Raw genomic sequence first — 284,536 nt, forward strand, 5'->3', positions numbered from 1 at the left:
GTACGCAGTACACGGTTATTGATTGTTTTGACATGGTGGGTTCATTCGTAGACCCAGGAAATCAGAGTTTCGTATCTTTGACTCGAGGCGGATAATGTCATGAGAGTTTGAGTCATGGCATATGTTGAGTATGTGGATCTGAAGTAGCTATCACATACATCGTTGTGATATCAGAGTAAAGTGAGACGTTTCAGGAGATACTGTGTTATAGCCCCTATAACGAAGACGACGTATGAATGAGACAAATGAATTCAAAGACTTAATGACTGGTGCGATCAGCTTAGAGAGGCTACAATACTCCCTGAGTTTGACATGCGATCCAAATACTGGAATGCTAATAGGTTTGAGTATATAGTTTCCTATCAGGGCAGAGAACTATCAAGGAGTCTTGATAGAGAGCGTTGACCCTATATTGAGGGATGTTCAGTGTTTAAATGTTAAGGACTAGATTTTAGTTATGCAACTAATCTAAGTTGAAGCCTAACAAGGTTGAGATATTACGTTCAGGTAAGAGATGTGTAGACCATAGGTTGGAGGTGGTTAACGAAAATTTTCGTGACTAGCATCTCTAACGCTATTGCTAACAGAGTGGTAGGGCGTATGATACGTCCATAAAGTGGTAATACAATTATTGAATTGAGATTCACATTTTGTCGATGTGACATTCCAAACTTGTTTTGGTTCGGCTATAGACAATTGATGTTACACATTGTTCTTGGCTGAGCAAGAAATATAAGGTGATGGAGAAATCTCAATGTGGCGATATGAATTAATTATTTGCTAGATGAGCATTTAAATGAGAACGCTGGTCTTTCAGGATTTATTTATTTTGGTGTTGGGGATTGGAACTTCACAATGCCACTGGTCCAAATGAGACGCAATGGCGGTGAAGTAACTCTATTGAAGGTAAGGTATGAGATGACCTTAGCTTAGTGGTGTTTTAACGAATTGGTCGTGACAAGTACCTTCTAACTGGTAAGAAAATGGTTGAGGACTAAATCTTCTTTTCAAGTGCAAGTGGTGTTAGTGTTGGAGACTTAGAGTTTTTTTTTCCCTCTATGCATCAGATTCTTTATTGTTGGATAAGGCGAAGTTGACTGAAGTGTTCAACAAGGGATAAATTTTACGATAAAGAGTAATCAATTATATTACTGCTTGCAGAGAAGTTATTTTGGCCGAATGCGTTGGCCATGAGGGTTCTTAATGAAAGTAAAGAAACAACTGTTTAGAGTGGTGGTATAGCGATCATTTTGGGTTAGTTTTGAGGAGATGGTGGACCTAATATTGGGTTATGTTGAAGTAATTACTAAACTTATTAGTACTACAACGGTGGAGGAACCAATATCTTAGATGATGCACTGGGGCATTTGTGTGGGACCGTATGTCATGCATTTGAGGCATGTATGAACCAGGGGTAAAGTATATCTCGGTTGTGGTCGTGTTGGATTTTGCGCTGTAAAGTTCACCTAATTTTTCATGTTCCACCGTTGGGAGATAAATACATTCTTTGTTTGAACCCCAAATTGTGGCATACCACTCATGGAAGCAGGAAGCTGTAATTAATTTTCGACGGTAAGTTTTGGTGAGTGTGATGGGATGCGTGATGCGTCACTCTTGTGGTGGCGGTAGAGGTTCTCTACTGCCTTGTGCGTATATTAGTCGATTCTCTGGTGAATTCTTTTAGAGTAATTCTTAATCCAATGTGGTGTACTGTGGTGGTTGTGAACTCAATGAGTTAAGATTTCTTTATCGTGTTGCCGATACAAATATGGTACTTGAGTGGGTATCATGCACGACAACTTTTTATGGTTATAATAAGATGATCATGAAAGGAGATTATTTTGTTGATTGGAAGGAATGGTAGGTTCGTTATTCTAGCGATGCATTGTGGTGAAGTCATGAAGGTATTGTCGTGATAAAGCACGTTTATTTGAAAACCACTATGTGTGATGAAAGTAGTAGGCATGTGTTAATCATTGATTTGACTCATGTTAGATGTTGAGAGTTTTGACCATGCTTAGTGGTAGGAGCTAACTCATGACGTGAGGATAGTCTGTCAAATCGCAAGAGAGTGGTGAACTAGACAAAAGAGGGCGTCGACGCCTCCATGCTGAAAACATCATTATGTTTCGGGAGGATGATTATATTTTGAGTAGCTCACATTCGACTATGATTGTTATGACATGTGACAGATTGTCTGATGGAGGAAGTTTGAGGTAACAAAAGATAGGTTGAGAGCTTGTATGCTGGATTTTAAGGTAGCTGTGAAATCATTTGAGATTGATTGAGTTCGCCTACAACGACAGTTACCCTTCCAGCATCGGCATGGTACCCTATGAGGCACTTAAGGTAGACCATGTCGATCACCTATCTGTTGGGCCAAAGTTGGGTGTAGTGAGATTTGACAAGAAAGAAAAGTTGGCCGAGGTATGTTGGGCCTTTGAGATTCTCGAGAAGGTGGGAAAACTAGCCTTGCCTACTAGCATGTCGGACGTTCACAACGTCTTCTACATTTCCATGTTGAGGAAGTATGATCTTGATGTGTCGCATATGTGATCGATCATAACACCATTGAAGTGAAGGAAAATACCACTTTTGTTTTGAGCCGGTTTGTATTTTGAATAGATCCACAAAGAAGCTTTGGAGGAAGGAAGTGGAGCTAGTCAAGGTATTGTAGAGCCATCATGATGAAGGTGATGCATCATGGAAGCTAGGGTCGGATATGAAGACGGGATACCCACAGTTGTTTATTGAGTGAACTTGAATTTCGGGACGAAATTCCTTTTAAGGGGGGTAGAATGTAATAACCCGAATTTTTAGAAACTAAATGTCGAGTATTTTTTTAAGTGTTAAAGTTGTGAAATTAATTCAAGACGACAATTGGAGGTTTGCGACATTTCAAAACAAAAACGGAAACGTTCTCGGATCGTTTAATTAGAAAACGTAACGTTACCGCAACGTATAGATCGACTTTTATTCCGTCGCTCGGTTGCAAAAACTTCCTTCACGAAAGTCGTAGAGCTCATCGATACGAATTCGTGGACACGTCATGCGTTCGAATCGGACGTCGGATGCAAAAGTTATTAACGTCGGAAGTTCGTTTCCGATTTTGGAAATAGTATAAAAGGAAGGAAAGGAGATTAAAAATCAGATTTTTCTAAAAATCAGCTCAGGTTACTGTTCACCTGAGCTCGGGTACTGTTCACCCGACCAAAAAAAAACTTCTCCGGCCGATTTCTCCACCATCCGACGTCGCCTCGTGTCGTGCCAACTATCAAACTGACGGGCTCGACGAGCTCCATCTTTTGGGCTATGCCTTGCACTCCGGCGACAACCACACACGGTGTAGCAACCGCCGGAAGTTACTGCTGTGGCGGCGGCGCCTCCTCCGGCCACCATGGCTCGAGATTCTTGGGGGGTTTTGCTTGTTTCAGTCCCAGCAACATTCCCACAAAAGGAATCGAGCCAAATCGAAGTGTAAGTACCCGAATCAAAATTTCAATTTCTAGGGTTTGTGAATAGTGCCGAATATATGTTCTTCGGTGTTTGGACTGTTTAGGCTCGGATTTAGAACTTTGTGTCAACTAGGAAGTTGTTGTTTAGGTTGTGGTGATGAAATTTGGTGATGATTGGTGGCGGTCGGGAACAGTAACGCCGCATGAATAGTGACTGTGAATAGTACCGGTGAATAGTACCATTGCATGAATAGTGGTCTGTAACAGTAACTGTGAATAGTAAACTGTAACAGTAATTTGAACAGTGACATGGTAAACAGTAACTGTGTGTTTTGGTAAAACAGTAACTGTGAACAGTGTTTTGGTAAAACAGTAACTGTGAACAGTGGTTTAGTAAAAACAGTGATTAGTAAACATGAACAGTGTTCCGTGAACAATGTTTTATGAACAACATTTAGCTGTGCTGAACTCGTCACCTGATATTTTAAGTATCATTTTCTAAGCATTTATCGTGCTATTAGGTGACTGACGAAACGAGTGAGGAAATTACTTTCAGGGTCATGGAAGTTGCACGCAGGAAAGAATGTGAGTAAAATCTCACTTATTTACGAATATACCCTTGCGGTGATTCCAAGATTTTTGCAAGAGTTTTTAATATTGAATTACGACACGTATACAATATAGTGGATTACGTATATATCGTATAAATGGTAATAAGTACATATATATATAGTTTGCTATATTATATACTGTTATGAATTCGTTGGAATTGGTCATTTCGAATGACGAGAATTAAATGTTGAGCATGTGATGTGATTTTTGTACAATATGAGGTGTGATTATTGTACGTGGTTTTAACATGAGTTTGTTAAAATGTTTTGTCTTCGGACGAGTTTTGTCTTCGGACGAGTTTTTGTCTTCGGACGTGTTTATGAAATATGACATGTATACGATATAATGGATTATATATATATATTGTATAAATGGTAAATATGTACATATATATATAGTTTGCTATATAATATACTGTTATGATTTTATCGTGATTTATGTCATTTCGATGACGAGATTTAAATATCGAGCATGTGATTTTGATTTGTACAATATGATGTGAGATTATTGTACGTGATTTTAACATTGAGTTTGTTAAAATGTTGATTTGTCTTCGGACATGATTTTTGGTACAATATGATGTGAGATTATTGTACGTGATTTTAACATTTAGATTGTTAAAATGTTGATTTGTCTTCGGACATGATTTTTGGTACAATATGATGTGAGATTATTGTACGTGATTTTTAACATTGAGATTGTTAAAATGTTGATTTGTCTTCGGACGTGATTGGTACAATATGATGTGAGATTATTGTACGTGTTTGGCAAGTCGGAACCTAGCCTTTGGCCGGGTGAAAGTTACGATACAGTTAGTGCTCTAGTCTGTCTGCCTTAGTACTACATGTGAGGTAACGGGTGGTTATCTGCTCATGGGTACTCAGATTGTTTTGGATGTTGGGTAGCGGGTGGCTATCCAATATCGACGGTGTATTACGAGAGGGGTAATAGATGTGTACCAGCGTTCTTGGTACCCGTATTATAAATGCATTTGGGTAACCAGAAGGGTTACTTAATTTCTCATGAGCGCTTCTTTTCATATTTCTTTGGGACAACCAGATGGGCCGTCCATTGACTCATGAGTGCATTTATATTTGTTTGATTTGTGGATTTTCGTATATATATTAATATGCGAGTTATATTTTCATTTTACTCATACGAGCTGTAAAGCTTACCGGGTTTGTGTTTACAATCCCGGTGCACCAATTCGATGGTGTAGTGGATAACTCCGCAGGTGTGGATTAGCGGGAATTGACGGACCGCTCAGAGGACTTGAAGTTATTTATCTCCAGCTTGTGTGAGGATTTTGTGTGACTATCTTGTGAGTTTGTTGTGAGAATTACGCAATTCCATTTGTTATAATATTGCATTATAATTTGGGTTGTAATAATTGGTTCTTCTGAGTTGTATTGAGAACTCAGTAATGATCCGCTGGTCATTTTAAATGATTTCGTTTTCAGTGAAATTGTTTAGTGTTTAACGACTTTGGAATTTTGAGTTTTTAGGCTCAGAATTTTGGGGTCGTTACAGTTCATTTACTCTACTACATTTAATTATTATTAGACTCGATACTCATTTGTGATGCATGTGTTAATTTATCACATAGATTATTGTGTAAAAACGAAAAGAACAGATTTTTTTTGTAATTATATTTTTATTTTATTTTTATAACACAATTCTTTTATGTAATTGTATTTAATAAATATTTTTTTCAGAAAAACATTTTTTGGGTGATTTTTTTAAGTGATGGCTTTATATTGTAGTATAGATATAAGGCCCGATGTTGAATAAGAAAAACAAATATGCTACATCATATTCAAATTTCTGGTGTGTAACCTCAAGTCATATTAAATTAATGAGCTAGTTTACTTAAAAAAATTCAATTAAAGCTTAAACAAAAATACATACATATATTCATATGAACACATTCCTTTAGTCAATGTTTTACCATCGGAATTACTCCAAAATGTTTGTTTTATTGTTTGGCTTATGCAATAATATACTAAATCATAGCGCTAAATCATATTCAATTTTAGGGTGTGTATGGAGAGTACCTTGATGAAACGTACCACATATCATTGGTATCAACATAAATTTTCAAATCAAAATCTCCTAAAATAGGAAAGAAAACAGCCAAAAATAAATATTTACGTGTAACATATATCCCTCCAACGCCAGCCGATAAATATTTAAATAGTAACCAGTGATCGCAATCCAAGTGTCTAAATAAATCCCAGCCGTCAGCGGCTCATCAGACGGCGCCACTCTCTCTCCGTATAAAACCCCAAAGCCACTTCTCTAATTCTCTTTAGTGACGCACTGACACACTCCATGGACTTAAAAATTGAAGCAGCGAAAGAAAAACGAAAGAGGAAAGAATGATGCAGCTCTCAATCCCAAGAGGTAACCCCAAAAACCCATAAGCATTTCCATCTTAAGGTCTCTGTGTGATTACGCTTGTGTGATATAGGTAGGGTTTTGTTCATGTAATTTGCAGTGGGAAACCTCAAGGCTTTTAGAACGGCGTCTTCGAGTCCTCCGGTTATATTCGATTAATCCTTACTCTTTTGGATTTGGTTTGACTTGAATGATACCGTGTTGGACTTTGTTATTATTCTCTATGTTGTTCATATGGATGGATTACAAATCAGGAGGTGATGTTTGTGCCACTTTTTTCATTGAATTTCGTGTTGATTTGTTTTAAAATGTCAGAGAGTTCCCAATCTGATTGGAGGTGCTTTTGTTAATTCGCATTTGACTGCGTCAATCGACGTTATAAATCCAGTAAGTTTGTAATATGCTTCACTTTGTATGCTCTTTTCGTTTTGTTTTCTTGTTTTCGTTGCAGAATTTATGATTTTTATTTTTGAAATTGGTTGATAGGCAACGCAAGTTCCCTTGACCACGAATGAGGAGTTCAAAGCCGCGGTGTATTCTGCAAAGAAGGCGTTTCAAACATGGCGCAACACACCTGTCACGACCCGTCAAAGGATCATGCTTAAGCTGCAAGAGCTTATTAGGAGAGACATTGTAATTGTGATGGATGTGATTTTTTTAACTTCCTTGAAAATAATTTTAATTGAGTTATGTTAATCACCGTGTTTTCTTTTCAGGATAAGTTAGCCTTAAATATCACAACAGAACAGGGGAAGACATTGAAGGATGCACATGGTGATGTGTTTCGTGGGCTAGGTTAGTGTTTGTGGTTTGATGTTAATAATATACATTTATTCTCCATGGGTGAGTTTTAGTGGATTTTGATGAAGCTCTGTTAATTTAACTTTTTTGCATTCAGAGGTCGTACAGCATGCTTGTAATACAGCAACTCTGCAAATGGGGGAGTATGTTTCAAACGTATCAAATGGAATTGACGCGTATAGTATTAGAGAGCCACTTGGTATATGTGCTGGGATATGTCCATTCAACTTTCCAGCAATGATTCCATTATGGGTAAGCCTCCCCCACTGTTTCCCCCATGTATATATTTTCCCCAATCTTGTAAAGGTAGTTCTGGCGGGAAAAGAAAGAAAGAAAAGAAAACCTCATCCATTTCTAATTGTGTCTCATGATCTCACTGCAGATGTTCCCAATTGCAGTTGCATGCGGGAATACGTTTATCCTAAAGCCATCAGAAAAAGATCCAGGTGATTGTGACTTAATTAGAATATGGTATTTTTAATCCTTGGGCATTACCTCCCTCATTTTTGTGATTGAATAATCACAAGGAAGAGAAAACGTGAATGCTCCCTGATGTAGCTGATATGGATAATTATAGGTTTTTAACACAGTAGGTGCTTTTCTGTTTCAACTTGTTGATGTTATTTGTGAAAGAAGAATTTTTTTTTAAAGAAGAATGATGATAGTATCACCAATTATTTTTTGTACTCTGATTTAAATCTGAGTCATATAAAAGGTAAACATCTACTTTAGAATCTATCCATTGCATCTATTATTTGAATTCTCCTGTCTTTTATATTCGTATTTGTTTTGAATTTTCCTCACCAGTGAGGGGCTGAACTTTCTTGTATGCAGGTGCTTCTGTACTGCTAGCAGAGTTGGCAATGGAGGCAGGTTTGCCTGATGGTGTCTTAAATATTGTTCATGGAACCAATGTATGAACACAGTCAAACTACTTTTACTTGCTTGAATTGTACTTGTCATTATTTGAAGATGTTGGGAATGTCTTACACATACATAAGTTTTTTGTTTTTTAGCTTTATCTTTTGTCCTATGCTACTGTAACTAGTGAGAATAGAAGGGATGCACTAAAATAAGTTAAAATACTTGACTTGGTTGGAGTCGCTCTTTTTATTTTTGTGAAACTCATTAGTATTAGCCCAAAATGGGATGCTTCAGCTTTGCATTCCTGTCTAAAATCAAAAGCTTTTCTTCTTAAAATTAACAATTCATTTTATCCTTAAACATGTGAACCTAGTTTGAGTGAGAATCTAGGTACTGAAGAGTGAGGGAATGAATAATTTCATTGGGTTTGGAATATGTAATCTAGTGAAGAAAATATATTCTCATGGACACAAGCTGGATTTGTATAAGCACAAATCGTGTGGAGCAATTTCCCTTTCAATATATGATTGTTCCAGAGGCATTATATAATTGAATAAATATGGGTAAATTGATGTAAAAAGTTTGCAGCCTTTGAGATTTTGGTTTTCCTAAATACCTAGTGCTTTGTGGCAGGATATTGTTAATGCAATTTGTGTTGATGATGATATCAGAGCTGTATCATTTGTGGGTTCTAATACAGTAAGTTTCTGATTCTGCGTTGTATCCTTGCTCCAATTTGTGTGTTATATTTCTATATCATTGATTCATACAGTAAGTTTCTGATCGTGTATTGCATCCTTGCTCCAGTTTGTGTGTTATATTTCTATATCATTGATTCATACAGTAAGTTTCCGATTGTGCATTGCATCCTTGCTCCAGTTTGTGTGTTGTATTTCTATATTATTGATTCATTAGCCATTAGTTGATGACTATTTTCATTTTGATTATTCAATTTGGACTAGTAGTTTTCATCCTAGTTGGTTTTCGGTTTAGTCTGCAATTTTAATAGCCGGCATATTAAGTTGATGAGGATTAGCCTACAATTTTGAAGTTTGTCAGTAAAAGTTGTTTTCATTCATACAAGCAACACATTCAAATATACCTAATTTTTTGAGTAAGAGCTAGTTTTATTTTCAAGTGACACATAATATAGTTGCCTTGATAAACTACTTTCTTCAGTCGAACATGGGCGCTAAAAATCATGCAATTGTCATGCCTGATGCCAGTCCTGATGCTACTTTGAATGCTCTAGTTGCTGCTGGTTTTGGTGCCACAGGACAGAGGTGCATGGCACTCAGCACAGTTGTTTTCGTCGGAGATTCAAAGTCATGGTATGGTGCTTTTGTTTTTTGTTTACTTATATTTTTACTCTTTCCAATTTATTTAATTTTGTTTCTTGATCCAAAGTCATGGCAGATATATATATATATATATATATTTATGCGGGTTAGAAAGCAGACGTCCGCAGTGTGGCACAGACTGGAACTTCATATGCATTATAAATTAATGACACTAGAAGATTGTTAACCATTTTCTGTTGCTGCCAAAAAATGAAATGTGGTTCTTGTAAAGACTAGAAACAAATGTGGATACATTATTTCCACTTTTCAATGACCTACATGAAATTGGTTGCCATATTGTCTTTAATATTTATTTTGCCAAAAGAAACATTGTACTGTAATATATACTCTATTTCAAATAAAACCACTCGATTTATTGTTTTTAATACCACAGTTCATGTGTGAAAGATACCTTTTATATCTCTGGGAAAACCAAAAATTAAACCACAAAAATACTGGCATTATTAGAATCAAACTGTTTGCTATATTCATCAGAGAAAGGTAATTCTCTTCCTACTTACTGTATTTATTTGTATTAGACGGTATAAGTATCCTTTATATGTATTCCCCTTAAATCATTGGTGTCCCTATATATTATTATTTCCATGCATTTCTTAAAAGAAATGAAGAACTCAGACTAGATTTAAACCATTACTCTTTTCCATGGAAAATAAACTTGTGGAGTGTGGCAAATCGCTGAAAGTAAGGGCTGGCACAGTACCTGATGCTGACCTTGGGCCTGTGATTAGCAAGCAAGTACGTACATGGAAGTTCCTTTGTTTTCCTTTTCCTTTTCCTTTTTTTTTTCCTGGAGACCAATGTTTTGACAACATTATGATTTTTATTTTCCAAGATACACAATAGTAATATCAAAAGTAGGTCATTGTATAATTTATCAATCTATTTACATTACCCTTGCACAAATATCACGTCAATATCAGCTTCTTAACAACATCAGGGTCACATGGTCGTTTTGGAGACTTTAATTTATGACATGTTATAAAACTCACTCACAGGCCAAGCAACGGATTTGCAACTTAATACAATCTGGTGTTGAGAGTGGTGCCAGGCTATTGCTTGATGGGAGAAATATAGTGGTACTTTTCTGTAGAATTGTCTTAATCACTATATGTTTGTTCTATAATGTCAATATATTCAACTGACTCAGTTTTCAGAGAAATGGTTTGCTTATACTTCTTTATTCTTGACAAGCAGGTCCCCGGTTACGAGCATGGAAATTTTATTGGCCCTACGATCTTATCAAATGTTACAACTGACATGGACTGCTACAAGGTCTTCTTCTTTTCCATCCCTCCCTTTTTTTTTCTTCTTTTCCTGAAGTTTTCCATTTTGTATTTCTGCTTGGTGGATCTATCATAGTTTCTAGAGAAAACTTCGTAGATCACGAATCAATATCCATCAATATTCCTGTTTTTGAAGCCATTTATTTGGTAATAGGAGGTTAACCAAAACTTTTGGTAATATGAGTGGATACTATGATTGATGTAATATCTGGCTAAAATATATTGAGATAAGGAAGATACAATATATAAATTACTTATTCTGGTCGGGGCACTCTTCCAATTTTCCCTTCTACTTTTATTGGCCAAAAATAAAAGTATCATTATGTGGATTGAAATTGGACTGACATCGGCACCCCAGACCACATGAGATAATTTTCCAACACAAACATGTGCCCGGGGGGGGGGGGGGGGGGTACTTTCCTCAGTGGCTAGCAAAGATTTCAACCTCTACATTGACCTCACCTATGTTTGTACCTGTTGATCAATTGTCTGGAGTTCATGATGATGAAAACAACTTAAAATTCTGTTGGGAACTTATTATCTTCTATCTTCTGTACAGGAAGAAATCTTTGGTCCAGTTCTTCTCTGCATGGAGGTACTTTAGACAAGTCCGTTACTGATACTCAGCAGGTCCCCTATTTTCTCGTCCTGGCATGCATATTGCTAATCTATAATTTTTCGTCTTTATGCCAGGCCAACAGTCTAGAAGAGGCCATAAACATTGTAAACAGAAACTGGTACTCATTGTTGCTTCCCTCATTTAGATCAATTTCCTGAAGTATTTTGGGCTTCATAATTATTGTATTTTCATTTTCGGAACAGATATGGCAACGGTGCTTCTATATTTACTACATCTGGGGTAGCTGCACGGAAATTTCAAACAGAAATTGAGGCTGGGCAGGTAATCACATTTTCTGACATCTTATGTAGCTGAATTTGCAAGAAAAATAATTGGACTGACAGAAAGTTCAACCAAGAAATTGTATCGCAGATGTTTCTTCTCTCTACTGGGAAAATGTTTACTTTGTTTTTGTTTTTTTGGGATAAAATGTGATTGTCAACTTGATTCGAAAAAGTTCGCAAGATAAGTTATACAATATATATTAATTTCTAAATTATTTTGAGTATATGAAACAGGTCGGTATCAACGTGCCTACTCCAGTTCCCTTGCCCTTTTTCTCCTTTACCGGCAACAAGGCATCTTTTGCAGGAGATTTGAACTCCTATGGTATTACCCATCTTTTACCAGTTAGTTGGTTCTATGTTTGGTGATTTTATGATCGTAATAATTAGAAGCAAATTATAAATATTTAGTTTGAGGTTTTTAAATAGTTTGTTATAAATTACAGGCAAGGCAGGTGTTAACTTTTTCACCCAGATCAAAACGGTGACTCAGCAATGGAAGGAATTACCAGGCAGCAGTGTAGTTAATCTTGCCATGCCAACTTCTCAAAAGGCATAGTTGCCTTGCAATATATTGTACCATTCTGGAACACATGGCAATAAATCAATACCAAGGTCTCTTCTTCCCTTATTGGTTTGCAATCTTTCACATAAGATACACCCTATTTATGCTGTACTGAAGCTCAGAGTCAGCTTTGGCCAGACGAGACAAAAATGACTTAAATTACAGAGTTACCAACAGAAACAAAGAAAAAGGAATTATTAGTCTCTAGTCTTTGTATCAGCTCAGTTCAGTGATGAAAAGCCTTAAAAGTGCTCCAATATAAGAACATGACATTAAATGCTGCAGCAGTAAGAATTAGATTTACCCAGAACTTCCAAATGTCCCGTAACGAAATTACGCCCTAAAACCCAGATTTAAAAAATCTAAATTCATCTCTACAAGATAATATTAAATGAGGCACCAACTAGCTAAAAGTGCTATAGTTAATACCATGCTACTGAACGGCAAAGGTGTCTTCCCAGACCCTTCTCTAATCTCGACTGCTCTACTTGCGTCTGAATGTTGGCGAGGACTTGAGGATCAATGGTTTAGGTCCCTAAATGACAAAACCAGAAGCTGAATTTGTAAAGATATTAGAACCGTCAAAGCGTCTTTGACGCCAAGGAAGTTCGATGATCCGTACCTTTTTTTGTTTTTTTGTTTTTCTGTTGAATGATGAATATCACTGGGCATATATTATCAATGCTTATGTTAATTTTTGCCATGAAAGGTGGCCTCTGTTGCAGGGTTAACTGAATGTAACTCATACGCCAATTACGTTGAGTTTATAGACTGGGCAAATGTTGAGCAAGCCTTTAAACGGGATGCAACTCATGTTGATCATATAACATGATTAAACTGCGCATCAAATGTCATCAGTTGCTTAGCAAAGAAAGTCAGAATTACAAACTAGTGAAACTACTGCTTTTTCAAGGAGTTCGCTCCACAACCTGCATTTCTGGTGATAAACTATGACAGCAATTCCTTCAACTTAGATGAGACACGAAAACCAGAGACCGTTAAACTCACCAATTGCGGTATCACATAGGGCCACTAGGCATATTTATCCTTGCCATCTTGATTAGGTTCTCCTGTCGTTGTTGCACATTTTCCTTTGTGCTTTTTTCCATTAAGATGAGAGCGCATGTCAATCTCACTAGGACAGCGTAAGCTACAAATTTCGCACCAGAAGCTGGGGCTCTTCACCCTTGGAACTTCATTTGGCTTCGGTTGTTGACTTTGTACCTTCCCAACGGGTATAGCAGTTTTCCCTTTCTGGCCATTGCTGGAAACACTCTCTGCTACCTCCTCTTTCTGTTTACAGCACTTATTTGTGGTTGGAGGTGGACCATTACTTTTCTGGCCTCGCACATTTTCATTTACAGTACCTTTTGTTTTTGATTCACTGCTGTGGATACTCTTTCCTGTCTCTTTGTTCGGTTGATGAGTTGAAGCTGGGGAAATCTTGGGCACTTTTGCCTGGTTTTTTGCTTTCAGTGCCTCGTATGCCACCTTGTGTTTTCTCCCTGACAGGTGGAAATTCAAAGTTTTTTCACTTGTAGTAGTTACCTGACAGAGAGCACAAGTCCACTCTTTCTGGACTTCTCTAGGAGACTCTGGATCTTCTATACCTGTTACAACATCATCTGGCTTTTCAATACGATTTTCAGGCCAAGTGATCTTCTGCACTGCCTCATTATTTATCTCCAGTGCCTCGTATGTAGCCTTGTGCTTATTATCACCTAGAGGCGAATTAGAAATTGCATCAGTTTGAGTTGATAGAGCACTGACAGTGGTCGACTCCTTCTGGACTTTCTTTGGAGGTGGAGTATCTTTTCTGTCTGCAACCTCGATGCCTTTTTCATTCATCTTCCTAGAAGAAAAGTTATCTTCATTCATAGTGAGATTAGGCTCTGCCAGACTAACCTACAAGTGCAATGAAACAAGGTTAAAACGGGTTCCTTTTCCTTCCGTTCATTAATAAACTCTTAAATGGACACATTTCTGTTGCTATAAAGAAGATAAACATAGATATCAACATTCCAAATAAAGATTGAAACCCGAATTCATCTGACAAGTCCGGACAAAAGAATGATAACAACACATTAGGCACAGCTGCAGAAGTATAAGAAGCAGTTCTGCCACCAAATATTCAGCAAAGTGACTGCAAGCATTTCTTTTTCTCATGTAAAGAAATTGCAACTGATGCCAAATCTTTATACCATGAACAGATTATAAGCATCAACATAGTTGTAAGAATGTACTACATAGAAAACTTTACTTGGCTAGCAGTTGCTTCCTTATTTTTCAGCATTACCTGCACAGCTTTGATATCTTTCTGTTCACCATTTGGCTTCATGAATTTGGACTACAAGACAAGACGAGACAAGGATTGGTCAGATGATCAACTAAGGAGTTAAGTCAGAAGCAGTAATATTAGAAAGGCGTTTTTTTTTTCAAGATTTATCAGTGATCACATTCAACAACAAAAACTCTTCCAATGCCGTTTGGGATTATTCGGCAATTCATCTAGGTCAACTGACTAATACTGTATATAAAGGACAATGAAAAATCTATGAATCACAACAGGGATCTTATGCATTCTACCAGCTTCATTATTCATGGTTAAAAGTGAACTAAGCTCCTCGTAGTCTGATAAAAATATTCGTAAGAATAAATGAGTCAGGAACTGGTAATCAACCTCTAACAATGAACATTTTAAAGGTCTTACTGAGCAAAAATGAATGTGTTTTCTCAGATTTTATCTTTCGGAACACATGTACATTGATACAAGAAGCCCTTTTTACCTTGCTAGCGATAAACTTCTCCAAACCTTCAGGTCCATTCTTGTTGACATAACTTTCCAACTCAGCGAGAAAGTTATCTTTCAGAAGGGACTCCTTCCGCTTATTGAACAAGTTTATAATAATATGGGGTTCCATGGAGAGGCATGGATAGATAAGGTGTTTATAGACATATAAGGCACCATCAAAATGCGGCATCACCAAAACAAAGACAATCAGTAGCCTAATGTATGGCCAAAGAAGGAACCTGACAGGTTTCGAGTTGGAAAATAGAACCAAAAAAAAGTTAGTGAAAGAAATATTACATATTACGCTCATATTGACAAATTGTAACAAGATTCAGAACGTTGTCGTAAAGGACCCCATTGATATCAAACAGAGTAGGCTCTTTTTCTTTGAAAATAAAAGGACTGAAAGCTTCTTCACAGGTTTACATTTGCACATGAACATAAATTGATTTGACATTAAGCTTGAACTGAAACATCATACTTATTGAAAAGCTTGAAGTGCATTATAGAACAACAAAGATGTGAACGATTAGAAAATTCATGTAATTCCCTTTACACATGAGGATCATATAAAATTATAAATCCAAACAATCCACATGGGTATCAATATTTCTCCTTAAACACGAAACCGAGTTTTATCTATAATAACAAACACATAAATATATCATATGCGTCTTGATGTATTTTTCAAATTGAATCCTGAAACTTTCTGTTCTGTAGGGACTCATTTACTCCTTTATTATACAACAAACACATTCATGCCCCAACTCTATATTCCATACCTCAGACTGTGATGTCCAGCAATCCCAGCATACCAGTAAAGGCTAGAAAACGTTTAAAGATTCCCTCTTTCATTTTTACAACTAATTCTCCCATTTCCTTCGTAGAGTATGCAGTTAAATGATACAGTTCTCTTGCCTAGATTATACAAGGTTCCACAATCTCTTTGCTTTCATCGAGTAGACAATCAAAAAACAGAAATAACCAATAGAAAAGGCAAAAGAAAATAGAAATGAACGAGAATTACCATTCTAGGAGCTTCATAAAAACATGTTCGAAGAGCAAGATCAATGAGAAGACGACCCAATACGTATTCAACTTGTGAGTGTCTGTAATGGAGTTTGTCTCGATTGCTCTTATGGAAGAATACCTGTCAGATAAATAATGATCATCATCAGTTAACTATTAGATTTGTTTAAGTCAGAGATGGAAACTTACAGAGGATAGAGCAGAGCGATGAGAGGCCTGCAAGTAAACCATAAATAAGATCCACAGTTTGTCATTATAATCTGAAGGAAATTTCTCAACTTTAACAAGGTGTTCATCATCGTACCATGCAAGAACATCAAAGCATTGGAGCGCAAAGCCAAGAAGACCCAGTATACCCATGTTGATGAGCAGAGCTTCACCGTCTTCCCATGCTCACTTTGAAATTGAGATGCAGCGTCGGATCAAATTCTCATCTGTCAATCTGTCTCGTTTTTGGAATTTGTAAGACTCGGAGACGACCATACTTTTTCTTGCTTGACCAAAAGGACGTGGACACTTAATTATTAAGTATTATCATTACTGCTACTATTTTTGTTTTCCTTTTCATTTTTATTTTGGAAAATGGCCCTATTTTTCAATCCAGTAAATGATAGTCGCATGCTAGAGTCATTCTGTATGTTTCAATTAAGATCGATGATCATTTTACTGAAAAGAGAATGGTACAAAGTGGAACCACATAGTGGTAGAACCGCTCTCGGATTTCTCTATCCACTGAATCCGAGGTAAACTTGTGCAACTAAAATTAGAGGATAATTGTATTGAAAAATTTGACATAACCTCTCTTAAAATGGACTACCGCAAGACCTATAGTTCAATTTCATATACTTCTCAATATCATGATCTCTAATAAATTCGTAATTACGAGCTCCTGTCATTTATCACTACTCTCCAATCTCCATCAATGATACCATATGTCAAAGTACCTCTCCTCCAACAACTATATACAATTCCAATAGAACATCCTGATATTAGAAAACTCCCCTATCATTACAAAGTAATCCACTTAAATAATATCTGAAAATGGCTAGATGATTATGTGGATTTGCCTTTGATGGACATGTTGAATAAATATAATTTTAATATATACCAAATTAAATATTATTTTCTGAAAATTAATTTTCAGTTTGAGTTGAACGGCTTTGTGTGTAACCCAACTCTTGAAGCCTAAGACCTGAGCCCAATTTCAGGGCCCAAATCATTTCCATATCTAATCCATATAATGAAGTTTCTCACACTTGATCACAACCTAAGTATAATAAGGAAAAGTGAATATCTAATCCCCATTCTCTCTCTTCGACATCTTCTCTGCCTCTTTTTCATTCTCTCAAATACTCAGAGACTCTCATCTCTCTCTTTCACTTCACTCAACCTTCTGCCCCTTCTCTATGCCTTCACTCTCTCCTAGTCTCCCTTGCAAGCAATCTTTATGTTATATTATTCATGTTCTAGTATTTTGAAATTCATGTTTGATACTAGATTTCCTGGGTTTCAATTTCAGATATTGGCTTCTTACATTCGACTTCATTTTCACAGTTCTCATAGATTTTGATTTCTAATTCCATGTTCACATAAGTTTTGGATTGGCTCAAAACAAATCCAATAAGACCAAGAATTTTGACTCAACCAAAATTTGGCCAATAGTTTCATGGATCAAGTGTCAGAGCATGTCCATAGAGGATACACACGTGTCAGAGAGTGTCCGAGGCGTGTCCGTAAAGTAGTTTGCTTGTTCGAACGTCTCGGAGTGTGTCTGTGTCCATGTCTATGTCAGACACGCGACCTCTTGAGTGTGTCCATGCATCATAGGGAATAATTGAGGAAACATAACACTCATTTGTAAACTAAATCACTATGAATAACTCGTGAACTAGAAAAGATTTTCAAACTTGTACCGAAAACTAAACTAGTCATGCAATTAAAATGACTAAGTCAAAATAGCACAGCGCATCGGACAACTAGTGGTGCACTCATGTTGAGCGAACTCTATTAGAAAAATAGGTGATATTGTATATATAAAAGATGATTAATACTTGTGACACCTTATAAGTAAAAATAGTTTTTTCCTTCAGGTTTCAAATTTAAAGCATACCCTTCAACTCTTATTTATTGACTGTTTGGTCCATTTTGTTAATTGACCATCAAAAATCTCAATAGACAAAGGAGTCATATAAGCTTGTTATCATCATCTCGTCCTCGTTTCTGTCAACTGCGACAAGAGATAGTAGCAATAGCCACAACATTCAGATCATCTTGATTGGTAGGAAACATGTCAGTGCTAGTTGTCTTGAAATTCTCCTCCTTGGAGTCATGATTCTTCACTTTGATATCCTCTTTTTCATCAATAAAAATTGGAGTACCATCAAAATCATTGATGATGAATTTCCTAGGGTTCAATGTAAATATGTCTATGAAAATAGAAGTTAACCTACCATACTTTTGCTATATTTTTCTCTTATTATCATATAATTTACTTAGTTTTGTATTATAGGTGTCATGGATACACAATGATGGAGAAAGAACGTAAATGAACAGAAGTAATGAATGCAAGTTGAATAAGAAGTTGTTTCCTTATGATGTTAGGAATCCTTGCTACATGAGGAGCTATGTTCGAGTAGCTGAGCATTAATGTCATATGAAGCGTCCTAATTGGACTAGGAATTTGTTCAAACCCAAGAATTATGATGGAGATTCAATTGGTCGCCTAGAAGTCAAATCCTACAAGAATCAGGAAATCTGTCAGTGCATGTCATCTAACTTAGACGGATTGCCACAGACATCTCACACTAAACTAGAAAAAGTGCCATTTATGGATAGAAAGCTATGTAAGTCTACTTTCCATAAGATTTTGAACCACATAAATCAACAATGTCTAGAGGAAATTATGTTGTAATCTTTGCCTGGAGGTCAGAATCCTGCGATTTCATAATCCTATTGGAAATGATTTTGTGATTGAGATACGCTTTGGAGATTATTTTTGGAGAGTATTTTGAGATCTATATGCATAAGGATAGAACCACTTTGCCGTACCACATATGGCTTCTCGGCACGGTAGCGGCTCTGCAAATGGAGGTAGTCCGGGATTACCAACCAGCCGAACATGATTGCTTTCCCACAGTTTTATTAGTATGTGTGTTATCTTGTAATATCTCGAAAATTTATAATTAATTTATAATTATTTTTCAGAGATTATTAAATTTGTGGTGGTCCGATGATATGGTGCGAGGGAGGAAATGAAAGTGTTTGAGTGATTATTTACTCAGAAACATTATTATGACGGGTCAATAATTGACATTTTATTCAATTAGAATCTCAGAAAATTTCCTTCATGAAAGTTGTAGAGCTCGTCGATACAAGTTCGTAGACATGCATAACGCGTAAATTGGAGATCGTATGAAGAAGTTATGGTCAACAAAAGTTTTGAATTCTGAAAATTTGAAGTATAAATAGAAACTATCCTTATAAGGTTTCATTAGTTGGCGAAACTTTTTTTTCTTCATGCACTCTCTCAGTTGTGTGCCTCCTTCAGAGTCAAAGATTTTAGACTGACCCGACCTGAACCTGGTTGACCCGACCCAACTTTTCCAGCGAGCTCCGACAGTTCCAGGCTATGGGGCCAACCTAGATCGTCTCATCTCTTCCGTGCACTCTTCCATGTGGTGGTGGCTTGCACCAGTTGTCACCGAGCTATGTGAATCGAAAGCCAAAAGATGACCTGACAACTTGGCTTCGACCAGGTTTTGATCTCGGCAATCTTTGACAGCACAACTAGTTCATATCGGCATGTATCCTCCTTGCAATGCTCTCTGTGGTATCAGGCTGGCTCGTTTTGAGTTGAAAGTTAGAGTTTGAAGAGCATTGGTCGACAACCACAACTCGACCTTCTGGGTGAAATCTAATGTTAGGTAGTCCAATGCCAGCCTTGCTACGATGTCTTCCTCCTTACTTAGCCTCTTGTGGTATTGACTCATTCCAATTCGATCTCATAGTTTAGATTTCAAAATTTCAAGTCACTGTTGCTAAGCAGTGCATCTTCAATGGTGAGTTGCTTTAAATTCTATTATTGCGATTGCATCTAAAATCATCCCTTGATGACTTCTATCACTTTTAGGTTAGAGCCTCAAATTTGCAGATTTAGCGTTAATCACCTAGTGGCGATTTTCGACTAGGTTTATTGTTACTTCAGGTATCTAATTGAATTCATTACCCTAATTTACTTGTTAGTTGAGTTGAGAGTGTTCGTGCAATGTTTTGGGAGGAGTGGAAAATCGAAGATTTTTGGGGCAGCTTAGGGCTGTGGGATAATCTGTAGTTTCTTTTTGGGTGAATTATGCATGTTAGGGTGTTGCGAGTTTCATTTCAATTGATACTTAAAGTACGGGAATCAGAATGTTGAAGAGGTGTAAAGTTGTTACAATTGTTGTCATCATTATTCTAGAGACCTTGGGAGGTCTTGGAGAAAGAGTTGTCTCAGATGACAAGTCTTTGGGTTAGATGGAGCTTTAGATTGAGCTAGAACTATTTTAAGTTCAATTGTTACTAGTTGGGGTTTTAATTATTTTGGAAGGTTAATCTGTGCGGATTCGAGGATGAGTTATATGTAGTTTCGACTTAGCAACTTTTGGAATAGTGTGAAGACTTTAATTAGTCTCTAATGAAGTTGTGCCTTGAGCTGTGCAACTTCGAGCTAGTTTAGGTGAGGGGAGTTTGGACCTTGACCATTGTTTTGTGTTCCTCAAATGATATTGAGTTGTGATCTTGCTATGATTAGGTACGTATATTATGCTTGCTATAGTGTAATTGGGGTGATTAGTGTGTGTTGAAGACGCAGCGGGAGCAAGAGGAGAGTAAACCTTATTTGATACAAATTTAATTTGAGTTGTTAACATAGTCCATATATCATTAATCTTTTAAAAATAGTTCTAAAAATATGTTTTGGTTTTAAATAACATGAACTTGATCATTAACAGTTCATGGGTAAGTAAATGGTATTTTTATAAATGATTTTAAAGGGATTCGGTGATTATGGACTATGGTTAATGTTGAGAATGAGATTGGTTGTGCTTGTGATTATTGATATAGTATAGTATAGTTTATTTGTATATGTATATTTAATGGTAATAACAATATACGTATACATGTTGCTATATTATATTATATATGGTTATTATTGTGTATTTTGGATTAATTGAATGTGGTTATTTGATAATGTGGCGGAAGGGATTGGAAGAGAAGAAAATGTACTTTCCGGTAAATTGGATTATTTGATGTTGATTGTGGTTTATTGTGTGGAAAATGAGACCGAAAGGGAAGAAAATGTATCTTATGGTAAATTTGATTATTGATGTGGTGTTAGGCCGGATGAGAAGAAAATGTACTTTCCGGTAGAAGTGTTGCTTCATTGTGGGTTTTTTTTGTTTTACCTAAGTGGCGTTAGGCAAGTGTCGGAACCATACTTTGGCCGGGTGTGGGGTGAGTAGCTAGAGCTCTAGTCTTTATTGTCAATCTATTTATGGGGGCGATGATAAGGTCGATGTACCCTCAGGAATAGAATTTGTGAGTTGAATACATATTTTTCCATTTTGTTGTTGTTCTAGTGTTTTATGAGGGACTAGAACCAATGGTTGTTTGTTGCATTTGGGTCTTGATTTTTTAGTTGAGTTGTAAAATTCTTCTCCTGTGTTTTTTTAGGGTTAATTCCTCATATGGTACTTAAAGTATGACTACTTGGACAATTTGGTACTTGATGTATGAAAATGGATAATTTGGTACATGAAGTTCTCATTTGTAAGCCATTTTAGTATATCTATCAATTTTGATCATATTTTTAGGGTTATTTTCGTCATTCTAGCCCTAAACTCATTAAATTCACATTTTTCTTCATTTCTTCCTATAATTGCCTCTCTTTGGAGATAATTAAATTGATATATCTACTCCATTTAGCATCTACTTCGCATATATTGAAAATATATTTTTTTTCTTAATATACTTATTGTATCATAATTATTTTCTGCAAAGGAAATAAATTGCCTTTATGTAATTGTAAATTTTTATTGAAATATATATTTTAAATTACTTATAATTAAAATTAATTTAGATTGATAGCTACATTATGAAAACTTATATACGTAAATCCAAGGTACAAAATCTCCCCGACATTTCCAATATCTCAATTGAAAAAAAAAACGATATATCTTAGGGGTAAATATCTTATTTTTTCCCGTATCTGCGATATTTCTCCGATAACATAAAATATCTCCGATAACATTTGAACCTTGATTAAATCATCACATATACTAAGTGGATGAGTTATCAAATTTTTAGTGATAATTTGGAGGTATTATGAAAAAATGAAGTAAAGTAGAGATAAGATGACAAAAATAACCCTGAAAATATGGTCAAAATTGACATAAGTACAAAAATGGCATAAATTTGAGAACTTTAGGTACCAAATTGTCCGTTTTCATACATCAGGTACCAAATTGTCCAAGTAGCCAAACATCAGGTACCATAGGAGGAATTTACCCTTTTTTTATGCATGTGATCTTCTGAACTAAACTATATGCCGGGATTACACTTATCTTATTTGCTTTCACTTGTGAATTCTTGAACTTTGCTTTTATGCATGAATCACAAATTTTTAACATGCATTTTGTGTGACTACGTTTTGTGGAGTTATGTGAGGTTGCTGATATTGAAGAATTATAAGAATGAGTTTCTTGAGTCAGGTTTACTCATACGAGCTTTATAAGCTTATCGGGTTTGTTGTTTACAACTCAGTGCACCAATCCATGGTGTAGGATTTTATGTGGATATGAGGGTTTTTAGGTTCGCAACAGAAGATTAGAGAAATTGAGTTAGAGGTAGAAGTTTTGTAATTCTTGTCTTGTTTGTAGTAAGCCTCTTAAGAGCGCTTAAATTTATTTATTGCTCAATTTTGTACCACTATGTAAGTGTATGAGTTGCTTTTGATTCGAGTTGTCATGTCTTCGAATTTGAAAAATAAGAGCCGCATTAGCCTCGAAGCCTCTCACAGTCTCTATTCTCAATTTCATATAACTCATCCCCAATTTCTAACTTCACATATCTTGAGCCTTTGTAAACTCACAACCCAGCCAATACACACCAAAATTATGATGTAAGCAAGATGTAAACTCACAACCCAGCCAATACACACCAAAATTATGATGTAAGCAAGATGCGAGCCTCATTTACTTAAATATCAACTGAGATCAGTTGAATTCTCAGAGTTTTGTAATCCTCAATTGATTTTGGTAACGGATTCATGATTCATTGAATTTGATAATCTAATATATGCTATCAATTGACCGTGATTATCTAATATATATTTTAATGTGTTTTGGTAGGAAAGTCTTTTGATTTGAGATTGCAGAGGCGATTAAGGTCTTGCATTAGGTGAGTTATTTGTATGAGATCTGTTGGGTGTTGATTTGTTGAACTGTGAATATATGTTGCTTGCTGAAAATATGAATTATGTGTGGTGATATATGGTAAGAGTATGAAATAGAACTTGAATTTCCATGATTGCAATTAACTTTGATTATGTTTAGCTTTTTGAAAGTATCTATCAAAGTATGAATAGAACATACTTAATCATGATTTCTAATTCATCTATGTAACGAACAAAACGTATGAAATATAATATTAATTAAACTGGGTGTGTGCAACTTATGTAATACCCCAAATTTTTGTCGCTTTAATCGACGATGTTAAACGAAACGAAACCGAAGTTTAAAAATTAAAAACGTTACATTTCCGCAATACGGGAGTCGACTTTTCTAATTCATCTATGTGGAACACGTCAATACGAATTCGTGGACACGTCACGCGTTCTAATCGGACGTCGTATGTGAAATTTATTAGCAACGGAAGTTGGTTTCCGATTTTGAAAAAGGTATAAAAAAAGAATTTTAGGAAACTAGGGTTTCCTAAAATAGAAACCCTAATTTTCACACTCTCTTCCCCACAGCCACACCCCTCAACCCCGAGTCTCTCTCCCTATCATAAATCTCTCTCGGCGATCTCGCCACACCGGCCGCCGTGGCTCTCACCGCCGCTTCCAAGATCTTTGCGAGCTCGATTACATCAACCCCCGAGCGAGACGCACCCTCCCTCGCCACCGTGAAGCTCGAGCAATAACCCGAGGATTTTGCGACTTCCACCATTGTCCAAGCTCTTCTCCGGGGAGACCAGAGCACGAGGGCTAGCTTGTCATCACCGATCCTTGCCGCTAGTGCCACCTCCAAGCAGATTGGAGCTTGATTAGCGGCGCCACCTCACCCCTGCACGACTTTCCGGCAGTCCTAAGGCTCAATATAGGTACGTAAATGCTTTAAATCGATTGATATGCGTGATTGTGTGAAGTTTGTGGCGATTTGTGGAGAATTGGAGGAGGAGGAGGGAGAGATCGTACTGCCGTATGTGGCGTGTGAGGGAGTGTGAGGGGGGGGGGGGGGCAGGAGACGGCCTTAGGCCGTGGAAGGGTGGAGGAGATGAAAAGGGAGAGTTTTGGGCGGCAGTGGGCAAGCTACGCGTGGGCCCAACGCGCGGCTGCTGACAAAATTTATGTACGGTAATTGTAAAAAAATTAATTATGTATAGTAAATGTAAAAAAGTCATTTCTATACAGTAATTGTAAAAGTAATTTTCTGAAATAGTAAATCGGTGATTAGTATTTACTGAAACAATAATTATAATGAAACAGTACATTGGTGTACAGTAATATGTAAACAATACGTACATAAACAGTAATATATGAATAGTAAATACGTAAAAAACCGTATATTGCTGAACAGTAAACAGTAGTATTGATTCGGCATTTGAGGTTTTACGTAACGTTTCTAACCAGTTTTTATACAACTAGGTGATCGACAAAACAAGTGAAGGATTTTCTTTCGGTATTGTGGAAATTACGCTCAGGAAAATAAGGTGAGTAAATCTCACTATGACGAGTCTAGCATTGATGGTGATTCATAATTATGTTTTATTTTAAAAGATCGAACTATGATATGTATATGATATAGTGGGTTGTGTATGTGTATAAATGGTAAAATCGATACATATATATGGGTTGCTATATTATATACTGTCATATTCCTAGTTCCAAATGAGTTTATTATAGCACTGATATTTATTTTATTTGAGCATGAGTCGATTAGTTTTTGTACAATAACATGTGCGGATTGTATTGTACGTGGCTTTTAACTTGAATTATGTTAAAACGTTTTTCTGTCTTCGGGCGTGTTGGCATATCAGAACTTAGCCTTGGCCGGGTGACAGTTACGATTCAATTAGAGCTCTAGTCTGTCTGCCGGTGTACTGCATGAGGGGTAACATATGTGTTACCTGCTTATGAGTACCCATATTTTTGTGATATTGGGTAACATATGGGTTGCCCAATGTCTGACGGCGTAACTGCATGAGGGGTAATAGATAAGTATCTGAGTCTTATGAGTACCCGTATTATAAATGTATTTGGGTAAACAGATGGGTTCCCCGATTTCTCATTAGCACTTATATTTTCATATATTATTTGACAACCAGATGGGCCAGCCTGTGACTTATGAGTGCATTCATAATCAAACGTTTTCATTATTTTTCTCTTGTAATTCTATGCGTGTTTGTAGACACATGAAATTTAATGAAGTAAATTATCTTCGTTAAATAATTAAATCGACCAAGAGCCCGACAAAATTGCACACGTGGCCAAAAGTCAACAAAGTTAGTGCGGATCTGAATAAAACTCGTGTCAGCACATAAACGGATGATCGTAATCTAAACTACGTGATTCCGAAAATTGAATGTCATTCACAATTCGAAATGGTAATCGGATATTTGATAAAATTAATAAATTCCTTAACGGTTATAATTAAGTCAATTATGTTTTGATTAATTTAGTTATGAGAATAACTAATTTTAAATTAATAGAAAAATGATATTGATTTAATTATACAATTAAAGAAATTTATTATTTTAGTGTCATTAAAATATTCTACAAAATGGAAGCCTTGACACTATAAATACCTCTTTCAACATAAAGAGAGGGGGGGATTTTAGACTTGAGAAGAAGAGAGAAAATCACTTGAGCAAGATCACTCTCGAAAAATCCCGAAGTCTCTCTCAAGTCCACGAAGATCATCAAATCCACGAAGAATCATCAAGCCACCAAATCGCTCGTTCTTCATCAAATCCAAATCCAAACTCAAGTCCACGAAGAATCGTCAAGCCACCAAATCGCTCGTTCTTCATCAAATCCAAATCCAAACTCAAGTCCACGAAGAATCATCAAGCGGCCAAATCGCTCGTTCTTCATCAAATCCAAATCCAAATTCAAGTCCACGAAGAATCATCAAGCGGCCAAATCGCGCGTTCTTCATCAAATCCAAATCCAAACTCAAGTCCACAAAGAATCATCAAGCGGCCAAACTGCTCGTTCTTCATCAAATCCAAATCCAAATCAAACTCAAATTCTCAAGATCAAGTGCACGTCACCTCAAATTCTCAAGATCAAGTGCACGTCACCCTTGAGCCAAGTCATATACAGAGATAGAATCAGAGGAGTTCACAAAGATTGTAACCCTGCGCTTGATATAAATAAATTATATTTTTATTTGTACACGTGTCTGCACTCTTGTTTGTTTTTAGATTATCGTTCTACAAATTGGCACGCCCAGTGGGACATTTTTGGCCTCTCATCTCCTTCTCCGAAGAAATCTTTCGTTTGTGCGATGACTTCCAAGAACAACCAAGGCGTTCAATTGAAAAAATCCAAGTCCACAACTGGGAGGTTAAGCGGAGAGACCGAGCCGGTCAAGAAATCCAAACAAGCATTCTCCAAATCAAAGAGTGAACCGATTACCCTTCTCACCCGGAGTGTGGCTAGAGCTCAACCCACGATGTGTATGGCACTTGCTAGTAAGCCTCGTCAACCAGTCATCACCTTGGAGAGCTTGGGAGCAATAAAGCATGTCTCTCAAAGTGGGAAGAAGCAAGTGTCAAATGAGAAGGAGCCAAAGGAGCAATCTCCTCTATCCGTTCATGGTGATGGCCCTATTCTAGAAGACGTTTTCTCTGATGACGAATCAAGCACGACATCATACCATGGAAGTCCCAAAGAAGATGGAGATAACTTTTATTCTATGACACATGAATCCTCTTCTGACAATGCGCAGGTCTTGGTGACGGGGGCATCCACAGTCGAGGAGCAACTCTCCAATCTGTTGGAGATGGTTGAAAAGCTCACCCGAACGGTTGAAGAAAAGGATATGCAAATCGCTGAGCTCTATAGCAAGTTGGAATATCACAATGATGAGAACTCCACCAAAGGGTCACATGGCAGGAGTAAAGTAAATGAAAAGGGAGAAACGTCCAAGAACGATGGCGACTCCCTTGGTTCCTTATCACCCCAGAAATTGTAGGACATCATCACCAACTCAATTCGGGCTCAATATGGAGGTCCTTCTCGTGACTCCCTCACTTACTCCAAACCTTACACGAAGAGGATCGACAGCTTAAGGATGCCGCTGGGGTATCAGCAACCAAATTTCCAACAATTTGAAGATAAAGGAAACCCAAAGCAACACGTCGCCCACTTTGTGGAGACTTGCAGCAACGCCGGGACAGAAGGCGATCACTTTGTTAGGCAGTTTGTTCGCTCGTTGAAGGGAAATGCCTTCGAGTGGTATACAGACTTAGAGCAGGAGTATGTTGACAGTTGGGACCAAATGGAGCGCGAGTTCCTTAATCGATTCTATAGTACAAGACGGACGGTGAGCATGATGGAGCTAACTAACACGAAGCAACGGAAGGATGAACCCGCGATCGACTACATCAATAGATGGCACTCACTTAGCCTTGATTGCAAGGACTATCAGAGGTGTCAACCGTTGAAATGTGCATCCAAGGCATGCACTTTGATTTGCTATACATCTTACAAGGAATCAAGCCTCGTTCGTTCGAAGAGTTGGCTACTCGAGCCCACGACATGGAGCTAAGCTTGGCAAGTCATAAGAAAAAGAATGAGTCCCTGGTTGACCAACGAAAAAACAAAGTTTTCGGAAGCAGATTTGACAAGGTTGTGAAGAAGCCTTCCAAAGAATCAACGGTCATCAATACTGCACCGGTTAAGATCTCTACGCGGTATAAATAAGAGTTCAATAAGGTGGAACCTCCTCGAACCTACGATAGGAGTAAACGCACGTTGAAGGAGATGGAGCGAAATACGTACCCGTTCCCAGACTCTGATGTGGCGGGCATGTTAGAGGATCTGCTCGAAAACAAGATAATAGAGCTTCCGGAGTGCAAACGTCCAGAAGAAATGCATCGAGTCAACGATCTGAAGTATTGAAAATATCATCGCTTCATTAGTCACCCTTTAGGGAAGTGCTTTGTTCTCAAGGATTTGATAATGAACCTCGCCAAGCAAGGGAACATTGAGCTGGACGTTGACGATGTTGCTGAAGTCAATTGCACTACCGTAACATTCGGGTCGTTCGAACCAATTCCACTCCCTGTTCACCCGATGAAAGCATCGTTCTGTTTCACAAAGGAGGTGCGCGAACATAAGAAGACCAAAGAAGTTAAAGAATGTCCTGCTTCCACACCTATCCTCCAAGTTGCCTCTAATGTCGATGATGAAGGATGGATTATGGTCACTCGGAGAAGAACTCGCAAAGGTATGATGCCAAACTCACCGGTTGCCCGACCAAGTTATAAGAAATCACCTCCACGACGGGAGGAGAACAGACGAGGACGTTTTGAGATGAAAGTCGTTCCATATTTGTGGAAGCCTCTTCGCCGAAAATTGTCAATAGAGCACTTGCCTGCAAAACAACCGAAGGTCACTTCAATGGCCACAAGTTGTGAAGTCAGCTCCAAAGAAGATGAAAAGCCTGAAGCAAGAGAAATAAGTGCAAGTCAAGTGTTAAAAAGGAATAAGGTGTTGAAACAATTGGAGAGTCTACCTTTCCAACTTAGCCTCTCTGACTTGATGCAACTGCCAAAATCAACAAGATGCTTACTTGTGGAGTTACTTATCGACGTAGAAAAACACTCCACAAGCATGAAGGAATGTGGGGCGTGTGATGCATATTGTGATACCATTCACTTCACAGATGATGACCTCCAATTGGGCTCTAAGCCACATAATCGACCTCTTTTTGTGACAGGGTACATACGAGAGCGGAAGTTGAATCACATGCTCATAGACGGAGGGTGAGTAGTAAATATCATACCCAAGTCGACCATGTCTCAACTCGGCATCAATGTTGATGAGTTATCAAGGAGTCGTCTCATGATCCAAGGTTTTCAACCAAGGAGGACAAAGAGCGATAGGAATGATGCCAAATCAAAGGACATTGAGCTTCATGGTAAAGTGTCGCAAAATGTCAAGCTTACCGAATTTGTTTGTTTACAACCTGGTGCACCAATCCATGGCGTATGATTTTATTTACTGGTGAGGGTATTTAGGTTCACATCATGAGAGATTAGAGAAGTTGTGTACAATAATGTATGGGTGATATTTGAAGTTTATTCGAATTATCACGTTTTCAAATTAGAATTTTATTGTTCATAATTCAGGACGTGACAAGACATGACTAAAACCCACTACACTACTACTCACCGAAAGGGGAATATTATTATGGAAAAATAAAAGACTAAAACATAAAAGCTGAAAACTAACCTAGGCCCAGCCCACCCTTAACCATGAATGCAGACAGCCCAAGTCACAGCCCGTCAGAGCAACCCCTGTGCACCGCGCCAACAAGCTCCACTCTGTCGTCAGCAATCCCACCCCTCTGACAAACCGCGGCCAGAAGCCTCGCGTAGCACTGTCTTCGGTCAACCGCGTTAGCCCGAAACAGAGCCCATCTAGAGACCCATCTAACCGATCTCGGAGAACCACCCAAAAACTCAGGGTAGATCATCACCACGGTCGCCCCATCTCAACGCACCACCTCCTTGCCGCCAACCCGATAAAAACTGCAGCACCCGTCCAATGAGAAAGAAGCCCAGCCAGATGAAGCCGCACGACAATCGTGCACATGCTACTCCTTGAGACAACTCCCTGGAGAAACCAAAAACATCCACGCCTCATCTAACAGCTGTGCAGGATGGCCACTACTCAACCGCGCTCCATTCCCGTCCGACGACAGCGTTGATCGACACACCGTCGGACGAAATAATCAACCCAATGTTCAAAACCCTAGCAGTAGGCTCCGAGAAACCCGGTTGGCTCCTCTTGGACAACTATAATGTATAATATGTGCTGAATATATAAAAAAATATTTTATTACTTAAAAAAGTAAAAAGATTCTAGCCTTCTCGGACGTGTTAAAGCACATGTAAAATGACGTGTTTATTGTTTTATTACTCATAAACTAACTTATTTTACTGTTGTTTAAACGTGTGCATCACATCTGATATTCATTTTTTTAGGAAGGGTTTCATTATTTTGATTTTACTTTCTTATCCATTATTTAAATATAATCAAATTAATAAATAAGAGTATATGTGAAATATGTATTTGACCATCACGTATAATAAATTGTCTTAATATATAAAAAAGTAAAAAAATATATCGGTAATTTAAAAAAAGAATAGCGGAGAATATATCAAAAATATCGGAATATTTTAAACCTTGTCACAGCCGCACAGCGTCTGCTAGCCACGCTGCCCTCTTCTGTTCCTACACAATCCACAAACAAACCAGAGCCCTCATCCAAACTTGATAAGACTAGAACGCCAAATCCCTCTCTCTCTCTCTCTCTCTCTCTCTCATGGCTTCCCTCTCTGCTCCGACTCCAACTCCAACTCCAACTCCTCACAAGCTCACCTTCCCCAACCCCAAATCCTACCCCTCCTCCGCCAAATCCCCATTCTACCCTTCCAGGTTCTCCGATTCCTATCTCTGCCGGTGCCGGAACCCCTCCTCTGACTCAGTCCAGTGGAGATGGGACTCTGCCCTCCAGGACCTTGTCAGAACCGCCATGAAGCGACTCGATTCCTTCGTCAGTCCGAATGCTGCCAAAGACGCGGCCGAGGAGGAGGAGGAGGAGGAGGAGCCCGACTGGGATTGGGATCGCTGGCGTCAGCATTTCCTACAGGTCGAAGAACAGGAGCGCCTCGTCTCACTCCTCAAGGTTCCCCCAATCCCTTCTTTCCTTCCTTTTTTTTTTCCATGGCTAGAATTTGGATTATATATTTGTGTGTGTTGTCGAAACTCGAAACAGACACAGTTGGGCCGCGCTGTGAATATGGAGGATTTCGAGGATGCTGCAAGGCTCAAGGTTGCCATTGCTGCTGCTTCCACAAACGACGTCGTCGGCAGAGTCATTTCTCAACTCAATGTCTGATATATCTTTCTCTTAATAATCGTATCTCTCCTGCTTGCGTCTCTGTCTGCTGCTAACATCTCCCATCATCTCCATCTCTCTCCATGCAGAGAGCTATACGCGAAGAGCGTTACCAAGAAGCAGCATTTTTCCGGGATAATGCCGGAGCTGGATTAGTGAGAAGCTTTTACGATGATCTAATATTTCATGACATAATTTATACCATTTAGCTTTGTTAAGTTAACAGTGATTGATTGCTTCTTTTCGGGGTCTTAGGTTGGTTGGTGGTCTGGCATCTCAAAGGATAAGAAAGATCCTCACGGCCTAATTATACGAGTAACTGCAGAGCATGGACGATATGTGGCCAGGAGTTATAGTCCCCGGTATGTATTTTCTATTCTCTACTTTAACAATTTGCGGCCCTAGCTTTTCATCGGTGAATAATCTTCAGAATCAAGATTTCAGTACTTGTCTTATACTTGTCGGGCTGATGTCCCACAATTATAACTTATAAAGAAAACAGATGGTAGGAGAACAGCTGATGCTAATTTACTGTACATACAAGACTTTCACCAACTAAGAGATTATTATTTCTGCCTAGTAACTGATTTAAGAGATTAATTGAACTAGTTTGACACACCACGTTTGTGCTGCTTTGTACTGTTTATGTGGGATTCTACCTCTTCAGTCATTTGCAACTTCAGTCTGTTTGAGCTGCTTTTTATTTACGGCACCAACAACAAAGAAGGAAAATACAGGCACTGAATTAGATATGGTAGTGGCAGATATTGTGTGGTGGGTAACCACTACAGAATACTTAAATGCTAATCCTTCAACCTGGATCCATATACGTGTCTTTCTTTCTTTGTGGCTGACAAAATGATACAATAGATATTGACAATTATGAACGATAATAAGGGTTCAAATTTCACTTCAAAATTATGAACTTTTATACAGGAAGAAGTACATGAGAACCTAATCATATGGATATCAGTTTATAACTATCAACCAAAGCTTTCACATGGGACATATGGGGATGTTTTATAATTTGGTTAACTAATCTGTACAGCTTTGATCTTACATATGTGTTTATCCTGTTATATTTGACTTTTGATTTGCTAAAAATCCTCTGTAGTGGACGTTCGGATTCGCATTTCAGTTAATTTCTTTGTTATTGACCTTCTGTTGGATTCTTGTCTTTTCTGCCAATGATGTATTTTTTTATGCTTTTACATCTTCTCTCAGGCAGCTTGCTACAGCTGCAGCTGGCGTTCCGCTGTTTGAGATATTTTTAACTGTGACTAAAAATGGTGAATACAAACAGCAGGTATCCTCCATTGTTAGGAATTGTAGTTTTATCTACTGTAATGATCACAAATTTTCTAGTGCTTGGGATCAATTTTGAATCTTAAGTGGTGTTTTGTGGAAGTTTTCTTATTAACAAAAATTAAAAGGCTACAATAAACCGAGGGAAAAAAAAACACTGCATGCGTGTCCTGAGCATGATCACAGCTTCTTGGAAGCATGGTTCCAAAACAATGTAGGGAAACATGCTAGGTGAAGTGAGTCGCAGAGGATCACAGACTTTTCAGAGATTATTTATGTCTTATGGACTGTTTAATGTTAAGAGCACCCTTAAATTATGAAGCATCATTTCAAATTGTTAAATTAGAGTTTTCTTTGGGGGAAGGTTTTTGGAGAGTTCCTCAGCTGAAAGATTTTCTTTGAATACGAAGAAGTTTGATATTCTTTCTGGACTACCTTTTTTCTTTTCTCCTGATGTTGGTTAAACTGACTTTTTTACCAGCATTAGCCAGTTAGCAAGTAAATGAGGTATTGATGGTGTACTGGACCTGTAGAGTAGCTAGCCAGATCAACTTCTTAGTCCAAGTGGGTTGAAGATTAAAAACACATGATTCTTTGATATAAATAACATTGAACGCAGTTCCATAAGTGAAATTTCTGGAAGTTCATCATATTAGTAATTAGTACAGAAGTTTGATATAATGGTGTCAACACTGGAAATACTCTTGTTCTGTTTTTAATTATGTTTACTACTGCAAGACTCCTATATATGTCTGGCCTTTTAGTCAAATAATTCTTGTACATGTTATTGATCCCCTTTTAAGGACGTCCCTTCCCATACTAAACAAATATGGCAAGTATTGTAGTTAAATTTTTTAATGCCACAATATCAGGCTGTGTACTTAAAGCGGGGAGGAGTATTTCCAGATTCTCCACAAGTTAACTCCACAGCAATGGACACCTTATATCCTTTAGATTCAACACTTGAAAAGAGTGATCTATCTCTTGAAGGTAGTGACGATACTGAAGATGGTGATGAAATGGATGATGATTTGGATCTTTCTGAGGGACTCTCTGGATTTCAGAGCATCTTAAGAGATATGATTCCTAATGTGAAGGTCAAGGTTTTGAAAGTGATCTCACCGGGAAAGGTAGATCGGGATTTAATATCTAAAGTGATTGAGCAGATCATTGAGGAAGATGATGAAGCTAAGGATAATGAAATTGAGAATTTAGAAACTGAAGACGAGGACGGAGACGAGGAAGAAGACGAGGACGAAGACGAGGAGAAGGTTGAAGGTGATCAAGAGACAGATGTGATTGAACTGGATGCTGATCCTGCAATTATTCAAAATGCAGGGAGACAAGAAATTTCAGTTGAAGTTGTTTTCGGTGGTTTTGGGCAGAAAGTGTCTAACATCCCACCTAGTAAAAATTTGCTCCGAGTCCCTGCTAAAATAGAGAAGAAGGGGCGTTTATCATTTTCCTTTACTGTTGAGAAAGATATTAATCAACAGGATTCTTGTGACAAGGAACAAAGTCCAGGAGATAAAAAAGCTAAACTTGGAGGTCAACGTAGCATCAACAATGTTATGTTTGATCTATCTAAGCTTATTGGAAAAGAGAAGATACCATTGAAGGTTGGCTTAAATATCATTGTTGATGGAGAATGATCTGTGTCTTGGCAAATATCCTTTACAGCTTGATATTTAATCTTAAATTTTACTCCTTAGGTACTCAAAGATGTTGGTGAGTTGATAAATCTCGCTCTCAGTCAGGTTCAAAATCATCAACCATTGTCAGGATCCACTACTTTCAATCGCATTGAAATGCCTGTTTCTCAAGATCCATTAAATGGTGAGCTAGTAGGAAGTCTTGCTTTCATTTTGTATCACATATTTGATGTCATAGATACAAGGAGAATATGTGCTCAAAGCTGTTTTCCAATTTTGCACCACACTCTTCCCAAAATCATATTCTCCTATTTCCCAGCACAAAGTGATGACTCGAACAAAGTCAATCCATACCATGAATAATAGAAACATTCTGTGGGCTTTTACCATCAAGGTCATTCGACAGTATAATGTTCCATTTAGATCAAATATTAAAATTTTTTGTTTTGTTTTTTTTTTTTGCAATATGACAGTTTAAATGATGTTGGAAAGTGTTCCTGATACTGTCTCTGTTTTTTTTTTTTTTTTTGTAATGAAAGAAGGTACGGAAAGCAGTAACTGTTTGTAAGTTTCTTTACAGTAAAGAAGTTCCATTCCTGACTTTATTGACCCTTGCATTGAATGTATATATCAGGGCTATACATTGGCGCACATGGGCTATACACTTCAGAAGTTATACACCTGAGATGTAAGTTTGGCCAATGGAAAGAAGGGAATGAGACTAAGGAGACCTCAGACCTCAAGTTTTATGAATATGTGGAAGCCTTGAAACTTACTGGGGATCCTTATGTGCCAGCTGGCCAGGTAATTATTAGGATGTTACAAGTGTCTAGCTTCATAAAATATTGTGGAAATAATACATCACTAGCCTCGTGCCCGTGTGATGCACGTGTTGTGATCGCAGAGGTTTGCAGAATTGTATTCTTGATTCTTGAAAACCCATTTTTTTATGTAATTATATTTCCTATGAAGGATAGTTTTGGTAAAACACATTAGTAAAATATTTGTATTTTACATAATTGTCCTTATGTCTGTGTGTGAGAATAAAGTTAGAGAAGGGTAAAATTGGTAGTTCACAATTTGGTGAAGCTTTTAGAACATGGCTTTATAGTAGTAGAGATGTAATTATCCTCTGTGTGTGTGTTTTTTTTTTCTTTTTTCTGATCATGTAATCTAAATTCAAACTAGATCTTCAAAGTACCTACCTGAGCTTTGCTATGAATGACTAGTTACTAAGTTTCTATCAAAACCTGGAGATCTCATCAATTTTGTTTTATCAGGTGGCATTCCGTGCAAAGATTGGGAAAAGATATCAGCTTCCTCATAAAGGGATCATACCAGAAGAGTTTGGAGTGGTAATTTTTTAGCTGGAGTTACTTTTTCTGTTAACTTGTCATACTATTGTATTTTCCCTTTCCTTTTTCATTGAAGAGTGTATTTGTTCTTTTGGAAACTCAGGTTGCTCGATACAAAGGACAGGGGAGGCTTGCTGAGCCAGGGTTTCGTAATCCTCGATGGGTTGATGGTGAACTTGTTATTCTTGATGGAAAGGTCTTACATGTTTCTTTAGCATCTTTGTCTGAATCAGTTGTTTATTTTCTCCTTTGAATGGATAGTTACTGAGGTACACCTTTATTGAACTGTTGCAGTACATTAAAGGAGGACCTGTTGTTGGGTTTGTTTATTGGGCGCCAGAGTCTCATTTCTTGGTGTTTTTTAATCGATTGAGGCTTCAAGGCTAAGTTCATTGTACAGCTTAAGGTTTCTGATATGTTTTTCTTCACAATTTTGTAGGGTAAGTACCTTCGCATTTTGAGAAAGTCTGCAATAATTTCCAGATTTTGTATCTATTATTTTTTTTTGTGGAGTAATCTTTCAAGTGTTGTCCTCCGTACTAGTACACAGGTTTAGGAATATGACCATATATTCTTAAAGTTGTTTGGTAATCACACGAGCAATCCTTTGTTAGAAATGATTATTTTAGCTCTGAGTTACTGAAATTTGGATAATTGATGGAGTCAACATTAGGTGACTGCTACAGATGCTTATGGTGGGATTTCTTTAAATATGATAAATTTCTAGTAAAGATGCCATTTGTGGTTTCTATGCAGTATAAAAATAGAGAAAAAAGGCTTCGAGTCTCAAAAAGTGAAGGGAGGGTAGAGATCTGTGCTTCTTTTGTGGATATCTGTTCTTGCCCAGTCCATAAAATACTATTTAGGATGTTAGTAGGAAATATGAGTAGTTTGATGACTTGCTCCCCTTTGGTCTGGTTTTTAAACCCCCATGTGATACATATGTAGTTTCTAGCGATCCCATCTCCTAATGATTGTAGGGCTCAATCAGAGATTAAGTTTAAGCATCAGTACGTTTTCCTTTGTAATTTAGTGGTTTTCCAGCTGTAGTCATGACTTCTGATGGAGGTTTCTTTTGTCCTGAGGTGCAGTTTAGATATGGATTACATCTCCAAAGGACTACATATCCAATGCTTATTCTACTGACCGCACATGCAAGCATGCCGACTCAAAAACGGTTACTGAAAGCTTTGAACTGCAATAGAGTAGCTGATGTCTTTCTTTGATCCTGTTTCTGGAAAATCATTTTCTGTCAATATGTGTCTAACATCCATTGCACTATCAGTGTTTTCTCTTAATTAAGATACACGCAAGTAATGCTTCTCTGCAGTCTTTCTTCTAGCCTTGCTGTAGTAGTTGATATTTAGAGATGCTATTAGGACTTGATAAACAGTTAATCATATACGTGATGGTCTCATTCCTGTATATATTAGGGTGGCGTATATAATGTAAATTATTAGAAACCAAAGCGTTTTTGGTTTATTACTTTTGACGTTATTCCGCTACATTCTTTCTAATAGGATGTCTGCCTTTCTGTTCCTATATATGATTGCAAATTTAATTGTATGTCCATTATTTCAGTCTTTTATGCACCAAATAATCTAATACTAAATTCGCATAAAACAGAATCTGGAACAGAAGTGGTGATATTGTAATAATGATCCAAGTCGATTTGATCTTAAATTGTTCCGGTCTAAATTGAGGTTCTTTTGTTAGAATCCAATTGGTATGATTTCATTAGGGAACTGCGCTCTTGTTTATCTGCAAGGAAAGTGTAGTCTCTACGAATGTCATTTTGATTAAGACTTGTTTGCGAGTGCGGCTAAGCTGCGAGGAATTATCGAAAATAAGCTGCAATTTTCCTGTTTAAAAATTCATCGAATACATTTTGCAACTGTCACATCTCTATTTTTGAGTTTTCTGGTTCTATCTATATGCCTTTTGGCTTCACCAATGTCTTGTCATGTTTCATCTAATCATCTACAATGAACCAACTAACTAAGTACTTGATGAGAGTTGAAGGGAATCTGTGCTGGTATTTTTCAATGACAATGATTTAGTAATGTGCTGCAGGAGGACATTTGAGGATTCATGAAGCAGAAAAACCATTTGAAGAGCTACAAACAACCTGACATCGATTCCAGATTTATCTCTACCAGACTTGTCTGAAGCATTCGCCAATGTGAGTGACTTCAATGCCACTCGAGCTCGCGCTGCACTAGAGAAATAACAAAGAACCAAAGAACTATAGATCCGAGATTCAGGTCAAATGAATTGTTAACAGACTACATCGTGCCTGGTAATTAGTACCAATTGAAGACAACAAAGAGGATATGCGACTTAGAATCAAGCACTATGCACGCTCTTAAAATTTTGTAAGTGATCTATTAGGCTTTGTTCAATCACGTCTTTTATCATCTTGTCATACAAACTGATACAATTAAGGAATAGGTTTTTAGGGTTATGCTTATTAGTTATTATGCATGTCTTGTCTGGTTTTTTAACTTCGTCATAACCCTCACTGTTTTGCTGAAATCATGATGGAACGAGGAAAGACTAAACAATCTCCTTTTAATTATCGACATTGTGCAAACTTTTACATGATACAGAATTACAATACTTCCAAAGTCGACCGGATTACTCCTAAACTTGATCTTCTTCAGTTCTTCCTAGTATAGCTTAATAGCTAGAGTTAATATATAGGGATAAATTAATTTCCATGACTACTGGTTGGTATTGTTGAAGATGAACATCTCTGTATAAGTGCTTGTTTCACTGCACTGTGGTTAGATAAAGCACCAATGCGGAAGCGGTAACACATTAATTCAACAGAACTCCTCCAGAATTACTTATTTTCATGCATAGAAGGACATGAGCTTCTTGGTTAAATTCTCACATTCCAACCTGTAGAACGTATCTACCTGTAAAACAAGTGGAAATGAAGAATGTAAGCGATCAAGCTAGCACTTGGTCATCACTTGATGCTACTTACAGTACAAATCAAAAGAATTAGAGTAAGAAAATAAGCTAGAAATTACCTGCAGATGTAAATTATAGAAGATCCTTCCTCCAGAGGACTCAAAGGAAGAAGCATTCAGTATTTCAAGACCATCCTCCTCCAAACTTTGCAAAATCCGTGATATGAAATTGTTGGTTGACTTAACCGTGGATATTTGAATGGCAATTTCACCATCACTAAGACGATTTGCTGAAACAGCAGATAGTGAGCTCCGACTCCTCCGAGCTGCGCTTTGTAGTTGCTTTTCCTCTTGTAATATTACATTTCCTTGCTTGGAAATTTTCGAAAGAAGCTCGTCTCTTTTTTGATTTAGTTCCTCCACTTGCTGCTGGAGCTCTGGAATGTATTTCAACACCCGTGAAACAGTGGCTGGAATACTTAATCTTTTCTGTATTAGAGGAAATGTTTAGTGTGTGTAAGTAGGATTAAATACGTACTACTATTATGTAGTATGGATGCTTAGAAACCAAGTTTCCAGAAAAATATATAGTATCAACAGTTTATGTCATGGTACCAAACCATCCCTTTAGACTTTCTTTTGATCCATGTTATAGAAACACAAATTAATTTTTGGGGTATAGGAAAGAAATGTACTCGTACCACATGATCAGCGGGTACTAGAGAACGCAGTGATGAGTACAAGTTGTTGATCTTCTTGCGGCGGTCACGCTCGCTAGCGTTGTGGTTAAGCTTCTTCGCCATTGAAGATGTGTTGGAGTCGTCACTGATTGCAGTGGATGGCGTGGAGTGATCAAGCTGTGGCTGCAGAGTTGTAGGGAAATGAAGAAGCGATGATTCTGCTGAGAAGTAGTTATTGTTGTTGTTGCCTTGACTTAAGGAATGATCTTCCAAGGGCCATCCAATTGTTGGAAACAGAGGAGGAGATAAAGCCAACATGGTATGAGACATGAGATTCCTTACTTTGCTGAGTTCCTCAACTGAATTTGTTGGGATTTTTCGTAGATCATGACATTCATATACAAACAGCCATCATTTTCATAATCTACCTCAGCATCATTAGATTATTCAGAAGCGTTAGGAGTCCATTCACTTAAACTACTTATAAGAATAAGAATTTGTTCATTACAATAACATGGTTAGTAAAATGAGTTGCAAAGCGTGTGTGCGCCTGTGTCCATCTGTTGTTTCCATTAGATTCTCTCAAGTCCATAGAGAGAAATGTTCCTCGAGCTTAAACAATTGTGTCTATGTGGAATTGTGGATTGTAAATAAAATTTGGGTGCCAAAGAGAGGAAGTGCAAATAGCTTGTGCTGTGCATAAAATACACGAGGCTGGGAGAGACTAGGTCACTAATTCCACGTGCCCTAAGCTTCTGTTTCTCATCAACTAATTAACAATATTATGTGCCTGTGTGTGAATGTTTATATCTGCTTGAACTGGATATAAATAAGCAGAAATGACGTTTTCCTCCACATTTCTGCCTGTACTGGATTAACAAATTAGTTTAGTTATATGAAGGCTATGAACAATAATAGCATGATGCCGCGTCTACTTTATTCACCCTCCCTACTCATTTCACCCCACATTTTTATTTTACTATTATATTTACACCCACTTTGTTTTCCAAACGTATCCTTCTATGCGAAATCTAATTGAAAAAGAAAGTTTGTAAAGAAAATATTTCAATTAGTTTACGAGAAAAACTTGCGTACAAACTAGTATGTACGCGTGCGTCCAAACTCTCGTTTATTTGGACAATTTGGGAATATAAATACATGATTTTAACCGTTCAAAAGTTTAGTTTATTACTAAAGATCATTTATGTAAAAGATCAACATAAACAAAAATCGTCTTCATAGTCATCAAACAAATTAACGGTTATGGTGAAAGTTAGTAGTCTCATGATCAAGCATGGTAGGTGGTTTTTCTCTCTAGTACTTCAATTGCGCTTACTATATGTCTAACGTATACAATGGTTTTTAGAGCAAATGAAAATTCATTTTATAAGGTAAATCTGATCTACCCAAGGAAAACAACAGTTTTGAATTACATTATGTCCGGCGATTTCTTAATTTGAATACAATATCTCAACACAGTCGAGACCAGCATCTAAACGAAAACAGACTACTATCCCGCAAAATTGCATGGTGGCTCACCGATTGAGCCGCCAAAAGTACAGAGATCAACTCACCCTCGACCTCTTCTGCCTCTTCCCCTCCCCCCTCTGCCACCTCTCCTCCCTCCTCTGCCTCGGCTTCCAAATCCGTTTCTATTTTGTTTAAGTCCCAAAGACTGAACTCCCCTTCTCTTTCCACGCTCTGCTTCTTCATTATCATCCTCTCCATATTTTCCGGAGCCTCTAGCTCTGAAAGAAATCTCACGGGTCCCTCCAGGGCCCAGCTTAACACCTCTTGGGAGGGCAGACACCCGCCGATCATCTCTAAGAGCTTTTACCCTTTCTCCTAATGGCAGAAGCTCCTCGTGTCTAAGTGATACACCACTCCTGAACGCCTCTGCATGCCGCTCATCCTTGGCTTCAATCAATCTAAAGAATTACCAACTATTAGTACTAGAAATTTGAAGTCTTGGCTTTTTACAGACATTTCTTTTTTGGGGAAAAGAAACAGTTTTTTGTTTTTGTTTTTCAATTAAAAACGTTCAGATCTCTTGCAGAGACGAGCACATTCACTGTTGACAATTCTATTTTCAGAAACTATACCAACTTGTTTCATCTTTCAAAGATACAGCCAGAATGACTCACCTTGGAGCTCGTCTTTTCCCTTTTGTTCTGCTGTTTCCATGTTCAGGCTCATCCTCTGATGTTGTATCAGAATCACTATGATTCTCGTTTTGATCTTCCATGGCATTTCTGAAGTGTTCTTTCTCCAGAGATACTCGCTTGTTAGAAGAAACTGGGTGTAAAGCTTTGTATTCTTGCGAATACTCATCAATTTCAAAGTTCTGCACACAATTTCAAAAGGATACATTACTAGAACTGTTTACAAATATATTGAATGTGCAAGAATTGAATATATGGTTCTTTTCTTTCCCCCACCCCAAGGGTTTGAATATGACTATAAGTGGAGTTTTTACAGAAATGAAACACAAACACACTCCACAGAAAACAACAAAACAGGAAACAACCGGACAAACTACTTAACAGTAACACTCATGAGAGTAAAAAAAAACTCAAATGGATAGATGAAAAACACGCAGTTAAATAATAAGATAAAACACAACACTGAAAAGTTCTCAATACAACTAAAATACAAAATTCAAAAGAGAAGTCAATTCAATCTCCAACATAAATCTCATCTCTACAGCCATATACATGAAATGGTGAAGCAAGCATTATAAATGGCCTTCCTTCTCTGACGCGCTGAAGTCAGACGCTCATATGCATGTTCCTGTTAATCAAATGACCCAGAAGGCCACCTCTAAACTGAGAGAGCAACCTTTCCATTCCATTCGACAGTCTTTTTTTTCCATCACTCACACCCTCCCACAAAACTCGCATACAAGCTTCTCAACACCTCTAGCAGATAAAAAAGACATTGACAATAATTGGCAGACTTTACCAAACAGGTGCGCACTGAGGTAAGTTTCCCACCCCTAGACAAAAAAATGCCCTATCAACCATGTACCAAAAGGTTCCACAATCCACAGTTTAAGGCACTAGGATGACCTATGACCTCTATTTGAATTTTCCAAGTATAGTAGCACACCATAGGAGCAAACCACGCCCTACCCAAACCTGCCTTAGAAATTTTAATCTCTTGATTGGGAATTAAATCCAGAAATTGAGCTCATTCACGAAAATCTATCTTGGGATTTAAATTCAAGGATTGAACTCATTCATGTTTAATGACATTTGAACATTAACACTATTTTTTGATTGAATCTGAGTAATAAACAGTAACACTAGAATCCGAGCAAAACAGAATTACATTCTTCAGTATAATTCTGTTTGAACCCAATTTTGTTTGTAAAACTAATTCATTTATATCCTTAATCCATTTGTTTATTACTACTGTCTTGGTCTCACTAATTTTTTGGTTGTCAAAATTCATGAAAAAATGAGCCACAAGAGAGGAGGGGAGGTGTGGAAAGAGCAGGAACAATTATATTCAAAACCAACAACGAAAAAATCCATTCATAAACGTATAAAAACTATAGGACTAAAGCTGTTCAGAATATCATACCTTATCTTCAAAAATTCGTTTAAATCGGTCATCATCGAAAATATTAATATCAAGTGCCTTCCTTTTCTTTGATGGCTTGTTTGTCTCATTTTCATCAATATTTTTAGTATCATTGTCTGCTTTTTCATCCTCCAAAATCATCACTGCCAACTTTTCATTGACCTTGGGCAATTTTATCCTTTTCTGCAGTAAACAATAAGCACAGTATATAAGGACTCATAGTATTGTTGACCTCCAGATATAAAATTCTACATTTGTCTCTCACAAAGATAGTTTCCTATAAGATAATTAGAGCACCTCGAAACAGATATTGAATGTTCTTTATGGATGACCAACTTATTAGTAATTAGTTTGGATGCTAGATTACAAAAATGAATCATAAGGTATGTAAATAATACTTAGAAGAAAGTGGCTAACCGTAATTCGCTGTACAGAAAATTCTTTTTCTAGCCTCTCTTTTTTCTGCTGTTCAATGTGTTCATTTCTATCAGCAGGCTCTACCATAGCTTTTACCTGCCAGAAAGTATCCAATAATGATTTGAAGTATAAGACCACCAAACTGATACCATATTAAAGCAGGTGATTTATCATTTTCGACTAGAAATCAGCAACATTTTGCCAACTCACGGTAATGAATCCATAAATCCTTACTGCCTGAAATGTTTACTAAGGATAATATCTAGAGTAGGAACAGAAACAGATTCATTACTATCCTCATCTGTTTTAAGTAAAGTCTGAAACAAGTCCAACTAGTCTAATAACAACCATTTCTTTCCATAAATGAAATGCAACACAGCATACATATGAATGGTATAATTTATTATGGTTCCAACAGTCGTGAAATCCTTGATCAGAATAATCATATATAAACGAAGGCAACCAGACCTTTTTATACAAATCATGATGAACAAAAAACCCATGCATGTAAGCTCTGAGTAGATTTGTTCCAATCATATTAGTCAACCTGAACCTCTCAATCTCTTCTTTGGTCAAAAATTTATAATTATCATAGATAGTTGTTTGTGTGTCCTCCTCTAGCTCTTCCTGTAAAATGAACAAACAAACTGTTATCAGCCGGAGATCTAAGATGACTGAAACCAGATTGATACTGGAAAACAATATAAACCAAAACCTACAGTAAGATTTTGCAGGTAAGAACACCAATTTGGAGCTGGTCCAAGTTCGGGTATGAAAAACGAAGGTATCTGACTGCAGTCCAGAGCCAACAGCATCAATCCACTGCTAGGGAATGTACATAAATCATTTATTGCTCCAGCTGTGGGCTCAATGCTTGTCATTCCTTCTCCCTGCCAACAATGGAACATTCACTTGCTAATGCATACAGAAACCATAACTTCTCATTATATCCAAAATTATATAATCTTACTGTGTCAGGGTCCCATATTCTAACAACGTGATTGTCAGTGGTAATTAATTTTGGCCGTTCAGAATGAAGAGTTTGATGCCACTTAATGTCCAATATCGGGCTGCCATACCTATAAAACCATGACAGGGTATTCAATGATCAGTACAATTTAGGCGTGGGAGGGGGGGGGGGGGGCAGAGCCCCTTACAACGTTATACCAGAAAGAACTGCATAAGAAGATATACTCACATGTGATCCTTAATGTGTATTGGATGTGATGAACGCAAGTCATAAACGAGAACCTGCAGGTTCGATGATACAACTGAAGTTACATTATTCAAGGAATATAATCTGAAAGCAATTCTTTCTTGTTCAGAAGAAGCTCGCAACTAAAGAAGATATAAGGGAATGCCCCAACATCATTCCATTATCAATTAATGTACAATGAAGATGCAATTCATTCTTGTTAAATTGTAATACAAATCTACCACCGAAGATGTCATCATTTACCTCATCTACTCGTCAATTTTTACTTTATTCAGACTATACCCGCTAGTTTACATGAAATGATGACGCTAGTGCATTGACGCATTCTGAATTCAAATGGGGAAAAATGATGGGAAGCACTGGCTGCAACAATTGATGAAGCATGTTGGTAGCATTTTCCATATAAGAAAATATGGTCCTAGTAGCTTTCTGAGTTTAGGCCAAAATATAAAAATTTGGCTTATATTAACCTGTTTCACTTATTTATATACAACATAAACAATCCAACGGATCCATATCGTCCTGTTCCTCATACATACGAAAAACTTCCCCAACCCATGCCAAGGACACGGGATTTAGTGCAAAGAGTCTTACAGATTCTTTCTTGAATGTTTCTGTTTTTAACAATCTTTCTGTTATATAAATGACTGAAAGACCAATTTTATGCTATTAGCAGGTGAATCGGGATAACCTAACAAGTTTTCAAATCATTGAATAAGCAAATCTCAAACTACAGTATGTGGTGCCTTGTGGAAAAACTACAGTAGATGTTGCAACGTTGAGAATGATCAACATGGTACTAATATAAACATTTATACTTTAAAAATAAACAAATCACATTGTACGTTTACCAGATTAAAGAAAGTATACTATACCTTCCCTGCACTGCTTCCAACAGCCATTGAGAAACCAGTTTTTTCATCAAATTCCACTGCTGTGACCTCCTGCAAATCCAAAATATAGTCAAATAGTCAATCAAGTCTGGATCGAAAACAACGAGAACAAGGAGGTGTAGAAAACAGAATAAAGAAAGAGGTCTTCCTTCACAAAGGAAAAACACAAACTAGCTGGGAAACTACAGACACAAGAAGATCCTTACCTGGTCGATGTCACCAGCAGGTCCAACAGCATTAATCCTACCAACTGGAGATTTCATCCTCAAGTCAAAACACTCCACAGCACCATCCTCACCACCACAAGCAACTAGACCATGAAGCTTGCTGAAATCATAAAACCAAAAGCCCATTTCTCTTAGATAATCAGTCCCTTGTTCAATTCAAGGATGACAATAGCAAACGAAAGCACGTATCTGATATTCGAAGTGGAGAGAAAAGAAAACAAGTTCAAGAAGTCACCTTCGAGAAACCACATTTAGTGCCGGCGACTGTGTGTTGAGGGAAGATAAAAACCGCCCCTAGAAACCAATTCGTGTTAGTATTAATTGATAACAATGTGATGTAAAGCATAAAATATCTGTATATATAAATTTAAAAAAAAACAACAACCTGTTCCAAATTAATTCGGTAAAGTTCAGGAGAAGAGGCAGCACACAACAAATCACAGGACCAACAATCATACGCCATGTCTCTACCCATTCTGTATTCACAAAGAGACGACTTGAAGCAATAATCACATGTAGCTACCCCGAAAAATGAATCCTTTATTCATTCGCCGATCGGAATATAGAACAAAGTAAGTACCTGGGAATCCGCAGACTGTAATGCTTTCCGTATTTGGCATGAAGGTAAACAGAACGATTGGCACACAAAAACGCAAGCTTGGAGTAATCATCAGACAACACCTAAACAAAAACAGCAACATGAGAAACTCAACTCAACTCAAACATAAGACGATATAAGAGACAGAGAGACATGAACAGGGAGGTGGACCTGAAAGTCGATAATCTCGGAATCGAGGTGCCTTTCGAACTTGAGAGAGAGCTCCCGGAGCTCATAAACCTTGACCTGCGGCGGGTATATGCCGGAGGCGATGACGTACTCGCCGTCAGGAGTCGCTTTGATTTTGGTGGTGGCGGTTTCGAAGCGGAGGTCCTGGATCAACTCCACTCTCCGCTGATACTCTTGGTTTTTGCGGAGAGCTCGACGCTTGTTGGGGTCGACCCACGTCGCCAGAGAGGGTTGCTCCGAAGCAACGCTGTACAGCTTGACGCCGTTGATGGAGGTCGACTTGAGCTTGCCGCCATCCCGTGCCATTCTTCTTCTTCTTCTTCCACCCCCTCTCCTCTTTAGGGTTTAACACCACACTCTTGCGCTTTTAATCACTTCTACCTGGCTCGCGTGGCTTAATTATATTGCGCCACGTTTCTCTCTTTTATTTATTAAAAAACAATTTACAATGTAGGGTTTTAGAGCATCTTGTCGATTGACAAGGCGGTCTTAACCGGCTCCACCTCGACTCATTCATCATAAGAAGGACAACACTGAAAATCCCTATTATAAGAATGTCGGAAAATGTTTAAAATAAATCCTGTAAATATAATCGTTAGTATAAAATAAGTAGGGATCGTTCAGTTCAGAAAACTGATAGTACCCAAAACTTGTAATGTTAACAAATAAAATGGGAATTTAGAGAATATTTTTCTAACTAATACGTAAAATAAAACCTAAACTAATATGTACATAATCGACTTCCCTTAGCAAACTTTCACACAAAACAATCATAGCCACATAACAATCATATATTTGCACTCAAAGACACATTCAACACAATTAATCACAAACTTTTAGTTCTAATTTTAACTAGTGCCTCAGCGGACTTATCTAATTAAACAAAATTTCTTAAGTTGTTTAAGATTAACTCAGCGCGACTCCTAAACTTTATGCTAACCGGTTTACAAAAACATAGTGTAAAAGTTAAACAAGAAATCATATAAGCACAAAAGTCTTTATCGGAGAAATCATAAAATGACTCAGAAAATGCATGATATATGGATGAAAAGCTATGGGAGTCTATTTTGAAATGTCATTGAATCAGCTCAATATCTATTTTCTAGATAAAGTTATGGTCAGAACAAGGCACAAATGTCAGATCTGCCGAATTGAGAAAATCTTGGAAACCTCAACCAATTTGGTTTCAACTTTGTGGCCAGCCTCCCTTAGGTTTCTTCCTCTATATATAGCACCTCATTTCCACAGAAAAACATCATCAACCTTGCATACAAGTATAGCGAAAGCTTTGCCCAAACACTTTCATTCACCAAGAACCATAGAATCCGAATTCACCACCTTTCACCATATTTTATGTCCAAAGCTTGGGAGTCTAGGATATCATACTCTTGAAGATTGCGTGCTACCTTTGTAAGGAACCTTGGGAGGAGAATTATAAAGTATAACTCTATGATCTTCATGTTTAGTTTTCGGATTTTTATATTCTTGTTCTTGGATGATTTATGTTTAGGTTTTGTTAAAGTTATTTTTATTCTTGTCTATGAGATATTTGCAACTTTTGAATGACATGATGAATTAAGTTTTCGATTTTAATTCAATGATTTTAGGTTTTATGCCATGAGTTTATGTTTATTTATGTTCTTGATTAATTTTCGGTGTGTTCTTATATTGCATGTGTGATTAAGACAAGTAGTTGATGTCGCATATGTTAATCATTCAAAGTTAAAAACGATTTTGATACAAGTAGTTGATTAATTGTTTGTCCCTTTCTTCTTCCACCGATTATGATCTTAAGTTCGACATTGGATATGTGCTTAAACATGTTGATTTCTCTATGTGATACGTAATTGCATGATAAATTGGTATGTTAGATGTTGATGATTGCTCGATTACTCGACATCAATATTTAACCCTGAACACATCATAGTAGTATAAAGCAAGAGGGTATCGTTCACAAACCGGGGATCCAGCCAGGGCTTAGGATCACAATACTTACACGAATTCATAAAGGTTTAAAAGTTTGATATAGATTTTGGATTGAGTCATAAAAACAGTAAATAAAACCTAAACTAATATATACATGTGATCAACCAACCAACACATAAACAATCACCAAAACAACTCACATAAAGGTAATCGAAACAAGTTCATGACTTCCTATTAGCATCATGCCGAGACATATATTGAGCAACCAAGGATGGATCATGCATTTAGGGTTCTAAGCAGTAACCTAAACACATAGACACTTAACACATTCGATCAATACCAAGCAGCCATAATCGAATTCTAACATGTTCATCTTAATCATGTAATCCCAAAGCCATGCACATTGAATTCATCAAGTATGTCACTTACTTAACCAACAACCATGCAATTCGAAAATCACATATAAAAGAATAAACATGTTCTTAGCATAAGTCTTTAATCCAACAACCTAAATATCATGCTACAAGCATAGTCATAACACTTAGAAATCGAAATTGATCATACATGAAACTCGGCAGAAACCAAAACAGAAACTTCATAAAACCAAAATATAAATTCGAATCCTTTATATAAATTGAATCAAGTAGCTATTTCATAGACAAAATTGACACAAGATTACAATACACAAATCGCAAGCTCATCCAAGAACAAGAATAAAACCAAAATCGAATTGAAATAAAGAGTGAATCATGGTTACACTTTATAAATCAAGCAATCCACAAGTGTATAGCCGTGACTTCTATGGACAAGGTAGAGATATAACTATATTAAGCAAGGATATAACATGTTGGTAATGAAAGAAAAGGCTTAACGTAGGCTCAAAGGGGTTAAAACTAAGGTGTCCCAAGCATGGCTCAAATAGGGATGTACGGCTTTTTGGCTTAAGTGGTGGAAATCCTAAAAAGATCCAACAATCCTTTTCAAAATCAGAGTATATTATGACATAAAGCTTCGAAAGTTTCACAAAGTAAGTTCTAGCATTCTCTAGTTCATTGCAATTCTATGGCATATGAATTGATCAAAATAGATGTAATGAGGTTATAAAGCCAAGAAACGATAGAATAAACTCTCCAAAGAAAGGCACAAGTACATGGCTCGAATCTCACATAGGGTTACATGAATTCAAACAAGTAAGGAACATGCTCATTCTGTACCTAAGTTTCAAAATCCTCATCTACTACATGTTCGTACAAAATCTACACATCGATTAACCATCAAATAACAATGAAGTTCATTCCAATATCATGATCATCTATCAACCATAAACTCAAAGATCAACTCATCCTAGACAGTCAAATGCATACCTAGGACTCAAAACAAAAACAAAACAACAAAACAACTTAAAATTCAAAAAACAGAACCAAAATGACACTAAAATTCGAAAATCAAAACAAAAACTTGAAACAAATAGGCATCAAACAATAGAATACAACAAATGATGTATACCCCACCCCACACTTAAAACATACATTGCCCTCAATGTACAATATGATAAGCAACGAAAATTAGAAAGAGTTAAGGGGTAAGAAAATGCAAACACTCGTTGATGGCTCCTTCATTGGCTTAAGTTTAGAGTCTACAGCCTAGACTATCTTCAAAGCATCACTTGCTTGCCGTAGGATCAAGGAGAGACGTCTCCTCCACATTATGTTCCACAAAATTGTCGTAATACGGCTTCAAGCGATGTCCATTGACCGTGAATTCCTTTCCATGCACCATGCTTTTGATCTGAATAGCACCAGAAGGAAAAATATTAGTAACAACAAACGGTTCAAGCCACCTAGAACGGAGCTTGCCTGGAAACAATCTAAGTCGAGAATTAAACAAAAGAACTTTCTGCCCAACGACAAAGTGTTTCTTCCTAATCATGCGGTCATGGAATGTCTTAGTCTTCTCCTTGTAAACCATTGCCGAATCATAGGCCTCATTTCGAATCTCTTCGAGTTTATGCAATTGCAACTTCCTATGTAATCCGGCCTCATCAATGTCCATGTTAAAATTCTTCACATCCCACCATGCACGATGTTCAAGCTCCACAGGAAGATGGCACGCTTTGCCATAGACTAATCGAAATGGTGACATGCCAAGAGGAGTCTTGTATGCCGTCCTATAGGCACAAAGAGCATCATCCAATCGTTGAGACCAATCCTTGCGTGATGGTCCAACAGACTTCTCCAAAATTTTCTTGATCTCACTATTAGATAGCTCCACTTGTCCACTGGTTTGAGGGTGATAAGGCGTAGCAACCTTATGCTTGATTCCATACTTCTTCAACAACGCCTCAATGGTCCGGTTGCAAAAGTGAGAGCCTTCATCACTAATGATAACTCTCGGCATACCAAACCTAGAGAAAATGTTAGAACGAAGGAAATCTGCAACAACTCGAGAATCATTAGTCCGGGTGGCCTTTGCTTCCACCCATTTCGAAACATAATCCACACAAACGAGTATGTACAAGAAACCATTCAAGATAGGAAAAGGTCCCATGAAATCAATACCCCAACAATCAAATATTTCAACATATATAATCGGTGTCATAGGCATTTGATCTCTAGATCCTAAGTTTCCCATGCGTTGGCATCTATCACAAGTCATGCAAAAATGATATGCATCTTTAAAAATCGTAGGCCAAAAGAAACCACATTCTAACACCTTAAGAGCAGTCCTACGTGAACCAAAATGTCCTCCACAAGATTCAGAATGGCAAAAAGTAAGTATAGAATGATGTTCATGTTCAGGGACACACCTCATAATGATTTGATCAACACAATGTTTCCACAAGTATGGTTCATCCCAAACATAATACTTAGCTAATGCCTTGAGTCTATTCTTTTGAGCATGCGATAAAGTATCCGGAAATTGCTTAGAAACAAGATAATTGACAATATCTGCATACCATGGTTCAGTTACCTCAACTCGAAAGAGTTGCTCATCCGGAAAGCTCTCTTGGATGGCCAAGGGCTCGGCATCTCTTACCAAACGACTCAAATGATCCGCCACAACATTGTCACTTCCCTTCTTGTCCTTGATCTCGAGATCAAACTCTTGGAGTAGAAGAATCCATCGAATCAATCTTGGTTTGGCATCCTTCTTTGTCATTAAATACTTCAAAGCTGCATGGTCAGTGTAAACAATAACTTTAGATTGAAGTAAGTAAGAACGAAACTTATCTAGAGCAAAGATCACGGCAAGAAGTTCTTTTTCAGTTGTGGTGTAGTTTTGTTGAGCATCATTGAGTGTTCGTGAGGCATAGTAGATGGCGTAGGGCTGCTTGTCCTTCCTCTGCCCTAGCACGGCTCCAACTGCATAGTCGGAGGCATCACACATCAACTCGAATGGCAAGGACCAATCCGGCGGTGCCATGATCGGTGCTGAAGTTAGGAGCTTCTTCAAGGTCTTGAATGCATGCTTGCAATCATCATCAAAGTGAAATGGGACGTCCTTTTGAAGCAATGAACTCATTGGTCTCGCAATCTTGGAAAAGTCCTTGATAAACCTACGATAGAAACCTGCATGTCCAAGAAACAATCGAACATCCCTCACACTTGTGGGGAGGGGTAAGTGACGTACAAGATCTATTTTAGACTTATCAACCTCAATTCCTCTAGATGAAACAATATGACCTAAGACAATGCCTTGCGTGACCATGAAATGATATTTTTCCCAATTCAAAACCAAGTTAGTTTCTTCACAACGTTTGAGCACAAGTTCAACATTTTCTAAACAAGTTTCGAAATCTTCACCATAGACAGAAAAATCATCCATGAAAACTTCAATTTTAGAACCAATATACTCAGAGAAAATGTGATACATACAACGTTGAAACGTACCTGGGGCGTTGCACAAACCAAAAGGCATGCGACGATAAGCAAACGTACCAAAAGGGCATGTGAACGTAGTCTTCTCTTGATCTTCTTCCGCAACACTTATTTGGTTGTATCCACTATATCCATCAAGGAAACAATAGAAAGAGTGACCAGCTAACCTCTCAAGCATTTGGTCAATGAATGGCAATGGCATGTGATCCTTCCTTGTTGTCGCATTGAGCTTCCTATAGTCAATACATACTCTATGACCGGTCACTGTCCTTTGAGGCACCAACTCATTATCTTTGTTCTTCACCACCGTGATGCCTGACTTCTTTGGCACAACTTGAATGGGAGAGATCCACCTACTATCCGAGATGGGGTAGATCACACCACAATCGTGCAACTTAGTGATTTCATCCTTTACAACTTGCATCATTGGTGGGTGGAGGCGTCTCTGACCTTCCTTAGTTGGTTTGGCACCATCTTCTAGCAATATTCGATGCACACACATGGTAGGGCTGATCCCCTTGATGTCGGCTAAGGTCCATCCTATTGCCGTCTTGTGTCTCTTCAACACTTCAATCAGTCTCTCTTCTTGCTCCTCATTTAGTGCAGATGAAATGATCACGGGCAATGTATCCTCTTCTCCTAAAAACGCATACATCAAGTGGTCCAGAAGAACCTTAAGATCAAGCTTTGGAGCTTGTACCACAGAAGGAAGATTCTTGTTAGTAGTTAAGAGAATTGGACTAGGAGAGACAAAGCTTACCTCACGTGCAACCTCAAGATAGGTCACGTTCTCATGAATGAAGGATGGCACGGCATTGTTAGCTTCTAACTCCGAAATGTTAGAACCATCACTTGTAAATCCGGCCTCTTGGGCCCGTGAGTGCCAACTTGTCATGTGCCAAGGTATCTAGATACTTATCTGCAAGGGAATCAAGAATGTCAACTGAAAAACAATCACTTAACTCCGAAAGAGGATACCTCATAGCTTCAAAAATGTTGAAGCTAATCACTTCACCATTGAACTCAAAGGTGAGTGATCCACTAAACACATCTATTTTTGTTCGTGCAGTCCTCATGAAGGGGCGGCCCAACAAGATAGGGACCTCTTTGTCATCTGCCTCAGTTGGTTCCATGTCTATGACATAGAAGTCGGCAGGAAAGATCAAGCTCGAAACCTGCACAAGAACATCTTCAACATAGCCCAAAGGGACTTTGTTGGAACAATCAGCCAATCGAATCACAACATTGTCACGTTTTAAATCACCTAGACCTAGGTCCTCATAGATATAATATGGCATTACATTAATAGATGCACCTAAGTCTAGCATTATCTTTTCAAATGTCATGTTTCCGATTGTACAAGGGATAGAAAAACTCCCTGGATCCTTAAGCTTTGGTGGTAGCTTCCTTTGGAGCACAGCAGAAAACCGTCTCACTCATTGTGACAACCTCCTTCTCTCGAGTCATCCTCTTGTTGGTGCATAATTCTTTTAAAAACTTAGCATACCTAGGATTCTGTTGTATGCATTCAATAAGAGGCATGTTCACTTCCACCTTCTTGAAAATGTCGAGCATGGCTTGATCAGAGTCATCCTTCTTTTGCTTTGCAAATCTACTAGGGAAGGGGACACGAGGAAGATCATTAGTTGAAACCAAACCACTAGAGTTAGGATCCTTACCTTTATCATGCACGGCATGATCTTCTTTTGATAGAGGCACGGCATCATTGGCCTTAGAGGAAGCAGGGTCCTTCTCTAAGTCTTTGACATTGCAATTCTCGGCCTCTAGTCCTTTAGAAGGCACGGCCTTCTTATGTTGCTGCAATGGAGCATCCAAGATCCTCCCACTTCTTGTCACCATGGCCTTCACGTTAGGATTAGGCTCAGTTTGGCTCGGCAACTTTCCTCCTTCATGGATCTTGCCCATGAAATCGATCACTTGTCCCATCTGCTTCTTAAGCTCGGTTATGTCCTTAGAATGAGCTTGTTGACATGTAACTAAAGCTTGAGTAGCAGAGTTTAGATTTTGTTGCCCTTGAGCAAGAGACTTCAAAAGTTCATCATAATTAGGTGAAGATGCATTATTCGAACCATGAACATTAGAGTTAAAGGGAGCAGAACCTTGAGGTACCTAAGGCCTCACAAACAAACCTGAAGGACGAGGTCCTTGACCTTGAGCATTTGATGGTTGAGCATTGTTGCTCCAACGGAAATTTGGATGATCTCTAAGTCCAGGGTTGTATGTGTTTGAGTATGGATCGTACCTAGGCCTTTGTTGCCCCATAAAGTTCAACTCTTCTTCAGTCATTGCACCATTTGGACAATTGTCAGTCGTGTGATCTTTGAAAGAACAAATACCACATGCTTGATTGTTGATGCTCGAACCATTGAATGCCTTGACTAGAACGTCAAGCTTCCTTTCTAAAGTAGCCATCTGATTCCTTGCATCAACATCATATACCCCACGGCTCTTGCTTCCTCTTTTCTCTTTGGAACTAAATTGGCGATTGTTGTCAGCCAAGTCATCAATCAAGGTGTAAGCTTCTTGACTGGTTTTGTTCATGAACGTGCAGCCACATGCCGAGTCCACCATGCTCTTATTGGTGGTGTCGAGTCCTTCATAGAAGAATTGCACCAAGTCATCCAACGAAATACCATGGTGAGGGAACTTCCTTTGTAGTTCCTGAAATTCTTCCCAAGCCTCGTAGAGTGAATCACCATCCTTTTGAGTGAAGTTCTAAATCTCCCTCCTAAGTCTTTTCGTGAGTTGAGCAGAGAAGAATTGCTTCAAGAACCTCCTAGTCATTTCGTCCCATGTAGTGATGATTCCTGCAGGCAAAGAGTACAACCAACGTTTAGCATCATCCTTAAGGGTAAATGGGAACAAAAGCAACCTCAAGCCTTCTTGAGAAAGATGATGAATCGATTGGAGCTTGCAAATGTCCAAGAACTCCCTAAGGTGAACATTAGGGTCTTCCATTGAAGAACCAGAGTACTTAGGCAGCTGCCCAAGCAATTGAACAGGAATGGAGAAGTTAGCTTCATCAGGTGGAGTGAAAGCAATGCATGAAGGTGATTCAGGGGTGGTGGGAATGAATGCATTCTTTAGTGCCATTGGAGCACCAACAAGAATTATGTCACGGTCCGCAATTGTGTCTAAGTCTGAATTGAAGATGAAGGGAAAGGAAAGGTCCTCCTCTTCTTCTGATCTAGGTGAAGAGTTTAAGATTGAATTGCTTGGAGATGTTTCGAGATTTAAAGGTCCACTTATGAAAGAGTTGTTTAAATCTCTAAGTGCTTGAATTCGATCCTTGAGCTCTTGTGTTCTCTTAGATATTTCGGACATGCATAGTACCTGTTGTACGAAAGTTAAAAAGTTAGCATTGAAGAATACACAATGAACACATATAATTCGTGCCTTCTCTTAATCACACACACGCACACTTATGGGGAAGGGCACGGCAACTATGTCAAGTTTACAAAGAGTTAGTTCTTTACGTTTACAAAAGTTCATACAATTCACAAGTTCTTTTTGCCATTTCAATGATTGAACGATCGATTGATTCTAAGTTGTAAACCAAGGTGGACGTGCGGCCTAAGTATGGATGCCTAGACACAAGATCAAGTCTTTGTTTCAGAAGGCCTTGTAGCTCAATCAGAGATAGTGAACATGGTAGGACTCATTTGTTGAACTACGGAGAGCGAACTCCCTATCGACTCCATCACCGAGATGTATGTCAGTAAGTAGTTCTTTGAGATCCAATTTTGGTCCCATGCACCAGAGTAATAAGAGAGCGTGCCCCTTATTCAGCTAGACTTAACCTTGTGTGTTAGACAAATCTCCAAGTGTTAATAAAAGCCGCCCTCGACCTCATGCAAACTCGAGAGCTAGCATGAAGGGTTAAGGCTAATATTAACAAAAGGGACTTTACCTATTCCGTTCGATTTACAACCTACAAAAATCATTCACTCAAGCACCAAAACAACAACCTAAGATACATTACTATATGTACAACGAAACAAGATAAGTATATACAAATGTACAATATACACAATGAATTCGCATTAAAAGTTAGGGATCCATCTCTTATGGATCCCCGGCAACGGCGCCATTTGATGATTGCTCGATTACTCGACATCAATATTTAACCCTGAACACATCATAGTAGTATAAAGCAAGAGGGTATCGTTCACAAACCGGGGATCCAGCCAGGGCTTAGGATCACAATACTTACACGAATTCATAAAGGTTTAAAAGTTTGATATAGATTTTGGATTGAGTCATAAAAACAGTAAATAAAACCTAAACTAATATATACATGTGATCAACCAACCAACACATAAACAATCACCAAAACAACTCACATAAAGGTAATCGAAACAAGTTCATGACTTCCTATTAGCATCATGCCGAGACATATATTGAGCAACCAAGGATGGATCATGCATTTAGGGTTCTAAGCAGTAACCTAAACACATAGACACTTAACACATTCGATCAATACCAAGCAGCCATAATCGAATTCTAACATGTTCATCTTAATCATGTAATCCCAAAGCCATGCACATTGAATTCATCAAGTATGTCACTTACTTAACCAACAACCATGCAATTCGAAAATCACATATAAAAGAATAAACATGTTCTTAGCATAAGTCTTTAATCCAACAACCTAAATATCATGCTACAAGCATAGTCATAACACTTAGAAATCGAAATTGATCATACATGAAACTCGGCAGAAACCAAAACAGAAACTTCATAAAACCAAAATATAAATTCGAATCCTTTATATAAATTGAATCAAGTAGCTATTTCATAGACAAAATTGACACAAGATTACAATACACAAATCGCAAGCTCATCCAAGAACAAGAATAAAACCAAAATCGAATTGAAATAAAGAGTGAATCATGGTTACACTTTATAAATCAAGCAATCCACAAGTGTATAGCCGTGACTTCTATGGATGAAACCTTCTTCAGAAGCGTGTTTGAAGGCTATTGATAGGTGGGGAATGATGGAATCGGTTTTAGGATTTCTTGGAATGGTGAAGGATGAATTCGGCAGAGCTATGGCTGTGTTTGTGTGTAGGGCTGATGATGTGCTGAATGGAGAGGCCGAGCCTCTATATATAGAGGTTTAGGAAGCCTTCTTGCCGTGCCATAAGGAGATAGAATCCAATTGGGAAACTGAAATCCTCTTTGTTATGGATTTGATTTATGTACTCCATATCCAACTTGATGTAGGAAACCAAATCCAATAGGGAGATCACTTAAGGGCTGCACGGCAACAATCTTGGTCCAACTAGGAGTAGCTAGGCCGGCCTCCTCTTCTCCTTCTTCAACTCAAATATGATTTCCTTGTTCAACTAGGACTGCAACTCGGCAACTCTTCCTTCTTTCCAAATATGATTTGTCTTTCTTGAAAAAAAATCGTCGATTAAGGAATAGGAAAGAATGAAAATAGGAAAGTAGAATCATAGTTGAGTAAGGAATCCTAGCTCAATAAGGATTTCTAACACTTAGCACAATTTCATCATCAAATCATCTAAATTTGAAATAGCTCTACTTAGAACATTCATAAATCAAATATGAACCTAAAACAACTAAATAAGAAGTAACAAAGCATAAGAATATGGCATATCTATATTAAGAACGTCACACTTTGTGCTCCTATCAGATGTCGTTGCAAGACAAGTAGTTGAGCTCGATAGTATCCATGTATTAGGAAACAAGTAGGGACTTGATGTATAGTCGAACTTAAGATGAACTTTGATACCTACGGCATGAACATGATTGAGAATAGATTTCAATGGCTTTGTTCTTATGTAATTTATTTGGTGATTGCTTATGTGTTGGTTGGTTGATCACATCTATATATTAGTTTATGTTTTATTTTCTGTTTTGATACCGATCCTATATCCCAAAATCCTCACTCTTATGAATTCATTGTCAAATGTTTGTGATTCTTTACCCTGGTTGGATCCGCGGTTTGTGAACGATACTCTCTTGCTTTATACTACTATCGATGCTTACAAGGTTAATATTGATCTTAAGTAATCGAACCGATCACTCAGTGCATATTGCGATCTATATTGATATGACTAGTGAAAATAGTACTCAAATAACAATCATAGCCAAGATTGTATTTAAGCACCAAATTTGTTTGCACGAATCTGAAAATTAACTTAAAACATATAAAAAGCTATGAAGAACACATAATTGAAATACAAACAATGAAATTGTTACAAACATTGGCTGCAAATTGTCTTTCCATTTTCAAATAAGATCTAAAAATTTATTAAAACATACAATACCAAATTCTAAACATCAACACAAATTCACACCATTCATAGACAAAATATGGTGAATCTACAACATCAAACAAAGCCATAGTGAAGGGTTGCTAGTGAAGGGTTGCGAGAATCACACTTCGGAGTGGCTTTGGAGGGCTCGGCTGCAAATGGTGATACGCCCTGAATCTTTTACAATTCCTTACGATTTTACTTTTGGAGAGTCGTACTAAGTGTAACGACTCTAAAATTTGACTTTTCGTTGTGTAAGTTTATCAATACAACTTCATTCACGAAAGTTGTAGAGCTTGTTGATACGAGTTCGTAGACACGTAGCGCGCCCAAATCAGAGTTCATATGAAAAAGTTACGAATTAAAAGAGATTTTGGACATTTTTAGAATCTAGTATAAATAAGGGAATTAAAGGGGAGAAAATGAGAAAATCTCCCGACACTGTTCATCCCGACCCCATTTTCGTCTCCAGCACTGATCTCCGCCGTCCGGCCACCAATCAACGCGCCACTGGTTCCATTCGAACCGCCTCGTCATTTCCAATCGATCCATACCGGTTTCACGCCATGCCAACCGTCGTACACGGTGCAGCAACGACCACAAGATCAGGTAGAAGTGAACACCGCCATGCGGCCTCTTTCCGGCCACTCCGGAGCTTGGGATTGCTACTAATCGATCTGATACATCATTTTGGGCATGACTCGATCAGAGTTGGGTGACGAATCGGGCTAATCACGATTTTGAAATCGATGCACTGTTCCGATATTCCTCAATGTTTTCCGGCCACTTCCCGGCCGATTCGGTCTCTGGTGCAGGTATGCAAAATGTTTGGTTTTGTATGATCTACAAGTTTCATGTTGGGATCGTATGATTTTGGTGAGCTTGGAGTGTGGTGTCGCGTGGGGCAGTGAGTTGCTTCATCGAGTAGTGTTCTTCGATATGAACCCAACGACATATATTTTGACGAAATTGATTATTGTTGGAGCCGTAGAGAGAGAGTTGGTGGTTGATAATTACGAAATTGTGATTATGTATGAATGTGAATAGTTGTTGATATGTTACTCCTTGACTACGTCGTACGAACACTTCTCTTGACGAGGACCCCTTACACCGGGCGCTACTAGCTATGTGAATAGTTCTCAAATTTACAAAGTCCCTAACCCAACGCGACTCCATAACCCTTAAGATCCTTATCTACTTGCAAAACCCTACACCATGGATTTGTACACCGGGTTATAACAACGAACCAGTAAGCTATAAAGCCCCTATAAGTAAACTGAAAACTAAACAACCCCAAAAACCTTACAAGTTTGCACCTAGTTATGATAACTAAACAAATCAACTTTTTACAATGATAATTGTAACAGTTCCACAATAATGTAAACAGAGGAAACACTTCTAAAACACGCAAACAAGTATTCTACAGCAATAGTCAACTCTTAGGCAAGTAGGTGGTGTCCCTCACCTAACTTCCTAAAACACACACTCAGGCGTAATAATCAACATCATTACCCATTAAACACGTAGGCAACAAGACTAGAGCTCTATTCGTACACACTCACCTGGCGAAGGTGTGAGACATTTATGCCTAAAGATCCCCTTTCCCACTGAGGAGGGATCAAGATCCCTTTCGCCACTAAGGAGGGATCAATGGTCTCTTTCGCCACTTAGGAGAGACCATCTACAACTCACATCATAGATCTCCTTCGGCACATAGGAGAGATCTAACCCGACACTTAAACGTTGATTACAAACCAACGCATATACATAGTTACTTGACTTTCACAACCTCGTATATTTTCCAACTATATATATACCATTATTAACCAGATAAAGATCAATTTAATAACAACTCACTTCCAACAAGCAAATACAACTAGTTCTCGTAACAACTGTCATATTCTCGTCACCAATATAAATAAAACCGTGCCAATAAATCAATTTACCGGAATATACATTTTCTTTCCTACCGGTCCCTTCAGCCAACATAAATAAACAACCACATTCAATAAACCAATTTTCCGGAAGATACATTTTATTCCCTTCCGGTCCCATCCGCCAACAACAATGGTCTAAATATCGCTTATCGGTATCGTATCGGTCGAGGGGTAAAACGATATATCAGGGATATATTGATATATATCGATTTTATTGGATTTGCTTATTTTCAATAAAATTTATAAAATTATACTTCAATATGTACCAAATAAACAAAAAAATGGTACTAAGTAAACTAAAGAAAATAAATACTTGATTTTGTGACAATTAAAGTACACGAGCGACATCTAATAATAAATTAAAAATATATATAGACTTGAAATTCAACATATATATTTAAAATATATATAAATTAAAAATATATATGAAAAAATGAAAAAAAAAGTTTTTCAAAAAAAGAAAGAGGAAATAAATATTTAAAAATTTAAAAAAATTGACCGATATTTGACCGTTGACCATTATTTCTGCGTAGACCGATAAATTTTGACCGATATGCCCTTATCGTATCGGATTCGAAATATCAGCGATATATTGGCCGATATATCCGATATTTCGAATACTGGACAACAATAACAATATATAATATATTATAATAACGTGTATAAGTATATTGTATTACCATTAAATATACATATACAAATAGACCATAATATATCTATGACAACATGCATAAATTGTTTTATTCTCAACATTAACCATAGTCCATAATCACCAAAACCTTTTAAAAATCATTTTATTCAATATACCATTTTACTTACTCATGAACCGTAGACGATCAAGTTCACGTGATTTAAAACCAAAATATATTTTTAGAACTATTTGTATAAGTTAATGATACATGGACTACGTTAACTAACCACTCAAATTAAATTGTAACAAATGAGGTTTACTCACCTTAAAATCCCACTGTGTCTTTTACACAGACATTAATCACCAAGAACCACTCCATACCAAGGCATTGCGTACCTAAACATTTCAATGTCGGAACTCATTATCACATAATGTAGAAAGCCACAAGTAGGGTCATACTCCCATCACCTAAACTTAAACTAAGCCGCTTAAGGCGCGACGTCATTAGAGACTATTAAAAGTCTCAAAACTACCCCAAAGCTAATATGTTCTATCAACAATCCATACGGACAAACTACCAATTACACCGTAATTACAAAAATATCATAACATGCACAAACAACTACAACGTACTACGTATATGTCAATGCTCGTATCAATAAACATATAGTCATTGAGTACAACAAATACTCCAAATTAGGCCAAAGGAACCACTGTGAACCGCTACTAGCGGATGCAAACACACCACCACCCAAAAACTTCAAATTGACATTACCTACTCCATCAAAGACTTAGTTCACAATCTCAAAAGCATCATCATACCTGAAACAATCCCAACTTTGGCCGGAAATGTCCCAATCACTGCCACTTAGGGGAGGGTTGAAAACCTAGAATTTCAAATTCTCCAATCTGCCTCCACACTTCAAATTGGTTCTCAAGAGGCTCGGAGGGATTGATGTACATCTCTTAAGCTTCGAAAACCCCCAAGAGTTGTCATAGGAGCTATAGGATTTCCGACAGTGCAACCAAATGTACCACCCCCTCTTCAAGGCTTTAATTTGTAGTATTGAACAAGAGATGAGGTCAGAGGACCTTTCAAGTAGGACCGGAGGAAGGAGGCGATGGAGTCTAGGCTGTGGTCGTCACCAAAAATTGTCGCAATCGACAAAATTGGCTCCATGTCTCAATCGGGTCGTAACGGGTTGCAGGCGCTCCTTGTGGGCTTTGATTCTCATGGATTTTTGCGGAATGGCGCAAGCCACCACCACAGGGTAGAACGCACATAGGAGACAAAGAATTTCCGGCCGGTGTTGGCCTCTGGATCCGCCGGACGGCGGAAAACATAGGGTCGAGTCGACCGGGTCCGGGTCGGGTCAGTCGCATGATTTTGATTCTGAAGAAGGGCGTGCGGCACAAAAGGGAGAGTTAGAAATAGGTTTGCGTAATAATGAAACCCTAATTCGAAATTTCTCTATTCATACCCAAAATATTTGGAACCTCAAACTTTTATTTACCCAAACTGCATGTCTACGAATTCGTATCGACAAGCTCTACGACTTTCATGAAGGAAGTTTTCTAAGATTACCAATGAATAAAAAGTCAACTCTTAGACCTTTTTAAATTGAACGTTTTCGAAAAATTAATGGTCAGAACACTTTTGTCTTCACCCTCATACCATGAAATTTGGACCACGACCAACATAAAAATCTCTGTAAGTTCTTAAAATTTAATTACTAATTTTCAGGGTATTACAGGAAATTGGCCTGGTCTACACGTCCATGGTTCATCCATGCTCCATCGGATCTCCTAGTTGGACCAGGATTGTTCATTTTAAGCGGTTTAAGCTCCTTTTCATTCTTCTTTCATCGTTTGACCTATTAACAACAAAATGAGTTATAATAAATATTATTAAGGAATTAGCAACACTAAATATGGGGAGTAATGTACCAAAAACATGTATATTTATACTCCCATCAATGAGTGCCTCCTTGGTGTGTGTTGCCATATTGAGCAAAATTCAATGAGTCTTGACCTTGGCCACCTCTAAAGCCTTGCTTGTCACCTTGAAATGCATTAGATGAACCTCCTTGGTCCTTCCAAGAGAATTTTGGGTGATTCCTCCAACCGGGATTATAAGTATTAGAATAAGGATAAGGATCATTTCTTTGTGGCCATTGAAAAGTGTTTATTGCTCTAACTTGCTCCTCCACAAATTCCGGAAATTGAGAAGCCAAATGAAAATCATGGGTGGAGTGTTGAGGCGACTCACAAATCAAGCAAACATTAGATGTGGAAACACTTTTGACATGTGAAGATGTAGCACTACTGTAATACCTAAGATTTTTAATCTCGTTTAACCGACGCATTAGGACTAACTAATCGACATCTAGAATAAATGTCGAGTAACGTGGTTTAATACGTCGTTATTAAACTACACGGCGTCATGAGCGTTATTGGCGATTAAATTTATTTTTACTAACTTTACAAATACTTTCTTGTGTTTTAAAATATTTTACTCAATATGGTTTTTCTAACTAAAATCGTAGTGGTTGATCGCAAAAATCACAGCCGTTGGATTAGTTTTCATTAAGCGATCAGTGGCCCAGTCTTGGCTTTAAAAAAAAAAAACCCAAATCAGCTCTTCATCCCTTTAGCAAAAGCCAGAGCCCATTTTGTTGGCCCAAGTTATTTTCCTCTTTAACCCATCAGTCCACATTCTCTCTTATTTCCTTCTTCGACACATTCTCCTTCTTCTCCCTCTTCTCACCGAGACTACACCACTCCTCCACCGTGGAGCTCCCACCATCACCATTCTGGCAAGAATGGTACATGCAGTCTCATCGATGAAATCAGCTCTCCTTCCTCTTCCTAACCATGTCCATGGATCATTGTTTCAACCCAAGTTGCAAAATTGACAAAACAGTAGCAGACCAAGCTTCGGCGACCTCTTCTAGCTTTCTTTCGGTAAGCCCCACTTCATGTCTTCAAAACCCAGTTTGATTCTCACTTCAAATTCTCAAATTGAAAACTGACTTGAGTTTTAATTTTAGATCATCTTTCTGGGTTAAACATCTTCGTCGAGCCTTCTCTTTTTCAACCAGATTCCAAGTTATAGAAGCTTACAATCTTCATGTGCTAAGTTCCCGCTGTTTACTAAAATTGATGGAACCCAGACCCTAAGGCGAGTCCGGAATTGACCTTAGAGCATAGGAGGAACCTTAAGAGCTTGGAGATTCGAAATAGATGTTGTGCGGTTGTAGCTCGGAGTCTAAGCCGAGGAACCCATCAACATCGATTTTTCTGGATACTCACTTCTGTGTTGTTTGTTGGATCAATATAGATGATAGAAAGTTGTTGCAGAACTAGGATTTTTGCAGAATTCATGATCGAAGCCGATCGGTTGAACACAGGGGTTAAAACCCTAGTTTTTAATATTACTGTATTACCCTTTTACTGTTAAACTGACTATGTGAAACTACTCATTTGCCCTTGGCAGAAAGTTACCATTTCACTAGTTGACTTTTACTGTTTTATAGTTAATCTAAGTTACCTTTTTATTTTACTATTTTACTAAATGGCCTTTACAATTTTACTTTTTAACTAGAGATAACTTAGTGAAAATATAATTTTGACTTGGCGACGAATATTAAACGATAGTTTTGATTTCCGCCCGGTTCGGAAATCGAGAACTTTTTACTTAGAAAATGTGTCGGTGATCAAATAAATCGACGATATGTTTCTAAGTGTCTTTAATAACCTTTAAGCATGATTAGTATCATTCGACGACTTAGTTAGACAGTTTTCGGGTTATCCGAGTATTAGTCGATAAAAGGTCAAACAAGGTCAACATAGTCGACTCCCGGTCAAACCAGGAAAGCCAGAGTCAATAGAAAGTCAAAGTTTGACTTTCTTGGTCAAACTAGGAAAGAAGGTCGAGTCATTAATCTACGAGTTTCGGATTTGAGATTGACTCTTCTACATTTCGTTGGAATTTAGAAAATGTGTTACAAGAGCTGTTTTGTCACATCCCGGGACCGCTCCACTGTAATACGATATTGTCCGCTTTGGGCGTAGCCCTCACAGTTTCATTTCTGGGAGCTCACGAACAACTTCCCAGTGGGTCACCCATCTCGGGATTGCCCTGGGCCAAGCATTGTTAACTTTGGAGTTCCTATTCCCTCCGAAGCCATTAAGCCCCCAAAAGGCCTCGTGTTAGATGGAGGTGGGCATGTACATATATGGCACATCACCCCCTCTTCGATCCTTGGAGCAGCAGCAAGATTGGAGCGGGAGCACACGTTATGGACTTGGGAATTTCTGCACGTCATTCCAGGTAGGGGAGCTAACCCTCTCATGTTGCTTTGGCCATAAATATGAAATTCATAGTATAGGAATCATGAACGAATTATTATTTGAATTACTATTGATGCGGTAAATGCTTGTGAAAATCCGATGCTAGAAAAATTTTTAAAATTGGATTGTTAGAGTGTTATAGACCTGAGAGTAATGGGGTTCTGGGATACCAGTCCAGGACCCCTTGGTGTCGAAACCGTAAAACCTCTGGAGGGGCTATGCCCTGTTACTATTCCACCTTGCGCGCTACTCATTTATTTTAGGGTATTGTCTTAAATGCACTCTCACTCTCTTATTGTTTTTCGCAATAAGGGCGGTTGGACTCGACTTAAGAGGTGACTCGTTCGTCTCCTAGTCGTTAGGTTCGGTCATGCATTCCCATTATATTTATTACAATCCTATGAGGGTCTTACTTTTTTAGTATGATATTTGTAAAACGTGCATTGTTTTATTAAATAATTTATGGGGTGCCAAATAACGTACCCTCAACGTTTTCTAAAACCTATTTTCTATCCTTACCCGATTTTGGTTTTCAAACTCATGGGTGGGCTGGTCCTACTGGGCAAGCGAGGACGATGTTCACCCCTAATATAGTGTTCTTACAGGTTAGGGTCTTTATTCTGGAGCTAGAAGCATCTTTAGAGAGTCATCATTCACTTATGCCTTCATGCTTATATTCCTCGCATTTGTATCTTATGTTTTTGAGTAAAGTTTCTCCAAGGCTGCCCAGAATATTCAGTCACCTTTGTACTTATTATTTTTACTTGGGTTGTTATATTTTGTTAAATTTGGGCCGGTGACATTTCACCATCTTCCGCATTTCGTTTGTAAACTCTGTAACTTGTAGAATTCGCGGAAATGATTACAGTTGTTAGTTTCGTTTATCTTCCTAGTCGAAATATTTTATTCACAGGTTTTTCATTATCTTAGTGAGTGCAATACTTGTATTACACTTGCTAATCGTTAAATGATCTCAATATACTATTTGCATTCCTTTCCAGGATGTGACAACTACCCTTTTGTGCTTCAAAGAGCATCTCAAACTTCTTATCAATTGATACGAAACACTTCAAGGTTGTTAACTGCTGAATTGAAAACAACTAAGACACACACAACACGAGTGTTTATGTCGAAGAAATTGTTATTCTTTTATTATTATACTTAAAAGTTATTACAATTTTTGTTGTCTACGCCTTTGCTACAATAACACTAACTGTGCTCTGAGTTTAGCTCTAGGCCTAACCCTCTATTTATAGAGTCTAAACTCCATAAATCCTAGTTCAACTAGGAAACTACTCTTTGTCCTAGTTAGACTACCTATTCCTAAAAGCTAAAGGATACACCGGTATCATGGCTCCCCCTCTTTTAGGAACTTAAACTGGAGACTATGAAACTAAACCCTAAACCCTAAACTCCATAAATCCTAATTCAACTTGGAAACTACTCTTTGTCCTAGTTAGACTACCTATTCCTAAAAGCTAAATGATACACCTCTATCATGGCTCCCCGTCTTTAAGGAGCTTAAACTGGAGACTATAAAACTCGAGAGTTCCCTTTTCCTTGCTGAACCATTTAGTTTTTCTTGGAACTTGACTAACACGTCCAACCAGAAATTACGTTTGTTATCCTTTACGTGTTGTAGTCATCTTTCACTCCAAAAATGTAATCTTCAGCTTGTGGATCCTCTTTGTCAATGCCAACGTTACAAGGATCATGCTTATCATGTTTTTCCTTATACTTAGCATGTGACTTCTCATGTCTCATACTCCTCTTTGGCCTTAAACCTAGGAGATCTTGAAAAAAATCTGCAGATTGACTCGATTGCTCTTCACATGGCCGCATCGTCAACAAGACAAATTTCCCACAAAATTGACTAATCTTTTAGCTTGAGTCGCTGCCACCAAGTTAGCTTCATGCGGATAGGTTACCGCACGGATAACAAACTTATGCTCGTCCTTCGTGAACATATACTTCTGAGCTCTTTTATCATAGATAGCAACTCTATCCCACAAATAGGAATTACCCAGTATAACCCGACAAACATCCAATGGAACCACATCACATGTTACTTCATCAATGTAAGACTCATGAATAGAGAACTTGAACATGCATTGGTTGATGACATTCAATGTGGTATTCTTCTAATCCATCCCAACGGATATGGCTTCGGATGTATGACTGTCTTGAGACCCAGTTTCTGAACCAAGGCTTCCGAGATCAGATTCTTTTGATTTCCCGGATCCATATTGGCATCAACTAAACTAGTCTTCACTTGTAACTTAACAACAAAAAGTTTCTCTCTTAGGTTCTCATCGTTTGTCCTCATCTGTGTTCCTGCCATAAGGTTGAGCTTGGTATCTGGTTTTGTCATCCCATGTACTTATTTTGGACCTTGCGAGATCAAAGATGCTTTCCTTTTCTCCTCTTTATGTCTTAACCCTTTTGGTTTAGGATGAGGATAGTTTACCCAACATTTATCCGCAACATGACCAATTGATCCACAGTGATTGCAAACCAATCCATCTTTCCCCTCACACTCACTATTACCCTGCTCCTCTTTCTTAGCATATACCAACTTTTTCTCAACTTGCTTTCCATCTCCCTTGGTTTCACCCTTCATGAGATTCCCTTCAATGGCGATGGCTTCCACGCTGGCTTCAATAACTGATTGTACTGTGAATAATTTTAACTCCTTCTGGAGGTACTCTTGCAGCCCAACTATATACTTCATAAATTTCTAGTACTCTATTAATGAGATATCCAAAACCAGAGCTTGATTTCGGAATTCAGTCATGTATTCTTGCACATACTGGTTATTCTTCTGGCGCAAGTGATACCACTTGAGCCATCGTTCATCTAGGAATTCAATTGGATAGAATTCCATCCTAAGGAATTTCTTAAACTGCTTCCACGACACTACCTCAACATTATTCCTCCGGTAGGACTTCCACCAAGTTAATGCGTGAGATGATAGCTGTAGAGTCGTGCAGGTGATCTTTCCTCCGATGAAGCTCTGAAATATCCTTAGAATGAGCTTGTTGACCTGTAACAAGAGCTTGAGTAGCAGTGGTTAAGTTTTGTTGCACTTGAATAAGGGACTTCAAGAGTTCATAATCGTTAGGAGTAAAAGCATTATTAGCATTATTTGAACAATGAACAAGGGGAACAAAACCTTGAGGTACCTGAGGCCTCACAAACAAACCTGAAGGACGTGGTTGTCCTTGACCTTGAGCATTGTTGTTCCAACGAAAGTTGGGATGATCTCTCAGTTTAGGGTTGCAAGTGTTTGAATATGGATCGTACCTCAGCCTCTTGTCCCATGAAATTCAACTCATCTTCAGTCATTGCACCATTTGGACAATTCTCAGTTGTATGATCAGAGTAAGAGCAAATTTCACATATTGCGCCCTGTCGTTGGAACCACTTAATGCCTTGACCAAAACATCATGCTTCCTCTTCAATGTCACCATATGGTTCCTTCTATCCAACTCATAGACTTCACGGCCTTTTCCACCTCTCATATCCATAGTACTGAATTGGCAGTTGTTATCTGCCAAGTCATCAATCATTTCATATGCTTGTTGGGAGTTCATGAACGTGCAACCACATGCAGAATCCATCATGTTCTTGTTTGTGGGGGCACTTTCTTTGCAGTCCTTGAAACTCTTCCTATGCCTCATAGAATATATCACCATCCTTTTAAGTGAAGTTCTGAATCTCCCTCCGTAGCCTTTTCGTCAATTGAGCAGGGAAGAATTGTTTCAGGAACTTCCTGGTCATTTCATTCCAAGTGGTGATGATTTCTGCAAGCAAAGAGTACAACTAACATTTAGCAACATCCTTAAGAGAGAAATGAAATAAAAGTAACTTCAGGCCTTCAGGGTTAGATTATTAATAGATTGTAGTTTGCATATATCTAAAAACTCTCTAATGTGAACATTAGGATCCTCCATGGAAGAACCCGAGTACTTAGGCAGTTGCCCAAGCAATTGAACATGAATAGAGAAGGTAGCTTGATTCGGTGGAGTGAAAGCAATGTAGGATGGAGACTCTTGAATGGTTGGAATGCAAGCATCCTTGAGAGCCATTGGAGTACCAGTTAGAATTATGTCATCTATTGTGTCCCCCTCTGAATCAAAAGTGAAGGGAAATTGAAAGTCTTCCTCCTCTTATGATCTAGGTGGGGAGTTTAGGATTGAATTGCTTGGTGAAGTTTCGAAATCTAAGATCGGGTTTGAGCTAGAGGCTTGTGCGTCTTTCAATTATTGAATTTATCCTTAGGCTCTTGCGTTTTCTTAGATATCGTGGACATTCGTGGATCCTGAAACGTAAGTTAGAATGTTAGCATACAAGAATACAATTCAAAGACAAGAGTCATTCAACGATTTCTTTTCACTTCATAAGCTTTTGTTGATACCCCAAAAAAGCACAAATACACTGTAAACATGCTCAAGGCACAATAAGAATGTACACATGTATAAATTACATCTGGGAAACTAAAATATAACCAGCATGCCATGCACGTAGACCCAACCATAATTACGATCTTAGGGATTACAAGTTTGGGTTTGGAGTGGAAGGTAACAGAAGTACATGATGCCCTAATTTAGATTTTCGATTATTGACGGTTTTGGACTTGTGACCGAAATCGGAGCCCAATAATTTACATCTTGACATAGGCATGCAAAGACGAGAACTCATATCTATAAAACCATATATAGTCATCTACCTTGACCCTAGTTTCTAGCCCATCAAAGCAAGAACATTCGCCTTCACCGTGCATCTCTTGCGCCAAGTACAATCATTCTATATATTTCTTTATCAATTACAGAGGCCAAGATTGTCTACACATAGTATCCTAAAAATTTGCTTCATCATACTTCATGTATAATAATACAATGCACTGCACCTCTATGTCTTGAGGGTATTGTGGTGTTCTGCGTATTATCCTATAGCATTGGAGTTCTCTCTATTACCCGGCAAATTTATCCCATAAGCATGTAACTTAGCTTCTCCCCTTCTAGCCTATAAATTAAGGCTTCTTCCCAGCAGTAACACAACTTTCGGGCAGCAACCAAAACACACAACTTCCTAGCAGCAAAACACATAACTCCCCCAAGCAAAGCATTCCAACACAGGCGTAATTAAACTTAACCCAGCACCTTAGTTCCTTCTGTCTGTTGATAGGAGCACAAAGTGTGATGTTCTTAATGTGTTTATGCCCTATTCTTACTCTCTGTTACCTCTTATTTAGTATGTTTTAGTTTTTTTTGTATGAATAAGTATCTAGGTAGAGCTTATATCGATTATGAGTGAATTGATGATGAAATCGTGCTAAGTGTTAAGAATCCTTGTTGAGATATGATTCCTTGTTCGAATAGGATTCATCCTTTCCTATTTCTTTGTTTCTAACAAACTTATTCTTATTAGAAAAGACAAATCTATATTGGAGAAGGAAAGCAATCCTAGTTGCGCAAGGAAAGAGTAGAGACAGAAAATCAATTTCCTAGTAGGATAAGGAGAGGCCGTGCGGCATTGATGATTTCTTATTGGGAGTTGGATTTCAAAACTAAGTTGGAGATGGATTTTCAAGGTGTATGTGAAGATATTTTTGTGCATATAAATTAGAATTATCAAGGAGAATAAGATATGTAATTAGAAGCCTAATCCATGCAAGAATCAGCAGGCTGTCAGAATTTGTAATCCAACTTTGACGGGCTCCCCTAGATAGCTCATATCGAATTAAAAGATGTTCCTTAAATGGATGAAAAGCTATACGGGTTTTTTTTCTGTAAGAGTTGGAATCAAATCAATATCTTATTCCTACATGGAGATATGACCGAATCATTACTCGGAGGTCCAGTGGACTTGGCATAAATATCTCAGCCATTGATTTATTTTTGATCCAAGGGTTGTGAGGGAAAGTTGCGGCCTTGTTTCTCCTATATATAGGGGCATAAATCTATATTTGAATCACCATAAATTCTTGCACCAAAGAAAGTCAAAGAAGCCATGCAACAAATCGATAAGAGGTAAGAAAGTCAAAAAAGTCATGCAACAAATAAATGAGAAGAGGTAAGAAAATCAAAGAAGGTTGCATCAAATAAAGGAAGAAAAATTCAAACAAGGCTGCAACCAATAAGATTCTTGCTGCCTCCCTAATTCAAATGGGAAATTCGTGCAAAACAAATCAGCATTAAAGGAGGAAGAAGATATGCAATTAATGTCCAATCCTTATTAGAATCAGAACTCTGCCAGTGCATGTCATCCATCTTTGACAGACTCCCCTGGACACATCCTGATTATTCAGACAATGTTTGATATATGGATGAAAAGCTACGGAAATCTATTTTCCAGTGCAATTGGAATCACCTCAATAGCTATTTTCTAGCGAGAGTTATGGCGACAACAAGGCACAAAGGTCAGCTCTGCCGAATTGAGAAAATCTAGGAAACCTAAACCAATTTGGTTTCAACTTTGTGGACTTTGTGGCCAGCCTCCCTTGGGTTTTTCCTCTATATATAGCACCTCATTTCCATAGAAAAGAATTATAAACATTGCTCACAAGACTAGCCAAAACTCTGCCTTAAACACTACTCATCATCCTCAAAGCCATTCAAGCCGTAAACACCATCTTCCTTTTATTCCATTCAATCCAAAGTGCTACGACTAGGATTGTCATTCAAGTTGAAGCCGTGCTGCCTTATTTTGATACCGATGAGGAGATTTACAAAGTGTAACTCGTTACTACTTCATGTTTTCGGTTTGGATTCTTTATGTGATGTTGTGTTTCTATTTTTGGCTAGTTCCGAATTTATGTAATACTCTTATGTAGTTTACAATTTTGCAAGATGTTATAAAGTAGTTATGATTTTGTTTTTAGGATTTCTATGTAGATGCCGTGGGTTTATAATTTAATGATTTAATGGTTCTCTTTTTTTGTGCGTTAACTATATGTGATTCAAGGCGCTAAGTTAGTTTTGCATATAGCATTCTTAAGTGTTTTTGTTAATTTGTTAAAGTAAGTGACATGCTTGACTTGTTAGTAATCATTAGGAATTAACCATGATATGTTTGTTATCTAAGATGCGCTAAGTAATTAGATAAGAGATGAATCAATGAAGTGGTAAGATTGAGAATGACATGTTGTAATTTCTAAGCGCTAAGATAGGATTACCAAGCCATGTTTCGAGTTAGGGATGCACTAAGTAACCTAGTTCGGCATTAGGTTGTTCTTTGTTCCTCAATACTTGTTCGCTAAGGCTCAGTGTTTGCATAGGATGAGATTATGATTTCGAAGCTACTTGTGACGTTTTGTTTGGTGATGTTTGTGTGTTGGTTGGTTGATCACATATATATATTAGTTTAGGTTTTATTTTTCTGTTCTTGATCTGATCATATATCAAATCTTTATATCTCTTATAAATTCGTTGTTAAATGTTTGTGATTCTTTGCCCTGGATGGATCCTCGGTTTGTGAACGATACCGTGTTGCTTTATACTACTAACGATGCTTACAAGGTTAATATCGATGTCGAGTAATCGAACCAATCATCTATCCTCCTTGCACCAAATTAAACCATGCCAAACCTCTCCCTTCAAGAAGCATCTCATCTCTGCAACTCATTTACTTCTAGCTCCCATGCCACATGCCTCCTTGCAAGCCTTTTTACATATTAGGTTCATCAAAACATCATGCCAATACATATCTTGTCACAGTAACAACCCTACATCACCGCGGGAAAATTTAGGGAAAACACTATAAAGCTCTTCCGAAGCTTTGGACCCAGTTCTAGAACTCAGAAGGGGGTACAAGAGGTAATCAAGCAATTATAAAAGCCTATGTACAAAACACCCTCAATTCTAGAGTGTTTTAGTTTCATCTAATGTCCCTGCTCATGTTCCATTCCCCAATAGGTTCGCAAAGAAGAAGAAGGATGACTCTGATCAAACCATTCTCGAAATCTTTAAGAAGGTGGAAGTGAACATACCTCTTATTAAATGCATTTAGCGAATCCTGAAGTATGCTAAGTTTCTGAAGGAGCTATGCATAACAAGGAGGATCACAAAAGAGAAGGAAGTTGTGACAATGAGTGAGACAGTTTCTCCCGTGCTACAAAGTAAGCTACAACCAAAGCTTAAGGATCCAGGGAGTTTTTCTATCCCTTGTACAATCGAAAACACAAAGTTTGATAAGATTATGCTAGACTTAGGCGCATCCATTAATGTAATGTCTTACTATATCTATGCGGATTTACGTATAGGTGCTTTGAAAATCGATAATGTTGTTATCCGATTAGTTGATCGTTCCAACAAAGTCCCTTTGGGATATATTGAAGATGTTCTTGTGCAGGTTTCGAGCTTGATATTCCCTGCCGACTTCTATGTCATTAACATGGAGCCAATTTTTGGAGAGGACGGTGACATTCCCATCTTGTTGGGTCGTCCATTCATGAGGACTGAAAAAACAAAGATTGACATTTTTAGTGGATCACTCACCTTTGAATTCGACGGTGAAGTGATAAGCTTCAACATCTTTGAAGCTATGAGGTATCCTCTTTCGGAATTGAATGATTGTTTTTCAGTTGACATTGTTGATTCCCTTGCAGAGAGTTTCTTAGATACCTTAACAAATGACGAGTTGACACTCACCATTTCCCAAGAGGCCGGATTTACAAGTGATGGTTCCAACGTTTATGTGTTGGAACAAGAAGATGTTGTGCCTTCTTTTGTGATAGAGAACGTGGCCTCTCTTGAGGTTCTACCATGTGAGGTGAGTTATGTTTCTCCCCTTCCAATTCGCTTAACTACTAATTATAATCTACCTTTAGTGGTGCAACCCCAAAAGCTTGATCTTAAGATACTTTCCGACCACTTGACAAGGTTCAGGTGGAGAGACTTGATGAAGTTCTGAAGCAAAACAAGATGGCCATAGGTTGGACCTTAGCCAACATTAAAGGAATCAGCCCCACCATGTGTGTTCACCATATTTTTCTTGAAGATGGAGCAAAACCGACCAAGGAGGCCCAGAGACGTCTACACCCACCAATGATGAAGGTTGTGTAAGATGAGATCACGAAATTGCATGATTGTGGAGTGATTTATCCTTTTTCAAATAGCTTGTGGGTCTCTCCCATTCAAGTCGTTCCAAAGAAGTTCGGAATCAAAGTGGTCAAAAATGAAGATAATGAGTTAGTACCTCAGAGAACGGTTACCGGTCATCGAGTTTGCATTGATTATCGGAAGCTTAACGCCACAACAAGAAAAGACCATATGTCTTTGTCGTTTATTGATCAAATGCTTGAGAGGTTGGCTGGTCATTCTTTTTATTGCTTTCTCGATGGATATAGTGGTTAAAATCATATTAGTGTTGCGGAGGCAGATCAAGAAAAGACGACGTTCACATGTCCTTTTGGTACGTTTGTTTATCGTCGAATGCCTTTTGGTTTATGCAACACTCTAGGTACGTTTCAACATTGTATGTATCACATTTTCTCTGAGTTTATTGGTTCTGAAATTGAAGTTTTCATGGATGACTTTTCTGTTTATGGTGAAAAATTCGATGCATGTTTAGAGAATGTGGAACTTGTGCTTAAACGTTGTGAGGAAACGAACTTTGTTTTGAATTGGGAAAATTTTCATTTCATGGTTACGCAATGCATTGTGTTAGGCCATATTGTTTCATCTAAGTGAATTGAAGTTGATAAGTTTAAAGTAGATCTTGTAAGTCACTTACCCCTCCCTACAATTGTGAGGGATGTTCGTTCTTTTCTTGGACATGCTGGTTTCTATCATAGGTTTATCAAGAATTTTTCCAAGATTATGGGACCATTGAGTTCATTGTTTCAAAAGGACATTCCCTTTAACTTTGATGATGATTGCAAGCACGCATTTGAGACTTTGAAGAAGCTCTTGACGTTGGCATCGATCATGGCACCACCGGATTGGTCTTTGCCATTCGAGTTAATGTGTGATGCCTCTGACTATGCAGTTGGAGCCGTGCTAGGGTAGAGGAAAGATAAGCAGCCCTACACCATTTACTATGCCTCAAAAACACTCAATGATGCTCAACAAAATTACACCACAACCGAGAAAGAACTTCTTGCAGTGTTTTTTTTCTTTGGATAAGTTTCGTTCTTACTTACTTCAATCTAAAGTTATTGTTTATATTGACCATGTTTCCTTGAAGTACCTTGTTGATGAAGAAGGATGCTAAGCCAAGGTTGATTTGATGGACTTTTTTGGTACAAGAGTTTGATCTCGAGATCAAGGACATGAAGGGAAGTGACAACATTGTGGTAGACCATTTGAGCCGTTTAGTGAGAGATGTCGAGCCCTTGGCCATTCAAGAGAGCTTTCCGGATGAGTAACTCTTCAGGTTGAGGTGAGTGAACCATGATATGTAGATATTGTGAACTATCTTGTTTCTAAATAATTTCCAGATACTTTATCGCATGCTGAAAAGATTAAACTTAAGACATTAGCTAAGTATTTCATTTGGGATGAACCTTACTTGTGGAAACATTGTGTTGATTAAATCATTAGGAGGTGTATTCCTGAATCTAAACATTAATCTATACTTGCTTTTTAGCATTCTGAGTCGTGTGGTGGTCACATTGGTTCACGTAGAACAACCCTTAAGGTGTTATAGTGTGGTTTCTTTTGGCCTATGATCTTTAAAGATAAATATACTTTTTGTCTGACTTATGATAGGTGCCAACGAACAGGTAATCTCAGTCCTAGAGATCAATTTCCCATGACTCCTATTTTAAGTATTGAAATATTTGATTGTTGGGGCATATATTTAAGTGTCAAGAATAAGGTTTTAACGCCTTATCTCCCCCAAACGAGTGGACAAGCTGAAGTGTCTAACTGAGAAATCAAAAGTATCTTAGAGAAATCAGTTGGACCTAGTCAAAAGGATTGGTCCCAAAGGTTAGATGATGCTTTATGGGCTTATCAAATTTCTTACAAGACCCCTCTTGGTATATCCCCTTTGAAGTTAGTCTATGACAAGGCGTACCATCTTCTCATGGAGCTTGAACATCGAGCTTGGTGGGTTGTGAAGAACTTTAACAAGGATATTGATGAGGCCGGATTGCATAGGAAGTTACAATTACATGAGCTTGAAGAAATACGAAATGAGGCCTATGATTCTGCTATGATATATAAGGAGAAAACTAAAACGTTCCATGATTGCATGATTCGTCAGAAAGACTTTGTCATTGGGCAGAAAATTCTTTTATTTTATTCTTGACTTAAGTTATTTCCAGGCAAATTACGTTCTCAATGGTTAGGACCTTTTATTATCACTCACATTTTTCCTTTTGGTACTATTAAGATTAAAAGTGTAGTGAATGATAAGGGTTCACGGTCAATGGACATCGCATGAAGCCGTATTTTGAAAGTTTGTTACATCATGTCGTTGAGGAGAATTCTCTCCTTGAACCTATGGCTAGCAAGTGAAATTTTGAGGAAGTCTAGGCCATAGACTATAAACTAAAGTCAATAAAGGAGCCATTAACGAGTGTGTGCGATTTCTTATCCCTTTTCTCTTTCTTATTGTTTTCTTGTTTTATTTTTTGATTTTTCATGATGTTTGCTTTGTTTTTGTTTTGTTTTGAGTCTTAGGTGCCTTTAACTATCTAGGATGAGCATAATCTTTGAATTTATGGTTGATAGATGATCACAAAATTAAACTGTGCTTAATTGTTATTCGATGGTTAATTGATGTTGTTAGAAATTGTACGAACATGTAGTAGATGAGGAAGTGTAATATTGAGACATAATGAATATGTGATAATGAGTTTGATTCATATAACCTTTTTGTGAGTTTTTGAGCTATATATGTGCTTTCATTTTGAGTGTTATATCTATCTTTTCTTCGCTATGTTTCTTTGTAACCTCATTATTCTTTCTACTTGATCAATTTACATGTCATAGCTCTTTAATGGACTCCAGTATTTACTAGAACTTACTCTTGTTGATTGTTGAGACTTTATATCATAATATAATCTGATTTTAAAAATGATTGTTAGATCGTTTTAGGATTTTCACCATTTTATGCCAAAAAGCCGTATCCCCTATATGAGCCTTGCTTGGGACACCTTAGTGTTAACCCATTTGAGCATACGCTAAACTTTTTCTTTTATCACCAATATTTTAATATCATTTCTTAGTATAGTTTATCTCTACCCTTGTCTTTGAGACTTGGCATAGAAGATTCTTGGTGTTAATATGGAGTGATGATTCGATTCAAGTGTGAGGTTATGCTTGTATGATTGTATGTCGAAAGAAAGAACAAAAATGAAAAGAATGAAGATTTCCGTGTGAAAAAGAAAAAAGAAAAAGATATACACAGATTGAAGAAAAAAATGATGCGAAAAAGACTGAAAAAGTAGAAGATCATTATGGCATGACACTTGTGTTTGTGAATTTAGAGTTGTGTTGTACTTGTTAAAGGCTCAATAGTGTTATACTTTAGTCTTTGTCTGTTTTCACATTATTTAGAATGAATGATGAGTCCAACATAATGCTATTTGGCCCTTGTTTGATGGAGTTTGATGTCATAAAGTTGTTTGTTCTTGCTCTGCTAAGTCTTTAGGATGACATTTGTGATTCATTTATCTGAGAAAATTTAAATCCTTGTCGAGCCTAAGCCAACGCTTTATAAAGATCCGCATGATTCTTAAGATGAATAGCCCTTGATTTGTGGAGATTGTTGCAAGAGTAAGCATATTGTTTTGGTCCATTTGTGCATGTGATTGGTATCTGATCGGTTCAATTACTCGAGATCAATATTAACCCTGAAAGCATCGTTAGTAGTATAAAGCAAGAGGGTATCGTTCACAAACCGGGGATCCAACCAGGGCATAGAATCACAAACATTTAACAACGAATTCATACGAGTTAACAAGAGTTTGATATATAGGATCAGATTGAAAGATAAAAACAGAAATAAAACTTAAACTAATATATACATGTGATCAACCAACCAACACAAAATACATTACCAAAACAAATTATACAAAGCTAACGAAAATCAGATTCTAGTCCTCCTTTAAGAGTCATGTCGAGACACTATCATGAATAACTAAGGTTGGATCATGCAATTAGGGTCCTAAGCAGTAACCTAAACACATAGACACTTAACATATTCGATTCATTCCAAGCGGTTCTAATCGAAATGTACCATACTTATCTTACCATGCAACTTCAAAGCCACGCATATTGAATTCATTAAGCATGTCACCTACTTAACCAACAATCATGCAATTCCGAAAATCACATAGAAAAGATAAACATATTCATAGCACAAGTCATAAATCCAACAACCTAAATTTCATGCTACAAGCGTATACATAACACATAGATACTCTCGAAATCACACAAAGACATGTCACGGCATAAACTAAAATCATAGAACTACAAACCTAAAATCAAAACTTTATATAATTTGAAACAAGTAACTATCTCAAGACAAAATCGAAACAAGTTTACAATGACCAAAACACATACACAACCAAGAACAAGAAAAACCAAAAACTGAAATAAACATAGAGAGAATCATGGTTATACTTTATCAATCAAGCGATCTCACAAGGTATAGCTGTGGCTTTCCAAGGGGATGTAACCTCTTCACAAGCGTGCTTGAAGGCTAAGGATTGGTGGAGAATGGTGGAATCGGTTTTAGGATTTCTTGGATTGGTGAGTATGAAATTCGGTAGAGCTTTGGCTAGTATGTGCACAAGGTTGATGATGTTTTTCTGTGGAATTGAGGTGCTATATATAGAGGAAGAAACCCAAGGGAGGATGGCCACAAAGTCCACAAAGTTGAAACCAAATTGGTTGAGGTTTCCTAGATTCGGCAGATCTGACCTTTGTCCCTTGTTGTGGCCATAACTTTCTCTAGAAAATAGATATTGACATGATTCCAACTGGAAATTTCAACTCGACTTCCGTGGCTTTTCATCCATATAAGGTACATTTTCTCAATCCTTTTGATCTGTCCATGAGAGCCCGTCAAAGTTGGATGATCTGCACTGCCAGAATTCTGATTTCTATAAGGATTGCATATCTTTTGCATTAATTGCATATCTTCTTCCTCCTTTAATGCTGATTTCTTTTGCACAAATTTCTTCCTTTGAATTAGGGAGGCAGCAAAAGTCTTAATTGTTGCAGCCATGTTTGATTTTCTTACCTCTCCTCATTAAATTTACTGCATGTCTTCTTTGACTTTCTTCCCTCTTCTCATGTAATTTTCTGCATGCCTTCTTTGACATTGTTTGGTGCAGGGATTTATGGATATTTTGATACATATATGTGCTCTATATGTTGGAGAAACAAGGTCCCAAGTTTCTCATAGCCCTTGGATCAAAAGCAAATCAATGGCTGAGATAATTCCGCCGAGTTCACTGGACCTCCGATCAATGATTCGGTCATATCGACTTGTAGGAATAAGATATTGATTTGATTCCAAATCCTACAGAAATTAGACTTACATAGCTTTCTATTCATATAGGGTACGTCTTCTAACTCGATCGGAGCTATCCAGGGGACCCCGTCGAAGTTTGACTATGAACCTTAACAGCATTTTCATTCTTGCATTGATTGGGCTTTTGAGTGTATCTTCTTCTCTTTCCTTGTGGAACTAGGATTGCTTTCCTTCTCCAACATGGATTTGTATTTCCTAATAAGAATAAGTATGTTAGAAACAAAGAAATACAAAAGGATGAAAGGATGAATCCTACTCGAACAAGGAATCATATCTCAACAAGGATTATTTACACTTAGCACGATTTCATCATCAATTCACTCATAATTGATATAAGCTCTACCTAGACACTTATTCATACAAAAGAAACTAAAACATACTAAATAAGAGGTAACAAAGAGTAAGAATATGGCATAATCACATTAAGAATGTCACACTTTGTGCTCCTATCAGTATCTTTCATGAGGTTTTCACTATGTGGTTTACGATTTCTATATCTATGTGTGTGAAACGTTTTAAGAATAAGCAATGATTTTGAGAGAAAATTAGAGTGCATACCCTTGTGAGGATGAATATGAACTTGTTTGAAACATGTTGAGCTTAACATCACCAATTGTTTTGTCATGTCTAACTTGTTATGCAAGATCTACATGTTAATTAACCATTGAATTCTACTTGTTGATTTCGATTGAGTGTTATTCTTGATGCTATGAGTTTGAAGATTTATGAGACAAGTGTTTTTCGTGTTTATTTTGTTCTAGTTGATTTCGTGTGTCTTGATTTTAGTTTTCGTTAGTTTTGCTAAGGGACTAGCAAAGTGCTAAGTGTGGAGTAGTTGATCGAAGCACAAAGTGTGACGTTCTTAATGTATATATGCTCTATTCTTACTATTTCTTACTCTCTATTTAGTGTGTTTTAGTTCATTTTGTTAGAATAACTGTTTAGGTAGAGCTTGTATAGATTATGAGTGAATTGATGATGACATCGTGCTAAGTGTTAGAAATCATAGTTGAGATAGGTTTTCTTAGTTGACTAGGACTCTACCTTCCTATTTTCATTCTTTCCTATTTCTAAACTTTCTTATTCTTTTCAGGATTTGGTTTCCTACACGAAGTTGGATTTAGAGTTCAAGAATCAGAAATTATATCAAAGAAGATTTGAGCTTCCATATTGGATTCAATCTCCTCATTGGCAGGGCATAGAGGTTGTTTTGTTCCCATATATTTAGAGGCATGGAACCATCATATATTCATCATCAACCTTGCGCCAAGTACTAGCCAAAGCTCTACCCAAATACATACTCACCATCCAAGAAACCCTAATTCAGATTTCTCCATCCTTTCATCACCTTTTGCTCCAAAGTGATGAGCCTTGGACGTTCATCCCTTTAGAAATCTTGGATCTACCTTGTGATTGCCGCTGAGGAATACATAAAGTCTAACCATGATTCTCTTTGATAAATTTCGTGTATTAGTTTCTGGTTTGGATGATTACAATGTTTGGTTTTGTTTAATCTATTTCAATTTTGTCTATGTTGTAGTATGATTTCAAGTTATATAATGTCAATGAATTTTGAGTTTTGATTCAATGATTTTTGGTTTCTGCCGTGTGTGTTATTAAGTGATTTCGAAATTACCTATGTGTTGTGTTTGCGATGAGTATAGTATGATATCTAGGTTGTTTGACTAATGACTTGTTATAAGAACTTGGCGAATCTTATTTGCTGCGATGAGTATGCATGTTAGGATTGATTGAGTTAGATATCAATGAAGGCGATGAGCACTAATTGAATGAGTTAAGTGTCTATGTGTTTAGGATAACCGATGAGGACCCTAGTTGCATGATCAAACCATAGTTACTTGTGAAGGTGTTACGGCATGAACCTTAGGGAGATTGAAACTTGGTTTTCGTGGGCTTTATATTACTTGTTTGGTCATTGCTTGTGTGTTGGTTGGTTGATCACATGTATATATTAGTTTATGTTTTATTTTATGTTCTTATAACCAAAACTTTCGAAAACCTTAAACTCTTTGTGAATTCGTGATTCATTGGTTTATGATTCAGTCCCTGGTTGAATCCTTACGATCATACATGGTTAATATTGATGTCGAGTAATCGAACAGATCAAATTCCATGCACTCTCTCTCGGTCCATCAAATAATTAAAGCAACCAAACCAAAACTAGCAATGCACAATTGCACATGCCTATACATGCCTAAGCATATGATTGCCATAAGCTCATGCATTTTTAAATCACCGTATGCTAACTCTCTTTCTACACATGTCATATACATAATTAAGAGTGCATAGGCCAAGCAAACAATATATACCTTTTAAAGCAAACTCTTAACCATGAAGCATGCATCTCGATAACCAGATGAAGATCTCAGTGCTATCAATTAGAAACTGTCTCTTACAAGGAAGCTCTTTAAAGCTCCACATTGTCATACTTGGTTCTCATACTTATCTCAGACTTGTCTCTTATTGATTATGTAGACTAATTCATATCCATTGCGTAGCCTACATAATCAAGGGGGCCAATGTTGATACCCAAAAAAGCACAACGAGAATGCACACATGCATAAATTACATCCGGGAAACCAAAATATCACCGGCATGCTACACATGTGGACCCAAGTCACAATCACACACTTGAGGATTATAAGTTTGAGTGTGGCGTGGAAGGTAACGGAAGTACATGATGCCCTAGTTCAGATTTTTGATTATTGACGATTTTGGACTTGGGACAAAAATCGGAGCCCTATAATTTACATCTTGACATGGACATGTAAAGATGAGAACTCATACCCATAAAACTATATATAGTCATCTTCCTTAACCCTAGTTTCCAGCCCATCAAAACAACAACATTCACCTTCAACCTGCATCTCTTGTGCCAAGTACAATCCTTCTATATATTTTTTTATCAATTACAAAGGCCAAGATTGTCTACACATATTACCCTACAAATCTACTACATCATACTTCACGTATAATAACACAATACATTGCACCTCTAAGTCTTGAAGGTATTGTGGTGTTCTATGTATTATCCTATAGCATTGGAGTTCTCTCTATTACCCGGTAGATTTATCCCATTAGCTTGTATCTTAGCCTCAACCCTTCTAGCCTATAAATTGAGGCTTATTCCCAACAACAACACAACTTTTAGGCAGAAACCAAAACACACAACTTCCTAGCATCAAAACACAAAACTCCCCCAAGCAAAGCATTACAACCCAAAACCATTTTCAAGCTCTAAACAACCTTAATTGAACTTAACCCTGCACCTCTATTCCTTTTGTCTACCTCCCTACACCAGATTAAACCATGCCAAACCTCTCCCTTTAACAAGCATCTCATCTCTGCAACTCATGTGCTTCTAGCTCCCATGCCACATGTCTCCTTGCAAGCCTTTTTACAGATTATGTTCATTAAAACATCGTGCCAATACATATTTTGTCACAACAACAACCCTACATCACCGCAAGGAAAGTTTGGGAAAATACTACAAAGCTTTTTCGATGCTTTGGACCCAGTTCTAGAACTCAGAAAGGGGGTACAAGAGGCAATCAAGCAATTATAAAAGCTTATGTATAAAACACCCTCTTACAACTTTACATGGCATAAGGCTCAATGATTATAAGTTATTTTCATTCGATTTCATACTTCAACGTTCTTAAGTTGTTAACCGATCAATTGATTCTAAGTTATAAACCAAGGTGGACGTGCGTCCTAAGTATAGATGGCTAGACAGAAGTTCGAAACTTTACTTCAGAAAGCCAATAGCTAATTCAGAGATAGTGAACACAATATGACTCATTTGTTGAACTACCGAGAGCAAGACCACTATCGACTCCATCACCGATATGTATGTTATTTAATAGTTCTCTGAGATTCAATTTTGAACCCGTGCACCAAGATAATGACAGAGCGTGCCCCTTACTCAGCTGGCAACAAACTTGTGTGCTATACATGACTCCAAGTGTTAATAAAAGTCGCCCTCAACCTCATGAAACCTCGAAAGATAACATAAAAGGTTAAGGCTAATATTAACAAAATGGAGTTTACCTATTCCGTTCAATTTACAACCTACAACAATCATTCATTCAAACATCTAAGTAACAACATAATAAAATTCACTATATGTATTAACAAGATAAGTTTATTATACAAATTTACAATATGCACAGTGAAAGAATACTTCACCCACCAATTAGTTTTATTAGTGAGAATTTTCCACCCTAACTTAGCTAGGAGAGCCTTCTTAAAAGTAGTAATTGGTCTAATTCCCAAGCCACCCAGCTGATTATGGAGGCTAGGGGTGGATACAGGTCAATACGGTTCGGTTTTGGACAAAACCTATAACCCAACCCAAATTTTAAATTCGGTTATGTTCGGTTTGGTTTTCTATTTTAGAGACTGTGACCCACAACCCAACCTAACCCGCACAGTTCGTTTCGGTTCGTTTTTTTTTCGGTTTTATCCATATGTAAAATACGTAATATTATATATTAATTTTAAAGTATAAAATTTAACATAAAGATGAAAAACAAATAGTCTAATGATTATTCTATACCTATTTCCACAGTGCATATTTAGCTCAAGTACAAAAAACTCTACTACATTAAAATCAGAGAGGAACAAAAATATTTGCACTCCCTATGAGTTAGGTAATTGAACCTCGCTAAGTCCGTCATGTAGGTCATCTGGTCAGTTCAAGTCTTCTTTCACGTCTTATGTAAGTCGTTATTGAAACTAATTCGCTGAAGATATGGAACATTAATAAAATCATTGATTAGAGAATTCAATTTTTAGAGTCACGGTACAAAAAGAAGCGACGGAAAATCGAGATCGAAGGAGGAGGGAGGAGAGAAGAGGGAGGAGGGAGGAGGGAGGAGTTATATGGACTGGTTTTGCGGAATGAACTGAACTTTTAATATAGTGCTAAACTAAGGAGTGAAGATTTAGAAAGAGAGAGGGGCATAAATGTTTTTTGTGTCTGAGATGAGAGAGACCGCAAGATTGATTAGATCAATTAGATTTATGCTGACTTTAGTTTTACTTTTTTTTTAAATGATAAAAGTAAAAATATACCAAAACGATGATGTTGACCGTTGACTTCGGGTTATTCGGATCGGTTCGGTTTCGTTTGGTTTATGAGGGACTAAACCCAAAATTCAACCCAAACATAATCGGTTCAGTTTGATTTTTTATTTTCAGTTCGGTTTTTTTTTTCAATTTTCAATTTTTTCGAATTCGGTTTAAGTTCGAATATATTTTGTTTTCGGTTTTCGGGTTTGCGTATCCACCCCTAATGGAGGCACACCTGATCCCAAGCAACCGGGGGTGAGGATGCACTCTTACCCAAAAGAAATTTCTGGTACTCTTATCTATATCTAACTGTACTACCTGGACATTTAAAACACCAAAAAACATGGTTAGGCCTAGCAGCAATATGGAGCCACTTCTCCAGCTCCCTAATCTCGTATTAATCTATATAAGAAGTTTTTTTTGCATCTGAGGGTCTTTCCAAAAAATAATATTATTCAAAGAAATTTCCCAATTATAGATCTATGACTGATTCATAAAATATTGGAGATAGTCACTTTCACAGAAGCAGAATTCTTTAAGTCCAATCCATGAAATCCTAATCTTTCTCCAAGTCTAGATTAATGGCAATGGCACCATTACTATATAGCTTAATTAGGTTTCATTCTACTAAAATTGTTAAACAATTCATGAGCTATAAGAATATTGTATGTAATGGCTCACACCATTACTAGCACAAACAGTCAAGTTTAAAGTGTGAGAAACTCAAAATCTAAATTATAATTGTTGGCGAATTTCGTCGCACTCAAAATACGTTCTCATGGCATTGCACGGTTCCTTTTTTTCTCTATCCGTACATGGATTTACATACTGATCATATTTTCAAGTGACACTTACCTTTTAATTAGGTATATTTTACAAGTGGTTGTAATTTTCTGTATGAGCAACTGAGCTAGCTTTAAAGTGTTCAATTCCATTGTTACAACTTACAAGACGTACAGTGGGTGCAAGTCGAAAATACAATCCCCTATGTTTACTTCCCCTGGATTCTTGTTAAGTTTGATCAAAACTAAGCTTAAACAGATCGATTAATCTTCTGTTCAGTTTGCAGGTATGGATCGCACCAAACTTGGGACCATGGGAGGTGACGTTCATAATGCAAAATTAAGTCAATTGGGGACTTGGTTTATATATGGTTTCAACTTAACTATCAGAGGCGGATCTATGATTGAAATGTCATTAGGACTAACTTTATGCAAAGCGAAAAATTACTTTTATTTGCGCGAAGCGCAAATTTTTTCTCTCCTTATATTAGGTACGTCGATATTTGTCATCGGAATGAAGTTGTTTCAAATTAATCTCTACACATCTCTGTTTTATATTTCATTATGTATCTATCTCGCTTGATGTTAATTAATAAACTTCACTACTTTGATTCTAATTTCCAAATAGGCAAATAAAATACTCAACAAGGTGACGGACAATGGCAAGTGGTGAGTCGTTACATGCAAGCTTGAACGAGAACTCAAGAAGATGATTAGAAGAAGAGGCTGAAGAGCATATAAGCAGAAGTAGACGAGAAAGTCTTCAGAAAATTGAAAGAAGAAGACGCGAAAGTATGAGAGACAGAGAGAGACCCGTGATGTTTTCAATTTTTGTTTAATAGAGGGTTGAGTTTTTTTTTCTATGCTTCATTTTCACTAGGTTCGATCCGCCCCTGTTAACTACAAGTAAGCTTTGCGGTTGATATATATTGTCACTGAAATGGAATCTACTGTTCATATCTGTTAGGTAATGCATATTATGATGAACAACTTCATCAATTGTGAGGCAAAAAAGGAGATCGAACAACACAGCTGCAGAGTCTTGAGGTAGCTAGCGAGTCACTCTTATGGCACCTCTAGATTTTCTTTTGTATTGCTAATATTAATCTAGCGATTGACAGATAGATGACTACTTAATTATGCATGAACTAAGCTTTCTGCTTATACCTTGAGTCAATTTCTGCCCTTTAATATTCCAGTATGAAATATAATTAAACCAAAGAACTGAAAGAAGCTAGTATTGAATATCTGGACCCTCTGGAAAACTATATACTCACCCCCAGAGGGGGGCTTTAGCTTCAGCTTTACATATGAATTAATCAATGAAATGATTTGATTTGAATCAGAAGCATCATGTGATTCCTCTCGCAACTACCACTCAATATTTATACCCCCTTATTCAAAACATGCACTACCACTGGGGCTATTACTTTCATATTCTGTTTCTTTTTGTCCCAGTCCTTGTCTCCCTACTCATTCTCATTATTAATTTTCATATATTGGGTCTCTAATTGTCCATGTTAGTACTAAACAATGATTTTAGTTCTCAGAGTACGTAGTAAATAATGATTTTAACTATTTTGTTGCTATCAGGAATCAAATGACATAAGCGATCTGCTAGAAGATATGTAGCGTATATAAAGAGAGAGGGAAAGAGTTCAGAAGATGAAAAAAATCAATATGAACGTAGCAATAAGAGTTGGAACAGCAACAAAAGCTGATATATGGAGTCCTCATCAGAAACATCAAGCAGAAAAAACACAGTATTTCCTGCCATGAAGCTACATCCATCTTCTTCCACTCGAAGAGGGCGATGCACTGCACCATATTCTTTTTCCTCATCAATTTCCTCTTCTTCTCCTTTTATGTCCTCCTTTACTGTCCCCGACCGTGATGATTCCCCTGCCTCCACCCCGTTTCGATTTTCGGGTGTCCCATTTTCATGGGAACATGTTCCTGGAATTCCAAAGAAGCAAAGCTTGAACTGCAAGAAGAAGGAACACTGCAGCTCATCATCACTTAAGAATCTCCCATTGCCTCCTACAACTGCTCATCAAGCTCCGAAAAAGAAGCTCTCATTCAACTCCAAGCAGACTACTACATTTCCGAAAGATCCTTTCGTTGCGGCTTTAGTTGAGTGTTCCAAGGAGGAAGAAGAAGATGAAGAAGATCAATATTCCAAGAACAGTGATCATCAAGCTGACATGTTCCATTGGAGTGCCAAGGTAACGAGAAGCGTGAGTGACAGGTTTGGATTTGTCAATCTTTATGCATCGTCTTGTAAAAGAAGTTGTGCGGTTTCTGAATCTATCATACATGCTCCGAGGCCGATGAGTAGAACCTCCTCTAACTACGATCTAATTAGTCACCGTTCCAGTTCCCGATGAGTTTGTCATCATCATCACTGGCTCAGACAAACAACAATAAAAATCTTTGCTGTGCTGTCTCAAAGATTTGTGCATTATATATAATTTATGTATGTGTTTGTTGCCAATATCTTGATCAAGATGATCTATATTATATGTGATGCTCTTTGCTGTATGTCATGTGATGTGTGTGGCAGCATGAGTGAAATTTACACTATCCCATGTGGTAGAACTGTACAAGTAGTCGAAGTCGACTCTTGTCTGCAGCAGGCTAGTGACATTTTTATATATATCTTCCTCTTAAAAAGAATATGATGAGGTTGTGTTGCAGCACACTTCGAAATTATTGGGGATCACAGCATTGCTTCTCCATTCAATATCACTTACATTTTTGTTCAAGGGCTTGTTTGCAGCTCATTACTGTATTAATTGAAATCATTTCAGTTGCGAGATCAACTCGCTCAATATCTAATGCTCAATTGTACGTTGAAGACTTCAGCCTCTCTATGAAAGACATTAATCTGAAATTGTTAGATAAACCGTAGTAGCAAAATCTTCTGAAGGTCCTTTTCCAAATAGGAATGAGGAATTTCTGTCTTGTATGCAACTTTTAATATAATTTCGCATTTAATTATGGTTACATCTTTGTGTGATTGATCGAGCAAACGTAGAAAAAATGAGAGAGAAAAAAAAAGAACACTAGATAGAATGATAGATAAGGATAAAGAAAATGCATATCACAGATGAGGAAATGAATCAAATGATGAAACTGGGGGGTTATTAGCAAGTAAATCTCAGCTCTATTATCCCTGCTCTGATCGATAGGGAAGAGGATCGGTGCTTGGTGTGTTCAGAGGTGAAAGTGGGGCCTATTCAAGTATTCATCATGTCACACCCTTGCTCCCCTGAACTATTTTTCATTAAGGCTAGCAGGAATTCAAGTGAGTGATTCCCATCCCCTAAAGAAATCATTATAATTTTTTTTTCTCCTTTCTTGTGGTGAAAGGGAAGTCCTGCAATATTACAGCAGCCCTAGGATCCGCTAAATAAGAAGTACTGCAAACTAGCTAGATCTTCATTTATATCACAAACACCAGCAATCTAAAATTTAAAGTTCTATATATTAGCTTCACATCTACATCTCACACAACTTAAAATAATAAAGAGATCTAGTCTCTTCCAATTACCCTTGTAAAAGGAAAGCCATCACATCTGTATCACATAACGTATTCATCTAACATAATACTCTCAATTATTTTAACCCTTCTTGAGAATGCTATATATAAAGTGATGTTACAACATGAGCTCATTCTCATAGCTCTTTAGCTCCAACCCAGGACACTTAACTTGCTATTTTGGCTCCTCGTTCCTCTGCCATGTAGAGCCCTATATGATGCATCAGTTCCTGCAACCACAAATTCTGTTATTAAAACAATCCACATATAGATATAACTACGACTGAGTACTGCCAAAAATCTGATGTTCCTTGTTTATACTAGAACAGCTACTTTGTGTTTCTTATGTGCTATTTGACACGCTCAAGATCTGTAGGATTTCGGAGAGCATTAAGATTCTCTATAAAAATAGTCCCACCTACTCTTACATTAGAATATATTTTCCTATGCTGTAATAACCCGAATATTCGTTTCAATTTCTTGTAATTCCTTGAGTTTAATGGAATGAATAAAGTGGTTATAATCTTGTTCTATTTCTTTAAATAGCCTTAATTCAAGTAGAAATTGGTTCGAGAACCAATAAGTCGTTATTCGATTAAATTCGATTGACTCAAGAGTTGATTTTTAAATCCGTCGCTCTTTCCAAAAAACTTCATTCACGAAAGTTGTAGAACTCGTCAATATGAATTCGTAGACATGTAACATGATTTAATCAGAGGTCATATGACAGAGTTTTTATAATTGAAGAGGAGGAGTGAAAATTGGAAACTCTTATGCGAAATATCTTATTCCCCAACCGACTCTTTTTCTCTCTTTTCTCCTTCTTCTTATTTCCTTCCTTCTTCTCTCCTTCCCCAGTTGCTTTTCTTCTTCTCCAGAAAAAGCTGTTGCTGCCCCTGGGGAGTGCTGCTGTAGCTGTAGCCGGTGGAAGGAGGCGTTGCGGCACTAGTAAAGCTGCTGGTTGGTTGCTGCTAATTTTAGGCAGTGACTTAAGGAGCTCAATCTTGGTATGTTTCGTTTTCCTTGATGGTTATGTTATATTGCTGTTTGGTGGTGTTCTTAGTGGTAATGGTGAGTTATTTGAAGGTCAAGAGGTGTTGTAAGTTTTGGGGTCTTGGTTGTGAGAAGTGGAAGGGTTTAAGCGAATGCACGAAAGGTGTTTATTGGAATTCAAGTGAGAGATTTTGATACAGTGGAAGTAGTTAGGCCACTGTTTTGGTGTTTTGGGTAGTCAAGAGGTTCTTTTGGAAAGCAAGGGAGGTTTGAGGGAGAAGGGGCTGTTTGGGAGTGTCATGGTATTATTTGGGGAAGTTGTTTAGTTAAGTTGTGAAATTTTGGATATATATATACCTCGAAGTGATAATGAGAACGTGCATATATATATATATACCTCGAAGTGATAATGAGAACGTGCATAAAATTTCATTGTTTATATGTTGTTATATTTTATTTATCGCTTTGAGATATTGTGCTCATTTTGTTGGTTTATATTGATTGTGGTGGATGAGACCGAGAAGGAATAAAATGTACCTCTCGGTAAATTGGAGGTTTGTAGAAGATAATTGTATACTTGATGTTGTTTGCTTTGTTTGGCCAAAAGGAAATAAAATATACCTTCCGATATGATTGATGTGATGTGATTGGATTGGAGTTGTTTGCTTTGGTGGCGGCCGTGTTGGCTTATGAGAAGTGTGAGTGTGTGTTTTGCCTTGAGTGGCGGCCTTTTTGGCAAATGAATATGAGAATGTGATGTGCATTGGTGGAGGCCTTGTTGGCAAAATATTTGAGAGTGTGTGTGTTTTGCTTAGTGCGGCCCCCAGGGGGCGTAAATGCAATGGTTTGTGGATGTTTGACATTGTTGTGAGATTTCATGATGATGTGCCTGTTAGCGTTGTTTTTGATCTATCAACCTTAAAATCGTTCTAAAAAAATATTTGTTTTGAAAATATATGGACTTGATCGTCAATGGTCAACGGGTAAGTAAAAATGGAATTTTAGTAAAATGGTTTTAAAAGTTGTTAGATAGGAGGGCCATGTTAAAAGTGAGTTGTTTTATAATATTTGTTATTTGTGGTAGTGAGGGTGTTGACATAGTCCCAGGGCCATTGACTTACTAAATCTTGATAAATATGTTTTTTTTTTTTCAAAATATATGGACTTGATGAACTGCGGTCCATGGGTAAGTAAAACATGATTTTATTGATTTGGTTTTTAAAAAGATTAATGGTTAAGGATTATGTTAAATGCTGTGATGTAGGATTTTGGTTACTTATTTTTTAGACTTGTCTGTATGTTAAGTGATCTCCTGAACTACGCTATTCTGCAAGAATCACTACTTGTTCTTGTGTGCTATGCAATCGCCTGAACTAAACTTATTGCAGGGATTACACTTTTCCTATCTTATTTCTTGTGATTTGAATTCCTGAACTACGATTTCATGTAAGATTCACTATTTGTTTGCTTGTATGTTATTTCTGGTGTGAGTGAGTGTTGTGGGTTGGCGTTGTGTGTGCGAGTCTTGCGATGACTATTCTGAGGACTTACTTCGGGTTGCCGTAACCTCAGGAGTAGATTTGTGTGTGCGAGTCTTGTGATGACTATTCTGAGGAGTGACTTCGGGTTGCCGTAACCTCAGGAGTAGAGTTGTGTGTGAGTCTTGTGTTGACTATTCTGTGGAGTGATTTCGGGTTACCGTAACCTCATGAATAGCTTTGTGTGTGTTATTTGAGTGTTGTCTATATTAGGGAGTGACTTCGGGTTGCCGTAACCTCAGGAGTAGAGTTGCGTTTGTTTGAAGTGGTTGCCGTAGTTGTCGTGCTATATATAAATCATGCGTGGATTGATATATACTGTACGTGTTAGTTGTGATGTGTATATAAATCATGCGTGGATTGAAATATATTGTACGTGTTGTTTGTGGTGCGTATATCATGCGTGGATTGATATATTTCACGTATTGTTGAGTATCATGTAGGATGATGGTAGTGGTGTTGAGAGGAATTCGTGTTTTCTTTATGTTTGTGTTTTGTTGTGTTTGTTATTTGTTTACTTATCTCTTATATCTTATTGTTTGTTAAGTGATTTCTGAACTAAGATATTATGCAGGAATGACTTATCTTATTATGTGCTTTTCTTCTTGTTATACGTGAATTCCTGAAGTACGCTTTCATGCAGGATTCAATAATTGTTTTATTTTTTTAGTGGTGTGAGTTGGACCTTGAGTAAGAGGTGGAGAGTGTTGTAGAATGTGTGATAGGCGTAGTGTTATTGTTATTGAGATGATGATGTTAAGTCGCGAATTTAACTTTGATTGAGATGTGATGCATTATCTACTGTCGTTGTTACATGATATTGTTGTTGTTTATCCGTTGAGTAGTTATATTCAGTTTACTCATACCAGCTGTGAAGTGACCGGGTTTGTGTTTGCAATCCCGATGTACCAACCAACTGTGCAGGGGGTAGTGCTGTAGATAGTACGTAGTTATAGTTGGAGAGTCGAGTAGCTGTCAACAGTTTGCTATTTTGACTTCAGTTCTTTTAGTTTGGTGAGGCTCGAGTGGAATCCTACAACTGTATTTATTTACTTAAATGTAAACAATGAGTTTGGATTCAAATTGTAACTGAGTTATTTGTTTGAACTCAAAAATCGATATTCAACAGCTGTATTGTAATTTCAATTATATTGAGATTATTTCAGAGTATTAGCGTTCTAAATTTTGAAATTTTACTACTCAGAATTTAGTGTCGCTACATATGCATTCCATATTGAGGTGGATCTAATTTGCCTAGGCAGACACTGTATCCCACTTTTCCACAACATATATCCCTAATTTTGTTGATCAAATCATGCAACAACATATACGTACTTTTCTCCATATTTTTTTAGCTTTCTTTTTGGTAATGTAAAGGATTTTCTTAACATCAGCTATGAAAGTTATATATCTATGACCTGTAGGCAATATGTTCACCTGCGGATGAGCTAAATGTCACGGACCTAGCCATTCGGCTGCCACACTTGGTCCATGCGATGCTCCATCCCTATGGAGCCAGCCTTATCCAAAGGGGCAATGCACTGGTATTTTTGCTCTGCCTCATGAGGGGATCGGCTCCTGACCCCAACCAATATGTAGGGCGGTCTACTCCCTTCTTCGACATTAAGTCCCCGACTAGCGACAAACTCCCCAAATTTAACCGGGTCGGCCTACTTGAACCCCTAGGAAAGGGCAACCATATGTATCCCACACTTATGATCTTGGAGCAATCCCACATATGCATGAAGCTCATATCTCTTATCATAGAAACTCTTATTGATGAGTGCTCGATTACTCGACATCAATATTTAACCTTGTAAGCATCGTAAGTAGTATAAAGCAAGAGGGTATCGTTCACAAACCGGGGATCCATCCAGGGCTTAGGATCACATCAATTAACACGAATTCATAAAGATATAAAAGATTTGAGATATAGGATCGGTTTGAATCATAAAAACAGTAAATAAAACCTAAACTACTATATACATGTGATCAACCAACCAACACATAAACAATCACCAAAACAAATCATACAAAGCTAACGAAAGTCAAGTTCTAGTTCTCCTTTAAGAGTCATGCCGAGACACTATCATGAATAACTAAGGTTGGATCATGCAATTAGGGTCCTAAGCAGTAACCTAAACACATAGACACTTAACACATTCGATTCATTCCAAGCTGTCTTAATCGAAATCTAACATACTTATCCTACCATGCAACTTCAAAGCCACGCATATTGAATTCATTAAGCATGTCACCTATTTAACCCCCAATCATGCAATTTCGAAAATCACATAGAAAAGATAAACATGTTCATAGCATAAGTCATAAATCCAACAACCTAAATATCATGCTACAAGCGTATACATAACATAAAGATATCGAAATCATTTAATAACAAGGCACGACAGAAACCAAAATCATAGAACTAAAAACCTAAAATCGCAACTTTATATAATTTGAAACAAGTAACTATCTCATAGACAAAATTGAAACAAGTTTACTCTACACAAATCGCATACTCATCCAAGAACAAGAACAAAACCAAAACCGAATTTAAACAAGAGTGAATCATGGTTACACTTTATAAATCAAGCAATCCACAAGTGTAGCCGAGACTTCTATGGATGAAACCTTCTTCACAAGCGTGTTTGAAGGCTATTGATTGGTGGGGAATGATGGAATCGGTTTTAGGATTTCTTGGAAGGGTGAAGGATGGATTCGGCATAGCTATGGCTTGTGTTTGTGTGTAGGGCTGATGATGAAAATATGGGGAGGCCGAGCCTCTATATATAGGAGAAAATAAACCCTCTTTGCCGTCCCTTGTAGGAGATAGAATCCAACTGGGAAACTGAAGTCTTCTTTGATATGGATTTGATTTATGTACTCCATATCCAACTTGATGTAGGAAACCAAGTCCAATATGGAGATCACTTAAGGGCTGCACGGCATCATCCTTGGTCCAACTAGGGGTATCTAGGCCGGCCTCCTCTTCTCCTTCTTCAACTCGAACATGATTTCCTTGTTCAACTAGGAATGCATCTCGGCAACTCTTCTTTCTTTCCACATATGATTTGTCTTTCCTGAAAAGAAATCGTCGATTAAGGAATATGAAAGAATGAAAATAGGAAAGTAGAGTCCTAGTCGAGTAAGGACTCCTAGCTCAATAAGGATTTCTAACACTTAGCACAATTTCATCATCAAATCATCTAAATTCGAAATAGCTCTACTTAAAACATACATATGACAAATATGAACCTAAAACAACTAAATAAGAAGTAACAAAGCATAAGAATAGGGCACATATACATTAAGAACGTCACACTTTGTGCTCCTATCAACAACCCCACACTTAGACTTTGCTAGTCCCTTAGCAAACACTAAAAAGGGAAATCAAAACCGAAAACGAAAACAATACAACTAACACTAACGACACAACACTAATGCCTTCAACATTTTGTCTCAGAGATCTTCAAACTCATAGCATCAAGAATAACACTCCATCGAAATAGATAAGATGAATTCAATGGTTAATAAACATGAAATTTCGTTTAACAAGTAAGACATGGCAGAAACAAAGGTGAAATTAAGCTCGACATGTTCAAAACAAGTTCAAATTCAACTCACAAGGGATATGCACTCCGAATCTTTTCTCTCAAGAAAATGGCATATGCTTAAAAGCTTTTCACACACAAGAGTTATGAACATAGTGAAATCGAAAATCCTCATGAAAGATACCAATCATATGCACAAATGAACCCAAACCATAAGCTTACTCATGAAACAAACTCCACAAATCAAGAGCTACTCATTTTAAGAATCATGCGGATCTTTAGAAAATGGATAGGCTTAGGCTCGGCATGAATATATTTTCAAGGTAAAGGAATCACAAAGGTCATCCTCAAGACTTAGCAGAGCAAAACATCCACCTTATGTCGCCATACTCCATAAAACAAGGGCCAAATATCATCATGTTGGACCCATTCTTCACTTTATACATTGTGAAAACGAACAAAGGCTAAAGTATAACATTATTGAGCCTTCAACAAATACATCACAACTCCAAATTCACCAAAAACAACATGTATGCCGAGATCATCATTCAATTTTTCTTCTTTTTCTTTTCTTTTCTTGCCGTGTATATGAATGTTTTCTTTCTTCTTCTTTTCACACGGCATCAATACATTTTTCTTTCTTTTCATTCTCTTTTCACGGCATAACATACAATAGCGTAACCCCACACTTGAATCAAATCATCACTCCATATTAACTCCAAGAATCGGCTCTGCCAAGCCTCAAAGACAAGGTAGAGATATAACTATACTAAGCAAGGATATAACATGTTGGTAATGAAAGAATAGGCTTAACGTAGGCTCAAAGGGGTTAACACTAAGGTGTCCCAAGCAGGGCTCAAATAGGGATATACGGCTTTTTGGCTTAAGTGGTGGAAATCCTAAAAAGATCCAACAATCCTTTTCAAAATCAGAGTATATTATGACATAAAGCTTCGAAAGTTTCACAAAGTAAGTTCTAGCATTCTCTAGTTCATTGCAATTCTATGGCATATGAATTGATCAAAATAGATGTAATGAGGTTATAAAGCCAAGAAACGATAGAATAAAACTCTCCAAGAAAGGCACAAGTATATGGCTCGAATCTCACATAGGTTACATGAATTCAAACAAGTAAGGAACATGCTCATTCTGTACCTAAGTTTCAAAGTCCTCATCTACTACATGTTCGTACAAAATCTACACATCGATTAACCATCAAATAACAATTAAGTTCATTTCAACATCGTGATCATCTATCAACCATAAATTCAAATATCAACTCATCCTAGACAGTTAAAGGCATACCTAGGACTCAAAACAAAAACAAAACAACTAAACAACTTAAAAATCGAAAAAACAGAACCAAAATGACACTAAAAATCGGAAATCAAAACAACAAAATTGAAACACATAAGCATCAAACACTAGACTTCAACGAATGATGTATACCCCACCCCACACTTAAAACTTACATTGCCCTTAATGTACAATATGATAAGCAACGAAAATTAAAAAGAGATAAGGGATAGAAAATGCAAACACTCGTTGATGGCTCCTTCATTGGCTTAAGTTTAGAGTCTATAGCCTAGACTTCTTCATTTGCATCCACTAAAAGAATACGACATGGTCATCCTCTTCATCAGAAGATATGATCATGATGTCGTCATTATCCTCCTCATTTTCACTCGAGTCCGAATCACTGCTCTTATAGCTCGAATCAACTTCTTCCTTCAAACTCGGATCTTCTTCTTCATCTTCCTCTTCTTCATTGACACGGCTGTAAGACTCCCCCTCTTCAATTGTAAGTTCCTTGCTCTTTTCCTTAGAGCTAGCATGAATCTCCTCCACAAGATCCTTTAACTCCCTATGCGATTTTGCCAAATCCAAAATCGATTGTTGCATTTCATTCATCATCTTGTCTCGGTGGTGCTCTGTTCTTGTAGGCGTAGTCTTAACTCTAGCCGGTCTACCTTTCCTCTTCATGCCAACTAGAGGCTTCAAATGGTCTCTAGTGTTCCCATACTCCCTAGCTTTCCTTCCATCCAACTCCACACCTTTGAACCGAGAAGTACCACTCACCCTAGAGCATGACGTTGAAACCCAACTATCCCTTCTTTCTCCAAGTACTCTAATATGCATGATCCTATCTCCTACCTCAAGATTCATGAAGCCTCTTGGTGAAAACGAATCAATATACTCTTGATAATCCCTTAGCAGACCTTGGTAGAAAGTACTAGTCAACACATGTTGGTTCATGTCATGGTCTAATGGTGCTACTACTTCTTGAAATCTCTTTAAGTACTTGTGGTAGGGTTCAGCATCTTCTTGTTTACATGCTTGAATCATCTCTCTCGTCCTTGCTCTTCTTGCCGTGAGCAAGAACTCCTTGAGGAATGCTTCTTTTAGCTCATCCCATGATCGGATGGAATTCTCTCGAATAGAGTGCAACCATTCTCTTGCATTATCAACTAGAGTGAAGGGAAACATCTCAAGATACAATAACTCCAAGTCTCCACATTCCATGGATTGAATAGCTTGTTGCACCTTCGACTCAAAAAGAAATATATGGACATCAGCCTTCTCAATCTTAAACCCTCTAAAGAGCGGCATGGTCTTCAGAATTTTATATCTGACCTCCATACGATTATGATTATGCTTAAGAGCTGGCAACACAATGCACCTAGGATGAAACGCAGGGCTGTCCCTCTCTGGAAACATGTTGTCTTCACGAAACGCAAACACCTCCATTGAACACTTGAAAATCTTCTTATGAATTGAGTGAACCGAATGTGGTAGTCTTCCTCTCCTTCTTATGAACTTGTGAATTTTCAGAAAAAGGATGAACAATTATGTTGAACCCGTGCTCTCTATATATAGAGCAGTCTCAATCCTTTTCCATGAGGTAGAAAGAAACCTACAAGGACATAGAAAACTTCTCCCACTCCTACTTGGAATCCAAGTCCGAATGGGACTTCTCCATTGATAACACACGGCATGGCTTCTCCTACTTCAACTATGACTTCTTCTCACAGCAACTTCCTTCTCCTAACTCAACTAAGAATCCATCTCTCCCTCTACTTTGGAAATCCCAATCCGGATGGAAATCTCCTTCTTGATGACACACGCACGCTTTCCTTGTTTGACTAGGAGTGTCATGGCCACTCCTCTCCTAGTCCAACTAGGAATTGATCTTGTCATCATATTATTTACTCTATGGATCCATTAAGAATCGGTGGTAGCTTCAACCTATTGGGGAATGTACACAAGCAAGAACATTAGTTGAAACTAATCCACATGAGTTAGAAAACTTACCTTATCATGCACGGCATGATCAATTTGGGACAAGGACACGACGTCCTTGGCATTGGAAGGTACGGCCTTCTTCGTGGGGTGGCATGAGAGTGTCGAACTCTCCCACTCTTCATCGCATAAAAGAATACAAAAATCATACAAGAAACATACAAGGTTTCATTCAAAAAGTTTTCACAAAAGGTTTTCAATCAATTACATACTTCTACATTCCTAAGTCATTCAAACGATTAAATGATCGATCGATTCTAAGTTGTAAACCAAGGTGGACATGCGGCCTAAGTATGGATGCCTAGACATAAGTTTGAATCGTTGTTTCAGAAGGCCGGATAGCTAATTCAGAGATAGTGAACATGGTAGGACTCATTTGTTGAACTACGGAGGGCAAGCCCTCTATCGACTCCATCACCGAGATGTATGTCAGTCATTAGTTCTCTGAGATCCAATTTTGGTTCCATGCACCAGAGTAATGAAAAAGCGTGCCCCTTACTCAGCTAGAAACAAGCTTGGGTGTTAGACAAATCTCCAAGTGTTAATAAAAGCCGCCCTCGACCTCATGCAAACTCGAGAGCTAGCATGAAGGGTTAAGGCTAATATTAACAAAAGGGACTTTACCTATTCCGTTCGATTTACAACCTACAACAATCATTCACTCAATCATCAAAGCAACATCCTAAGATAAATTACTAAACGTTACAAGAAAATAAGATAAGAATATACAAATGTACAATATGAACAGTGAATTCGATATTAAAAGATTTGGGATCCAACTCTATTGATCCCCGGCAACGGCGCCATTTGATGAGTGCTCCATTACTCGACATCAATATTTAACCCTGTAAGTATCGTAAGTAGTATAAAGCAAGAGGGTATCGTTTACAAACCGGGGATCCATCCAGGGCTTAGGATCACATCAATTAACACGAATTCATAAAGATATAAAAGATTTGAGATATAGGATCGGTTTGAATCATAAAAACAGTAAATAAAACCTAAACTACTATATACATGTGATCAACCAACCAACACATAAACAATCACCAAAACAAATCATACAAAGCTAACGAAAGTCAAGTTCTAGTTCTCCTTTAAGAGTCATGCTGAGACACTATCATGAATAACTAAGGTTGGATCATGCAATTAGGGTCCTAAGCAGTAACCTAAACACATAGACACTTAACACATTCGATTCATTCCAAGCTGTCTTAATCGAAATCTAACATACTTATCCTACCATGCAACTTCAAAGCCACGCATATTGAATTCATTAAGCATGTCACCTATTTAACCCCCAATCATGCAATTTCGAAAATCACATAGAAAAGATAAACATGTTCATAGCATAAGTCATAAATCCAACAACCTAAATATCATGCTACAAGCGTATACATAACATAAAGATATCGAAATCATTTAATAACAAGGCACGACAGAAACCAAAATCATAGAACTAAAAACCTAAAATCGCAACTTTATATAATTTGAAACAAGTAACTATCTCATAGACAAAATTGAAACAAGTTTACTCTACACAAATCGCATACTCATCCAAGAACAAGAACAAAACCAAAACCGAATTTAAACAAGAGTGAATCATGGTAACACTTTATAAATCAAGCAATCCACAAGTGTAGCCGAGACTTCTATGGATGAAACCTTCTTCACAAGCGTGTTTGAAGGCTATTGATTGGTGGGGAATGATGGAATCGGTTTTAGGATTTCTTGGAAGGGTGAAGGATGGATTCGGCATAGCTATGGCTTGTGTTTGTGTGTAGGGCTGATGATGAAAATATGGGGAGGCCGAGCCTCTATATATAGGAGAAAATAAACCCTCTTTGCCGTCCCTTGTAGGAGATAGAATCCAATTGGGAAACTGAAATCTTCTTTGATATGGATTTGATTTATGTACTCCATATCCAACTTGATGTAGGAAACCAAGTCCAATATGGAGATCACTTAAGGGCTGCACGGCATCATCCTTGGTCCAACTAGGGGTAGCTAGGCCGGCCTCCTCTTCTCCTTCTTCAACTCGAACATGATTTCCTTGTTCAACTAGGAATGCATCTCGGCAACTCTTCTTTCTTTCCACATATGATTTGTCTTTCCTGAAAAGAAATCGTCGATTAAGGAATAGGAAAGAATGAAAATAGGAAAGTAGAGTCCTAGTCGAGTAAGGACTCCTAGCTCAATAAGGATTTCTAACACTTAGCACAATTTCATCATCAAATCATCTAAATTCGAAATAGCTCTACTTAAAACATACATATGACAAATATGAACCTAAAACAACTAAATAAGAAGTAACAAAGCATAAGAATAGGGCACATATACATTAAGAACGTCACACTTTGTGCTCCTATCACTTATCTCTTAGGTGGATTCCTAGTGTGGCGAGTTATGCTCTTATCTCCTTGGTGGATTCCTTTGAGTGGGGAGCGTATTCTAATAGATTGGTGTTTCCCCGCACCAACCTATTTTAGGGGTTTTCTCCGCAGTAGTTTTACTGTATCAGGTAGACACAAGACACAATACATCATTTCTCTTTTGTTTTCCTTTTTCTTCGTTTATGCTTATTAGATGGTATATATTCCTGTACATTGCATATGGATCTATTTTGTGCCACTTCTGTTGAAGTTATTTATGAGGCTAGAACATATGCATGTTTTCCTGACTGAAAATCAAACTGCATCCATAGCCAGTTCAGTAGCCATGATAAATGACATCTTAGGATTCAAAGATTTCAACACTAGAGCTTTATTTACTGCAAACATTACAGTTCCATGACCTACCATGGATACAGGGCCGGCCCTATGTCAAAAATACCTCAAGGCGAAAAAAAAAATTGGAGGCCTCAAAGCTGCAGTCCTCTTATTTGTCTTTTTAGCACCAGATTTGAAACTATGGAATTGCGAGATGCCCGTGGTGAATGTGCAGTGGAGACAACATAGCCGTAATAAGGTCACTTATGCGGGAGGCATATCCGCATCTCTTCAGACACTCAGTTAATTTCGATAACGAAATTTCTTTAAGGAGGTAGAGTGTGAGCCCTTGTAAATTTCTTTTTTCTTTTCGGTATTTTTGTCACATTAGCCAATATTTTTTCGAGATGTCAAATTTTTTGTTTATCATTTTTGTGTTAAACTATGTGTCGTCGTGAGCGTGGGAGTATTCGTGGAATAGTTTTCTACGTATTTACGAAGTTTACGATTTCTTAAATCGCATTTTCAGATATTACACTTTTTACATTTTTAAATCTCAGCCATTGATCTCCATCATTTGATCTCTGCCGTTGAATTTAAAATAAAATGAGAGTCTAGGGTGGGCTCTCTCACACACAAACCTCTCTCTCCTTTTCTTTTTCTTTCTTCTTCTCTCTCCCTCAAGCGTCCATCTCTCTGTTCTCTCTGTTTGAAACAGAGAAACCCAGAGACTACGACCTTTAACCAGCCGCGCCGCTGCAATCCGGCCACGTCAGGGATTGCCACCACGGTCATTCTCTCCCTCTTGACGAGCTCTACACAACCCCGTTCTAGCAAGTGAGATTTGAACCGATCTCTGTCCCTTTGAAATTGGAGGCCCTTATTTTTGGAGACCCTAAGCGCAGGCCTGCTTCGCCTTGCCCCAGGGCCGGCCTGCATGGATAATATTTTTCTTATATCACCTCCAATGGTATACAAAAATCTGATCGTTGTCTAAAGCAAATTTTATAAGTACTTAGATAGAAACAAAATTTCACCAAGGCTAATGACATAGCTTACAAATTACAATAGTACTTAATTAGCCAAAAAGAGAACTATGTTGTTAGACAATTAGGGCTGGGCACAGGCCCGGCCCGGGATTTTTTTTTCAGGGCCCGGGCCCGGCCCGGTTGTAGTGTGACGGGCCGGGTTTTTTTCTAAAAAAATCAGGGCCCGGGTAAAACCCGGCCCGGGTCAATTAATTGCAGGGACCGGGTAAAACCCGGACCGGTAACATCCGGGCCGAGCCCGCCCGGTTTTCCGGGCCTAACTCTATTTTTGGCTAGTTTGCGGCGAATCGGTAGTGCGAGGCGACGACAATGGGAATCATGAGATTGAAATTAGTTAAATTTAAGGTTATTTGGTTATGTTCAAGTGTCATTGTATCTATTCTATAAGTTTAGGATCACTTACGAAAAACCAATTACATAATAACACCTAATGTCCCGGGTTTCCGGGTTTTTTTGTTTAAAAATTTGAAGGCCCGGGACCGGCCCGGACATAACAAAGCCCGGCCCGTTTATCACATGACAACATATGAGCCCGGCAAAAAATCCGGCCCGCCCGGACGGGCCCGGCGGTCCGGTCCGGGTTTTTTTTCTTTTTCGGGCTTTTTGCCCAGCCCTATAGACAATCGCCTTTATAGGAAAACAAGCGGAATGCCTCTCCACAAGAAGCTCAATAAGGGCACTCTCTACATCATCAACACCCATAGACTTGTTTCGGTGAACTGAAATTTTATCATTACTGGTAACAACTATGACCTCTTCCTTTCGGCTCAAAAGGCCATTGGCTATAACCATATGCATCTTGTACTTCCTAAGAGCAATATCTGCCTTCTCTAGCAAGATCTTGGAATCTGTTTCTAGCTGTGCAGGAAAGTTGAAAGTTGTTACTTTTTAGTCACAAAGAACTGTACTACATCATGTTAGTAGGAAGAATTAAGAGTCCCTTAAAATCTTGAGGGAAACACAAATTCAACTAGGGTATTAAACAAACTAAAGGAGTGACATTTTGTGGTAGATATTATGATTTCATCGTAACAAAATGGAGCAAGACATATAGGTCCACTTGCATTGAGACACAAGCTATAGTGGAAAATAGTTTCCTGTTTACACCTACTCAACTTTTCCTATTTCCCAACTGAGTATTCTACAAATGGAAGTCTGAAATTGAGGTGAAAACTCTATTCAGCGATACTCCCTCAACAAAGTGTTGAAGTCATCAGGTTATGCCGCACCAAAAACTTTTATGGATGCTAGTAAGGAAAAATAATATCAAATCCACGTACGGTAATCCTCATGAAAAGATTACACTTTGATGGACAGGATTAGTGACTAAATAAATAGCAGAAGCTTCATGTCTAACCTTGAATGATATCCAGAAGGCCATTGGGGCCCTCTTTCCTCAGCACTAAGAGCATCTTTGGCACCTGAACAAGTCGCATATCTATGGACCAGACCTTGACTGAATTTTGTGCTCTGCCTGCACAAACATAGATTTTCTATCTTAAAAAAATGAGAGATACAGATGAAATAATATTTGATCCAAATAGAATCATAGCATATCAGTGATAGCACTATTAAAACATGCCTAAAACTTCCACAGATTACATATTTTGCGACTACAATATTGAGGACAGCGGGATGGGTTATGTGATCTAACTCATGAGGTGTAGAATGCAGTCTTAAAACATAGTACAAAGCGCATAAAGCAATTATTAATCATTACCATACTCTTCCAAGGCACGTAGAAGTCAGATACTGCTGCTGCAAGATATAGCATGGCATGTGGTCCAATACTTCGCATAGTATATGCAACCATCTGTAACATCTGCTCATTTACAAGGACCAATTAGTCAGGCACAGAAGATATCCAAAACTACCAGGCACTTAACAGAATGTAAAATAAGGCATGCAGCTTTAAGAGAGCCTTGGAAGCTAACCTGGAGATACTCAAATATTGTTGTAAGGGAAAGTTTCAGCAAGAGACCGTCTGCTAATGCCTACAATTACAAAACAAATGATACAGTTTACATTGTCAAATGGATATATTGTTCAGCTATTGCATTATATGCCAAGAGGAGAAAAAAGTCAAAATATAAAACAAGTATATGTGTGTGTGTGTGTGTGTATAATTTTTTTCAATGCAAGAAAAACTGAAGTGGTTGGCAAGAGATCTGCAATATGGTTGGCAAGTTCCCCTGCATAACATTTGCGGATAACAACTATAAGAAATGTGATTATCTTGTACCATTCAAAATTGCTGAAACAAATGCATCATAAAATAGGTGATAGAAACCATTATTACCTCCTCTAAAGAAAGATAACAGCGTAGCCTGCCTTCAAAAAGTACCTGTAATAATTTCAGACAACTCCTATCAATATCCTGTATAAGTATATATTAAATATGGCCAATCCCGAGAGTTATTGTATACAATCCCCTAAGTCATGGATGATTTGTACATTGCAGATTTTGTGGGATTAGTTTAGATTTAGTCTTAGCTGTTGGCTCTATATATACATTGCATCAGATCTTGTAATTCACAACTGAGCATACAATTTGAAGATGGTGTTTCTCATTCTCTTTTTCTTCACGAACCCCTTTAGAATGTTCTTAACTGGTGTCCCCTTCGTTTTGGTGGAAGAGGCCAGATTACTTGAATAATCTCAATCCTATACAGAGGACCAGTTTACTGCAGTAAAAAAATCCTTTTTATATTCGTTGATAATAATTAGATCATTAGTTCTACAACTTGTCAAGTTGTTTAATAGAAAATGAAATCGAATGGCCATTTGGATCATCAGTTTTTGAACTTTTTTGTCTATATGATATGGTTTGTGAATATATAACATACAAAGTAATCAGTAGTAGTATGCTTGTAATCAATATTGTAATTTGATTTTCTTTTTTGCAATTTGTAATTCGGCAGATGCTTGTGAATGGAGCTTGGGAACATGTATGTCTGCTTTGGAACCAAATGTCAAGGAAAAGTTGTCAAAGTACCAAGTATAAAGCTGTACTCGTAGCTGATGTATTGTACCTGATGGTTCACACTGCTATAATATGTGCCCGTCAGAGATCTGTATCTACATCAAAACTGTTGTTTTCTTCGACATCCATACATATCGGTCGTGATTCTTACAAGACCAATATTTTGGTCCCCAATTTTCCAGTAAAAGTTTAGGTTAAAGCATATGGCACAACGAAGCAGCTCAGGTTTGGGGCAAGAATGTGGTGTACAGGGAGGTTGCAGGTTTCCAAACTTTGATGGTTTGTTTGTTCTTATTGTCTCGTCCAAGCCTTGGATTAATGATTCTTCATTTTAGGTTTAGAGATTTCTATCATCCAACAATTCCAGTGGGTTTAGGTTTGTCAATGAGTTACACAGTTTTTGTTCAAGGGGATTTTGACATTTTCTATTATAACAGTTTTCCATTGACATTTTTCATTGCTTCACATGTCGATCAACTGTAACCTGTATTACAGGGTGGAGAGAAATTTGGGTGTTCAAAAGAAAGCTCTTTGCGTTGTCTCTTTGAATGGGTTGAAATCGATTGTGATCATGTTAGTTTTAGCACGAATTTCTGTTTCGAGTTTGGCCTAGTGAGGTGCTCCGTACAGTGAGCACAGCACAGGGTGCTCAGATCTGAAACTAAGCCAGTAAGTGGGAATTTGCATTTTCCCCTTGACCCTGTAATATGTGACTGCTTAAGTTGACATCGATTTTAGTCCCTAGACAATTTTCGTACTTCCACTTTAATTTTCTTTTTCATTCATTCATTCATGCCGTATGGACTTGCATGTTATGCCGAGGAGCTATTATGTTTGTTGAGGGCAAAATTCCAGTCGTACTACGTCTCTGCAAGGAAGCTCAGCTCTGATTTCGATGGTCCGCTAGAGTATGGAATGGATGGTCTGCGAACCATGGTCAGAAATTAAGACTTGATAATTTGCAGGGAGCTGTTATAAAAGAGAATCCACGTTGAGCAATCTGTCTTGGCGATCTCTGTCTTGGTAAAGGAGCTGTTGCAGAATCTGACCCCCGAATCCCATCCCTATTCCCCATCCAAACACATTCAGAAATAGGTGAAAGAACCAAGAACAAATGCTATTTGTGCAGAATATGCAAAAATATACTCTACATCATTTGTGACTGTCTGTGATTGAAAAACAGATAATTAAAAGTTCAAAGGGGGCAGCATTTTTTTATGTTGCATCCAACTAACAAAGGCAGAAAAAAGTGGCGTCTCCATTATGAACTTGCTCATACTTCTCCTATTAGTATTTGATTATGGTTTTCTCCTCAAAAATAAACCCAACATATAGCTGAGGGCAGAATCAGTTGATGAAAGTGCTACGATGAGCAATGCCACAAGAACAAGAGTAAGAGTTGCAGTCTTCAGCTGCATAATTCAATTGAAGGGCCTCAGATTTAACCATGTCAAAAGATTGTAGTTGCTCCTAACTGAGTCGAATATATTGCTAAATAAGTGTCCGCGGGTTGATTAAAAGTTATCATATTTATAATAGAAATTTGCAAGCATTTAAACATACCGTGCTACGGGAACCTGGCCACTCAATGTACTTCAGCTGACTTGGCTGCTCATGCAGAAATATGAATAATGACCTCAAAGACCTAGAAAAAGTAGAAAAACACCAATCAATTAAGTAATGACAATTGCAACTTGTGTATTATAGAACGAGCTGTTTATGTTATGCAAGTCCACCGACTGGAGTGTCGATTTGTGAAAGGCCTATAATCTCTAATTGGGAGGCAGGATTACCAGACTGTTTCTTTGAAAAGACTTAAAAGGAAGGGCTCCTGATCATCAACACTGGACGAATGATGATCTTTTCCCACAGACGCAGCACATGTGGTGCCAACCCGCCGTACAGCCAAACATCGAATCCCTGCTCTACGAATCTGCAGTAACAAGCCGTATGAATATTAAGGAATATGCAAGATAAATGGAACAAATCTTCAAACTCCTAAAGGAAAACACAATTACCCTTCCACATGTTACTGACTCCGATCCACTTTTGCCTCTACCGATGCCGAAACCGACTCTCGTCGGTAGGGGACCGTAGCCGACCAAACAATCAGTACTACCGAAGTTACGGTCACCCAATTCTGGGTTCGGTTTCGGTCGGAGACCGAAACGATGCGATTCAAGGTATAGACCTGCAGATATAAAGAACTGCTGAAGAAGCTGAATCATGGAAGGGAAATAAGAAAGTGAAATACAGAGGTCAAGTTCTTAAGCTCATATAATTCACATAAAGCATTCATTAAAGACACCTGCAATCCCAAATTCCATTCGAAATTGAAATCGGCAAATCACTTGTTGCAATCCCATTCTTCTTAGAATCACAAAATGGGCATTTTGCTGTTGGTTCCTTGATTGAAACACACAAAAACAAAAACAAAATATTAACAGCCATTCCAGTTCATCCAACACAAGAAGATCAGAAGAGAGTAAAAGGAACTTGCCTGTAGCTCAATTCGGCTTCCTTCGAAATGGGCTACTCTTGAGGAACTAGGGTTTGGAAAATTGGATTATGGGGTGAGATGAGTGAGACCTGAGATTTTGTGAATTTTTGGGGATAGAGGCGCTCAAGAGACTGGGAACTAGGGCTGCGGATGATTAAAGAGGAGAGGAGAGGAGAGGAGAGTTGTATACTTGTACATTACTAAGGAGAGCATGTGGTCTGGTGGATAATGACTTCAATCTCCATCAAAGAGGTGATGGTCCACCTCTTGCAAAGTCCAAGTCATTTACCTATACAGTGTACATGTGTATTTTCAGTGTATTTTGGTTGGTATGGTATACCAATGGTATGTAAAACCGCATATCGTAGCCGAGCCCAATACTAAAGTGTCGGTAGGCCGAAATTTCGGTCTATTTTCAGTTCGGTGGTCCCTGTATGTCCAAATAATAGTTTTAGCATGGCTTGAATGATAAATCAAATCTATTTGGTCACTTCCAACAAACCGCAATCTTAAAATCAAAAATTCGCAAACTAGTATGAGATATATGAGGCTAACAATTTGAAGATATATTCTCGAAACTCGATGAAAGCATTTTGGTGTATAAAGTGATAGATTCGAGCAACCAAGGACCTCCGATTTTGGTGTTCATTTTGATGCGGCTAATAGTTTGTGGCTTGGAATCATCTTCAACATAGATTTTTAGTTGGTATTGGTACACTGACGGTATGCTATACCATAGTGATGTGATTCCCGCAAGTATATTGAGTGGATGTAATATATAGTATATGAAAGAGATGGGTTGTCGTTCCCACGAGGATATTAGCTTAATTCAAAGTATGAAATCCTAAATTACTCATGACTAAAAACACATAAAACAAGGAACACACGGGAACTAAAACAAACAAAGTGACTCGCAATAAAATTGTTATTATGGTTTCAGGGTTTTGAAAGACTTTAATTAACAGGAAAATAACTAGAAAACAAAGTTATCGATTGTGAAACAATTGGGAACACAATAAGTCTAAAGATCATAAGTAAGTATATGATGATGATGAGGATAGGGTGTCAGAATCAACCACAAGCAATCTTATCAACTGTTTGACTCAACTAATGGATCATTTCTATTCAAAAGATAACAATTCTCGTATCAAAGTTCAGGTACAACACTTAGACCAAAGTTTTCCTTAAGTGTATGATACTCTCAAGTTACGGCAGAGCTCGTATATCCTAGCATGCAAGTGATAGGAGCACAAAGTGTGATGTTCTTAATATGTTTATGCCCTATTCTTACTCTTTATTACCTCTTATTTAGTATATTTTAGTTTCTTTTGTATGAATAAGTGTCTAGGTAGAGCTTATATCAATTATGAATGAATTGATGATGAAATCGTGCTAAGTGTTAATAATCATATGACTCATTAAGTTTAGAAAACAAGAGAATCATGCAAACCACTACTCCAATTACGGCTAGGCCTGGGACAGGTTCCAAAATAATGATTTTTTTCCAGAACCGGAACCGGAATTGGAAAACAAAAAAACAGTCCGGATTTAGCACCATTTGTTCCGAAACTGGAACTGCAAATCGGATCAGTTTCTAGTTTTTTAGGGTTCCAAAAGGTCATTGTAATATATATTTACCTCCATGCCTTAAATAATAACCATATAAAATGCCAACTTCAAAATACAAATACAGAAGGTCAACAACTTCTCTAATACATTTACCCAATGATCAACAATTAACATATTCAATTATTTCAAAAAGAATTGAGAGAGAGAGAGAGAGAGAGAGAGAGAGAGAGAGAGAGAGAATGCATACCTAGGACAACTTTTGGATTTTAGGGAGTAACAAATAATAGAGGAAGTCAGGGCATAAGGCAAAGCGAATAGGGTTTTTTAGTTTATATAGTGATTAATACGAGTCTAAGAAGTAAAGAAAATAAAGTGATGAGGGAGGCTGCGACAAAAGATGTTTTCTTTTAAGGGTTTTTCTTATATAGTTGTGAAGACTTGGTTCTAATGGTTCCAAAATCATTTTCAAAAATAGGAACCATAATCAAATCAAATTGGTTTGGTGCAGTTCCTCTAGAGTTAATAATTTCTTTTTTAGAAACGAATCAATCATTTCGGTGCGGTACCGACGGTTCTAAATGGTTCTCAGGTCTAAATTCCCGGGCCTAGTTATGACAATAATGTAATTCATAATACTTAATCTCAAGAAGCTAAATAGAATTATATTGCAGGTACGCCTTAAATTCTTCTTCGGATAGCTAGATGCAAAGTCTAAAGGTAGTGAATCTATAGAACTTTAACATAAGCAACAACCATGCAGAGATTAAGAATTCATCTAAAAAAACTAGAATCCATCAATTGAATATCAAAAAATGTAGACAATAATACTAGGGCCTCATCCTAGCCCTAGAAAAGGAATTTAGCTACTCATGTGTTTAGCAAGCATAACAAAGATAATTAAAAACATAAACAAACTGAATGAATGAATCTGGAAGAGTTGTGATGGTGACAGCCCTTTGTCTCAGTTTGATCTTGAATGGTTCCCTATGTGCCTTGTCAAATCTTCTATATTTATGCATCATTTCCTTCTTACTTTAGGCTTTGAGAAGATAGACTCCAATAAGGTATTGTAGCACGGCTCAACCTCCAAGAAAATATGGATTAGGCTCTTAGACAATCCACACTGATATCTTAATTATCTTGGAACATTGTCAAGTCATTCATGCCTTCAAAACTATAGCTACTTTAACACATAACAGAATCGCACATAAACAAAGTTGCTCATACTCAATTTGTCTTATCTCCTTCTAAGAATATCAAAATCATGAACCATAAAATTCTTCATATAGTAGACACGCAAGGATTTCTTTTGATAGAAGACACATTTTCTAGTTCCTTCTGGATCAGTATAGTTTAATTCTCAAAGGTGGTAGTTCTGCAGAGATTGCTACTGTTGCAGCATCATGAATTTCTCTTCAATGCTTTTTCCTCTTGTTTTGCTACTTTCTCCTCAAATTTTCTCTTCACACCTATAAGACATTAAACTAAGTAAAAGAAATAAAAACATGAAGAACTAGACATAGATATGACAATTAAGAGGCATAAAAACATAGCACATTATGAACATATCAAAATACCCCCAAACTTAGAGTTTGCAAGTGCTAGAGCAAAATATAAACAGAAAACTAGAATCACAAAAACTCAATCCCAACTCTTCCAACAATCACCTCATAGAACCGATCTCCATGTTATAGCATTCAAATAACAACGAGCATCAAAACAGGTCCATAAGAGCTTTTCAATCAAACGCTAATGAAAACCGATGACAACCATTCTTGTTTATTTAGCTACAAATTAACACAGATTTCCATAACCCAAATAGACACATGAAGTTAGTTTCAACTCCATATCTCACCAGAGAATTGCTCATATATTTTAAAGCACTCATAATGTTTGGCTTATATACTATTTACTCATGTTTATGCGAGAAGGACATATCAAGAAAAATAGCTCACATTATAATTTGAAAAGAAGGCTCTTTCTAGAAAATAAAAACAAAGAATGACATCATATGTGAATACCTATTGAATTGTATTTCCTTAATTCAAACTGATTACAATATACATCATATATAGTGTGATTCTGAGCCTATTACAAAATGAAAGATACAATAATAAAAGCTATAAATACAAAGATTCATATAAGTGAATCAATCACACAATTAATGGTCATATCAGTGGAGTAGTCTAATTCAATATGTTTTGTACGAGCATGAAACACTGGATTAGAAGCCATGTAGGTGGCGCTAAGATTGTCACAATGCAGCAAAATAGGAAACTGAATGTGCCCACCAAGTTTAGTAAGAAGATAGCCTAACCAAGATGTTTCAGCAGAAGCATGAGAAAGGGAGCCATATTCAGCCTCTGCACTAGAATGAGCCATTGTAGATTGCCATTTGGAGCACCACGAAACTAGATTGGTGCCAAGATACACCAAGTAACCTGTAGTGGATCGATGAGAGTCTGGATAACCTGCCTAATCAGCATAAGAGTAGGCAGAAAGAGAGACCAGTTGGTGCTGTGGCCGGAATGACAAGCCATGGTCCAAATGCCTTTAATGTAATGAAGAATGCGTTTGGCAACAACAAGATGAGCAGAGCGGGGATTACTCATGATTTAAGCCACCGAGTTCACGACATAAGATATACCTGGGCATGCGATAGTGAGGTATTGAAGAGAACCGACCAACTCACGATACACTATAGGATTGAGAAGGAGATCACCATCAAATGCCGAAAGAAGAGTTTTGGCAGTCATTGGAGTACTCACAGGTTCACTATGAAGTAGATTATGCTTCTGTAAGAGATCATGGGCATACTTGAGCTGGTCTATATGTAGACCGGCAGTCGAGAAGGAAACCTAAAGGCCAAGAAAATAATGTAGAGGGCCTAGATCTTTGATATCAAAATCCAGACTGAGAGATCATCACTGCCTGTCACAACTATATCATCCACATAGAGAAGCAAATAGATAACATGAGGCCATTATCGAAAAATGAAGAGAGAGTGATATGCCTTACTTTGATAGAATCCAGCCGCCATAAGAAAGGAACTAATGCGATTATGCAACGCACGAGGAGCTTGCTTAAGGCCATACAATGATTTCTGAAGCTTGCAAACATAAGTAGGATGATCGAGATCAATAAAGCCGGGGGGCTATGTCATGTACACCTCTTCAGTCAAAAACCCATAAAGGGGGGCGTTTTTGACATCAAGTTGACAGAGAAACCATCCTCGAGATACAGTAATGACAAGCATTGTGAAGATTACCCAAGAGGTATAGATTAAGATTATAACTTGGCCTTCTCCAAACTCTTGACCATTTGGCCGGAAATTGCGAATTTCACCGGAAAAACTTCAATTCCTCTCTAATCCGATTTGTTGGGCACAAGGAGAAATAAACTACATGGCTAGTATGAATAGAAAGAGGATGAAGAGACGAAGAGAATGATACCAATTTTGTGGCCGGAGTTGACGGCGGCGAGGTGGTCTTCACGGTGGCACCAAGGAGGCCGTGCCTTTCTCCTTCTCTCTCCTATTCTCAGCTTTTTCCCATGGAAAACTGATTAGGGGGGGGGAGAGGTTTACTTAATTAAACCCATAGTTACATAGGAAAAGACCAAAGTGCCCCCCCTCACATTAAAATAATCGTAATTTCCTTTTTTTAACTCTGTTTAATGTACCGTTAGCGGCTATGCTTTCGTACCGTCGAACTCTACTTTTCTATACTATGAAATAATTTTTTTTTTTAGAAAGTAAAATTTTACTCCCTAATAAAATAGGCTAATCTGACGATAAGGCTAGTGGATATTCAAATACAATGTTAAAAAATTTAAATACTATAAATTTTTGGTATGGGGCAGCAACCCTCCCACAACTAAAAGGGGCTAAGATGAGTTAGTTGTTTGAGTCAAATCTCCCACAATCAATTTCTGAAAATAAGTTTTGTTGTATAATTGAAACCTTCCACAACTAAATGAACCAAATAAGTAGTTGTACAAATGGAAGAATCCTAAGTAAATTATGAACAATATTTGTTGTATGAATTTACTAAACACAACTAATTGTAAAAATCACTTAAAACTAATTAGTTGTCTAATAAGGAACACAAAACAAATATTGTGATTTCGATTTGTTGTCTAAAAGCCACTTGCGGAGCAGCTGCCGAGGGTGCTGTCAAGGGTGCTGCCGAGGATTCTGCCGAGAGTCACACAACTAAAGTTAATCTTTTGTATGAATTTTTCAATCAGACAACACCGTCATACACAACAATTTTCGCCTATATCACACAACTTTGGCCTTTTGTTTGACATGACTTCAAGCTCAGGCTAGAAAGCCACACCCAAACACTTACATTAATTGAGTCTTGCAATGTCGGCACTTCTTTAGAGTTTTCACTTTCTTGGCTTATGCAATTTCTTAATCAAGGTTCTTGTATATAAAGCTTAATTAACATTCACATATGATTTACAACAAGCTACCATCACATTCATTCGATTTTTTGGAAACTTTGCCTTACAGTTTCAAATTATTAACTGATGGTATTTATCTGATGAGTTGACACAACTCTCCATCTTTTGTTTGTAACTGATGGTATATATGCTGATCAGCTGACACAAGTGTCCATCTATTATATGCCGTCATGGGAAGAGTCGAAGGAGTGGAGGAAACTTCTGACAATATTTATATTACAATCTTTGAGTGCAAAAGGCTGAAAGCATTGCTGGACTTCCTGGAAGGCATTATTACAAATACTGCACATGAGCAAATCTCAATTCTTGTAAACCTTTACACAGAAGAAATAGTAGAGCAACGGGACAAGATTTCTGATATCCCAAACGTCAATTAGGATAAATTGTGGCGGTGACTCGCATGGCCAGGTGACTACTATGTTCGTCTGTAATGTCTTATTTGATTAGGAAGTATCTCGGCTTATAGGCTAATTTCAGTTGCGTTTATACAGGAAAATCAAAATGATGATTCTTGGCATGTAGAGAGCTGAAACGATTTCGGGACATTTTGACAAGATGATCCCCACCCCCTCAGGTTTGTATACTCTTCGCGACGGGTTTATGACAAGCACTGACATGGTCTGACATGCCAAACACAATTTTTCAATAAATACTTGGATAGTTTATTAATTGTAATTGATTTTCCACTTTATATTCAGGCTGCAGAGTTCCTCCATTTGCATAATGTGGCATGTAATGTAGCTGCTACTACATTAAAGCTAGAAGCATTAAGGATGGCATCAGAGTTTTCTAGCTGATGGAGTGATGGATGCTAATGGAATACTAATTCGGTAAGCAACTTGAAGTTCTCCAGTTTCATACTGGAGTGATTAGCTATGTTACTGACCTCAATTCACTTTTTTCTCTAATCAGCTGAGCGTCTCCTCTAGTTATGCAGCTACTGTAAGATGAGAATCGCACAAGGCTGCTTGTTCTGCTCATATCGAAGCTTGATGCATTCAGAATGGCATTAGACTATCAGAGTTCGGTAAGCTACATGCATATCTTTTTTGTATATAATATCATAACAATGATAACATGAAGTTTTGTTTTCAAGTGGACTGATTGGCTATGTCTGTCACAGGAGATATTTTGGTTGATCATGTGGATTGTGGACAAGAGGATGGAGCCAAGTCAAGAGCATCTCATCGTTCTGTTGGTCTAACTTGATCCTTCATGCTTGTGTGTCTCTCTGCTGATTCTCTTTTGCATAGGATGGGGCATACCGGCAATTAGTTCAGCTGATTTTCATCAAGTCGCCTAACTCTGAAACTCATCACCCTGAACTAGCTCCTAGTAGAGGGTGTACCACATGGGAATGTTTGTATACTCTTCGCGACGGGTTTATGACAAGCATGGTGGTTTGGAGAAGATTCGGAACCTGAATTGTTCCGATGACGGCAACATGCTTTACAGATCTGTCATGGTGAAAATAGAGGGATTGTCGGCAGTCACATAGTGGTTTACCATATGTGAACATGTAATCACCTAAAGATTTACTGTCATTTTTGATCCACAGTATATGTATGACTCTGCATTATGTATTACTGTGCATGAAGGTTACCTACTCATCCAACCTTGAGCAGTTTAGATAATGAGGATGAAGTGATGTTTAGTTCAAGTTTACATTTTGACTATCAATACGTAGATAACCTTTTTTCAATAAAGAAACCAGTAGAAAGAAGAAAAATGGAAACAACAAAACCTTAAAGGCTTAAACAATTATACTGCTATGATCTCTATGCGCTGATCCAGAAATAGCGAAAAAAAGTAGGGAGAGAGAGAGAGAGACAGAGAGAGATGTTTTGCAATAAATTTACTAAAACCACTTTTGCTAGCAAAATTTCTCTACAGCCATTTTACAACAATCAACAACTACCTGAAGAATAACCTATTTACAATGTCAAAAATAAACCATGCAGGTCTAAAATTCATAGCAAGCACACTTTGAGAAGCCTTGAAAAAACGGACACTCTGTGATGCCCACAACATATAATGGAATTAGATATCATGGCATTCAGTCTATCCTCTAATACCCTCTTGTTTATAGTCCGTGCTGAACATAGAAGACAAGTGACAAGATTTACGTACTCGCTTCCATCACTGTCAGATAATTAACCTCTATGTTAGGTTATGCAAAAAGAATGTCATAATCGAGTATGCATTCATAAAAGCCAGCATCAAGATTTTCCTTCAGGAATGATAAAAAATTATGTGAAGGCTTGGAGGGAAATAGAAATCTTGATTCTGTACATGGGAGAATAAGTCCAAGATTTCCACCGAAGTGTCTTGTCACTGTAATGCACACAATATCAGCCTGCATAGAAAGAAGCACATGTTTTAAACACATATAAGAAGAGAATTTGGAAGGAACGAGCCGAGTCAAGTACAGCATAATGTCACAAAACCAAACCATTCATGCCAAGTCAAGAATATGCAGAAAATTGAATATTTATGAACCTAAGACGAAACATAGATGGTTCAATTTGATGCAAAATCTTATATCATATAACGTTAACAATTGATACATTTGCATGGATGAACAGTCACATTGCTATTGAAGGTGTGTATCGGTACCTGGAGATAAGCTACATGGCTGCCACGATAGCTCCCAATGTGCATTGGCACGATGAAAGGCAGAAGAACAATGAACAGATCCTAAACTTTCCCGAACAAACTTGTGCAGTCAGAACCTGTAGTCCTATTTACTAGGGACCCGTTCAAATGCGGTTTTTTGTGATTGATAAATGTCTACTTTTAGGTTGACCGGATGTTCAGATGGTCATACGAGGTTCAAATTGAATGTAGTTTTAAAAATGTGCTTAAAAATATGAACCGATCACATTTGACGGTCTGATTGACTATATAACAAACTTATGTTGTTGATCACCGAATTATCCACTAAAGTATCATAACATTTATAATAGGTTAGATATAAAGGTGGATCATTATGAACCGACTATATGGAGGCAATGTTTAGACATCAATCGCACCATCCGAAGTTTTAGTATATATATTTTGGGATCCTGTTAAAATTTCATTTAATACGGACCTCGTATGCACGTTGTAAAAACCGAGAACAACAATAATATGCCCTAAGGATTGACCTATTCCCGGGGAAAATGCGGTCGAAACCTGTAGTCTTATATACGAGGGGTCCGTTCAAATGCAATTTTGTGATTGATAAATGCCTATTTTTAGGTTGACCGGATGTTCGGATGGTCATACGAGGTTCAAATTGATTGCAATTTTAATAGGGTGCCTAAAAATATGAACCGATCACATCTGACAGTCCAATTGACTATATCGTAACATTTTGTAGTGTTTCATGATATTTCGTAGTGTTTCGTAATATTTTGTAGTGTTTCGTGATTGTTCGTAGTGTTTTGTAACATTTCATAGCATTTTGTATTGTTTCATAAGGTTACGCAAAAATGGTTATATTTTGTTAACTAAGACTAACTTTAGACTTTTATACAATTTCTCACTTAGATTAGTTTGTGTGGGTACTATCACAATGTTTTGTAGAAATTCCTAATATTTTGGAAAAATATCAGATATTTCGTAGTTTTTCGTAATAATTTCGTAGTGTTTCGTAACAATTCATAGTATTTCGTAACGTTACACAAAAATGGTTGTATTTTGTTAACTAAGACTAAATTTGGACTTTTATACAATTTCTAATTAAGATTAATTTTTGTGGGTCCTATCACATTATTTTGTAGAAATTCTTAATATTTCATCGAACTTTGAGATGTTTGTATTGTATCGTAATAGTTTCTAGCATTTTGTACTGTCTCGTAACGTTTCGTAGCAGTTTGTAGTGTTTCGTAAGGTTACGCAAAAATGGTTGTATTTTGTTAACTAAGACTAAATTTGGACTTTTATACAATTTCTCACTGAGATTAGTTTTTGTGGGTCCTATCACATTATTTTGTAGAAATTTGTAATATTTTGTCGAACTTATAATGTTTGTACTGTATCCTAATATTTTGTAGCAGTTTGTAATGTTTCGTAAGGTTACGCAAAAATGGTTGTATTTTGTTAACTAAGACTAACTTTGGACTTTTATACAATTTCCCACGTTAATTTTTTTTTTGCGGATATTATTACATTATTTTGTAGAAATTTATAATATTTTGTACAGTTTTTTGATATTTCGTAGTGTATCGTAACATTTCATACTATTTTGTAGTGTTTCATAACATTCCATATAATTTCGTAATATTTTATAGTGTTTCGTAGCATTTTGTAGTGTTTTCGTAAGGTTACTAAAAAATTGAGGTATTTTGTAAAGTAAGATTAAATGTAGATTCGTATACACTATCTCACTTAGATAAGTTTCTTTATCTGCCCTACTGTATTATTTTTGTAGAATTTCATAATACTTCATAGTGTCAAGTAACATTTCGTAGTATTTTTTCACGTTAAATGTGTATATCTATTAGAAAACTGCATTGACCGGTGCAATCATAAATATGACTTTGAGATCAGACCGCACAAGGTGATTCTCCATAATTACATGGTCTTGGAGACATAAATGAGGTTCAGCCTTCCTGTCCCAAAAGTGGATCTACCCATGGGGCGTATAAGTGGTATTTTCAGTTCTTACGATAATTGGACGACCAAATGAGGTCCAAATCGAACAAAATTTTTATAGGAAATCTACATATATGTACGGAAAATATCCTATGGTTCGATTGATGTTTAAAGTTGCCTTCATGCATATAGTCAGTTCATAATGTGACACCTTGATATATAACATGATATAAATATTATGACACATTAGTGAACAATTCGGTGATGGACAACATAAGTTCATGGTATTACCAATTGAACCGTTAGATGTGATCAGTACATATTTTTAGTCACACTGTAAAAATTTGGTCAAATTTGGACAATGTTTTTGCCATCTAATCTTCTAATTAACCTAAATAAATGTGTTTATCTATTAGTATGCCCGATGGGCAGACCTATAACCGGGGGCCAATGGCCGAATGGGGCTTACATGTTCACAACTACGTAATATTACTGGACAAGGGCGTGCGGTTGAATCCAAAAAAATAATTTCGGAACACTCCGGTCAAAGGGTCACCGTTTGGTAAAAATGCATGTTTTTCTGTTGACTTGTGAAATTAACTAAGACTAACTTTGGGCTTTTATACAATTTCTCACTTAGATTAGTTTTTATGGGTACTATCACATTATCTTGTAGAAATTTGTAATTTTTTATAATTTGTTATAATTGTTTTTATATTTTGTAGTGTATCATGATATTTCGTAATATTTCGTAAAAGTTTATAGCGTTTCGTAAGATTACGCAAAAATAATTGAATTTTGTTATCTTAGACTAACTTTGGACTTTTATGTAATTTCTGATTGAGATTAGTTATTGTGGGTGCTATCATAGTATTTTGTAATATTTCGTCGAATTTTGTGATGTTCGTAGTGTATCGTAACATTTCGTAGCATTTTTTAGTGGTTCGTTATATGAAGGTGTCACATTATGAACCGACTATATTGAGCCGACGTCTAGACATCAATTGCACCGTTCAATATTTTTAGTATATATATTTTGGGACCCTATTAATATATCATTGAATTTGGATGTCGTATGATTGTCGGCAAGTCTTAAAAACCGAAAACATTAATAATACACCCTAAAGGTGGACCTATTTCCGGGATGCGAAGGCCAAAACTCTTTTACATCTCTTTGAGCACGTACTTATTCGGAACTACCTGGTGCAGTCAAAACTTGTAGTCCTATTTACAAGGGGCCCTGTCAATACAGTTTTGTGATAGATAAATGCATATTTTTAGGTTGATCGGATGTTCGGATGGACATACGAGGTTCAAATTGAATGCAATTTTAACAAGGTGCCTAAAAATATGACCTGATCACATCTGATGGTTTGATTGACCGTATAAGAAACACTGAATTATCCACTAAAGTATCATAACATTTATAATATGTTAGATATATAGGTGGATCATTATGAACCGACTATATGGAGGCGACATCTAGACATCAATCACACCGTTTGATGTTTTCAGTATATATATTTTAGGACTCTGTTAAAATTTCATTTAATATGGACCTCGTATGATTGTCGGCACGTTGTAAAAACCGAAAACAAAAATAATACGCCCTAAGGGTGGACCTATTCCCAGGATGCGAAGGCCAAAACTCTTTTACATAACTTAGAGCACATAATTATCCGGAACTATCTTGTGTGGTCGGAACCCGTACTCCTATTTACGGGGGACCGTTCAAATACGATTTTGTGATTGATAAATGCCTATTTTAAGGTTGACCGAATTATCCACTATAGTATCATAACATTTATAATATATTTGCTTTTTGTAGTCATTCAATTCGTAAGGTTACGCATTGCATCATTTCCAAATATTTTCTAGCATAACTATCTGGTAAATATTTATAATATTTCATAGTGTTTCATAGCATTGCGTAGTATTTCGTAAGTTACCTAAAAAATGTTATATTTTGTAAACTAAGACTAAGTTTAGACTTTTATACACTTTATCACTTAGATTAGATTCTTTATGTGTACTATCATTTTATTTTGTAAAATTCGTAATATTTCTTAGTGTTTCGTAACATTTCTTGCCATTTCGTTAAATTTCTTAAATTTTCATAATATTTTGTAATGTTTCGTAAAGTTACGCAAAAATTGTTCTATTTTGTAAACTAAAACTAAGTTAAGACTTTTATACACTTTTATCACTTAGATTAGGTTATTTATATGTACTATCATATTATGTGTAGAAATTCGTAATATTTCATAGTGTTTCGTAGTATTTTATAGTGTTTCATAAGGTTACGCAAATTATTCTATACTGTAAACCAAGACTAATTTAGTGATATTTCGTAGTGTTTGGTAATATTTCGTAGCATTTTGTAGAATTTCGTAATATTTTATAGCATTATAAAGCGACTATATGAAGGAAACTTCTTGAATTTAATCGACACCATTCGATGTGATCGACACGTATATTTAGAGACCCTGTAAAAATTTCATCTAATTCAGACTTCGTCTGATTGTTCGAATCTCCAGTAAACCAAAAACACCACAAATATGCCCTAAGGGAGGACCCATGCGGGAATGCGAACCTTAAAATTCATTTACATCTTTTAAACCATTTTTTCTCACTGAGTGAGTGCGGTCGGATTGCAAAAACCCCATTGGTAAGACCCCAGTCAATGGAGTTATAATATGTGAAAATACCTTTTTTTTGTTGACTGTAGGTTTGGATGGTAACACGATGTCGTAATATGATGAAATGTTTACATGGTCCCTAAATATATATACCGATGACATCAGCTGGTGTCGATCCACCATATTCTGAACTAGAGTTGTCGATCACCGAAGTGTCCACTAATGTATCATAATATTTATATTAGGTTTAAAATAAACTTGTCGCATTATGAAAATACTATGTGAAGAAAAATTCTCAACATTAATCTACACTAGCAAATATTCATAATATTTCGTAGTATTTATTAGCATTTTGTAGAATTTCATAATATTTCATTGTGTTTCGTAGCAGTTTGTAGTATTTCATAAGGTTACCAAAAAATTGTTGTATTTTGTAAACTAGGACTAAGTTTAGACTTCAATACACTTTATCACTTAGATTAGGTTCTTTATGAGTACTATCATTTTATTTTGTAGAAATTTGTAATATTCGTAATTTCTTGGCATTTTGTAGAAATTCTTAATATTTCGTAGCATTTGTAGTGTTTCGTAAGATTACGCAAAAATTGTTCTATTTTATAAACTAAAACTAAGTTTAGACTTTCATTCACTTTATCACTTAGATTAGGTTCTTTATTGGTACTATCATATTATTTTATAGAAATTTCGTAACATTTTACAGTGTTTCGTAAGATTATGCAAAAATTGTTGTATTTTGTAAATAAAGACTAACTTTAGACTTTTATACACTTTCTCACTAAGATTAGGTTATTTTTTAGTACTATTGTATTACTTTGTAGAAATTTCTAGTGTTATTTTGTACTATTGTATTATTTTCTCCATGTAAAAATGTAGTTTACTTGGAATCTAGGACCATAAGGGGACATTGTTGGGGCATTTGTCCATTTTGTTGCAGGTCTTGGTTCTGATTTTATATATATACCGACACAAGTATTTTGAGCTTGTACAAGAGAAATCAGATGAATCTGCACAGTGATTCCACCCAAGCAAACAAAAGTAGCAAACAGCCTTTAAGTGGTTTGCAGCAGATCTAGAACAACCTAATCCTTCTAACTTGCACTACATTTTGTACGTGTGCTATTTTGTTAAGATCTACGTTAATCAGCCCTATGCAATCTCTGAATATTATGGATGCTTCATGGGGCTCTAATGATGACGTCTTCCCGTCTGTCTCTTAACTATGGTGAGCAGAAGAGGAAACTCCTACACTAGCTGGGGCGTGAATGTTCGGATACCAGGTTCTCTTCTCCACTAGAGTAGTCCTCATGTAATGTGATTTGCTGGGGGTATTGAGGGAATTTGTCCCAACAAGTTGGGTCGGTGCTGATGCCTCCGTAGCTGCTCCTCCCAGCCTTAGAATCTATGCAAAAAGTATTCAAGTAGAAATAAGACAGTAAACATATATTCAAATCCTAACCTCAGCAAATTTGCTTCACAAACGATTATACATATGACAACAATTCGGTAGTATTACTCAATGCAATAATTGTCCAGAACTTCAAATGATTCTTGTAATTCTAGTTTAATTTTGCCTAGTGCCCAGGACAACTTAGTTTTAAAGATAATTTATGATATTATCTACAATACATAGGCTGCTTATGACTAATTGATAGGATATAAATAGGAAAAAGGCTGGGGTTGAGTTGAAAATAGTTACAAACTTACATTAGTTGGTCTATAACAAGAACAAATGACAACACAGGAGAAGGATTCACAGTCTGCATAAAGAAAAACAAGATATACAGAAGAAAAAGGAGGATGCAATTTCCTCTGGAGTTGGTAGTTATGTCGCTTATGTCTTCTTTAACAAGCAGAAACAAGACATAAAATAAAGATATAAAATGACTGCGTCAAGCTTACATTTGTCACCAACACAGTTCTTGACTCAACAGTTTCTTCTGAATCTTTCTGTGCACCTGCAATCTTAACAAGAGCACTAAATTTCGATAAAAAGGTGAAAATGACCATTAAAGAAGAGCGAGCCAAGAGTTAAGGACTTCTAATCAATCATCAATCTGTAATCTTTAAGTCTGTCTAACAACTACAAGGTCTCTTATCCAGAGACTAAAATGCTTCTAGAGAGGATATACATATCTAATAACAATACACTAAACTGAAATACGAATATAACATTCATAACATATGGAAACTCGAAAGTCTACCCTTAATCTATTCAATAGTTATAAAACTATTCTAATGGAAGCACTAATTGTGTACATGCTCGCATTATGGGAAGAACCCTTAAGTGCAGGGAGTAGTGGATAAATTCCACCACCATATCCACTTGTCCAGTGAATATCCACTTTTTCTCCTCATTATGCAGAGACATAAAGTGCAGTTCAAAATGTCCACTTTTATATGATCTCTCTAGCACATAGAATTGGAGCAATCTGAAGAACAAGAAATGTTTATTCCTAGTATACCCCACCATATTTGCCAACTGATTTAAGAGATTTTAATCGGCTTGTCAAATTAAAGTCTTGATGCACAAAACAAATTTAGACAACAAATATATAAGAAATTTAAGCATTCTCCTCAGCAAGATACTGGATCAACTATTTACTCCTGCCATCCTATAAGTACTTGATGGATGAAAAATAGAAATGTGTAAATATAATTTCATCACCAGCAAGCTCTTAGCTTCAGATGTCGGCATGCCATCTTGTCAATCTCCAGGAAGTCCAGGGGCAGATAGCAGCTAGGTTCACTTGGACAAAACAAGTTTCTTCCTACTGCGGTGCATCTATGGATCCCAAACTGTTCAATTAAAATGAATTTCAAGTCACAGCTACACAGATCTGCTACTTGTGTGTGATAGGACACTGAATCAAAAACTCTGCCTATAAGGCTACAAAGTGGATGCCACTCTTCCAAGTGAATTTGAGCAACAGAAAAATAAACATAACTACTATACTTCCACGGTTCCACCTCTACAACTCTTAAGTCCTAACCAAGATTAGAGGCAAGGCAGAGACCATGAACCAACAAGTAAACCTATAGACTTTTACATTCTTAATTGAGTTGCCACAACAAGTAAACCTATAATAATCATTCCCCAAAATTAATGGATGAAACTCTTCCAAGTGAGTTTGAATAACAAAAGCAACATATATCAAATACTTCAACACCCACAACTCTTAACCAGGATCAGAGGCAAGTTAGAGACCAGGAACCAAATCCAAACCCCGGCCTCTCTCCAAACTTTCACAAACATTGATACTCATTAAGACCAGATATTTGAAATTGCAACTGCATAAGAACCTATGATAATCACTGCATATGATTTGAGAACCAATCCTATCAGATATTCTTAAAAACATGATTCCTTCTAATGGTGTAATAACCCTAATTTTCAAACAATATTTGGGTTGATTTGAATTCTATAAAGTTGTGAAATTTAATTAGAATGAATGTGATTGTTTGCGACGTTACGAAACGAGAAATGGGAACGTTCAATTCGAAAAACGTGACGTTACCGCAACCTATATATCGACTTTTATTCCATCGCTCGGTTGCGAAAACTTTCTTCACAAAAGTTGTATAACTCGTCGATACGAGTTCGTCAGTATGTGACGCGTTCTAATCGGACGTCGGACGTAAACGTAATTAACGTCGGAAGTTAGTTTCAGATTTTGGAAACGAGTATAAAAAAGGTATTTTTTTATTAGGGTTTCCATTTCAGGAAACCCTTCTCTCTCTTCTCTCCGCCTCCCTCCCTCGTTCTCTCTCCCCGAAATCACTCTCTCCCTCAGAAATTCTCTCCGTCGATCCGCCGCCTCCGGGCCGCCGTGTCGTGCACCGCCGACCCAGAAAGCACCGCGCGGCCTTCCTCAGTCGACCCCGAGCTCCACCAACAGCGCCAAGGTTCTGCGATACCACCGACGGCATCTCGAGCTCTCCAACGATGATCCAAAAGCTTGATTGAGGTGAGGGTTAGCCTAGGTTGATTGTTGTGATGCCTTGTTATGATTTTTGTGGTTGTTTGATTCGTATTGGAGGAGATTGGAGGAGGAGGGTTTTGGGGGAGATGTCGCCGCCTTAGGCGGCGCGTGTGGGACCGTGGGGCAGTCTAGGGGTGGTCTGAGACCGTAGGAAGGAGGAGGAGAGGAAGAGTTTTGGGGCGGAGGTGGCGTGATACGCTCCAGTGCCGGAGTAGGCACGTGGGCCCCACGCGCGGTCACCGGCGAGTGGCGCATGTACCTCACGCGCCGCCACGTGCGGCGGCACGTGAACAGTGTTTCTGAAGGGTAAATTTGTAATTTATTTTTACGTACGGTAAATGTAAATTTTATTTCGTACGGTAAATTTAAATTTTATTTACGTACGGTAAATGTAAATGATAATTAATTTCAGTAAATGTAAAAAGTAATTTCAGAACGGTAATTCAGTAATTATTATTTACTGACACAGTATTTAAATTTGAATAGTATTCGTACGTACAGAAATACGTAAACAGTATGTACATGTACATGGATACGTAATTGATGTGTATTTGTACAGAAACACGGGAATAGTAAACACACGAATAGTAACCCCGTGAACAGTAAATTCGTAAAACCAGAAATTGCTGAACAGTAACTTACTATTACTGTTTCGGCATTTAAGGTTTACGAAACGATTCTAAACTCTTTTCTTATATTTTCAAGGTGATCGATAAATCAAGGAAATGAATTATCTTCGGAAATTGTGGATTTACGCTCGAGTTGATAAGGTGAGTAAAATCTCACATATTTACGAATCTACCCTTGCGGTGATTTCAAGATTTTTGCAAGAGTTTTAAATATTGAAATACGACATGTATATGATATAGTGAGATATATATATTTGTATAAATGGTAAATAAGCACATATATATATAGTTTGCTATATTATATACTGTTATGAATTCATTGTGAGTATGTCATTTCAATGACGAGAATTATATGTTGAGCATGTGATTTAATTTGTACAATATTGATAAGAGCACTTTGTGCGACGTTCTTAACATGTTTTTACCTCCATTCGTACCTTACTTAGCCCTTATTATTGTAGTATAGAGTCATTGAGTCGAGTTAGGAGTCTTGAGTGACGTTCGTTCCCTTTTGGTGCTAAAACGGGTGTAAAATGCAGAAATTGTCGAGAGTGCTATAGAGTAGTATTCCTTGTCGAACTAGGAAACCTAGTTTGGTTAGGATTTTTATTATTCGATATTTCTGTAACATATGTGATTTATATTTATTATTTCATTTCCTTATTTTCAGAATTAAATGTGAGATAATGACTTGGAAATTATGGAAAGAAAGAGGAGAAGAAGGAAACAAAAGGAGAAAAAGGAAAGAAGTAATTTAGTTTCTGAATAAGATGAAAAGGAATAAATATGCAGCCTCAAAGGAGAGAAGGTTCATCCGGCCATTAAATGGAAAGAATAAGAAAAGAAGGAAACAAAAGAAGAAAAAGGAAGGAGAGAACAAAGAGATAATTCTGAAGAATGCATGTGGTCTAGAAGAAGGGAGAATGCATGTGACCAACAAAGATGATCATCATTCAATCGAGAAGGAAAAAAAAGAAAAAAAAGGAAATACATGGATCATCCCATTCAAAACCCTAGCAGCCCCTCCTCTCCTCCTTCCTCTATAAAACGCATGGCCTCCCTCATAATTCACCATCTCCATTCTCTCACAAACAAAGCCGAATTGCTGCCCAAAAACATCCAGAAAATTCAACCCAAAAAACTTCATCCATCATCACCAAGCCGTGCTCATCTTCCTCCTCCACCAATTCGAATTCATCCTTCCTTCATCCTAGAAGGTTTCTAATGTGTGATTTATCCATGACTTGTAATATTTCTTTTTATTTTCTGCAAATTTCGAATTCATTGTATGAATCATTGGATGTTATTTTCGGTTTCATATATGAAGAACATAAATTCAGACTTCTTTGGTTTTATGTTTTGATTGTATGAACTCTTGAATATGTGTTTATGCCGTGTGTAACATCTATGGGCAGTAGGATTTTCGAAATTAATTTAGGTTTTATTTCAATTAATTCCTTGAATTCGTACATCTAAATCAATACTTCAGGAAGCCAAGGCCATGGTTCTCCTAGGGTTGCGATTTAATTCACCAAAGTGTTCATTAATTGAATATGCGCTTCGTGTTTCAATTATTGATACTTATATAGGGCTGTGATAGTTCTAGGAATTTGCATGTTTAATCAAGATGAGTGACGCCATGCTTGTGTAACATGTCTCCAATTCGACTTAATGTGCTTATGTGCTACTTTGTTGTTTAACTAGACGCTTCGTTATGTTGAACTCTCTTTAGCATATGTTTAGGATTGAACGCTTCGTTGATTCTAAATAATTAAGAAGTCTTAACGATTAGATGAACCGCTTCGGACTCTAATTAGAATTGGAATTGAAATGGACTTAAGAAGAATCGAAAATACTTGCTGCCTATATGTTATTCTATACGTGTCATACATGTTTCTTGAGTAGAATTCGTGTTTTGGTTATGTGATGAATGGTTGATTAATTGTATATAAGTAATTTAGGATTTATTTTAAGTAGTAGTTTTAGAATCCAAATCAAATCCCCCAATAACATGATAAGTGTTGAGGCCATTTTGATTTCCTGGACTGAACGATCCCTGCTTATTCTATACTAACGATGATGTTTTTCAGGGTATTTTATAGACGTTCTAACCAAACGCTCTATCATTTTGACGCCGTTGCCGGGGAATTGATTAATTCTCAATGCTTTAAAGTGTTACTATTGTGTTATATTGTGAATTGTATAATTGTATTTTGTTTCTGTGAATAGTAATCGTAAATAGTGCTTCTGTGAATAGTAACTCCGAAAAAAAAAACTTGTATAGAACGAAAATTTTTATTGTGTATATTAAGTTGTTATTTGTTATATTGTTGTTGTAGTATGCCTATAAGAAACTTGTTACACATAGTTAAATTTTTTATTTTTATTTTTAAGGAAGCTAAATGTTTATTTATGCTTAGTTTACTATAAGGTGAACGGAATAGGTAAAGTCCATTTTGTTAATATTAGCCTTAACCCTCCATTTGTATCTTGCAAAGGTCACTTGGGGTTGTGGGCAGCTTTTATTAACACTTTGCGAGCAGTCTAACACACAAAGTTATTCCGAGCTGAGTAAGGGGCTTGCTATTTTCATTACCCTGGTTCAAGGTTTACAAAATTGGATCTCAGAGGCCTATAGACTGACATACATCTCGGTGATGGAGTCGATTGGGAAAGCATCCTTTCGAGGTTGTGGCCCCCGTGGTGTCCAACAAATGAGTCCTGCCTTGTGACTATCTCTGATTCTAGCTATCCAGCCTTCTGAAACAAAGGAATGAGTTTGTGTCTAGACGACGTACTTAGGCCGCACGTCCACCTCGCTTTATAACTTAGAAAATAACTTAGTATAAATAGATGTATATAGTTTCAAAAGAAAATAATATTCTAATTTTTAAGGTATATCGGATAAAGCAAGACTCTTACCTTGGGCTGTTTCAGTCCATTGCACAGTTAGCTCCTCTGCTCCACGTACCTTAAATATTAGGATGTTGTGAATAAAAACAATTAGATTTTAGGATATTCATACACATTTGTTATAAAACAAAAATTGTCCTTAATGTTTATACTTGTATTTCATTTATACAATTACTAACATGTCTTTTATTTCGTTTTATATATAATTGATCATTAACATTTTGTGTCTTTGTATAGCATAGTTGTCAATTGTGGATTCTAAGAAAGAGTTGGAGAATTCTATTGTTAATAGTTGATTGAAGCTCTCAATGACTTGGGAATGACGACAAGTGTTGCAAGAAGCGGAGTTCTACCACACTCTAACTTTTGATTCATGATTTGCAATTAATTCAACTCATACTAACTTTAGCTTAATCATTAACACTTTACTAACTTATTCTTCGAGATCTCATCTCCACTTTTCTAATTATCTTTCTCTTGATGCGATACAGTTTAAGAGTGGAGTGAACATGATTGAGTTTTGATAGTCAAAGAGGCACAAATTTGGAGGTGTACAACTCCAAGTGGCGTGGCCTACAACTTAAAAAGAAGTGAAGAGTCTAGGCTGAGAGACTTTACAACTCAAACGCTGCATGTGAGGCAACCCATTTCAACCGTACCTGTGGAGGAGTCGTCTACGGGAGTTTGCATTTTCTTATCCCTTCACTCTTATGGTTGAATTGTATATGTGTTGATGTGTAATCTTAGTCTATACTTATGAATTACATTATGATTATTGAGCTTACATTGAGGACAATGTAATTTTCTAAGTGTGGGGTATGGTTGCATGATCATTGTTTGCTGATTTTTGCTTTGATTTCATGATATAAACGAAAAAAGAAAGAAAAAAAAATAAAAAAACTATTTAAAAAATCGAAAAAAATGTATTGTTTTGAGTCTTAGGATGCCCCTAAAATCTAGGATGATTATGTCTCTAAATTCATAGATGATGGTTTTGCATTTCATTAGAATTGAATTGTAAGTTTCATTGATAATGTGGATTTGGTATGAACATGTGAGATTTTGATTGAATGTAATATGGCATACATGTTTGGTTAGTTTAAGTCCATAACAACCTGTGAGTTTTTGAGCCTATATATGCTTTCTCCTTGAGTGATAATATGAAATTTCGTGGTTGTTTTGTGAATCTCATTATTCTTTACATATCCAATGACTATGTGCCATAGCTTTTAATAGATTCTAGAATTTACTATAACTCATCTTTGTGATTGTTGAAACTTTTAAGTCATAAAATGCTCTGATTTTGAAAGGGATTTATGGATCATTTCTAGGAATACCACCACTTTAGCCAAACAGCCATGTATCCCTATATGTGTCCTGTTTGGGAACCCTTAGTTGAACCCCATTTGAGCCTACATTGAGCATTTCTTAATCACCTATGTTATCTCCATGCTTAGTATAGTACATCTACCTTGTCCTATAGACTTGGCATAACTTTTGTTGAGATGATGTTGTGATGATGTATGAAATAAGTGTGGGGTGGAAGACATGAGAAAAAATATGAACAAGCTTTTAAGCATGCCGAAAAAAAAAGATGAAAAAAAAGAAAAAAAAATTCGGCAATACAAGAAAAAAGAAAGAAAAGATGTTGTCTTCCATTTAAGATTTGGAGTTGAGTTGTAATTGAAGGTCTAAAAATGTGTATTTGACCTTTGTCCATGTTCACTTTGTGGTAGAAATGATGTTTGGGCCCAACTTGTTATATTTGGCCCTTGATGGTGTGTGGTGTTATAAGGATGGTGATTATTCTGCTAAGTCTATAGGATTACCTTTGTGATTCCTTGATATTCCATGCCTTTAGCTAAGCCTAAACATTCACCCTTATCTAATGATCCTAATGATTCTTAAAATGAGCAAATCTTGGTTTGTGGAGATGATCACAAGAGTTGAGCATATGGTTTTGGTCAATTTGTGCACTTAGTTGTTAAATGAGGTTTTCCTTTTTGTCATTCACAAAGCGCTTTCATTTGTTGAAATATGCAAGCTATTTGATACTTTATTATTCTTTCTCTTGCATATACTTGTGTGTGAATCATAACCATGAATCTGAGTGAAAAGAAGAGAGTATGCCTTGTGAGGAGGATTGAATTGACTAAACATGTTATGTGCTTATTGTCTCGTTTCTGACTTATTCATACTATGAAACATGTTTATGAAACTTGGAATTTATGTGCTTACATGCAAATGCTTAAACTTGAAAGCTATGTGTTTAGAGATTCTGAGGCAATCATTTAGGGGCAATAGAGTTTTGTGTTGTTTTGTTTTGTTTTGTTTTGCTAAGGGACTAGCAAAAGCCAAGTGTGGGGTAGTTGATAAGAGCACTTTGTGCGACGTTGTTAACATGTTTTTACCTCCATTCGTACTTTACTTGGCCCTTATTATTGTAGTATAGAGTCATTGAGTCGAGTTAGGAGTCTTGAGTGACGTTCGTTCCCTTTTGGTGCTAAAACGGGTGTAAAATGCAGAAATTGTCGAGAGTGCTATAGAGTAGTATTCCTTGTCGAACTAGGAAACCTAGTTTGGTTAGGATTTTTATTATTCGATATTTCTGTAACATATGTGATTTATATTTATTATTTCATTTCCTTATTTTCAGAATTAAATGTGAGATAATGACTTGGAAATTATGGAAAGAAAGAGGAGAAGAAGGAAACAAAAGGAGAAAAAGGAAAGAAGTAATTTAGTTTCTGAATAAGATGAAAAAGAATAAGTATGCAGCCTCAAAGGAGGGAAGGTTCATCCGGCCATTAAATGGAAAGAATAAGAAAAGAAGGAAACAAAAGAAGAAAAAGGAATGAGAGAACAAAGAGATAATTCTGAAAAATGCATGTGGTCTAGAAGAAGGGAGAATGCATGTGACCAACAAAGATGATCATCATTCAATCGAGAAGGAAAGAAAAGAAAAAAAAAGAAATACATGGATCATCCCATTCAAAACCCTAGCAGCCCCTCCTCTCCTCCTTCCTCTATAAAAGGCATGGCCTCCCTCACAATTCACCATCTCCATTCTCTCACAAACAAAGCCGAATTGCTGCCCAAAAACATCCAGAAAATTCAAGCCAAAAACCTTCATCCATCATCACCAAGCCGTGCTCATCTTCCTCCTCCACTAATTCGAATTCATCCTTCTTTCATCCTAGAAGGTTTCTAATGTGTGATTCATCCATGACTTGTAATATTTCTTTTTATTTTCTGCAAATTTCGAATTCATTGTATGAATCATTGGATGTTATTTTCGGTTTCATATATGAAGAACATAAATTCAGACTTCTTTGGTTTTATGTTTTGATTGTATGAATTCTTGAATATGTGTTTATGCCGTGTGTAGCATCTATGGGCAGTAGGATTTTCGAAATTAATTTAGGTTTTATTTCAATTAATTCCTTGAATTCGTACATCTAAATCAATACTTGAGGAAGCCAAGGTCATAGTTCTCCTAGGGTTGCGATTTAATTCACCAAAGTGTTCATTGATTGAATATGCGCTTCGTGTTTCAATTATGGATACTTATATAGGGCTGTGATAGTTCTAGGAATTTGCATGTTTAATCAAGATGAGTGACGCCATGCTTGCTTACATGTCTCCAATTCGACTTAATGTGCTTTTGTGCTACTTTGTTGTTTAACTAGTACGCTTCGTTATGTTGAACTCTCTTTAGCATATGTTTAGGATTGAACGCTTCGTTGATTCTAAATATTTAAGAAGTCTTAACGATTAGATGAACCGCTTCGGACTCTAATTAGAATTGAAATTGAAATGGACTTAGAAAGAATCGAAAATACTTGCTGCCTATATGTTGTTCTATGCGTGTCATACATGTTAAATGAATAGAATTCGTGTTTTGGTTATGTGATGAATGGTTGATTAATTGTATATAAGTAATTTAGGATTTATTTTAAGTAGTAGTTTTAGAATCCAAATCAAATCCGCCAATAACATGATAAGTGTTGAGGCCCTTTTGATTCCTCGGACTGAACGATCCCTGCTTATTCTATACTAACGATGATGTTTTTCAGGGTATTTTATAGACGTTCTAACCAAACGCTCTATCAAATATGAGGTGTGATTATTGTACGTGGTTTTAATATGGTGTTTGTTAAACGTTTTGTCTTCGGACGTGTTTATGAAATATGACATGTATATGATATAGCGGATTATATAAATATTGTATAAATGGTAAATAGGTACATATATATATGGTTTGCTATATAATGTACTGTTATGATTTTATCGTGATGATGTCATTTTGATGACGAGATTTATATCGAGCATGTGATTTTGATTTGTAAAATATGATGTGTGATTATTGTACGTGATTTTAACATGGAGATTGTTAAACTGTTGATTTGTCTTCGGACTTGATTTTGGTACAATATGAGGTGTGATTATTGTACGTGTTGGCAAGTCGGAACCTAGCCTTTGGCCGGGCGAAAGTTACGATACAGTTAGAGCTCTAGTCTGTCTTCCGGTGTACTGCATGTGAGGTAACAAGTGGTTATCGACTCATGAGTACTCATATTGTTTGATGTTGGGTAGCAGGTGGTTGCCCAATATCGGCGGTGTACTACGTGAGGGGTAACAGATGTGTACCAGCGTTCATTAGTACCCGTATTATAAATGTATTTGGGTAACCAAAAGGGTTGCCCGATTTCTCATGAGCTCTTTCATTTCATATATTTTTTGGACAACCAGATGGGCCGTCCATTGACTCATGAGTGCATTTATATTTGTTGATTTGTGGATTTTCGTATATATTGATATGCGAGTTATATTTTCATTTTACTCATACGAGCCATAAGCTTACCGGGTTTGTGTTTACAATCCCGGTGCACCAATTGGATGGTGTAGGGGATAATTCCGCAGGTGTTGATCAGTGGTGATTGAGAGACGACTCAGGAGACTCGAAGTTGTTCATTATCCTGTTTGTGGTCAGGTTTCTAGTGCGGATTTGTATGTGAGACTTGTGAGGATTTATTTGTGAGTTTTGTGAGAGATTGTGAGAATTATTACATTTCCATTTTATGTAATGTCTAATTATAAATTTGGTTGTAATAATTGGTTTTCTGAGTTGTATTGTGAACTCAGTAATGATCCGCTGTGCATTTAAAACGATTTTGATTCGTTAAGATTGTTTTGGTGTTGTACGACTTTAATATTTTGAGTTTTTATGCTTGAACTTTTAGGGTCGTTACAAATGGAATAAAAAGTCTCATAAGATCAGGGACCCAACTAACTTCCAGGTCTTGGTTATGTATTGGCAGTTTGAAATAGACATTACTATGAGCAGTTACAAAGACAGTAATCAAACAAATAACTTTACAATTGCCAAAAAAAAAACTTCATGCATATACCAGATTTTTCTTTTTTACCAACATAACATTTGGCATACTAAGGTTTGATGCAAATACCTCTTATTCTCTGAAGTGAGCATCGCTCAATTACAGAAAATGGCAGCATCATATTATATGTACCAAGTGTTCTAAATATCGGATATATCGGTCGATATATCCGCGATATTTAAAAAACGATACGATATCGCCGTATCGGTTGACTATATCGGTTAATGGTCAAATATCGGTCAAACCCCGATATATCGGTTAAATATCTGTCAAACTCCGATATATCGGTCAAACTTTGATTTTTTATTATTTTCTCAATTTTTGTTTAATTTTTTAATATTTATTTCCTCTCTTTTTTTTTTGAAAAACTTATTTCTTTTTTCATTTTTTCATATATATTGTTACTTTATATATATTTTAAACATATATGATGAATTTCAAGTCTAAATAATCATTCTTAAATGCCTATTTTTATTATTAGATGTTGTTCGTGTACTTTAATTGTCATTAAATCAAGTATTTATTTTCTTTAGTTTACTTAGTACCGTTTTTTTAGTTTATTTGATACATATTGAAATATAATTTTATAAATTTTATTGAAAATAAGCAAATCCAATAAAACCGATATATCCCCGATAAAACCGATATATCCCCCGATATATCGTTTTACCTCTCGACCGATACGATACCAAAAACGATATTTAGACCATTGTATGTACCAAACTACAACTGTCTAGATCAATCAACTCTAAGGAACTAACACTAATAAGATGGGAAGTGATTAAATCCTACTTATTACACTTCAAGGGGTTGTTATAGACTACTCAAGATTAGCCATCACAATCAACCAGAGCGACTACATGATTTGGTTTGAAACCCATTCCAGCATTCCTATTACAAATCTCTACCATATACGATAGTTATTCCTAATCAGCAATAAAAATCAAACAGAACTACACCAAATCACAAATTGAAACCCGTTAATACGAATTTTGGCGGCCCTCAACCCATATATGAAAATTAATCATTCTAAGCTGCACCAAAAAAACCCAAAGACTCTTCATCTCATCATAAAACTATGTCGATAACAAAACACATCAACCAAAATAAAAGTCTTACCCTGAGGCTGAGAACTGGAGTGCACCATTGCATCAGTGGTAACAGTAAGAGAACAATAGCTCTGATCAGAAGCTAAAGAACAGAAACAACCGTATATCCACCATAATTATCCTGCAATTTAAACCCGAAAAACACAATTAATCGGTTGAATTCATAAGTAGTCTCATATTCGACTTAAATCTTCACAAGCTTAACTAACAACTGAAGTAAACTCAGGTTTAAATCTTGCTTAACATTCAAAACTAAGTCTACCATTTTGCAATTACTAGGTTACTGATCAAAATCAAAACCCTGTAGCAATTCACAAAATCAAAGAAGCATCAAAGGCAAATGAAACAGAGGAGAGAGAACGAACCGGAGTGAAGTAGGAGGAGTTGACGAAGAGGAGGGAGATCTCGTCGACCCTAAACGGCGATATGAGAATTTGACTTTGAGAGCGAGAGCCTGGTGTCGCAAGGAGCTTGGGTCTTTGATTGCTGAAATTGAGGACCCAGACATCGAACTCCTACAACAAAAGGGTCCAACAAGGCTCTCGGAAGAGTACCCATCACGATCATATATGAGCAAGGCTCAACAAGGCTCTCGGGTTTCCCATGCTCGGAGGATGTCAAACTTTTGGGCCGAAGTCGGATTCAAAACAAGTGGAGGCTGGTGGTGAGTTGGTTGATGATGGAGAAGGGTGGTCCGAGATCCTCTGCTTTGCACTAACGGATTAAGCTAACAGTTTTGGTTTTTGTTTGACTTTTTTTATCAGTCACAACCGTAGATGAAATCGAATGGCTGAGATGTTGCCACATCATGATGACGTCTGCATTTTCAAACCTGGTGTATAAAAAGCCAGGTTTATAGCAGAATTTTGGGAATTAATGTCGGAGCATTGAGGCAAGGTCTTACAAAATACTCTGAAAGTGTGAACATGTCTGAAAAGAACAAGCAGAAATGGCGCACAAAGTTCTCCTAGAGTTCAGATTCATTAGAGAAGAATGTGAGTGAAGATAATTGAGTCCGCCTTTGATGTGGAGTATATACCAGCTATGGTTCCCTGTGTTGTTATGATACAGTCTGTTCAACTGCTTCCTTAGTATGACCACTGATTTGTTGTAAAAAAATACCAACAATTGTCTGGTTATCCTGTATTAATGTCGTTTCAAATGTCTTGTAATAGATTCTTGGTTATTTTTTACAGAAACTTTAAAGTTGTGTTATACTCCAGACATTTTCAGGTTAATTTATTGCGTAATTACTAGTCCAGGTCATGGCGTAAGAAGGACGGAGATTGCCGCAAATAGTTCATGAAATGGGTGAAAGAGTCTATTGATTTAAATTGAAGGTCTGTGACCTCATATAATCCAGGTATCAATTGTCTAATGATAAGAAAACAAGCCAAATTGGTGAATCAGTTGTTACCAGATGATATCTTTTTTCGAGGAGTCTTCGGCTTCTTCATTGAAGTTCTCACGGAGTTCTACTGTTTTACTAACCTAATGTTTGTAGTAGAAAGCTTAAAGGCTGTAGAACATCCAGTAATTTATGGCATTGGTTCAAACTGAAAACTTCAGCAATTTACTCAAATTCGATAGTGTATTCTCATTTGAACTATTCAACTGAATGAAACTGCATACCTCAGAAACATAGTCAGCATTGCGCGCTGCCGTGCTCAAACAAATTCTTACAAGGCTAAGAGAAATTTTAGCTGCCGTCTATGGTAAATCAGGCACACAACACAATGATTACAAACTATACGATTGACTTTCTTTGCTGGTTTTAGCTCATGCCCTCTCCAAGTTCAATGTTTTTACTGCTTCTACTACTACTCTGGAAACTGCATACAAAAGAAAGCCATTATATACAAATGTCTTTATTTATAATTCCAAATTAAGATTCAAAATAAAATTGAAAACGATACATGAGAATCTGTTCATCATGACAACTTACTGCGGAGTAAGAGAAATATTACACCTATCCCGAATTATGTTAAAAAAGAGCAAGGATTTTGTCATATTCTGTATCTAAGTAGCTAGGCTTATATTTTACTAGTCTAGCTCTTACTTTGACATCCCTCAACATAACTGACTGTGCCTAGTTTGGTTCGAATGACAAAATCTGTGCACTTGTAGGGTTTTTCATGTCCACAAGTTTGCCAAGTGCTTCAATACATTGCGGCAGTTGCTTCAATTAAGTTCACTGTATCAAAATAAATCCCCTTAAGCACAACATTTGTTCAACGGTTGCTTCAATTTATCTTGCTGAAGCAGAAATTGTAGTGCTTGAACGACGATAGCGATTCCATACTCAAGCTGCTTGACTATGCCTTCTGAAATCTTGTGCTCAACTATCAACGCATAGGTTTGCAGATTCTTGGCTTCCAATAATGCTTCAAGTTCCCCAACCTTTTGTCTCAGATCAAACAAGGCTTCCTCCTGATGTATCAATCTTTGGCATGAACCAGTTACTTCTTTCTCTAGATCAACAATTCCTTTATTCCTTTCTTCAATCTGTAGCTCCGAAATAGGCCTGGCCTTCTTCAAAGCTTTAGTAAGCACACCAATTGTAACCATATTTTCTACATCTTCAGTTAAGTCTTTCTCTAATTATGCTGCATATTCCTCGAGACTTTGTATGTTCTGATCTTACTCATTCATAACAATAAAACGCCGGTCTTTATCTCGTCCAGCACATTTCTCTACATCAAACCTTGCAAGAATTGTTCCTTCCATTTCTCTTCTGAAGCACTCTTGTTCCAGTTAGGTAATCTTTTTGTGGAGACTTTTTATTGATAGGAGCACAAAGTGTGATGTTCTTAATGCGTTTATGCCCTATTCTTACTCTTTGTTACCTCTTATTTAGTATGTTTTAGTTTCTTTTGTATGAATAAGTGTCTAGGTAGAGCTTATATCGATTATGAGTGAATTGATGATGAAATCGTGTAAAGTGTTAAGAATCTTTGTTGAGATATGATTCCTTGTTCAAGTAGGATTCATCCTTTCCTAATTCTTTGTTTCTAACGTACTTATTCTTATTAGGAAACACAAATCCATATTGGAGTTGGAAAGCAATCCTAGTTGCGCAAGGAATAAGGAGAGGTCGTGCGGCATTGATGGTTTCCTATTGGGAGTTGGATTCTAAAACCAAGTTGGAGATGGATTTCCAAGGTGTATATGAAAATATTTTCGTACATATAAATCCGAATTATTAAAGAGAATAAGATATGCACTTAAAAGCTCAATCCATGCAAGAATCAAAAAGCTATCAAGATTCGTAGTCCAACTTTAAGGGGTTCCACTTGACAACTCAGATCGAATTAGAAGATGTACCATATATGGATAGAAAGCTGTGTGAGTCTAGTTTCTGTAGGGTTTGGAATCAAATCCAATATCTTATTCCTACAGTGAGATATGACCGAATCATTACTCGGAGGTCCAGTGAGCTCGACAATATTATCTCAACCATTGATTTATTTTTGATCCAAGGGCTATGAGGAAAACTTGAGACCTTGTTTCTCCTATATATAAAGCACAAATCTATAACAGAATCACCATAAATTCTTGCACTAAGAATGTCAAAGAAGGCATGCAGCAAATAAATGAGAAGAGGTAAAAAAATCAAAGAAGACATGTAACAAATAAATGAGAATAGGTAGGAAAAATCAAACAAGGCTGCAACAATTAAGATTCTTGTTGTCCCCCTAATTCAAAGGAAGAAATTCGTGCAAAAGAAATCAGCATTCAAGGAGGAAGAAGATATGCAATTAATGTCCAAATTAGAATTCTGGCAGTACAAATCATCTAACTTTGACTGGCTCCTTTGGACAGCTCACAATGATTCAGACAATGCATGATATATGGATGGAAAGCTACGGAAGTCTATTTTCAAATGCATTTGGAATTACCTCAATATCTATTTTCTAGAGAAAGTTATGGCGACAACAAGGCACAAAGGTCAGCTCTGCCGAATTGAAAAAAAATCTAGGAAACCTAAACCAATTTGGTTTCAACTTTGCGGACTTTGTGACCAGCCTCCCTTGGATTTTTTCCTCTATATATAGCACCTCATTTCGACAAGAAAAAGATCATCAACCTTGCACACAAGTATAGCCAAAGCTCTGCCCAAACACTTTCATTCACCAAGAACCATAGAATCCGAATTCACCACCCTTCACCATATTTTATGTCCAAAGCTTGGGATCCTAGTGTCACGAGCTTACTCTTTTGCTATGCAACTCGTGCGGCCTTAACAACTCTCTTATGCTAAGTCAGCCTTAATTTCACAAACGCCCTGCTAGAACAATTGAAAGGCAAAGAGAATATCTCGAAATAGAACAAGAAAACTTACAAGTATGCTCGATAGCTTGATTACTTGCTTACTTATTTGATGGATGAAATGAGAAGGGTGCCTTACTATTTATAGGCCTCCTCATCCTACTTCTCTAGTTCTAGAGAATTCTAGGACTATGAACAATGTAGACGGCTCTAGAAAATTCTACACAAGTCTATACACATCTAAGATGATCCTTGAGTGTTCTAGAGAATTCTGGAGTGGTCCAGTTCCCCTTAGCCTCTCCATGGTTCTAGAGAAATCCGGACATGTCTCAAGGCTTCTTGAGACTTCCAATGCCTTCTAGGATCTTCCATGATCTTCCAAAGAGTTCCGCCATATTCCGGATATGTCTAGAATGCTCAAGGTAAAATTTGGCTAAGTTTGGCGGGATGTGACATTCTCCCCCACCAAAGCCTGCGATGCCCTCATTGCGCTTCGTTGTATCGCTGGATTTTGTCCTTGAACTGTCAAAGCGTATCCTCGGACTCCCAGCTTGCTTTTGTATCGGGCATACCTCTCCACTTGATGAGGTATTCTTTATAACTTGGCACGCCTCGATGTCGAATGACCCAATCTGCGAGTACTTCATCTACTTCCTTGTCGAAGTTGGTGATCACCGCCGTAGGTGCCCGATGCGATATTGCCCTTGATGGGTCTTCCTCGTCATCATTGTATGGCTTCAAGATGCTCACGTGAAAGACCGGGTGTATATTTAACTTGGGTGGGAGGTTGAGCTTGTATGAAACTTTGCCTATGCGCTTGATAACTTCAAATGACCCTTCATACCTGCGGATCAAGCCCTTGTGCACCTTCCTAAAGGCCTTGAACTGTTGCGGCAAGAGTTTCACAAGTACAAGGTCGCCTTCCTTGAACTCGACATGCCTCCTCTTTTTATCCTCCCACTTCTTCATTCTCTTGGCAGCCTTGTGCAACTCCACTCGAGCTAGCTTCGCTTGCTCATTCCAAGACTTGGCAAACTTGAACGCAGCTGAACTCTTCCCTTCATAGTGAGAGGCAAGGGATAGAGGGGTAGTAGGCTGCTATCCCAAAACAATCTCAAAAGGACTCTTGTTGGTGGCCTCGCTTTGCTGCAAGTTGTAGGAAAACTACGCCACGTCTAAAAGCTTGGCCCAATCCTTTTAATTGGCACTCACATAGTGCCGCAAGTATAGCTCCAAGAGAGCATTGACGCGTTTCGTCTGACCATCGCTTTGTGGATGGAAGCTTGTTCAGAAGTTCAAGTCCGTCCCTAGCATCTTGAACAGCTCCGTCCAAAATCTTCCCGTGAAGCGCGGGTCTCTATCGCTGACAATGTTCTTTGGAACTCCCTAAACCTTGACTACATTGCGTAGGAATAGCCTTGCTGTTTCCTTCGCGGTGCAGTCAGTTGATGCGGCCATGAAGGTTGCATACCTGCTGAATCTGTCCACCACGACAATGATGCTCCCAAACCCTTCGGACTTCGGCAGGCAAGTGATGAAGTCCATAGAGACACTCTCCCATGGTCTCTCCAGAATGGACAAGGGGTCTAGCAAGCCCCCCGGCTACTGCTGGACTACCTTGTCTTGTTGGCAAACTAGACACGTCTGCACATACTCTTCGACCCCGTCCTGCATCCTAGGCCAATCATACATATACTTTAACAAAGCAAGTGTACGTTTCATACCTGGGTGGCCAACCCATTTGGTATCGTGGCATTCCTTGGTTAGCTCCCTTCGCAAGTTGCCCCACTTCAGTACATAGATGCGGCGGCCTTTTGTATAGAGAAGGTCGTCATCTAGCAAAAACCTTCGTGTTTTGCCTTCATTTACTAAGGCAATGAGGCTCTGTGCCTGAGGGTCTACCTTTAGTCCCTCCTTGATCTTGCTTAACAATGGGCTAGTGACTTGTGAAATGCTTGCAAACTCCGCCTTGCGGCTTACTGCATCTGCGACCACGTTCGCCTTCCCGGGCTTGTACTCCATGGTGTAATCAAACTCCGCCAAGAAGTCTTGCCACCTTGCTTGCTTTGGACTTAGCTTCTTTTGTGTTTGGAAGTAGCTTGTTGCTACATTGTCGGTCATGATCACGAACTTTGTCCCAAGCAAGTAATGTGACCACACTCGAAGGCAATGGATGATGGCGGTCATCTCCTTCTCTTGCACGGTATAGCGCCACTCCGTGTCATTGAGCTTCCGACTCTTATAAGCAATGGGATGCCCTTCTTGCATGAGGACTCCACCGATGGCAAAGTCGGAAGCATCGATGTGCACTTCGTATGGCTTGGAGTGATCCGGTAGGATAAGTACAGGCTCGTCGCATATTGCCTTTTCAAGTCTTCAAAGGCTTCTTGACACTCCGGTGTTCATTCCCATGCCTTGTTTTTCTTGAGAAGGTCGGTTAATGGTGCAGCCCTCGCCGAGTATCCCTTGATAAAGCGGCAATAATAGTTAACTAGCCTAAGAAAAGATCTTAAGTCATGTACCTTGGTGGGTGGCTCCCATTCTTGGATAGAATGCACTTTGCTATCCTCCATCATGAGCTTGCCGTCCTTGATCTTGTGTCCAAAGAATGACACCTCCAGCTTCGTGAATGAGCATTTCTCCATCTTGATATATAGCTGGTTTTCCCGCAAAACCTTAAGCACTTCCCGCAAGTGCTCCACATGCTCCTGCATGGTCTTGCTATACACTACTATGTCGTCCAAGTAGACAACCACAAACCGATCGAGACAGGGGTGGAATACCTTGTTCATCAAGGTGCAAAATGTCGCCGGTGCATTAGTTAGACCGAAAGGCATGACCAAAAATTCATAAGATCCATACCTTGTGATGCATGTGGTCTTCGGCTCATCTCCCTCCGCAATGCGCACTTGGTAGTATCCCGATCGAAGATCTAACTTTGAGAAGTAGCGTGCATAACCCAATTGATCAAAGAGATCGGCAATGAGAGGAATAGGGTACTTGTTCTTTACCGTCACCTTATTGAGTGCCCTATAGTCGATGCACATGCGTAGAGATCCGTCATTCTTCTTTTGGAACAACACCGGGGCACCGAATGGGGCTTTCGAAGGTCTAATAAATCCCGCGTCCAAAACCTCCTTCAATTGCCTTCTTAGCTCCGCTAACTCGGGAGGCGCCATGCGGTATGCACCCATGGCGGGTGGTTTGGTCCCTGGTTCCAACTCTATCTCATGGTTGATCTCTCTCCTTGGGGGTAGTCTCTTGGGCAGCTCCGCAGGTGATACATCCTTGAACTCCTCAAGAACTGCTGCTATCTCCTTGGGCATGGCATCCTGCGGCCTTGGATCCTCATCATCAAACTCACTAAGGGTGGCGAAGTAGCTCTCCTCTTCCCTCTTGATGCCTTTCTTGAATTGCAATGCCGACAATATCTTGATGTCTTGCTTTGCTCTTCGGGTTGTTGGCACCACACACGACCTCTCGCCATCCATTATACATATGCTATTGGCGAATGGCACCGGGAATTCCTTGACTTGATCATGGAATTCCAACCCCAAGACTACCTTGTACTCATCCATTGGTACTATTGAGAAGTCTAGGCTTCCGCACCAAGCTCCCACGCTTGTCTTGACTGCTCGAGCTACTCCTTGAATTGGGCGGGCATGTGAGTTAACTGTCTTAATGGAGCCTCCTCCATTTGTTGCCTTGAGTCCAATGATAGATCATTGGTTAGAACGTCAATAAAATACCTTGAAAAACATCATCGTTAGTATAGAATAAGCAGGGATCATTCAGTCCAGCGAATCAAAAGGGCCTCAAAACTTATCATGTTATTGGGAGATTTGATTTAGATTCTAAAACTACTACTTAAAATAAATCCTAAATTACTTATATAAAATTGATCTACCACTCCTCACATAACCAAAACACGAATTCTACTCAAGAAACATGTATGACACGCATAAAACAACATATAGGCAGCAAGTATTTTCGATTTATTCCTAGTCCATTTCAATTCCAATTCTAATTAGAGTCTGAAGCGGTTCATCTAATCGTTAAGGATTCTTAATTATTTAGAATCAATGAAGCGTTCAATCCTAAACATATGCTAAAAAGAGTTCAACATATTGAAGCGTTCTAGTTAAACAACAAAATACCACATAAGCACATTAAGTCGAATTGGAGACATGTAAGCAAGCATGGTGTCACTCATCTTGATTAAGAATGCAAATTCCTAGAACTATCACAGCCCTATACAAGTATCCATAATTGACACACGAAGTGCATAACTCAATTGAAGAACACTTTGGTGAATGAAATCACAACCCTAGGAGACCCATGGCCTTGGCTTCCTCAAGCATTGATTTAGATGTACAAGTTCATGGAATTAATTGAAATAAAACCTAAAAAGAAATCGGAAACCTACTACTCCTAGATGCTACACACGGCATACACACATATATCATGAGTTAATGCAATCAAACATAAAACCAAAGAAGTCTGAAATTATATTCTTCATATATGAAACCAAAAAGATCATCCAATTATTCATACAATAAAATTGAAAATTGCAGAAAATCTAAATAAAAATTACAAGCCATGGATGAATCACACATTAGAAACCTTGAAGGATGGAGCAAGATGAATTCGGTTGTGGAAGAGGAGGAAGATGGCACGGCTATGGTGGTGATGGATGAAAGTTTTTGGCTGAATTTTCTGGATGTATTTTGGAAGAGGTTCGGCCTTGTTTGTGAGAGAATGGAGATGCCAAATTATGAGGGAGGCCGTGCCTTATATAGAGGAAGGAGGAGAGGAGAGGCTGCTCGGTTTTGGGCAGATCCATGAAGGATGAACGGCTGTGATGGTGATTCAATGATGGGATCGAATGGCTCTCATTGATTCGTTGATTTATTCAGCCTTTATCTCCTTGATTCTCTAGGGTTACAAGGCTGGACTTCTTCTCCTTGGCTGAATTGGATAGCACGGCATCTCTTCCTTGTTTATCTACAGATGTACACGGCTCTATCTTTAAATGCACAGCTGAATTCCTTTCTTTTCCTCAATGAACTTGGACAGAATCATGTCCTTCTTTTCCTCTAATCCAAGTATGTGTCACTCCTTGTAGCTCACGGCTCCTTATTTCTCTCATGTGTAGATAACAAGGCTGGACTCTCCTTTTTCTTCTTGGATATAGGCTGAAAACATGAGTAGCTTAATCTTCAAGCTCCTTGCCGTGCTCTATTCTTTTCCAACATGGAATAGGACTCATTGAAATTCTCCAATTCGTGCCTCTTTCTTTTCCCATGAATTTTCTCTTTTATCTGAAAATAAAAACCAAGATTAATGAGAAGAAGATAATTCATTCGAAAATAATGTCTTAATCTAGACATTGTTGTCTTAAAAAGACACATGTAATAGATGAGCTCAGCTAGATTAGGAAAGTTTCTAATTTGCAAAAAGGGAACGTACTAGAATAAGTAAGTTACTAGAACAAGAAAGTTTATTTAGGAAAGTTTCATAATAAGAGTTTGAGTTCAAGTAGGACTTTCCCAAATGGTACGTTTCCTAGTCTAACAAGGATTCCTAATGCAAACAGGACTCTCAAGATAACGCCAATGCGACCAAAACGTAGAAAGATGAAGACTCCTAATCCAACTAGGTTTCCTAGTCCTGTAAGGATTCATACTCAAACTAGGACTGTAGACCAATTCTTCGTTTTTAACTCGTTTAAGCACAAAGACACATCCAATACCGTCAAAGACTCTTATTGTGACTCAATGACTCGATATTACAACAATAAGGGCTAAGCAAAGTACAAATGGAGGTAAAAACATATTAAGAACGTAGCACAAAGTGTTCCTATCATCCAAGCTTGCGTGCCTCTTCAACAGAATGAAGTTGTGAGTTGCCCCCGTGTCGAGCTTCGCCGTTGTTGGCTTCCCACATATGGTGATGTCCATGTAGAGCAAACCTTTGGCTTGGACCTTGGGTGTTGAGCGGATTGCATTAAGCACCTGCAAAGACCCCAAGTCTGCACCTCCATTGCCACCCTCAGCTTCAATCCTACCTTGATGACTTCTTAGGAGTGCCCTTAGAGCTCTCCTTTGTGGGCAATGCCTAGCCCAATGTGTACCATCGCATAACAAGCACTTATTGTCGTTAGGCTTGTTCGAGCTCCGCATGACCCTTGACTTGCCTTTATCCTTGAATCGTGCCAAGTTGCTCTCACGGCGTGGCTCCTCCTTGCGTTGGTTTTTGTCTCCCCCACCTTTGGCATAGCTGCTCTTCTTATCATTGGGCTTGGTAGACTCTCTTGGACTTGAGAAATCAACTAAGCCTTCGGCCACGGCTATGGCGGTAGCAAAGTCTTGTCCACCTCGTCGCCTTAACTCCGTCTTGGCCCATGATTGGAGACCATCCATGAAATTGAAGAGAGCATCCTTGTCGGATAAGTCGGGGATCTCAAGCACCAAGTTAGTGAATTCTCTAACATAATCACAAATAGGCCCGGTGTGCTTGAGTCTTCGCAAGGGAGCTCTTGCCTCATCCTCGGCATTCTCGGGATAAAATTGCTTTTTGAGCTCTTTCACAAAGTCATCAAAGGTAGAGATGGTGCACATACCTCTTTCGACATCTCCTCGCTTTCTCCTCTACCATAACATGCTGGTGTCGGTGAGATAAAGAGTCGCGGTCTTTATCTTGGCATCTGATAGGAGCACAAAGTGTGACGTTCTTAATGTGTTTATGCCCTATTCTTACTCTTTGTTACCTCTTATTTAGTATATTTTAGTTTCTTTTGTATGAATAAGTGTCTAGGTATAGCTTATATCAATTATGAATGAATTGATGATGAAATCGTGCTAAGTGTTAATAATCCTTGTTGAGATATGATTCCTTGTTCGAGTAGGATTCATGCTTTCGTATTTCTTTGTTTCTAACATACTTATTCTTATTAGGAAATACAAATCCATGTTGGAGAAGGAAAGCAATCCTAGTTCCACAAGGAAAGAGAAGAAAATACACTTAAAAGCCCAATCCATGCAAGAAATCAAAATGCTGTCAAGATTCATAGTCCAACTTCGACGGGCTCCCATGGATAGCTCCGATCGAGTTAGAAGACGTACCTTATATGGATAAAAAGGATTTTGAGTCTAGTTTCTGTAGGATTTGGAATCAAATCAATATCTTATTCCTACAGGGAGATATGACCAAATCATTACTCGGAGGTCAGGTGAGCTCGTCGGAATTATCTCAGCCATTGATTTGCTTTTGATCCAAGGGTTATGAGGGAAACTTGGGACCTTGTTTGTCCTGCATAGAGAGCACAAATATGATCAGAATCTCCATAAATCCCTGCACCAAAGAATGTCAAAGAAGGCATGCAGCAAATTAAATGAGAAGAGGCAAGAAAGTCAAAGAGGGCATGCAGCAAATTTAATGAGGAAAGGTAAGAAAAATCAAACATGGCTGCAACAATTAAGACTTTTGCTGCCTCCCTAATTCAAAGGAAGAAATTTGTGCAAAAGAAATCAGCATTAAAGGAGGAAGAAGATATGCAATTAATGCAAAAGATATGCAATCCTTATAGAAATCAGAATTCTGGCACTGCAGATCATCCAACTTTGACGAGCTCCCCTGGACAGCTCACAATGATTGAGAAAGTGCATGATATATGGATGAAAAGCTACGGAAATCTAGTTGAAATTACCAGTTGGAATCATCTCAATATCTATTTTCTAGAGAAAGTTATGGCCACAACAAGGGACAAAGGTCAGATCTGCCGAATCTAGGAAGCCTCAACCAATTTGGTTTCAACTTTGTGGACTTTGTGGCCATCCTCCCTTGGGTTTCTTCCTCTATATATAGCACCTTATTTGCACATAAAATGATCATCAACCTTGCTCACAAGACTAGCCAAAGCTCTGCCTTAAACACTACTCATCATCCTCAAAGCCATTCAAGGCGAAAACACCATCTTCCCTTCATTCCATTCGATCCAAAGCGCTACGCCTCGGATTGCCATTCAAGTTGAAGCCGTGCTGCCTTGTTTTGATACCGCTAAGGAGATTTACAAAGTGTAACTCGTTACTTCTTCACTTATGTTTTCGGTTTGGATTCTTTGTGTGATGTTGTGTTTATGTTTTTGGCTAGTTCCGAATTTGTGGAATACTCTCATGTAGTTTACGATTTTGCAAGATGTTATAAAGTAGTTCTGATTTTGTTGTCTATGATTTCTATGTAGATATCGTGAGTTTATAATTCAATGATTTAATGATTCTCTTTCTTGGGCGTTAACTATATGTGATTCAAGGCGCTAAGTTAGTTTTGCATATAGGATTCTTAAGTGTTTTTGTTAACTTGTTAAAGTAAGTGACATGCTTGACTTGTTAGTAATCACTAGGAATTAACCATGATCCGTTTGTTATCTAAGATGCGCTAAGTAATTAGATAAGAGATGAATCAATGAAGTGGTAAGATTGAGAATGACATGTTACCTTGTAATTTCTAAGCGCTAAGATAGGATTACCAGGCCATGTTTCGAATTAGGGATGCGCTAAGTAACCTAGTTCGGTATTAGGTTGTTGTTTGTTCACTCAATACTTGTCCGCTAAGGCTCGGTGTTTGCATAGGATGAGATTATCATTTTGAAGCTACTTGTGACGATTTGTTTGGTGATGTTTATGTGTTGGTTGGTTGATCACATGTATATATTAGTTTAGGATTTATTTTTATGTTTGAATCGAAATATATCTCAAATCTTTTAAACTCTTATGAATTCGTTGTTAAATGTTTGTGATTCTTTACCCTGGTTGGATCCCCGGTTTGTGAACGATACCCTCTTGCTTTATACTACTAACGATGCTTACAGGGTTAATATTGATCTCGAGTAATCGAACCGATCAAATGGCGCCGTTGCCGGGGATCCATCTTTATGGATCTCTAATCTTTTAATTTCGAATTCATTGTTCATATTGTAAATTTGTATATATATATATTTTTTTTCTTTTTGTAAACATATAGTAAATATATCTTAGGTTGTTGTTTTGGTGATTGAGTGAATGATTGTTGTAGGTTGTAAATCGAACGGAATAGGTAAAGTCCATTTTGTTAATATTAGCCTTAACCCCTCATGTTTTCTTCCAAAGTTTTTGCATGAGGTTGAGGGCGGCTTTTATTAACACTTGGAGATTTGTCTAACACCCAAGTTTCAGTCCAGCTGAGTAAGGGGCACCCTCTGTTATTACCCTGGTGCATGGGACCAAAATTGGATCTCAGAGAACTATTGACTGACATACATCTCGGTGATGGAGTCGATAGGGAGTTCGCTCTCCGTAGTTCAACAAATGAGTCCTACCATGTTCACTATCTCTAATTGAGCTATACGGCCTTCTGAAACAAAGACTTGATCTTGTGTCTAGACATCCATACTTAGGCCGCACGTCCACTTTGGTTTACAACTTAGAATCAATCGATGATTTAATTGTTTGAATAACAACTTAAGGATGTTAACGCATGAAATTGATTGAAAAGTAACTTGTAAAAAAAAAATTGACATATAATAATTGTAATTGGGTGTATTTTTTTTTAGGTTTATTTAGTTGAGAAATTAAAACGAACTTAAACATAAGATTTGACATTATGTTGGATTGGTTGTTAAGCTTGTTTTCGTTTCCTTTTCCCCTTAACATGTTCTTATTATATTTGAATGACTTTTGACATGTTTGTGACTTGTATATCAATAACTTCCTAACTGTTTTCTCTAACCTTTGCATTGCATCCTAATCATATCATTCTAATTGCATTCATTTTGCATCTCATTCATGTTGCATTTTTAATTCCACAAAATATCATATGGCTAGAGGAACATAGTCTCTTAAGGATCTCATGTCCTATGTTATGTTCGGTAGGTTCCCACTTTCACTAATGATTTTAATTAAGATTCTACAGATTTATAGTGAAGTGACCAGCAATGAGCTCGAGAATATACTACAAGGTTGGACAACAAAATGGCGGAGGAGAAACCCCATAATGTGTCACCTACAAAATGATTGAAAGGAAAACTCGGTCTAAGCTATTAGACTTTAAATTTAAGCGCTTGTTGGGAGGCAACCCAATTTTGATTTTTTACTCTTTACTCTTTATTTGGTTATTGTTTTTGTTCTTTTTGATTTGTTTTGTGCGTGTGTAGGTTAGTTTTCGAGAAAACGTAAAGAGGAGGAAAACATTTTCGTTCAACAGAATCTGGCAGAAACAGTCTGTCAACTTCGGCAGACTGTATCTCCGAGCTCATAGGGAGTTGGAATATGTGCTTTATATGGAAACAAAGGTCTTTGAGTCTAGTTTCTGCAGCTTTTTACAGAACTGGATTTGGAGGTATACATCATTCCCAGTCACAATTTGAAGGCAGCAAGGTCGTGTCAGAAATTCAGAACTCGTGCAGTTGCAGTCCAGAAACGGCAAAACAGGGAGCATTTCCGGCCTAACTGTGTGGTCGTGCCATACATGGATTGAAAGCTTGTTGTGTTATCTTCAACTTTCATTCAGGACACTTGTTCATTCCGGATCGTTAAATCAACGGAAATTAGGTATAAGGAGGTAAAGGTCATTCCAGTTTTTGATTCTAAGAACCGTTTTTCTTGACAAATTTGCAGGGGCATAACTTTCTCCTCATTTGGAGTTAGCGAACGTACTTTATATGCTTGGAAAGCTAGAAACATTAGCTTTCAATTCCCACTGTTATCTTACTGATCGGAGATTATTTTCAAACGTTACGATGCATTGAATGCAAGCTGTTGGACCGCGTCATGGGGGAGCATTTCTCATCTTTTTCTCCTGTTTTTATTTTTGTGTCTTTGTTTCTTTCCACTATGCTTTTGTCTTTCATTGTATTATTTATTTTGACATTCATTGAGGACAATGCATGATTCGAGTGTGGGGGAAGGTTTACATGTTAGAGTCATAAAATCAAAAAAATAAAATTTTATTTGTATTTTTTGTTTTGTTTTGAGTCTTAGGCATGCCTTTAACTGTCTAGGATGAGTTGATCTTTGAATGATTGGTTGAAAGATGATCACAAGATTGGAAATTGAACTTAATTGTTATTTGATGGTTAATCGATGTGTAGAAATTGTACGAACATGTAGTAGATGAGGATTTTGAAACTTAGGTACAAAATGAGCATGTTCCCTACTTGTTTGAATTCATGTAACCTTTGTGAGTATTGAGCCATATATGTGCTTTCTTTCTTTGGAGAGTTTAATCTATCATTTCTTGGCTATATAACCTCATTACATCTATTTTGATCAATTCATATGCCATAGAATTGCAATGAACTAGAGAATGCTAGAACTTACTTTTTGAAACTTTCGAAACTTTTATCATAATATACTCTGATTTTGAAAATGATTGTCGGATCTTTTTAGGATTCCACCACTTAAACCAAAAAGCCGTATGCCTTATTTGTACCCTGCTTGGGATACCTTAGTATTAACCCATTTGAGCCTACGTTAAACCTTTTATTCATCACTAACATGTTAATATCCTTGCTTAGTATAGTTATATCTCTACCTTGTTCTCGAGGCTTGGCAGAGCTAATATTTGATGTTAATATGGAGTGATGATTCGATTCAAGTGTGGGGTTATGCTATGTATTTATTTGTGCCTTAAGAAAAAGGTGAAAAGAATGAAGAAAAAATAGAAAGATGCCGTGAGAAGAAGAAAAAAAAAATACATGAACACGGCTTGAAAGAAAAAATATATATATACAAAGAAGTTACGGCATAGCTATGTTTGATGTGAATTTGGAGTTGTGATGTATTTGTTGAAGGCTCAATAATGTTGTACTTTAGCCTTTGTTCGTTTTCACAATGTTTAGAGTGAAGAATGGGTCCAACATGATAAAATTGGCCCTTGTATTATGGAGTATGGCGACATAAGGTGAATGATTCTTGCTCTGCTAAGTCTTGAGGATGACCTTTGTGATTCCTTTTACCTAAATAAATCATATCCTTACCGAGCCTAAGCCTACCTTTTATAAAGATCCGCATGATTCTTAAAATGAGTAGCTCTTGATTTGTGGAGTTTGTTTCATGAGTAATCATATGGTTTGGATTCATTTGTGCATATGATTGGTATCTTTCATTAATTTTTCGAATTCACTATGTATTCATAACTCTTATGTGTGAAAAGCTTTTAAGCATATGCCATGTTCTTGAGAGAAAAAATTCGGAGTGCATATCCCTTGTGAGTTGAATTTGAACTTGTTTTGAACATGTTGAGCTTAATATCACTTATGTTTCTGCCATGTCTTACTTGTTATGCGAGATCTCATGTTTATTAACCATTGAATTCATTCTATCTATTTTGATTGAGTGTTATTCTTGATGCTATGAGTTTGAAGATCTCTGAGACAAAATGTTGAAGGCATTATAGTTGAGTCATTAGTTTAGTTGTTTTGATTTTTGTTTTATGTTTTTGTTTCCCTTTTCTAGTGTTTGCTAAGGGACTAGCAAAGCTTAAGTGTGGGGTTGTTGATAGGAGCACAAAGTGTGACGTTCTTAATGTGTTTATGCCCTATTCTTACTCTTTGTTACCTCTTATTTAGTATATTTTAGTTTCTTTTGTATGAATAAGTGTCTAGGTATAGCTTATATCAATTATGAATGAATTGATGATGAAATCGTGCTAAGTGTTAATAATCCTTGTTGAGATATGATTCCTTGTTCGAGTAGGATTCATGCTTTCGTATTTCTTTGTTTCTAACATACTTATTCTTATTAGGAAATACAAATCCATGTTGGAGAAGGAAAGCAATCCTAGTTCCACAAGGAAAGAGAAGAAAATACACTTAAAAGCCCAATCCATGCAAGAAATCAAAATGCTGTCAAGATTCATAGTCCAACTTCGACGGGCTCCCATGGATAGCTCCGATCGAGTTAGAAGACGTACCTTATATGGATAAAAAGGATTTTGAGTCTAGTTTCTGTAGGATTTGGAATCAAATCAATATCTTATTCCTACAGGGAGATATGACCAAATCATTACTCGGAGGTCAGGTGAGCTCGTCGGAATTATCTCAGCCATTGATTTGCTTTTGATCCAAGGGTTATGAGGGAAACTTGGGACCTTGTTTGTCCTGCATAGAGAGCACAAATATGATCAGAATCTCCATAAATCCCTGCACCAAAGAATGTCAAAGAAGGCATGCAGCAAATTAAATGAGAAGAGGCAAGAAAGTCAAAGAGGGCATGCAGCAAATTTAATGAGGAAAGGTAAGAAAAATCAAACATGGCTGCAACAATTAAGACTTTTGCTGCCTCCCTAATTCAAAGGAAGAAATTTGTGCAAAAGAAATCAGCATTAAAGGAGGAAGAAGATATGCAATTAATGCAAAAGATATGCAATCCTTATAGAAATCAGAATTCTGGCACTGCAGATCATCCAACTTTGACGAGCTCCCCTGGACAGCTCACAATGATTGAGAAAGTGCATGATATATGGATGAAAAGCTACGGAAATCTAGTTGAAATTACCAGTTGGAATCATCTCAATATCTATTTTCTAGAGAAAGTTATGGCCACAACAAGGGACAAAGGTCAGATCTGCCGAATCTAGGAAGCCTCAACCAATTTGGTTTCAACTTTGTGGACTTTGTGGCCATCCTCCCTTGGGTTTCTTCCTCTATATATAGCACCTTATTTGCACATAAAATGATCATCAACCTTGCTCACAAGACTAGCCAAAGCTCTGCCTTAAACACTACTCATCATCCTCAAAGCCATTCAAGGCGAAAACACCATCTTCCCTTCATTCCATTCGATCCAAAGCGCTACGCCTCGGATTGCCATTCAAGTTGAAGCCGTGCTGCCTTGTTTTGATACCGCTAAGGAGATTTACAAAGTGTAACTCGTTACTTCTTCACTTATGTTTTCGGTTTGGATTCTTTGTGTGATGTTGTGTTTATGTTTTTGGCTAGTTCCGAATTTGTGGAATACTCTCATGTAGTTTACGATTTTGCAAGATGTTATAAAGTAGTTCTGATTTTGTTGTCTATGATTTCTATGTAGATATCGTGAGTTTATAATTCAATGATTTAATGATTCTCTTTCTTGGGCGTTAACTATATGTGATTCAAGGCGCTAAGTTAGTTTTGCATATAGGATTCTTAAGTGTTTTTGTTAACTTGTTAAAGTAAGTGACATGCTTGACTTGTTAGTAATCACTAGGAATTAACCATGATCCGTTTGTTATCTAAGATGCGCTAAGTAATTAGATAAGAGATGAATCAATGAAGTGGTAAGATTGAGAATGACATGTTACCTTGTAATTTCTAAGCGCTAAGATAGGATTACCAGGCCATGTTTCGAATTAGGGATGCGCTAAGTAACCTAGTTCGGTATTAGGTTGTTGTTTGTTCACTCAATACTTGTCCGCTAAGGCTCGGTGTTTGCATAGGATGAGATTATCATTTTGAAGCTACTTGTGACGATTTGTTTGGTGATGTTTATGTGTTGGTTGGTTGATCACATGTATATATTAGTTTAGGATTTATTTTTATGTTTGAATCGAAATATATCTCAAATCTTTTAAACTCTTATGAATTCGTTGTTAAATGTTTGTGATTCTTTACCCTGGTTGGATCCCCGGTTTGTGAACGATACCCTCTTGCTTTATACTACTAACGATGCTTACAGGGTTAATATTGATCTCATAATTTATATAATATAGGAACCTATATATATGTATCGTATTTACCATTTTCATACACAAACACAACCCACTATATTATATAGATGTCGCAGTTCACTTTTTTTAAGAAACAATAAATATGACTCACCACCAAGGGAAGACTTGTCATAGTGAGATTTACTACGTGCAACTTCTACGACACCGAGAGCGATTTTCTCACTCGTTTTGTCAATCACCTAATAGCATGAGGAAGTGCTTAGAAAACAACCCATAAACCAACGGGTGATTATTAATTACAGTAAAAAAATATGTTCATAAAAAACATTGTTCACGACAACATTGTTCATGAAAAACACTACCATGTCAAAACAATCAATCAAAGCATGGTGTGGCCTCAACCAATCAATTACTCAGATCACATCGTAGATGTGGTCCGGAATCACTATTAAGGAAGCAGAGAGTTCTCTACCTCCAATCACAATAGGACAAGCCTTGCAGATTGTCTCAAGCTCGAGAGACACTCTAAGAGGTGAAGTGACACATAAAGAGCTTCCAAGAGATGTAGGAATCAAACCTAACACCTCCACTACCGAACTAGCAATAAAAGAGTGTGATGCTCCCGTATCAAACAGTACTCTAGCAAGGTAGTCAAAATAGTTCAGGTACCTTCCACTCATGACTCATCGCAAACACTCTAACTTGGCCCGCAGGTAATTACCTCTACTGATGCTCTTGTCTACCCTACTAAGGTCGGGTGCAGTCTCTAGCCTTATGTCCCACTGGCCCACACCTGAAACATCCCACCTTCCTTGGCTTTGAGCAAGCTGAGGCATAGTGACCCACTTCGCCGCAAACGAAACACTTCACTGACGACAACTGCCTGACAGCTGCAGCCCTAATAGATGGAGATGTCGCCTTAGCTGCAGTCTGCTAATAGGTCCTCGGCCTCTTCTAAGATCCACTTTTTGGTCCCGCATATCCACTGCCTGAACTGATTGCCTTCGCTTTTCCTCGAGCATCCCTAGGTTCTACATTGCCTCCTTGAGTCTTATTCGCCTGTTCCAAATTCAGGGCACTCTCATACATCAGCTCCTTGGTAGTCAGACAAAGTGCTGATATGATGGTCTTGTACTCTTGCCAAAGTCCATGTACTCTTGCATGTTCTAAATTCAGGGCACTCTCATACACTGTTCATGAAAAAATTGTTCACGCGCCACCGTAAACGGCCGTGCGTGGGTCTCATGCGCCACCCTCCGGCACTGATAGGAGCACTTTGTGCTAAGTTCTTAATATGTTTTTACCTCCATTTGTACTTTGCTTAACCCTTATTGTTGTAATATGGAGTCATTGAGTCACAATAGGAGTCTTGGACGGTTATGGATGTGTATTTGTGCTTAAACGAGTTAAAAACGAAGAATTGGTTTAGAGTCCTAGTTTGAGTAGGAATCCTTATAGGACTAGGAAACCTAGTTGAATTAGGAGTCTTCATCTTTCTATGTTTTGGTCGCATTGACGATATCTTGAGAGTCATGTTTGCATTAGGAATCCTTGTTAGACTAGGAAACGTACCATTTTGGAAAGTCCTACTTGAACTCAAACTCTTATTACGAAACTTTCCTAAATGAACTTTCTTGATCTAGTAACTTTCTTGTTCTAGTAAGTTTCCTTTTTGCAAATTAGAAACTTTCCTAATCTAGTTGAGCTCATCTATTACAAGCGTCTTTTTAAGACAACAATTTTTTAGATTAAGACATAAGTTTCGAAATAGATTATCTCTTCTTATTTATTTCGGTTTTTATTTTCAGATTTGAAGAGATAATTCAAGGAAGAAAAGAGGAGAAGCCGTGAATGATCTTTGAGGAAATTAAGGAGTCTTGCCGTGCTATCTAATTCAGCTTGTGAAAGAAGTCTTGCCGTGCTATCCAAATCAGCCCATGAGAAGGAGAGTCCAGCCCATGCTAACCCTAGAGAAACAAGGAGATAAGAGATTGTTCTACAAGGAAAAGAAGGGCAGCCATTAGATCCAATTAAAGAGAAAAGATCATAGCCGTGCATACATGGATCAGCCCATCAAAAACCCTAGCAACCCCTCTCATCCTCCTTCCTTTATATAAGGCACGGCCTCCCTTCATAAAATCCATCTCCATTCTCTCAAAAAAAAGCCGAAATTCTGCCCAAATATCCAGAAAATTACAAGCCAAAAACTTCATCCATCTCCACCAAGCCGTGCTCATCTTCTTGCCCCTTCAAATCCGAATTCATCCTTGCTTCATCCTTCAAGGTTTCTAATGTGTGATTCATCCATGGGTTGTAATGTTTCTTTTTATTTTCTGCAATTTTTGAATTTATTGAATGAATTATTGGATGTTATTTTCTGTTTCATATATGAAGAATATAAATTCTGACTTCTTTGGTTTTATGTTTTGATTGTATGAACTCATGAAATATGTGTCTATGATGTTTATAATAGCTATGGGCAGTAGGTTTTCGAAATTAATTTAGGTTTTATTTTAATTTATTCCTTGAATTTGTGCATCTAAATCAATGCTTGAGGAAGCCAAGGCCATGGTTCTCCTAAGGTTGCGATTTAATTCACCAAAGTGTTCATTGATTGAATATGCGCTTCGTGTTTCAATTATTGATACTTGTTTAGGGTTATGATAGTTCTAGGAATTTGCATGCTTAATCAAGATCAGTGACGCCATGCTTGCTTACATGTCTCCAATTCGACTTATTGTGCTTATGTGCTACTTTGTTGTTTAACTAGAACACTTCGTCATGTTGAACTCTTTTTAGCATATGTTTAGGATTGAACGCTTCGTTGATTCTAAATAATTAAGAAGTCTTAACGATTAGATGAACCGCTTCGGACTCTAATTAGAATTGGAATTGAAATGGACTAAGAAGAATCGAAAATACTTGCTGCCTATATGTTGTTCTATACGTGTGATACATGTTAAATGAGTAGAATTCGTGTTTTGGTTATGTGATGAATGGTTGATCAATTGTATATAAGTAATTTAGGATTTATTATAAGTAGTAGTTTTAGAATCCAACTCAAATCCCCCAATAACATGATAAGTGTTGAGGCCTTTTAATTCCCCGGACTGAACGATCCCTGCTTATTCTATACTAACGATGATGTTTTTCAGGGTATTTTATAGACGTTCTAACAAAACGCTCTATCAGGCACCGCGCGGGGCGTTCTTGCGCAGCCCACAGTAACCGCACGCGGGTCTCACGCGCCGTCCTAACAGTCGTGCGTAGCCTCTTTTCCGGCCTCCAATTCGCCCATCCTCCCACCTGCAACAACATACGGTGTAACCCCGGCTCTACACCGTGCCACTTCCTCCCACACGCCACTCTAGGCAGCGGCATGCGCACCACGATCACCTCCACCCAAACTTCACTAAATTGTAAAACTCACAACAATAAAAACGTAGATCACAAGGAGGGAAACATGCTCGTACCTACCTTGCAACCCAGATCGCCGGAAATTGGTCGGAATGGTGCTGGAAAACTTCGGCATCTCCAAGCTTCGTCTCCGTCGATTAAACCTTCGATTCGAGTTGTAATTCAGTGATAAACCAACCTACAAGGTCTAAATCAAGAGGCTAAGCGATTGGGAACTCACCGGCGACGGATCTTGGATCGGCGACGGAACTGCAAAAACTTCTGATCGTTTGTATGGCTTGTTGGCGACGATGGGTGGTGTACAACCTCCACAGGCTGGAGCAGTTAGTCATGCGGTCCTTGCGAGTCCGGCCGTGAAGGTCACGGTGGCCGGAGGTGGGAGACCGGCGAAGGAAAAATCGAAGAAGGAGGGTCGAGGTTGGAGGAGAGGAGAGACAAGCTACGGAAAAAAATTTCTGGTTTTGGAAAGTTTCCAAAAAATGTCCTTTTATAGCCTTCAAAAATCGGAAACCAAATTGTCGTTGCTAACAACTTTCACATACGACATCCGATTAAGGTGTGCCACATGTACACAAACTTGTATCGACGAGCTCTACAACTTTCATGAAGAAAGTTTTCGGAGATGAGGGACATAATAAAAGCCAACTCTCGAGCCACATAAAACGTAATGTTTTTTCAACTTATATTTCCAAAATCATTTTCGTTTCGTAAAGATATCGACGAGAAGGCGAAAAGGAGATTTTACTCGAATTACCAAGTTTAATAATTTACAAGAAATGATACGAATTTAAACCCGGAAATTCGGGGTATTACATTCTACCCTCTTAAAAGAATTTCGTCCCGAAATTCAAATACTCTACTTAACAAAAACTGTGGATATCTTGTCCTCATATCCGACTCTAGCTCCCAAGAGACATCACCCTCATCATGGTGACTCCACAAAACCTTAACCAGCTCCACCTCTTTTCTATGAAGTTTCTTTGTCAACCTATCCCAAATACGAACCGGCTCGATAACAAAGGTGGCATTTCCCTCACCTCAATGGAGATGTGATCAATCACATGTGACTCATCTGGTACATACTTCCTCAACATGGAAATGTGAAAGACGTTGTGAACACCAGACATGCTTGTAGGTAAAGCTAGCATATAGGTCAAAACTCCTACTTTCTCAAGAATCTCGAAAGGCCCAACATACCTCGGAGCTAACTTTCCCTTCTTGCCAAATCTCACCACACCCTTAATAAGAGAGACTTTTAAGAACACATGGTCATCAATCTCGAACTCGACATGTCTCCTCTTTAAGTCTGCATAGCTCTTCTGTCCACTCTGAGTTGTTCAGATCCTATCTCGAATAATCGAGATCTTCTCCGAGGTTTTCTGAACCACCTCAGGACCCATTAGTCCTTCATCACCAACTTCGGCCCAACAGATAGGTGATCTAAATGGTCTACCGTAAAGAGTCTCATAAGGTGCCATGCCAATGCTAGAATGGTAACTATTGTTGTAGGCAAACTCAATCAATCTCAAGTGATCCTCCCAACTTCCCTTAAAATAAAAAATACAAGCTCTCAACATATCCTCTATCACCGGATTCACCCTTTCTGTCTGCCCATCCATTTGAGAATGAAATGTTATATTCATATCCAAGATAGTACCCAAAGCCTTCTGTAAACTACCCTAGAACTTCGAAATGAAACATGCATCTCGATCAGAAACAATAGAAACAGGTGTCCCATGAAGTCTCACTATCTCATCCACATATAACATACCTAACACATTCACTGAGTACTTCATCGATACCAGAAGAAACTGTGCAGACTTCGTCAATCGATCAACAATAACCCATATTGCATCGTGAGCATTCCTGGACTTATGTAGTTTTGTCACAAAGTCCATAGAAATTTGCTCCCACTTCCAAAGAGGACTAGGAAATGGCTTCAACATGTCAGCGGGTCGCTGATGCTCTGCCTTCACTTGCTGACAAGTAAGGCACTTTGATACGAACTCTACCACGCCTTTCTTCATCCCATTCCACCAGAATTGCATATAGAGATCTTTATACATCTTGGTGCTCCCTGGGTGCACTGTATAACGAGATCGGTGTGCTGCATGTAGGACCTCCTCCTTGATATCTGTACAATCTGGAACACACAATCTTGTCCCAAACCTCATACCCCCATCGAATCCAATTCTCCACTCGGATGGACATTCATCAAGCGAATCTACCACAAGATCTGCCAATTTAGCTCATGACAATCTATCTTGTGCCTGGCCTTGAATAATCCTTGAAATTAGTATAGGCTGTATTGAGACACTACCAAGAAAGACCGTTGGTTTTCCTCCTGATTGCACAAGATCAAACTCAGATGCGGTATCAAGCATAAGCCATTCTTGAACCATGAGAGAAGCTATCATACCCCTAGGCTTCCTACTCAAGGCATCAGCAACTAAATTTGTCTTTCCAGGATGATACTCTAAAGTGAAGTCATAATCCTTAAGGAGTTTATCCATCTCTTCTGCCTCATGTTCAACTCCTTATGTGAGAACAAATACTTTAAACTCTTATGATTAGAAAATAGTTGCAATTTCTCACCATACAAGTAATGCCTCCAAATCTTTAAAGCAAAAACAACTGCAGCGAGCTCTAGATCGTGAGTGGGGTAGTTCTTCTCATGAACATTTAACTATCTAGAGCCATAAGCGACCACTCCTCCATGCTGCATCAACACACACCCTAAGCCTTGATGCGAAGCATCGCTATAAATGACATAACCACCCCCACTAATGGGAATTGTCAACACTAGAGCTGTAGTCAATCTAGTCTTTAGTTTGTTGAAAGCCTCCTCATATGTTTTTGTCCACACAAACTGAACATCCTTCTTGGTCAACTTGGCCAAAGGCGTTGCAATACTAGAAAACCCTTCAATGAATCTTCGGTAGTAACCTGCCAACCCAAGGAAACTACGAATCTATGTAGGAATCTTTGGACGACTCCAACTCTTCACTGCCTCCACCTTTGATGGGTCCACTAACACTCCATCTTTCGAGACCACATGACCAAGGAACTTAACATCTTCCTTCCAAAACTCACACTTCTCAAGCTTGGCATACAATCTTACTTCCTTTAGAGTTTGCATCAGTTTCCAGATGTACCACATGCTCTTCTTGAGACTTGGAGTATATCAGGATGTCATCAACAAACACTACTACAAACTCATCCAAGTATTGGCTAAAGATTTGGTTCATCAAACTCATAAAAATGACAGGTGTATTTGTTAGACCAAAGGGCATGACAACAAACTCATAGTGTCCATACCTGGTCCTGAAAGCCGTATTAGAGATATCCTCTTCCTTTACCCTGAGTTGATGGTAACCGGATCTCAGATCAATATTAGAGAATATCGTACAAGTCATCAATCTGAGGCAAAGGATACCTATTCTAGATGGTCACCTTGTTCAATTCCCTATAGTCCACGCACAACCGTAGTGAACCGTCTTTCTTTTTTACGAACACCAGCGCACCCCAAAGTGAGACACTAGGTCTAATGAATCCTTGGTCCAATAACATCTATTTGCACCTTCAATTGATTAACTTCATTCTGCCCCATCCTATAAGGTGCCTTCGACACAGGCGTTGTACCTGGTACAACATCAATGTAGAAATCAACAACTCTCCGAGGAGGTAAACCCGGTATCTCCTGAAACACCTCACTATACTCTGACACCACAATAATGTCTGCAATAACTAGTTCCTTATCCACAGACTCGAGATGTGCTAAGTCTCCTGCTCTCATGGCATTATCTAACTTGAGGCATGTTGTGGCCTATGGAAAAACACTACCATGTCAAAACAATCAATCAAAGTATGTTGTGGCCTCAACCAATCAATTCCTAAGATCACATCATAGGTGTGATCCGGAATCACTATCAAGGAAGCAGAGAATTCTCTACCTCCAATCACGATAGGACAAGCCTTGCAGATTGTCTCAAGCTTCAGAGACACTCCTAGAGGTGAAGTGACACATAAAGAGCTTCCAAGAGATGTAAGAATCAAACCTAACACCTTCACTACCGAACTAGAAATAAACTAATGCGATGCTCCCGTATCAAATAGTACTCTAGCAAGGTAGTCAAAAATAGATAAGGTACCTTCCACTCCTTTGTCCCGCTGACCCACCGCAAACACTCTAACTTGGCCCGCAGGTAACAACCTTTGTTGATGCTCATGTCTACCCTGCTGAAGTCAAGTGCAGACTCTAACCATATGTCCCACTTGCGCACACCTGAAACATCCCACATTCCTTGGCTTCGAGCAAGCTGAGGCATAGTGACCCAGTTCGCCGCAAACGAAACACTTGACTGACGACAAATGTTTGACAAGTGCAGCCCTAACAGATGGAGGGGTCACCTTAGCTGGAGTCTGGTAATAGGTCCTCGGTCTCTTCCAAGATCCACTTTTCGGTCCCGCAGACCCACTGCCTGAACCGATTGCCTTCACTTTTTCTCGAGCATCCCTAGGCTCCACATCGCCTCCTCGAGTGTTATTCGCTTGTTCCAAATTCAGGGCACTCTCATACATCAGCTCCTTGGTAGTCAGACAAAGTGCTAATATGATGGTCTTGTACTCTTGCTTGTTCTAAATTCAGGGCACTCTCATACACTGTTCATGAAAACATTATTCACGCACCGCCGCAGACGGCCGTGCGTGGGGCTTACGCGCCACCCTCCAGCACTGCGCGTGGTGTTCACGCGCTGCCCACAGCAACCCCCGTGGGGCTCACGTGCCGTCCCAACATTCATGCATAGCCTCGTTTCCGGCCACCAATTCACCCGTCCTTCCACCTGAAACAACATACGGCCTAACCCCGGCTCTACGTTGCGCCACTTCCTCCCACGCGCCGCCCTAGGCGGTGGCATGCACACCACCATCACCTCCACCCAAACTTCACCAAATTGTAAAACTCACAACAACAAAAACATAGATCACAAGGAGGGAAACATGCTCATACCTGCATTGTAACCCAGATCGCCAGAAACTGCTCGGAAAGTCGTCGGAAAGCTTCAGTAGCTCCAAGCTTCGTCTCCATTGATCAAACCTTCGATTCGAGTTGTAAATCAGCGATAAACCAACCTAGACGGTCTAAATGAAGAGGCTAAGCAGTTGGAAACTCACCGGTGACGGAGCTTGGATTAGTGATGGAACTGCAAAAACTTCTGATCGTCGATATGGCTTCTCGGCAACGATGGGTGGTGTGCCACCTCCACAGGCTGGAGCACCTGGTTGTGCGGTCCTTGCGAGTCCGGCGGTGAAGGTCACGGTGGCCGGAGGTGGGAGATTGGCGAATGAGAAATCGACGAAGGAGGGTCGGGGTCGAGGGAGAGGAGAGAAAAGTAGTGGAAAAAAATTTCTGGTTTTGGAAAGTTTCCAAAAATTGTCCTTTTATAGCTTTCTAAAATTAGAAATCAAACTTCTGTTGCTAACAACTTTCACATACGAGATCAGATTAAGGTGTGCCACTTGTCCACGAAATCGTATCGATGAGCTCTACGACTTTCATGAAGGAAGTTTTCGGAGATGAGGGATGGAATAAAAGTCAACTCTCGAGCCACATAAAACGTAATGTTTTTTCAACTTAGATTTCTGAAATAAATTTCGTTTCGCAAAGACATCGACGAAAAGGCGAAAAGGCGATTTTACTCGAATTACCAAGCTTAATAATTGACAAGAAATGATATGAATTTAAACCCGAAAATTCGGGGTGTTACATGAGGTATAATCTAATGATTCTAAACCCAAAATCCAAATATTATCATATCCCCGGATACGCTAGAAGATACAAATTACATAACTTTACCAAGGAATTACACAAACAAAATAATTGAAGAAATCAAGAGAAGAAAAGAGAAGAGATTGAGAGTACCTGGGACCTCGTTGTCTTGTATTGTTCCTAATAAGCGGGAACCTGCAGCCTCCACTGTTTGTAAATTTCAAAATCAACTAATTATGGCACCAAAATTGCAACATAGCTTACCACTAACTTCCTTCCTTATATAGCTTACCACTAACTTCCTTCCTTATATAGCTTACCACTAACTATACTTACAGATACGATACGGATTATTTCCATTTGCCTTCCATGGTATGTTTTCACATAATTATTTTAAATGCAAAATTATTATTCTATTTTCTAATTTGTTTAGTTTCCACTTCTGATAGCCCCACAAATTTTAATTGTTTACTGACGGAAATATGTTAAATGAGTTTAAACCAAAAAGCAAAAAGGGCTCAGTAGTGTCTGCAGATTCCAATTTATATGAGTGTAGTTCATTGTTCATAGCCAAAGATCCTCTAGTTAAAGCATATAGGAAGATAGATATATCACATGTAGTCAGTCTTGTTTAACTTTGTCCTATATATTTGAGGTCGGGGCCAATCATATGCACTGTGTTTGGTGCAGCTGGACTTATTAAAAAAGTGGCTGATAAATAAAATAGGTGGCTGTTTGATAAACTGGCTTTTATAAGTGGTTGTTTGTAGCAGAAGTCGTGACAATACGTTCGGTAAATCAAATTGAATTTTTACTTTTGTTTGTACAATGACCAATTTGGACATCAATGAATTTATGACCTTGTATTATTTTTTAAGAACATTTTCATGTGTTGTGCTAACACAATATAAAATTCTTTATTCAGTAATTTAACAAAAAAAATGGCATCAACTAACATTTATAAATAATTTTTGTTCTCCCATATTAACCTTAACAACAACATACATTTTTCATTCACATCAAGTAACTATTATAAATATCAATATTTTAGGTTCACTAATCTAATCCAAATCAATTGAACTAACTTATACGTTTTCCAATGATAGTACAAAAGAATTACAAAAAGTTTGTACATTGATCATTAGGTTGATCAATTGCATAAACATTCAAATCAAGATGATCTCATTCGTAGCTTGCTTCTATACTATGTTTAACTTTAGTCCAAGCAGCTTACAAAATATAAAACTAATCAAAATAAATCCAAACTACACAGAGAACTAATCCTCAACTTCTATACAATAAATTTTCTCACTACCTTAAATTTAGTCAGCTAGAAACACAGGAAAAACCAAAATCTACAATAAAATTTGAAGAAAAGATAAGATGATTGAAGTAAATAATATTGAAGAAGATCCTGACCTGGTGTCTTAGCTTTTTTATAGCATCTCAAGTTTAAGGTGGTACTCATTGAAAGTTTCAGCCATAGCCTTGTCACAGAATTGGAGTGAAAAGAAACACATGAAGTCATTTGAAAATACCAGGTACTGAAACTGCTAGTTTATTGTTGTCAAGGTATAGCTTCTCAAGCAGAGGCATCCTAGTTAGTATTACTGGGAATACCTACCACAAACTTTTGCAAGAAATCGATATAAAAATCTCGGATCTCATCTCAAAATTTACTCACAAATAACAACAATGCTCTTCCTCTAAATCTCTTCTAACTCAACCATCTAGAATAGTCTGCAATACAAAACTGGACAAGACTACAATGTATATATTGATCGGTTCCGAAAACTAAACCAAATCAAGTACTCAAGAATTGAATCAAAATTCGTAGCCTGATTGATTTCTTACAAACATTACATACAGAAAGAACCATAATTTATCAACAAACAAAGTAAAGAAAAGACTCACCGACAAACCATAACCACAGAGACAGACCACCGTCACGCACTGCCAGTGTACACCACAAGCCACCGCGCCTTCGGCGACAACGGGCATTGAGGAGGAGAAGTTTGCAACCTAGTTAACACTCCGGTACCGTCATTTTGCTGACCTAACCCGCCCGTCTTGGCCATACTAATGGCTCTCTCTTCCTCACAACTCCCATATCCACACTCACATTCGCCTCCTCTGGCCTCAACTCCACGACCACCGTTTCTTATGGTATTGGCAGCGCCACCATGAGCTGCAACTCGCCACCTGGTCCTCGTCGTTGCCGGCGGACCAGTTCAGATCGGTTCAGAACCCCAGGTACTGATCCTATTGCGACACTATCAACGAAACGAACGCCTAGGACAGTGTGCCATCACCTAGGGTCCTCATTGCCGTAGGTGAGGGTGAGGTGGAGGATCTTGGAGGGGCTCTTCCATCCCAAGTCCCAGGACATTTTGATCAGACCGGCGATCAAGATCCGAGTACGTTTTGATCGGAGGGGTGAAAGCTCAGGCCGACTATCATTTGGCTTGAGAAATGCTCTCAAGTCTCGATCTTGAAGATTGAAAAAGAAATTACGAGTGTTTAAGATGGAGCTGGTTTGGATTAGGGTGAGCAAATGAGGGTATCAGATTAGGGTTTTTTAGAAGAAAGAGAATTGGGACTAATTGCGGGAGAGAATAAGAAAGAGAGAGATTGTTATATACAGACCAACTGAAGCATAATTTCAGGGCGGATTTCTGCAGTTCAAGTCGTCACCATGGGATACGATATGATTTGGGGGATTCTGGTAGAACGGGATAAACCACCGATTGAGTTTTAATTACCTGAAATCATGGGGGGTACCCATTGGTATTTTGAAATCTTCATTTAATCGCAGCTACAGTACGTGCCCGAGAAGCCGAAGTGAGCTTTTAAAAGGAGGGTGAGAGCAACTTATGCTTTTGACTGAAAAAAGCTGCGACTTTTGGAAGCGGGAGAAGAGAAGCCATCTTACCAAACATGATGAGGGGATTAACGTATAATCAACTAAGCTAAAAAGCTCTACCAAACATAGCCCATGTGGGTGAAAAGCACTTTTATGATATTAGAGTCTGGGAATCAATCATTTCTTAAAACACGGCCATGGCTAAAATAAGCGAGTTTTGCAGGAGGAAAATCTAACTGAGAAGGGATACCTCATACCTGACAGTAGTAGCTGGTACACACATTAGATCCTGCCAGCCTCCACAGATTTAGTACCCGAGTAACAGTTCATTGATTTGTTTCAACAAAAAAGGCATAAATAAGATAGGAAAAAGTATAGATAGCATGAGAAATCGCATTCTAGCAAAATATTTCACAACAGACATTGGCAAACATTGTCATGTAAGGCTAAGATACATACAATGATATAATAGTAATTCTCCTGGAACACTCCCCCTCGTGTTGCATGCCTAGGTTGCATGGTGCACACATCGTTGCCTTGGTAAAAACCTTGTCAAGCAAAATAAAAACCTCTTGGGTAAAAATAAAAGATTGATCGAAGGGAAAAAGACCACAACGCACCGTCTATATTTGATAGCATCATGTGAGGTAGACTCCCCCTGAAGTCTATGAAACAACTCCCCCTGATTAGTGCCATAATCATGGAGTATAAAGAACAATGTATACAACGTTCATTACATGCTTCTCAAAAGTAGTCTTGGGCTAATGATTAATCATTAATCTAGCCACACATCCTTAGATCACACATGCTATATTTAGCCAAACTTGGATCTTAGGAAACAAGATTGCATAGCAACTCAAAACAAGAGTTTACAATAAAAATCAGATTCTCTGGTAGAATGAACTTCACTCACTTAAACTGCCATAACTTCTTCGTCACAATAGGTATTAGCCGTAAAATGTTCTAGCAAGTAGACACCGGTGGCTTTCTAATGACATAAAGTTCACAACCTAACTCGACCAGAGCCGTTCACAGTGCTCTGTCGAAGTTGAATGACTTGCAAATTTCCGGACAGAACAGTCCTAGTTTTCTAAAATGGCCATAACTCACTCAATGCGATAGCTATGAACAAATGGTTGGTGTCCTTGGAAAGTAGACACATAGACCTTGTCAACGGTACCAAATTCACCATATTTCATTGAGCGAGATGTTCTGTAGCACTCGTTGAAGTTGACTTACGAAACTGGACAGATTCTGATTTGTCACATTCAATGTGTCTTTCACAAAGGAATGGGGGAATGGACCAATGAAGGACTGATTTTGGTCCGAGATGGAACCGTACGCATCCTCTACGCTACCAGTGTCGATACACCAAGGCGTACGTTGATGTTGCTGGAGCTGCTGTCAGCGTTGGTGTGGATAGGATTTGTGTTGGTTCACTAAGTGTAGAACTAAACCCATGTCAAATGAGCAATGCAAGTCCAATGACGATGCATAGGCGCATAGTTAATCACATCATAATGAAAGCAATTGTGTACCAATAACACTTACATATATGAATCCATAGCTCATTGAGTCTCTTCATTATCTTTACTTAGACGGAATCGAGAATCAAGAATTAGCTTTCATATGAATACATATGGGTATGAGTTCTTGCAACCGATTGTACGACGTTCAAGAGAACGTCGCAATCTGATTACATAAGCTCTCCGTGGTCTAGAGGCATTTAAAGTCCCTGAGCACTTTCATATCTGTGTCAAGATCCCTTTACAGATATTCTATGACCACTATCATATGTTGTAAATCAGTTTTCATGGATACTACTGCTGATCAAGTAGCGGAAAACAATTATGTCCATTATGAGAAAATATGACTCATCATAGTCAATACTAGGATAATGAGACAATCTTTGCGCCATAAGTTCCACAAATATCACATGACTTCATCTTTCTCATTACACTTACGAACAATGACTAATATAACAAGTTTAGTTCAACCTGTATTGATTCTTTCCACTTTGGTCAAGTTGCTCATCATTGATACTTTACAACGGAATAAAAGCATAAGAGAATACATCATCAATCATGAGAGATCAATCCATTAAACACACCCGCGCGCTTTATATGATCAATTTGAGAGATTTCTATTCTTCTCTAACATCAACAAAAGGAGTCTGTACTGTCCCACAGAAACTTAGCTGATACACATGTTTAGAGAATATCTCTTGATGATGGGCGAAATACTTATGCCTATGCACCTTGCTTCTTTCTAGTTTTTTATTCCAGAGAATAGTGGTCTCCCCCTCATCTAGGTATGAGCCAAGACCGAAGCTATGACCCTTACTAATCCATCTTTGCGTTTGCCACCCTTGTTTTGCGATGCAATACCACGGGCACTGACAACACCACATCGTACAATGGTGCCTTCGCCGGCTTCCTTCCCACTATCAAGGATGGTGCCAACGGTGCTTAGACCAGGTCATATGAAATTCTCCCATATACTGAGAGTTCAAACCTTACCGGCACATCACAGCATTTATATGCGATCTCGTCACTTTCGCAATATCGGTAAAGTCATTGAGCATTGAATCTTTGACTTTTTGGAGGTGAATAATGTATTGCACTTTTGCTCACTTTGAGTAGTGTGGGATCTGAAATAGACATAGTGCCACACCACATCAATTCCTGGCGTTAAAACCGGAATGTGAGTATTCCATATCTCCCCCTAATGACGGGAAGTATGTCTCATCAAAGTGACCGTCTGCTAATATCACAGGATAGAGATCCACGGTGTAGATTGGAAATAGCAGACAAGTGTTGGTGTTTCATAAATTAGAACCAACCAAAATACTTAATCGTTTCATGTAAACCCATTGAGATTACTACAATAGAGGCACATAAACAACTTAACCAAATATGCGTTAGTGAAAAGAATGTGTAGTCGTATCCAGTAACCATTTGGTACGTACTAAACGTTTGGAAACTTGTGGTCTGAAATGAATAAGTGTCGCTGCATGCAACATCATTACATATCCCCATGCAAAAATTGGAAGGTTAGTACCCATAACCAAGTTCGAGCTCTGCTAGATCGTGTAGTGAATAAACATGAGGAAAAATATGTTCAAGACGATCCCAGTAGACATGCAAAATGAAATCATCAAAGGTCTTTAAGGTGAACTCTCAAACGGTATCCAATCGAATAGATTTGAGAGGATGGGAAAGGTGGTGAGCTCTTAGTATGATGATCATAGCTAAAAACTTTAGCAAATACAGTATTCAATATGGAAAGAAAAGCGACGTCTGACCAACGCGTCGATGCTCTTAACCTATACCATAAAAATACCGAAAAATATCCACATTCGGTTGAATAGGGTCCACTAATGTCACCTTAAATAGTTTGTAAGAATGGAATGTTCTCGGTTGGGGCCTTAGCAAATGAAGGACTTCCTTGAAATTTAGGAAGAGAACAAGTTTTGCAAAATGAGCGATGGACATCAGAGATTGCCATGGTGGCATTCGAAAACACGGGAGGCAGCAAAAGCTCCTGTGAAGGAGGGGATGCTACCACCGAAGGCCTAAATGCCATGGACCTACCGAGAGAGACAGGCCCGGCCTCACCGTGTGGAGCACGGGTGAGGTGGTCCTCCAATGGCTTCGTGAACATGAAAAATAGATGATCATGTGAATTTCAAAGAACTCGATTCATCATATCTCGTTCAAAATGACCAAAAATGATCAAGTCAAAACCGAGAAGACAGCCAAACAAAACGCATAATTCAAAGAATCTTGAGTTACATAAAGCTACTGCTGCAAGCAAGTAAAACTATGTCTGCAGGCTAACAAAGCTACTGTCTAAGCTTGAAAAAGCTACTGTCAATGAAAACGGACAGATTTATTCCTCTGCATCCTTAACACAAATATCAAGATGAAAATTTATCATTGGCATGTATGGCCTTTTAAAACTTAGCAAGATACGAAGATATAAAACACAATCTCCGCACGAGATCCGTAAAACAACTACCTATCCCATAGAACAGTGTGGGTGGTTACACAATCTGTAAGACACTCGACTTCGCCATGGGACATCATCAAAATAAATTAAGAGAGTCGACTACATGGGGTACAATTCCAAACAATACCCTGTAGGACATTGTCAGAAAGAGGATTGAAACAAAGTGCAATCCCATCGAGTATATCACATGGCAATAGAACTACATTCTTCAACTTAAGAGTTGCAAAAATATGGTATTGGAGCAGTTGAATACCAAACAATTAGGGTGGTAAAAACCATCCAATTGGTGCGGGTGGTCACCAATAATAATAAAATCGTTTGAGCTATGAAACGACTTGGAAAAAACCAGAAAATTAACAGGAAAACCATGTCAACATAACTCAAAACCGGGTGAAATTTAGACTGGGAAAACATGGCCGAAAAATGAAGAGAAACGACGAAAAAATCACCGGAAACCGGCGGTGCCGATTGCCGAAAAACTAGTCGGTGGCGGCCGGAGTTGCAGGTCCGACAGGGGATGCCGGTAGTAACCGGATGGCGGCACCGGAAACGCCGTCAAGTGGCCAGAAGGCGGCCAAAACATTTTGGAAACGCAAAACAGTAACCAGGAAAAACGATGTCAATTTTGACGTTCCGAGGTCCGGTTTCTAAATTTTAAGGTCCAAATTCACAATGTAGTACTATTGGGGTCCCATGTAACCTAAAGCGGCCAATTTAAAAACTACGTGAGTTGCAAACGTTGACCATTCATGCTAAGTCAATGCAAATGAAATTCTCACGAGATCATCTTGTAAACAAGGACTACGAGAAATTTTATTAAATATGCCAATATTTAATACAACACAAACAACCTTCCAATTCAAATAGACGACTGAAGCTAAAGTCAAGCAAGAAACATGGCAATGCCAACGTCATACTTGAAAAATAGAAAGCAGAAAATATAGTCAAAATAGATTGACTAATCAAAAGTTTGTAGCAACAAAAATCTTGCATATCGGATTGGGCGGAGCCTTAGCCTAAGGCTCAAAAATTTGCTTACTTGAGAATGGAAGAATGTTACATTTCCATCTCCAAAATACCCTCAAGAAATAGATACAGGTGCCAAAAATGGCATGTGTTTCTTGGATGTGGAACATGCAGCAATGTCAACTCTGATAATACAACGTCACATACAGTTATTGAATTTGTTATTTTTGGGATCTGTTGTCAGCAAATAGTGCTGCTTCAGAGTAATGAATTTCAACTCAAATAAATGAGTACGTAGACCTTGAGATTATCGTTTATAGAAATGAGTTTAAGAAAATTCAAACATTCAAATAACATTCGCGATGGCGATGCATCCAGAAGAAACGAAGGTTGTATAGGATTCGAATACTCGAAACTATTCAAGTATGTAACCAGAAATAGAAGGGTTATGATGTCTATGGTCACAAAATAATCGATGAATATCGGCGATTCTCATTATCGCACCCAAAACAGCGGTGTACTCAGACAACCACACGAAATCGTTTTCTTCCCTTTAAATAATAACATGACTCTCCCAGGACCGTCACACGAAAAACGTCGACCAAGAGGGGAATCATTTCCCTCTTTGGTCTCATCGGCGTTATAAGAAAGGCCGGAAAAGAGACATGAAGAAGGCTAATAGCGCCTGATAATTTATATATATATATATGTGTGTGTGTTTAAAAGCAGCAACTTTAAGAAAAACAACTTTGATTCAATTGCTCTGAAATCAATCGTCATGCAGAATTCTTCTTGATGAATTCATTTTTGATTGTCGTATGGATGACATAAAAATCTATTGAGGATACGCTCGAAACAATGTGCAGATTGCAAAAACAACGTCCACCTCCAATGTATGTGTCATCACTATGATACGTTAGGTGATCATTTTTCCTATACGAGCATGTGAAACTTAGTTAGTAACTATTCGTGCAAATAAAAGATGAAATAATCAAATAAGAAAATAAAAGGAGAAAAGAAATAGATTTTAAAGCCCAAAGGTCAATTGGGCTCGGCAAGTCGTAGGCCCAAAAGGGGTTGTTGGGCTTAGTCGATTATGGGAACCGGGACATGGGTCAGATCGTGCAAATCTGGGTCATCAGTCCGCATCGGAGAGGAAAGTAGCTAGGGTGCCCATAACAAATTACAAGGTGCCCATAGCAATTTGCGATTTGGAAGCAAATTGTTTCTTGTCCGACTACTATCTGTTAGTAACTAGTCCAATTTATGGCGATGCTCAAGAAAAGTAGATTGCCGGAATAAGAAATTTCAGGGTTAGGATTATATTTTTCTGGTAGTGGCCTCGTCGCTCAAACACTTTAGAACAAAGTGCATGATAACGTGTTTGAGGAGGAACGAAACGAGAATAATAACGGCATAATAGAACAAAACGTAACACTTTATTGATTGATAATGAGGCATATATATAGGCATTACATAACCTGAATCCCGTAGGATTCAGAGTCCTAATCTATTACAGAGATGCAAATCTATCTCTAACAGAAAACCTAATAAGGCTAAGACACACATAAAGGTATAATAGTAATTCTCCCGGAACAATCACTTGATTATAACCATGGATGTTAACCTTCTAAAAATTAATAGATATTGGTGATATCATCAGCTAAAGCTTTGTAATTTCATGATCAGCTAAACCAGTACATGATTACTAGTTTCAAAACCAACACTCGGATTAGTCCTGCATATCATTGCAAGTTACTATGGGCACGTTTGTTACCCCGGATTAGCTGGGATTGGACTCTATAGTCCAAGAAGTTAGTTTGTTCCCAAACAAGGGATTAGCTTTAATGGGATTAGCTAATCCGCGCGTTGGAGATTTTCGGGACTGTGGAGAGGTGCCAAATTCTGGCAGACTGCACAATCCCTCACCTCCTCTCGCTCTCTCTCTCTCTCTCTCTCTCTCTCTCTCTCTATTTATCTGGAGCTGACTCTTCCGATTAGACGGCGATGCCACAAAGAAGAAGACTCCTCAAGATCTTAGGTCCCATCTCAAAAAAAGCAAGGAGGAGGAAGAAGAGCTCGGCGTGATCTGACGACGGTCGCCACTTTCGACTTCCCATCCCGAGACCTTCCTCCTATAACCTGGGGGGAACTCGCCGATGAGCACCAAGACCTTGCGCCGTGGTTAGATATGCATTTTTGTTGGCTCCTCTCATCAATGCCTGGATCACTCGGTCTGCTCACCAGGCTCTCTCTCTCTCTTTCTCTCTCTCTCTCTCTCTCTCTCTCTCGTCTTATGTATCATCTGTTTTTGGACCATCATCCCTAGATTGATTCATCTCTAGATTGAGTCATTTATGTGAATAGTTCATTGATTAATATTATAGTGGACCAATTTGTTTCTCTATGACCCTGGTATGTATAATCAGAATCCATGTGGTTCATATTGCACTTTTGGAAATGCACTGCACTTTGTTTACATGACTTCGATGTATAATGATTCATTTCAAGTCTTTTCTTTTGTTGATCTCTCTTTGCTCATATTAAGGGATATTTATTTTGAAATTCTTTGTGTGTTTCGGTTCCCTCACTCCCCCTTGCCACAACTTTTCTGGGACTTGATAAAAGTCATGAAAACTGAGCTTGAAGTTCAATTTATTCAATTGTAACAATTATACACCTCGTAGGGTTTAAAGGTTCAAACTTTGGACTAATAACAATACACCTGTATGTGGGTTTGACATATATTGATACCCAGAAGATCAAAATCCCAGGTATTGTTTTGTTCAGGGAAGACATGTGTTGTAGTGAAGTGTGGTAGTGTTCGTTTTACTTATGTTTTCGATTATGGTAATGCACACAAGGTGTTTGTAGAAATGCCCAAGAGAAAAGTGAGAGATAGAAGAGTGTCTACACTTTCGTTTTGCACTACATTCACTCATTTGGGAGTTTATTTAATCTGTTTTTCTGATGGTGTAAGCTTGTTCTGTGTAGTCTCTTGTATTCTGCTCTGCTGCCTTGTCTTTATGGGGAGTATGAGCGTGGCGCTTTATCGGTGGCCTACGTTAGAGTGTAGAGTTTTACTTCAGGTTCTACGGCAACTTAGGGAGGAGATTGCCTCTATGCGTGGTAGTATGATGCAGGTATTTGTTACTGAATCCTTTAATGTCAAGTGCATAATGAAAAATGTCAGAATTTGGATAGGAAAATGAAACTACTGCCTTTTGAGGCATCCAAAACCTCTTGGTCACTTTTGAAACTAATCATTAAAATTCAAAGGTTCATGTAATTGTGATGGGAATTTAACACTTAAGTTCATGTAATTTGATAGGAGCACAAAGTGTGACGTTCTTAATATGTTTATGCCCTATTCTTACTCTTTGTTACCTCTTATTTAGTATATTTTAGTTTCTTTTGTATGAATAAGTGTCTAGGTAGAGCTTATATCAATTATGAATGAATTGATGATGAAATCGTGCTAAGTGTTAATAATCCTTGTTGAGATATGATTCCTTGTTCGAGTAGGATTCATCCTTTCGTATTTCTTTGTTTCTAACGTACTTATTCTTATTAGGAAATACAAATCCATGTTGGAGAAGGAAAGCAATCCTAGTTCCACAAGGAAAGAGAAGAAGATACACTTAAAAGCCCAATCAATGCAAGAATGAAAATGCTGTCAAGATTCGTAGTCCAACTTCGACGGGCTCCCCTGGATAGCTCCGATCGAGTTAGAAGACGTACCTTATATGAATAGAAAGCTATGTGAGTCTAGTTTCTGTAGGATTTAGAATCAAATCAATATCTTATTCCTACAGGTAGATATGACCAAATCATTGATCGGAGGTCCAGTGAACTCGGCGGAATTATCTCAGCCATTGATTTCCTTTTGATCCAAGGGCTATGAGGGAAACTTGGGACTTTGTTCCTCCTGCATCTAGAGCACAAATATGTATCAGAATCTCCATAAATCCCTGCACCAAAGGATGTCAAAGAAGGCATGCAGAAAATTAAATGAGAAGAGGCAAGAAAGTCAAAGAAAGCATACAACAAATTTAATGAGGAAAGGTAAGAAAAATCAAACATGGCTGCAACAATTAAGACTTTTGCTGCCTCCCTAATTCAAAGGAAGAAATTTTTGCAAAATAAATCGGCATTAAAGGAGGAAGAAGATATGCAATTAATGCAAAAGATATGCAATCCTTATAGAAATCAGAATTCTGGCACTGCAGATCATCCAACTTTGACGAGCTTCCCCGGACAGCTCAGAATGACTAAGAAGGTGCATGATATATGGATGAAAAGCCACGGAAGTCTAGTTGAAATTGTCAGTTGGAATCATCTCAATATCTATTTTCTAGAGAAAGTTATGGCCACAAAAAGGGACAAAGGTCAGATCTGCCGAATCTAGGAAACCTCAACCAATTTGGTTTCAACTTTGTGGACTTTGTGGCCATCCTCCCTTGGGTTTCTTCCTCTATATATAGCACCTCATTTCCACATAAAATGATCATCAACCTTGCACACAAGCACAAGCCATAGCTCTGCCGAATCAATCCCTCACCCTTCCAAGAAATCCTAAACCCGATTCCACCATTCTTCACCTTCATCTATAGCCTTCAAGCACGATTGAGAAGAGGTTCCATTCCCCTAGAAGTCTTGGCTACACCTTGTAGAATCGATTGATTGATAAAGTGTAACCATGATGCTCTCTTTGTTTCAATTCGGTTTTTGGTTTTCTTGTTCTTGGATGAGTATGCGATTTGTGTAGTGTAATCTTGTTTCAATTTTGTCTATGAAATAGCTACTTGATTCAATTTATATAAAGATTCGAATTTATGTTTTGGTTTTATGGATTTTCTGTTTTTGGTTTCTGCCGTGTACTATGTATGAACAATTTCGATTCCTAAGTGTTATGTATGCGATTGTAGCATGATATTTAGGTTGTTGGATTAAAGACTTATGCTATGAACATGTTTATTCTTTTCTATATGATTTTCGAAATTGCATGATTGGGGGTTAAGTAGGTGACATACTTGATGAATTCGATATGCATGGCTTTAGGATTGTATGGTAAGATGAACATGTTAGATTTCAATGAAGCCGAGTGGCAAGAATTGAATGTGTTAAGTGTCTATGCATATAGGTTACTGATTTGAAACTTAAATTGTATGATCCAACCTTAGTTGTTCATGAGCTAATCTCGGCATGACTCTAAAAGGGAGACATAGGACTTGTTTCGATTTCTCTATGTGAATTGTTTTGGTGATTGTTTATGTGTTGGTTGGTTGATCACATGTATATATTAGTTTAGGTTTTATTTTCTGTTTTTATATCTCAATCCGAACCTATATCAAACCTTTTAAACTCTTATGAATTCGTTGTTAAATATTTGTGATTCTTTACCCTAGTTGGATCCCCGGTTTGTGAACGATACCCTCTTGCTTTATACTACTAACGATGCTTACAGGGTTAATATTGATCTCGAGTAATCGAACCGATCATAATTGTTTCAAACAAAATTGAGTAGGAACTTGCATTATACCAGTGTACAATGACTAATAATCTTCAAATTGAATGTGGCATGGCCTGTTTGACAAGTTTGTGTGTGGAAAAGTAACAATTTGTTGTTGTCTAGATAGGTGTCTCTTGACCAGGCACAAATGCTTGCAATGCTTGTGCAGATTCATGGGGTAGAAAAGTGTATTGAAGTTGGTGTATATACAGTATGCTTTTCTCGTCTTTCAAATCTTCAGTGTTGCTCACTTCACTTCTTTCTCATAATACTTTTTTTGGCCCTTTAAGTTTGGGGGCATGAGGGTTATACATATGTATATGTAAACTATTACATTATTTTGATTTTGGTGGCTTACATATGTATGAACTTGTGGCTTACTTATAATCATCAAGAACATTTTAATTGACCGATTGTTGGCTTGCTTACTTGTAGATAAGGTGAAGAATGTGAGAAGGCTGTTCCATTATAAGCCAATTGTTATAGGAAATATGCAAATCAAGAAGTAAGATTGCTTATATGAACATGTGTTATTAATGACATTATGTTATTATTGAATAAGACTTGTTATAATTCGAAAAATAATTCAGTAACAAAACTTATTTAGCTTGGTGGTTCGTCAAACGTGAGACTAGACTATTATGCTAATTATGTTTGGTAGTCCGAGACTGCATGTTAGTTGAATCACTTAAGTATGATTATGTGTATTTATGTGTGAAACTACAGACTCCCAAGTATAGGAGGTTAAGTTTTAGTAAGAGAAAGTGTAGAGTATCGTACCCAAGGGATTGAGGAAAACTCAACTCAAACTAGATTTCAACAAGAAAAACTAGAAAAACATGCATTTTAACTTTTTACAAGTTCACAACCTTAGCCCTTTGGAAGCTAAGAGTCATGAAGATGGTATTAACAAGTGGTAGTAAATCGACTTGGTTGATTTTAGAATTAACCTAAGCAAACTAATTCTTGCACAAAAACAACAAAGAAAGGTAAATATAGAGATAGAATCAAAAGAGGAGTAGAGATGTAGACATTGCACCTAGCCTTACTCATGCACAAATGTACCTCAAGAGTAATGCATAAACATGTTTGACAAACTTCCCCTTAGTGCTTTGGTGAAGCTACCAAGAAACCAACTAATCATGCAATTTAACAAAGTCTTTTGGAGCCAAATTAAATCACAAAACCTTAGTCTCAATTATATTACCTTATAATACACGTGGGCTATGTACCACAAGCATAACACCCCCTTAGAGTAATTACACTCATGGCAAGAAATTCAAGCAACTTAATATTTCCCGTAAGAAACACTAAGCCACCACCTAAAGGCTACCCATGCTCATGGATTCAAGAAGTTGTCAAGTTCAAGTTCCGATTCATTAATTACCTAAACATGTTTCTAGGTGACAAAACTAGCAACACATTTAGTAAGCATTTAAGTGTAGAAGCCCATAGATTCAACATGTATCAACATCAATTAAAAGTAAAATGAATTCATTAGCACATGAGTTTGGCTAGGGCTAGCCTAGCCTCAAATCCAACTACTCACAACCCATTAAATACAACAAACCCTTGAAAATAAAATACATCAAAGGAGAAGTAGAGTAAACAGAGAAGAGATTACCAAGGGTTTGGTACAAATGATATCAAACCGTACCTCTAAAGGTTCACTACCCACAAAGATGTAGTAAGAAAGAAAATGCTTCTAAGTATGTTATTAATGGGTTCTAACAAAAGAAGAACTCCATGAACACCATACTTTATCCACACAATCTAGGAACAAAGAACAAGGGTTGAGAATAAGTATGAGTAGAGGATGAAGAGAGTGAAATGAGTATGATTTTGGTAAAACCCCCCACACTATCACAACTCTTTACTCCAACCCAAATCTATGAAACAAGTTTGTGATTGATCAAGGGTGTAAATGATCTTTAGTTTTTGGTAAAAACTCAAGACACTTTACACTTTTCTTTGCACAACTTGATATCTATGACTTAGGCCTAAGAAAACTATGTTAAAAATATGGAAAATATGAAGTTTTGATGGAGTTTTAGTGTGGTGAAGGAGAATGCACGAATTTGGGAAGAATGAGGGTATTTAAAGGCCTTAAGGTCACAAATAAATGATGGAGATGTAAGAGGATGGATGGCTAGATATGGTGGACAAATGTGGAAGCACAAATTGTGGATCTTGTTCTTGAAATGGTCCCATTCATTTGTCTTCTTCTATTATAAATTTAAATCCTCAATTCATAGAGCACAAATTGTGGATCTTGTTCTTGAAATTGTCTTCTTCATTTGTCTTCTTCTATTTTGAATTTAAATTATAAATTAAAATTTACAATTCATAATTCACCAATATGCTTTATTGACCTATTGACTTTAACCACCACCATTTCCGGCAACCACCTTCTCATCGCCGGAGTTTAAACGGCATTTTCTGGCGTTGAATTTTGTTTTCTTGTAAAATCTCCACATTTGCTCTTTTTGGCTTGAAACTTTCACCCGAATCCATAATATGCGCTAAATCCACTCTTCTTGACGTATTACCGATCATTTGCACATTTTACTAGCATGAGTAGGAAACGTAATAAGAAATAAATAAATATACAAAAATATAAAGCAAAAGAATAAGAATAAGGCAAACATTACTAGATTAATATTAACCTAACACTGCACCAAACATGGGTTAAGAATTCCTGTACCCTAATCCAAGCCAGTATAATCCGAGACTAAGCAAAGACTTAGTCCGCAATTAGACAGTCCGAGGAAACAAACGTGCCCTATCAGTATTCCAGAAGCTCAAATAGTTACAAAGATACATATAGAGAAGCAAAAGAACTGGTCTTTTCACCGTAGGATTTATTCACTTAAAATCGGACGGCTGATATTGAGTCATCCCTTTTTGTCCTTTAAAACCATCCCGCAGCCAACCCCTAAACCCATCCCCAACATTGTTTGCTTTCTCCATTGAAACTGCAACTGAACCTCTTCAATTCAGTTCAAGACTGACTCTTTGATAGTATTCAAACTCTGTTTCTCGCTCATTGCTCCAACAAGGTTGAATGGGTAAGTTGGGTCCTTTCATGTTTTTTGAGCTTTTTTTACTAGTTACCCCCATTTCGTTGTTTGAGAATCAAACTTGTCTTTATGCAGAGAAATCAAGACAAGAGAAACGAAAAGAAGCTCGCTTGGCCAAGAATGCCAGAAAAAACGAATTTTGGCTTCAACGTCAGGTCTGATGTCTTTCTCTCTTTCTCTCTTTTTTTGACTCTGATCTATATGAACTGGCTTATTAGTAATACTGGGTTATACTTAGATGTTGTCTTAGAGTTTTTTGTATTTTGATAATTTATGTATGCAGAAACCTCAAAAGCACATTAGCTCTAAATCTACTGAGAAACCACTTAATAAGAAGGATGAAACAGCTATCCAATCAGATGTTAATTTTGAGACAAGTAGGAGTAGGAAGAAAACTAATACAAGACAGCAAAATGAAGTTGAAGATAGTAAATCCGAGGTTAATACGAAAGCATCAAAGGCAGCAGGAGGAGAAAAGAAGGTGTCAAAGAGAGCCTTGAAAACAAAGTTTGAGAAGTTTTTTGAACTAGATAATAATGGGGCCGAGGATGATCTGGAACTGGAAAGGAAACTCGCAAAGAAGCTCAAAGTCAAGGGCGGAAAATTGAAGGGTGAGGATCTTGGTCTTAACATGTTGTTTGAAGATATTTCGTGTTTTGATGATTCATTGGGACCCCGACGAGTGGCATATCCAGCGGTATTGCCTTCTAAAGAATCTGAAAAAGCTCTAAGAAAGAAACGGAAGAAGGAAAAGTTATTTCCTGATGACTCAATGGCTGAAGATCCTGAGGTTGAATCTGAAGATTTTCCTTCTAGGTCATCTTTGAGCAAAAGACAGAAGAAGCAAAAGTCCTTGAATGAAACAAATGAGGGTAACGAGGAAGGTGATGTGCCAATTGAGGTAACTAAGCCAAAGGAGTCATGTGAGACGAATATTGTGTTGGAAAAAGTTCCTGCCAAGACACCTAAAAAATATGTAGCTCCTCACTTAAGATCACGTGCAGGGAATGAGCTTGAAGAGTACGGTCAGATACGTCGACAATTGCGTGGTCTTCTAAATCGGCTCTCGGAATCTAATGTGGAACCTATAACAGGGGATGTGTCTGTCCTCATGCGTTCCATTCCTCGTGGTATAGCCTCTGATATATTTGGTGAGGAGGTATTAGCCTCGTGTGCTCATGGCCCTCGTGGAAATGAACAGTTAAGTAATTCTTGATGGTGATACATCAACTTACTAATGTTTGATACTGGTACTCTAAAGTTTAGAGATCATAATTGCATAGACTCAGGATTCTTTCTTTTATGTTCTATTGGTTTAAACAGTATGATTAACTTTTTCTGTATTTCTGTTTTAAAGGCATGCTGCTGTTTTTGCTGCTTTTGTGGCTGGCACGGCCTGTTCAGTAGGAATCGACTTCAGTGCAAAGCTTCTGGCTTTACTTGCCAAAACTTTTGAGGTCTGCTTATACTGTATTAACTTTAGGTTATATTGTATCAGAAAGTTTTTACATCAAGTAATACATCTTTTTCATTCCTCTTGTTCTTAGGATGAGTACCACAAAGAGGACAATATTTCCTTGAGAAATCTTACTCTTCTACTCTCTCAACTATGCACGTTTGGAGTTTGTTCAAGGTAGGTTACTTAATTTCTTCTGGGATGTGAAGTTTAATAAATTCAAAAGCATTTGTGCAATTTTTTTGTAGCTTTTTTAAAAAGTGCGTCTCTGTTTGAGATGAAATATTTGAAATCATCCTTTCTACTTGATGGAACTTGCTAAAAAGCGTACTAGTATGTTTCATAAGGAGATGTGGATCTTAATGTGATGTATAGTTCTAAAGCCTTGTTGTTAGAATTGGATCTGTAATCATCATGATACAACCACAAAAATGGTCCTCAGTTCTGTGAAATAATGACATACGTATTTATAACACCGTACATGTCACACTTTCAGATTTTTTTTTAATACTATACATTGTATTGGGAAACTCATCCATGGACTATGGCCATTGTGCACAGTTTTTAATAAACACAAAATTAAAGAGTTCAAATGGACGTAGTTGAGATTGAGGGTGTGGCAATAACAATGTTTGCAGTAATTTATTAATAAACTTCTGTACTTCATCAAGCAACATTATTAAAGATTCTTTTGATACCGAGTAATTTCTTTTATTTGATGGGCATATGCTACAACAGCTAGTATGTAAGATGAATTAAACCCCTTTATAATTGATACATATTTTGTCTTTATTGTTTTTCAGTGATTTGATATACGACTTTCTGATTGTTTTGAGCAAGCGGTTAACAGAGATTGATGTCTCCACCATCTTGACAGTTTTGCAATGTAAGCATTTCTGAAGTTCGCAATCATGTTAGTGATATACTAAGTTCTGCACAAAAGATAAATAATATTGTATTATTCAAAAGGTGCAGATGTAGCACCTCTATTCCTTCCTCTCCAACTAGGAACCTTCTCAATTAATTGAACCCATATATTAAACACATTGCATGCTAAGCCTGCTTTCATATATTGATACATATTCCTACTTATGATCATATTTTGTTGTATACGTCTTGTTTATGTTTGAAATCCACAGAATTGTTACTCTTAAACCGACATGAAAATTTTGAGACATATGGGGTTGCCAATCACTTATAACAAGAATTGTCCATCTGAATAGGTTGTGGAATGAAAATTAGGGCTGCTGATCCTCTTGCTATGAAAAATTTTATTGCGAGTGTTCAGAATAGAGTGAATGAGGTAAAACTCGCATGTGAAGATGACCAGGAGAAAATCAATGGAAGAAGGGTAAAGTTACTTCTCTACTGTTTAAATTGTTCCAGAATTTTGAGGGTCAAAAGCTGAGAAATCTAATCTGATACCTGTAGATGGAGTTCATGCTTGAAACCATATGTGACATCAAGAACAACAAGAAAAGGCCTAAAGAAGATACTGCACCTCATACAAGGATAAAGAAATGGCTGCAAAAGGTGTGATACATACATTTTATTCTTTCTTGCTTCCTTATTTTCTGTTGGCAGTGGGAGGAAGTTTTGGTGCTTCCTTGTATACTGCATGTTGTACAAGGGCTGAAGAGGCTTCTATCCGATTTAATTGTTGACGATTATACTTATTCACCCTTGCTGATAAAAGCAACGTATGTGCAAGTTAGAAAACAAAGTGTCTGCCTGACATAGCTATAGCAGCAAAGCTGGTTCAGCAACCTTTGTGTCTTTATGGTTATAAGACATTATTATAATACTACATAATACCATGAAATTTTCTGCTATCTGGGAGAAAAGGGTATAGGTGAAAGTGAAACCTAATTAAGCTTGCCAGACTATTATCCATGTGAAAAACATTGAAATGATGATATAGTTCAGCATAAGCTGTTTTATTCAATTTCAGCAACATCCGAAAATTGTTTTCCTAGCTCCATCCCTGTGAAGTGAAAGAACACTTTCAAGTGCAGCCACTGAAGAAACATACAAAAAGCCTTTTTCTTCAAAAGCAGTAAAACAAACAGCCCCTTAACTAGTCTGGAGGCATAATATAGTGCTTAGTTCATACGGATTCGATTGTCTAACCGCTGGTGATTTTTCATTTACATATCATTTGTCCATTTGTATAAACAGATATCAAACATTTAATTTTAGACTGTTTGTCAGGCTTTCATTGTTTTTATGTTTATTGATGATTTATTTTCAGCTACGGGCTGAAGACATATTAATAAGTGGACTCAATTGGAGCAAACTTCTTGATCCTAACAAGAAGGGCCAGTGGTGGTTATCTGGGGATACTGCTTCAACCACGGACAATGTCGAAGAGGTTGCCAACACAATAGACAAAGAGGTTCTTGAAGCACAGAAACTTTTGCAGCTGGCTGCTGCACAGAGAATGAACACAGATGCTAGAAGGGCAATCTTTTGTATAATTATGAGTGGGGAGGATTATATCGATGCATTTGAGAAGCTTCGGAGATTGGATTTACATGGAAAGCAGGTAGGTACCACCTTTTTTATTTATGATTTGGTGGTCTCTTCTCTTGCAAACTTATCTGTCTATGTTCTATGTACAGGACAGAGAGATTATGCGAGTTCTTGTGGAGTGCTGTTTACAGGAGAAAGTCTTTAACAAGTATTACACAATTCTGGCTTCCAAATTGTGTGAGCATGACAAGAATCACAAGTTCACATTACAGGTATTCCTTTCTCTCCCACTGGCCTTTGTTTTTTACCTTTTGAGAGGGAGATTATTGGCAATGAGTTGTATAATAGAATCGGGAAGACAGAATGTACAACATATTCTCTGATTTACATTTAACGGGCATCTTTATTCTGAACCCTATCTGTGAATCTTTTTATCCAACAGTTTTGCCTTTGGGATCACTTCAAACAGCTAGACACAATGCAGCTTAGTAGGTCACTGCACCTTGCCAAATTCGTCGCAGAGATGGTTGCCAAGTTCACCCTCTCACTTGCTGTACTGAAGACGGTAGATCTTGCTGACATCAAGCAACTAACTGCAAAAAGGACGATGCATTTCCGGATGTTATTTGAGGCCATCTTTGAGTATCCCGATAGCGTGATATGGAACATATTCACACGCGTGGCTGTCACCCCGGAGCTTGAAAGTCTTAGAGATGGGATAGAATTTTTCATCAAGTATATTGTGGAAACCAATAAATCCCTAGGTCAAAAGTTTAAGCTTGCAAGGAAAGCCCTAAACAATACTGAAGGGGTCCTCCGGTGAGGCCATTTTTGACACAAATTTTCCCATCAACTATGGTAGTTCATAGTACTTGCCTACATTCAGTGTTCTAAATATCGGGATATATCGGCGATATATCGGTGATATTTAGAAACCGATAGGATAAATGCCATATCGGCTTAATATATCGGTCAACTCAAAATATCGGGTCAACATGTGATATATCGGTGAATTTTTTTTCGGTGGACTTTTTTTTCGTGGACTTTTTTTTTGTGGACTTTTTTTTTCGTAGATTTTTTTTCGATGATTTTTTTCGATAATTTTTTTTCGTTGACTTTTTTTTTTGGTGATTTTTTTTCTTGTTACTTTTTTTTCGGTGATTTTTTTTAAGGAGACGATGTCGTTTTGAGGAATTTCAACGCAAATAGACAGAAGGTGATTTATGAAGATGATTTTATCTCAGAAAATGAGGATGAAGATAATGGAGAAGATGATTTTGACTTTGATTCTGATGATGAGAGAGTTTATAATATATGAATGCATAATCAATATCTCAATCTATCTTTTGTGCACTTATTTTTGTTCAATTAGTACTTAGTAGTTAATATTATTTGGTATATTTTGAATATTTTGAAGTATATGTTTATAAATATATTAAATTTAAATTAAAAATTAACAAAAACGATAAATCCGATATAATCCGATATATCTCGATATATCCCCGTTATATCCTTATTTTCCAAAACCGATACGATGCCGATAACCGATATTTAGACCATTGCCTACATTACATGCACATGAGGGGTTGAGTCAGACTACTTTTCCTTATTCCAGTCAAACAGGTTTATGTATGAATGAGCACATCCGAGGACAAGGAATATCAGTGTCTTGCACTTATTCTATTGCTTGTGTCAACAGTCAACTTGCTTTAGCTCTTTACCAGAGCAAACTAATTAGTTTTAATCTACCCGCAAAATTTTTTTTTCTTGAGAAAGGGTGTTTTAATCAAAGGAGTTCCTCCTATATGATTATCTTTATCTTACTACTATAAAATGGCCACCTAAAAACTGTCAAAGCCGTTCTTTTAAAATCTCAGAGCCAACCTCTCGGCTAAACAACTAAATGATATTTAGTTACTCATAATTAAGATTACAATCACTTGCTTGAAATGACACTGCACACCAGTGACACCACTCCACAAAGACTGGCCGGCACAAAGAGGAGCACCGGGAGGAGGGGAGCGCGGCTGTGCTGGTCGGCGCCGTTGTTGCGCGTCGCCGGTGGCCGGAATTGTCGAATCCGCACTATACGGACGGTGCATACATCTGCATCTAGGGGCGGATCCAGCCCATGTGAGATTTCAGTCCAGAAAAAAAAATCCAACCCTCTATTAAAAAAAAATTAAACCAATCGATTGTACGAAGTCTCTCTCACTCTCTCAGACGTCTTTCTTCTGTTCTTCAGCTCTTCCCTCTACTCTACTACTTTTCTTTTAAATCATTGATGCCCGTCACCACCACGATTCTATTAAAAAAAAAATTAAACCAATCGATTGGACGAAGTCTCTTTCTCTCAGACGTCTTTCTTCTGTTCTTCAGCTCTTCCCTCTACTCGACTACTTTTCTTTTAAATAATTGAAGCCCGTCACCACCACTCCCTGCCGCCACGTTGCCGAAGGCCTGACCGCCTGAAGTTCTCTCTGCTCTCATCTACACTTCTACCGTTCTACTGTAGAACGACATGTTTAGTTTTTTTCCAATTCTCCTCTAAGTTTTTTTAAAAATTGAATCGGATACTGATTAAAATAATTAGATACTGATTATCAAATGATTAGATACTGAAATTTAGTGGGTATATGAGTTTTTTCACTTTGTTGGTTAAACAGATCTTATTGGAAATTTGGAATATGATTATATGAAATTGGGTGTTAGTATATTAGTCTTGTTACTGTCTTACTGAATGTCTAAATGAGATTATGATCAGAGATTGAGTATTTTATTTGCTTATTTGGGTTTGTTAAGATTGTAAGGAATTAGTGTAGGTATATGAGTGTATTAGTTAAACTATCGATTTAGAATTATTGGAAATTTGGTGGTATGTTAGAGAATGGTCGAATGAGAGATTGAGTATCTGCCTATTTATGTTTGTTTGTTAATTAAGAACTTAAGATTATAGAGAATTGTAGGAATATTTAGGTTTAATTGACCTTTAATTCTATGAACTTCATACACTCTATGTTGTAAACCTGGAAAAAAAAATTTGTGGCCTTCGGCCAAAGTTGTAGTTCACTGCATAAAATCCTATGTCTACCCTTGAAATTAGCCCATGTGATATTTCAATCCTGGATCTGCCACTGTTTCCATCTGAGAATTTATGTATATATATATGTTGGTCAATAAAAATGGATATATTGATATACTGAAATGAGTTAATATCCCACCGCACGAAAACGAAGACATATCCTAAAATGAGTGTAGGCTTCTTATCATGGGCAGTCTTCCCACCCAAGCCTCCTCATCTCTCCCGCCACACTCTTTTTGACGTACCCACCACCACCACAATGGCAATTCCTCCTCCTCCTCCTTACCCGGTGGCTGCTGCTTCTTCTTCTTGGGCAATGCTGCCAGTAATAGTACTACCATTCTGATAGAGTACGTGGGTGGTGGAGGTGGGATGTGGGAGATGATGATCTTGTGCTTCTCTTCCATCACATAGAGTACGCATGCAAGAGAATCGCTGCTCTCGTCGCCTCTCCTTACGGTTATTCTACTACCCTTTCCAAACCCATTTCAGTTCCCACTTCTGTTGACCGAGATGCACCCAAGCCCCTCGACATTGTTTCGATCTGTCACTCTGTCGTCTCTTCTTCTCTCCTTGTCTTCCTTCTCTTGATTTCGTTTCATCTCACACAGGTTAAGTTAGTACAATATCATCTTCACTTTGACATCTGAATTTTATTAGCAGCGTCATGGTGAATAGTTTCTTTGGTCTTCTATAGGATATGCTGATGTTTCTCGTATCAGGTTTATAAAATAATTCTTTTCCAGCAATCAGTTATGATTGGAGATTGAAAACTTTTTGTAAATTTGCTTGTTAGTGGTTACATAATTTGTTCCCCACTTTCTAGTTTTGCTTTTTGTTGATATATGTTTGTATTCCTAAGAAAACGCAATAAGTAAATAGGTAGAACCAGGGGCGGACCTAAGTACATGAGAGAGTGAACTTAAGCCCACCCAGATTTATAGTGGCAAAAAAAAAAACCAGCTATTGGACTTCAAAAAAAAAATACTCCTACTTAACGTACTCGTAATCTGCTATAGATTTGTTGTTCTAATTCATTTCCACTATTTCTATTAATTTCTAGTTTTCTCCTTCTTAAATCATATAAAAAACTTAAGAACTCCCCTATATTGAATTTGAAATTGCAAAGAAAATTTTATTGGGTTTTCTAACTTGCCATTGATGTTCAAATATCCTTCAATTTTTATATTTAAGGACTTATTCCTGTTTATTTGAAGTTCATATACTCAATATGGTTGTAAACCTATAATTGAGAAAAAAAATTTTGACCTTCGGCCAAAATTCAAGTCCACCCCCTATTCGGATCCTAGGTCCGCCACTGGGTAGAACTCGGTTGTTTCACTGGTAGTACACTTATTTTTCAAATATCTTTTCCATTTCTATTGGAGGTTTAATCCAATAAGCCTTTATGTTGGTGTTTTCCTTAGGTGTGGTTAATTGAGGAGTGGCTCACTAATCAGAAAAATTAAAATGCAGTGAGATTTCAACTTCTCCTGCAGTTATGGTTTTTAGACATAGAACTTGATATGAAGGTGCTAATCGATTGTTCCTAAACGTCGTGTCAGACATGACAATACCAATCAAGAAACTTGTTAGTGTTTTTCTGTTTACCACTTATTGATAATTTATACTACAGACACCCGTTATGGATCGTAAAACTTGTGAGTTTTCTGTTAGTAATGATTTAATTTTGCAATATGTATTCAAATGAGTCCCCGAGGATTCCAGGTGGTTCAGCTGGTAAATTCTCTGTTACAGTGCAAGAGGTCTACGTTCAAATTAATCATTTTCTTCTTCATTTTTGAAGGATTTTATTAAAAAAAATTGGAGGATTTCTAGATTTTCTCGTCTTGGGGTTGGGAAGAGTCGGAGTCATTTTCTGAGTGATTTAAAAACATCAAAACAACTGCTGGGGCTAGAGCACCTATTCTGTCTCAATTTGTTAGTTCTCATATTACTTGCCTTCTTGTAACCTAGAGCATCTTTCCAGTAAATGATGGAAAAAAAGAACAAACATTTCTCATTGGTTGAACTTTCTTGTCTGCATAATTGATAAAAGCACTTTGTGCGATGTTCTTAACATGATTTTACCCCCATTTGTACTTTACTTAGCCTTTATTGTTGTACTATTGGGTCATGGAGTCATAGTACGAGTCTTGGGCGGTTTTGGATGCATTTTTTGTGCTTAAACGAGTTGAAAACAAAGAATTGGTCTAGAGTGCTAGTTTGAGTAGGAATCCTTATAGGACTAGGAAACCTAGTTGGATTAGGAGTTAATAGGAGCACTTTGTGCTACGTTCTTAGTATGTTTTTACCTCCATTTGTGTTTTGCTTAGCCATTATTGTTGTAATATCGAGTCATTGAGTCGCAATATGAGTCTTGGACAGTTATGGATGTGTCTTTGTGCTTAAACGAGTTAAAAACGAAGAATTGGTCTAGAGTCCTTGTTTGAGTATGAATCCTTATAGGACTAGGAAACCTAGTTGAATTAGGAGTCTTCATCTTTCTACGTTTTGGTCGCATTGGAGATATCCCTGTTTGCACTAGGAATCCTTGTTAGACTAGGAAACATACCATTTGGGAGAGTCCTACTTGAACTCAAACTCTTATTACGAAACATTCCTAAATGAACTTTTCTGTTCTAGTAAGTTTCCTTTTTGCAAATTAGAAACTTTCCTAATCTAGTTGAGCTCATCTATCACATGTGTCTTTTTAAGACAACAATTGTCTAGATTAAGACATGATTTTCGAATGAATTATCTCTTACTTATGTTTTTCTTTTCTTATTTTCAGACTTAAGAGATAATTGCAAGGAATAAAGAAGAACAATGCCGTGCAAGACCCTTGAGGATTTGTAGGAGTCCAAGCCGTGCAAAATGAGACTTGATGGGATAAGGCACGGCAAAGCTTGTGAAGGAAGTAGAGGAAATCAAAGAGGCCGTGCACTACATGGAGAGCTAACTCACGGATTGAGAAGTAGAGATAAACAAGGAGTTGCCATCCATATCCAAGGAGAAGAAGGAGATGCCATGCCTACCATTCAGCAAAGCATAAGGATTCTTTGCCGTGTCATTTAAATCAGATTTTCAAGGAGTTTCAGCTGTGTATACATGAGATAAAGGAGGAGATAAGAGCTAAATTACTCCAAGGAACTAGGAGAGCCATTCAATTCCATCATGGCAGCAAGATCACAACCGTGCATACATGACCAAACCGTGTAGCCTCCCCTCCTTCCTCTATATATATAAGGCACGGCATTCCTTCACAAAAGACATGACCATTCTCTCACAACGCTAGGCCGAACCTTTGTCAAAATACATCCAGAAAATTCAAGCCAAAAACTTCATCCATCACCACCATAGACATGCCATCTACTCCCTCTTCAACAACCGAATTCATCATCTTGCTGAATCCTAGAAGGTTTCTAATGTGTGATTCATCTATGGCTTATAATTTTTATTTTGTTTTTCTGAAATTTTCGAATTCATTGTATGAGATATTGGATGATCTTTTTGGTTATATATATGAAGAACATATTTTCAGACTTATTTGACTTTATGTTTTGATTGTATGAATTCATGAATGTGTATGTATGCCGTGTGTTATGACTTAGGGAAGTAGGTTTCCAAATTATTTTTTAGGTTTTATTTCAATTAATTCCATGAACTTGTACATCTAAATCAATACTTGAGAAAGCCAAGGCCATCGTTCTACTAAGGTTGCGATTTCATTTACCAAAGTGTTCTTTAATTGAGTATGCGCTTCATGTTTCAATTATTGGTACTTGTATAGGGCTATGATAGTTCTAAGAATTTGCATGCTTAATCAAGATGAGTGACACCATGCTTGCTTACATGTCTCTAATTCGGCTTAATGTGTTTATGTGCTACTTTATTGTTTAACTAGTACGCTTCGTTATGTTGAACTCTTTTTAGCATATGTTTAAGATTGAACGCTTCGTTGATTCTAAATAATTAAGAAGTCTTAACGATTAGATGAACCGCTTTGGACTCTAATTAGAATTGGAATTGAAATGTACTAAGAAAGAATCGAAAATTGATGCTGCCTATAAGTTGTTTTATGCGTGTCATTGATAGAGCGTTCGTTTAGAACGTCTATAAAATACCCTGAAAAACATCATCGTTAGTATAGAATAAGCAGGGATCGTTCAGTCCGGGGAATCAAAAGGGCCTCAACACTTATCATGTTATTGGGGGATTTGAGTTAGATTCTAAAACGACAACTTAAAATAAATCATAAATTACTTATATACAATTGATCAACCATTCATCACATAACCAAAACACGAATTTCACTCAAGAAACATGTATAACACGTATAGATCAACATATAGGCAGCAAGTATTTTCGATTATATCTAAGTCCATTTCAATTCCAATTCTAATTAGAGTCCGAAGCGGTTCATCTAATCGTTAAGACTTCTTAATCATTTAGAATCAACGAAGCGTTCAATCCTAAACATATGCTAAAGAGGGTTCAACATAACGAAGCGTACTAGTTAAACAACAAAGTAGCACATAAGCACATTAAGTCGAATTGAAACATGTTACACAAGCATGGCGTCACTCATCTTGATTAAACATGCAAATCCCTAGAACTATCACAACCCTAAACAAGTATCAATTATTGAAACACGAAGCGCATATTCAATCGAAGAATACTTTGGTGAATGAAATCGCAACCTTAGGAGAACCATGGCCTTGGCTTCCTCAAGCATTGATTTAGATGCACAAGTTCAAGGAATAAATCAAAATAAAACCTAAAACCAATTCGAAAACCTACTGCCCCTATTCATCTAGCACGGCATACATACATATTTCAATGAATTCATACAATCAAAACATAAAACCAAAGAAGTCTGAATTTATGCTCTTCATATATAAAACCGAAAATCACATCCAAGAATTCATACAATGAAATCGAAAATTGCAGAAAACCAAAAGAAAAATTACAAGCCATGGGTGAATCACACATTAGAAACCTTCTAGGATGAAGCAAGGATGATTCGGATTTGGATGAGGAGGAAGATGAGCACGGTTTTGTGGTGATGGATGAAGATTTTGTGGCTTGAATTTTCTGGATGTGTTTGGGCAGCAATTCGGCTGTGTTTGTGGGAGAATGGAGATGAAAACTATGAAGGGAGGCCGAGCTATATATAGAGGAAGGAGGAGAGGAGGCTGCTAGGGTTTAGGATGGGCTGATCCATGTATGCACGGCTGGGATTTCTTCTCCTTAATTGGATCGAATGGCTCTCCTTGTTTTCCTTATAGAACAAGCTCTTATCTCCTTGATTCTCTCATGGGCTGCACGGCATGGGCTCCTTTTTAGTTGCTGAATTGATAAGGCACGGCTGAACACCTCTTCCCCTTGTATAACTCGGATTTGAACTCCTTCTTTATCTCTTTGAATTATCTCTTCAATTCTGAAATTAAGAAAAGAAAATCAATAGTAAGAGATAATGTATTTCGAAAATCATGTCCTAATCTAGACATTAGTTGTCTTAAAAAGACACATGTAATAGATGAGCTCAACTAGATTAGGAAAGTTTCTAATTTGCAAAAAGGAAACTTACTAGAATAAGTAAGTTACTAGAACAAGGAAAGTTCATTTAGGAAAGTTTCGTAATAAGAGTTCGAGTTCAAGTAGGACATTCCAAAATGGTACGTTTCCTAGTCTAACAAGGATTCCTAATGCAAACATGACTCTCAAGATATCGCCAATGCGACCAAAACGAAGAAAGATGAAGACTCCTAATTCAACTAGGTTTCCTAGTCCTATAAGGATTCCTACTCAAACTAGGACTCTAGACCAATTCTTCGTTTTTAACTCGTTTAAGCACAAAAACACATCCATAACCATCCAAGACTCCTATTGTGACTCAATGACTCGATATTACAACAATAAGGGTTAAGCAAAGTATAAATGGAGGTAAAAACATATTAAGAACGTAGCACAAAGTGCTCCTATCAACTACCCCACACTTGGCTTTTGCTAGTCCCTTAGCAAAACAAAACAAAAGTACACAAAACACTATTGCCCCTAAATGATTGTCTCTGAATCTCAAAACACATAGCTTTCAAGTTTAAGCATTTGAATGTAAGCACATAAATTCCAAGTTTCATAAACATGTTTCATAGTATGAATAAGTAAGAAATGAGACAATAGGCACATAACATGTTTAGTCAATCCAATCCTCCTCACAAGGCATACTCTCTTCTTTTCACTCAGATTCATGGTTATGATTCACACACAAGTATATGCAAGAGAAAGGATAATAAAGCATCAAATAGCCTGCATATTTCATCAAATGAAAGCACTTTGTGAATAACAAAAGGAAAACCTCATTTAACAACTAAGTGCACAAATGGACCAAAACCATATGCTCAACTCTTGTGATCGTCTCCACAAACCAAGATTTGCTCATTTTAAGAATCATTAGGATCATTTGATAAGGGTGAATGGTTAGGCTTAGCTAAAGGCATGGAATATCAAGGAATCACAAAGGTAATCCTATAGACTTAGCAGAGTAAACACCATCCTTATGACACCACACACCATCAATGGCCAAATATAACAAGTTGGGCCCAAACATCATTTTAACCACAAAGTGAACATGGACAAAGGTCCAATAAACATTTTTAGACCTTCAATTCAACTCAACTCCAAATCACAAATGGAAGACAACATCTTTTCTTTCCTTTTCATGTATTGCCGATCTCATCATTTTTTTTCATTCATCATCATTTTTTCCTTTTCTTTTTTTCGGCATTTGCTTAAAAGCTTGTTCATATTTTCTGTTCTCATGTCTTCCACCCCACACTTATTTCATGCATCATCACAACATCATCTCAAAAATAGTTCTGCCAAGTCTATAGGACAAGGTAGAGATAACTATACTAAGCATGGAGATAATATAGGTGATGAAGAAAAGGCTCAATGTAGGCTCAAATGAGGTTCAACTAAGGGGTCCCAAACAGGGCACATATAGGGATACATGGCTGTTTGGCTAAAGTGGTGGTAATCCTAGAAATGATTCATAAATCCCTTTCAAAATCAGAGCATTTTATGACTTAAAAGTTTCAACAATCACAAAAGATGAGTTCTAGTAAATTCTAGAGTCCATTAAAAGCTATGGCACATAGTCATTGAATATGCAAAGAATAATGAGGTTCACAAAACAACCACGAAATTTCATATTATCACTCAAGAAGAAAGCATATATAGGCTCAAAACTCACAGGTTGTTATGGACTTAAACTAACCAAACATGTATGTCATATTACATTCAATCAAAATCTCACATGTTCATACCAAATCCACATTATCAATGAAACTTACAATTCAATTCTTATGTAATGCAAAACCATCATCTATGCATTTAGAGACACAATCATCCTAGACTTTAGGGGCATCCTAAGACTCAAAATAACACATTTTTTTCGAATTTTCTAACATTTTTTCGAATTTTTTCTTTCTTTTTTCGTTTTTTAACATGAAATCAAAGCAAAAATCAGCAAACAATGATCATGCAACCCTACCCCACACTTAGAAAATTACATTGTCCTCAATGTAAGCTCAATAATCAGAATGTAATTCATAAGTAGAGAATAAGATCACACATCAATACATATACAATTCAACCATAAGAGTGAAGGGATAAGAAAATGCAAACTCCCGTAGACGACTCCTCCACAGGTACGGTTGAAATGGGTTGCCTCCCATGCAGCGCTTGAGTTTTAAAGTCTCTCAGCCTAGACTCTCTCATGCTCATACATCTTTTGGCGCATCTCTCACACTCGTCTCCTCATACGTGTGCTCCTCAAAAGGTTCATAGTAGGGCTTAAGTCGATGCCCATTCACCTTGAATGTCTGACCTGTTTTGTCACTCTTAATTTCAATAGCACCATGAGCAAACACATTAGTAACAACAAATGGACCAACCCAACGAGAACGTAATTTTCCAGGAAAAAGTTTAAGTCTAGAGTGGAATAAAAGAACTTTTTGACCAACTACAAACTCTTTCCCACGAATCATCTTGTCATGATAGGCTCTCGTTTTCTCCTTGTAAATCCATGCAGCATCATAGGCGTCATTTTGTATCTCCTCAAGCTCATTGAGCTGCAATTTCCTATGAAGACCAGCTGCATCCTTGTCCATGTTGAATGTCTTCACCGCCCACCATGCTCTGTGCTCTAACTCCACTGGAAGGTGACATGCCTTCCCATACACCAATCTAAATGGTGACATCCCAATAGGCGTCTTGTACGCAGTCCTATAGGCCTATAATGCATCATCTAATCGATCACTCCAATCCTTCCTTGTTGGACCTACAGTTTTCTCCAGAATTCCCTTGATCTCTCTGTTGGACACTTCTGCCATGCCACTTGTTTGAGGATGATATGGTGTCGAAACCTTGTGGGTTACTCCATACTTCTTAAGCAATGCCTCAATAGTCCGGTTGCAGAAATGAGAACCTCCATCACTTATCAAAACTCTCGGTACTCCAAACCTGCAAAATATGTTAGTTCTCAAGAAACCTGCAACCACTTTCGAATCATTAGTTCGGGTGGCCTTTGCTTCCACCCACTTCGACACATAATCAACAGCTAACAAGATATACAAGAAACCTCTAGATGAAGGAAATGGACCCATGAAATCAATGCCCCACACATCAAAAATTTCGACAATTATAATGGGGGATAAGGGCATTTGATCTCTCTTACCAATATTACCAGTCCGTTGACACCTATCACAAGAAACACAAAACAAATATGCATCCTTGAAAATAGAAGGCCAATAGAAACCACATTCCAACACCTTTAAAGCTGTTCTACGAGGCCCAAAATGACCTCCACATGCCTCACTATGACAGAAGTTAAGAATCGACCTATGCTCATTCTCTGGGATACATCTCCTAATGACTTGATCACTACATTGTTTCCATAAATACGGTTCATCCCAAATATAGTATCTAGCCATTTTCTTCAATTTAGCCTTATTAGTATGCGAAAGTGTACTAGGAAAATCCTTAGTAACTAAATAATTGACAATATCGGCATACCAAGGCACACTTACCTCTATCCCAAAGAGTTGCTCATCTGGGAAAGTCTCACGTAGTGGCTCTCTTTCCTCATCTCGCACGATCCTACTCAAATGATCAGCCACCACATTCTCACTTCCCTTCTTGTCTCGAATCTCAAGGTCAAACTCTTGAATCAATAGAATCCATCGGATCAATCTGGGCTTAGCATCCTTCTTTGTCATCAAATACCTTAAGGCTGCATGGTCAGAATACACAACAACTTTAGAATGCAAAAGATATGATCGAAATTTGTCTAAAGCAAATATCACAGCCAAAAGTTCTTTTTCCGTAGTCGAATAATTCATCTGGGCCTCATTAAGAGTCCTAGACGCATAGTAGATCACTACGGGCTTCTTTTCTCTTCTTTGGCCCAACACCGCCCCAACGGCATAATCCGAAGCATCGCACATCAACTCAAAGGGCAGGTTCCAATCCGGAGGACAAATGATGGGTGCACTAGTCAACAACTCCTTCAACTTCACAAACGCTTTTTCACATGCATCATCCCATATGAACGGCATATCCTTCTGCAATAGGGCACACATAGGTCTCGCCACCATGGAAAAATCCTTGATGAATCTCCTATAAAATCCTGCATGACCAAGGAAAGAACGAACCTCTCTCACAGTTGTGGGAGAGGGTAAGTGATGCACAATATCAACCTTAGCCTTGTCTACCTGAATACCCTTAGCAGATACAATATGTCCCAAAACTATCCCTTGATTAACCATGAAGTGGCATTTTTCCCAATTAAGCACAAGGTTAGTTTCTACACACCTTTTCAATATTAACTCTAAATTCTCTAAACATGCATCAAAGTTTTTACCATAAACACTAAAGTCATCCATAAAAACTTCAATGATATTTTCGATAAAGTCAGAGAAAATAGCAAGCATACATCGCTGAAACGTACCTGGTGCGTTGCACAACCCAAAGGGCATGCGTCGATATGCAAAAGTGCCAAATGGACATGTAAATGTCGTTTTCTCTTGATCTTCCGGATGAATGCATATCTGGTTGTAGCCACTATACCCATCTAGAAAACAAAAGAACTCGTGCCCGGCTAATCTTTCCAACATCTGGTCCATGAACGGCAAAGGCATGTGATCCTTGCGTGTTGTAGCATTCAGCTTCCTATAATCAATGCACATCCTATGACCGGTCACCAATCTCTGGGGTACTAACTCATTCGCCTCATTTTTCACAACAGTCACCCCACTCTTCTTAGGCACAACTTGCACTGGTGAAATCCACCGACTGTCCGAGATGGGATAGATCACTCCACAATCAAGCAGCTTGATCACCTCATCTTTCACAATTTTCATCATTGGTGGGTGCAATCTCCTTTGAGCATCACGTGTAGGCTTGGCGCCATCCTCTAATAGTATCCTATGAACACAAGTTGTAGGGCTGATTCCCTTGATATCCGCCAAAGTCCATCCAATAGCGGTCTTGTTCCTCTTAAGCACATCAATCAATCTAGCTTCCTGCTGCTCACTCAGCGTTGATGACACAATAACTGGTAGAGTATCATCCTTTCCAAGGTACACATACTTCAAATGATCTGGAAGCTGCTTCAAATCTAACTTTGGGGCCTGAACCACAGATGGTAACAATTTGTTAGTGGAAATGGGAATTGACAAGAAAGAGGGATACCTTTTGAACGGTTGAGCTTCAAGCTCACAAAGAATTTCGAAAATCTTGGGCTCAAGATCAGCCCACTCCTCTATTGGGACACGGTCCCCATGCTTGTCAAATCCGGCCCCTTGCTCCATAGCTAATTGCTATGCTTCCAACATTTCTGACATAACCTGTGCAATAGATTCAACAACATCAATAGCAAAGCACGAGTTAAGGTCAGAAACTGGGTATTTCATTGCCTCAAAAACATTGAAACTGATAACATCTCCATCAAATTCCATTGATAAACTCCCATTGGCCACATCGATGCATGTCCTAGCAGTTCTCATGAACGGTCTCCCCAAAAGCAGTGGAGTTGTCTCCAAGGGTGATACCTCCATGTCTAGCACATAAAAATCTGCAGGGAAACTAAGGTGACTAACCTGCACAAGGACATCCTCAACATACCCCTTAGGGTACTTGTTAGATCGATCAGCTAATTGAATAATCACGTTATCATTCTTTAAAGGTCCTAATCCTAGTGATTGATAAACATTATATGGCATAACATTTATTGAAGCACCTAGATCAAGCATAACATTGTTAAATAACGTGTTACCAATTTTGCATGGGACGGAGAAACTTCCGGGGTCCTTCATCTTAGGGGATAGCTTCCTTTGGATGACAGCTGAAACTGTCTCATTCATTTTCACTACCTTCTCCTCCCTAGTCTTCCTTCTTGAAGTGCAAAGCTCCTTAAGAAATTTCGCATACTTGGGAATTTGCTTGATGCACTCCAACAAAGGAAGGTTAACTTCCACCTTCCTAAAGACTTCCAATACCTCCTCATCTGATTTATCCTTCTTGCTCTTTGCAAACCTAGAAGGGAAAGGTACACACGAAACAGGATTAGTCTTAACTAAATCACTTGAGTTAGGAATTGTACCTTTGGGTGCATCATGGGGCGGCACCATCTCCTTCTTGGAGGTAGCTGGATCCTTCTCCAAGTCCATCATCATAGGAATTTCGTCACTTTTATGGTCATGGGCTGTATGGGCCTTTTTTGCAACATTTGGGCTCTCCTTTAGCTCAAGCCCACTCCTTGTTAGGATAGCTTGGGCTTGCTCATTTCTTGGGTTGGGTATGACACCACTAGGCAGCTTCCCTTGCTCAGAAAATCGGCCCATGAAGTCCACTACTTGGCCCATATGCGTTTTCAGCTCCGCAATGTCCTTGCTATTTGCTTGTTGACCCACAACCAAAGTTTGAGTAACGGTATTCAACTGACTTTGCCCGGCAGCTAATGATTTCAACAATTCATCATAATTAGGAGTAGCAGCCACGTTTGGAGGTGGTACATTGAGTAGTGGAGCTTGTGGTCTAAACAAACCACCCGGACGAAGCCCAAATTGCATTTGATTCTGATGTGGCCTTAGTACATTTTCATTGTTGGACCACCGAAAGTTAGGATGATCACGTAGGCCAGGATTGTAGGTATTTGAATATGGGTTGTACCTCTGACCTCCTTGATAACCAAGGGCATTGACTTCTTCATACCCTCCATTAGATGCAACTTGAGGACACTGATCAGTAGGGTGCCCCTCCGTACATATCCCACAGACTTGAGCTTCACTAGACTTCATGAAATGGCTCATCATCTTGGACAACTTGTCGACCTTGTCCTCTAGAGCAGAGTTCGAACTGGAGTGAGTCTCGTGCACCTGCCTTGTAGCACTTGCAGATGTCCCAAACTGTTGGTTGTTCATTGCTCTCTTCTCCAAAAGATCTTTTGCCATGACATTGCTCTTGTCCAAGAACGAACCACCAGCAGCTGAATCAAGGAACTCCCTTTCCATTTGTAGAAGGCCTTCATAAAAGTATTGAAGGAGTAGACCTTCCCTAATGCCATGAGCTGGACATGATGCTATAAGAGACCTGAATCTCTCATAGTAGTTGTAAAACGACTCATCTGGGCCTTGCTTGATACCGGTGATCTGCTTCCTTATGTGAGTGACTCTTGAAGATGGGAAGTATTTGGATAGAAATTCGTTCACCATGGTAGTCCAAGAAGTGATCCTACCAGCTGGCACCTCAAATAACCATTTCTGAGCACGGTCCTCCAATGAGTAAGGAAATGCTCGCATCTTCACAATCTGAATGTCTGCTCCTCTTGGGCACATAGTCTCACAGTTGAATTGGAACAAGGTGAGATGTTGATTAGGATCCTCACCAGAAAGACCATGAAACTTGGGTAAATGATGTAGAAACCCACTCTTCAAAACGAAATCACTAGTCTTGCCCTCCTGTGGAACAGGATATGCAATGTTAGAGGGCGCTGTCCCACCAACTGCTCCTTCAACTTGACCATTTTGTTCTCTAATTGATGCCATTACTTCTTCTTGATTTTCAAGTTTTGGATCGGGTAGATCGAAATTCAACTGGGCTAATGGAAATGGGCTTGTCAACAATTCTAACTCCGGATCCTCAAAGAACAAAGGATTGAGCCCACTACAACTTGTTGCACTTGGAAATGGCGAAATGGACCCAAATTCTTTCTCTTCGTGAAATGAATCTGATTCAATGGATACGTTATCGAACTGAGATGGAGGCTGAATTCTTTTCAGGCGAGCACTAATCTCTTCGGACCAACCAGTAATCTTGGACATTCATTAGCCTGAAAAGAACACATATATATTAGTATCTCTACAACATATGAAATACAAGTATAAGTAAATATAAACTTCTTCTTCCTTTCAATTACAAATTTTCGTTCTCTTCCTTTACAAAAACGTCACTCTCTTTATATCTTTGTTCAATTTCGTTTTCTTTGTTTCTTTTCTTCTATATTTCGAAAATTACAAGTGTAGGGGTATAACTAAGTCTAATTGATTTTATTCACACACAATCCTAACTTTTAAAGTACGTGGAGCAGAGGAGCTAACTGTGCAATGGACTGAAACAGCCCAAGGTAAGGGTCTTGCTTTATCCGATATACCTTAAAAATTAGAACATCATTTTCTTTTGAAACTATATACATCTATTTATACAAAGTTATCTTCTAAGTTATAAAGTGAGGTGGACGTGCGGCCTAAGTACGTCGTCTAGACACAAACTCATTCCTTTGTTTCAGAAGGCTTGATAGCTAGAATCAGAGATAGTCACAAGGCAGGACTCATTTGTTGGACACCACGGGGGCCACAACCTCGAAAGGATGCTTTCCCAATCGACTCCATCACCGAGATGTATGTCAGTCTATGGGCCTCTGAGATTCAATTTTGTAAACCTTGAACCAGGGTAATGAAAATAGCATAGCCCCTTACTCAGCTCGGAATAACTTTGTGTGTTAGACTGGCCCCAAAGTGTTAATAAAAGCCGCCCTCAACCCCAAGTGACCTTTGCAAGGTACAAATGGAGGGTTAAGGCTAGTATTAACAAAATGGACTTTACCTATTCCGTTCACCTTATAACTTACAATAAACCTCGCATAAATAAACATTTAGCTTCCCTAAAAAAAAAAATTACTATGTGTAACAAGTTTCCTATAGGCATACTACTACAACAATATAACAAAAAACAACTTTCCACTACAACAATTTTTTTTTTTTCGAATCCTTCGAATTACTGTTCACAGGAACCAAATTTCCGATCACTATTCACAGAAACATATAAACCAATATACACTTATACAATTCACAATATAACATAAGATTAACACTTCAAAGCATTGAGAATTAATCAATTCCCCGGCAGCGGCGCCAAAATGATAGAGCGTTCGTTTAGAACGTCTATAAAATACCCTGAAAAACATCATCGTTAGTATAGAATAAGCAGGGATCGTTCAGTCCGGGGAATCAAAAGGGCCTCAACACTTATCATGTTATTGGGGGATTTGAGTTAGATTCTAAAACGACAACTTAAAATAAATCATAAATTACTTATATACAATTGATCAACCATTCATCACATAACCAAAACACGAATTTCACTCAAGAAACATGTATAACACGTATAGATCAACATATAGGCAGCAAGTATTTTCAATTATATCTAAGTCCATTTCAATTCCAATTCTAATTAGAGTCCGAAGCGGTTCATCTAATCGTTAAGACTTCTTAATCATTTAGAATCAACGAAGCGTTCAATCCTAAACATATGCTAAAGAGGGTTCAACATAACGAAGCGTACTAGTTAAACAACAAAGTAGCACATAAGCACATTAAGTCGAATTGAAACATGTTACACAAGCATGGCGTCACTCATCTTGATTAAACATGCAAATCCCTAGAACTATCACAACCCTAAACAAGTATCAATTATTGAAACACGAAGCGCATATTCAATCGAAGAATACTTTGGTGAATGAAATCGCAACCTTAGGAGAACCATGGCCTTGGCTTCCTCAAGCATTGATTTAGATGCACAAGTTCAAGGAATAAATCAAAATAAAACCTAAAACCAATTCGAAAACCTACTGGCCCAATTCATCTAGCACGGCATACATACATATTTCAATGAATTCATACAATCAAAACATAAAACCAAAGAAGTCTGAATATATACTCTTCATATATAAAACCGAAAATCACATCCAAGAATTCATACAATGAAATCGAAAATTGCAGAAAACCAAAAGAAAAATTACAAGCCATAGGTGAATCACACATTAGAAACCTTCTAGGATGAAGCAAGGATGATTCGGATTTGGATGAGGAGGAAGATGAGCACGGTTTTGTGGTGATGGATGAAGATTTTGTGGCTTAAATTTTCTGGATGTGTTTGGGCAGCAATTCGGCTGTGTTTGTGGGAGAATGGAGATGAAAACTATGAAGGGAGGCCGAGCTATATATAGAGGAAGGAGGAGAGGAGGCTGCTAGGGTTTAGGATGGGCTGATCCATGTATGCACGGCTGGGATTTCTTCTCCTTAATTGGATCGAATGGCTCTCCTTGTTTTCCTTGTAGAACAAGCTCTTATCTCCTTGATTCTCTCATGGGCTGCACGGCATGGGCTCCTTTTTAGTTGCTGAATTGATAAGGCACGGCTGAACACCTCTTCCCCTTGTATAACTCGGATTTGAACTCCTTCTTTATCTCTTTGAATTATCTCTTCAATTCTGAAATTAAGAAAAGAAAATCAAAAGTACGAGATAATGTATTTCGAAAATCATGTCCTAATCTAGACATTAGTTGTCTTAAAAAGACACATGTAATAGATGAGCTCAACTAGATTAGGAAGTTTCTAATTTGCAAAAAGGAAACTTACTAGAATAAGTAAGTTACTAGAACAAGGAAAGTTCATTTAGGAAAGTTTCGTAATAAGAGTTCGAGTTCAAGTAGGACATTCCAAAATGGTACGTTTCCTAGTCTAAAAAGGATTCCTAATGCAAACATGACTCTCAAGATATCGCCAATGCGACCAAAACGAAGAAAGATGAAGACTCCTAATTCAACTAGGTTTCCTAGTCCTATAAGGATTCCTACTCAAACTAGGACTCTAGACCAATTCTTCGTTTTTAACTCGTTTAAGCACAAAAACACATCCATAACCATCCAAGACTCCTATTGTGACTCAGTGACTCGATATTACAACAATAAGGGTTAAGCAAAGTACAAATGGAGGTAAAAACATATTAAGAACGTAGCACAAAGTGCTCCTATCAGTCATACATATTACATGATTACAGTTCTTGTTTTGGTTATGTAATGAGCGGTAGATCAATTGTATATAAGTAATTTAAGATTTATTTTAAGTAGTAGTTTTAGAATCCAAATCAAACCCCCCAATAACATGATAAGTTTTGAGTACCATTTGATTCTGCATACTGAACGATCCATGCTTATTCTATACTAACGATGATATTTTTCAGGGTTTATTATAGACGTTCTAACAAACGTTCTATCAGAAGTCTTCATATTTCTACGTTTTGGTCGCATTGGCGATATCTTGAGAGTCCTATTTGCGCTAGGAATCCTTGTTAGACTAGGAAACATATCATTTGGGAGAGTCCTATTTAAACTAAAACTCTTTTTACGAAACTTTCCCAAATGAACTTTCTTGTTCTAGTAACTTACTTGTTTTAGTAAGTTTCTTTTTTGCAAAATAGAAACTTTCGTAATCTAGCTGAGCTCATCTATTACATGTGTCTTTTTAAGACAACAATTGTCTAGATTAGGACATAGTTTTCGAAATATATTATCTTTTACTTATGATTTTATTTTCATATTTTCAGAATTTGGATTTAAGAGATAATAGAAGAGGAGAAGGAGTCTTAGCCGTGCAAGAAGATTGAAGGAGAAAGGAACTCACGGCGAGAGGAAATCAAGGAGCCGTGTACATGAAGAGATAAGCTAGAAGTCCTATGCATGTGGGATCAGCTGAAGATAAGGCACGGCAAGGCTTGAGGAGCAAGCTAACTCACGACAAAAAAGAGGAGATGCCGTCCAAAGTCAAAAGGGAAAAGAAGTTGATGCCATGCAAAACTCTTGAGGAAAAGAAAGAGAACAAGCCGTGCCATTCAATTCAGCAAAGGATAAGGAGTTGATGCCGTGTATACTAGAGAGAAAGAACGAGATAAGAGCTCAATTTACCAAAGACACAAGGATAGCCAACCGATCCCATCATTGAAGCAAGATCACAGTCGTGCATTCTTAATGGATCAGCCAATGCCGTGCAACCTCTCCTCTCCTCATTCCTCTATATAAGGCACGGCTTACCTCACAAATCAAGATCACCTCTCATTCATAAAGTTAGGCCGAACCTCTATCAAAATACATCTAGAAAATTCAAGCCACAAGTTTCATCCATCACCACCAAACTGTGCCATCCTTTCCCCTTCCTCCATAATCGAATTCATCATTGCCGAATCTTTCAAGGTTTCTAATGTGTGATTTATCCATGGCATGTATTTTTCTTTTTTGTTTTATGAATATTGCGATTTCAGTTTTTGGATTATTGGATGTACTTTTCGGTTTTATATATGAAGAACATATTTTCAGACTTGTTTGGTTTTATGCTTTGATTGTATATGTATGTCGTGTGTAGTAACTAGGGATAATAGGATTTTCGAATTGTTTATTGTTTTATTTTGATTAATTCCTTGAACTTGTACATCTAGATCAATGCTTGAGGAAGCCAGGGCTATGACTCTCCTAAGGTTGCGATTTCATTCACCAAAGTAATCTTTAATTGAGTTATGTGCTTCGTGTTTCAATAATTGGTACTTATATATGGCTGTGATAGTTCTAAGAATTTGCATGCTTAATCAAGATGAGTGATGTCATGCTTGCTTACATGTCTCCAATTCGACTTAATGTGCTTATGTGCTTCTTTGTGTTTAAATAGTACGATTCGTTATGTTGAACTCTTTTTAGTATATGTTTAGGATTGAATGGTTCGTTGATTCTAAATAATTTTGAAGTCTTAACGATTAGATAAACCGCTTCGGGCTCTAATTAAAATCGGAATTGAAATGAACTAAGAATGAAATTGCTTGCTGCCTATTAGTTATTTTGTGCGTGTCATACATGATTCATGAGTAGATTTCGTGTTTTAGTTATGTGATGAGTGGTAGATTAATTGTATATAAGTAATTTAGAATTTATTTTAAGTGATAGTTTTATAAACAAAATTAAATCCCTCAATAACATAATAAGTTTCGAGTTCCACGGACTGAACGATCCCTGCTTATTCTATACTAACAATGATATTTTACAGAATTTATTATAGACGTCTGAGTAACGATCTATCAAGAATGAGATCATCTTGGCAACTCTTAGAAATTCTAGAAAAGTTGCTGTCATGGCTTCAGAAGAAGATGATATTCCAGTTTGGATATCTGATGATGCCCCGTACATAGTAGTAACAGATCCTCTAGACGGTTCACGAAACATTGAAGCATCCATTCCCACCGGAACAATATTTGGGATATACAAACGCCTTTGGGGAACTAGGCTTTGCGGAATTCACTCCAGGCTGGAACTAGGCTTGTAGCTGCTGGCTATGTTCTGTATTCATCAGCCACAATATTCTGTAACAGCTTTGGTTCCGGAACACATGCATTTACGCTGGACTATGCAGCAGGAGATTTCATTCTCACACATCCAAGCTTAACAATTCCTCCTCGTGGTAACACTGAACTTAAACTTTCATACAGTATATGTTTTAGTAGAATTTATACATGTCTCTGACAGGTTCAGAAATAGATGATTTATTTTGAAAAAACAAAAGGTTATCTGACCTTGAGAATGACTACTACACTGATGGCATCAGATTATTAATAGTTTTTTTTATCACAATTAACATTTCCGTGGAAAATTATTTACCATGACAAATGTATAAATCTACCTGAGATTTTATTCTATACAAATGGTCTGCATGTTTGTTAAAAATAGTGATGCTGTGAACTGCAAGGTAGTAGCGCTTAGCACTTATAGTGCCTCTTTGTTCTCCAGGACAAATATACTCTGTAAATGATGCTAGATACTTTGACTGGCCTGAAGGGCTAAGGAAGTATATAGATACTGTGAGATGATAGAGCGTTCGGTTAGAACGTCTATAAAATACCCTGAAAAACATCATCGTTAGTATAGAATAAGCAGGGATCGTTCAGTCCGGGGAATCAAAAGGGCCTCAACACTTATCATGTTATTGGGGGATTTGATTTGGATTCTAAAACTACAACTTAAAATAAATCCTAAATTACTTATATACAATTGATCAACCACTCATCACATAACCAAAACACGAATTCTACTCAAGAAACATGTATGACACGTATAGAATAACATATAGACAGCAAGTATTTTCGATTCTTCTTAAGTCCATTTCAATTCCAATTCTAATTAGAGTCCGAAGCGGTTCATCTAATCGTTAAGACTTCTTAATTATTTAGAATCAACGAAGCGTTCAATCCTAAACATATGCTAAAGAGAGTTCAACATAACGAAGCGTCTAGTTAAACAACAAAGTAGCACATAAGCACATTAAGTCGAATTGGAGACATGTTACACAAGCATGGCGTCACTCATCTTGATTAAACATGCAAATTCCTAGAACTATCACAGCCCTATATAAGTATCAATAATTGAAACACGAAGCGCATATTCAATTAATGAACACTTTGGTGAATTAAATCGCAACCCTAGGAGAACCATGGCCTTGGCTTCCTCAAGCATTGATTTAGATGCACAAGTTCAAGGAATTAATTGAAATAAAACCTAAATTAATTTCGAAAACCTACTGCCCATAGCTATTATACACGGCATAGACACATATTTCATGAGTTCATACAATCAAAACATAAAACCAAAGAAGTCTGAATTTATGTTCTTCATATATGAAACTGAAAATAACATCCAATGATTCATACAATGAATTCGAAATTTGCAGAAAATAAAAAGAAAGATTACAAGCCATGGATGAATCACACATTAGAAAACCTTGAAGGATGGAGGAAGATGAATTCGAATTGGTGGAGGAGGAAGATGAGCACGGCATGATGATGATGGATGAAGGTTTTTGGCTTGAATTTTCTGGATGTATTTAGGCAGCAATTCGGCTTTGTTTGTAAGAGAATGGAGATCGTGAATTGTGAGGGAGGCCATGCCTTTTATAGAGGAAGGAGGAGAGGAGGGGCTGTTAGGGTTTTGAATGGGCTGATCCATGTATTTCCTTTTTTTTCTTTTCTTTCCTTCTCGATTGAATGATGATCATCTTTGTTGGTCACATGCATTCTCCCTTCTTCTAAACCACATGCATTCTTCAGAATTATCTCTTTGTTCTCTCCTTCCTTTTTCTTCTTTTGTTTCCTTCTTTTCTTATTCTTTCCATTTAATGGCCGGATGAACATTCCCTCTTTTAAGGCTGCATACTTCTTCCTTTTCATCTTATTCAGAAACTAAATTACTTCTTTCTTTTTTCTCCTTTTGTTTCCTTCTTCTCCTCTTTCTTTCCATAATTTCCAAGCCATTATCTCTCATTTAATTCTGAAATAAAGAAAGAAAATAATAAATATAAATCACCAATGTTACAGAAATGTTGAATAATAAAAATCCTAACCCAACTAGGTTTCCTAGTTTGATAAGGAATACTACTCTATGTACTCTTGACAATTTCTGCATTTTACACCTGTTTTAGCACCAAAAGGCAACTAACGCCACCAAAGACTCCTAACTCAACTCAATGACTCAACACTACAATAATAAGGGCCAAGTAAAGTACAAATGGAGGTGAAAACATGTTAAGAACGTCGCACAAAGTGCTCCTATCAACTACCCCACACTTGGCTTTTGCTAGACCCTTAGCAAAACAAAACAAAACAAACATAAAACACTATTACCCCGAAATGATTGCCTCAGAATCTCAAAACACATAGCTTTCAAGTTAAGCATTTGAATGTAAGCACATAAATTCCAAGTTTCATAAACATGCTTCATAGTATGAATAAGTAAGAAATGAGACAATAGGCATATAACATGTTTAGTCAATCCAATCCTCCTCAGAAGGCATACTCTCTTCTTTTCACTCAGATTCATGGTTATGATTCACACACAAGTATATGCGAGAAAAAGGGTAATAAAACATCAAATAGCTTGCATATTTCATCAAATGAAAGCACTTTGTGAATAACAAAAGGAAAACCTCATTTAACAACTAAGTGCACAAATGGACCAAAACCATATGCTCAACTCTTGTGATCGTCTCCACAAACCAAGATTTGCTCATTTTAAGAATCATTAGGATCATTTGATAAGGGTGAATGTTTAGGCTTAGCTAAAGGCATGGAATATCAAGGAATCACAAATGTAATCCTATAGACTTAGCAGAGTAAACACCATCCTTATGACACCACACACCATCAAGGGCCAAATATAACAAGTTGGGCTCAAACATCATTTTAATCACAAAGTGAACATGGACAAAGGTCAAATAAACATTTGTAGACCTTCAATTACAACTCAACTCTAAATTACAAATGGAAGATCACATCTTTTCTTTTCTTTTTCTTGTATTGCCGAATTCTATACACGCATTTTTTTCCTTTTTCAATCATTTTTTTTCTTTCGGCATTTGCTTAAAAGCTTATTCTTTTTTTTTTTCATGTCTTCCACCCCACACTTATTTCATACATCATCACATAAGCATCTCAACAAAAGTTCTGCCAAGTCTATAGGACAAGGTAGAGGTAACTATACTAGGCATGGAGATAACATAGGTGATGAAGAAAAAGCTCAATGTAGGCTCAAATGGGGTTCAACTAAGGGGTCCCAAACAGGGCACATATAGGGATACATGGCTGTTCGGCTAAAGTGGTGGTAATCCTAGAAATGATCCATAAATCCCTTTCAAAATCAGAGCATTTTATGATTTAAAAGTTTCAATAATCACAAAAGATGAGTTCTAGTAAATTCTAGAGTCCATTAAAAGCTATGGCACATAGTCATTGAATGCAAAGAATAATGAGGTTCATATAACAACCACGAAATTTCATATTATCACTCAAGAAGAAAGCATATATAGGCTCAAAAACTCACAGGTTGTTATGGACTTAAACTAACCAAACATGTATGTCATATTACATTCAATCAACTCTCACATGTTCATACCAAATCCACATTATCAATGAAACTTACAATTCAATTCTTATGAAATGCAAAACCATCATCTATGCATTTAGAGACATAATCATCCTAGACTTTAGGGGCATCCTAAGACTCAAAACAACACATTTTTTTTCGATTTTTTAAACATTTTTTCGAATTTTTTCTTTCTATTTCGTTTTTATCATGTAGTCAAAGCAAAAATCAGCAAACAATGATCATGCAATCCTACCCCACACTTAGAAAATTACATTGTCCTCAATGTAAGCTCAATAATCAGAATGTAATTCATAAGTATAGACTAAGATTACACATCAATACATATACAATTCAACCATAAGAGTAAAGGGATAAGAAAAAGCAAACTCCCGTAGACGACTCCTCCACAGGTACGGTTGAAATGGGTTGCCTCCCATGCAGCGCTTGAGTTTTTATAGTCCTTTAGCCTAGACTCTTCACTTCTTTTTAAGTTGTAGGCGACGCCACTTGGAGTTCTACACCTCCAAATTTGTGCCTCTTTGACTATCAAAACTCAATCATGTTCACCCACTCTTAAACTACATCGCATCAAGAAAAAGAACATTAGAAGAGTGAACATGGGAACTCAAAGAATAAGTTAGTATAATGTTAATGATTAAATAAAAGTTAGTATGAGTTAAATTAAATGCAAATCACGAATCAAAAGTTAGAGTGTGGTGGAACTCCGCTTCTTGCAACACTTGTCATCCTTTCCAAGTCATTGAGAGCTTCAATCAACTGTTAACAATAGAATTCTTCAACTCTTTCTTAAAATCACTATCTGGCAACTAAGGTATACAAAGACACACAAAATGTTAGTGATTAAGTATAAAATGAAATAAAAGAAATGTTAGCAATTGAATACAAATATAGTTAAACTTAAAGAATTTTTTTTTATTCGAAATCTACAAATATAAGAGTATTACTAAGTCTAATTGATTTTATTCACACACAATCCTAACTTTTAAGGTACGTGGAGCAGAGGAGCTAACTGTGCAATGGACTGAAACAGCCCAAGGTAAGGGTCTTGCTTTATCCGATATACCTTAAAAATTATAATATTATTTTCTTTTGTACTATATACATCTATTTGTACAAAGTTATTTTCTAAGTTATAAAGCGAGGTGGACGTGCGGCCTAAGTATATCGTCTAGACACAAACTCATTCCTTTGTTTCAGAAGGCTTGATAGCTAGAATCAGAGATAGTCACAAGGCAAGACTCATTTGTTGGACACCACGGGGGCCACAACCTCGAAAGGATGTTTTGCCAATCGACTCCATCACCGAGATGTATGTCAGTCTATGGGCCTCTGAGATCCAATTTTGTAAACCTTGAACCAGGGTAATGAAAATAGCAAGCCCCTTACTCAGCTCGGAATAACTTTGTGTGTTAGACTGCTCGCAAAGTGTTAATAAAAGCCGCCCTCAACCCCAAGTGACCTTTGCAAGGTACAAATGGAGGGTTAAGGCTAATATTAACAAAATGGACTTTACCTATTCCGTTCACCTTATAACTTACAATAAACTAAGCATAAATAAACATTTAGCTTCCTTAAAAAAAATAAAAAAATAAAAAAAAATTAACTATGTGTAACAAGTTTCCTATATGCATACTACTACAACAATATATAACAAATAACAACTTAATATATACAAACAGAAACTCTATCACAAATACAAGATTTACGAATTCAAATTTTTGTTTTTTTATATTTTCGAGTTACTGTTCACAGATGCACTATTGACGATTACTATTCACATAAACAAAATACAATTATACAATTCACAATATAACACAATAGTAACACTTTAAAGCATTGAGAATTAATCAATTCCCCGGCAACGGCGCCAAAATGATAGAGCATTCGGTTAGAACGTCTATAAAATACCCTGAAAAACATCATCGTTAGTATAGAATAAGCAGGGATCGTTCAGTCCGGGGAATCAAAAGGGCCTCAACACTTATCATGTTATTGGGGGATTTGATTTGGATTCTAAAACTACAACTTAAAATAAATCCTAAATTACTTATATACAATTGATCAACCGCTCATCACATAACCAAAACACGAATTATACTCAAGAAACATGTATGACACGTATAGAATAACATATAGGCAGCAAGTATTTTCGATTCTTCTTAAGTCCATTTCAATTCCAATTCTAATTAGAGTCCGAAGCGGTTCATCTAATCGTTAAGACTTCTTAATTATTTAGAATCAACGAAGCGTTCAATCCTAAACATATGCTAAAGAGAGTTCAACATAACGAAGCGTCTAGTTAAACAACAAAGTAGCACATAAGCACATTAAGTCGAATTGGAGACATGTTACACAAGCATGGCGTCACTCATCTTGATTAAGCATGCAAATTCCTAGAACTATCACAGCCCTATATAAGTATCAATAATTGAAACACGAAGCGCATATTCAATCAATGAACACTTTGGTGAATTAAATCGCAACCCTACGAGAACCATGGCCTTGGCTTCCTCAAGCATTGATTTAGATGCACAAGTTCAAGGAATTAATTGAAATAAAACCTAAATTAATTTCGAAAACCTACTGCTCATAGCTATTATACACGGCATAGACACATATTTCATGAGTTCATACAATCAAAACATAAAACCAAAGAAGTCTGAATTTATGTTCTTCATATATGAAACCGAAAATAACATCCAATGATTCATACAATGAATTCGAAATTTACAGAAAATAAAAAGAAAGATTACAAGCCATGGATGAATCACACATTAGAAAACCTTGAAGGATGGAGGAAGATGAATTCGAATTGGTGGAGGAGGAAGATGAGCACGGCATGATGATGATGGATGAAGGTTTTTGGCTTGAATTTTCTGGATGTATTTAGGCAGCAATTCGGCTTTGTTTGTAAGAGAATGGAGATCGTGAATTGTGAGGGAGGCCATGCCTTTTATAGAGGAAGGAGGAGAGGAGGGGCTGCTAGGGTTTTGAATGGGCTGATCCATGTATTTCCTTTTTTTTCTTTTCTTTCCTTCTCGATTGAATGATGATCATCTTTGTTGGTCACATGCATTCTCCCTTCTTCTAAACCACATGCATTCTTCAGAATTATCTCTTTGTTCTCTCCTTCATTTTTCTTCTTTTGTTTCCTTCTTTTCTTATTCTTTCCATTTAATGGCCGGATGAACATTCCATCTTTTAAGGCTGCATACTTCTTCCTTTTCATCTTATTCAGAAACTAAATTACTTCTTTCTTTTTTCTCCTTTTGTTTCCTTCTTCTCCTCTTTCTTTCCATAATTTCCAAGCCATTATCTCTCATTTAATTCTGAAATAAAGAAAGAAAATAATAAATATAAATCACCAATGTTACAGAAATGTTGAATAATAAAAATCCTAACCCAACTAGGTTTCCTAGTTTGATAAGGAATACTACTCTATGTACACTTGACAATTTCTGCATTTTACACCTGTTTTAGCACCAAAAGGCAACTAACGCCACCAAAGACTCCTAACTCAACTCAATGACTCAACACTACAATAATAAGGGCTAAGTAAAGTACAAATGGAGGTGAAAACATGTTAAGAACGTCGCACAAAGTGCTCCTATCATGAGACAAGAAAAAGGCAAATACCCCAAGAAGTATTCTGCCCGTTATATCTGTTCTTTGGTAGCTGACTTCTATCGAACTCTGCTGTATGGTGGTGTTGCAATGAACCCAAGGGACCGTCTACGTCTTGTTTATGAAGCTATCCCTCTTAGCTTCCTAGTAGAGCAAGCTAGGGGTAAGGGTTTTGATGGTGAAAATAGAATTTTATCAAGACAGCCAATCAAGCTGCATCAAAGGCTGCCCCTATTTTTGGGAAGTGTAGATGTCACAACCCCGAAATTTCAAGTATGAAACTCGAAAATCGGAGCCATCAAAACTCAAAAATAACCTCAATAATTCGAAATCATCTTATCGTCACAGCGTATCACTACTGAGTTCATAGTACAACTCAGTCAAATGGATTATTACAAAACCAATTTAAAATTCAAGCATTATTTCAAATGGAAATGTAAAATCCTCACAATCCTCACCACAAGATAAAATAAAACAACTTCGAAGTCTTCAGAGTTGTCCGTCGATTCTGCTAATCCACAACTACAGAACTATCCCCTACACCATCGAATAGGTGCACCGAGATTGTAAACACAAACCCGGTAAGCTTTGTAGCTCGGTGAGTAAAACAACATTATAGCTCGTAAATAAATACAAAAGTGAAATCACGAAATCATTTAATTATAAATGTACTCATGAGTCATTGGACAACCCATCTGGTTGTCCAATAATATCTGAAAATATAAGTGCTCTTGAGAAATCGGGCAACCCATCTGTTTACCCAAATACATTTAAAATATGGGTACTCATGAGCGCTGGTACTCATCTGTTACCCCTCATGCTAATACGCCGCCTGATATTGGGCAACCACTTGCTACCCAATATCCAAAAATATGTGTACTCATAAGCCGGTAACCCATTTGTTACCTCTCATGCCAGTACACTGGCTGACAGACTAGAGCTCTAACTGTATCGCAACTGTCGCCCGGCCAAGGCTAGGTTCCGACATGCCAACACGTCCGAAGACAAGTCTGAAGACAACAAACACGTTTTAACTTCACTCAAGTTAAAACCACGTACAAAACAATCCTCACATGTTATTGTACAAACTAAGTGACATGCTCAGATAAATAAATGTCAATGTCATAAATGTACTTATTTGAAAACGGGAATATGATAGTATATAATATAGTAACCCATATATATGTATCGATTTTACCAAATATACACATACACAACCCACTATATCATATACATATCATAGTTCAATCTTTTAAAATAAGTGTAATTATGAATCTCCGCTAAGGGTAGATTCGTCATTGTGAGATTTTACTCACCTTATTTTCCTAAGCGTAATTTCCGCAATTCCGAAAGCAAATCCTTACTTGTTTTGTCGAACACCTAGATTGCATAAGATGTGATTAGAAACGTTGCGTAAAACCTCAAATGGCGAAACAGTACTAATGTTTATTGTTCAGCAATTTTGGTTTTTACGAAATTACTGTTGACATATATACTATTCACATATTATTGTACAAATACATATTATTTACGTATTCATGTACGAGTACATACTATTTACGTATTTTTGTATGAGTACATACTATTTACGTATTCTTGTACATACATGTACTATTTCAACGTAAATACTGTTTCAGTAAATAATAATTACCGATTTACCCTTAAAAAAATATTTTTACAATTACTATACGTAAAATCATTTTACATTCACCGTATGTAAAATAATTTTACATTTACTGTACGTAAATTACTTTTTACACTCACCGTACAAAAATCACTTTTTACAAAATTACTGTTTGAAAATCACTGTTCACGCGCCGCCGCACGTGGCAGCGCGTGGGGTTCACGCGCCACCTCCGGCGACCGCGCCTCTCTACAGTGGCAACGCGTGGAGCTCACGCGCCGCTCGAACCGGCGCGCGTGGCTTGCCCACTGCCGCCCAAAACCCTTTTTTTCCTTCCCTTCTTCCCGTCCACGAATCTTGTCGCAGGCGGCACCGGGGGTGAGGATCGGTGTCGAGATGCTATCCTCCGAGCGCTTGCATCGCCGGAGACGAGGATTTGGACGGCGTCGAGTTGCAGATCGACGGAGGAGCTTCGAGGTGGCGAACGGCGGCGAGGGAGGACACGTCCTACTCAGGGTTTGTTGCGGTCGGGCTTGCGGAGGTCGTGGGAGTGGCGGTGAGAGCCACAGAGGCCGGAGGGGGTGGATCGCCGAAGGCGATTTGAGAGAGGGAGAGTCGGGGAGAGAGAGAGAGAGAAGAGAGAGAAAGAGGGAGGCGGGTGAGGGGTTTCTGAAAATGGAAACCCCAATCCCAAATTCCCTTTTTATACCCTCTTCTAAAATCGGAAACTAACTTCCATCGTTAATAACTTTCACGTACGACGTCCGATTAGAACGAGTGATGTGTCCACGAACTCGTATCGACGAGCTCTACAATTTTCGTAAAGGAAGTTTTCGGAAACGAGCGACGGAGTAAAAGTCGATTCTCGTGTCGCGGAAACGTAACGTTTTTCCAATTTAGATTTCCGACGACGGTTCCGTTTTCGATTTGACAACGTCGCGAAGCGAAACAAATGCAGTTTAATAATTTTACAAACTTATTAATTTCTAAGAATTCAAATAAATTGTTTCCGAAAAATCGGGTCATTACAGTAGAGGCCATGGATGAGTTGGGGAGTTATGGAGATGTACAGCAGAAAGTGAACCCAGGGTATGAGGTTTAGGTGGTCTCAAGAACTACTTTGACTTCCGAAACTCCTTACATTGTTTACCATCTCAAACCGTGTTAGTGGCGCAATGCTTTATGTTCTCGGCAACTAGATAAACGTGAAGGGTGAAACATCAGGCCACCGGATCTGATCAGGTAAAAAGTGCTCAATTATGTATATGTAATTATCTGTAAGTAGATGCTTCTGTTTTCATTCAGTTTGTCCATCAAGAACAGTAATCATTGGTCATGTAATAGAACTGCTTCCCTGCTTCAGGCTAATGATATTAGTGGTGAAGAGTATGAGTTTTAAGCTTGTTAGAGTTGTTGACTTGTGCTTCAGTCTTGTTCGTTAACATTACAGCCAGTGATTGTAAAACCTACTATTTTACCAGTATTTAGGTATACAGTACTGGTGACCTGACCTAATATTTTGCTAAAGCAGTAAAGCTCAACTATAATTTCCGCCCTGAGACTCCCTCCTCCAAATGTATCATGTGAGTACACAGAGTGAGATATATTCCCTTGATATTTGTTATTGTCCATCCATTGTCTTGCTTGTACTCCCTAAGAACAGTCAATAACTTCTCCTCTTGCAACTGTGAGAGCTTTATCGAAATTATGACTGGTAAAGTTTCACAATCTCCGAGAAAAACATACTTCAAATGTTCAGGTAGAGGTTTGAGCTCTATCTCGGGCGCTTTCCGAATAGATGGAGCAAGCACGTTAGTTGAAACCGGAAGAGGAATGAGTTTACGAGACATACTTGTCATGTATGGCAAAGATTCAAATGCCTCCTCCATTGCATAATACTCCTCCATCTGAAGGTCTTCAGCTGATGCAATCTCAAATACAGGCTCAAATTCCACAGGTTGAGGAATTTCCTCAATAGATTGAACCGGTTGTGCTAAAACTTTTTTTTTACCAGTCATTTCCATGACTTCGCAAGGGATCCTCTTCCAATGAGTACTGAATGAACTCCTGCACAAAACTCTCAAAAACATCAATAGAACAACAAGAGTACATATCATCAGTATTTGGGTGCTTGAGGGATTCAAAGATGTTGAATTTGATCTTTTCTCCAGCTATTTCCATGCTAAGTGAACATTCATAACAATCAATTTTAGTGCGAGTTGTTCTCAAGAATAGTCTACCAAGAATCAATGGTATCTCAGAGGGCACTTGTTCACCTTCCATCTCTAATACAAAGAAATCCGCTGGAAAAATCAAATCACCAACCTGCAATAGCACATCTTCTATAATATCTCTAGAGTAACACTTAGATCGATCCGCAAGTTTAATGGTTATCCGAGTAGGCAAAAGTTCTCCCATATTCATTCTATCATACACAACATATGACATTAAATTTATGGAAGCACCTAAATTAAGAAGAGCACCAGCAAACCTGTTATCACCAATAGTGCAAGGAATAGTGAAACGTCCCGGATCACCTAACTTTGGTGGTAACTTTCTTTGTAGCACAGCTGACACCCTCTCACTCAAGGCAAATATTTCGGTTCCTTTGAATTTTCTCTTTGAAGTGCGCAAGTCCTTGAGGAATTTTACATATTGAGGAATTTTCTTGATCACATCCAACAATGGAATATTCACTCCAACCTTTTTGAAGACGTTTAGGATCTCCTTGTCTCATTCCTCCTTCATTTGTTTTTGTAACCTGCTAGGAAAAGACACATTAGTGATAATCAAAGGTGAGGTTAAGGGACATACCAGGGCTGGTTTCAGTTTTGACTCAATGTTTGTCCCAGGTGCATTCTCAACAGGTTGAGAGAATTCCTCAACGGATTGAGTTTGTTCGTCAGGCACAATCTTCTCTAATACAGGTTCTTCCACTTTCTTCTTGGCTTCTTGACCACTGGAGCTGCATCCACCACCTTCCCGCTTTTCAAAACCATTGCATTGACTTCATGATGACCCTTAAGATTAGGAAGAGTGTTGCTGGGAAGTCATCCTGGGTTGACTTGTGCAAGAGTTTGTTAGATTTGGCTCACTTGGTGCTCTAACAAGTCAATTGTCTTTCCTTGTTGCTAAGTGGTGGACTTGATCTCTTGGCGAAATGCACTGCTTTTCTCTCTTTCCTTTTCGCTATCAAACATCATTTGTTGCATCATAGCTTCCAAAGTTAAAGTTCATGTTAATCTCTTTGGCCAAATTCTGCACATCCCCTACATGTTGTCTTTGTTGGAATCCAGGTGGAGTAGTTGGAGGATTGAGCACATTATTGCTTCGGTAGCTAAGGAATGGATGATCTCTATTCCTATTATATGTGTTGGGTTGCCTATAAACAAAATTGACATCCTCTTCTTGGGTGTCTTCCTCAACTGATCTGCACTTAGGACAATCTTCTACAATGTGGTTCTTAGCTGAGCAAATAGTACAAACCACTTGAGATGTGGCAATGGTAGCTTTCTTATTCACCTCCATAGCACTAGCAATTAAGGCAATGTCATTCTCCATAGAACTCAATATCTTCTCTATGGCTCCATCTATGGTAATAGCATTTAAGGATCTTCTGCTGGCACCTATAGATCGGTCTCTGGACTGAAACTGTCTTGAATTCTCTTCTTGATTCTCCACAATTTGCTTAGCTTCAGCTCCAGTCTGATTCCACCAATTTCCTCCACAAGATGAGTCAAGTTTTTGCCTGTTGAGTGAATCCAGTCCTTCATAGAAGTACTACATTTGAGTGTTGAGATCAAACTTGTAATGGGGGCATTGACGTAGTAGACCCTTGCATTGACTCCACGCTTCATGTAATTCATCTCCATCTCTTTGCTTGAATGTACTGATCTGCTTCTTTAAATTCTTGGTGCGAGAGGCTGAATGCAGCACACATATTGTCCCATGAGTCAATAGATTGGGAAGCTAATGAATTATACCATGTCTTTGCTTGCTCTTTCAAGGAAAAAGAAAAAAGAACAAGTTTCACAACATTATCATCCACCGTTGTTGACTTCTGTATTCTGCATAATGTTATAAACTCAGAATGAGTGCCTCTAAAGTGTGGTAGATTCGAAATCAGAGATGGGGGAATTGAGTAAACCCCCAAATTTTCTGGTAGCACAATTGGTGATTCTGCTGCACCTGTGCCCGGAATAAAAGACTCCTTAAGTTTTGCAGCCATTGGTCATGGTGATGGTGGAGGCGTTGGCACACATTGCTCTTCCTCAAACTCAGTCTTTGAATTAGAATGGTGTTTAGGCCCAGAATCCTCACCAACACTGCTACTCGTGTTCACCTGTAGTCTTTGTTGTTTCCTGTTTAGCTTTGTTGCTTTCTTAATCACTGGATCAAATAACAGTGGTTCAGAGCTTGTAAATGTCGAGTATCCATACAAAAAGCTCATGCACACAATAAATAATGTAAGAATGAAAATAAAGAAAGAAAATAATAAATACAAACTAAAAAAAGGTAAAATTTAAAATTTAAACAAATTAAAAATTAAAATTAATAATAATTATTATTATTAAAAATTAAAATTAAAATTAAAATTAAAAAAAAACTTTTAAAACTTAGAATTAAATAATCCCCGACCACCTACAAAAATACCCTATTATCGAATCAATTATATAAATGTAGTAAATAGCAAATATAGGTCATTACCCGCAGAGGATTGGTGAAACTAAGACTTAAAAACACAAACATACACATAAACCAGAAATCTGGCAGACTCGACCTAGGAGCGGAAATATAATTAATTAACTAACCTAAGCTCAACCAACAATTATGAAATTAAATAAACTCTAACTAGACAAAGTGGCGGACTACCACACAAATTGTGAGGGTATTCGGAATTTGTTTGATTGGTGAACAAAAATAATTAAGATATAAGTATTGCTAAATGTCATGTATCGACTTAACTATATTCTCAATTAATTGATCTATGACATGTCAGTATTTAGACCAAAATAATTAAAATTATGAAGTTCTAAGAACGTTTGAATAACAACAAAGAATCTAAGGTCAATGTCGGTAGCCTTAGATGACTAAGGAATCACTTCACACAAATACTTGTAAAGAACTTGTTATCTCTCACAGAATATGCAACGATAGGTCGATCATATACATATTTAGGATAATAAAACCCTAAAACAAGCATCAAAGTATCGACCCAATGAGTCATGCAATAGAATTATCAATGAACAATCAGTGAAGAAATTCTCATATAAAATTATATAAATCAATTGGAGTTTGAAATCGAAGACATATCAAGAGTTTTGATTAGCCCCTAACTATTAAGGAATTTAGTTACACATAATCTTGAATAAAAGCATCAAAGAATACATGAGAGATGAATTAAAGGAGAAGAGACCGAACTTCCTTTTTCTTATAGAGGCTTAATGAGGTTTTAGCACATTGAGGAGATGTGAGTTGTAGCTTGAGGAGATTGAAGGTGACTTCAAGTGGGTGATCATGGAATGAAGTGGAAGGAAGTGGGTAATCATAAAAAAATTGAATGATCATGGAGGAAGTGGGTGATAAAGAAGAAAGTGATGGACCTAGAGGTGATGATTACACCCAAATTAAAATCAGATTTTTGCATAATATAGGCGTATATTTTTGGACAATGGGGAACCATGATTTTGTGAGAAAGAGAGAAAAATGGTGTAGTTAAATCTCAACTAAAAAGATGAGATTTAGTTGTGATAGAAAAATGTGTTGCTCCTTCCTTGCTCCTCCATAAAATTAGCCCGAAAATGCATGGCACCACCAAAAGTGGTGGTGCTCGGAAAATTACCGGAATTTCACATTTTTCTCTTCTTCTTTATTCCACCTCAAAATACCTAAAAACAAATAAAGTTAATTAAAAATATAAAACATAACAAAATAGCTAAGTAAAAAGAATATTCAACACAATAAAAGTCACATAAATATGTGACTATCAAAATACCCCACACTTAGCTAAGTTCATCATAGTTGATACCTACAGTTCTTACAACGGGATCATCGGTTAGCCTACTCTCAACTGAATGCGAACCTTCATTGATGGGTACATGATGTTCATCAAATTCCCAACCCCAAACGGATCAGGGCAGGTCCGAGGATCATAATCCGTGGCGAAAGAGTGCCAAACAAGCGCAGTTAGACGCACGCGCAACCGACACGAAATCTTTGCGGTACATGTTGCAACAAACTTAACCGACAAGGTCATCGACGCGCGAGATGGCGAAGTAGCAAAAAGTAAAGGCAAGAAAAAGACTACGCCTTACGAAGCCAAGACCCCGGCGAATCCCGAATCTTCCTTGAAAAGCATCACACCCTTCCCACACCACCCGGAGCGAAAGATCAAGATCAGCCATACCCTTAGCCCCACAGTGGAGAGAGACCTAACAAACTTCTTGGGAGAAAGCATGGAAGTATTTGCATGGTCATACGAGGATATGCCTGACATCTCGCTTGACATTATCATGCACGAGCTACACATAAAACCTTCAGCATATCCAGTCAAACAAAAGCGCCCAGCTTCGACGACAAAAAAAGTATGGCAATACCCCAAGAGGTGGACAAGTTGAAGGGCATGAAGTTCATTAGGGAGGTCCAGTATCCAGAGTGGATTTCAAACTGTGTCATGGTCCGTAAAGCCAACGGAAAATGGCGGATGTGTGTGGATTACAAGAACGTGAATAAGGCGTGCCCTAAAGATAGCTTCCCTTTACCCAGAATCGACCAACTAATCGACACAACAATAGGTCATGAGTTGCTAAGAATGATAGACGCCTACTCGGGGTACAACCAAATACACATGAACCCTGCGGATCAAGAAGCTACTACCTTCGTTACTGACAGGGGCCTGTATTGTTACAATGTCATGCCCTTTGGGTTAAAGAACGCAGGGTCTACGTATGTGCGTTGTGTCACACAAATCTTCGATAAGCACATCGGTCATGAGATTGAAGTATACGTGGATGATATGTTGGCCAAGAGCGTCAAAGCCGAGGACCACGTAACCAACCTCCGAACCATCTTCAACGTGCTTAAAAAGAATAAGATGTGGTTGAATCCATAAAAGTGTTTTTTTTCGGCGTAACGACAAACAAGTTCCTGGGCTACATCGTTAGTCAACGTGGCATAGAAGCAAACCCAGAATAAGTACATGTCATTCTAGACATGGCGCAGCCAGTACTTAAGAAGGATGTGGAAGTTCTTCAGGGCAGACTTGTGGCATTATCACGATTCATCTCAAGGTTGCCCGACAAATGTGAATCATTCTTCAAGCTATTAAGGGGTTCCAAGAGCAAACTGATTGACTGGACACCTGACTTCCAGGAAGCCTTTCAGGGGCTAAAAGACTACCTTGTCACGGTGCCATTATTGTCAACCCCAGCCAGGAGAACTACTATACTTTTACCTCGCAGTATCCACAACCGCGGTTAGCAGTTCACTAGTCCACCGAGACGGAACTAAAGATTTGCCAGTCTTCTTCGCTGGCATGGCAATGAATGGTCCAGAGACGAGATACCCGATACTAGAACAGTTAGCTCTTGCGCTTATCGTTGTGACTAGATGACTGCGCCATAACTTCCAAGTTCACAGTATCCACGTACTTACAAACCAACCCCTCAAATAAGTACTGCATAATCCAGAACACTCGGGGCGACTCAACAAGTGGGCTATTGAGCTGACAGAATTTGACATCGAATACAAGCCACGGCCCGCTATAAATGGCCAAGTCGTAGCATATTTTATTGCATAAATGATTATCCGAGATACGACTGAGACAGCACCAGACGATGTCATAACCAGCACCACAATTTCCCCATGGAACTTACACGTGGATGGTTCCAGTTGCACCAAGTCTAGCAATGCAGGCATCATCTTGAGTAGACCGGGGGGACTAGAACTGGAGTACGCTCTTAAATTCAACGTTGATGCCTTCAATAATGTAGCGGAATATGAAGCACTGATTGCAGGACTACAGTTTTCCCTCCGAACTGGCGCAACTAGTATCAATATATTCAGCGGCTCTCAGCTGGTAGTCAATAGAGTCACCGAGTCTTTCACCGCAAAAGATGAGCAATTAGCAGCTTACTTCGCATATGTCACGGCGTTGTTGAAATGATTTGAATCCTATCACATCACCCAGATCCCAAGGGCTAGTAACGCAAGGGCAGACTCCTTAGCCAGGATTGCCACGGCGCAGCCACATCAATGTCACAAGGATACCAAGGTCGAAGTGATCTACCGTCACAAGGATACCAAGGGCTAGTAACACTAAGGCACGTGGATAGATGAGACCATAGCATTTAAACATGATGGAAACCTACCCGAAGACAAGGATGCTGCAAGACAACTAAAGAGACGCACGGTGAGATACCACTTGCAAAACGACACAGTCTATCGCAAGGGCCTCCTAAACGCCAATTTAAGATGCGGCACAACTAAAGAAGGCAAACATATCTTGCAAGAAATTCACAGTGGTGACTGCGGTAACCACTACGGAAGTCACGCACTAGCTGGAAAGACACTGCGAACAGGCTATTACTGGCCCACACTTGCCGCTGACGCACAAGAGCTTGCTTGATCTTGCCATAAACGTCAAATACATGGGCCTATACCACAACAACCCTCAGAACCACTATCATACATAGTTAGCCCATGGATTAACTGCCTCTGAGGCATGGATTTGATCAGCTCACTTCCCGTCGGGAAATGCCAATTTAAGTGGGTCATCGTGTGCATCGACTATCACTCCAAGTGGATTGAAGCTGCACCCTTCGCCGCAATAACAACTGAGAAGGTCCAACATTTCCTATAGCGCAATATCTTATACCGCCACGGTACAATAGAATCTATCATCACGGAAAATGGCACACTGTTCAATAATGACCACCTCATCACGTGGTGCAAAGCAAGGGGGACTACGCTCAAGTTTTCCTCTATCGTGCACCCCAAGACTAATGGGGAAGTGGAGGCCGCCAACAAACTAACAAGAGCCTCCTTAGGAAGAAATTGGATGATGCCTGAGAAGCTTGACGAAGTACTATGGGCAATCCGAACCACGCCAACAGAGGCCACGGGCAAGACACCCTTCTGTCTAATCTACGGCACGCTTCTACAACTCGAGTAAAGAGCAGAACACTTCAGCTCGGTGACTGGGTCCTCAAGAAGGTTCAAACAAAGGTCACCGGATTACGCCCGAGATGGGACAGACCATATAAAGTCGTCGAGATCGTTGCACCCAACATATACTACCTGGAGGACAAGTACGAAGAAAGACTAGCCCACCCTTGGAACATGGAACATCTTAAGTACTACTATAAGTAAGGTTCGCACATAGAACAACACATAGGGACTTGGACTGTTTTATGTACTTACGGCAGACTGCTAAAGCCATCTTTGTAGATTCGGCTACGGCCATGATATCAATAAATTGAGGAATTTTTCAAACCATTGATCCTTACTATGATAGTACACTAGCGTATCACGGCCAAGCTTTGGATTACATCGCGTTGTTCAGGCCGCGTCACTAGTCCACGCAGAATCTAAGTTTGTCGCTTGCCCCGGTTTGCCTTGGGATGATTATGCATCCTGGCGCTCTGCGAGGGAGGAGTAGGTAAAGAAGTCTCCGAATTAGAATCAGACCTATCATTATCACAAGATAAACCAGTAGAAGAAGAATACGAAATTTCCTTACCAGTTTCCTCCTGCGCTTCGACCTCCGCATCAGAGGATAGCTGCGAGAAGGGCGGTACCACTTCATGAGGCATAGGTGGCGCCTCCAACCCTTTCTCCCTCAGCCGAAGCTCGTAGTCCGCCGGATCCAGCATCCCCAGCTCTTGGAGCTGCGCAATCATGTCACCCATGGCCGTGACATAGTACCCTTCCAGGTACTCCGTCATCTGCTATGATGCCTTAAACATTGCCACTGCGCTGGCCGCACCCTCCTCCACTACGTGCGCTTTCTCCATCACCGCCTCCTCCCTCACTTTCCCAAGCCGTTCCACTGCCTTGGCCAAAGCCGACTGTACAACATCCCTCTCTGCGGTTATCTGCTATGCTAACGGAAAACCTCTTGATGAAGGTCTTCTTGCAGGTTCGTTGTGTTCTCTAACTTGGCCCTGGCATTAGCCAAGTCATTCTCCAACAGCAGAACCTTTGTTGCATGATTGCGCTCATGCTCCGTCAATTCGGCAAGTAGGCGCCGCTCCTCCATGACTTCCTGCTCCGCATCCAGCAAGTTGAACACCATCTTCACCGCCCTAGTCGCAGCTAGACCGAACGGACTACGCACGTCTAAGCTGGATCCCTCAGGTTGCCGCAATCCCCCGAGCTAGGCGCGTTGGCCTATCAAGACCAGCTTCTCCAGGTCCGCCGCGCCCAGTTGGCTTAGTGGACTATGATCAAGGGCCGAAAGGTCCTCGTACAACCTGGAATTGGTGAAGGTCAGGGGCCCCTTTTGGGTATTTTTTTCTCTTGGGCTGCGGTGCGGCAACCGTCATGTCTATCACCTCCTCAGGTGCGGTGGTGGACTTCGTGTTACGTTGAGTGGTGACCGGTTTTTGTGCCTTTGTCTTCTTGCCCCCTCCAACGACTCTGCCGACGTGGCCAACCGCAGATCCGTGTCTATCTGTCTCACAGCTTCCGCAGCGCTACGACGAGGAAAGCCTTGCTTATTTGGCAAGGATGCGTGTGTCGGTACGAGCAAGTCTATGACGTCTGAAGCGTCCTCAACCCACTTCGCGGCAGCGTTCACTTTCTTATTCGCCACCGCCGATTGCTTAGACATCACCCATTGCAGCATGGTTAGAGCAAGTCCTTCAGTATCCGCAGTCACGTGGGGATCTTCTTGCTGCAAGAACCTCGCGTAGCAAACGCGTTCCGACTTCTCGAAGTTCTTGTTTACCGAGAGCGTCGTAGCTGCACACACAATCATGGATTAGTACGCAAAAAAAAAAGGTGTAGTGGTGTCGCTCATGATGGCGGCGGAGTAATCCTTGCACAAATAGTAGGTATGGGTTGGTCAACACCTTCAAGTCGTGGATCAAGTCCGACCTTGGCACCTCCACATGTACGTCACACGGTTGACACAGTCAACTTCGTGGTGCGATAACACTAACCTTCTCCCTGGTGCGCAATATAAAAACAATCATACTTCAGTACACAACTATTATGCAGAACATAATCAATAAAATTAACAACTACAGTTAATCGCTTGAAAGTGTGAAGGGATGCGCCTCTCCGGGAGATACTTCTTCCCATTGATACACCCATACTCTCACCCAGTTTCTACGACGAAGCTATTCTTTCACCAGTTAGATTCTGATCAGCTCGATTACTCGACATCAATATTTAACCCTGTAAGCATCATTAATAGTATAAAGCAAGAGGGTATCGTTCACAAACTGGGGATCCAGCCAAGGCATAGAATCACAAACATTTAACAACGAATTCATAAAAGTTTAAGGATTTTTGAGATATAGGTTCGGTATCAAAGATAAAAACAGAAAATAAAACCTAAGCTAATATATACATGTGATCAACCAACCAACACACAATACATCACTGAAACAATTCATATAAAGCAACGAAGATTAGATTCTAATTCTCCTTTAAGAGTCATGCCGAGATACTATCATGAATGACTAAGGTTGGATCATGCAATTAGGGTCCTAAGCAGTAACCTAAACATATAGACACTTAACACATTCAACTCTTGCCAAGCGGCCTTCATTGAAATCTAACATACTTATCCTACCATGCAACTTCAAAGCCACGCATATTGAATTCATTAGGCATGCCACCTACTTAACCCTCAATCATGCAATTCTGAAAATCACATAAAAGTTAAATTGCCCTCAATGTACAATATAATAAGCAACGAAAATTAAAAATAGATAAGGGATAAGAAAATGCAAACACTCGTTGATGGCTCCTTCATTGGCTTAAGTTTAGAGTCTATAGCCTAGACTTCTTCATTGATGACACACGGCATGGGCTTCTCCTACTTAACTAGGACTTCTCACAAAAACTTCCCTCTTCTAACTCAACTAGGAATCCATCTCTCTCTACTTTGGAAATATCAATCCGGATGGGAATATCTTTCTTGATGACACACGCACGTCTTCCTTGTTTGAATAAGAGCATCACGGCCGCTCCTCTCCTAATCCAACTAGGAATTGATCTTGTCATCTCCTTGAATTACTCCATGGATCCGTTAATCATTGGTGGTAGCTTTCAACCTATTGGGAAAATGTACACAAGCAAGGACATTAGTTGAAACTATTCCACATGAGTTAGAAAACTTACCTTTGTCATGCACGACATGATCAACTTGGGACAAGGACACGACATCCTTGTCTTTGGAAGGCACGGCCTTCTTTGGTGGTGACAGGAGAATGTCGAACTCTCCCACTTCTTCGTCGCATAAAATAATACAAAAAATCATACAAGAAATATACAAGATTTCGTTCAAAACGTATTTACAAAAGTCTTTCAATCAATTGCATACTTTAAAATTCTTAAGTTGTCATTCAAACGATTCAATGAACGATTGATTCTAAGTTGTAAACCAAGGTGGACGTGCAGCCTAAGTACTTCATCACCGAGATGTATGTCAGTCAATAGTTCTCTGAGATCCAATTTTGGTCCCATGCACCAGGGTAATGAAAGAGCGTGACCCTTACTCAGCTTGAAACAAACTTGGGTGTTAGAAAAATCTCATAGTGTTAATAAAAGCCGCCCTCAACCTCATGCAAAAACTTTGGAAGAAAACATGAGAGGTTAAGGCTAATATTAACAAAATGGACTTTACCGATTCCGTTCGATTTACAACCTAAAACAATCATTCACTCAAACATCAAAACAACAGCCTAAGATAAAATTACTATACATACAAGAAAATAAGATAAGAATATACAAATGCACAATATGAACAGTGAATTCGAAATTCAAAGATTTGAGATCCATCTTTATGGATCCCCGGCAACGACGCCATTTGATAAAGCTCGATTACTTGACATCAATATTTAACCCTATAAGCATCGTTAATAGTATAAAGCAAGAGGGTATCGTTCACAAACCGAGGATCCAGCCAGGGCATAGAATCACAAACATTTAACAACGAATTCATAAGAGTTTACGGATTTTTGAGATATAGGTTCGGTATCAAAGATAAAAACAAATAAAACCTAAGCTAATATATACATGTGATTAACCAACCAACACACAATACATCACCAAAACAATTTATATAAAGCAATAAAAATTAGATTCTAATTATTCTTTAAGAGTCATGCCGAGACACTATCGTAAATGACTAAGATTAGATAATCAAATTAGGTCAAATAGTAGTGGATATTCATTTTTCCTAATTTGTTCGGGGGATTTTTCACTTGCGCGCGGGCACATAACACCCCTTACGGACTAAAATTGGCAGGTCACCCCAAACCCAACAAGTCGCGGCGGCCAGAGTCAGTTGAGAGAGGGAGAGTAGTCGGAAAAAGAATCGGAGAGAGAGAGAGTAGAGTATGGGAAGCATCTTTCCGTCTCTACCAGCCAAGCGTTCATTTTCATCGACAATGTCATCCTCCTCCTCCGACCCGACCCATTTCGAAAACGGACCCTCCAAGCGCTCCAGGCCACCCCACAAGCAGCAGCCTCCTCTCACTGTCCCTGCCGGCCACGTCGCCTTCCGCATGCTCTGCCACGCCTCCCGCATCGGCGGCGTCATCGGCAAGTCCGGCGCCGTCATCAAGCAGCTCCAGGTCGCCACCGGCGCCAAGATCCGCATCGAGGAGCCTCCCCAACCCGACACCCCCGACCGGGTCGTCGTCGTCGTCGCTCCCTCCGCGCTCCGCTCCAAAATTGTCCTCGGCGGCGGTAAGGAGGAGGTTGAGGTGTCCAAGGCGCAAGAGGCGCTTCTGAGAGTGTTCGAGAGGATTCTCGAGGTGGCGGCGGTGACCGGAGCGATAGGAGTAGGTGTTGGAGTCGTATCGTGCCGGTTTCTGGCGGAGGCAGCGCAGGTCGGCTCGGTGATAGGAAAGGGCGGCAAGGTGGTGGAGAAGATTAGGAAAGAGACTGGCTGTAAAATTAGGGTCTTGAATGAGAAACTGCCTATTTGTGCTGCGCCTTCCGACGAGATGGTAGAGGTCTGTCACTGTCTGCATTGTCTTGTTTGTTGATGTTTGTGTCAATCAGATGCATTGCGTTTCGACTAACTAACCTGAATATAGTGGATTCCGATTCAATGATGTTGCACTTGGTGTCGATTGTTCAACTACAGTTCGTTAGGGGATTATGTACATTTAAGATGATGAGTAGCACAATTGTGTATAGGAATGTATCACTCTCACTAAGCTAATTATTATAACTTGGTAGCGGCGTTTGATCTTAGGTTGTAGTCTCAGGCTTGTTCTGATGTTTATAATGGCCCAAGTTTCTAGTGTCCTTAAGAAATTACGGCCGGCAGGAAAATGAGAGAAGAAACATTATATCTGTGAGTTACTTGTAGAAATTGTGGCAGGTACTTTTGTCTCCTGCCAAGCACTTTGTTAACTTTATTGTGTGCATTTGCATACAATTTTCAGATCATGTATGCATATAAACCTAGGTACCAAATAGATGAGAAGAACCTGGTAGCTGATACGTGGTGATCTATTATCTCCGTGTTGTGTTATAGTGTAGCCTCTTTGGTTTCTGTTCGCGTGTAATATGATTCTTTGCTTCAATTGTGGTATTTTTCAGTTAAAAAAAAGGTAACTTTATTTATTCTTCCTTGAAACTGATTCAATGATGTGACAGATAGAAGGGGATATTTTGGCTGTAAAGAAAGCACTTGTTGCTGTCTCTGGCCGTCTTCAAGATTGTCCACCAGTTGACAAGACAAGGATGACCGGAAGTAGGCCTATTGAGACAGTTCCTCGTGAAACTTTACCTGAAATTCGTGTGGATTGCCTTTCACAGAGGAACACAGTGATTTCCAGTTTGCCAAGCAGCTCCATGAGCTATGCTTCAGGAATTTATCCGCCTTCAATAGAGGCTGAAAGGATCCCAACACTAAATACAAGAACGCTTCAGAAGGAAGTTACTTTTAGGATTCTTTGTGCTAATGATAGGGCTGGGGGTGTAATTGGGAAGGGAGGTGCCATTGTCAGGGCCCTTCAGAATGAGACTGGTGCTACTATAAGTGTTGGAGGATCTGTGGCCGAGTGTGATGAAAGATTAATTACTATTACTGCATCCGAGGTTTTCATTTTGCAAATTGTCATAATTTTCTGCTCTTGCAGGCTAAACTGCTTATGGTCTGTCATATCTGTGAGTAATACGTTTCATAATTTGTTTTATCTTACCTAGAATCCTGAGTCCCGCTACTCGCCAGCACAAAAAGCTGTTGTCCTTGTCTTCTCAAGGTCTGTGGAGGCGGGCATTGAAAAGGGGAAAGACACGAGTTCAAAAGGTTCACCTTCTTTCGCACGTCTTGTTGTCCCTACAAGCCAAGTTGGTTGTTTGCTGGGAAAGGGGGGTGTAATTATTTCCGAGATCCGGAAGGTAACTAGTACTGGTATACGGATAATAGGTGGTGAGCAGGTCCCAAAATGTGCTTCAGAGAATGATGAAGTCGTACAGGTAAACTTGCAATTAGTTTTTTATTAGTCCCAATTACTGTATTTCAAACTCTTCATACATGTACTTTAAATCTGTTCTACAGGTTTCAGGAGATTTTTCAAACGTGCAAGATGCTTTGTACAATATTACTGGTAGGCTACGAGATAATCTTTTCTCCAGTACGGTGAATAATTCTGGAAGGAGGAAGAGTTCAACTGTGGTATCGGATAGCGGTCCTTATGGAAGACTCAGTAATCCTGCTCCTATTGGATTTCAGCTATCATCATCAGTTGGTGTTACTCACAGTTTCAGTCGACATATTACTCTATCTCAAAGTATGGATCACCTTGAACTCTCTCATAATTTAGATCATCCTTCTTCACCAAGGCCATGGGCATCACAGGTATGCTTCTAATCGTACTCTTCTACATGCATGTGGTTTTACTTGTTTTTAATTCCTTTGATTTGTGGATTGGATTGCAGATGGTTGCTCCAAGGGGAATTTCAGAAACTGGTAGGGGTTTAACTTCTCTAAAAAGTGGCTCGGATCTTGGCAGGTTAGTAATGGTGCACACTGCATCGTGTATATTATATAGAGCTTAGTTTATATGTATCTGAAAATAAAATAGAACCCTTTTAAAGCGCGAGTAGAAAACATCAGGATTTGAGGTCTTCTAATGTGTACCAGTAGCTATAGATGTGTTTGAAAATGTATGTGGTAATGCTAAATAGCAATATTTTAAGAGATCTGAGCCACTTGCTTTAAACAAATATATTATAGACTTGAGGTTCTCTCAAATTTTATGAGCAAGTGCTATCAAAATTTAGTAGATCTGACATCGTGGTCTTTAGTCTGCTCGCTGAGTGGCTGACTGTATTTTCAGCTCTTCCACAGTGATATCAAAATCATTTTTATTCCTCTAGGACCACACCCTTATGTTTCGGCTGTTTGATTGATTATATAATCTCATCTATATTTCAATATATCTTGAAATTCACACAAATAAACTTATCAGACTTGATCTATTTAGCCTCCATTTGTAACTGGCACACTTTCTTGTGTTTCCAAGCTGAAAAGCAATGAACTTTTTCTTAAAACTTTTGTAGGACGCTTGTTATTTTTCCTTTTCCTTTTCAGCTAACTATTTTCTCTTGACATAGTGGTAGCAAATCTGCTATTGTGACTAATACAACGGTAGAGATCATTGTTCCTGAAAATGTAATTGGCTCAGTGTACGGAGAGAATGGCACCAATTTGGCTCGTCTGAGACAGGTATTTCATTTCATTCATGTACTGTTGCTTCCTTTGTATTATTTCACCAAAATGGTTCTCTTTTATTATAACTAGCTAGTGCTCCTTTCAAAATTGGTGCTTCTTGGCATCCAAGCCTTAAGCATTAGCTTTTTTCATATTTTGGAGGGCTGCTTGTGTTTACTAATAGTTTGAATCAGTTTATGGTAGAAAACTTATTGTATCAATAAGATATATACCTCTCCTAAACCTGTGTGGACCACCAGTCCACGAAAACAAATAACACCCACAACCTACGATGAATGAGCCTCAAACAGTCCTTCAAGGTAAATGATAAAAGTAGATTGTCTGAAGTCTATATCAACTTAATAATAACCGCTTTTCCCCCTTAATCAGATATCCGGTGCCAAAGTCATAGTGCATGAACCTCGTCCTGGAACAACTGATAGGATTATTGTCATATCCGGGACACCTGACGAAACCCAGGCAGCACAGAGCCTACTCCATGCATTCATTCTCACGGGACCATCATGACAAATAAGACTTAGTATTGATACACTTCCGCAAGAGAATACTCTGTGTGGTCACTTGGAAATCACTTTTGTATATGTTAAATATTGTAACATAAAGTAGGAAGATTCAAGGATCGTATTTAATGTCAATCCAATTAGCTAGAAAAAAAGGTTAATTCTGCTTAAATGGCCATTATGTTTCCTGTGTTAATGAGTCACTAACCGCTGATTTACTCTGATTTCCAGTAACATAGTGACAACAAAAATTGAAACAGTTTGTTGTCACTTCGCACAATTAATTATTGTTTACAATTGACATTTTTGTCAGTCTTTTTTATCATATAAATCTAAACATCTTCCAAACTCTGAAAGCTAAACACCAAAATAGTCATGGCCAACTATGCGTTGTATGACAAAACTAGTTTTTGTTTGATTATAACATCAAGTGATTAACACGACCAACTACAATGTCTTTGGCTGATGATCAGGATATTGAGGGGATCTGTCTTTCCATTTGGATAAATCTAAAAAAAAGAAACCATATTGAGTTCCTCCTTGGCCCTACATTTCTTCCTAACCTCTACCAAAATGTTACATTGGACATTTAGTGCACGTTTGGTATCTGAGATTGGTGTCACTTTAATATTAATACTCGTCCTACTCAAGTGAGTATGGTTACACAATACTAATTTGGAACATGTTTGGTGAGGAAGTGCTGCAGAAGGAGCACTACTCCCTACCAGCAAATTTCTGGGTTTAGACCAAAGATGAATCAATATTGAATATGATTCTGCACCCAAATTATCAAAACCCAAAGATGAATCAATTTCTAGTTTTCTTCCTATGGGTATCAGAACCAGATTATCTACAATATAAAATCAATTCGCAAAAATCCGTAATTCCTAATCACTCACAAACTCGATTCAATTCCAATCCCCAAATTTTCCCAAATTTTGCACCCAGATTTTTCAATATTCTTTTGGGTTCATCCTTTACTTCATCAAATTTTGCACCCAAATTCCCAATTACTTATGATTCTAGAGTAACTAAGTCACGTGCGTAGCATATGACCAGCCATTGGGTTTATGTAGACTGTTGTATCCTCTTTGAAAGCAATCGAAGAAAATATTGAAGTTTTATTTCATTTCCTGTAGTCTCTCTCAAGGTTCAAAATATCGGTATCGGGGGATATATCGTTTTTTTGAAAAAGGGAGATATCGGATATATCGGGGATATTGGAAAAAAATATCGTTCATCTTCCAAAATTATTTATTTCTTATTGAATTACATACAAACAAAATACAATTATTAATTTTATCTAGTACCCAAAAAAAGCTCTAGGTGCTTGAAAAGATGCACGTTGGTCAACAAAACTACAATACTTTGCCCAAAACATACGAGCCATATAGTACGAATTGTAATGGTTAACATGATAGTTATATATCTCTTTTGAGTTACTAACAGTTTCTCCGAGAATGAGATAATAAAGATGAACCCTGATAGGAGCACTTTGTGCTACGTTCTTAATATGTTTTTACCTCCATTTGTACTTTGCTTAACCCTTATTGTTGTAATATCGAGTCATTGAGCCACAATAGGAGTCTTGGATGGTTATGGATGTGTTTTTGTGCTTAAACGAGTTAAAAACGAAGAATTGGTCTAGAGTCCTAGTTTGAGTATGAATCCTTATAGGACTAGGAAACCTAGTTGAATTAGGAGTCTTCATCTTTCTACGTTTTGGTCGCATTGGCGATATCTTGAGAGTCATGTTTGCATTAGGAATCCTTGTTAGACTAGGAAACGTACCATTTTGGAAAGTCCTACTTGAACTCAAACTCTTATTACGAAACTTTCCTAAATGAACTTCCTTGTTCTAGTAACTTACTTATTCTAGTAAGTTTCCTTTTTGCAAATTAGAAACTTTCCTAATCTAGTTGAGCTCATCTATTACATGTGTCTTTTTAAGACAACTAATGTCTAGATTAGGACATGATTTTCGAAATACATTATCTCTTACTATTGATTTTCTTTTCTTAATTTCAGAATTGAAGAGATAATTCAAAGAGATAAAGAAGGAGTTCAAATCCGAGTTATACAAGGGGAAGAGGTGTTCAGCCGTGCCTTATCAATTCAGCAACTAAAAAGGAGCCCATGCCGTGCAGCCCATGAGAGAATCAAGGAGATAAGAGCTTGTTCTACAAGGAAAACAAGGAGAGCCATTCGATCCAATTAAGGAGAAGAAATCACAGCCGTGCATACATGGATCAGCCCATCCTAAACCCTAGCAGCCTCCTCTCCTCCTTCCTCTATATATAGCTCGGCCTCCCTTCATATTTTTCATCTCCATTCTCCCACAAACACAGCCGAATTGCTGCCCAAACACATCCAGAAAATTCAAGCCACAAAATCTTCATCCATCACCACAAAACCGTGCTCATCTTCCTCCTCATCCAAATCCGAATCATCCTTGCTTCATCCTAGAAGGTTTCTAAAATGTGATTCATCCATGGCTTGTAATTTTTCTTTTGGTTTTCTGCATTTTTCGATTTCATTGTATGAATTCTTGGATGTGATTTTCGGTTTTATATATGAAGAACATAAATTCAGACTTCTTTGGTTTTATGTTTTGATTGTATGAATTCATTGAAATATGTGTGTTTGACGTGCTAGATGAATAGGGGCAGTAGGTTTCCGAATTGTATTTAGGTTTTATTTCGATTTGTTCCTTGAACTTGTACATCTAAATCAATGCTTGAGGACGCCAAGGCCATGGTTCTCCTAAGGTTGCGATTTCATTCACCAAAGTGTTCATTGATTGAATATGCGCTTCGTGTTTCAATAATTGATACTTGTTTAGGGTTGTGATAGTTCTAGGGATTCGCATGTTTAATCAAGATGAGTGACGCCATGCTTGTGTAACATGTTTCCAATTCGACTTAATGTGCTTATGTGCTACTTTGTTGTTTAACTAGTACGCTTCGTTATGTTGAACCCTCTTTAGCATATGTTTAGGATTGAACGCTTCGTTGATTCTAAATGATTAAGAAGTCTTAACGATTAGATGAACCGCTTCGGACTCTAATTAGAATTGGAATTGAAATGGACTTAGATATAATCGAAAATACTTGCTGCCTATATGTTGATCTATATGTGTTATACATGTTTCTTGAGTGAAATTCGTGTTTTGGTTATGTGATGAATGGTTGATCAATTGTATATAAGTAATTTAGGATTTATTTTAAGTTGTAGTTTTAGAATCCAAATCAAATCCCCCAATAACATGATAGGTGTTGAGGCCCTTTTGATTCCCCGGACTGAACGATCCCTGCTTATTCTATACTAACGATGATGTTTTTCAGGGTATTTTATAGACGTTCTAACGAACGCTCTATCAAACCCAACTCGATAATTGATCATAAACGTCTCCGAACTGACCATAATTGTAAATAGGATGACCAGGTTGATAGTTGACTTCATGTGATTCGTTTGACATCCTACTGTGTTATGTGCCTAAACTGATATAATCAAAACTTAAGACAACTGAACTAACATCCGATGGAATATTTTGATCATCAATGACTCCTCTTATCCTCCTCCTGCACCTATTTTTCTGTTGCGCACTAGGACCGCCTGCTCTAGATCCATGATTCTCATCTTGGGTGGCATAATAAAAATTACTTTCACAAGTAAACTGCTCAAATTCTCCACCTACATAAAATTGTTCATATTCAAACCTTGTATCTCCACCACCTTGTCGACTTCCACCACTACCATCACCATTACCACCACCACCACCACCACCATCATCATCATTATCTGAACTATCCGGAGTTGCTACACCGCCCCACACACTAGCATTATCAGAATCATCTCTTGGGTCTCCAACTTTATCAGATAATACCTTGTTTACATCAATTCTAAAATCAGTTGCCTTTTCTACGACATATGGAGGAGGGTAGCCATTTTCATTATCAAGGTGTGCATGCATAATCCAATCATGAAGAGGATCAATGTCATAATGAAGTGGTTCACTAGCAACATGAAGTAGATCGATATCGTTGTTTTCATTGATCATATTATCTTTTGCTCGTTTATCACGTAGTCGTAACTTCATGTTATAGTAGTAGTATACGAGTTTTTCCAACTTCTGATATGCAAGACGGTTCCTTTGCTTTGTATGAATAAGAGCAAAAGTACTCCACTTTCTTTCACAAACAGAAGAGGAAGCCATTTGTGCTAAAATACGCATGTCAAATTTCAGTATTATCATCCTTCCATGATGGGTTCACGAGTTGCTAGCAATCTATGAAGGTATGAGGGAACTTCTAGGAGACAAAGACTACAATGTGACTCATGTTTTTTTACTTTTCCCAATAGTGCTCGAGGAGAACACTCCTTATCTAGATATCATTTGAGAGGACGTCAAGGAGATAAAGATTACTACTTTTTCTATATTCCTCGAGGAGAACACTTGTTACTAAAATTCTCGATATTCTCTTATGACCTTTATGAGAGTGTGAGACTACGTTGTGACCCTTTATTTTGGATTCCCTCATGGTCAAGGAGAGCACTGGTCACTGATATGGCTTGACTTTTAAGAGTTAAGACTTGAACTTTCACTGCTCATCTTGATATCTTTTACGAAAAAATAAAATAAGACGATTGAATGACTACTCTTCTAGTCTTATTTTTTATATCCCTCCAGGCTCGAGGTGATTAATTAATCAAAAACTCCAGGTCAAGGAGAGCCCGAGACATCCTCAAATTGAGATAAATTTTTTTAAGTGAAAATTTTCAAATATTTCTCTAAAATATTGAAGATATATCGGATATATCGTAAATATCAGAGAAATATCGCAGATATTTTATGTCATCGGAGAAATATCGCAGATACGGGAAAAAATAAGATATTTACCCCTAAGATATATCGTTTTTTTGAAAAAGAGAGATATCGGAGGATATATCGGAAATATCAGGGAGATTTTGTTCCTTGGTCTCTCTAACAAGTGGTATCCAGAGCCATGAAGCTGGGGGCTGGGCAGCCGGCGTATCCGCCGTATGGCGTTCATCTTTGGTACCCAGAGTCGCCGCAACAGTGGTATCCATCTCTGCCATATGGCATTAATCTAGGATACCCACCGTAGCTGCAACAGTGGTATCAACCATTTTCCCCGATGAATCCTTATTCTCCGCCACAGCCAAATCCTACTCCACCACCACGCTCATCACCACCACGACATCCACCAGATCCCAGTGATTTGAGGAGGAGACTCTTACTCGATGAAGAGGAGAGGCAACAAATTTTAAGGGAAAAGGAAGCAACAATTCGACTTGCTTTTAGCCGTGCACTAGAGAAATCCCTGACAACGTTTGAGTCGAAGATGCAAAACGTGTTTGAGAAATTCCAATTGGAGCAAACCTCGACACCACGACGACCGGGCGCTCCAGAAAACCCTTCACATGTACCACAAGTTCACTCTCATCTTTGGAAAGCAAGTCGCACTCAAAGGTCTGTTGTGCCTCCTCTGGTCGACAACACCGTTTCGGCTCAGTCGAACAACATCTCTGCATTGTTTCGTCCAGTAAGTTGTGTCCCTAATTCCAGTTTCTTGGATAATGGTTGTAATGTTATTAATTCTGTGCTTGGTGCGAAATTAAGTGGTGTTGATGAGAATTTTGAGTGGAAGTGGTAGAAAGATGATTAGGCTGGGTGTTAAGCAAGATTTTCAAGGACCAAATTTTGGTAAACAATGGAAGGAACCTGATGCACTCTACCTATTTGATAAAATGTCCGAGTCAAATGGGTTGTGTGATGCAAGTTATGGCAAGGGTTTAATGCCAGCCTCTTGATAGGAGCACAAAGTGTGACGTTCTTAATGTTTATATGCCCTATTCTTATGCTTTGTTACTTCTTATTTAGTTGTTTTAGGCTCATATTTGTCATATGTATGTTCTAGGTAGAGCTATGCCGAAATTGAATGATTTGATGATGAAATTGTGCTAAGTGTTAGAACTCCTTATTGAGCTAGGATTCCTTACTCGACTAGGACACTACTTTCCTATTTTCATTCTTTCCTATTCCTTAATCGACGATTTCTTTTTAGGAAAGACAAATCATATTTGGAAAGAAAGAAGAGTTGCCGAGTTGTATTCCTAATTGAACAAGGAAATCATATCCGAGTTGAAGAAGGAGAAGAGGAGGCCGGCCTAGCTACTCCTAGTTGGACCAAGAGAATGCCGAGCAGCCCTTAATGTGATCTCCCTATTGGACTTGGTTTCCTACATCAAGTTGGATATGGAGTACATAAATCAAATCCATAACAAAGAGGATTTCAGTTTCCCAATTGGTTTTTATCTCCTTATGGCACGGCAAGAAGGCTTCCTAAACCCCTATATATAGAGGCTCGGCCTCTCCATTCAGATCATCATCAGCCCTACACAAAAACACAAGCCTAGCTCTGCCGAATTCATCCTTCATCCCTCCAAGAAATCCTAAAACCGATTCCACCATTCTCCACCTTTATCTATAGCCTTCAAGCACGATTGAGAAGAGGTTTCATTCCCCTAGAAGTCTTGGCTACACCTTGTAGGATCGATTGATTGATAAAGTGTAACCATGATTCTCTCTTTATTTCAATTCGGTTTTTGGTTTTATTCTTGTTCTTGGATGAGTTGCGATTTGTATAGTGTAATCTTGTTTCAATTTTGTCTATGAAATAGCTACCTGATTCAACTTATATAAAGGATTCGAAATTATGTTTTGGTTTTATGGAATTTCTGTTTTTGGTTTCTGCCGAACCTTGTTCTTAATCAATTTCGATTTCTAAGTGTTATGTATACGATTGTAGCATGATATTTAGGTTGTTGGATTAAAGACTTATGCTATGAACATGCTTATTCTTTTCTATATGATTTTCGAAATTGCATGATTGGGGGTTAAATAGGTGACATACTTAATGAATTCGATATGCATGGCTTTGGGATTGTATGGTAAGATGAACATGTTAGATTTCAATGAAGCCGAGTGGTAAGACTTGAATGTGTTAAGTGTCTATGCATATAGGTTACTGATTTGGAACTTAGATTGCATGATCCAACCTTAGTTGTTCATGAACTAATCTCGGCATGATTCTTAAAGATGGACATAGGACTTGTTTCGATTCTTTTATGTGAGTTGTTTGGTGATTGTTTATGTGTTGGTTGGTTGATCACATGTATATATTAGTTTAGGTTTTATTTACTGTTTTTATGATTCAATCCGAAATCTATATCAACTTTTTATATCTTTATGAATTCGTGTTAATTGATGTGATCCTAAGCCCTGGATGGATCCCCGGTTTGTGAACGATACCCTCTTGCTTTATACTACTTACGATGCTTACAGGGTTAAATATTGATGTCGAGTAATCGAGCAATCATCACCTCTAATGGTAAGCCACAATTAAGAGGGCTATTCCGAGTTGTAAGGTTCAAGAAGAATGGATTGTCCCAATCTTTTGTTAAGAGCATTCGTGACAAAGGAGGAGGACTTGCTACTCATTGTGAGATAACGGATGCTATTCCTGACCATGTGGAAGCTTGTCTGTCAAATGAAGTGAATGAAGGTTTTGGTGATTCTATTGGGTATGTGTATCATGAAATCGATGATGCTACTCATGTGAGCATAAAATTGGATTGCAACCCATCTCTGGTTACTGAAGACTTGGGTCTAGAAGAAGAAAAACCTGAAGCTTTTGTGGTGTCCAGCGAAGTGTTCACAAATACTTGTGGAATTATGGAGTTCAGAGATGACACATTCGATAATTGTATTGAGAAGACTGCAGCATTTCTTACAAATATTCGAGACAAAGGTGGGGGAACTGCTCACCAACCCTTGGATAATGTGTTTTGGGTTAATTTTGGGCAAGATGAGGAAGTTGATAAATCAGGAAAGAAGCATACTAGTGGGTTTGATGTCTTTTGTGATATGCATGTAGTAAAAGCTAGCAGTGAACGGATGCCTGGCAACAGTAAGACATTGATTCAAAAGGTGATTGATGAAAATGATACCGAAATGTCCCAGTTTGAGATCGGGATGTACGAAAGCCAAAATTCAAATGAAGATTTTAAAGTTAGAGAGGCTGGTCAGAATGAAAAGGTCGAAACCTATACCTCAGGTGGAAGTGTCAATAGTGAAGGAGTTACATGGAATATTTTACAATACATTGCAAGTTCTATGAGCTATATATCAAGACTCCAAGTTACGCAGAGTGAAAATATGCAGAAGAGGAAGAAGACCAAGGGACCATCAGTCACTCTAACAGACCCAAAAAATGAGTCTATAAAGTATGTGTGCTTGCTTACAATGAAACTTGTAACCCATGTTTCTAGTTTTGCTGAATCCGAAATAGTTGAACCTGGAGTGTCTTATGTCAAGGAACGTATGAGTTTTGATTTTGAGGTGCATAATTCGGAAGCTAGCTTTCAATTGTTGGTGATGCTTTTACAGGTGTCCATGGAAGCCTGGAGTTGGGAGATGGAGAATTGGATTATTTTGACCAAGGTGTCCTAGTAGTTGAGGTTAATGAGAAAGGAGTTAAACAGCTCGAGGAAATTATAAATAAATGGATTTGGTGCAAACAGGAGCTCAGAGAAAGTGTCATGTCTGCAATATCTCTTGAAGTTTGTAAAGTATGTGCCATTCGTACTGGAAACAACACCTTAATTCTGCATGTTGCAAATACATCTGGTAATGACTGGAAACTTCCCTTATTGGTAGTAATTGCTTTGATTGAATTATGGAAGTATGGATATGTTGAGAAAATTATGAGATGGTTTACCAAGATTAACTCAGGGACTAGATTTAGAAATATTTGCTTGAAAGTTTACCATGATCAAGGGCGCCTCTCTGGTGACACCGAGTGTAGTAGTAGTTTCACGGTTAGTAGAAATGAGATATGCTTAGATGTTATTTACGTGAACATGTATGAAGAAGGTGATATGGGAGAGATTGGATTGCCTCCTGATGTTAGTGACCTGTTTAATGTGGTTTTAACTTTTGATCCTCTGATTAAAGAAGAAGACCATGAGCTCTTGGTGGCCCAAGTGACTATTGTGAAGAATGAATTTCTCTCTATTGTGCAAAACGGTTTTGGGCAATTCTCATTTGATGGAATGGAAGAGCACCACGACCTACATAACCTTATTTTTGGTTGCTTAGTGGTTGCCATACAGAGGCATGGGATCATATATATTGTGCAAATTGATAGAGCTAGCAGGAACATTGGTCTTACACTATGCACAATTGCTACAAATTTCTATAACAATGTTGCTGAAGTTATTGCATATTTTGAAGGTAGAAGAAGTGTATATGAGAATAATTTTGCTAGTATTACTGAAGTTACTGCTGTCTTTTGGGATGTCAATTTGCTGGCAGCTCGTGTCAAGTCTGAGGATACAAAAAGTGGCTGGCAATTGCGGGATAACATCTTTGTCATCTCATGCTTAAATGAGACTCCATGGAGTACCATACTCTCTTGCTACTTCCCGAATGAACATTACACTGAGATGGGGCAACATGAGTCTGCAGTGAAAGTTTCATCTCTTGCATTAAAAGAAGACTTGCAAGTATTTGTTTATGGGGAAAGCTCAGTAATAGCTACTTTCGGAACTGCTACAAGTGTCTGCATTTCTAAAGGTGTATTGATGATTACTTCTAGAGATAATCAGTTGGCATGTAAGTGATTTGAACTCAAACCTTCTGGAATGGTGTTTCACATAAGCAGGTTGACTGGTTGTGGAAGGGGCCAAGACTATGATCAATATTATGTGGACTTCAGTATTGCTGCTTACAAGACTTGCATTTTCTTTGTGTTTACTACTTGGTATAGAACTATTGGAGCTGCAGGGCAAGCTTCTGTGTGCTACTTTGATTCTGAAATTAAAACTTGAGGTCAAGTCTTACTAAAGGGGGGATGGATTGTTATGATTCTAGAGTAATTAAGTCACGTGCGTAGCATATGACCAGCCATTAGGTTTATATAGACTGTTGTATGACTTGTATCCTCTTTGAAAGCAATCGAAGAAAATATTGAAGTTTTATTTCATTTCCTTTCTCTTTCTTTAGCTGTAGTCTCTCTAGCTTAGTGGTAAAACCCTAACATTACCCACAACCAAATTTGAAGCCTTACATAAATCCCATCCCACAACCTCCATAACCAGAAACCAAAAGTTCTCTGAAATCAAATCTGAAAATCGAGTATAAACCTTTTGGTTGCCGACTTGATATGAGAGAGAGAGAGAGAGAGAGAGAGAGAGAGAGAGAGAGATGGAGTTAATTAACTTGGGAGATTGACACAGCTTCTGTTCGAATTGAAGAAAATCTTCTTGACTGTAAAGAGTGAGAAATGAAGAGAGAAACCAAAGAGAGAGAGGGGTACTATCTTGGGGTCTCAATAATGAGTACCCACAATAACACCACTCTGTGAGGCTGAGAGGAAGAACCGGTGCTAGCTTGTGCCTGTGCCATTTATCCTAATACCCCTTCACACCAAACATGGGCTTAGCTTCTTAGTACTTTTTACGTAAGGTTTTTTGGAAATACTTTTTACGTAAGGTAGTACCACATTGTACTGGATATCTCCTGCATTTGCATCCTGTATTTCTGTTCTTCACGTTGATATTAAATACTATTGTAGTTAGTTAGCCAAAGATGCAAGGATCAGAGGTAAATAGAAATTAAATGATGGGTTTTCCAAGTTCAATACAAGATGCTGCTTCAATATCATCAGTATTGGTAGAATAGCCATGGAGGGTACTAGAGGGCTGGTGATGATTTATGGATGTCAAATTTCTAAAGATATTTAAAAAAAAAAAAACCAATGGTGGGGCTGAGATAATTTTTAGCAGCAGCACAGAAGTGATTGCTATGGAAGTACAGGCTCAAAATTCAGAGAGCTTCAATGGGTTGTATATGTATAATGGGGAATTGTAATTGGCACTCTTGGCAATGGAACTGGCTCCCGAGCTTCTTGGTAGTCACCAATTTGTATAATGTAACTCCTGTGCAATTTTTTTGCCGTCAACAATCATTATATATGACCCTTACTGATTGCGACACATTGTTTTAGTACTTTTAGTGGGTACACAACCCAAAATGAGAAATGAGCAGTCTATTATTCGCTGAATTCTAGTCCTTCAAGCTAGATCTTGTTATAATGCAAGTTTGGGCATAGTTTTTTTAAGAAAATGAACCGACCCTCGCTGATTAAGTCGAAAAATGGCAACTTCAAAAGCAAATTTCGACTGTTGTATAGATTACTGCAATGAAGAAGAACAATCTCTAAATCACTGATATCCAAAGGAAGGAAACAATTCCTCAGGTGACCAAGTTGCCATTCCTACCGTTGGTGCCCTTTTCTCCTTTTCTAGAGGTTGAATCAAAAAAATTGAAAAAACTGGATTCTGGAGCACCATGCGATCGACTATAGAATCAGACTACATGGCCGGTCCGCAGATTTCCTACTCATTTTTATAGGACGAGTTCCTTGGGTGTTTCTCGAGTCACCAATTCCTTTTTTTTCCTTTTTTTTTTCTCCCGGAACAATTCTGTAATCCTGCACCGTATTTGACTTGTATCATGGAAATATTACTGCAAACTTCAACCCTCAAATAGATAAGGTTAAACTTCCAGTAGTTAAATTCAGTTTGCACCAGTGGCGCACCAAAGTGGCTGGAGTGGCGATCAAGTAATGACCGTTTAAGCTCTGCTCTTATAAGCCGGTTTCAGCTGAATTCACATCATTGAATGGACGCTTTCCATAAAACAGCAATAACAAATTATTAAGTACATGGGAGCAAGCAAATGGGTCTCAAAAGCAATTTACATCATTTTTCCACAAAGTGTGATAAATAATTATGACGTTATGAATCAAAACAGCTACACAACCCTTTCAACTCTTCTCGCCTGGATTAGTTAAATCACTTGTGCTGCTGCTGCTGCGGAAGGTTTGAGTATGATTTCCACATTGTCATGAACTCCTTGCAGCAGAAGCTCACCTTCATATGTGAGAAGTTTCCGCCTCTTTGCAGCTCTTAGTGTTCCAACCAAAGCTTCAAATATGTTTGCACATCTATCATCATTAAATAACACACCGAATGTGACCTACAGGAAACAACCAAGCTCGTAAAAAGATATGAAAGCTAAATTATTGAAGATTAAGGTAAGCAAAAAAAAAAAACACGTTACATTATTTAAAATCTTGTCAATGGATGTTATTGGAAGATAGAGACTTTGCTTGCAAAGAGACATTAATGCAAAAAAAAAAAAAAACTGTTGAAGTTATATAAATTTGCAAAAATTGTACTCCAAGATTCTAATACTCTAGTTCATCCTGAGCTTCAAAATGAATGCTCATGTTTGAGCTAACCTCTCACCTTAAAGCTTTCATTTGTGGGCGTCTCTGCAGCTCTTGGATGAACTTAGTCACTATCATTATGGCAACTTTTCTAATTATTGAGGCATTTATCAAATAGGCCTTTATTTGGCATATCAAATAAAACAGTAAATCATTTTCCAAATACATGTAAGATGAACCAAATTAGAATGTTATGCAAAAACACACTTATATCTTTCAACATTCTAAACATGAGTGAAAATACATCAGCTTTAAGTGCTTGACAAAATCCTGACTGAAATTGAATAACAGAGTACTTAAAGCCAACACAGTCCAAGCAGCAGAGTACATGTATGAAATTCTGAATGAGCTGGACTAGCCGAGAACGACTAGTGCCGCATACAATTAGTTTCGTGTTTAATGAAAACATCAAGGATAATTGCTTGGGAGATTCTAAAACATGTTTATTGTGGTGCATTAGTTCCCTCAAATGATCATATAATCAAGCATTTCTTATAGTATGAATTAAATATCGTGTTATCCTGTCTCAATTTTATAAAACCAGAGCTGAACTTTTACATATCCATTAGACTAGCACAGTTAGTAAGGCTACCGATATCTGAACTTCTGAGCTATATGTTTCACATAATCCATTAAAAGACAACTGGTAGTGCACAATACAGTATCGTTCATCTAAACAGTCTTGAAGAGATAGGGAGACATAAGAACCTTGCTGTTCAGTCAGGGATTTGAGAAACCTGATACGTAAAAGGTTGAAGTATCTACGAGGCCTCTTTACTTAATAATTAGACTTCACTTTCCATTGTTCAGGCAATAATTCTGCAATAGAAAAGATTTAGTTCTCAACCTGATAACTCATTTCTTAAAGTCTTTTGCTGTTTGTGTTATCCAAGCCTCAGACTATTTCCATTTTCCAACTGTAAACTTCCACACACAAAAAAAAAAGTACCGTGAGCTTCTGATCCTTGAATAAGACCGAATTGCTTTCTAAGGCATCCTCACACTCTAAAACTTGTCTTCCCTTTCCCATCAATGGTTTTGTTTCGACTTCTGATATCTGATGTTGCACAATATTCTGCAGTCAATTTTTTTTCATCCTGCAACACCTCTTCAGCGAGTTCTGGTGCAACACATGCAATTAGTCATATTTGTTCTTTTTTCAAGTTCTACACCTACCTCATCCTCGAACAAATCTTCACCCATTGCAAACTCGATCCACCGCTGGAATTCTGAACCCAAAATTGCTTGCATCCTTTATTACTGATCTATGCACTCCTGTTTAACAGTCCAACTACCTATGTGATAGATTGGAATAAACTACGGAAGTCTCATTTGATTTTCTACAGCGAACTGGTGCATGGAAACATAAGGCTGGAATAAGCCTGGTGGCCTCTAAGTGTGTGTAAAAGATCAAACATATGCTGGTGACACTATAAATTGATTTAAGGCCAGGTTAGTGTCCAGAGATTTTCACCAAGTCATAGAGATCCGGACAAGTTGACTCAGTTCTCAATCCCTCTTGGTTTTGCAGTCAGTCAAGCAGATAAATCACTCTGTCAGAGAACATGACTACTTTATATAGGACACAATCTACGTTGAGTGTTCTGTGTACATCCAATTTATTATTAGCCAACTTGTATCCTTATTTTCCATAAAAGATCCAAGCGATATCCATTAAGGTTTGGAAAGCTCAAGACTCTGTTGGACATTATGTATCCAAACCAATTATATTTCTGATTTAATATATGAACTCAATGTGCTGTTAGATAGGGATGGTTGTCCAGTTACATACTTTCCTTGAGCACAAAGACCAAAGTTCTATGCATCTTTATGGGTAAGTTATATCATCGTGTATTGAAATTTTCACCATACGAAAGCTTTGTATGGAATTCTTACCTCAAAGTTGCATAAATCAAGATGCACTGATACTAAAACTGACCAAGGAACGTAACATCACAGGCCGTCGCACTTGGCATGGTAGAGCTACTAAGTCAAGTCAAAGCAAGTTACGCAACTCAAACCAAGTTACATCATTAGAACATTAGTCATGAACCATCACTGTTCAACTATGATTCCATTCTAGCTGTCAATATCTAAAAAGAGATTGTATTATCAGTTTGTCTTGATAATAATGTCTTATTACTCTTCATAAACATCATGTATTAGTCGAGAATTACGCTGCGAAAGAAATGTAGCAACCTTCAACTGAAATAAATGAAGTATAATCCCATGACCTAAAATATTAATAGGTTTTTAGCCTAGAATCACAATCACACAAACAATTAATTGTACGTCGAAGTCTGCTAGTTCATTTCTTCAAAGAAATGGACTGAGAGCAATCCGAAGTAGATCAATATATTACAGATCCATGATTGACATTCACGCAGCTCTTATTTTAGATCCAGATGAAATGATCAAAGCGTCGACAGTATCAAGATAAATGGATCGGCAAACACATCTAGTACTGGAAATTGAAAAGGAATGGGAGAGGAGTGGGACCAGTTTACCTTGTAAGAACCATCGTCTTGAACCTTGCCAAGCCTTTCGATTTCTTCTTTGAGACGCTCGACCTCTTCTTCTACATTCATGGCTTCACCTCTTCAATTGCTCTTCAATTTCTCTGTAAACAAGTCAGAGATGGGAGGATGAGGCCTAGGCTCTTTTCGTGCTCTTTTAAATAACATTTTATATAAAACTTTTTCAGACTTCACCTTAAAGTCAGGCTTATTATCATTGGACTCTGGTTGCCGCATAGATGAGTAAAAAATTCCTAATCAGCTTTCTTTGATCAAATTTTTTGAAGATTAAAGATGTGTACCAGATAATAACTATGTCAGTCCCTATCCAGAGTGAAGCTTCACTCTGAAATTTTAGAGTGGAGTTCCAATTTTGGCACACTTTTCGGTCAAATTTTTTCACCATAAGTGATTCAATATTTAGGTATGTTATTCAAGATCATCTCTACAAAGTTTCATCCAATTTGACAATGGTTTGAGCTTTCAAAATTGAGATTTACACGAACGGTTCATGTTGAACAGTTTTAATTCATTAATTGATTTAATCTAATTTCAATACTTTAACGATGTCCGAATTAGGTGAAATTTTGTAGAGATGATCTTGAATAGCATACCTAGATATTGAATCAATTATGGTGAAAAAATTTGACCGAAAATTGTGCCAAAATTGGAACTTCACTCTAAAATTTCAGAGTGAAGCTTCACTCTGGATAGAGACTGATAACTATGTTATCCTTATGTGTGTAATAACTTTAATAGGTTTACTGTTAGAGATATATTTGTATTTTTTTAATAGATTAAGACTCTACGAGATTTTGGTTTTTTAATGTTTATATGTACACCCTCATATCATTCAATAAAGATACAGTTATTTCATAATGCATCACGTTATCACGCACTTTACCCTAAAACCCTAAATTTTGAGAGCCCTAGAAATTCCTATTTTTCCCTGTCGGCCGCCCTTGTCTCCGGCCTCCGGCAATTTTCCCGTTGACGCTCCTCGTCGGCGACAGCCCCTGCCCGCAGCCCCGCCAACCACTCCCTACAGCCCTTTACAGCCTCTGCTCGCAACACCTCTGCAGCCCTACAGTTCCGCAAGGCCTCCTTCGCATTCGCCCTGCAAAATCAATTTTTTGCCCCGCAAACCCCGCATCAAAGCATTCGAGATTGCTCCTCCGACATATTCATGCAAGCAACGCGAACTTAACAAGCAACGTCTTCGCTCAAGAGAAGCTACTCACGTCTTCTCCACACCTTCAAAGCTAAGTTTTAATTAACGTTCCCGCTTTTGAACATATAGATATATTATATCAGGCAATATTCGCCTTACTTCAATCTCCCTCCATTCTTACACTGCGGATGAGGCCAAACGAGGGAACTCGCCACTCTTCTTTCTGGTCGATGTTTTTCGTGTGAAAGTCCTAGGGGAGTCACGATTGTTTTGAAAAGGAAGTTAATCAATTTCGTGTGGTCGCCTGAGTGCGTCGCTGTTTTGGGTGCGATCATGAGTATCGCAGTTTGCATCGATTTTTCTTGTGACCATATACGTCACCCTTTCTAGTTCATATTATACTTGAATCTAATTGATTCTGTATTCGTTTTGTAGATGTCGTCACTATCGTGACCGGAATTTGGTCTTTTTGATCTTGAAGGCAATGAGCACCACCGCTGGGTTTCTGATATAGAGCTCGCTTTTGAGAGCCGAGGGATTCATAGCATGTTTGTCAACCCTTCTGCTATTTTCCCACCTATGACTAAGACTCAAGCTCTCATCTTCATGAGACGTCACATCAATGCAACTCTCAAGAGGAAATACTTGAATGTAAAAGATCCTAAAGAATTATGGGACAAACTTCGCTTGCGGTACAACAACGTTCATGATAAGCTTCTCCCTGAATTGACCATTAGATGAGATAACATTCGTCTATTGGACTATAAGAGAGTGGATAACTTCAATCAGAATATGATATGCCTGCAATCCGACCTTGGTACTATTGGTGTCATCACGACTGACCTAGATCTTCTCAATAAGACATTGGACACGTTGTTTCTCGTCATTTTTCCGCCATATTTCCAGTTGTTTTTGTTACCGCGTTTTTCCAACCTAAATTTCACCCGGTTTTAAGTTCTTTTAACATGGTTTTCCAGTTAATTTTCCGGTTTTCTCCCAGTCCGTTATCTACACTCACCGACACTCTTTAAGTGTGTTTTTACACCGATTTTGGATGGTCTCTACCACCCTAGTTTACTATTTGGTATTTCACTGCTTCAATACCATGTTTTACCTAGGGCTCGTCAACGGGCCGGGCCGGGTATTTTCACAAATATGAAGATCCAAGACCGCCCACCTAAAGTGAGCCTTGCGAGCTTTTGCGGGCCGGGCCGGACCTAACGGGCTTGTATTAGAAAAAAAACGTAATACTCTTATTTAAGGATTTAGAACAATAAAAGAATTATTAAAAAACATTCTAAAAAAAAGTCACAAATAAATTCTAGTTTCGAAATATTATCAATCGACACCAATAGATGTGATCGATATATATATTTAGGGCCCTATAAAAGTTTTGTTCGTTTTGAACATGGTTTAACCGTCTGTACCTATGGACAACCAAAAAAGAGGCGTTTTAACATATTAAAACCCCATTGATCGGGACTTTGCCAAATGAGTTTCTTCGTTGTGACTACGCACGATCGGTGACAAAAATTAGGTGATTTTAAATATGTAAACAGCATTCGGCATTCACATCTTGGTAATGGGTCCTCCCTTAGGGCATATTAGTGGTGTTTATGGTTTACCCAAAATTCCGACGGTCAAACGAGGTCCGAATTTGATGAAATTGTTACATGATCACTAAATATATATATATATATATATATATATATATATATCGGCTAGTTTCCTTTATATAGTTGCTTCATAATACGATAGCTTTCTTCTAAACATAATATAAATGTTATGATGCATTAGTGGACAATTCGGCGATTGACAACTGCAACTCGAAATATAGTCGATCAACACCAGCAGATGTGATCGGTATATATATTTAGGGATCCTATAAAAATTTCATCCGTTTTAGACATGATTTGACCGTCTGTATCTACGGTCAACCAAAAAATAGGCGTTTTAAGATATTAAAACCCTATTAACCGGGGCTTTGTCAAATGGATTTCCTCGTTGCGACCACACACAATCGGTGACAAAAATTAGATTATTTCAAATATGTAAAAAGCTTTCGGCATTCGCATCTTGGTAATGGGTCCTCCTCTGTGGCATATTAGTGGTGCTTTTGGTTTAACGTAAATTCCAACGGTTCAACGAGTTTCGAATTGGATGCAATTTTTACAGGATCACGAAATATATATACCGATCACATCGGCTAGTGTCGATCGATCCCGAGAAAATTTCTTCATATAGTTGCTTAATAATGCAATAATTTTATTGGCATAAATGCCGCTTTGCACCCCAAACTTGGCTGAAATTGTCAATTTGTACCCCAAACTTGCATTTGAGTCAATTTACCTCCTAAACTTGGTAAAAATTGCCGATTTACACCCGAACTTGCATTTGAGTCAATTTACCTCCTAAACTTGGTAAAAATTACCAATTTGCACCATATCCGTTAAATTTAATGTTTTCAATCCAATTTTAAGTCACATGTCATGCATTTAAGGGGTAGTATTGTCATTATATATTTATTCATATTGAATAATGAAATAAATTAATAAAATTACTTAAGAGGAACACTTGCTACAACGTTTGTTTTTTCGAAACATGTTATTGATTTATATATTTATTATTTATGTGATATGGTATGTCAAAAGATATTAGAAAAAATATAAATAAATAAATACATTGAAAATTAAAATAAATGTGTGTTCCGAGAGAATTACTATTTTACCATTGTGTGTGTCTTAGCCTTATTAGGTTTACTGTTAGAGATAGATTCACATCTTTGTAATTAGAACTCCGAATCCTACGGGATTGTGGTTATGTAATGCATATATATTGGCATCATTATCAATCAATAAACGGTTACGTTCTGTTCTATTACGTCGTTATTATTCTCATTTTGTTCATCCTCCAACAATGTGTACATATAAAAATATATTTATACACAACACACTATATTTGAATGGGTGGGTATATTGAATATATAATTCAAAATAGGGTTAAGTAGGTAAAAAAAAAGATGTAAATAAATAATTTGATTAACAAAAAAATCCTCATTTTAAAGAATATTTTTATTTTTTTAAAGAAAAATATAAATAGAAAATGATAACATTACCCCTCATGTGCATGACATGTGACGCAAACTTTGATAGAAACAATTAAATTTAACGGATGGGGTGCAAATCGGCAATTTTTACCAAGTTTAGGAAGTAAATTGACTCAAATACAAGTTCGGGGTGTAAATCGGCAATTTTTACCAAGTTTAGGAGGTAAATTGACTCAAATGCAAGTTCGGGGTGCAAATTGACAATTTCAGCCAAATTTGGGGTGCAAATCGGCATTTATGCCTAATTTTATTATAAACCTAATATAAAGGTTATAATACATTAGTAGACGGTTAAATGAGTTCCGAATTATATCAAATTTTTATAGGAATGAAAGATACTCAATTGAGGATTGAAAGATACACAAATAAGTACTGAAAAGATACTAACTTTAAAAGAAACACACGCACACTGGAATGACACTAAGAAATCAAAAGAGACTCGAACCAGAAAGCAACAAAGAAAGATACTCAAACGAGGATTAAAAGATACTCAAAATATGAATTGAAAAAATACTCAGTTTGAAAAAACACACACACACACACTGGAATGACACTCAGAATCAAAAGAGAGTAGCACAAGAAATCAACACAGAGATATACTTAAACGAGGATTGAAAGATAATAATATAGGATTTGAAAAGATACTCACTTTAAAAGAAACACACGCACACTGGAATGACACTAAGAAATCAAAAGAGACTCGAAACAGAAATCAACACAGAAAGATACTCAAACGAGGATTAGAAGATACTGAAATAAGAATTGAAAAGATACTAACTTTGAAAGAACCAGACGCATACTGCAATTACACTCAGAAATCAAACGACACTCGCACCAGAAAGAAAGAGAGAACGATACTCAAACGAGGATTGAAAGATACCCAAATAGGAATTGAAAAGATACTCATTTTGAAAGAAACAAACGCACACAATGAAATTGCACCCAGAAATCAAACGGCACTCGCACCAGAAAGAAACTCAGAAAGATACTCAAACGAGGATTGAAAATATACTCAAATAGGAATTGAAAAGAGACTCACTTTGAAAGAAAGAAACGCACACACTAGAATTGAAAAGACACTATCACCAGAAAGAAAGACAGAAAGGTACTCAAACGAGGATTAAAAAATATTTAAATAGGAATTGAAAAGATACTCACTTTGAAAGAAACACACGCACACACTGGAATGACACTCCGAATTCAAAAGACACTCACATCAGAAACCAACACATAAAGATATTTAAACGAGGATTGATAGGAATTGAAAAGATACTCACTTTGAAAAAAACACACGCACACACTGAAATGACACTCAGAATACAAAAGACACTCACACCAGAAACAAACACATAAATATACTAAATAGAGGATACAAAGATACTTAAATAGGAATTTAAAAGATACTCACCTTGAAATAAACACACGCACACAGGAATTACACTAAACAATCGAAGGACACTAGCATCCGAAAAAATATAAAAACATACTCAAACGAGGATTGAAAGATACTCAAATAGGAATTGCAAATATACTCACTTTGAAAGAAACACACGCACACACTAGAATGACACTCCGAATTGAAAACACACTCGCACCAGAAAGCAACACATAAAGATACTCAAACGACGATTGAAAGATACTCAAATAGGAATGGAAAACATAGTAAAATAGAAATTGGAAAGATACTTACTTTGAAAGAAACAGACGCATACATGAATTACACTCAGAAATCAAACGACACTCGCATCCAAAAGAACACAGAAAGATACTCAAACGAGGATTGAAAAGACACTAAAATAGGAATTGAAAAGATACTCACTTTGAAAGAAACCAACGCACACACTGGAATTACACTAAGAAATCAAACGAGACTCGAACCGGAAATCAACACAGAAAGATACTCAAACGATGATAAATATACTCAAACGATGATTAAAAGATACTCAAATAAGAATTGAAAAGATACTAACTTTGAAAGAAACAGACGCATACTGCAATTACACTCAGAAATCAAACGACACTTGCACCAGAAAGAAAGAGAGAACGATACTCAAGCGAGGATTGAAAGATACCCAAATAGGAATTGAAAAGATACTCATTTTGAAAGAAACAAACGCACACACTGGAATTACACTCAGAAATCAAACGACACTCGCACCAGAAAGAAAGTCAGAAAGATACTCAAACGGGGATTGAAAAGATACTCAAATAGGAATTGAATAGAGACTCACTTTGAAAGAAAGAAACGCACACACTAGAATGACACACAGAATTGAAAAGACACTAGCACCAGAAAGAAAGACAGAAAGATACTCAAACGAGGATTGAAAAATATTCAAATAGGAATTGAAAAGATACTCACTTTGAAAGAAACACACGCACACACTAGAATGACACTCAGAATTCAAAAGACACTCACATCAGAAACCAACACAGAAAAAATATTTAAACGAGGATTGATAGGAATTGAAAAGATACTCACTTTGAAAAAAACACACGTACACACAGGAATGACACTCAAAATACAAAAGACACTCACACCAGAAACTAACACAAAAATAAACTAAATAAAGGATACAAAGATACTTAAAAAGGAATTGAAAAGATACTCACCTTGAAATAAACACACGCACACTGGAATTACACTCAGAAATCAAAGAACACTAGCATCCGAAAAAATACAAAAAGATACTCAAACGAGGATTGAAAGATACTCAAGTAGGAATTGAAAAGATATTCACTTTGAAAGAAACACACGCACACACTGGAATGACACTCTGAATTGAAAAGACACTCGCACCAGAAAGCAACACAGAAAGATACTCAAACGAAGATGGAAAGATACTCAAATAGGAATTGAAAAGATACTTAAATAGAAATTGAAAAGATACTTACTTTGAAAGAAACAGACGCAGAGAGGAATTACACTTAGAAATCCAACGAGACTCGCACCAGACAAAAAGATACTCAAACGAGGATTGAAAGATACCCAAATAGGAATTGAAAAGATACTCATTTTGAAAGAAAGAAACGCACACACTGGAATTACACTCAGAAATCAAACGACACTTGCACCACAAAGAAAGACAGAAAGATACTCAAACGAGGATTGAAAAGATACTCAAATAGGAATTGAAAAGAAACTCAATTTGAAAGAAAGAAACGCACACACTAGAATGACACACAGAATTGAAAAGACACTAGCACCAGAAAGAAAGACAGAAAGATACTCAAACGAGGATTGAAAAATATTCAAATAGGAATTGAAAAGATACTCACTTTGAAAGAAACACATGCACACACTAGAATGACTCTAGGAATTCAAAAGACACTCACATCAGAAACCAACACAGAAAAGATATTTACACGAGGATTGATAGGAATTGAAAAGATACTCACTTTGAAAAAAAACACACGTACACACAGGAATGACACTCAAAATACAAAAGACACTCACACCAGAAACTAACACAAAAATAAACTAAATAAAGGATACAAAGATACTTAAAAAGGAATTGAAAAGATACTCACCTTGAAATAAACATACGCACACTGGAATTACACTCAGAAATCAAATAACACTAGCATCCGAAAAAATATAAAAAGATACTCAAACGAGGATTGAAAGATACTCAAATAGGAATTGAAAAGATACTCACTTTGAAAGAAACACACGCACACACTGGAATGACACTCCGAAATGAAAAGACACTCGCACCAGAAAGCAACACAGAAAGATACTCAAACGAAGACGGAAAGATACTCAAATATGAATTGAAAAGATACTTAAATAGAAATTGAAAAGATACTTACTTTGAAAGAAACAGACGCAGAGAGGAATTACACTTAGAAATCCAACGACACTCGCACCAGACAGAAAGATACTCAAACGAGGGTTGAAAGATACTCAAATAGGAATTGAAAAGATACTCATTTTGAAAGAAACAAACGCACACACTGGAATGACACTCAGAAATCAAACTACACTCGCACCACAAAGAAAGACAGAAAGATACTCAAACGAGGATTGAAAAGATACTCAAATAGGAATTGAAAAGAAACTCACTTTAAAAGAAAGAAACGCACACACTAGAATGACACACATAAGTCAAAAGACACTAGCACCAGAAAGAAAGACAGAAAGATACTCAAACGAGGATTAAAAAATAATCAAATAGGAATTGAAAAGATACTCACTTTGAAATAAACACACGCACACACTGTAATGACACTCAGAATTCAAAAGACATTCACATCAGAAACCAAAATAGAAAGATATTTAAACGAAGATTGATAGGAATTGAAAAGATTCTCACTTTGAAAAAAACACACGCACACACTGGAATGACATTCAGAATACAAAAGACACTCACACGAGAAACTACCACAGAAATATACTAAATAAAGGATACAAAGATACTTAAAAAGGAATTGAAAAGATACTCACCTTGAAATAAACACACGCACACTGGAATTACACTTAGAAATCAAAGGACACTAGCATCCGAAAAAATACAAAAAAGATACTCAAACGAGGATTGAAAGTTACTCAAATAGGAATTGAATAGATACTCACTTTAAAAGAAACACACGCACACACTGGAATGACACTTAGAATTCAAAAGATACTCGCACCAAAAAGACACACAGAAAAATACTCAAATAGGAATTGAAAAGATACTCATTTTGAAAGAAACACATGCACACACTAGAATGACACTCAGAATTTAAAAGACACTCACACTAGAAAGCAATACAGAAAGATACTCAAATAGGAATTGAAAAGATACTCAGTTTGAAAGAAACACAAGCACACTGGAATGACACTCAAAAATCAAAAGCGACTCGCACTATAAAGAAACACAAAAAGATACTTAAACGAGTATTGAAAGATACTCAAAAAGTAATTGAAATGATACTCACTTTGAAAGAAACACACGCACACTGGGATGTAGTGAAGAGAGAACTGCGAAGTCAATATGAGCCTTGCAACTCAGCATGGATGGCACACAAAGCTTTGAGGAATCTACGAATAGGATCCTCAATTCGAAACTACATCAAAGAATTTTGTTCATTGATGTTAGACATTCAGAACATGGTGGAGGAGGACAAGTTGTAAATTTCAGTTTTATTGCGATCTACAACAGTTGGCAAAACAGGAGCTGCAAAGGCATAACGTGGCAGATTTTCAGTTAACATTAGCTATGCCCGAGAGACTAGTGGATTTTCAAACAACTCTAACTGCTGCAGACAAGAAGAAGGAAGTGGGCAAGAAGATAGGGATTGAATCAGTCCCACGTCGTCCTGGAATGCAGGGAAATTGGGGAGGTGGTTACGAAACTGCCTATCCAGCTGCTAGTCATCAGGGGAGCAATTCGAGGAACAATTATCATGATCTTCCCAAAAATAAGGGGCAGTTTCATTGCTATATATGTTCAGAGAATCACTATGCACGACACTGCCCAAAGAGGACTTCTATTGCTGCCTTATTAGCTGAAGAGAATGAGAGGGAAAAATCAGAAAAATCGGAAGCCATTATGAGTTCAATGATGCTGCTCAATGCACTCTCCTTAGAGGTCGAAGACGACAGTGTAGAGATGTACGTAGATGTGTGTGCTTATCATCTTGATTAATACTCATTCAAGTCTTCTTTGATAGTTGGAGGAGTCAATATTTTCAACGAAGAGTTGTTCATGTTCGTAAGAGTTGACATCAAGAGCTATACCTTGGAGGAGATTGAATTATTCGAAAGGAATTTAGTACATGTTGACAGAAAGTCATGTCAATCTGCCTAGCCACTCACTTTGCATAGACTCTGTGCAGCTTTCAAGCGCTCCTTAATTAAAACAACGAACTCCGCATAATGCTTAACTACATCAGATCCAGGAAGAACGGCTTCGCCTACTTCAAACCAACATATTGGCGTACGACATGGTCTCCCATACAGAGCTTCAAAATGCGTCATCCCTATACTTGAGTGATAATTGTTGTTGTACGCAAACTCAATCAAATATAGGTAATCCTCCCAGCTCCCTTCAAAATCCAAAATGCAAGATCTAAGCATATCCTGCATCACTTGATTGACTCTTTCAGTTTGTCCATCAGTTTGAGGATGAAATGCAGTGCTCATGTCTAACTTCGTCTCCATTGAACTTTGTAAGCTAACCCAAAATCTTGAGGTGAATCGGGCATCACGATCTAATACCATCGATACAGGAACTCCGCGCAGACGTAGTACTTCTCTTAGGTATAGTTTACTTACGAAATCGATGGAATCTGTTATCTTTATTGGTAAGAAATGGGCAGATGTTGTAAGGCGATCAACAATGACCATCGTTGCCTCTTTGCGTCCTTGGGAATCCAGTAACGAAGTCTATCGTGATGTGCTCCTACTTTCATTATGGAACTTTGAGAGGTTGTAATAATCCTCCTTTTCGCACATGCTCCGCCTTCACAAGTTGGTATGTAAGACAACTAGAGACATAGTTAGCAATGTCTTTCTTCATGTTCTTCCACCAATATTTCTTCCGTAGTTCTTTATACATCTTTACTCCTCTTGGGTGGATTGTGAATTTTGAACGATGTGCTTCTTGCATTATATTCTCCTTTAATGGTGCAACATTTGGCACGCAAAGCCTCCTCTAAAACGCATCCCTTTGCTTACAACATTTGGCACGAGCCCTTCATCTTCTCGTTGTACTTGAATGATTTCGCTTATTATTGAGGGTTGCATCACTAAGTGTCCAATAAACATCTCATTCATGTTTGTTGAAGGAGTAAGATTGTACTCAATTAGAGTTCTTAACATGCTCTAATCCTCTCTTATAATTGTAGCTAGGTGACTTCGAGGTTTTTGACTTAAAGCGTGAGCCACTACATTTGCTTTACCGGGATGGTATTTCAATGTGAAGTCATAGTCCTTGATAAGCTCTACCCATCTTCTTTGTCGCATGTTTAAATCCTTATGGGAGAAAATATACTTTAAACTTTTGTAGTCAGAGAATAGATCAAACCACTCTCCGTACAAATAATGCCTCCAAACCATCAAAGAAAAAACCACAGCTGCTAGCTCAAGTTCATGGGTTGGATAGTTCTTCTCATGCACCTCCAATTGTCGAGATGCATAAGGTACCACCTTCTCATTTTTCATCAGAACACAACCGAGTCCTTGATGTGATGCGTCACTATATATGACAAAAGGAATCCCACTTTCTTGAATGGTGAGGATTGGTGTTGTCATCAGCCTTTCCTTTAGCTTCTGAAATGCTTGTTCACAATTGGCGTCCAAAATATACTTCACATTCTTTCGAGTCAACCTTGTCAATCGAAGAGCAATTTTTGAAAAGCCTTTAATGAACCTCTGATAATACCCAGCAAGGCCAAGAACATTTCATACTTTGGTTGGAGTGGTAGGAGCTTTCCATTCCAACACAGCTTCGATCTCTGCAGGATTCATTGCTATTCCAGAATTTCACTTGTTGTTGCCAAAAACGTACTTTCTCAATTTGTGCATATAGATTGTGTTCTCTCAACACTTGTAAGGTAGTCTCCAAGTGTTATGTGTGGTATGCTTCATTTTTGGAATAAATCAAAATATCATCGATGAAGACGATAATAAACTTATCGAAAAATGAACTAAAAACTCAATTCATCAAGTCCATGAATATGGCTAGTGCATTGGTTAACCCAAAGGGCACTACTAACCACTCATATTGTCCATACCGCTTGTTGAATGCGGTTTTAAGGATATCATCCTTTTTGACAAGAAGTTGGTGGTACCCAGAGCGTAAGTCGATTTTTGAAAATACTTGAGCTCCTCGTAGTTGGTGAAATAAATCATCAATTCGCGGTAATGGGTACTTGTTCTTGATAGTCACCTTGTCTAGTTGTCAGTAGTCGATGCATAGTCAGAGGGATCCATCTTTCTTCTTCACGAACAACACAGGTGCTCTCAGCTAAAAAAACTACGCCGAATAAATCCAAGATCGACCAACTCATTGATTTACTTTTGTAGCTCATCTAATTCCTTTGGTGTCATTCTATAGGGTGTCACATACATTGGACTAGGTTCGGGTATTAGGTCAATGCTGAATTCAATTTCTCGGCTTGGTGGTAAATGACTGATTTCTTGGAAAACATATTTATAAGAGTTCACCACAGGAATTTGGTCTATTGAAGGTTCAAAATTCTTTGATTCAACATTGGCAAGAAATTTGGGAGGAGTTGATTTTCTTGGAAAGTCACAATGGGTTTTTCGAATAAGTTGGCAAATATAGAAAAAGTGATACTTTTCCCATGACAATCTAGAAGGGCATGATATTTGCTCAACCAATTGAATCCTAGAATTATGTCATAACGCCCCAAATTTAAAACTATAAGATCCATGGGAAATTTTGTATCCAAAACATTTATAAGACATGATTAGTAAACTTTCGTTAAGATGATAGATTTCTCGAATGGTGTCGAAACCATTAGAAGCTCATCTTGTTCAGTTCGCGTTAAGCCTAATGTTGTGACAAATGCAACAGTATCAAATAGTATATGGGCATGAGTACTATATGCTACTAGCGTACCTTCCATCACGGTGTTCTCAAAAGCTATTGCATTTAGCTGGACATGACGAGGTGATGGGTTATCTGTTTGCTTTAAAGCATTGCATTGATTAGAGAAATGTCTTATCTTGCCACATCTGAAACAAGATCCAGGGGATGATGTGGCTTTGGGCAAGCATTAGATATGTGTCCTCATTCACCAAAATTATAACACCGAATTGGAATTCTTGCCACCTCCTTCCCTTTTTCAGTTGGTGTTGCCGACCTTCGGAAAGCATCCTTCCCTTTATGCTGCGTCCATGATTGTCCGCTTTTCTGGTTAGGCATTGGGTGACTCCTTTTCCCCCGGAAGCCAGTCAATTGCTCCTTCTACATGCGATACTTTTGATTTTCCTCCTCTTGAGTTAAGGCCTTGTCCACGGCATCCTCGTAAAATATTTCACGTTGAGTGACCATTCGACGAATGTTAGAATTCAGCCCTCCAATGAACCATCTTGCCTTTTTATCATCAGTGTCCACCATGTGTGGAGCAAAACGAGGAAGTTTGGTGAATTTGGTCTCGTACTCAATCACATTCAGTTTTCCCTGTGTGAGTTGAATGAACTCTAGTTCTTTCTTGTCCTTTTCACCTTAAGGAAAACACTTTTCCAGGAATTTCACTTTGAAGAACACATACTCCATGAGCACCATTTCAGCAAGGGGTGTAACACGTTTGATTGTGTCCCACCAAAAACAAGCATCTCCTTCTAAGAGGCAAGTAGCTACTTTCCTGAACTCCACTTGGGTGCATTCCATCATTTCGAAGTGGATTTCCAGGTTGTAAATCCATTCTTCAGTCTCGTGAGGTTTCCCTCCAATAAACTTCTTTGCTCTTAAGTTTCTTATATGTGTCACCAGTCGTCCTAGCCTGCCACTGACTTGATTTGCCTCCATCCTTCTTCTGAAGGCTTCGACAAAATCTTCCGCGTCGATAGGTGGATTTCTTCTATTGGCCATGGTCGTAGTTGAAGAAGATGATCTCGACGGTTATAACTTGAACAAAAATATTTGCCAATCTAAATATTTTCTTTTAAGCATAACTGAGCACAAATAATTATACATAGACTAAAATAAAAAAAACTTCTTAGAGTTATTTTCTAACAACGAATTGTTTCTAAGTAATTTCGCAACACAACAAGTGTCTTTATGGAATGAAAATAGATACATTATAGTAGATATTCCCCTTACTTTAGCAACTACCGGTCTCTAGGTCAACAATGGGATTAGAGGATTTTGGTTCCTCTATCTCGACATTTAAAGTAGGAGTAGGCATAAAGCCAACATGAATAGACACATACGGGCATATCCTTATGTATGGTTTTGTTCTAATGCGGTGGTGAACATGAGATGGTGATGGTGTGGTAATTATATTGACCATGTCAATATTAGGAGTATTTACAGATTCTTCAAATTGAGCTAGTTGATAGTAATTAGGCGGCCCATAATTTGTTGTCCTAAGCATCCTATTTGCAATGACTTCTTCATACAAAATCCTGATATTCTCCGGGTTACTTAATATCCATCTAGCTTTCATGAAAAATTTAATTCCTTAATTAACAGACATAGTAGCCATGTAGTGCTTATCATCTAGGTAGATACCATGCTTGTTTAGGGAAATATCAACACACATGTTTTAGGCATGTTGCCTAGCATTAGCATGTAGTTCCAAATACTCGTTACCGAATTGAACATCACTTCGTAGTGTTTCTACGAACTGATGATCTTATACTATCAAATCATAATTGTTGGTTAGACAAATCAACTATAATTTTGAAAGTAATCGATTCAAATCAAGCACAAAACTTCAAGTTGGAACAAAGTATAAGTGATAACTTATATGCAACTCCTCTAACTTTGAGAAACACATTCGCATACAACATAAATACATAACCATCCCCGTTCTTGTTAAGTTTTTAAAACAAAAACTTAAGAGAGCGAATGCTCTGATACCAATCTGTCATGCTCCCAAATCCGAGACCACTATTATATGGAAATATGGTTCTCGAATTAGAGGTGTGATCTTAAAACTAATAAAATTTCCTCAATAAAACTGATAGAAATATATGTCTGAATAATACATTTATTAGGAAACAAAATCAAAGTTATTTTACATTACAACGGATTTAGAAATACTGAAATTTAGCGAAGATACATGAGTCTCGCATTTATTGTTTTGAAATAATAATTGAAGAAAAACCATCATTTTATTTAGTAGATTCATCCCATTCCCCAAACATCTACTCATTACCTGAAAATAAGATTGTGTAGTATCATGAGTAACATGGGACCCAGTAAGTACATAATACATTCTTATTATAATTTGGCTAATGAGAAATTCAGATATGAACAACCAAGTAAAATGTACCAAGAACCAGATGTATCTGGTCACACGAATTTTTACTTACGCATATAGATATACATATCAGCATCAATATATTCAATCAATTGTGTGCATTTTCAAGAAAACTGGTAATTAATCACAAAGTCACATGTTAGAGTTTACATTTACCCAAAACACGGATAAACCTCAGCATACTGAGGCCAATACCAAAGTATGTATACTAAAGGTCAATTCTCCTATGAGTATAATATTGCACTATCTGTAGGGACTAGGCCCCAAGGCTAACTCACAAAGCACAAAATAATTTTACCAGCAATTTACTTAAGCACTGGGTAGTACTAATCATCCGGCTTCACACCTCAACTCAATAACGTCAATAGAATATCACAAAGTTTAGTAATTAAGACAATATTTAAATACTAAAAAAATTATCTTACACCAAGATATAAATACTTATCAATAATTCAATGTATGCATGAAATAAACAAATTAATAAACTTGAAAGTAAATGTGCAAGTAAAGTAAATGTACTTTAAATTAAAAGTAATTAGATAATATTAGTTAGTAGTCAAATGATTAGTAGTCATTTCTCCCATAATAAAGAAAGCATTTGTCCGAAGTAGCAATTGTCATTTAAATAATAGTGTCCAAGTCCGTCAACTTTCCGTATCGATAACTTAATCAGTAAACGTCCAAATTAAGCAAGTGAAGAGTCTATGTTCAAGGAGTTTTCATAAGGAATCCGATAGGATAAGTCATATGGTCCAGTTCATCAGTCATTGAGTCCAAAAAAGTTCAGACACAGTAGCAGTGCAGAAACTGATTATCAAGTTATCATCTTAGATGTCTACGTAATCTACTTGTAACAAAGTGTTTATCATTTCTTCTATAACTTTCCAGATTAAAAGTAGAGGTCTTATAATTTAATTTGATTAGCCATAACTTCTTCACTTCTAAGATTTTCAATATTCAAAATCCTACAAAAGATTTTCAATGAGTTTATTAACTCTAACTTTGATTAGCCATAACTTCAATATTCAAAATCATACAAAAGATTTTCAAGAAAGAACACAAAAGTTCAATTCTCACCTACCATTCTCAATAATTAATATTGAGTGATGGCCTAGCTAGTTAGTGAGGTTGTTGGGAAAGAAAAAAAATAGTGTGATGGGGTAAAACATAAAAATAAATCAGCTAGGTTAAAAAAATATTGACATAAAGATTATATATATATATGTAGATATAAAAAAACACATTTATATGTGTTATTCTAAAAAGTAAAGGAATTTAGTATATTCATTTCATAAGGTTTTCTATATATTTGCACTATCTAATACTAATATAATGCATAAAAAATAATATTATTAGTATTAGTCTTAAACTTGATTACAAAGTATAGAGTATACGCAAGAATGTGAGCTAATGTATACAAATCGTGGTCTGATACTTACAAAGAAATTATCTATCTTTGAAAGTATGTATCTTAGCATCATTGGTTTCTAAAGAGAAATATTATAAGAAAAATTGAATTAATTCTAAGTTATATAACCTTAAAGTATTAAATAGTATATACTAAATTTCGGGGTATTACATATAAGGTGGATGATTCTTGCTATGCTAAATCTTGAGGATGACCTTTCCTAAAAATTGATATCGTTGGCGAGCCTAAGCCTACCTTTTATAAAGATCCGTTTGATTCTTAAAATGAGTAGCCCTTAATCTGTGGAGTTTGTTTCATGAGTAAGCATATGGTTTGGGTTCATTTATGCATATGATTGGTATCTTTCATGTGTTCATAACTCTTGTGTGTGAAAAACTTTTAAGTATATACCATGTTCTTGAGAGAAAATATTCGGAGTGCATATCCCTTGTGAGTTGAATTTTGAACTTGTTTTGAACATGTCGAGCTTAATATCACCTCTGTTTTCTGTCATGTATTACTTGTTATGCGAGATCTCATGTTTATTAACCATTGAATTCATTCTATCTATATCGATTAAGTGTTATTCTTGTTGCTATGAGTTTGAAGATATCTGAGACAAAATAATGAAAGCATTATAGTTGAGTCGTTAGTTTAGTTGTATTGATTTTTGTTTTATGTTTTGGTTTCCCTTTCTAGTGTTTGCTAAGGGACTAGCAAAGTTTAACTGTGGGGTTGTTGATAGGAGCACAAAGTGTGACGTTCTTAATATGTTTATGTCTTATTCTTACTCTCTGTTACCTCTTATTTAGTATGTTTTAGTCTCATTTTATTAGAATAAGTGTCTAGGTAGAGCTTAACTCGGATATGAGTGAATTGATGATGAAATCGTGCTAAGTGTTAAGAATCCTTGTTGAGATATAATTCCTTGTTCGAGTAGGATTCATCCTTTCCTATTTCTTTATTTTTAACGTACTCATTCTTATTAGGACAGACAAATCAATGTTGGAGAATGAAAGCAATCCTAGTTCCGCAAGGAATAAAGAAAGGTCGTGCGGCAATGGTGGTTTTTTTATTGGGAGTAAGATTCTAAAACCAAGTTGGAGTTGGATTTCCAATGTGTGTATGAAAATATTTTCGTGCATATAAATCAGAATTATTAAAGAGAAGTAGATATGCACTTAAAAGCCCAATCCATGCAAGAATTAGAAAGCTGTCAAGATTCGTAGTCAAACATTGACGGGTTTCCCTGGACAGCTCAGATCGAATTAGAAGATGTACCATATTTGGATAGAAAGCTGTGTGAGTTTAGTTTTTGTAGGATTTGGAATCGAATCAATATCTTATTCCTATAGGGAGATATGACCGAATCATTACTTTGAGGTCCAGTGAGCTCGGTAGAATTATCTCAGCCATTGATTTGCTTTTGATCCAAGGACTGTGAGGGAAGGTTGATACCTTGTTTCTCCTATATATAGAGGCACAAATCTATATCAGAATCACCATAAATTATTGCACCAAAGAATGTCAAAGAAGTCATGCAGCAAATAAATGAAAAGAGGTAAGAAAGTCAAAGAAGTCATGTAGCAAATGAATGAGAAGAGGTAAGCAAAATAAAACAAGTCTGCAACAATTAAGATTCTTGCTGCCTCCTTAATTCAAATGAGGAAATTCGTGCAAAAACAAATCAGCATTAAAGGAGGAAAAAGATATGCAATTAATGTCGATTCCTTATCAGAATCAGAATTCTGCCAGTGTAGGTTATCCACCCCTGGACAGCTCACAATTATTCAAATAATGTATGATATATCTATTAAAAGCTACGGAAGTCTATTTTCAAATGCACTTGGAATCACCACAATAGCTATTTTCTAGCGAAAGTTATAGTGACAACCAGGCACAAAGGTCAGCTCTACCGAATTGAGAAAATCTAGGAAACCTAAACCAATTTGGTTTCAGCTTTGTGGACTTTGTGGCCAGTCTCCCTTGGGTTTTTTCTCTATATATAGCACCTCATTCCACAGAAAAGAAGGATTAAGTTTGCACACAAGTATAGCCAAAGCTCTACCCAATAACATGATAGTTTTGAGGCCTAATCGGTTCGATTACTCGACATCAATATTAACCCTGTAAGCATCGTTAGTAGTATAAAGTAAGAGGGCATCGTTCACAAACCAAGGATCCACTAGGGCAAAGAATCACAAACATTTAACAATGAATTCACAAAGAGATATGTTTCGGATCAAACAGAAAATAAACCAAAACTAATATATACATGTCATCAACCAATCAACACATAAGCAATTACCAAACAAATAACATAAGAACAAAGGTAACGAAATCTAATCTCAATTAATTTCATGCCGTAGGGTTCATTATACATCCTAGAATTGGTTATGCAGTTAAGTTCCTCCCAAGGTTCCTAACTCAATGACACTTTATGTAATACCCTGAAAATTCATATCTAATTTCCAATGAGTTCTCTGATATTATTAAGTTGGTCATTGTCCAAATTTATTTCACGAGGATGAAAACAAAAACGTTCGAAAGATTAATTGTTCGGGAACGTTCAATTTGACGAGTCTAAGAGTTGACTTTTGATTCATTGGGTTTCTTAGAAAACTTCTTTCATGAAAGTCGTAGAGTTTGTCAATACGAATTCGTGGACACGCGGCACGCCTAAATCGGAGTTCGTATGAAGAAGTTACGAATCAAAAAGTATTTCAATATTTTTTGGAAAATAGTATAAATAGGGGAATTAAAGAGAAAAATTGGAGAAAAATCAGAAATTCGGATCGGTACTGTTCATGGCCGAAAATCTCAGATTTTTCTCTCCCCGAGCAGCTCACTTTGGGCCGCGGGTCTCTGCCGTCCGGCCACCATAGTGCGGCGCACCAGTCACGTTTGAAACGTTGTTGTGTCCCCTGTCGATTGGTGGCAGCGCCACCCACCATCTCGCCGCCATTTGGGAGTGGTGAAACCCGGAAGTTCCCCCGAAAATGCATATTTCACCGAACTTCAACTCGTCGGATCTCCCTCCTCCGGCAACCAATCGGTAAGATTCTTGTCTCATTTGGAATGTATCATTCCATACTACAAACCCTCCAAAAGATTTAACCTAAATCGTTGTGTGCTAGGAGAATTGAAGAAAAGAAATGATAGGTTTTAAATTGGGGTTTTTCGGTTTTTATTAAATTGAAGTATTTAGGCACAGAATTAAACTTTGTGGTAAACTAGGAAGTTTCTCGGAATATCATTTAGATTGTGGTGGTAAATTTTGGTGGTCATTGGCGGTAGTCGGAAAACAGTGGGGCTGCATGAACAGTATTATGAACAGTGTTATGTAAAACAGTGTTTTATGAACAACATTTAGTTGTGCTGAAATCGTCTCCTGATATTTTACGTATCGTTTTCTAATCATTTTATCATGCTATTAGGTAACCGACGAAGCGAGTGAGGGAATCGCGTTTGGTGTTGTGGAAGTTGTACGCGGGAAATAAGGTGAGTAAACCTCACAATGATAATCATGATCGAAGTAGTATTATAATTATTGAATTTAGTTTGAGTTGTCACCATAATCGTTGCATCACTAGTTTATAAAAATTATTTTAAAAATATGTTTTGGTTTAAATTACATGAACTTGATCGTCTACGGTTCATGGGTAAGTGAAACGCTTTTTTAATAAATGATTTTAAAAAGGTTTTGTGATTATGGACTATGGTGAATATGAGTAAATCTCACTATGACGAGCGTACCTTTGGCGGTGACTCATATTTACGTTTTCTTAAAAAGATCGAACTATGACATGTATATAATATAGTGGGTTGTGTATGTGTATAAATGGTAAATACGATACATATATATGGGTTTCTATATTATATAATGTTACGTTCTTATTTACAAATAAATTATATGGTGGCAATTATATTTATTTTATTTGAGCAAGAGTTGCTTTGTTGTAGTACAATAACATGGGTGGATTGTTATTGTACGTGGTTTTAACATTTAGTCTTGTTAAAACGTTTTCTGTCTTCGGACGTGTTTTATGTCTTCGAACGTGTTTTTCTGTCTTCGAACATGTTTTCTGTCTTCAGACCTGTCTTCGGACGTGTTTTCTACCGGGTGTCGTTTACGATTCAGTTAGAGCTTTAATCTGTCTGCCAGTGTACTGCATGAGGGGTAACAGATGGGCTGCCCAGTGTCTGTCGGTGTACTGCATGAGGGGTAACAAATGTGTACCTGGGTCTCATGAGTATCCGTGTTTTACTTGATTTTAGGTAACCATATGGGTTACCCAGTGCCTGTCGGTGTATTGCATGAGTGGTAACTGATGGGTTGCCTGAGTCTCATGAGTACCCACGTTCTTAAATGATTTTGGGTAATAGATGGGTTACCCAGTGTCACATGAGTATGTTTTTCTTTAAATGTTATTTGACATATTTCCTTTGTATGCGATGTATGTTTTCTGTTGGTTTACTCATACGGGCTGAAAAGCTTACCAGGTTTGTGTTTACAATCTTGGTGCACCAATTCGATGGTGTAGGGGATAGTTCTGCAGGTGGAAATTAGCAGATTCTGTTTGTGGTGAGGATTGAGTGAATTTTACATTTCCATTGGTTATAATACTGAGGTATAAACTGGTTATGTATTATTCAAGTCGACTGAGTCATGTTGTGGACTCAGTTTCGATACACTGTTATGATAAGATGATTTCAATATATTTGAAATTGTTTTAGAGTTTTCATGGCTTTGAATTCGAATTTTTATCATTCGAATTTCGGGGCTGTGACAGTTGGTATCAGAGCATAGGTTGCGTATTTGGTGATTTATCAATATCATCCAGGAGTTATGGCCCGACTGCAGTGGATCTCCATCACATGCTTTTCGGTATTGATATGTCACTGGGTACGCAAGAGTGTTAGGAGCCACACCTTAAGGTTTAGTCCTCCAAATAGAAGTGTTGTGATAATACTTCAATGATTCATCTTCCCTCTAAATATCTTGGTTAATAGCGAGATACAGGATTGGAATGTACCTTATCTATTTTGACTACCTTGCTAGAGTGTTGTTTGATATGGGAGCATCACACGCTGTTATTTCTAGTTCGGTAGTGGAGGTATTAGGGTTGATTCCTACATCTTTTGGAAACTCTTTATGTGTCACTTCACCTCTTAGAGTGTCTCTTGAGCTTGAAACAATCTGCAAGGCTTGTCCTATTGTGATTGGGGGTAGAGAATTCTCCGCTTCCTTGATAGTAATTCCGGACCACACCTATGATGTGATCTTAGGAATCGGTTGGTTGAGACCACATCATGCTTTGATCGATTGCTTGGACATGGTAGTGTTTTTCCATAGTCCCGGGGAGCCAGTTTTTTGTTATCGTTGCCTCAAGTCGGATAATGCCATGAGAGCAGGGGTCTTGGCACATGTGGAGTCTGTGGATCTGGAAGTAACTTGTTTTGGTTGTGGTATAGAAAATTGATGTTACACATTGTTCTTGGACGACCAAGAAATCTAAGGTGTTGTGGAAATTTCATTTATGGCGTCATGATTTAATTATTTGCTAGATGAGCATTTAATTGAGAACGCTAATCTGTCGTGAAATTAATCGTCTGTCTGGTGTTGAGAATTGGAACGTAGCTATGCCACTAATCCAAATGAGACGCAGTGGCCGTGAAGTAATTCTATTGAAGATAAGGAATGAGATGGCCTTAGCTTAGTGGTGTTTTAACGAATTTTTCGTGACAAGCACCTTCTACCTGTGGTAAAAAAACGGCTGATGACCGAATTCTTCTTCCAAGTACAAATGGTGTTTAGTGTTGGAGACTTGGATGCTCAGTTCTCTCCATGCATCAGGTTGTTTATTATTGGATAAGGAGATGTTAACTCAAGAGTCAACAAGGACTAAATTTTACAATAAGGGAGTGATCTTTTAATTGCTGCTTGCAGAGCAGTTATTTTGGTCAAATGCTTTGGCAATTGAGCAGGAGCATTTGGTTTCTCAAAATAATTAGGTGGCCATTAGGGGTTATTAATGAAAGTAAAGAAACAATTTTTTAGAGTGGTGGTGTAGCGATAATTTTGGGTTAATCTGGAAGAGATGGTGGACCCAATATCAGGTTTCTGTTGAAGTGGTTATTGAACTTATTAGTACTATAACTGTGGGGAAACCAATACTTTAGATGATACCACTAGGGAATTTGTGTGGGGACCATGTGTCATGCCTTTGAGGTAGGCATGAACCAGGGGGTAGGGTATGTCTCAGTTGTGGTCGTGTTGGAATTTTTGCTGTAAAGTCCACCTAATTTTCATGTTCCGCTATTAGGAGATAAATATCTTCTTTGTTTGTCCTGCAAATTGTGGCATACCACTCATAGAAGCATGTAGTTGTAATTGATTTCCAACTATAAGAATTGGTAAGCGTTGTAGGGTGCGTGATGCATCTCTCTTGTGGTGGCGGTAGAGGTTCTCTACTATCTTGTGTGTGTGTTAGTCAATTCTCTAGTGAACTGTTCGAGAGTAATTCTTAGTCCAATGTGGTATTTTATTGTGGTAGTGGACTCATTGAGTTAGGATTTTTATCGTGTGCCTTACGAATAAGGTGTTGGTGTGGGCATCATGCACGATAACTTTTGTGGCTTTATAATGAGAGGATAATGAAAGGAGATTGTTTTGTTAATTGGAAAGAAGGGTAGGTTCGTAGTTCTAGCGATGCATTGTGGCGAAGTCATGAAGGTATTGTTGTGGATAAAGCCCGTTTCTTTGAAAACCACTGTGTGTGATGTAAGTAGTAGGCATGTGTTAATTATTGATTTGACTCATGTTAGATGTCGAGAGTTTTTGACCATGCTTAGTGGTAGGGGCTAGCTGATGACGTGAGTATAGCCTGTTAATCGTAAGGGATTGGTGAATTAGATAAAAGGGTATGTTGACGTCTTTATGCTGAGAACATCATTAGGTTTCGGGAGGATCATCTATCGACGGTCGAGTTCCATTACTAGCATGCTAACTTGGGTGGCTCACATGTGGCTATAAATGTTAGGACATGTGACAATTGGTCTGTTTGGAAGAAGTTGGAGGTATGAAGTAGTTGAATACTAAAATTGTCCGAGAGACTTGGAAGTTTCGGTTTCTAAGACTTGATAGCGACACAATGTAAATAGAGATTATGCAGTGTTGATGTGGGAGACCACTTAACCTCGAAACCTCATTCTTTAATAGCATAGTGAGATATGTCAGAGAAGAGAAGTCACATGTAAGGTTCGTTGAACGTTTTTGAAAGTTGGTGACATTCAAAACAATGATGTCTAGCTTGTCTCCTAAATGTCCAACTGTGCAATATGTTCTTTTGAACTTATTTTCCCCTGAAGAGAAGACTATTAGAGTGATGTCTTGTGACCATTTAGTTGAAGGGCTCACCTATAGTGGGGTGGTGGGAGTGGGCAGGAAGCAATGTTGACATCGAGGGTACGCTGGACTCTGCGGGAACAATGTTGGAAATTTAGTATACCAACTTCATCACCTAGCAATTTCAGATACTTATTGTATGCCATGTGCTTATGCTAAGTGTCACGGGCTGACTTTTGTAGAGCACAAGCGGACCGTGCGGCACTTGTTAATCGATGAACGAGTAGCAAGTAAGCCAAGTGAGTACCTTACAAGGGACAATGGAAAGCACACGATATTAGTATAGTGTTAGCGGCAAGCAAGAACACAGTTTATATAGTTGTTGGGCAATCTCATGAACAATTGAATAGGCAACAAGAATGATCTCACGGGGCGCAGATAATTGAATAATTCCTCTCTTTATTGATGGTAAGACGTTAAGGGAGGCGCAAGTACATGTGCTTACCTATACTAGTTCCGTAGGCCAACCATCGCCGCCTAGGAACCCCTCCCTATAATAGCATATTTTACAAAACTAGACTTGGCAGGGAGAAACATGGAACCTTCCCACCATGAGCCAACTTAATAAAGGAAATTACAGAAAATATAAATTACAATACTGCCACTAGCACGCAAGCAACCGGCCATAGGCATGACTCATGACCTTCGACAAGGTTGCTTGCGGCCTTACAAGTGCGGCCCCTAACACTAAGGTTGTACATCTTTGCACTCAATGTGTGTTATATAAGTAAGTGCAGTTATGACCTATTGGAATTTAGTTGAATAATGAAGTTCGTTTCTAAATTCGCCTTATCCCTTAAAGGTCTTGTTCTGCAGAACATCTTGTTTTGCGTTTGATAAGGGATGTTCGGGTCTTGGTTCTCCTAGATGGGTGTTATTATGCTCATTGTTAGATTTCATTGCAGACACGATGAAGTTAAATAACACCATGAAGTTAAATAACGCGATGAAGTTTTGGGAAGAAGTTGAGAATTAATGGTTGAGTAGTGCGCTTAAATTTTGGGACGAAATTTCTTTAAGGGGGCTAGAATGTAATACCCCGAAAATTCATATCTAATTTCCATTGAGTTCTCTAATATTATTAAGTTGGTCATTGTCCAAATTTATTTCACAAGGATGAAAAAGAAAGGGATCGAAAGATTAATTGTTCGGGAACGTTCAATTTGGCGAGTCTAAGAGTTGACTTTTGACTCATTGGGTTTCTTAGAAAACTTCTTTCATGAAAGTCGTAGAGTTCGTCAATACGAATTCGTGTACATCGGAGTTCGTATGAAGAAGTTACGAATCAAAAGATATTTAGACATTTTTTGAAAATAGTATAAATAGGGGAATTAAAGAGAAAAATGGGAGAAAAATCAGATTTGAAACGATACTGTTCATGGGTACTGTTGACACCCGAAAATCCCAAATTTTCTCTCCCCGAGCGGTTGAGTTTGGGCCGCCGGATCTCCGTCGTCCGGCCACCATAGAGCGGCGCACCAGTCACGTTTGAAAGGTTGTTGCGTCCCCTGTCAATTGGTGGCAGCGCCACCCGCCATCTCACCGCCGTTTGGGAGCGGTGAAGCTCGGAAGTTCCCCCGAAAATGCATATTTCGCCGAACTTCAATGATAGGAGCACAAAGTGTGACGTTCTTAATGTTTATATGCCCTATTCTTATACTTTGTTACTTCTTATTTAGTTGTTTTAGGTTCATAGTTGTCATTTCTATATTCTAAGGAGAGCTATTTCAAATTTAGATGATTTGATGATGAAATTGTGCTAAGTGTTAGAACTCCTTATTGAGCTAGGATTCCTTACTCGACTAGGACTCTACTTTTCTATTTTCATTCTTTCCTTTTCCTTAATCGACGATTTATTTTCAGGAAAGAAAAATCATAATTGGAAAGAAAAAAGAGTTGCCGAGTTGAATTCCTAGTTGAACAAGGAAATCATATTCGAGTTGAAGAAGGAGAGAGGAGGCCGGCCTAGCTACTCCTAGTTGGACCAAGATTGTTGCCGTGCAGCCCTTAAGTGATCTCCCTATTGGACTTGGTTTCCTACATCAAGTTGGATATGGAGTACATAAACCAAATCCATAACAAAGAGGATTTCAGTTTCCCAATTGGATTCTATCTCCTTATGGCACGGCAAGAAGGCTTCGTAAACCCCTATATATAGAGGCTCGGCCTCTCCATTTAGATCATCATCAACCTTACACACAAACACAAGCCATAGCTCTGCCGAATTCATCCTTCACCATTCCAAGAAATCCTAAAACCGATTCCATCATTCCTCACCTATCAATAGCCTTCAAACACGTTTGTGAAGAAGGTTTCATCCATAGAAGTCTCGGCTACACTTGTGGATTGCTTGATTTATAAAGTGTAACCATGATTCACTCTTGTTTAATTTCGGTTTTAGTTTTATTCTTGTTCTTGGATGAAACCTGCGATTTGTGTAGAGTAATCTTGTTTCAATTTTGTCTATGAAATAGCTACTTGATTCAATTTGTATAAAGGATTCGAAAATTGTTTTGGTTTTATGAATTTCTGTTTTTGGTTTCTGCCGAACCTAGCTCTTGATCAATTTCGATTTCTAAGTGTTATGACTATGCTTGTAGCATGATATTTAGGTTGTTGGATTAAAGACTTATGCTAAGAACATGTTTATTCTTTTATATGTGATTTTCGAATTGCATGGTTGTTGGTTAAGTAAGTGACATACTTGATAAATTCAATGTGCATGGCTTTGGGAATTACATGATTAAGATGAACATGTTAGATTTCGATTATGGCTGCTTGGTGTTGATCGAATGTGTTAAGTGTCTATGTGTTTAGGTTACTGCTTAGAACCCTAAATGCATGATCCATCCTTGGTTGTTCATTACATAGTCTCGGCATGATTCTAATAGGAAGTCATAGAGCTTGGTTCGATCCCTTTATATGATTTGTTGTGGTGATTGCTTATGTGTTGGTTGGTTGATCACATGTATATATTAGTTTAGGTTTTATTTACTGTTTTTATGACTCAATCCAAAATCTATATCAAACCTTAAAACCTTTATGAATTCGTGTAAGTATTGTGATCCTAAGCCCTGGCTGGATCCCCGGTTTGTGAACGATACCCTCTTGCTTTATACTACTAACGATGCTTACAAGGTTAAATATTGATGTCGAGTAATCGAGCACTCATCATTCAACTCGTCGGATCTCCCTCCTACGGCAGTAGACATGCAAAACGAAATCATCAAAGTCGTGGAGGTGAACTCTCCAACGGTATCCAATCAAATAGATTCGAGAGGATGGGAAAGGTGGTGAGCCCTTCGTATGATGATCATAGCTAAAACTTTAGCAAATGCAGCATTTCTTGTGGATAGCAAAGCGACGTGTGACCAACGCGTCGATGCTGTTAACCTATACTATAAAGATACCAAAATATGTCCGCATTCGGTTGGATAGGGTCCACTAATGTCACCTTAAATACTTTGTAAGAATGTAATGTTCTCGGCTGGAGCCTTAGCAAAGACGGATTTCCTTGAAATCTAGCAAGAGAACAAGCTTTGTAAAATGAGCGATGGGCATCAGAGATTGCCATGGAGGCATTAGAAAACACGGGAGGCATCACAGGCTCCTGTGTAGGAGGGGATTTCGCCACTGACAGCCTGAATGACATGGAGCCGCCGAGAGGGGCAGGCTCGGCCTCACCGTGCTTGGCCTTACCGTGTGGAGCATGGGTGAGGTGGTCATCCAATCGCTCGTGAACATGAAAAATACCCATGATTCAAAGAATCTTGAGTTACATAAAGCTACTATTGCAGGCAAGCAAAGCTATGTCTGCAGACTAACAAAGCTACTGTCTAAGCTTGAAAAAGCTATTGTCAATGAAATCGGACAGATTTATTCCTCTCCATTCTTAACACAAATATCAAGATGAAAATGTATCATTGGCATATATAGCCTTGTAAACTTAGCAAGGCACGAAGATATAAAACACAATCTCCGCACGAGATCCGTAAAACAACTACCTGCGCTGTAGGACAGTGTGGGTGGTGACGCAATTAGCAATAAACTTGATTTCAGGGCGGGACATTCTCAAAATGAAGATTAAGATAGTCAACAACGCAGTGAACTTCTCTAGACAATACGTCGTAGGATATTGTAAGAGAGGGGATTGAAATAAATGGAAATCTCATCGAATGTATCACATCGCAATAGAACTACATTCTTCAACTTAAAACTTAGAAAAACATGGTATTGGAGCAGTTGAATACCCAACAATTTGGGTGGTAACAACCATCCAATTGGCGTGGGTGGTCACCAATAATAATAAAATCATTTGAGCTATGAAATGACTTGGAGAAAACCAGAAAATTAACCGGAAAACCATGTCAAAAGAACTCAAAACCGGGTGAAATTTGCACTGGGAAAATGTGGTAGTAAAAACGGCTTAAGATATGCTGGAAAAATGACGAGAAACAACGAAAAATAAAAAAAAATCGCCGGAACCGGCGGCAGTCGGACCTGGTCGGCAAGTAGGCCGGGGCTGCTATCTGACAGGAGTCGCCGGCAAGAACCGTAGGCCAATACGTTGGTAACACGCCGGAAAACGTTCCGGAAATTCCGAAACAGTAATTGGGAAAAACGACGTCAATTTTGACGTTCCGAGGTCCGTTTTCCAAATTTTAAGTTCCCAAATTTACAATGTATTGGGGGGGTCCCATGTAACCCAAAAGCGGCCAATTTAAAAACCACGTAAGTTACAAACGTTGACCATTCATGCTAAGTCAAGGCAAATAAAATTCTCACGAGATCATCTTGTAAACAAGGAATACGAGAAATTTTATTGAATATACCAATATTTAATACAACACAACCAAGCTTCCCATTCCAATACACGACTTAACCTAAAATCGAGCAAGAAACATGGCAATGCCAACGTCATACTTGAAAAATAGTAAGCAAAAAACATAGTCAAAATAGATTGACTAATTAAAAGTCCGTAGTAAGAAAAATCTTGCATATCGGATTGGGCGGAGCCTTAGCCTGAGGCTCAAAAATGTGCTTACTTGAGAATTGAAGAATGTTACGTTTCCATCTCCAAAATTCCCTCAAGAAATAGATACAGGTGCCAAAAATGACATGTGTTTCTTGGATGTGGAGCATGCTTCAAGGTCAACTCTGATAATACAACGTCACATTTATTGAATCACTTTAAGTGTGTCCCATAGAATTCGTTATTTTTGAGACCTTTTGTCAGCAAATAGTGCAGCATCAGAGTAGTGAGTACATAGACCTTAGGATTATCGTTTATGGACATGAGTTTATGTAATAAAACTCAAACACTCAAATAACAGAAGCGATGGCGACGCATCCATAAGAAACAAGGGTTGTATAGGTTTCGAATAATCGAAACTATTCAAGTATGTAACCATAATTAGAAGAGTTTTGATGTATATGGTCACAAAATAATCGATGCATATCGGCGATTCTCATGATTGCACCCAAAACAGCGGGGCACTCAAGCGACCACATGAAAATCGATTAACCTCCCTTTCAAAACAATCGTGACTCCCCCAGGACCGTCACACAGAAAACATTGATAGGAGCACAAAGTGTGACGTGCTTAATGCGTTTATGCCCTATTCTTACTCTTTGTTACCTCTTATATAGTATATTTTAGTTTCTTTTATATGAATAAGTGTCTAGGTAGAGCTTATATCAATTATGAATGAATTGATGATGAAATCGTGCTAAGTGTTAAGAATCCTTGTTGAAATATGATTCCTTGTTCGAGTAGGATTCATCCTTTCGTATTTCTTTGTTTCTAACATACTTATTCTTATTAGGAAATACAAATCCATGTTGGAGAAGGAAAGAAATCCTAGTTCCACAAGGAAAGAGAAGAAGATACACTTAAAAGCCCAATCCATGCAAGAATTAAAATACTGTCAAGATTCGTAGCCCAAGTTCGACGGGGTCCCCTGGATAGCTCCTATCTAGTTAGAACACTTACCTTACATGGATAGAAAGTTGTGTGAGTCTAGTTTCTGTAGGATTTGGAATCAAATCAATATCTTATTCCTACAGGGAGATATGACTGAATCATTACTCGAAGGTCCAGTGAACTCGGCGAAATTATCTCAGCCATTGATTTGCTTTTGATCCAAGGGCTATGAGAGAAACTTAGGACCTTATTTCTCCTGCATATAGAGCACAAATATATATCAGAATCTACATAAATCTCTGCACCAAAGAATGTCAAAGAAGGCATGCAGCAAATTAATGAGAAGAGGTAAGAAAGTCAAAGAAGGCATGCAACAAATTAAATGAGGAGAGGTAAGAAAAATCAAACATGGCTGTAACAATTAAGACTTTTGTTGCATCCCTCATTCAAAGGAAGAAGTTTGTTCAAAAGAAATCAGCATTAAAGGAGGAAGAAGATATGCAATTAATGCAAAAGATATGCAATCCTTATAGAAATAAGAATTCTGGCAGTGCAGATCATCCAACTTTGACGGGCTCCCCTGGACAGCTCAAAATGATTGCGAAAATGCATGATATATGGATGAAAATCTACGGGAGTCTATTTTCAAATGCCATTGGAATCAGCTCAATATCTATTTTCTATAGAAACTTATGGCCAGAATAAGTGACAAAGGTCAGATCTGCCGAATTGAGAAAATCTAGACCAATTTGGTTTCAACTTTGTGGACTTTGTGGCCATCCTCCATTGAGTTTCTTCCTCTATATATAGCACCTCATTTCCACATAAAAAGATCATCAACCTTACACAAAAGTATAGCCAAAGCTCTGCCCAAACACTTTCATTCACCAAGAACCATAGAATCCAAATTCACCACCCTTCACTATATTTTCTGTCCAAAGCTTGAGAGCCTAGGATACCATACTCTTGAAGATCTCATGCTACCTCTATAAGGAATCTTGAGAGGAGAATTATAAAGTGTAACTCTATGATCTTCATGTTTAGTCTTCGAGTTTTTATGTTCTTGTTCTTGGATGATTTAGGTTTGGTTAAAGTTATTTTTATTCTTGTCTATGAGATATTTGTAACTTTTGAATGACATGATAAATTCTCTAGTACGCGGTTACATTCACAGTCATTAAATATAATGCAAATGAAGTCAATCATAATCTCACTTATTCTTTTCACATGAAAAAGTCATTAATATAAAAATATTTAAAAAAATGTTTGATCGTCTCTTGTTGGCTCTTGTTAAATAAAGTGTCAATGGACATAGTTAAGAAAATAAAAATGGATATAACTCAAATACTTTAGAGTAATTTGATAGAATCGTAAAACGATATTTACATCCCATAAATTATCTATATTGTGAATCTTGAAGGATTAGAAATGATCGATCCTTAATAATATTTTTAGTTATACACAGTTAAACTATCATTGTTCAGTACTATTACTTTGGAGTTCGCATGATGCATTTCTTTGCGTTCAATTATTTATGTCATACTAATATTTTGTGAAATTGTTTTACTTTATGCGGTACTTCGCAAAGTCAAAATATTAAAAATCGAATCATGTACATCTCGATTAATATTCGAATATTCCCAATTCATTGAGAAAAATTCATAACCTTGGTTGTATGTCAACGATTGCATCAAGATCTTGTTCAATTCAAAAATACTTCAATACCAAAGTCTAATGAAATTTTAGGTATATATAATAGCCATTGTAATTATATCTTGGAAAATTAGTGCTAGACTGTAATTGAAGTCTGAAACATTTGAATTGACCTAGATTTGTGTCGCTGTTAAAAATGAAGAACTTTCTTCTTGTAGTTTGATATTGAATATACTTTTTTAAATTGTCCTACTCTCATTATTCTATATTCATTTTGTAAGAAGGCATTTCATTGCTCATATCATATGTTCTATGCATTTTTCAAACGGTATATTGTTATCAAATGCCATTGATTTATATGAACCTACACGTGCATAATATTTTCCCATGGCTTTAGGGTTATTACTTCTTTATTATCCATAGTTCGTTTTGAGAAAATTTCTTTGTCTTGAGAGACATTTCTTTGTCATTCAAGTTTTGAATTATGCTTCCAAGTTACGTGCAGTAAAACATGTTTGCATAATTCAATCATGGTTGAGCCTTGGTTGGCCTGTAGGGGAAGTTGGTACTCAAATTCTTTATAGTCCATTATATCTTTAGGGTCCAATATATGTTGTGCTGGTTTAACCAACTGTAGATAGAGTACGAGACTTATTAGTTTCGCAGTCTAAAACTCTAAATAGACATGCACTAAAATTAAACATACCAAGATACATTATGGTCACTTTGGAGCTTTCTGAAGTTGCTTTATCACAATAAAGATATACAATTGAATTAATTTTCAAGAAATACAAATCGGATTGCAAGACCAAGAATTGAAATAATCATATTTTCGATGCTTCATGACAATACTTTATCACAAGAATATGTTTGATTTCTTTTTGTTTTTGAATAATAAAATTCTCATGAAATTTTGTTATCATGGCAATGCTTATATAATATTCTAAATAACATAATTATAAAAATTATATAGACATAGCATATGCAACAAACAGAGTGATAAGAGCACTTTGTGCTACGTTCTTAATGTGTTTTTACCTCTATTTGTACTTTGCTTAGCCCTTACTATTGTATTATCGAGTCATTGAGTCACAATATGAGTCTTGGATGGTATTAGATGTGTCTTTGTGCTTAAACGAGTTAAAAACGAAGAATTGGTCTAGAGTCCTAGTTTTGAGTAGGAATCCTTATAGGACTAGGAAACGATTATTTTGAAAAGTCCTACTTGAACTCAAACTCTTATTACGAAAATTTCCTAAATGAACTTTCTTGTTCTAGTAACCTTCTTGTTCTAGTAAGTTTCCTTTTTGCAAATTATAAACTTTCCTAATCTAGCTGACCTCATCCATTACATGTGTCTTTTTAAACAACAATTGTCTAAATTAAGACATAAGTTTCGAAATAGATTATCTCTTCTTATTAATTTCGGTTTTTATTTTCAGATTGGAAGAGATAATTCAAGGAATGAAAAGAGGACTATGTCGTGCATGATCTTTGAGGAAAAATAGGAGTCCATTGCCGTATGAAACTCTAGAGGAATTAAAGGAGAATGAGGCCGTGCATTTGGAAAACAATGAGGAGTCCTATTTCGTATTGGAAAAGAAGAGAAGCCACGACAAAGCTTGAAGAAGAATGAAACCCACGGATTAAAGAGAAGTTGTCGTCCAAATCCAAAAGGGATAAAGAGTCCAATCCGTGAATAACTCTTGAGCTTGTGAAGGAAGCTTTGTCGTGCCTTCCATTCAGCTAGCATAAAGAGTAAAGTCGTGTAACCCTAGAGAATCAAGGAGATAAGAGCTTATTCTACAAGAAATAAGGGCAGCCATTCGATGCATTCATTGATGAGAAATCCTAGCCGTGCATTCACATGGATCAGCCCAAAACCGAGCAGCCTCTCCTCTCCTCTTTCCTCTATAAAAAGCATGGCATTCCTTCACAATTGGCATCTCTATTCTCTCACAAACAAAGCCGAAATTCTGTCAAAATATATCCAGAAAATTCAAGCCACAAATCTTCATCCATCACCACAAAACCGTGCTCATCTTCCTCCTCTCCAAATCGGAATCATCTTTGCTTTATCCTATAAGGTTTCCAATGTGTGATTCATCCATGGCTTGTAATTTTTTTTTTGGTTTTCTGAAATTTTCGAATTCATTGAATGATTTATTGGATGTTACTTTCGGTTTCATATATGAAGAATATAAATTCAGACTTCTTTGGTTTTATGTTTTGATTGTATGAACTCTTGAATATGTGTTTATGTCGTGTATAATAGCTAAGGGCATTAGGTTTTTGAAATTAATTTAGGTTTTATTTCAATAAATTCTTTGAATTTGTACATCTAAATCAATGCTTGAGGAAGCCAAGAACATGGTTATCCTAAGGTTGCGATTTAATTCACCAAAGTGTTCTTTGATTCAGTATGCGCTTCGTGTTTCTGATGATTGCTCGATTACTCGACATCAATATTTAACCCTGAACACATCATAGTAGTATAAAGCAAGAGGGTATCGTTCACAAACCGGGGATCCAGCCAGGGCTTAGGATCACAATACTTACACGAATTCATAAAGGTTTTAAGGTTTGATATAGATTTTGGATTGAATCATAAAAACAGTAAATAAAACCTAAACTAATATATACATGTGATCAACCAACCAACACATAAACAATCACCAAAACAACTCACATAGAGGGAATCGAACAAGTTCTATGTCCATTCTTAGAATCATGCCGAGACATATATTGAGAAACCATGGATGGATCATGCATTTAGGGTTCTAAGCAGTAACCTAAACACATAGACACTTAACACATTCGATCAAAACCAAGCAGCCATAATCGAATTCTAACATGTTCATCTTAATCATGTAATTCCAAAGCCATGCACATTGAATTCATCAAGTATGTCACTTACTTAACCAACAACCATGCAATTCGAAAATCACATAAACAAGAATAAACATGTTCTTAGCATAAGTCTTTAATCCAACAACCTAAATATCATACTACAAGCATAGTCATAACACTTAGAAATCGAAAATTGATCATACATACATTCGGCAGAAACCAAAACAGAAATTCCCTAAAACCTAAACAATTTTCGAATCCTCTATATAAATTGAATCAAGTAGCTATTTCATAGACAAAATTTATACAAGATTAAACTACTCAAATCGCAAGCTTCATCCAAGGACAAGAACAAAACCAAAACCGAAATTAAACAAGAGTGAATCATGGTTACACTTTATAAATCAAGCAATCCACAAGTGTAGCCGAGACTTCTATGGATGAAACCTTCTTCACAAGCGTGTTTGAAGGCTATTGATAGGTGGGGAATGATGGAATCGGTTTTAGGATTTCTTGGAATGGTGAAGGATGAATTCGGCAGAGCTATGGCTTGTGTTTGTGTGTAGGGCTGATGATGTTGCTGAATGGAGAGGCCGGCCTCTATATATAGAGGTCTAGGAAGCCTTCTTGCCGTGCCATAAGGAGATAGAATCCAATTGGGAAACTGAAATCCTCTTTGTTATGGATTTGGTTTATGTACTCCATATCCAACTTGATGTAGGAAACCAAGTCCAATAGGGAGATCACTTTAAGGGCTGCACGGCAATCTCTTGGTCCAACTAGGAGTAGCTAGGCCGGCCTCCTCTTCTCCTTGTTCAACTCGAATATGATTTCCTTGTTCAACTAGGAATGCAACTCGGCAACTCTCCTTTCTTTCCAAATATGATTTGTCTTTCCTGAAAAGAAATCGTCAATTAAGAAATATGAAAGAATGAAAATAGGAAAGTAGAGTCCTAGTCGAGTAAGGAATCCTAGCTCAATCAGGAGTTCTAACACTTAGCACAATTTCATCATCAAATCATCTCAATTTGAAATAGCTCTACCTATAACATACATATGACAAATATGAACCTAAAACAACTAAATAAGAAGTAACAAAGCATAAGAATAGGGCATATAAACATTAAGAACGTCACACTTTGTGCTCCTATCAACAACCCCACACTTAGACTTTGCTAGTCCCTTAGCAAACACTAAAAAGGGAAATCAAAACATAAACGAAATCAAAGCAACTAACATTAACGACACAACACTCTAATGCCTTCAACATTTTGTCTCAGAGATCTTCAAACTCATAGCATCAAGAATAACACTCAATCGAAATAGATACGATGAATTCAATGGTTAATAAACATGAAATTTCGTTTAACAAGTAAGACATGGCAGAAACAAAGGTGATATTAAGCTCGACATGTTCAAAACAAGTTCAAATTCAACTCACATAGGATATGCACTCCAAATCTTTTCTCTCAAGAACATGGCATATGCTTAAAAGCTTTTCACACACAAGAGTTATGAACATAGTGAAAATCGAAAACCTCATGAAAGATACCAATCATATGCACAAATGAACCCAAACCATATGCTTACTCATGAAACAAACTCCACAAATCAAGGACTACTCATTTTAAGAATCATGCGGATCTTTAGAAAAGGGATGGCTTAGGCTCGGCATGGATATTATTTTTCAAGGTAAAGGAATCACAAAGGTCATCATCAAGACTTAGCAGAGCAACACATCCACCTTATGTTGGACCCATTCTTCACTTTAAACATTGTGAAAACGAACAAAGGCTAAAGTATAACATTATTGAGCCTTCAACAAATACATCACAACTCCAAATTCACATACACCAATGTCATGCCGTGACATCTTTTCATACTTTCTTTTCCATTTTTTCTCAAAACCGTGTATATATACTTTTTCTTTTTCTTTTTCTCACGGCATCAATACATTTTTCTTTCTTTTCATACTCTTTTAACGGCATAACATACATAGCATAACATAACCCCACACTTGAATCAAATCATCACTCCATATTAACTCCAAGGATCGGCTCTGCCAAGCCTTAAGACAAGGTAGAGATATAACTATACTAAGCAAGGATATAACATGTTGGTAATGAAAGAATAGGCTTAACGTAGGCTCAAAGGGGTTAACACTAAGGTGTCCCAAGCAGGGCTCAAATAGGGAATACGGCTTTTTGGCTTTAAGTGGTGGAAATCCTAAAAAGATCCAACAATCCTTTTCAAAATCAGAGTATATTATGACATAAAGCTTCGAAAGTTTCACCAAGTAAGTTCTAGCATTCTCTAGTTCATTGCAATTCTATGGCATATGAATTGATCAAAATAGATGTAATGAGGTTATAAAGCCAAGAAACGATAGAATAACTCTCCAAAGAAAGGCACAAGTATATGGCTCGAATCTCACATAGGTTACATGAATTCAAACAAGTAAAGAACATGCTCATTCTGTACCTAAGTTTCAAAATCCTCATCTACTACATGTTCGTACAAAATCTACACATCGATTAACCATCAAATAACAATGAAGTTCATTCCAATATCATGCTCGTCTATCAACCATAAATTCAAAGATCAACTCATCCTAGACAGTCAAAGGCATACCTAGGACTCAAAACAAAAACAAAACAACTAAACAACATAAAAATCGAAAAACAGAACTAAAATGACACTAAAATTCGAAAATCAAAACACAAAATTGAAACACATAAGCATCAAACACTAGAATTCAACGAATGATGTATACCCCACCCCACACTTAAAACTTACATTGCCCTCAATGTACAATATGATAAGCAACGAAAATTAAAAAGAGATAAGGGATAAGAAAATTCAAACACTCGTTGCTGGCTCCTTCATTGGCTTAAGTTTAGAGTCTATAGCCTAGACTATCGTCAAATCATCACTTGCTTGCCGTAGGATCAAGGAGAGACGTCTCCTCCACGTTATGTTCCACGAAATTGTCATAGTACGGCTTCAAGCGATGTCCATTGACCGTGAATTCCTTTCCATGCACCATGCTTTTGATCTGAATAGCACCAGAAGGAAAAACATTAGTAACAACAAACGGTCCAAGCCACCTAGAACGGAGCTTGCCCGGAAACAATCTAAGTCGAGAATTAAACAAAAGAACTTTCTGCCCAATGACAAAGTGTTTCTTCCTAATCATGCGGTCATGGAATGTCTTAGTCTTCTCCTTGTAAACCATTGCC

General features: G+C 37.7%; 11 protein-coding genes, 1 non-coding gene and 2 pseudogenes across 22 annotated transcripts; 6 read left to right on the top strand and 8 right to left on the bottom strand.

Annotated features, from left to right (window-relative positions):
* Positions 1-6,430: 6,430 nt before the first annotated feature.
* Positions 6,431-12,307, top strand: LOC126783523 (methylmalonate-semialdehyde dehydrogenase [acylating], mitochondrial). Its single transcript, XM_050509004.1, is given in 18 exon segments — positions 6,431-6,470; positions 6,565-6,608; positions 6,780-6,851; positions 6,951-7,097; positions 7,181-7,259; positions 7,363-7,517; positions 7,648-7,711; positions 8,100-8,179; positions 8,763-8,832; positions 9,268-9,460; positions 10,135-10,225; positions 10,486-10,566; positions 10,685-10,762; positions 11,333-11,368; positions 11,467-11,510; positions 11,596-11,674; positions 11,911-12,001; positions 12,123-12,307. Coding segments are annotated over 18 exon segments (1,542 nt in total). The 5' UTR covers positions 6,431-6,445; the 3' UTR covers positions 12,236-12,307.
* A 716-nt stretch (positions 12,308-13,023) lies between these two features.
* On the bottom strand, positions 13,024-16,529 carry LOC126783517 (uncharacterized). 2 transcript variants are annotated; one of them, XM_050508999.1, is made up of 6 exons: positions 16,366-16,529; positions 16,251-16,277; positions 16,060-16,182; positions 15,028-15,271; positions 14,538-14,588; positions 13,024-14,146 (listed from the first exon to the last, which is right to left on the bottom strand). In XM_050508999.1, exons 1-6 carry the CDS (start codon positions 16,419-16,421, stop codon positions 13,274-13,276), a joined length of 1,374 nt encoding a protein of 457 aa, XP_050364956.1. In that variant the 5' UTR covers positions 16,422-16,529; the 3' UTR covers positions 13,024-13,273. The 2 variants fall into 2 exon arrangements, with proteins under 2 accessions (XP_050364956.1, XP_050364955.1); XM_050508998.1 differs by having other exon boundaries at positions 14,502-14,588.
* Positions 16,530-30,793: 14,264 nt separating this feature from the next.
* LOC126783516 (protein EXECUTER 1, chloroplastic) lies at positions 30,794-37,324 on the top strand. The gene is made up of 12 exons (XM_050508997.1): positions 30,794-31,240; positions 31,331-31,447; positions 31,543-31,608; positions 31,709-31,815; positions 32,678-32,759; positions 33,631-34,377; positions 34,471-34,594; positions 35,045-35,214; positions 35,691-35,765; positions 35,869-35,961; positions 36,060-36,205; positions 36,857-37,324. The coding sequence occupies exons 1-11, from the start codon at positions 30,878-30,880 to the stop codon at positions 36,150-36,152; spliced, it is 2,037 nt and encodes a 678-aa protein (XP_050364954.1). The 5' UTR covers positions 30,794-30,877; the 3' UTR covers positions 36,153-36,205; positions 36,857-37,324.
* Positions 37,325-38,492: 1,168 nt separating this feature from the next.
* LOC126784718 (transcription factor ORG2-like) lies at positions 38,493-39,681 on the bottom strand. The gene is made up of 3 exons (XM_050510207.1): positions 39,385-39,681; positions 38,804-39,172; positions 38,493-38,686 (listed from the first exon to the last, which is right to left on the bottom strand). The coding sequence occupies exons 1-3, from the start codon at positions 39,679-39,681 to the stop codon at positions 38,621-38,623; spliced, it is 732 nt and encodes a 243-aa protein (XP_050366164.1). The 3' UTR covers positions 38,493-38,620.
* A 1,000-nt stretch (positions 39,682-40,681) lies between these two features.
* Positions 40,682-46,812, bottom strand: LOC126781984 (uncharacterized). Its single transcript, XM_050507122.1, has 14 exons — positions 46,471-46,812; positions 46,282-46,382; positions 46,087-46,177; positions 45,937-45,995; positions 45,681-45,801; positions 45,457-45,525; positions 44,564-44,616; positions 44,336-44,444; positions 44,085-44,255; positions 43,834-43,992; positions 43,366-43,461; positions 42,949-43,131; positions 41,508-41,707; positions 40,682-41,291 (listed from the first exon to the last, which is right to left on the bottom strand). The coding sequence occupies exons 1-14, from the start codon at positions 46,792-46,794 to the stop codon at positions 40,934-40,936; spliced, it is 2,094 nt and encodes a 697-aa protein (XP_050363079.1). The 5' UTR covers positions 46,795-46,812; the 3' UTR covers positions 40,682-40,933.
* Positions 46,813-51,549: 4,737 nt separating this feature from the next.
* On the bottom strand, positions 51,550-198,641 carry LOC126783931 (uncharacterized; annotated as a pseudogene).
* Positions 54,943-55,049, top strand: LOC126785559 (small nucleolar RNA R71). The gene has a single exon (XR_007671089.1). It is a non-coding gene; the product is annotated as a small nucleolar RNA R71 (small nucleolar RNA).
* Positions 87,604-88,596, top strand: LOC126784388 (uncharacterized). Its single transcript, XM_050509852.1, has one exon. It carries the CDS (start codon positions 87,614-87,616, stop codon positions 88,274-88,276), a length of 663 nt encoding a protein of 220 aa, XP_050365809.1. The 5' UTR covers positions 87,604-87,613; the 3' UTR covers positions 88,277-88,596.
* Positions 98,738-106,242, bottom strand: LOC126782131 (phosphopantothenate--cysteine ligase 2-like; annotated as a pseudogene).
* On the bottom strand, positions 106,646-107,955 carry LOC126784389 (uncharacterized). The gene is made up of 5 exons (XM_050509853.1): positions 107,864-107,955; positions 107,574-107,746; positions 107,349-107,488; positions 107,119-107,200; positions 106,646-106,967 (listed from the first exon to the last, which is right to left on the bottom strand). Exons 1-5 carry the CDS (start codon positions 107,919-107,921, stop codon positions 106,854-106,856), a joined length of 567 nt encoding a protein of 188 aa, XP_050365810.1. The 5' UTR covers positions 107,922-107,955; the 3' UTR covers positions 106,646-106,853.
* On the bottom strand, positions 122,262-136,222 carry LOC126784391 (uncharacterized). 9 transcript variants are annotated; one of them, XR_007670916.1, is made up of 6 exons: positions 135,728-136,222; positions 135,373-135,483; positions 128,864-128,912; positions 125,841-128,701; positions 123,232-125,571; positions 122,262-122,731 (listed from the first exon to the last, which is right to left on the bottom strand). XR_007670916.1 is itself a non-coding variant. In XM_050509855.1 (5 exons), the coding sequence occupies exons 2-5, from the start codon at positions 135,403-135,405 to the stop codon at positions 122,546-122,548; spliced, it is 324 nt and encodes a 107-aa protein (XP_050365812.1). In that variant the 5' UTR covers positions 135,406-135,483; positions 135,728-136,222; the 3' UTR covers positions 122,262-122,545. The 9 variants fall into 9 exon arrangements, 3 of the variants coding, with proteins under 3 accessions (XP_050365812.1, XP_050365814.1, XP_050365813.1); XR_007670915.1 differs by having other exon boundaries at positions 125,841-128,768; XR_007670920.1 differs by lacking the exon at positions 125,841-128,701 and having other exon boundaries at positions 123,232-123,294.
* Positions 179,813-184,908, top strand: LOC126784386 (uncharacterized). Its single transcript, XM_050509848.1, has 11 exons — positions 179,813-179,923; positions 180,011-180,090; positions 180,219-181,135; positions 181,293-181,392; positions 181,483-181,568; positions 182,195-182,277; positions 182,615-182,742; positions 182,823-182,924; positions 183,643-183,936; positions 184,013-184,135; positions 184,306-184,908. The coding sequence occupies exons 1-11, from the start codon at positions 179,920-179,922 to the stop codon at positions 184,684-184,686; spliced, it is 2,298 nt and encodes a 765-aa protein (XP_050365805.1). The 5' UTR covers positions 179,813-179,919; the 3' UTR covers positions 184,687-184,908.
* Positions 198,642-227,960: 29,319 nt separating the features above from the next.
* Positions 227,961-246,830, top strand: LOC126784387 (KH domain-containing protein HEN4). 2 transcript variants are annotated; one of them, XM_050509850.1, is made up of 7 exons: positions 227,961-228,703; positions 229,356-229,799; positions 229,908-230,180; positions 230,263-230,562; positions 230,643-230,716; positions 231,321-231,432; positions 245,665-246,830. In XM_050509850.1, exons 1-7 carry the CDS (start codon positions 228,083-228,085, stop codon positions 245,722-245,724), a joined length of 1,884 nt encoding a protein of 627 aa, XP_050365807.1. In that variant the 5' UTR covers positions 227,961-228,082; the 3' UTR covers positions 245,725-246,830. The 2 variants fall into 2 exon arrangements, with proteins under 2 accessions (XP_050365807.1, XP_050365806.1); XM_050509849.1 differs by lacking the exon at positions 245,665-246,830 and adding an exon at positions 231,808-232,116 and having other exon boundaries at positions 227,962-228,703.
* On the bottom strand, positions 243,702-246,985 carry LOC126784393 (costars family protein). The gene is made up of 2 exons (XM_050509858.1): positions 246,826-246,985; positions 243,702-244,065 (listed from the first exon to the last, which is right to left on the bottom strand). The coding sequence occupies exons 1-2, from the start codon at positions 246,904-246,906 to the stop codon at positions 243,877-243,879; spliced, it is 270 nt and encodes an 89-aa protein (XP_050365815.1). The 5' UTR covers positions 246,907-246,985; the 3' UTR covers positions 243,702-243,876.
* Between the last annotated feature and the right edge of the window lie 37,551 nt (positions 246,986-284,536).

This window comes from Argentina anserina, chromosome 2 (genome assembly GCF_933775445.1).
Source record: "Argentina anserina chromosome 2, drPotAnse1.1, whole genome shotgun sequence".
NCBI lineage: Eukaryota > Viridiplantae > Streptophyta > Magnoliopsida > Rosales > Rosaceae > Argentina > Argentina anserina.

Coding starts and splice junctions, on each gene's coding strand:
- LOC126783517 (XM_050508998.1), bottom strand. CDS start 16,421: ATGGGTATACTGGGTCTTCTTGGCTTTGCGCTCCAATGCTTTGATGTT. Junction 16,278..16,365: donor TGCTTTGATGTTCTTGCATG/GTACGATGATGA, acceptor GTTTACTTGCAG/GCCTCTCATCGCTCTGCTCT. Junction 16,183..16,250: donor ATCGCTCTGCTCTATCCTCT/GTAAGTTTCCAT, acceptor TTTATCTGACAG/GTATTCTTCCATAAGAGCAA.
- LOC126783516 (XM_050508997.1), top strand. CDS start 30,878: ATGGCTTCCCTCTCTGCTCCGACTCCAACTCCAACTCCAACTCCTCAC. Junction 31,816..32,677: donor GCCAGGAGTTATAGTCCCCG/GTATGTATTTTC, acceptor ATCTTCTCTCAG/GCAGCTTGCTACAGCTGCAG. Junction 34,378..34,470: donor AAGAGAAGATACCATTGAAG/GTTGGCTTAAAT, acceptor TTTACTCCTTAG/GTACTCAAAGATGTTGGTGA.
- LOC126784718 (XM_050510207.1), bottom strand. CDS start 39,681: ATGTTGGCTTTATCTCCTCCTCTGTTTCCAACAATTGGATGGCCCTTG. Junction 39,173..39,384: donor TAGTACCCGCTGATCATGTG/GTACGAGTACAT, acceptor CCTCTAATACAG/AAAAGATTAAGTATTCCAGC. Junction 38,687..38,803: donor TCTATAATTTACATCTGCAG/GTAATTTCTAGC, acceptor CTTGTTTTACAG/GTAGATACGTTCTACAGGTT.
- LOC126781984 (XM_050507122.1), bottom strand. CDS start 46,794: ATGGCACGGGATGGCGGCAAGCTCAAGTCGACCTCCATCAACGGCGTC. Junction 44,617..45,456: donor TTGGAAGCAGTGCAGGGAAG/GTATAGTATACT, acceptor TCGAACCTGCAG/GTTCTCGTTTATGACTTGCG. Junction 43,993..44,084: donor CTTACCTGCAAAATCTTACT/GTAGGTTTTGGT, acceptor TTCATTTTACAG/GAAGAGCTAGAGGAGGACAC.
- LOC126784388 (XM_050509852.1), top strand. CDS start 87,614: ATGGAGTCCTCATCAGAAACATCAAGCAGAAAAAACACAGTATTTCCT.
- LOC126784389 (XM_050509853.1), bottom strand. CDS start 107,921: ATGGGATTGCAACAAGTGATTTGCCGATTTCAATTTCGAATGGAATTT. Junction 107,747..107,863: donor AATGGAATTTGGGATTGCAG/GTGTCTTTAATG, acceptor TTATATCTGCAG/GTCTATACCTTGAATCGCAT. Junction 107,489..107,573: donor AGTCAGTAACATGTGGAAGG/GTAATTGTGTTT, acceptor TTGTTACTGCAG/ATTCGTAGAGCAGGGATTCG.
- LOC126784391 (XM_050509855.1), bottom strand. CDS start 135,405: ATGCAATGGTGCACTCCAGTTCTCAGCCTCAGG. Junction 128,913..135,372: donor CTCCAGTTCTCAGCCTCAGG/GTAAGACTTTTA, acceptor CTAATATTTAAG/GTACGTGGAGCAGAGGAGCT. Junction 122,732..123,231: donor GAACTGTGTTGGTGACAAAT/GTAAGCTTGACG, acceptor CTTTTTGCATAG/ATTCTAAGGCTGGGAGGAGC.
- LOC126784386 (XM_050509848.1), top strand. Junction 180,091..180,218: donor AATTTTGGCTTCAACGTCAG/GTCTGATGTCTT, acceptor TTATGTATGCAG/AAACCTCAAAAGCACATTAG. Junction 181,393..181,482: donor TACTTGCCAAAACTTTTGAG/GTCTGCTTATAC, acceptor TCTTGTTCTTAG/GATGAGTACCACAAAGAGGA.
- LOC126784387 (XM_050509849.1), top strand. CDS start 228,083: ATGGGAAGCATCTTTCCGTCTCTACCAGCCAAGCGTTCATTTTCATCG. Junction 228,704..229,355: donor CTTCCGACGAGATGGTAGAG/GTCTGTCACTGT, acceptor ATGATGTGACAG/ATAGAAGGGGATATTTTGGC. Junction 230,717..231,320: donor AGTGGCTCGGATCTTGGCAG/GTTAGTAATGGT, acceptor CTCTTGACATAG/TGGTAGCAAATCTGCTATTG.
- LOC126784393 (XM_050509858.1), bottom strand. CDS start 246,906: ATGAATGTAGAAGAAGAGGTCGAGCGTCTCAAAGAAGAAATCGAAAGG. Junction 244,066..246,825: donor AAGACGATGGTTCTTACAAG/GTAAACTGGTCC, acceptor TGTTTCCTGTAG/GTCACATTCGGTGTGTTATT.